The sequence below is a fragment of the Pezoporus wallicus genome, unplaced genomic scaffold (assembly GCF_028554395.1).
Source record: "Pezoporus wallicus isolate ANWC-B61680 ecotype Strahan unplaced genomic scaffold, APGP_CSIRO_Pwel_v1 contig_1583, whole genome shotgun sequence".
Lineage (NCBI taxonomy): Eukaryota > Metazoa > Chordata > Aves > Psittaciformes > Psittacidae > Pezoporus > Pezoporus wallicus.
In genome coordinates, this window is record NW_026637266.1 from 1,301,858 (window position 1) to 1,590,215 (window position 288,358).

Below are 288,358 nucleotides of genomic sequence, written 5' to 3' on the forward strand. Positions count from 1 at the left end.
CGAGACTCCCCGGGGGTTGTCCAGCTGCGCTGGTCGGGGGTGCTGCTCCTCCCCCCCCCACCCCCGGGGACAGCGTCCGGTTTCCCTCCTGTCCCTGCTCGCCCCCCGGCCCCGGAGATGGGCTGGCCGTCGGGGAGTGCGCCAAGCTCCCGCCCCGCAAGAACAAAACAACCAACCCCCAAACCCCCCAAAATACCGGACTCTAAAACACAAAACCTGCTCAAACGATTAAAAAAAGGGGGGGGGGGGGGGGGGAGGAAAAAAAAAGCAAAACACCTAAAATGCAATAATGTGCAAAATGAGCCAAACAAAATACAGGAAAATACAAAACCACGCTAAAATGAAAGAAAAAACCTGCATCTAAACCCCCAACATAACCCCCGCTTAAGTACTGAACGGGGGTGCAGCCGGGAGCCGGACGGCAGCGGGCACGGCGGTGGGAACTCTCCTGGCGGAGCGGGGAAGGCAGCGCGATCCTGCTAGGCGCGGGGTGGGGTGGGCACCACTACCCGGGGCCTTTACCCGGGGCCTTTCCTCCCGTTCCTCGGCCGTGCCCCCCTCCTCAGCCCCACGAACTGCGAGTTAAGAGACAGCTTTGCGTCGTCTCCAGTGAAATCTGGCATTGGAGTTGAGGTTTCCTGAGTTTATCCTCTTGTCATAAATCATTACTATCTCCACCTTCTCCCCCACCGCCCCGTCGCCGTCCGCTCCCCCTCCCTTTCTCCCTTCCTCTCTCCCCCAACCTCCCCCCCCCCCCCCCCCTTTCCCCGTCCTTTTCTGCCCTCAAAATCCTTCCACCAAAACCTGATTCTGGAAAAACTCCAGCCCACATGAAGGGGGGGGGGACATCGGGATGGCGGAGGGGCGGGGGGAGGCTGCTTTTCCAGAGGGACCCGGTAACGAAACAGAGGGACTGCCGCAATGCCGACCCCTCCGGCGGGGACTCCTGCCCCTCTCGGGCGTGGCCGCCCCGCCGGGAGAAGGGGAAGCTGACACGCTCGGGCTCTCGCCCAGGTTGGGGAAGTACGGGAGACCGAAGGGAGCAGCCCGGGGCACCTGGGACTGGCCCGGTTGTCCGGTGCCCGCCGAGAGTCGGGAAAGAGGAAAGGGGCGGGAGGGATGCGGCGGCATCTTATCGCACACACATCCCCGACTTGCGTTTACCAAACAACCGCTTCCCGATCGCCTCTCTCCAGCCAACTTCGGGGCAGAGAGGGTTCCCCTGCACCCCGGAGTGCCGCACGATTAAACCCCTTCCCAGGGTTTACATTTCCAGTTTCTTTCTTTCTCGATTATTTATTTTACGCACTTCTTCGACATGAGGAGTCCATCCCCCTTCTCCCCTTTCCCTGGGTCTTGCGGGTCTTGTTTCTCAGCCGGATAGTGACTGCTCGTCCGTGGAGGTTGGTGCCGAGGCAGGAGTGGGGTGGGAGGGGGCGTTCTCCCCGTTCGCCCGCCCTAGCCCAGCAGCTGCTGGAAACGGATCGAGCATCCACATGTTCCTGATGCTCCGTCTTCCGACGCTTAAAGGTTCAGGAACCTCGCGGGGCATGTGCACAGCACGAAGCGCACTTTTCCGATGCCAAAATCATGGGAAGTTGTTTCCTGCAGAATGTGAGCGCATCGTGTTCGCAGTATAAAAGAAGTTGCGGATCCCGAAGTTTCCCAAACGCAGCGCCTGCTTTTGTTTGAACGTTTTTTTTTCTTTTTTATTTTTTGTTTATCTTATTTAAATGCACTTGTGCTCTGCACCGGGATGATACCGTGCCGCCCGGCAGCTAAAGGGGCAGCGCGGTTGCTGAAGGAGCGGGACGGAGCGGAGGGGTGAATCTCAGTGACTGCTCTGGCTCCATGTACTGGTCTGATACCGGGCCGTTTCCTCGCTGCCGCTCGGGGTCTGTACACCTTTCTGCCGGGAACTTGCTGGGCTCCGTAGGGATGTGTTAATTCTGCCCTTCGTCCCAAGCGGGCACGGGAAGCGCTCGGGCAAATCCTCGCACGCTGCCCCTGCTCCCCACACCTGAGCAGCTCCATGCGACCACAGCAGGCCCCCTTTTTACCCCTTCCAAAGGGGAAGTCTCAACAAAGCAGCCCTAAAAAAGCAGGTCTGCCGCGGGATACAGCGAGTGCCTCCGCCTGCCTCGGCGGGCTCCTGGCTGGGAGGGAGGGATGGGAGCGGCAGTGGCCGGCTCGGCACACACACACACACAAGTACATGTAGACACACAGAAACACACGGAGGCTTCTCGGCGCAGCCCGACCACAGTTTGCTCGCGGGCTGTCCCACACCCGCTCCCCAAAGAGCCGCCGGCGCCCTCCACTCTCCGCCGCCCGGCCCCCCCGCCCCGGGCGCGCTGTCAGTCACGGCGGCGGCTCCTTTCATCCTCGCCGTCCCCGCTCCTCCCCGACGGCGGAGGGAGGGCGTGAGCGATGCTGAAGTTGCGCCGCCACCGCCCCGCGCCCTACCGCTGCCCCCCCGTAGGGCGCCGTGCCCGCCGGCACCGGCAGCGGTACCATCTCCTCGCCGGGCCCTGAGCACGGAGGCTGCCGGCGGCGCGGAGGCGCCGCGGCGGCAACTTTTTTCCCTGCCCGGGGGCGTGGAGGGAAGCAGGGGGATCCTCGGCCACCCCCTCCATCCCTCCCTCATTGTTGCCCTCCCTTCCTCCCGGGACCGCTTCCTCGCCCCCGCTCCCCGCGGTGCCGCCGAGCCCAGCCGTGCCCGCTGCCGCGGGCGAAGCTGTGGACAAAGGCCCGCTGGGTACGCGCCGAGGGCAGCGCCGTCCCCCGGGGCGCCCCCTCCCCCTGCCCGTCCCCCCCAGCCATTTTAACTCGAACCCGCCCGGGTGGCGGCAACTTCACTCAGAGGCGAAACTCGGGAGGGCTGCGCTCCCCTCCACGTACCCTCACCCCCAGGGTGAGCCCGGGTCCCGGGGGTGGGGATGAGTGGGGGGACTGGGCTCCTGGGAGGCGGGTCCTGGCGCTGTCCCTGGGGGCGGGCAGGATACAAACGGGAGCATTTCGACCTATTCCGGCCGTGCGGCGCGGTGGGGTCAGGCTCCCCGCGGGGCCGGGGCCGTGCGGTAGTAGGGGTACCTCGGCCCCGAGGGGGCGCGCAGGCGGGCGGGGGTCTCCAGCTGCCGAGAGCAACCCCGAGGACTTCACGGGATTTTTCCTTCTTCTCTCCTCCTTCTTCTCCTCTCTCCTCCTTCTCCTCCTCCCTCCTCCTCCTCCTCCCCCCGCTGCTCCTCCCGCTCCCCTTCCCGCGGCGGGCCGGCGGCCGCAGCAGACGCCGCGCTGCCGTGAGGATGCCGCAGCTGCCGGGGGCAGGGGGCGGTGGGGGGGACCCGGAGCTCTGCGCCACCGACGAGATGATCCCCTTCAAGGACGAGGGGGATCCCCAGAAGGAGAAGATCTTCGCTGAGATCAGCCACCCGGAGGAGGAGGGCGACCTGGCCGACATCAAGTCGTCCCTCGTCAATGAGTCCGAGATCGCCCCCGGCGCCAACGGGCACGAGGTGCGCGGCCGCGGAGTCTCCGCGGGGCAGCTCGGAGCGGCCAAAGGGGGCACGGGATACTGTTGGGGTCCGGGCGCTGCCGCCGGGAGGGAGGGAGGTTCGGTGGGGCGTCAGGGAAACCCCTGTTTTCCGAATTTCCCCTAAATGAAAAACCTCATCCCGACTGAACTCCCTTTACCAAGGGGAAGCGGAGCGGGCTCCGCACTCCTCCGCTGGGCTGGAGGTGGGGGCGGCCCCCTCCGCGCTTTGGCCCGGGACGAGAAAGTTCCCGCGAGTCCCCCGACGTGCCGTGGTATGAAACCTCAAGCAGCCATGAAATTTCCTCGGTAAAATACGCGGGGTCGGAGCAGTAGCCGTAAACTCTTTGAAGGATTTGCATAAAACTGTTTGGGAAGAAATACCCGACGCTAAAACAACTTTAGGGCGAGCGGGGAACCTGCGAGGATTTTAAATTTTTTGTGTGCGTGTTTATTTTTTTGCTATTTTTTCCTTCTTTTTTTTTCTTCCCTAGAGATTTGGTAATGAGGGCAACCTGATTTTCATTATTATTTTTTGTATCTTTTTACCAATAGTGTTTTGGCCACCAAAGCTACAAATGCTTTCCAGAAATAAGCCTCTTTCGTTAAATGTAGGGGCGCTTCTGCTAGAAACGCATTGCAAAGCTCCGTAGTTATTGTCGTTGCCATAAAACGATCGTTTACACAAACGTTTCTGGTATAGTTGTCTTCCAGGCGACTTAAGACGGAAAAGAAAGATGCTTATCTCTTGTTCTTTTTTTCTCCTTCTACAAGAAGCTGTAGCGCTGTGGCAGATAGATGGGCATCCATACAATGACTTTTCTCCTTTTTCTCACTCTTTTCTTATGGTGGATTCCCTTCGGTCAGGTTTCCAGGCAGAATCAAGCGCCAGATTCCTACCATGATAAAGGCAGAGAGCACCCCGAGGAAGGTGAGAAGTGCATGGTCCTGTCTTGCAATATTGTCCCTCCTAGTCCCCCTGTGAAGCCTCCACATGGTCCACAAACTGGAGCAGGGTTTCTTTTGGGAAACATAAATTTAGTACCCTTTGGGGGAGAGGGATGCCAGGGTGCTTTCAAAGCACATTTAAAAAGGAAATCAATGTGCAGGACGTTTATCTTGAGTGACCAAATGGTATTTCAGTTGTTTAGAAACTGATAAGTAGGCCAAATGGATCTTTGCTGAAGAAATAACTATTTTTAGGATATCAGCTTAAACACATCTATCTCTTCACTCATACAGTGCAGCTGAGTTTTGTGTGTTCAGAAACTCAGTGCTTTTTCTCCATAGCCAAAGTCTGTGACTTAAATTTCCTCTTTCAAATCTAAGCATGAGCAGACCTCTTGCTTTTTTTAACATACCAGCTGGTTAATTTTGATTGAGGAGGACAGAGGAAATGACAGAGTTCGCTGTATATCACTTAGGAAGCTGGACACACGCACAAAGAACATGTGCTGTGAAAGATGGGAGATTATGTTTAAAATGAAATGCTTATCATCATGAACTAAACCAGATCATAAATTCCATATAAAGACAGGCACAGTTCAGTCTTGGTGCTTTCTGGGACTCTGTGGCAACCATAATCTGAATTGGTTTGTAAACAGCCTAAAAACAGTAATGCCCATGTTCGAAGCATCTTTGCAGTGAGGAGGAGGAGGTCAGCTTGGTATAATTTCCTTTTCAGCCTTGCATCCTCTTAAAACCTCACTTTCAAGTAGTAACACTGTCACCAGTCATGTAGGTGGGAGACCTGTTCACTCCTCTTTTCGGGACCTGGACTCAAATTCTTTATTTTCCTACAAAACAGCTGCCCTCACTTGGTTTCTCTCTTGTCTGTAATGCCATGTGTGTTCAACAGCCCACCCCCACCTCCCAAAATTGTTAGGGTCTCCTTCCAAGCCAGCCTCTGCCCTCTAATTGTTGCCTGTGAGCATGGCCAGAATGAATTGTTTGCTGCACGCAGTGGCTCAGCAAGAGAAGGAAATGATTATATCTAGTTATCACTGCCCTGTTCCTCCCTTTTCTAACAGTGATGCTGGAAACCGATACTGGCAATACTTTTGAATCCACAAATCTTAGAGGGTTGTATAAAATGGGGGGAAACTGCTACTTGAGAAATGTAATGTCATTGCTGATGTTTCTGCCTGGATTTGAACAGGGACTTACAAAATAAATCGGTTACTCTGAGGCTGTTCCGTATTTTAAGCATAAACTCCTCACTGAGAGTACTTGCTTCTTTAAGAATTAACTCTTCTTAAAAAATGTTATTACAAATCTCTGCATTTCCCTCTCTGTCAAAGGCAATTTCCATGAGTAAAGAAACATTTGCATGCAAAATATTTTTATGAATGCACAATACCTGTTTAAGTGCTCTAACTTACAAGAAATGCATATGTGGGCAATAATGTAATCATTGTTTGCTCTTCCATAGGAAAGCATCCAGACAGTGGCTTATACAGCAAGGGACCATCATACTCTGGTTATTCTGGGTATATCATGATGCCAAATATGAATAACGACCCATACATGCCTAATGGATCTCTGTCGCCACCCATTCCCAGAACAGTGAGTTATCTCTTCCAAAGACCGGTTTTGGCGAGCTGGGTTTCCTCCTGTTCAGCTTTCAGTGTGTGTTCATGCCGGGTTTTTTTTGAGTAGCTTCAGTTATGGTGAAGGTTGCACTTCTGCTCCTCAGAGCCTCCGTCCCCTGGAGTTTGAGAGCTCTTAGATGTGTTGGTCATGATTGCAGTGGAAAAGCTGAGATTAACGTCTGTGGTGTCTGACATCCTTTGAACAGGGCTGGGGGCTTTGAGGGGGGAGCCCTGGTTTACAACTGTAGGATAGTGTATGGCGGAATGATGTAAATGCCATCTTTGTAGTGACTGGGACAAATGTGAATTTTCTGGCTTTAACTCTTCGTTTGTTGGGGAAAATTGAGGGCTGGAAGCAGAACTGCTAAAGTTGCTTGTCAATAAGATGAAAAGATTGGATTTTTTTTTTTTTTCCCTTCAGATGTGGCATTGCTCTTTGTTGATTGATATTTATTTCTGCCATCAGTTGCTCTGCATGAGGGCTTTATGTATCTGGCAGCATTGCTTTGAAACACTCTCTGTATCTTCAGCCACAAATTGTGAAACACTCATTTAGGAATTAATATAAACTGTGCTGAAGTAGTTACAGCTTTCCCTTACATTATGGCAGGCACTGATTCTTCCAGGCTGGTCCCTCTGCTTCCATTGGTGTAGATGCACCTTCAATGGGTTTTAATGTAGTTTTAATTTTGAGTAGTCAATTCTCAGTTATTTTTGTAATCCTCTTGGTATACATATAGAGCGATGGGGAGGCAATGTTAAAACAAGCTGTGGAAATTATATTAGTAGAACCAGAGAGGAGCAGGAAACAAATCTGCTGCAGGCATCCTGCTGAAAAATCCCGCTGCAGTTGTATGTGCTGTGATATGGGAAGTTGTATGCTGTTACTTCCCTGTGGTAAAGCTGTGTTCTATGTTACTTGCTCTTAAATTTTCACTTGTCGGTCTCTGTCAAACAACTGGCATTATTTTGCTCATCCAGCGTTCTTGATTTTTCTTCAGGTTGTGACTTTTTCAAAAGCAAAAAAGAGGGGGCCTAATCTGTATTGGTAATTGACAGTAGCAAAGTGTGTTAAATTAGTGGATGTTTGGATTTGGAACGACAGGGCAGTTTGGCACTGGGAAGCACACGGATCTGTCCTCTTTATATGTTACCATTTGTGTTTGAAAGGTTTGCAAAACCTCATGCAGTATGTTGCTGTTCGTACCTGGGGCGGGGGGGGACGGGGGACGGGGGGGACAGGGTGGGTTGAGTTTAAATTACAGTTCAGAGGCCTACAGCCATTTAGGGTGAAGCATGATGACCACGGTCTGTTGGTATTTGTCATTGTAAATGCTGCTGTACAGAAAACTTCAGTTTGGATGTACTGTGGGGAAAAGCATGCAGCTTCAAGAGAGGGCACTGAAGCTGAGGGCTCAAACCTTCCCCTTAGAAGCCTGGGAAACTTCAGACCTTCTTTTACCCCTCTTTCCCACGTTACCTTCCTAAGAAAGTCCCTAGTACTGGTGCAAGGCTTTGAACAACAAAATCCAGTTTAATTCTTCACTGAGGATTTTCTCTGCGTATGCATGCCGTGGGGCTGCTGCTCTGCACTGGTTTGGCATCAACACCCCACAATATTGGCTTCTTGCGGGAGGCTGTCAGCTCAGGTACTTGAGGAACTGTCCTACATGTGTACGTTGGAGGGGAGGAGGGGGAAAACACATCTGCTTTCTAATTGTGAAGCTGCCTGCCGAACATCTGAGGGGCTAATTTAGTTCAGTGTTGCTCTTGCATGTTCGAGCAGCACCACTATTTTGGTAGAATAGTGCTGTTGCAGGGCTGCAATGTTGACATAAGCCTGGAGTTCATTCAGTTTAACCACAAGGCTACACGCTTGAGTTATTAAATAATTTTTTTGTTTAATTGAACTATAATCTTCGTTAGTCTCCTAGCTGACAGCTGGGTCTTAATGCGTGCGAGATCAAAACGCTGCATCCAGAAGATGACACGCTCACTCGTGGCCAACCATCGCTCCAGTGCCGCATGGTTCTGCCTGTTCACCTTCGTGAGGTCCCCACCACTGCCCCGCAGGTTTGCTGTTGCTGTCCTCTCATGGAGGATATGTCCGGGGCAAGGAGCAGCCGAGATCAGCAAGCGCTGGAGGTGGATGTGTCCCCTGGGGTGGCAGCCCCCGGCCATTTGTGCATGGAGCAGCCCTGCTGTGTGTACCTGTGCCCTGCCATTTACATGACAAAGCCGCTTCTTGTTGATGCATCTGTTGCCTGGAGGTGTTAGGCAGGATTAAAAAGCCGCCCTGGGGCGCTGAATCCTTTTTTCACCTTGGAAAGACCCTGCTGCTTGCAAACTGCCCAGGGGATGCATCCTTGGGGGACCAAGGCAGGGACCATCTATGACGGAGGCAGCCTTGGATCGCTATGCCATGGCAGAGAGAGCAAAACTGTCTTGGAATGGGAAAAAATTTACTTTCATCAGCATATGTAGGAAGAAAGAGATCTTTTATTAGAAAAAAGGCAAACACTTTGCATTGTTGCTTTGTAAAATTAAAAATAGAAGTCTGTAGTCAGCCACAATATGTCTAATAAGCTGTAAAAGCAGGAAATTGAAATGTAATTTCAGTGCAGCTTTTGGAGGGGAAAGGGTGTATGAGGAAGATTTTAAATCTTCCAAAATCTGCTGTTACTAGAGTGGTCTCATCTTCCCTATTCTCCTCCTCCTTTTTTTTTTTTATTTTTATTTTTTTCTTTCTTTCTCTTTAAAAAAAAAAAATCATTTTACTGGCAACCAATTTGCATTTTACAAGTTGTATTTGTAGGAGCAAGAGAGTGTTAATTACAAGTTCAGGTACAAGCCTTGCACCACAGTTTGTATTCTTATCAGATAGCTGGGTAGGTAGGAAAGCAAAGCAGTTGGTTTGGGTGGCTGCAGAAGAAGTGGCACGTGATGGTACTGAAACCACAGCAACACCTGGTAGATGTGCATCCAGTGTGCTTGAGATATCTTTTGGTGGTTGCTCAGCACTGTGGGAGTACTGAAGATGGGACACAGAGGCAGCTGCTTGTTTTCTAACGTGTGTGGGTTTTCTGATTTTTTTGTTCACAAGACTACCTTTGGGGTAGCAAACCTTTCTTGTCTGTGTGGTGGGAACCTGGGTACAAAGGAGGTGACTGAAGAAGAATCATTTCTCTGTGTCTTAAATTCATCCAGAAAATAATTTTGTCTTTGTTCCTCCCTCTTCCACAACGAATTAAACTTCCTGCGGGTAGATAGATAGAGGATTTCTGCAGCCTCCCTTTTGTCTGTTGTTCTGTGGTGTTGGGGTCTGGGTTTCTTTGCGGCTAAACTGTCTCTTTGTAGCAGCTGGAAGTGTTAAGTGGGTTGGAGGATACAATCTATAAACACCTTACAGCCACTTGCAAACCACAGCATATCCATTTGAAAATGATGGAGAATTCTGCTCAGAGAGTTTGAACGCAAGGAACAATGTTTATAAGCAGCAGGACCCCCTAGTTTTGGATATTCCTTCTGTGCTTCTGCATGGGGAGGGGTATGGAGATAGCTCCTGTCTTGAAGAGTCCCAGGAGAAACTGTGCAGATAATATGGATAGGAGGAGGGGTGAGGGTAGAAATAGCAGGAATGAGTAGCTACAGAGCCTCAGTAAGAGGGTTTTGTTTCCCTTGCTGTATCTTGCGGTCCCTCTGAAAGCAGACTGGTTCACTTGCTTGTGGGGAATTTTTGGGACCCCAAGGGGAGCTGCAGAAGGACATGAACCTGATTATTCATAATATTGTCTTTTCCTGAGAGTTCGCTTTTGATGACTGTGCAGTTGTAGGTGATTGCTGGGAGCTGTGGTCAGCTGAAAGCTCCCTGGCCAAATATGAAGTGGGCTTAGTAGCACAGATGTTGGAGCTCAGCTCCTGCTGCCGAATCACACATCAGAAGGCTTTGCGCTAATTCCCAAGTTGGCATCGGAGCAGGATGCTCCAAGGAAGGGCTGTAGGCAGCTGTGGTCCTGTTGCATGTCTCTTTCTTCCCCCTGCAACCCCAGACCTGTGCCTGAGGAAATGGGTTATACAGGCAGCCGAGGGTCTCGACAAGCCGAAGCTGCTCAGCCAGCACTGAAGCTCTTCTACTTCACCCTGCACAGCACGTCTTCTCTGTGAAGTTAAACCATGCTGATTAGTTCCTAAATCTTTCAAATCAGGTGCAGAGGAGCACAAAGCTTCCTGACTCTATGGAAGCAGAACTTGTTAGAGTTTATTTGGGTTTGCATGGGGAGGAATTTCAGCCCTATTTGCTGGAGGGCTCAGTGAGTCGCACCAGGGGAGAAGAGGAATCTGCGTAGTGCTAACAGAAGGGACCTTCACTGCTGCAAATGCGTCTGTCAGCTGCTCTGGCTCAAGCGTCACAGCTGATCAGCCTAATGTACAAGCCAGGTCTCTGTGAAACACAAACCCAAGCCATGAATGGTCGCAGACCAAGTTTTGGTGGTGCCTTCTTTCTCCCCCTTAGTGAAATTAATTCTCCATTTGGAAAATGGGGCCTATAAGTTGGCCTTTGTCTGAAGCTTGATCTGGTTGCTTTTGATAAGATGGCACCATCCAGGCAGAGTCTTACCAATGTCCATGTGGTCTTTGGGGATGTACTGGTGAAGAAAACAGCCTTTCTGCTCTTGCTGTCTTCTCCTTGTCAGGGTGAAACAATTAGCAAATCAACCAAATTGTGAATGGGCCTGTGGGGAAGGTTATCCTGAAGCCACACACATGCAGCAATTGTGTGTGTGTGGCTCCAGTGGAGGCATAATCAACCCCCCCACCCATTACAAATTGTCAAAGTTGGAGCTTTTGCATATCAGGATGTGTTGGTGCTTTTGTATGTCAATATGTGTGTATGTTTATGTCCTAAATCTCCTTTTTTCTATATATCTAGGAGGTAATTCAATATAAACTGTAAATGGCAGAGCTGCTGCTTACATGTTAAGGTGGTTTTAAAAGCAAAATTTCATTCCTCTTGTTTTGGTGCTGTGCCACCTCTTCTCCAGCTTAATCACAGCCCAGAAAAAATGTTAATAAGAATAGCTTGTTACTGACTGCAAGTGCCAGCGAGGATATGGCTCAAGAAGAAAGCCTAAAGCTTCACAGGTTCAGGCATCAAAAGAGGAAAAGACTTTTTCCAGATACTGGCAGTGCTGCATTGCTGCAGGCATTGTAAAGCCTGGGTACCCCAGGCCTGGCTCCTCCCGAGTACTTAACTTCTGTTTATAGTTAGGGAAAACTCCTCCTGATATGGGAAGGAAATAACCCACACAAAAGCATTTACTGCTGCTGTAATATTTCTGAAGTCCTATTAGAGAGAGGCATGTGCTTTGTTTGCTAGTAGTAAAATACTGTGTCTGGCAGGAGAAGGCAGATGAGCAAGAGTCTGCTTTAATACAGACACAGAATATTTTACAGCCTGAAGTCTGCATCAAATGGACTGCTGTGATGTCCTGTGCTGCTCTCAACATGGATGGACGCATGTCCTCATCTTGGAGGAGTCAGGTTGTCCTCTTGCAGTGCTGCTCCAGTTGTATGTAAATCACTCCCATTTAACCCAAACCACCCCCACCCCGGCTATCAAGCATTTATATCTAAGCTGGTTTTGGCTGAAGACTGTTCTCATCTGGCTGTTGGGTTTGGTCCCTTCTTGCAGGACGCCAGGGAAAAGGCAGGGCAGCTGCTTGGTGTGCTGCTGCTGCCCAGGCAGTTGGGGATTAGTGTCTCTATCACTCCGGCCCTTCATAAGTATTAGATTCACTTAAGAAAATTGCATTCAGAATAACTTAATCTAGCAACCCAACGGCTTCTATTTTGAGACTTGGATCTTGTGGATATGTTTATTTAGTTTGGGTTTCCCACTTCAAAGGAATCTGTCCTCTCAGCAAGAAAGTGATTGAGCACTTAAATAAAAATATATTCATTGAATCTTTGGGATTCAGCTAAAAGTGCAGTAGGGAGTTAACATGTACGCCAACTGTGCTAATCAGCCAGGGATTGCCTGTTCTCCCAAAGGGGAAGAAAAGTGATCTGAACTGCCAGAGGAGAAGTGGCATGCCTACCCCTGGCTTCTGGCAGTGGTACTGCTTACTGATGCTCCGGGTTGAGATGAAGGACCTAATATCTTTGTGATCTTCAAAGATACCAAATCTCTCCCCTAGAAGAACATTTTTATAGAGCTGAAAGGTCGACTTGACGTTTGTTTGTTTGCTTTAGGTGGCTGGGGGTATAGGTAAGGTTGAGGCATAAAATCAATAAGATGAGCTTAGTCAGCAAAAATTGCAAGTGTAAAGCTTCGAGGCTTTGATTGAATATTTATAAAATGGGCAGTTTAACTTAAAAACTATGTACTGTCGTCACCAGCTGTAACACATAAACCAGAGAATCACTTTGGTTAGGACTTATTAGGCAAGCTGGAGAGCAGCTAATTCCCAAAAGCATCTGCCTAACCAAGCGCTTTCAGTGCTCTAGCCCTGCACTTCAAACAGCGCCGCACAAGTCAGCAGGCAGGTCTGCTTCACCCAGGCCAGTGCACAGGGAGACGTCCCTTGGGAGCCTGTGATTGCATGCACGTGTTTGCCACAAAGTACCTTCTGAATGTGCTGGCACTTCGAATGAGCAGGGCTGTATGCGTGTGCAGTCGGTGAAGGAAGCTCAAGTTAAGGCTGCTTCCACAAAGAACAGAAGAAATTTGTTTGTAGACCCCTGTTTTTTCCTTCTCTTGCCTTCTGAGCAGGGAAGGTTTAAAGTAGGTTGAAGCAGGCTGCTGCTGCGCATCCAGCATAGTGCCAGGCACTGCACATGCTTGATGGCCCTGCTCTAAGAAGCCTGCAACCGTGACTCACGGGAGCTACAACAAACCCTGTGGTGTCAGTATGGGGCGTGAGGTTTCACAGAGTTGAAAGGCGTGATACTGATACCAATGGTAGCTCAGCTTCCCCCTTACCTGGTTTGAGCAGAGTTCTGGATGGGGGTGCAGGTGTTATCCAAAGAAAGGTAGTCTGGAGATGGTCTGATTCGTCATGTACAAAACCAGGAAACATTTGTCAAAAAACAGGGAAAGGGAACATGAGGATTTTGTTGGCTCACAGGTGGAGGATGATGAGCTCTAAAAAGCTATCCCTGTAGGACCTGTATTTCTGGGTCAGGGTCCTAGTGACACTGGCTGCTCAGAGGCAGTCTCAGTAACTGGTCTCCTAGCTATGCTGTAAGGCTCTATTTCATCAATTTTCTGCCTCTTTCTGTATTTCAGAACTGCCTCAGAGATTTATCTTTGTGACCGTCTGTTTCTCTCCACAGTCTTGGCATATCTTTCTGCCTTGATCTTTCTTTATCCCTCCCAAATCTTGCATTGGCAAGCTTTGTGTAGCATGAAAAAAGTACAATATGGAGGTGACGATTAAAGGTGTCAACACTTGTCAAATGCAGTCGGCACTTGGGGAGAAGGCCTTTTCCCTGCCGATGTGCTAAAATGCTGATAAATTGTGTCCAGCGATGCAAATGTGTTTGTTTTGTTAAAATACCACAATCCAGTGTCTGTTTAGGGTCTCTAGTTTCTGAAGTTTGACTGGTGCTGTATCAGGTTTAGGAAGCTGCAGTTACAAGTGGTAATTGTGTTTTTGGTTGCGCTCTATCCCCTACACCCAGTCCCATACTGCTTTCATTGCAGTTTCGTGCAACTCCCGTGTACCCCCATGGTGAGCAAGGTTCCCACCACTGACCCGTGTTACATCCCACACAGCCGTGCCACAAAACCGGCACCACAGCACGTCTTCCCACCAAGCGGCTTCCCAGATTCATTTTTATGATGTGACTTCCTTCTCACATCCATGCCCTCTCCTCAATTTGGGGTTTGTGGTAGCTTGCTTCACTGTGTGGCACTCCTCATGACCTGGTTGGCAGCATTTCTGTTTCTTAAACTAAAGAAACGCTTCTTTCTTCTGTTGTCAACAGAAAAGTTGAGGTGAAGCAGGAGAATAGCCAGGCCTGACACAGTGCAGAGACCCCTCCAAATTGAGGGAAACTCTGATTTCTCCCGTCAACACCTGCACATGAATTAGCCCCTGCGAAGAATAAAGATGGTCCCACAGTTCACGTACAGGTCCTCCTATATGCAAACACACATGCGGGTTCAGCCTCTTGAGGAGGTATTTTGTGAGCACGGCAGGAGTGAGCAGGTGGGTGACGGTCAGGTGTGAGAGCCTGGGGTGGTGGGGCAGGCTGCAGCATGCAGCATCCCCTCCAGGCTCCTGGGGATCCACACAGAGAGGAAAAGTGAGCTCACGGAGCTGGCGCTGTGAGAGCTTTTGAGAATATTGAGGAAATAAGCCGTATATCGAACGTACTAAAATGCATTTTGAAAAACACAGGCAATTAAAATAATTTACCCTGAAGAATGCCCCTAAAGCTTTTTGTCTCGCTGCCTTCTGACACGAGCAGGCTGGGTTGTGTTTGCGTCTGCTCTTCACTGCCTGATTTCCTCCTGCACACAACTGAAGTTCAGCTTAAAAAATAAGTTTGAGCTGAGCATGTTGGATTTGGAAAATTTGTTACTCAAAACCTTCTCTCTCACACCTTATGTCTTAAATACCCCTGGTATAGGGAGGAAACGAAGCTGTGCCGGGTTTAAAGGAGAAAAAAGAAATAAAACTTTAAAAAGCTTAGCTCTTACGTATGAGGATTTTCCTGGTTTTGTTGAGACTTTTTTCCCTTTTTCAGTTATTTTGGGGATATTTCTAAGATAATAGTGCAGAGATCCTGGTTTAGATTTAAATCTTCAGAGGGAAAACTCGGAATAGGAGAACCGCCAAAAAAAATGCTGATTTATGAGGCTTTCCCCAGACAGTTTGACAGCACTATTGCAAACACGCTTGGTTGTTTTTTTTTTAACTGGCAACTACTAAGCTTCTTATTTGGGTGACCTGTAAAAGATGACTTCATACTTTGTAATAAGGAAATATTAAGAGACTCCAGGAGAGCTGCTCAAAATGCTGTTTTGCTTGAAACTTTTTAATTCAAGGGCCCTCCCAAAACAACTTGTGCAGAAAGCTTTCCCTCTTTCTTTGAAACTTTTAAGTTCTCTTTCTTTGCAGGGATATGTGTGTAAATGAGAATATTACAGGCTAATGGGGCAGAACAATAAATACCCAGTTGGGAAATGTGGTTTAGGCAAAGCTGGTTCAGAAACCCCTGTGTCCTGGGCACAGGCAGACGTTTAGGTAGAGGGACATTTCAGACAGGAGTTTTGTGGAGCTTGTCTTCCAGCTCTGTCTCCGGGACTGCAAGTAAATACATTCAGTTAATGCTCACTGCAGTCATGCACACTGTACAAAAAATGCCCTCCTCCATTAAATAAATCTTACTGGCCAACATATACTGGACAAAGCATTTTCTCAGGTTGAGTCAGCAGAAGAGTCTATGAGTGGGTCTTGCATTTCCCTTCTGGAGGCAACGTTCCACAGCCCAGAAGCCTGTAGCTCTGCAAGTCGGCCGTGGGCTGATGTTGGCCTTTCATGCCTGATCTGCATCCCCTCTCCCCTGCTGGGCTCAGTGTGCTCTCCAGGGAGGGGGATGGCTGGTTAAGAGGCTGGCTGAGATTTGAGCCTAGGGGGTTAAGCCTGGACTGGGAGTGATGCCTATAGTAATGCAAGTGCTGCTGGTAGGTTATAGCTGTTTCGGGGGTGGAGCAAAAGTTTGTGCCTGTGCAATTAAGCATGAAATAGGTAAATTCTGTGTATAATTGCCCAACGTAGAGTCTAGGGTGAGGACGTGACCCGTGGAAATTGCAGCGCGCCAGTGCCTGCCAGCAGATTCCCAGGAGGTATCCCTGGCGCCCATGCTGGCATGGAGGAGGGGGGTCATGTCTTCTGCCTCCCCCCCACCCTGCTGCCAAAAGCAGACACAGTCTGGGAGCAAGCTTCTGCAAACGAGGACCCAAAAAAGCAAAATTTGCTCAGAGACTTAGAGGAAGGTGTTCGCTTCAGGAACCTCCCTGAAAGACAGCTTGCTTATAAAGATCTGCTTCTTGGGTTGTTTTTGTTTTGTTGTGTTTTTTCATGAAAACAAACGAAGTCTGAGAAAGTAAAAACTGGGATGGGCATGGAGAGAGGGAATGAGAGGATTAAAACCAGTGCAGATAAGAAAGTTGGCTGTCGATGTTTCATACCCAGCCCTTCAGTTAACGACCAAACAATCCTACTGAAGTTTCCAAATAAAAGCGAGGAGGGGCTTAAGAAAAATAACTTTAAAACTTTTTGTCAAAAAGCAGACTTGTCTTTCCTCATTTTGCCTCCCTGCCATCGCAGCAGCACCCCTATCTCCTGCTGTTTTCTGTTTGCTCTTTCCCCGCAGAGGGAACAGGCTGCTTGTTCTGAGCATCATTATTTGCACCCCCTACTTTTGTCTCCGTCCATCCCTCAAAATTGAATGCAAACACAGATAACAGGCATGGTGTGCTCTGTCTCCCAAGAAGCTGCTGTTTCTTTGTTGCTCTTGCACAAGATGGGCTGGGGACAGCCGACCAGGGCTTATCAGTGGCCTCCCCATGTCACTAGAGTGGTAGGACTTTTGTTGTTTACCAGGGCTGGGAGGACCTTGCTCAGCTGCTTCTCAGGGACAGCATCGTGGTAGCAATAGCATCTGTCTTCCTCTCCACCCATGGTGGGCGTCCACTGTGGCCTTTGTCATGTCCGTGCCCTGTGCCTCAGTAGCCTCTGGTGGGCAGTTTGCAATGAGGTGCCGATTGGTTTGAAGCTGGAGGCTTTCAACTTCTTCCTGGGCCTCCTGAAATACCTGCCACATTAATGTGTGCCCAGGCTGTGCTCACTGGAGCACAGCTCTCAGCTTTCTATTTGTGCATCACCTCCCTGGAGTTTCCTGGGTCATCCGTGGTGTTTTCTCTTTTCTTCACAGCTCTGTAGCTGCAGCCTATACATGGTGGCCACATCTGGCAGCTGTACCTTCTCCAGCAGCACCGCCAAACCTAAAACTCAGTTTGCTGCAGACATGCAGGTCGTCACTTTGAAGGGATCAGGATTTAAGGAACTGGCAGGATTCATTGTCAGGTCCCCCAGCTCTCCCTGTCATGGTCACCAAAACATTGCTGTGTGAAGTTGTGCCTCTGCTTGGGCATGGAGAGCTGCCCATATAGTCTATATGGTGGGCTGCACAGGATAAAAGCCTGGCTGACAGCCTTCACGTGCCTCTTTTGGACTAAATGGTGTCTCTTAAATTTCAGTGAATAGCTGCAAAAAAGTCGCAAGCTTTCAAGCAAAAGTATCAAGTAGCAAGTGAATCCTCTGCAAATGAACGTAAGAGTCCCTGGAAGGGAAAATAAGCAGTAATTACAGTAAAACATACTTTTTCATCACAGTAATGGCTTGATACTGAAAGGCAGGGTTGCAGCATCATATAAAAGTAACTTCTCTGCTGGCGAGTGTTTTGGAGACCTTTGCAATGCTACGCATGTTGCTTGCTCAGTCTCTGGAGGCTGGCATTCATTTCCAGATACTTGAGACTCCTTGTGGGATAGGCAGAAGTCGAATTAGCTGCCCTGCCAACATGGCAGCCAATACCTCTGTTTACAGTGATTGCTCCAGCTCTCTGTATCTTGCTGCTTTCCTCAGTGCTGCTTTTTGAGCATCCCTCTGGTTATCAGAGTGGACAGCAGAGCCACAAAGAATTAGTCCTGATTTAAGAAAGAAGGCTGTGCAGAAGAAGCAGTAAATTTGCTGGGAATGGCAGAAGAGCAGGGGGGAGGAGGAGGGAGAAACACCAAATCTTGGATTAACACAGAAGTCTTAATGCTACTGAAAAAACTATAAGTTTTTACAAAAGCTCTTGGTGAAGAGCTTGCTGTGTTTGGCTCTAGTTTCAGCCTCAGTGTGGTTAGTGTGTGTTTAGGAACAGTCAAAGTAAAAATGAGACATTTTCCCAGCCTTGAAATGACAGGGGCATAAGCTCTGGGTCCATAGGGAAGGAAGGCAGATCCCTTTGCTGTTGTCTTTAAGTTGGATTTTTAATGACTACAGGGAAAAAGGAATGTTAAAACAGCAGAAGAAAAATGATACTGCTAAGAGGAAATTATTTTTATTGCTAATACATGGGTGCTCATAATGTTTAATTCTTTACAGCTTATGCTTTATTTGCACATTTTTCCTTTCTCACCACTCCGTGTGCTGTAGTGGCAGCTGCCATATTTCAAAATTACTGCTCTTAAAAGCTCCTATTCAGTGGTTTTAGCATGAATAAAAATACTTGTTGAAGTAGCAGTGGTGCTCAGACTGGTCAGCGTACGGGCACGGAGTGGTTCTGCTACTGCACTCTCACGGGCTCCCGCCTTTTTGCAACCTCCTTATCCCCTTCCTTTCCACTGATAAGTTTTAAAAGTTCCCTGGAAGTATTTTTTCAAGGCATTACTTTTAATCAAAGCTCAGGACTGTCTTTCTTGATAGAGATTTACTTTTTTTTTCACTAGCGAAGCCAGATGAGGAGAGAGGAGGAGCGTGGGAGCATTTGATGCCCCTGAAAACAATATTGTGGTAAGAGTAGTTTTAAGGCAGCCTAAGAGTTGTTTGTATAACTGAAGGAGAAGGGAGTCTTAGAGGAAGCTTTTTTGTATTTTACATTTTTAGAGCATTATTTATCTTTGTAGATAACTAATGGGGATTTAGTGTTCCTTTGTCGTATGTTTGGTTTAGGGTAAGTGAACGGCTGTCAGTTTGCTACAAGGAGCTGCAGAGGGGAGGCAATAGCCTGGGCATCTGCACTATTTTGCCTTGCATCAGGTGCTAAAAGTCACTAAACCTACCGTGAGTCACAATATTTTTTCCCAATTTGACTCGCTTGCTCAATCGTATTTTTACTTCAGCCTTTAGGCTTGAAAAAGCATGTGCATAATCAGTTCATTTTGTGTGGTCTAGGCTATAAAAATGCCCCCTCTGTTCTTTCCATATGAAAAACGTGTTTTTAATTTCTGGGAACTTATATAATTTTCTGTGCTTTCTTTTGTATCTCAGATTAAAAACAAATGCTCCCTTCCCCTAACTTTGCATGTTCCAATTACAGAGTTGTGAAAATAAGTCATCCTTCAGCTTTTGTTACTTTAAAACAGCTATCGGTGATGTCAGAGTCAATACTAAAAGCATTAAGAATGCTGGCAGAATGTAATGCAGCTGCAATCCAACATGATGTTGGAAATGGGGTTGAGAGCATAAAGGCTTTCCATATTCCCAGGGCGCACAACTGCTCGCGGCCTTGGCTTTGATCTCTTCAAAGGCTGCTGCCTCCTCCTAGATGGAGAGACTTGGCTGCCACTCGCTCGCATTGAAAAAAGGCAGAGGTCTCTATTCAGGCAGAAATCAATCACTGTGCAGAAACAATTATGTGTAATTCAACCATCATGAAAACAGGGCGAGATTATGGGTTTGTTACCTGAGTGACTGCGTGGAGATGGGGAGCAGCGGACGCAGGAGTCCTGCTGACATGCCACATCTTGATGACAATTATAGACACATGAATGATGTGGCGGGCGGGGGCGGCGAGATGACAAATGCTGGTCACGCTGTCCAGCAGAGCAGAAAATGAGGTTACAATTGGGAGATAATGTTTGCATATGTAACCATATTTCAGCAAGCTGGGCAACTTCAGGGAATAGCGGAGATGGGCGATCGTAAACAAAGTCGGTGTGTGCCATGGCTATCAGCTTTCTACCATACAGAAACATATATGTGCGGTGAGAAACCTGGGTGCTGCATCCTGCAGGGAAGCTTCTTTAAAACAGCCTAGTGGCATTTTTTTTAGGAGGTGGAGGGGAGAATGGCCTAGGAAAAGGAGATATCTCCTGAGTTTGCCGCTCAGAAGGCGGAGAAAGCAAACAAATATCCTTCTCTACCCCTCTATGTCTCAGGACAGGGTGATATTAACACGGCAGTGAGAGATGTCTGTTTACAAACTACACTGAGGAGTGCATCTCGTGTCTCCTGTCTTCCCCTCCCAGCGGGGATTTAGGCTAGCCTTGTGGTAGTGCATCTCTGAGCAAGAACATTTTTAGATTTGCATGGTAACATTTTGGCTGCAGCAGGCTGTCGGTAGCGTGACGTGATGCTCAAAATATCTTCTGATGTATAATGGCCTCCTTTAATTAGGAACCTTTTTTTTCTTCCCCTGAGTAGTAAGCAATAGCTGACTGTCTTTAAAAAGAGAACTGGCATGTGTAGTATCTGCCATGAGAATATTTATTTAAAGTATTATTGCCTATAAAGTCTTAAAATAGTTTTCCTCCCAAAAAGGCAAAATAAAACACAGATGACTGATTATAAAATGGTATCCCCGCTCAGTTTGGTACACAGGATGAGCTTTACCTTTTATACTGCTCAGGCTTAGACATCAGAGGCGCAAGAAGCTGCTTTGAGTTACAGATCTTCAAACAATAAGTCAAAACAAAAAATCAATCCCTCCAGTCCCTGGGTGCAGTTAGCTAAAGATAAAAGAGAAAAATAAAGTTATGCTAAAGCAGATAGAGTAAAGGAACAGATATGCCAAGGAAATGCAGAGGACAAGTGCAGAGTTGAAGTGGGCCTAGTGTGAGCCAACATCAATGAATTCTTGTCTTATCAAAAACTTTTAGGGTTGCCAATTCTTTTCAAACTGGATCCACTCTGCTCTGGGGCTGCCTGAAGCGCTGTCTTCAATAAAAGTTGCTTCTCCCCACCTTTCACATACCTCCCTCTCACTCCTAAGTGTAATCACACACAGGGATTAGGCTGCACCTCACTCAAGGTATGGAACTTCACTGCAAACTTCAACAGCAAATTAAGGACTCTGATAATCCCTTATTATTACAAATATGAAGTGAGGTTTCTTTTTAAGCATTTGGTGAAAGATGTGTAATCTCCAAAAGAGTAAAACCGTTTCCTTCTGGGGATATTTTCTCCCCTCCCTCTGCCTCCCAGTAAATTTGAATTGCAAAGGAATTTTTTAATAGATTTTTTTTAATTAGATTTTTTTCCACTCTTTTTTTGCAGCTGATTCATGAAATTTTTAATGCCAGTTAACTGTCTTGATTGAGTCAAGTACATGGCTTAAGCCTTAACTGTAAAGAAGAGAGCACCATGCCCCAAAATTGTGATATGAAAGCTAAAACCCCTCTGTGTGCCTCTCCATGACTGACATCTCAGGGTATAGTGAAACCAAAAAAAAAGGATTCTTTGGAAAGAGGTCTGTTGGCTTTGAGCTGTTTCTGTTGCATCTTTAAAGGTGTTTATAATACGGGCCAGCGTGCACATTCAAGTCCCATCGGGAGGAGCTCAAGGCATCTGTTGGCATCCCTGTCTCAGGATGGCTGATGCTGGTACCTGCCCATAGGCACATGAGGGGCAGACAGGAGCAGGTAATGCTTCAGGTAGTAGCTACTCAACAGCAGAAAACAAATTTATCCAACCACAAGTGATTTATAGACAAAGATTATATGTTGGGTGCAAAAATACCTGGAATGCACTAATATTCAAAGGATTTGGGAAAGCCTAGTTGATGCACAACTTCAGCCCAATAGCTGATGTTTCAAGGGCCTGTTTGCCATCTGCAGTGCATTATAATATTAATTTCATAGGTGGGACAACTGAGCAGAAGAGGAAGAATAAAGGATTCAAGATATGCAGATGCAAGTAAGGCAAAAGTATTGGTGTTAGGTCTTGCTTTTCACTGGGAATTTGAGGATATGATTTTAGACAGCTGCCTGGTAACCTGGGGCTGGCTTTCTCAGTTCAGGCTGCTAAATTGCTGCTTTCACTGCTTTGAAAAAAACCAGAAATGACACTTTTCTGTGTAAACAGCTGCATGAGCTGCTGCAGAGGTGTTTATAGGTTTATGAACTGAATGGGAAAAGGGTGAGTGAGTATAGATGTTACTATGAGATATGGTATGGAAGATGTGGGCCACCGCGTGAAAAAGTGGTGTCTCCAGTTCTCTCAGTCAGGCAGAAGTTCCAGTAGGTAACACAGTCCTTCCTCTACTCAGAAGAACTGCTCAGCCAGTTATCGCCTTAAAAAAACCCCACACAAAAACATAAAAATCTGCAGCTTGATAATTATTCCCATTCATCTCTGTGTAGATTGCATCTTAAAGATAATATTTTTTTAATTGCTTTAATAGTTCTCCTTATGGTTGTCTTCTTTGAAGTGAAGAGCAGCATGGCAGGATACCTCTCGTAAGGAGCGGCTGCACGAGGAGCTGAGCTGGAGCTGGAGGCTACCCAGATACAGCTGACTGATGCAGCGCCACTTTCATCCTTTAACAGTTTTAGTTTTCTCCAGTCCAGCTGCAGGTGGAGTCTTGTCAGCAGTAGTTGTCAGTCTCTTGAAAGAAACATCTTATGTTTTGCAGAGGCCAAACCAGGTCCCAGACGTGGTACTCAAAGCATTGGGTGAGGGATGTGCTGCTTACTGATCATAGAATCATAGAACGGTTTGGGTTGGAAGGGACCTTCAAGGGTCATCTAGTCCAGCTTCCCTGCAATGAGCAGGGACATATTAACTTGATCAGGTTGCCCAGAACCACATCTGGCTTGGCCTTGAATGTCCCCAGGGATGATGCATCCATGACCTCTCTGGGCAACCTGTGCCAGTGTGTTACTACCCATGTAAGGAATTTTTTCCTCATGTCCAGCCTGAATCTCACCTCTTTTAGTTTAAAACCATTATCCCTCATTCTGTCACAACAGGCCCTGCTAAAAAGTCACTCCCCATCTTATTGGCCTGTTTGAAGAATGGAAGGACTGCAATAAGGTCTCCCCAGAGTCTTCTCCAGACTAAACAACCCCAACTCTTTCAGCCTTTCCTCATAGGAGAGGTGTTCCATCCCTCTGACCATTTTTGTGACCCTCCTCTGGACCCTTTCCAACACGTCCAGATCTTTTCTGTACACAGTCTGTACAACTGGACACAGATGCCGATGGCTGGTGTGGTTTTGCAAAAGTCAGTGGGAAGAAGACCAGTAGTCCTTGGGACATCTAATTCAGAGCAAAGATTACTTCAAAATAATAAATCCTGCCCAGAGAAGAGGTGCATGCAAGACATGTGGTATGCTGAGATGTTTTCTGTACTTCCTGAAGCATGCTAAGATCAAGCTGCAAAATGTATTGATTTGAATCAGAGGTGAATGGGAGCTGCAGTGCTCTGCCCGGCCGCTCTGCCCCTCCTGCCCTCGGAAAGCAAGCCTTCACCTACTAGCTTTGGGAAGCATCAGCCATCTCTCTTTCCCATTTCAAATAAGTTGCTTAAAGTATTGGAGATAAATGTGTTGACTAGGCCTGGTTCCTCTCAGCATGGGGCTTTTCTTCCTTTGTCTTTTTTGATCTGGCCTAGCTGATCATCCTAGCAATAGAAGCTAATTGATTTAGCCTGTGTCAACTCACTGCAGCACAGACTCTGCTGTTTCAGCCCTCTCAGTACAGCATGCAGGGAATTGAACCAGTAGCCAAGCGCTGTGTCAGGCTGGGATGAAGCAAGGGCTAAATGCAGAGCAAGGGCATGGCATGTGTGGTGAGGGGCTGGTGCACCCATCCTGTGGCCTCGGGGGATCCCTTGGGAAACTGGAGCTTGCAGGATGGTGGGGTGGATGCGAATTCTCAAAGCTGGCCTACTTGGCCTCTAAAGTAAACACCAATTTGCGGTCTCTTAGTAGGGAGGGAGCAGTCCAATAACGCCAGGATAACTTTCTTGCCAGCAATGCTTGTTATTGAGAGCAGCATTTAACTTTGTCTAATTGGGACACTCGGGTTTCAACAGCTGGCTTACAAAAAGGGCAGACAACCTGAATGTGCCAAATGATTTGTCAGATGCCCGTGATACAGGATTTGACAACCTGAATGTACCAAATGATTTGTAAGATGTCCCTGATACGTAGCCCAGATACCCAGGCTGTGGGTATCCTGTGGGTGGCACAGTCTCTGAGAGCTGCTTATTGGTGTAAGCAGGTACTTGTGGTAGAGAGGTGGGCAAAGCCCGGCCTGTGATGGGCGTGGGAGCATCACCGGCACATGGGGAAAGGCTCAGAAATGTGAAGCCGGTTGCAGCTGCAGGAGCAAGGAGTGACCACCCTGACCTCCTGTTGGGCATGTTTCTGCCCTGAGGTCACTCCAGCAGCAAGGAGCCCCCTGTGGATGGGCCGCTCAAAGGTCTGCCCTGTTCAACTTCTGTCCCGGTGGAACTGAGCCTTAAATAACAGGCAGATGTTTGCAGAGCGTGTATTATGGAAATCAGACCAGTCATAACTTGACTGCTCTAGAATAATGCGCATCTCTTCAGAAGAGTGGCGGCTTAGTTTTTTTTGGCTGGAGGCAGAGACAAATTTGTGTGCGCAAGGCAGCAGCCTGTGTGGGGCGGCTGGGGGCCAAGTTGTGCCATTCCCACCCCCCGGGGCACTCGGGCCATCCTGGGGCAGCACCAGCCCCGGCGGCACATCCTCTGCTCCAATGGGAGGGTTTCGCTCCTTACAGCTCCTCTTGGCTTCCCCCCAGCCCCTGCACTGGGAGAGAGGCGGGCGTCGTTGCAATTAGGAGGCTGCCATCATGGCAATTAGGAGGTTGCTGTTGCAGCTGCTTATTTGCATGTCTGCTTGTGTCGGGCAACTTTCATGCCGCTCCGCTTTCTTCCCCCCGGCTGCCAGCGTGTAGCCGTCTCCCACGGGCTCCTTCCCACGCTCCTGCGGGCGCTACCCAGAGCATGGGGCTCCTGCCTCCAGTGCCCCAGATAGGTGGGTCTGGCTCAGCAGAGTGGCTCAGCAGCACACGGTGGGTTGGAAACCTGCGGCTGTGTGGCAGGGCTTTACTTCTCCTGGCCCTGGCAGGTAATCATGGGGAGCGCTTGCACAGGGTCACCTGCAAGAGTGATTCAATGTTAAAAGTAAATCTTAGCCTTGTTGTTGGAAACTTAGTTTTATTTTTTACATTTCCTGCTTTTCTAACCAGCCCAACGCCCTGGCTGTTTGTGTTGCTCTCTCTTCCAGCAGAGGTGTGAGGGCAGCTGGCGGAAGGCTGTCCTCCTGCTCTCCCACAGCAGCCTCATCAGCTGGACCTGAAGAAGTATTGAATTAGCTTTATTCTGCTGCTGATTTGAAGTCATTACTGGTGTAAGCCGATGCAGTTCCATTATTGTTGATGGGATTGGGGCTCTTCATGTCACAGGTGAATTGGACTCAATTAATTGAAGCCATGGTCTTGATTAGAAGCTCGGCTTTCAGTGGCTCCTCCTGGGCGCCAGAGGGGGGACGCCCCCCACTTTGCCTTGCCACACCATGGAGCTCTGCAAGTCAACAGGGTAAAGTGCCACTTTGTTCCATGCAGCATCTGCAGGGACCAAGTAGCATCCTCTCCTTATGCTACACATCCCCTTGCCTTTCCTCTGAGGGAGAGGAAGCCCCGCACAAAATGTGGGAAGTGCAAACCTGCCCTTTTGGGCTTGCCGGTGCAGAGCCCGGTGCCTGTGCCACGTTGGTTCCAGGTCTGCCCCCATAGTCTAAGCATCTGGCCAGTGGAAGTTTGTTTTGCTCTTTACTTGGGAGGTGGCTAGTCAGGGGTTTGGACAGGTGCTTCTCTTGACAAGCTAAGCGTGAGGTTTTGTGTTTTCAGTAGTTCAGTTTTTCAGTAGCACTTACTGTATTACTTCCTACAGCCATGCCTGGCTTTATCAGCTCCTGGATAAAGCAACATGTCCATAAGTGCTTTATAAAGAACCCAGTGATCATTGTTGCACTTACACAGGTAGAAAAACCCAGGTCCAGGGAAGGAAGCATCCACTCATGGGACAGGGGAGCGGTGCAGCTCCCAAGAAGGGCTGAGCTCCTGCCTCCCACTCGGCTACTCTGGAGCAGGGACCACTACTTAGCAGGCTTGCAAATGATCTCCTACAGCCTGCTTTCACCTTTCCATAAGAAAATGTGGCTGTCCCAAGGCACACTCATGCGGGGATCTGGCACAGCCAGTGGGGCTAGCATGCAGGACTGTTCTGAGGGCCTTGCCCCTGCTGCTGGAGGGGACGACAGCCGTTCAGAAAGTGTGCAAGTGTGCACCCTCCTGCTAAATATAGCATCAGCGCAGGCTCTATTTTTAAGTGCACTTTTCAGCAGCAGCCCTGCAGGATTTCGGCAGCAGACCCCGCAGCTGGGTTTCCTGGGTGTTTGTGTCCTTTCCTGGTGAGGAAGGATGTGCTAGACATGGAGAGCTCACGTGGCCCCATGCGCCAATGCTCTCGCCTGGCCGGCTGCTGCAAAACAGGCGGCATAGCAGCTGATTGCTGCTTCCTGCTAATTAAGAGCTCCTTCTGCCTGGCCGCTGGGCTTTGTGTCCTTTCTTTCCCCTCCAAAAGGTGGTTAGGAGCGAAGTCACTTGGAGACCTCTCATCCCTGCTCAGGTGTGGCTGTGATTGGCCAGCATGCTGTGGAGTTAAGAGGTATTAAGCTGTAAGCATGGGCAAAGGTTGATGTAACCTTCAACCTCACATAAATCCCTTTCAGACCACTTCCCCCATTCAAGTTAGGATTTGGTACCCTGTTGTGCACCTAGCTGTGGACTGGCACTCCCTCTAGGCAGCAATGAGGGGGCCAGAAGGTGAAGACTTGGGCAGCAGGGGAAGGCTCGGTGTGCTGTGGTTAAGGCTTGTTACATGGGACCAAACTGTTCTGAGCTGTTGCTGTCGATGCTCACTCAGTTGTAGCTCAGGTGGCAGCTTCCCTTGGGCCAAGCTGGAGTTTGCACCCACCAGCACCTGGGGGAGTACACCATCACTGGCTGCTCTGTGGCTGCATGGAAAGAGCTGCTCTTTCTGGTAGCCATCGGGAAGGACTCCGCAATTCCCTAACGAGTGACTGGCTGCAAGATAATAAGAGACCCGCACTTAGCGCCTCTGAGTTTGGGATCTGCAAATTATACTTGTAGCTGTGCATGCTGGCAGTGGGTCCTGCATGTGGCCTATGCCTGGGGGAAACAGGGGAGAGGAAGGTGCTGCCATTTTTGTTCCAGCCGTGTTTTATGATGATTATTTCATTGACTAGATAGTTTGCAGTGGGTGGCATTCACATCAGATGCTACCCCATACCCGAAAAACAGAAAACAAACAAAAGCTGAGATAAGAGGTACTTTAAGGAAGATCAAAAACTTGTCTGTGTGTTTCTTCTTCTTGGGGAAACCTACAGTCCTACTGACAGATAAAATGTGGCATTATGTATGTATACATAGGGCTCTCAGTGGGCGCTGCTGTTCTCTAGTGAATGATTGGTATTACTGAGAGGATATGACAGGTTTGTATGAATAACCCCATCAACACACAAAAAAGTATTCTCTGAAAAAGTTGTTTTTGTCCCAATGTAGATGGTCAAACACGGGCTCATGGTGCTGCTAGGACAGTGGGGGATGGTAAAATGGCTGCTTTTCAGGTGGTAATGGCACAAAACACTTCTTGTTACTTTATCTCCCTAACAAACTCCCAGCAGAGCATGTCATTACTCTCTAAACCTGTGTCATTGTCATTTCAGCGCAGCTTTACTGGAGCAGCCTTTGCTTGTGCTCATCATACCACGTACCTATCTGTGTATTTCCAGTCCTGTTACCTCAGATGGGCTGAAACCTGATGGCTGAATGAAAAGTGTAACATTGCTGAGCTGCCTTTTCTTGCTGAAGGATAAATGCATTTTCATCACTTGCATAACTTACATATGTAGGGCCTACTCTCTGCAACTATTGCTATGCAAGGAGTCAGCCTCTAAACTTAGCCCTGATCTGAGCCACCTTCCCTGGAAGATGCATAGGGCTTCTTTTCCCCGTCACTGCTGACAGGCAGTTTTTACATAATTCACCCTCTTCCAGTGCTCTTCAGCGTCTGTGTTTGAGTTTCACTTGTGTGTCGCACATGTAGTGGTCCTCCTGCTGCAGCATCACGAGCAGCGCCAGGCTGTGCCTGGCATAGGCAGCAGGGCCAGTGGCTGCCTGGCATGCGTGGCTTCAGGAGCTGCCACTGGTGTTTTGGAGGGCACGGAGCTGACACTCCTTCAATCTAAGCAAAATCCTGTGCCAGCTGGGTAATGGGGAGAGATTAATGACTGCCTTGGAAGCCGGTTTTCCAGCATACTGGCTGGAGGGCAAGCATCATGATAGTTGTAGCAGCTGGTTTGGAGAGGAGGGAAATGAGGGGAAGATAAAATTGCACACCCAGAATGCCAGGGTAGCCTGTGTCCGTGCTTTGATGTCTTCTCCCTCCACACCCTCCTGTGGGTTAAAAATGAAGCTAGACTGCATTTATAATGGGTGTGTGAATATCTGTATTTAGCTCCAGCAAGCAGGCTCCTGGACTGGATCCTTGTGTGTGGATAGACACAGCTCAGCCAAATGCAGGAATGGGTATTTTCTGTGCCGTCATTGTGGGAACAAACACACACACATGCACATGCACAAATCCTGCCTCATCAATTCAGGCATCGCAGCCTCACAAATTCCGATACACATGTACATGATGTGTTATGAAATGAAATAAAAGGAGATTAAACATCCTTTTATTCTTTCTTAATGGTCCTGAAGTGTGGTCAGAGTGTGCGTTCCCCCTGCTCGCTGTTGCCACTGCTTTGGGGTTAGGGCTGTGGGGAAACGGCCCTGTTTGGTTCTGCCACAAGGACACAGGCACCATGCAATAAGCAAATGTAGCTGCAGACTGGCCTTGAAATCTCTAAAATCAATTTGCACAACCAGAGAAGAGGAGGTGAGCATCCCCTCCATGATGCCCATCAGAGGGGGCAGGAGCTATCCTCACACCCTAGGGAAGGCCAGGGCAAAAGACAGGGTTCCCCCACAGTGACAGGCAGGGTGCACACGTGAAGGCAGGTAGCTCAGAGGAATTCAGTTTCCCTCCTGTTACTGTACAACACTTTTGCATCCACTTCTGCACAGTGCACTTTAATCAGCTGCCCTCCCCCCTTGGCCCCCGGGCCTCGAAATTCCACAAAACCCAATTAACAGAGATGAGAGAGCTCTAGCATGTATACATATGAAATTTCAGAAGGCTGAAAAAGAGACTCGTAATACCATAAAGCCTGCCCTAAAGTAAAATTTGCATCTGAAATCTACATAGTTAACCCCGTGAGGAAGACAGCATAGCTGAGCACAACTTTTTTCCCCCCAGAGGGGTAACTTATCCAGGTCTGCTCGGTTTGGCATCAGCCTGCTTGCAGTGGAGGAGTGCTGCAAAGTGAGCCCCATACCTCATGTACAACCTGCAGAAAGCACCAAGGAATAGTAGCTCCAACTGTGGAGACTGTACTACAGTTGCCCAAACACAGCAAAACAAACAATAACCCTAGTTTTGGGATCTGTGAACTTCTCTAGGTAGGTGACCAAAATCAGGCTGGGTGGATGTGGTGCTTGCATAGACTCATTAAAGGAAGTATTCAAGACTGATCTAATTATGACTTACAGATTCAGCACATTCAACCCAGGTGTTTCACGGTTTATTAACCTGGTACTACACTGGCTTGTTTAAATTGCCCATCACGAACTGTCCTGAGAAAGACACACACCACCCCCCCTTTAAAATAATTACAAACAAACACAAAACCCTCAGCAAATCCACTCCTTTTTGTATGTTCAGTGTTCACAGGGGAACAGGGAATAAAGCTTTATTCCCCTTCTATGCTTTTATCTATCTCTTTTGCTATCTTGTTTATGTAAGATACAAAATTTCTCCTCCTATTATCCTACTTACAGCTTAATCATGTACTAATTGGAGGCCTTAACTTCTGTTGCTCTGCTCTTTTTTGAGTCTCTTGTACATGTATCTTCTGTAAAAGCAGTACAATTCTCAATAAAGAGAAACGTAACAAGGGCTGAAAACTCTCACATGAATGCTTTTACGTGATTCCCCTAGTTGACAGCGATAGGTTCAGCTTCAAAGTGGTTGGTATCTGGGGAGGGTGGTGGTGGGTACTGGGCAGTGTTCTGGGAACACAGGTAAGTATTTCCCTGCAAAAACACGAGGCCTCCAAGCTGCTTTTTTTATTACCTCCGGATTCTGCAAAGGGCTGGTTATCTCACACTGCGAGCCAGCATGATCAAAGCACCAGGAAAGGTCAGGCATTCCTCCAGGAGTGACACTCGGCTGCCGGCAGCCCTCCTCCAGCCCACAGCCCAGGCTGCTGCACCACGCTGAAATCCTTTATCTTGCTAGCGAGTGAACCTACAGATTAGGCAGCCTGGCCTTAGCTTGGTGTTAGAGCACATAACACCTGGTCTGGGTTTTCTGAGGAGGAAAGGAGATTTTTTAAAAAATAAAAATGAAAAAAAAAGAAGAATCTGTGGGGGAGGCAGCATTTCCTTCCTCTGACTTGGTGCGCGAGGGCTCTGTGCTGAGAAAAGCTCTGCTCCATCTCTGTGCTACACCGAAAGGTCTGCTTTCCTCAGGTTCTCAGCTCCTAGTTTGGTGCAATGGTGAGTTCTAAAATACTGGGCATATGAGAAATTACTCACAGTATCTTCCAGTGAAATGATGTTGTTTTCCCACTGTTTGGTAGACTGGCATTTAGTTACTTAGTTTGAGCTGCTTATCCCCCATGAGCAGCTTGTGTGTGGAGAGGGAGGTTTGAGGAGGGTAAGCAGAACTAGATGATCTTAAGACCCTTTCCAACCTTAACTGTTCTATGATTCTATGTTTGAGAAGAGCAAATCCCGTCCCTACTTCCGCACATTCGATGACATATTTTTGCATCTGTGCTTGTTCGGTGGCATGAGAGATTGCACCCCTGAAGTTGAGGTTCACCCTGTGGCTCACAGGCCTGTCTCTCTGGATGTAGCTGGGGGCTCACTGTCCTAAGCCTGGCTGTTTGGCGTGGTGGTTTTGCCCCTTTTGTCTTCAGGCACAGGCACTGAAACTATATGAAAGGCAGGGGGGACTTCTGCTGGTGTTTCAAGGGGGATAGCATCTTGGCTGTGACCCAGCACCTGTGAGATGGTGGAAGCATGTTAACAGCCTGAAATTTCAGGTAATTTTTATTTTTACATGAGGTTAAGGTATCCTTATTCCAGGTATAGGATAGGAGTAAGAAAGACCTAGACAGGCTTTATCTCCATCAGCAGGTGATATTACACAGCAAGGGCACTTACTGCATGAAAGGCGAAAGTTAGTATTTATTTATTTTTTTAGAAAACAACATTTGATTTCTTGTTTAAAGGTCTGAAATGGACCTCTTGAACAAACTGAACATGTGCCTGTGTATAGCATCCAGAAGGCATGCAGAAGGAGCACATGTGTCTGCTGCCCAACCTCCAGATGATCCTCAGATCCCAGAGCATCGAGCTAAAAAGACTGCTCCTTCTACAGGGGAGAGGGAAGGGTCTGGTCCTGACCTCTGAAATACCATGCTTGGGATGGGGAAGGAGTGTGCCTGGAGCAGGGGAAAGAGAGAGAATGGAGGGACCAGGGAGATAAACAGATAAATCATTTTCATTAGTATGGGTTGCAGACCTTGACCATGTTCCTGGCTGGTGGGGGCAGCTGGAGGGGTTGCTGGGTGGGTGCATTGCTGGCTGAGGTTGCCAGGCCCGGTGTGAGCCCATGCTGGGCATTGGAGCAGTTCCAGTTTTCACTGCCCTGCGTCAGCATCTGTACAGCGAGCAGGTCTCATGTAGATCCCTCATGCGTCCACCCCAAAAAACAAAGGGGTTAGCATTGCATTTGGGCATTTCTGACACTCTCAACCATCCACCCTGTTGGAGGCAGGAGAAGGGCTGGATGCTTCCCCAGGCTCTCCTGGCATGAGCTCATTTTTTGCCTGATAAATTGTTTAGTGGTGTTTTGTGGAGTTCAACAGCAGCTGTTATTTCTCCCGAGAGTGGTCTTCATTGCAGTGAAAAGTACTGAGGAGGGATGCAGTTATGGTAAGAAATTGTCCACCTCTTCTTCCACCACACTTTGATGGGGGGGGTTAATTGCACAGGGGAGAGCTAATAGCATGAAAAATCAAACTCTTGGTAATGACGAGGCAACGCTAAACTTCAGAAGTGCCTCTAATGAAATTGAGCATAATTCTCATATAATGTTTGTTGAGTTTAGTAGGATTGAAATGTAATTGTGGGGCAACCTGTTGCTACTAGTGGGGCTCTGTGTGCAGCCTTGAGCCCATCTGGAAGGGTGATTTACTGGAGGCTCAGGCAATCTGGCAATTTAGGCTCTCTTTTTTTTATGATGTTTAGACTTCTGCCCATGTTATAAAGCACAGCCCAGGGTTTTTATGGGGATGTGGGTGCCTGCTGCACCAGCCTCTGGGCTGGGTATGTTTTTTTCCTTTTAAAAGTGATTTTTAAATTTTAAAGGGCAGCTCTTGAATTAAAAAATAAATAAATTAAAAAGTGAGTAGCAGCAGGCAGAAATGTCCTCCACGGGATTTAAAAGGCATCACGTGTGTTGTGCATACCAGCAACTTTGTTTTAAGCCCTGTGGCCAATTAAGGGAAAGAGCTTAGTAGTAACAGACCAAACTGAGTGGGGTGGGAAGGGGGAGCAGGTGAGCCCCATGTTTCTCCATGACTACCCCATCTCATGGGCTGCCCAAGCTAGGGCACCGCAGCCACCTGAAAGCCTTCAGGTCAGTGCCCAGGATGTCCATGTCAAGGGGTTGGAACTAGATGATCTTAAGGTCCTTTCCAACTCAAACCATTCTGTGAATCTACGGCTGTGTACCTGCATGGGTAAGGCCTGAAAACTGAAGGAAGTTCCTGGTTTTGAGGAGCCCGAGGGTGCTGCGCAGTCAAATGAGCCAAGTGCAGCCAGGGAGGTCCAGGCAGCTTCCCAGGGATGAGTACAGGGTGGTGGGGCAGGGGTGAGGATGAGCGGTGAATGGGCCTAGAGCAAAGCTGGAGGACAGCCAATGCCATTGACACTGAGAAACACACATTTTGGGTCCTAGGGACTCCTGGGCCAGTAGGGTGCATTTTGAGACAGGGATGAACAGCCCTTGGAGGCTCATCTAGCCTCAGAGCTGATGCAGGAGCATCCCTTGAGGGGTCCTTCATTGGCTTCTCTCTTTGTCTGGAGGCAGGGCTTGCCATGAGGCTGCCCTGTATGCTTTTTTGGGAGGAGGTGAGGAAATGTTTTGTAAGCTGCCCTGGGAGACAGCAGGCACAAAGGTGAGGTGCTCCATCTTTTCTGGGAACACCTTTTCCCTTCCTTTTTCTGCTTTTCTTGTGAATAGTCTGGCAGCTTGCATGATTATTACATTATTATTACAGTAGTCCCCTGACCTAACTCATCTCCCATCAGCAGCCCATGGCTGGAAGGCATCAGTCCCTTTTTTCTATCTTCTTTGGCAAATGAGACTAAAACAATACAGAAAATACAAAATACTAAAGAAGCATTTGGATTATGTGTTAGCAGCTCAGCATCCAGCAGCATTTTGCCATGGCTTAATTGGTCCTGTTTACACCAAGAGGCCAAATGAAGCAGTTGGCATCAATGGTTTGGGCCCAAAAAAGTGTTTGCAGCCTTGCTCCTTTGAGCCATTGCTTTGCTCAAGCCATTCTTTGCTCTTCCTTAACTGTGTGCTCTGAGTTTTATTTTTTTAGCTACACGTAAATGTAATTTTAGAGCATGTTTTTGTGTCTTACTGACATGCCGAACACCCATGAGGCTGATGTATAAAGTGAAGTTAGTAGCATACAACACTTCTGTTTGTACTGAATTCATCTTACACAGTGTGGTAGAAATAATTCCTGTTGTGACCTTCTACTGATGGTTCAAATAACCTGTCTAAGAGATGTTCTGTTTCTGGAGGGCCTTATTGCTTTAATTCCTGTTAAAATTGGGTTTGCCTTCTGTGGAACAGTGCTGAAGAAATTAAGTACTTGCAAATGCGTTTTACCTCCAGATAAACGTTGCCGTTTGCATTTTCAATCCCAGTGAAGCTTTGGCAGACTGCTACTTTTGACCTAATCATTTGTATGTTTTTAGGGGCATTTTTTTTTTTTTTTTTTAGTTTAAAAATGAATATTTTATTTTAAGCCTTTGGACCATCTTGCCCACATCCAATGATGGATGTCTAATGAGATGACTTTTTGCCTCTGCTAAATGATTATATTGTTTGCACTGATGTATGCTAAGACTTGATGCATTAAATCTTCAGTCATTAGCAGATGCCATTAGCAGAAAAGTCCAAATCACTTAGAGCAGGGACATAAGACTTTCATTAAAGCCTGAATTTGCATGTTATTGGATAAATCTGTTAATATGGTTTAGCTGGACTCATGGAAGTCTCTTGAAAACATTTTCCAGTGTGTATGCAGGGTCAGCGGAGCCTGGGAGCCTCAAATTTGGAGAAGGTGGCCCCTCTGGTTCTTCCTTCATACCCCGTCATATGCTGAGTGATCCCTGCGTCAACCCCACCTGAATCTGCCTGCCTCCACCACCCTTAACACTTCACACACAGCTCCAGCTGTCAGTGTTGGGCTTCAAGCTGGGCGCAGGTCTGCTGCACTTCTGCCATGAAATTCCCCTGAAGTGGTTGAAATCCCAGCAGTGGGGGCTCCGTGCCATTTTTCAGAAGGCAGACAAAGCAGGAGCACTTCCAAAAACGGCAGTCACACTGAGTCGTGTGACCAGCGCAGCTTGATCTGTGTTTTGCTAGAATTAAGCAGTTGCTGCCTGGTCAACCTCTAAGTTACAAATGGGGCATGGTGAACAGGTTTTAGGCACATAAAGGTATGTCAGGTGTTTGCAAAGGCATCTGAGCCTTTGTCCTTCTATGGAACACAGCTAAGATGTCTTCTCAATGCATATCATGCTCTCACATTTTCTTAACCAAGAATATTTCTATTCAGTACAACTTAAAACTTGATGCTCAAAGAGAAGGTGACCCATCTCTCAGTCTTTGGTCTGATGGTCTTTGTTATGGCATGTGATGCTGAATAGGCTGTAACATAGACATTGTGTAAATATATTTAAGAGATGTCCTATTTCAAGCACTTTTGATCCACTATGTGTACAATGCCGAAAGGCATCTTCCTGTCACCAGGGTGCAGGACGGGTGTTTTCCTCAGCTCCCCCTAGAAGCCCGGGTTGGTATCCTGTGGGATGTGAGGAGGCCGATGAGGAAAAGTCATCCCATCCTGTGACGCATGTTGTCTGCCCAGAACAGGAACGCTGGGATTCAGAGGCTGCTGTCAGACTGCCCGCTTTCACACAAAGTTTGTATGCTTATGCAGCATTTTACTTGCCTGAGCAGTTTTCATGCTTGATTTCAGTGGGTGCTCCTGCCCATGGCATGGGGGTTGGAACTAGGTGATCTTATGGTCCTTTCCAACCCTAACCATTCTATGATTCAATGATTCTATTGAGTGCATCCCTTTGCCTGGGAGAGGCATGGTTAGCTCATGGGTCTGAGTACTCCAGAGCAGATGCCAAAGTTGCTGTGAGCAGGGATCCTGATAACCTTAAGGCAAGCAAAACAAGCTTGTGTCTTTGTCTTAACTCAGCAGACAGCTGTGGTGACAAAAAACAGAGCAGCTTTGTCCCCAGGGAAGAGCTGAAGACGGCATAAGAAGTGACACTGGAATGGGCTCCAGCAGCTTTCCCCCCATCCAAAACCCCTGGGGCTCCCTGGCGCTAACGTCCCTGTTGATCCTGCCCTGGCAAGTGGCCAGGCTGTGGGCATCAGTTCCTCTGATGTCCTATGGGCTTTCTCTACTGGTAGGGCAACAGTCCTTATCGTCAAAGCAATTAATAAGCCAGACCTGTGACTCAGAGGCTCGAGTTTGGGCTTGTTAAAACACTGTGGTGCCTGTGTTCCCCTTGACCAATAAAGTACAAAAAGGACTGTGGGCTGGTCAGGAAGCAATGGTGGAAAACGCCTTTTTGGATGACAGGACCAGCTTCTGTCTCATGCAAGGATGCACGAGGCAAAAGCAGGGATGCTGCACAAGGTAGAGGATGGGGAGCTGTGGCCTGTGGGGCCTGTCTCCACCCAGAGTATTTCCAGTGCCAGTGGTCCCATTTACCAGGTTTTGGGAGTGCTTAGTGACCGCTGGGGTCAAGTGTATGATTTGATGTGGCAGGTTGACACTTGACGGGTGCGGGCTTCTTGGTGCCTGTATTTACGTCAGGGAAAAGATGGAGTAACTGTTCAGGGTAAGCAAAGTTAAAAAGACCACCATGGGGGAACAAGAGCTTAAAATGAGCATCATCTGGCAAATTGCAGAGTGTTTGCTGGCAATTAATTGCCATAAGGAAGGACCTGCTGCCGAGGTTGGAGAGTGAAATTAAACATTTTAACAGGGAAAGCTTTCCCTGTGAGCATGTGGCTTTGCTGGGGATTTAACGCCATATCAGCCAATCTAAAACCAATGGGCTGTGCAAAACTAAGTATAATCTGTGTATATGTGAACTTGCAATACATAAATAGAAATGGGCTTGTCCTCCCCCGATCAGAGCCTTGCAAGACCTGCCTGGCTCCCCTCGTGGTTCACCAGCTCTCCAGCTCTCCCAACAGCCTTCCTGAGCAGGCAAGAACAAACAAATTAAGAAGACACGGGAGAGAAGAAAATTGAGATAGCAGGGGATTTCTAATCAAGCTATTTTAATACTGGGTGTGCTTTAATCACTTACTTAATGGCAGTGCTTAATGAACACTTGAAATAAAGTGTGTTTCTGTCAGGTTCAACACCCATGTTTTTAAAGTTGTCTTGAGGGAACTCAAATGCTTATTACAACTTTTCAGCAAATCCCCATCACAGTTGTGCTATATTAATTTCCAAGACTGAAGGGATGGGGGGGGAGAAAGTTGGTAAAGGAATGTAGATAAGCCGTTAGCATGGTGCTTTTTCACTAACGTTGCAATTAACCTGAATCCGCTTACTGATTGTAATCTGTCTAAGACAGATGCTTATTCCAGGCTTTATCAAATCTTTTCTTTACAATGCTCTCCTGGCTGTTGTACTGAAGTTTTTATTGCACATGACCCTTCTGGCTTCAGGCAGAAGGGTTTGCTCTGACTGTCCTTGCCTATCCTCGTACGCTGCCTGTGTTGTCCAGCCGTGACACCCTCTTTGCTGCTGATGTACGTGGCCGTGGACCATGTCACAGCACCATCAGCATGAAGCTGCCTTTTCCATACATCGAAGCCACAGCCACCTGCTGCTGGGCTTCCCAAAAAGGAAGGCAGTCTGGGTACCTGGAAAAGGGGCATAAACTTTTTCTGCTCCCATGTAACCCTGGAAAGCGCTAGCAAGGACCCTGGGTACCTCCTTCATGGGCTGGTGCACTGGCAGCTTCTTCTCTCTGTCCCCTGGGGGTCTCCTGGGATGCTGCAGCTCTGTATTGCCTGATGCAATGTGTCCTGGGGAAGGGGGAAAGGATTCAATGACAGACTTTCTTGCTGTCCCATTCCCTGGCTCCCAGCACTAAATACAACTCAATTATGGGGCAAAGCGCTGAAGTACATTATGCAAGATTAAAAGGGACCAGAAGGATTCTTTTCTGACTTTGGGAAGCCATCCATTTATCCCCTGAAATGTGCGATTTTGATTCTAGCTTTGCTCTGAACAAGTATTAGCAGTTTTAAAGTCATAAAGCTTCACATCAGGGTGAACACAGTGTTTCACTTTGCTTCCTTACTCCCTGGGGTGTCACCCTGCTGACTGTAAGCACAAAAGGTCAGTGAGATAAGTGGCCTCCCACTTCCGAGTTGTGAAGAACGGTGAAAAGGCTGTGCCTTTTTTATTTGGCTTTCATAAATCACAATATTCCTAAGTCCCTGTTTCCTGTGAGCAGGGTGTTCCTATGGGCGTGCTTCCCCATTCCTGCTACTTTTAGCTTCAGGTGAGGCTAAGAGGTTACAAATCCACCACCCTCATGCCTTCTGTTTCATTTTCCCAACTGTACTGTCTTGAGGATTGGAGAAAGTCTTAAAAATTAAGCATAAAGTGATCTCTGACATCAGGAGCCTGGAAGGAGCTTGGCTTTGGACATGAAACTATTTGCCCTAAACAAATGGTTTGGGGATGAGGGGTAAACTGAGCTCGCTCTATATCAAGCTTGCTGCATCTCTGCAAAGTTGCCCATGGAAAGAGATTGTATGATAGCTCTCAGGGAGGTGGCAAATTATAATTGCAATTATTGCTGGTGTTGATGAGCTTGTTTCATCTATTGGTAACTAGTTCTGGCCACAACACCTTACTGGTACCTTCTCTTCTACTCTCTGTGCTAAAGCTTATGATGAACCTGGACAAGAGCCTGATTTTGACATTGTTCCAAAACTACATTCCTCTTGGTCTTACATTTTTATTGCAACAGCTGGTCAGCAAAGGGGTAAAGGGGTAAATGCAGAGTTAGTTTAGCAATTAAAATGCTATCACTATTTTGAGAAGACAACTAAAACTGCTGTCTTCTGGGTTTGCTAAAAACTGTCTGCCTAAGGATGGCTTCGGGGCTCTAGAAACTAGAAGTTAAATAGGCTAAAATAAGGATGGATTTTTCTTGTTCCTTCAGGGCAAGGTATCCTCAAATCCTTCAACAACTCATTGGTCCTTTTGTTTTGCGGTACTGCTATAGCATTAGTGGGATGGTTTGGGGTTTTTTTGGAGGTGCTCTGTGTTTTTGTGTTTTCCCCCTGAATTTAACATTTGCTGTCAAAAAACTCGAAGCCATGTTATTTCAAAATGACCCCCTCTTTCAGGAACAAAAGGGAATGCATGCATTTCTCCATTCTTAAGTTTTGGTTGTTGCTTTTTTGTTTTTTGATTGGCTTATTTTAATCTGAATTGAGAAGACCATCTGCTAGTGCCTGTACCCAATGTTGACAGGAGAGGAAAAGTAGACAGGCTGGAGCCTTTTTTGGCTTCCTAGAAGCAGCTTTGTGTTTAAAGAAAAGAGGAAAAACAAGACAAATACCCACCCAACACCTCTTTGGGTGTTGACCCAGGGATGCTTGAGTCTTGTGTTCAAGCACAGGTTCACTTGCAGTTCTCTGCGAGCCCCCTTTGTAGATGCGTGTCCTTTGAAGGGCTGTTAATTTAATATATTTCTCTGTGCAGCAGCTGGAACAAATGGTCCCCCAGCTCCAGTGGGAGCTCCCAGCCGCCTGCCTCACCCGGCTCTGACCTACAGGCATTTTTGCCATGGCTGTCTCAGGCTTTTTATAGTTTTTGCACGCTTGTTGCATATAGGATACCTTACAGGTGCAGGCCTTCTCTGACGCGTTAGCTGGTGTTTGGAGGAGGGTTTGAGTTCTGTGTTTTGCTGGTAGTAGTTTTGTTTTTCTTCAGAAACATTTAAAAATGAGGGAAAATTTCCTGAATTCAGGCCAAATCCAATATGCCGGGGTTTGCCATCGAATCACCAGAGATTAATTTGAACTGTCTCAAAGCGTACTCCTCAGGTGAGAGCCGAGGCGCATGTTTAAAACGGTGAGTAGCTCTGTAAATCCAGGTACAGCGTTGCCACGCAGAGTACTTCAGGGGTTACCCAACCGCACGGCAGCAGCTATGCCAATGCCATGGCTGGGGGATTTCTTCTCCCTATCCTTGCCCTGCACCAAATGCCTGAGTACAGTTCAAGCTTTACCATTTGCAGACCATGACTGTGGTTTGCAATGGAAACATTTGCTCTTGTACCAACTTGGGTGTTTTTTTCTGCCCTGTTGTAACACAGCAATACTTTTAAAGCAGTGTCCAGTGCATGGTGAAGTGCCTGCTGGAAGTGCCGATTGCTCTGTCAGGGTCCTCTTCCCTGCAAGCTCTTACCCTTGGCTCACCATCGTTTCATTAGGGATATAGCATCCTACCATTAACTGGCCAAATAATTGCTGTTTCTATCATATGTGTATTTGCCCAGCTCTGCCTGGTTGCCCTATTGGTGTCCCTGCTGGGGACTGTTCCCTGCCTGTGCTGCCTCACCTCCATCTGAGCACATGCTAGGGACAAACAAAAGATACCGACCGTGAAGGCCAAACTGATGAGCAAACATCCAAACAGAAGTGCCCAAGGAGGGCTAAAGGGAGGTCCCATGAGCAAGTTAGTTCCTAGAGGATTTGTCCCTGCACATGGCAGGAGGGTTGGAAATAGATGATCTTAAGGTCCTTTCCAACTCAAACCATTCTGTGATTCTATGCTGCCATAGGCTGTGCAGTGGGACTGGATCCCTCATGGGCCAGCAGCCTCTGAGAAGGAGGCCACCAAGGTTTGGTCATTTGTGAGCAATTGTCCCTTTGAGCTGGCTCAGGTGATGCCTTTGTCATTAACATTTAATGTCATAACAGACTATGAGTTGTGCATGACAAGGTGCCTTATAGTGTAACAGAAAGTCTTCAGGTTTGTAACCTGCAGGTCTTCATTTTTAGTTATTTATTTTTTCCAAATTGCAAATCTTGAGCTAGGCTGTATGTTTCTAGAAGTTACTTAGGTACCAAAATACTATGTTTCAGTGGATGGGAATAATTTCTATACCGAAATATTGAAGAATCTTATGTAGGACAATGGCTAATTACGTAATTGTCTTGTTGAAGGCATGTAGACCGATTGGGTTTCTCAGAAGATTTTAAGGTTGTGTGGAGGAGAAAAGGTGCTTGGCAATCCATGCCTATCTTAAATGTAAATGTCACCAGTGTGCCGGGGAGAGTGGTAGTGGTTGATGGCTCGGTTAGCAGGTGCTGAGCGAAGCATGGGGGACCAAGTTCCTCCTGCGTGGAGATCACGCTGACCCAGACTGGTGATCCCTGGGTTCAGGTCTCTGTCAGTTGCTCAAGTGTTTCTGCAGGTGTATGCCCCATTTTCAGAGGATTAGGGAAATACGTAGTAGGGATGGCATGTTTGTGGGGGGAGGAGGAAGTCTATGGGCAAAGACACTGGGCTGCAGTAGGAGTCTAATCAGCACTTTCTTGTACCTCAGTGAGAGGTAGGATTTGGCTGTGTCGAGCAGCACTGAAAAGCCTTTGGGGCAGTAATGCCTGTTGTGAGTAGTAGGTGCTAGAAGGAGCTTCAGCATTGTTCCTAGTCCAGATATCCCAAGGGTGAAGGGTACAGGCACCCATGGGACCAGATGGTATGTGTGGAGTCAGTCTGCTCCTCTCCTGACCCTGGCCTCCGGGTGGGAGGGCAACGAGATGGGTATCCAGGTCTGCATACAGGCTCTTGGTCTCCTGCCCTGAACCCTCTCTGGGAGGAGGGCCCAGACAACCTGCCTGGGTTGATGTGTAGGGCAGGTGACATAACAGAACTGATTTAGTCTGTAGGGCATTTGCAAAACATGTCATCAGGCCTTTCTCATCCTGGTTTCATTCTGCACATGTTGCCTTGTGTTTTCTCCCCATCAATCCCTGTGGTCATCTTGGTGGGACCACAGGGAAAGGAAAGGCTCAGCCTGTGCCCCTGTTTGGAGGCAGACCTGGGTGGCCAGCAGAATTTAGCTGCCGGAGCTCCATAGGTCCTCCCAAAGCAGTGTGGGACAGGAAGTGGGGGAGAGATTATTATAATGATTGTTGTTATTGATGTTGTTATTATTAATATTATTTATTGTTACTATTTTCCCCCCATTTCTGGCTCTGCAGACCCCCAAATGCTCTTAATGGAGATGCACCCTGTTTATATGTTAATTTTAAGCCTGCTGACAAGCGGTTTGCTTTTCTCCTGACTTCTCACGGTTCCTTCGCCCGTTGAAAGCCGCTGCCGTGGGCTTAGGGGATAAGGTGCCGAGAATTAGAAAAGAAAATAAAATCTCCAGAATGCTGGCGAGCGAGGGGGCATGGGGATTGGCTCGCTCAAAGTACAAACGGATGATGTCTGAAAGCGAGTAACCCTGATACCAGGGGCGTGCATGACAATTGCATCCAGCATAATACAGAATGTTAATTACTAAATTCCGAGAAATTAATGCTGATTAGCAGCTGCCTGTGTGTGACCTAAATACATCTATTGCTTGATCTTGATTCCTAATATATAGTTTATTGTTGATAAAGCAATTGCTGAATGGTGGGCTGGCCCTCAAGCCTTGTAGTGAAAGACTAAGGCCTGATTTGTAAATCATATGAAATTTGTTGGCATGTGTTTTTTGTTGAATTTATAGAGACAAGGAAGATGAACAGGCATCTGAGCTATCCCCTTTACGACTCAACTAACAGATATTATTGAGAATTCATATTGCTTTTATTATTTGGTCACAAAAATGGACCTAATGCTTGTTGGCTTTAAAACACCTACGAGCGCCGCTTTCTCTCTCCATCTTGCAAAATATAAGACAAGGCCGAAGCTTAAATTAAAATCCTCAGGTTCTTATCTCTTTCCCACAGGAAAGCAAATCTGTGTTGAAAACCGTAAAATTAAGAGGAGAGCAAGGATAGCATAATTTAGCAAAAATTCATGGCACCAGATTCTGAGCTATATGACTGGAGGGATAGGTCAGACATTAAGAAGATACTGCCTGCTAATGCAAGTTCCTTAAGGTGGTGCTCTGGAAACTAAGGCAAGCAGAAAATGCTGCACTGGTTCCCATTTGCTCCCTTTCCTCTACTCCTACCGGCCTTAACAATAAATTGAATTGTCCATTTAGTAACCCTTCTGATTCCAGAAGTCCAGAAAAATCCCAGGTTTGTACTTGGGAGTATTGTCCTTACATCTGTTTATGCTGGGATTTCGGTAGTGAACTCGAAGAAAACGAATTTCATTGGGCTCTTGATTTGTTTTCTTAATTCCTTATATTTGACAGGCTGTCCTTGCTGAGTTTTATCAGCATTTCTGTCTGAAGGACAACTTTTTTTTGCCCCCCCCCCCCCTTTAGATTTTAATTAACACCTTTTTGTGCCATAATTAATTTTGCTAGGGGCAGATTAGACTGCTGGGGTACAAATGAGGAGTTCCTGTTACACGTTGGCACCATTGCCATGGCTTGTTCCACCATGGGAAGAACAGCTTGTGTTTCAAGTAGTGTTAATACAGCAGCATTTTGTGGGGACAAACAAGTCCTCTTGTCTTGCAGCTTTGATCAAAGAGTGTGATTTTGGGTGGTATCCCTCTGTCATGCAGGAAATGCTGATGGGAAGTGTGCGTATTGGCCTGAATGGACATCTCTTTACAGCACCCATTTTGGGACCCTCTTGGGCATTTGTAGTGCTTTGATTGCCCCTTGGCATGATGTGGCGAGAGGCCTCCCAGCTGTCCCTGGGTGTTCAGAGCGTCTCCTCCCTAACTGACCGCCCTAAGGCCTCTGCCAGCTGCTTATGTGTGAAGTCAGGCTTTTAAGGGTGTTTTTCCAGTTACGTGATAAACAGACCAAGAGATTTCAAACAGAGTTTGTAAAATTGTAAGGGAAAAAAAACATCATACTCTTTGGCAATGGTGGGGGCTTGTTCCCACTGTGCCGTGCTGTGGCCGTGCAAAAAGCAGTGGAGAGGAGGAGTGAAGATGATGAAGCTCATGTTGCTCTTAAGGATGAAGATATGGCAAACCTGCACTTTAAACCTTTGGGTATTTTTAAGGCTGATCCCACAACCAAAGGGTTTCTTCAGCACTGCTGCTGGCTTTGCCAACCTTCTTTCACAGCCCTTGGTGTGCGGTGTGGTGCTCCTCCCGCCCTATGGCTCTCTGTCCAATGCTTCCCCCACCCCATTTCCCTTTCTTCCAAATGCCTTTCCTCCTGTTCCCGGCCCCTGCCCATCTCCACACACTTCCTCAGTGCCCTCATCCCTCCTCAGGTGCCAGTGGTTCCAGGATGCTGATTCTAGCAGCAAACCTGGTTGCCATCCGCCAGCCCCAGTGTCATCTCTGTCCATCTGTTTCCTCTGCTTTCAGTAATGCAGATATGTAAAATTGCATTTTGGGAGTGTTTGCTGGTTGTTTGGATGGTTTTTTTAATGCAGAAAGCCCAACCTCGCTGACACAGTTTAATTTCCTTCTTCTCTTGCAGTCAAACAAGGTGCCAGTGGTACAGCCTTCTCATGCGGTTCACCCTCTCACCCCTCTTATCACCTACAGCGATGAGCACTTTTCCCCAGGGTCGCACCCATCTCACATCCCCTCTGACGTCAACTCCAAACAAGGTGAGCCTGTCCTATGCCAGTGTGGTGGGGGTGCAGAGTGGTCTGTGCCCCCGTGCTGCTGATTGATAGAGCTTTTATTGTAGCAGTTTAGAGGGAGGGTTCCAGGTGTGTGTGCCTGCTTTCAGAGATGGTGATTCTGACATGATGCTGATATTTAACTTGGCTGTTTAAATCTTGCTGTCTTGAATGTGATAATTCGGGCTTGCTTTACTCATCAAAATCTTTTAAAATCTCAACAAGCAGCAGCCAGTCCTTACCATCCTCTGTGGTGCCCAAGGCTTGCAGCGTGTAGACGCAGAAACGTCAGTCGTAGAATCATAGATTGTTTTGGGTTGGAAAGGACCTTAAGATCATCTAGTTCAACCCCCCCTGCTGTGGGCAGGGACACCTCCCACTAGACCATGTCACCCAAGGCTCTGTCCAGCCTGGCCTTGAACACCTCCAGGGGTGGAGCATTTACAGCTTCTTTGGGCAACCCATTCCGGTGCCTCACCACCAAACAAAGATCCATAGATCCTCAACTTGGCATGTCAGACCAGCCCCTCTCCAGGTTGGTCTTCAGGCCCCTGGGGAAGCAGCCTTCAAGGTGCCAAGCCCAGCCTGTGCTGAGAGCTCTTGCCCTGGTGAGCCCTGGTGAGCCCAGGGGAGGGTGTGCTTGTTAGCACTGGGAAGCAGGAGCTTGGAAGGGAACATGATGGTTGTTGGGGAGGTGCAAGGGGAGGACTGACTGACCCTGGTTGGCATGGGTCTTAGCTGGGGTTTGGGTTAGAGCCTGAGGAGGAAAAGCTTACGCAGGAGAGCTGGTAGCCAAGAGGGAAGGAGAAGGAGCAGAGGGTTTACAGAGGCATTTACTGTAGTTGGGACATCTGTGCATGGATGTGAAGTCTGTTGGTGGCAAGACTGGTCCTGGAGGGTGTCTCTCCCTGCCTCTTCCAGCACTTGCATGTCCCACCACATGGCGTGACACCTAGTTGACAAGATCATGAAGCTCTGCTTTACCTGGGCACACATCCACATGCGCAGTTGTCCCATTTTTCTGGAGTGGTTTCCAGCCACCATCACTGAGGGAAAGAGGCTTTTTTTAGTTCTGACTTTCCCTGAATGCCCTGGTTCTTATTTTGGCCTTGCTATGCAGATAATAACATGGGCTACATTCAGAAGATACCATGGCCTTGTGGCTGTCCGTGTGTTTTGCTTTTTGTTGGTTAGTTTGTTGGGGGTTTTTAGGGAGGGAGAATGAAAAAAAAACCTACTCTGCCTGGAAAGCCTGGCCTGTAAATACATGTGTAATATAATTTTCAGAGTTGGAAGAAGCAAATGGAGATGTCCTGTCCTCATTTGTCTTCCTCCTTTGTTTAAGTAAGTGCCGAGGAGAAGGATGGCTATTCATGCTCACTCCTTGAAATCCCAGGGGTGCTGCACATTAGAGAAAGGGATTTCCACCTCTTGCCCAAGCTGGCTGCAGTGTCTGGGGCACACCCCACTGCTGCAGTTCATGAGCTCAAGGGGTTTTCACCTACTGCATGATGGGTTCGCCCCCCTGCACCAATATTCTTTGCCTTTACCCTGGCCTACGTTTGTCCTTCCTGTCCTGCAGGCCCAAACTGAACACTTGGTTTGTTTTTTCTGATGGTTTTCATCTCTTCTGCCCTTTCTCACCCTCTCCCTTGCCCAGCCCCAGTGCATGCCACCACTCACATCCCCACTCCTGAAGGTCTCCAAGCCTGGCAAGGGGCTCTGCCTGGGGCCAGTCAGGGGTATCTCTGGTGCCAAGCTTGTGTCCCTCTGGTGTTCCTGAAGGGGCTTTTGATTCCTTTGCTCAGTGTCTAGTGAAGATAGGGATGGATAATGTGGGATGGAGACTTCTGGTTGTGGCTGTGGCTGTCTCCTTGATGTGTGTGGTCCTTCCAGACTCCCCGCTTCTTCGCCGCTGGCGTGTGGGAGCAGCCCCAGTGAAGTGGCCCCAGTTGCTGCAAAGAGAGGATTTTTTTATTTCCCTTGGGTCCTCTGCCAAATACCTCCAGCCATTGTTTCTGTCCTCACCTCCCACTGTGGGTCTGGAATGAGGCACTGCCCTGGCGCCCTAGCCCTGATGCCAGGGTGCCTTCCTCTCACCAAAATCCCCCTGCCTGCAGCACTGCTCCTTGCACCTCAGGCACTTTGGAATGGACACACAGCCACTGCCTTGCTGAAGGTGGTCACTTCTTTCTTTCCCCTTCTTCTTTCTCCCCCTTCTTCTTTCTCCCCCTTCTCCCCCTTCCCTTTATGTTTTCCTTAACCCTCTCATGCACAAGAACTTGCTCTGGAGAGCATTGGCTTTTCAATAGCTGCATGTGTTCCTGCTGGGCATTAGGTAGGGGGTAGCCCCTCATAAGGGACCAGAAGTTTTATTCTAGCAACAATCACTGTGTGTTAGTGCAGAGAGAGCAACATTGTCTCCTTGGGTCAGAAATGTGGGTTTGGGGGAAGGAACAGCCCAGCTCCCTGTGCAGAACATGGTCTGGCAGGGGCCAGGTCATGTTAGCACTCCCAGGAGCATCAACCGTCACTAGAGATGAGATGCTGTGCTTGGTTTTCACCTTTGCTCTTGTTGTGTTTTGGTTTTCTTTAAACTGCTCTGAAAGAGCATTCCCTCTCACATAAAAACCCAGGGATACGTAAAGTGTTCCCTCTCCTGTCAGCCACCAGCTGGTTTTTAACACCTTTGAGAAGACAGCTGGACAGAAATCCGATCCTCAGCCAGGTTGTGGTCCCAGGTCTGGGAATTAAGCGATTTTGAGACAGTAACACTGCCAGTATTTTTTCCCGTCCTTTCCTGGTCACAGTCCTGAAGGGTGTTCTTCAAATCTTGTAATTAAATTCAGAAGATTTAAATACAGACTGGGGGTGGGGAATAAATCGGTAGCATCAATCTATAAACCAAGTCTCAAGGTAGCACACACTCAGTCTTGGACCTTTGGAGTGTCACCACATAAATATTTAATGCCCTTTTAAAGCAGCTGATTGAACATGTGAAGTAGACTTAACAATTCCTTCTGCTTCAGCCCCCTCTTCCCCAAACACATTTAAATAAACTGATGTCTTTCTGGCCTCTGCAACTGTAATTCCACGTCTCCTGGGGGCACAAGGTTTAGGTGAAGAATGGAGACCACAGACCCTTTTGGGACAAGGATTAGCTTTAATCTTGAGGTGATTCTTGCAGTTGTAGGACTCTGTGTTCTGGGGAATGTGAGCCGATGGATCATTCCTGATGGGACTCTTATTTTTCCGTGAAATACTACCAACGCAAAACAGATTGACCTTGGAGCCCACAGGAGTCAACTTGATGAAGAGCTTAGTTGGAGCTGGAGTGACAATTGGAAGCCAAATGAATCATATCAAGTGTGACCATTATGGGCCTGAAAATGATTCTTAATTAACCACTGATCCTCCGTGGTAGCAAGTTTCCAAAATCTGTGAATCCATAAGGGAACCCGTGAAAATGTACAAGTAGCAATTTACCTAATCTGATAGCTCTGCTGTGCTGCCTCTTTGACAACGCTTTATTTTCTTCTTGTTTCATGCTGTGTTAGAAGAGGTCTTCAGGATCCAGCTGGGTTTGGTGAAACCATTGGCAGGACAGTATTGCCTAACGCACTTTTCAGGAGATCTAAACTTGCACCAGTACTGGCCTGTACATTTATTTCCTCCTTCCACTTTGTTTTTTCCAGTATTTCACTTTAAACTGCAATATTGTGTGCAAGTTATTTATTGTTTTAAAGGTGACACGGGTAGCCTTTTGCTTTTAACACTAACCAGGAAGGTGGTTAGTTCTTATCCAGAGCCCTAATTCCATCACAGCTTTGGCTGTGTTAGCTGTGAACTGAAGCTCACATGTAGTATTCTGAGGGGAAAGTCATTCATTCTTCTGTGCTCTTTAACAGGCATGTCCAGGCATCCTCCAGCTCCTGATCTCCCTACCTTCTATCCCTTGTCACCAGGGGGGGTTGGACAGATAACACCACCTCTTGGCTGGTAAGATCTTTTAGCTTCTTTTCAGACAAAGGCTCATGTTCACACCATTTCCTGTTGTTGAATCAGTTGCAGCCTTTACAAAATCAGAATGTTGCTGCAGTAAGAAATTACTATGTTATTTTAGTTGAAAAGATCAAAAAATGATGATCTTTGAAATGAATTGAATCTGGGTTTTGAACACGTACAGAAATTGAAGTGTGTAGATTTCACTTTGAAGTCGATATATTTCTTATGGCTCAGATTTGTGGCTCTTGGCATTTGGAAAGATAGCAGAAAACACTTCTCAAGGAATTAAATGTGATTTTTTTAATAAACAAAATTGCAATTACTGAGGGGAGGGGAGGTGAGAAAGAACTTTGAAGTGTGTGTGAGGGGGGAAATCCACCCAAATGGATAACAAACTTCTGTAGTTGCTGCTTTTTACACTTTCTACATGGAGGGAAGCCTCTGTCATTGGGAGATTTTGCTGCTCTTGCTAATACTAGCACTCTCGGGTTCTCTCTCTGCCACTCAGGGTGTCATTTTCCTTTAGGAGGAAACACATGGTATTTTCAGAGTAATTGATTTGCCAGGATGCTTCACGTCTGCTTGGGGTAGAGAGGTACTTGCCTTCAATGCTGCCGAAGCAGGGAATAAGGAAACTCTGCAACAATTTCAGTGCTTTTGAATCTGTATCGTGACTTGTCTGTGCCCAAGCGATGCGGGGGGGGGGGGTGTGTGTGTTATTTTTTGATGTGTTTATGGGAGGGGAACATGATCCAGGTGACGACAAGCACAGAAAGTAGAGAGCAGAAGATGATGAAATGCTGTATTGCTGGCAAACCTTTCAGGAAGTGCCTCATGCCTTTTTGCAGCAAATTATTATCAGAAACCAAACTAAAATACGGAAGTATCTGACCCTGTTTTTTAAAATAATATCCCCCCCCACCCTGTCCTCCCCATTCATTGCTGCTCAACTCAGTCTCCACCTCCACCACCAGGCAGTTCCTGGCAGGCATTTTCCAGATGTGGTCAGTCATTTCTTCTGAATGGCTTCTTGATACAGAGGCTGGGGGGATGGAAGAGGGAAAAGAAAAAGGAGACACAAGATCTGATGTTATAAGACACGTTCAGCGGGACATAGCCACCGTCCCTTATGCTGTACAGCTTCCAGCTGCCTTCTGTGCAGTGGCACTGCTGAGACTTCCACTATTTTCTTTTACCTTTTTTTTTCCCCTTCCCTTTAAGCACTGCTCATTTCCAGTAATGTAATCCAAATGTGAAACCTGTATTCTGAACCAATATCCCTTTTTTTCCCCTTTGAAAACTGATCTGCCAGTCAATTTGTAACTGATTGAGTAGGATTGATGTGTGCAGTGATCTTTCTGGGCTATTTCAGGTATTTGGGCTGAACTGGTATTTGTTTGCATTATCATAGCATGCTACTTCAGGGTGTTAATTGTAGTTGTGACCTGAACCACTGCTAACTGAAAGTAACCAAAATCCAGTGATGATGATAAAAATTAGAGAGTCCAAATGACAGGCTGGTGACAAAATATTCCATATATATGGGAGAATAAAGAAGGTAAGAATTTCACATAAGCATGGATTGCAGAGTTTGCTCTTGAAGTAGTTAAGATGGACTTGTGCTGCTGTAGGCTTCTAGGTGATTGTGGTTGGGTTTTGTGTTTTGGTTTTGCTAATCAAATAAACTTCCACTTTCTTAGAAAAGCTGCCCACTTGTACTTCACTATAGCAGATGCAAATGGGAGAGTCCCAAGTTTTCAAAGGCTTAGAAAACCTTTTGAACAGTTTTATTAGCTTAGTAATTCACAGTCTGGTGTTCTTGCACTGATCTACAGTAGAACTATTTGGAATAAGATACCTCTTTCCTAAGAGCTAGTTAACCGAATCTAATTCCAGTGCTTTTAAAACTAGGTGAGAGAGGGATAGAGACAGAGGAGTGTGCATGCGGGGGTGTGTGTGCACTTGTGCTTTGGGAGAGGAAGACTGGTTGTTTTGCTTTCCTCCCCAGTGGCAGCCTGGATTGGCAATCTTTCAAAAGCAAGGGAGAAAGTCCAAAGCATTCAAGTACTCGTTATCTTTGAATACAGCAGAACTCTTGAAAGTTTTACCTATTACTATTTATTTGTGACTGGTAGTGAGTTCCCATCAAGTGCTTGTAACGCTAGAGTAACTATTGAATACCGTATCATATGATTGATGGGTTCCTTTCTTCTGTGACCTCAGGCAAGGTCAGCCTGTATATCCCATCTCGAGTGGATTCAGGCAGCCCTATCCATCCTCACTCTCAGTCGACCCTTCCATGTCCAGGTAGGTGTAGGAGGTGAATGACTGACTGGGGAGTAACTGCTGGCATTAGAGGGCAAGTTGCTCTTCTGCTTGCATCTTGGTCTGCCTTTGCTTGCTTTTCAGTCAGCTAAAACTTTATGCACATTTTTTTATTTAACTTATTTTGTGTATATACAGTTTGCCTGGATCCCACACTGGTCTCATTCAGCATTTTCTTGGCAGTCTCTGAAGTACTGCAATTAGGAGCACCAGTGAATTGTCAACAATTAATTGAGCTGTTTCATCTGAAATGAGTCGTTAGTTCATTTCTAGATATAACATACAGCGTGCATCCTTGAGTTTTGCTCATACAAGTATGCAACCAGGTGGATTGTCACTCTAGTCTGCGTTCTGTAGTTCTAATTTCAAAGTTGTTGGTAATTAGTCTTGAATCATTTAGGTATCGCTCCGTGTTGAAACTTGCTCGCAAGTGGGTGTTTCATAGCCCAAAGCCACTAATGGCAGGGGATGCCAGCACAGTGTGTTTGTACTGGTGTGTGAATCAGGCACTGTGTCTTTGTGTCTAAGTGCAAGCAAGCAATGCTAACTGAGACTTGGCCACAACACACTCCAGACCTCCTCTCCTCTGCTTTTTGCTTTTACTCTAAAGACAGCTTCTACATCCTGTGCTTGGTGTACACAAGGTTGCAATGTACCATTCTTGGGTTGTTGTTTTTTTTGTGTGTGACTTGTAGAAGACACATCCTCTTGCACGGGGATTTAAGACAAGCCACTTGATAAGCGATGGGTTCTCTTGCTTCTGTTTGTGTGGGCTCCTTTGGTTTATCTCTGTTCCTTCACTTCTTTACAGGGGAATGATAAGCATGTGCCTATCAGGGTGATCGGGAAGAAAACCAATTCTTTCTCCATGATAAAATGACTTGCTTTGGTTACTGGGCTTTGTGTTTGCTTTATTTTGATGACATGAAGGAAAAGGGCAAAGGGACTAAGAAATGGGGAAAGGAGAGGCTGGATGCCATTCCTTAACCTGCACTCATTCAGCAAATCTTTGTAGTGCAAGCTTGCTTCTGATGTTAATGGTACTTTCCACCAAAATGAAGCATGCAGGTTTTCTGCTGCACTTGACCTTGCAATGCTCAGCACCTTCAAAATCTGTCTCAGGTAACCTTGAGGATGACCTGGATTAGTTGGGTGAGATGACTGAGTTAGTGGTACTTTGGTTTTCTTTTCCATTTTCCTTCTTGTACAAAGCTTTATTTAGGACAAAATTGTCTCCCTTCCATCCCCCCAGATGCAGGGGGGGATGCAGTATTTTTAAGATTTATTGTTATTTTAAGCATTTCAGGCAAGGATAGTGAGTTAGGTGAAGTGATGTTAAAACCTTTTGGCTTAACTACCTTGAAAAGTAGGAGATTCGTTAGAGAGCCACCAGGGACTTCTTGAAAAGGCTCCTCTTCCATTTTATTTGTTTCTGCATGGCAGTTCCCTCCTTTGCCTTGGCTGGTGGTGGATATTTTGAAAATGTTTATATCTTGGTGTGGAAATACAGCTTTTGGTTAAGAAGTGCGTATTTTTATTGCTAGTCAGCGCAACAGTACATCCATTAAACCTCATGTTTGCATTGCTAAAACTGTTTGCCTGAAAGGTAATAAAATAACTTCTTTACAATCGGACTGATCTGTTTGTTTGCTTGTTTTTCTTCAATAAACGGGCTACAATGCACAAATCTTAGCCAAATATTTTTCATGCTCTCTTGAAGAATTATCTCCCATTGCAAGCTCCGTAACATTTGCATTCTTGGGGCACCCTGCTGCTGTCATACGTGTTTGATGCCAGTCTTCAGCAGGGTTACAGACCTCCCTTTGTTTTCTCTTTTAGGTTTTCACATCACATGATTCCTGGTCCTCCAGGCCCTCACACAACTGGAATCCCTCACCCAGCTATTGTAACACCTCAAGTAAAACAAGAACATCTGCACAACGACAGTGAGCTAATGCATGTGTGAGTCTGCCTTTCTGCACTAGCCCTTAACCTATAATGTTTAAGAACTAACTCTATCTGAAGAAGAGTCAAAGGTATATAATAAGGGAAAAAAAAGTGCCTTTCATGACCTCTTTGAATTTTAAATCTTCTGTAACTAAAGCAGAAGATATGGGCTACTGTTTGGGAAGAGTAATGAGACATGAAGCCATTTTCCATTTCAGTTCAGCACTTTTTTAGCTATTGGCAACAATCACCTTGATTCAGATCTAATCGCAGGCCTGTCTACCTGTGAATGTTGCTTGAGTATGAACTCACAAATTTCTGCTGGAAAAAGCCTCCACTAGTAAAAAGCAGCCTACTTGCTTAGTGTGCTTGGAGGCAAAAAGATGGAAAAAGAAGTGGACGAGGCACTATCCTCCTGCCTGTAGCAGTGGTCTTTTAGGGTACTGTGGGTAGTCTTTCAAAAAGAGAATTGAGACAAGCGATGAATTTGGAATGGATTCACAGCTCAAATGTTATTTGCCAGAGAATGACAACCCGACATACTTCCTGAGTGTTAAATTAAGTCAGTTCTCTGAAAAGATACGAAAGTAGATGGTACATGACCACTGAAATCCTCATTCTTACTACTTAAATGCTCCTGTAACCACAGGTTGGTAATTTTCCACTAGGGTTTTCTAGGCTGAAGGTAAATGGATGCTTTTTTTCCCCTCCTTTCCCTTTCCCCCACCACGTTTTAGGAAGCCTCAGCACGAACAGAGAAAAGAACAAGAGCCAAAAAGACCTCATATTAAGAAACCTCTGAATGCTTTCATGTTGTACATGAAAGAAATGAGAGCGAACGTTGTAGCAGAGTGTACTCTGAAAGAAAGCGCAGCTATCAACCAGATTCTTGGCAGAAGGGTATGTACAGGAGGGGGTGTGTGTACTCACGTGTGCTGCTAATTTGTGTGTGTTTCCCTTTAGTTGGGTGCGATAGCTCACTTTCTGCTTGAGGTGCTAACTAATGTGCAACTATCAAATTAGCTATAGAAGATAAAACATGCAACTAAAATAAAAGCAGCATTAGCAACATCATCAAATTGGTGTCTGTTCCACTCATGTTATGGTGTCAGCACCTCAGACATGAAATATCCTTATTCACGCATGGAAGGAGTATTCAGATCACCTTCTGGGTCCTCCCTGGGGCTGGTGTCCATCAGGGCATGAGGGGATCATTCAAAGTCCAACACTGGATGCCAGTGGACATGGAACTCAAAAATGAATATAAGGTGGTTCAATTGTAAAGTCATGTAGGTTGGGAAGGACTTGTGGAGGTCGTTTAGTCCATCAGCTGCTCAAAGCAAGTCCAGTTACACCAGGTCACTCAGGGACTTGTCTAATCAAGTTTTGTATGTCTCTAAAGTCATCAGATGAGTACTGATGATCCCAGTACATGTCCCAGAGACTCGCTGAGAACCGTTTGCTTCTGTGGCATTGTAGGCATGTTTTGTTCTTTCTGTGCTCCAAGAAAGGTATGCAGGTCAACCCACAATTGCAGACTTCGTGTGCACTGTCAGTGTTCTTCTTCCGAGGGAAAGCAGCAGGACTGTCCCAGAAATGCAAAAAGGGATAACTTTTGTACCAGTCTGAGTTTGAGTAGGGATCGTTTATCTCCATTTTGGTAACAAATCAAGCCCCAGTGCTCCTGCTTTTTCTGCAGCTTGGACTCCTTTCAAGGTGCTGTTCTCTGTGAAAGTACCTAAAATTCCACTTTTACTATAGTACAAACAATGCACAAGTTATCCACTGTAATTGCTTGGGGATTAATTATGTTTTGTGTTCAGTCATCCTGGTCACTATTTACTATACCCTGTGTCACTCCAGAGAAGGAACCTCTGTTCTCAAGAGCTGATGCTTTGCATGATGCTGAGCTCTATGACAGCATTTAATATTGCTGCCTTCCAGTTTTGGAATGCACATGTGGAGTTTGAGAGTTGCAAATAGGCTGAACCACTGTGCTTCCAGTAACACATCGAACTTGCCAAGTCAAGACAGACTTGTCTTTAGTTCACGTCTTCTGATGTGTAACAAACCAACATATTAAATCATACAAATGTGATCTGATTTGAAATCCTAATTCTGTAAATTATTCTTGCGTGAGTGTCTTAATGATTTCACGTCTGTCTGGTTTTTGGGTTGGGTTTGGTTTGGGGTTTTTTATAACATCTTCTTCTCCCCTGTCCTCCCATGCGTGTTGTCAAAGTCAAACAAGACGACATGTTGAATGCTGCCACAGTGGAACCTCATTCTAAATAGGTCTTTCCTCTTTCTGATTCAGGTCTATGATAGGTATTTCAACAAGAACAAAATGATTCAATACTAACGTAGCTTCTGTCTTTTCAAATGTGCAGGTTGTGAGGAGGTTTTGGGCTTTGGTTTTGGTGTTTTTTGAGTTACATAATAGCAGGAAATTTATCCCTACTTGGCTACAGAGGTGAACTTGTGTAATTTGGAAAACTCCAGTTCTGTGGTTTCTGTATCTTACAAACTTTTTGCAGTTGCCATTTTCTTTCCCTCTATTACAACAAGAAGAAATCGAAAAGCAAGTACCTTGAAGCTCCATACTTAGAGGTGTATTTTGAAACAGGAGCCTGCTGATGCCTAGAAAGCCCTCTGCATTGGCATTGAAAACCCATGTGTAGCTGCTGCTTAAAAACAAGACAGCAAACGCTTCTATGGTGGGGAGCTTGCTGCCCTTTAAAAGCAGCACAAAACCTTTCTGTTTTGTCAGGAGCAAAGGGGGGTGTGTATGTTGGTGGTTTTTTGGTTGGGTGGTTTTTTGGGGTTTTGTGGGTTTTTTTTTGTTAAGTAGTTCTGGAAAAGCATGGTTCTGTGAGCATATTATTTGGTGAGCCCTGTTTCCATAAATTAATTTTGTCTTGCTGAAGGCACTTGGCAGTTGCGGAGCTGACAAATGCCTGAAACTTGGTTAATAAACAGGGGTGCTTGCAATTCCCAATGAATTTCATTTTTGCAGCAGGGAAGGACTGAATCAAAGTCACAGAAACACTTGCTCAAGTCGTCTGTTGCCTGGGTATGAGTTATTTCCTAGTCTACTGCTATGTTTATTTTATTTGCAGTGGCATGCTCTCTCCCGTGAAGAACAAGCGAAATATTATGAACTAGCTCGTAAAGAAAGGCAGCTACACATGCAGCTTTATCCAGGCTGGTCTGCAAGAGACAACTATGTAAGTTGAAAAAATTAACCTCCTTTACATAACTTTTTTCTTTCTTCTTTTTCTCTTTAACTTGCAGAAAGTTCTGGATGTAGGGATGGTGAACAAACATGTAACATAAGGCTTACATGTGTTTGCATTTCAAGCATTCAGGAAACTTGGGATTTTACTGTTGTTGTTGAGATGCTTCTTATGAAGGTCATGTTTTTTTGAAAGGGAAAAATAAACATGGAAAGTTGTGGGGTTTTTTTTCTAGGACAATGGTCAGCACCGTCTGAAAGCTTAGGTTCTACTGTACGTCTATGAATTTTCTGTAATTTTCTATTTGATCACTTGCTATCCAGAAATCTTTCTTAGACCTGAGCAAAAAAGGCATCTCTGTTTTACAAGAGAACCAAAAGTCCAGGGGTGTTAATGCAGGCTGAACTTCAGCTGAAAGTAGTTCAGAATGGTCCATCTCTGAAATAAAGCCCGTAAAATCTGTATAAATAAATTTGTGCTGAATCCTGCTTTTATACTGTTTGGTGAAGCTAGAAAGTTTTCTTACAATTACTGTTATTTTGTAATTAAATCTCAAACAAGTGTTAATAGCATGCTGCACAGCTTGCAATGCACAATTACACAGTTGTGCTTACAATGAGTTGTCAGTATAGTCATATGTTAAGTTATGAAACTCAGAAGCCACAATCCTGAGAGACTGATCCTAGCCTGAGATCTGGGCTCCTTTCTGTCCCCCCATCAGCTGTGGCATTATTTATTGTGGTCGGAAGTGCACATGCTATATCTGGGTCAGTTTTCCATCTGTATTAGGTGGTCAGTAGTTTTTCAGTACTTCTGTCATGTCTTGTGGATGTTAAAAATTGAGGTACCTAAATACAGTGACAATAGAAATCATAGAAACTGGCACAGAAGACATTGACACAGAAACTACGCAGATGCCTTGGCCTTGCCGACATCCATGCCCAGTTTTGTAAGCACAGACACTACTGCAAGCCCTAGCAGCTTGTTTCTGCCTGTTTTATACAGTCATCTTTTCTAGTAGATGAGCTGTCATGACCTTACACAGGTAGGGTTTATTTCCAGTAACCAGACCACGTCAACAGAGCTGTCTTGAAATACAGCTGGGAACAAATAGGGCCTTAATGATATACTCCTTGAAAAGGATGGGATTTCAACTGTCTTGAATGTACTTGCTGGAAAATCAAACCACTTTGGAGCCTGGTCTGCTCACGCTTACTGGACATCAGCCTTCAAGAATGTCCTGTGATGTTTGGTCATGTTGACTCTGAGAACCTGAGGCGTGTTGCCACAGCTTACTGCCATACAGCCTAAGCGGTGGACTGCAGTTTCTTAAATGCCTTGATAGACATTAGGAGTGTGTAAGGTGGCACGTACGGATGCTCTCTTTGATGTGCTTCCAGCCTACATCCTGTGTGGAAGTATAGCTCTGACATATTTCTGTCCTACGTGTTACAATGGAGAATTTCACTACCTTCCTCTCGCAGTCCTCCTCTGCCTCTGTAGGAGTGCGCATCATTCTTGCAGTGGTGGTGAGGTGGTAATCATAATAGATCATGGTTTATCACTGAAACATTTCCAAGTACGTCATCTGTTGGGTTTTTTCCTTTTTTTTTTTTTTGCTTCAGTTTTTCTAACTTGAGCAGTCAAAAAATGAAATTGCATTCATTCAGCACTGATATTACTGCAGTATTTTGAGAGCTGAAAGTGGCATAGGGGTGACTCTTCTCTTTTATGTGGCTGAATTTCACAAAACACTCCAATTAAAAAATATATGCTACTTCGTTTTCTTTCTTCTGTTTTGGTTGTGCCTGGTTATTCAGGACTTCAGAAATCGCAAGAAAATGTGAAGCACTGCTATTCAACTGTGGACAGTATCTGTGTGATTTTTATTATGTTTCGATTACTGACGCCCAAAGAAGTCCTGCAAAGTTGCGTGACAGTCATGAGAATCACAGTGTTTTCATGATGTAGTGATGTCTCTGTGTGTTGGAGTTGTCAGAAACTTCCTCATTTGGAAACGCTGACAACTAGTTTTCAGCCCAGCCTTTTCCTTCTGTTCCTCTGCTTCTGGTATCTCATAGATAGACCTCAGATAAGCTTTCGGTATGTTTTGGCAGCCTGCTGTAGGGAATAAAACATGGTTTTCTTTCCATGATTTTCCATGTTAACATCTGCATTAATGCACTTTTCTCTGTAAAGAAGTGTTGGTGCCTAAGTGATAAAGCATACAACTGTGAGTTTCCCAAAGCCCTTGAAATCTGCTTTCGAACTTCTAGTCTTGGTCCTGTCTTTGGGAGCTCGCTCACAAGGCATTGCTCAGCCTTGTTGCCAGCCTCAGGATAAATAAGGACAGGAGCTTGAGAATCAGGTAGGCACAGACTGTCAGAGCAGACTAGAGACTGCTTAAATTCATCTGCCATAGCTTCACTGGAGCCCAGGCTTGGACAGCCCTTGCTGTTCTTCTGTGAGCACTGCAGTGGTTTGAGGTGGTTTCTCACATCACCTGCTGTCCATCCTGTTGTCTTGTAGAGCTAGCTAATGGAACAGTGTGTCCCTCCACCGTAGCCCTTCTCATGCGTGGCTGCTGTGTGCCATGGTCTACACTGGGATGTGTGTTGGCAGCTGCCAGCTGTGCTGAGTGCAGTAACCTCTGGCTGGGGGGCAGCAGAAGGATGGACAGTGGGCTGCAGTCCCACTTACAGCAACTGCACCCAGGTTTGCCCAAACTCACTGGTTAGATCCTCTCCTGGCAGCTTGAAGGCTTCTTTGAAAAAAATTAATGGATAAGACTTTTTTTCTATTTTTTTTTTTTTTTAATAAAACAAAACCAAGCAAACCCAAAGCTTTGAATGACAACACAGGTCAATAAAGAGAAGTCACATGGAGGAATATCAAAGTGGTAATTAGGGCAATGCAAGATGACTGAGGTTTAAAACTGTGGGTCTAAACTGACCTTTTGTTTCCTGAAAGACACTGTGAACTGGGAGCTCTGGCCTTTTCCATAGATGGGGGTGCAGGAGAAGGCTTGAGTGTGTGGGTTGGCGTGATGAGCCTGTGCTAGCACACTGGTGCCAGTGTGGTGTCCGAGAAAGACAGCTGCCAGACGTCCATTTCTGTCCTGCACCTCAGTCACATTAAGGGTGCTCTGCTGTACAGCAGTCTGCTCTTTGCCTGTTGCACACCCGTGTTTTCCTGGCACAGCCCCACACGACTTGGCTGTTGTTAAGATACGGACATTATCAGTGCAGTTTTAGTTGGCTGGTTTGCACTCCGGGGACAATCATGGTTGTCCTAGGTACTTTCAACACCCTGTCTGCTGTTGCCATGTATGACAGTGTACATATCTGAATGTGTGAAGAGTGCTTGTAAGAGCCATAAATTATGGTATCGACATGTGTCATCAGATTATTAAGCGTGAGAAGCTTTTTAGATGCTTGCGGCTGCCAGCGTTAGTTGAAAAAACTGCTGGAAATTGCAATTCCATGTGGATATAAAAACATGTATGGCGCATGTATTTCTCCATAGATGCTCAGAGCAAAGCTTGTTACCGTTGAAACACTTGGAAGTGGGTTAGAAAAGGTTTTAGCTACCTCAAAAACAACTATTCTTTCTTCCTCACCCCTTTCTGAATGTGGAGATAGCTTTTTTTTCAATTTTATAAGGTGAGGAAGCGAGAAAAGAAAGTTACATGCATGTAACAGTATGGTAAAATTTCCTATTTTTCAGGGAAAGAAAAAGAAGAGGAAGAGAGAAAAGTTACAGGAATCAGCATCAGGTAGGCCATGGCCAGCTCTTACTTACCATTCACCTCAGGTATATTTCAGAAACCAGGCTTGCGCTATCTAATATTTACATGCTTTTCTCTTAACACTTGCTTCTGATGGATGTTTTAAGATACTTCACTTTGAATGCAAGCTCTTGAAAATGCACACAATACATGTCTCCTTTCCCTTACGCCTTTCTGTGCAGCATCCTGATGGCATCAACATCTTTGGCTGAACTTGCGCATCACTGTCCTGCTTTACCTTTGCTTTTCTCCTCAGTCAGTGTTGTATCATCCTTAGACGTAACTATGTCTCAAATACTGTGTGGGATTATTGGACACTGGAAACTCTACACTGACCTTTTTGTAGCCACTGTATTTTTCTAACATTGTATTTTACAGTTCTGTGTACTCTGCTGCCTAATAGGCTGGCTAAAAGCATCAGTGAGGTCTCTTCTTTGCCTGTAAAACGTATACAAAGAAACACCCTGTTTTCCCCAAGAAAAATGGCTGGTATAAGAACCATAAAAGCAAGCAAACAACAAAACCAAAATCACAAAAGAAAATCCACGTAATGCTGTAGCAAACAAACTTATTTGGAATGTGCAAAAACTCTGTAACAGAAATTTGTTAAAGGAAAACAATCTTCTACAGGTACAGGCCCCAGAATGACAGCTGCCTACATCTGAAGCATGGTAAGAACATCTCTAAAGCTTTCCTGATGATAAAACTGAATTGTGAAATAAGCTTTCTTATAAATTTTATGCAATAATATGAATTTAGCAAAAATTGCAGAAGTATCATATCCCAAAGCTGTTGTTACTTTGACTACTGATGGTTTTTATACCGGCTATCTATTAGGTGTTCACCATTTCACTTCTTAACCTTCATATTGTCAAATTGACCATACCTCACTGACGTGCTGCAAGTCTGCCTGGGAAGCACAGGGATGGGTTTATCAAACAGTGCAAACCCTCCCAGCCAGCAGACTGTCACAGTTCGCAAGAGCAGGCTAGACACTGGCTTTAAGTACATTTTGTGTGCTGACACCTACAAGATGCTGGCTGGCTGGGTACACCTATGTACTAACAAAACATCTGCTAAGAAAGTGGGACTGTATTTCAGTTACAGCAAGAATTTAGCCCTCAGCTGTACAGTGGTATTTCATGTGTGCAGGTTGGTTTGTTCTTGTTGTATTTCCAGAGTGTTTTCTCTCATCACATTATATCGTCTGCACCAAAAGTGGAATGATTAGTGATTACACACATCCAGTGACACCGTCTAGTCTGCTTGTGAGTGCACACAGTGCAGTGTGAACCTCATTTTATAGTGTTTGCGCTGGAAGGCTGGTCCTTCTCTTCTTCTCGGTGTGATAATGTTCCCTAGTAGGAATGACATTCATTTGACAGAATAGTTGCTTCCACACTGTCTAATTAACCCAGACTGCTCTTGGAACACCCCTAAGAATTCCAGGAATCATGAAAAAAAGGAACACTTTTACTAAAGTCACCAACAGCATTGGTCTCTTTTATCCCCTCTGCCTTGTCTGGCTACATGATGCGTTTGGCACTTGGGGTGGTCAGCAAAGCAGCCTCCTGTGGCCCCTCTGCTCTGCTGGGACTTTCAGCTAGAAGACAAGTTAAGTTTGTTCTGTGCAGTGTGTCAGTGTCAGTCTTTGGTTCAAGCATCTTCTGCAGTTACACCATTTTGCTGGTTAGTCTAAACTTGGTTGGGTTTAAGACCTTGCTTTTTCTTTAAAGCTGAAATGAAAATGTGAAATGCATGCTCTGTTTTTTTTCTTCCTGCTAAGCAAAAGGTTTTCAGGCAAGCCGGAGTCATGCTGATTGTAGATGGGGATTGCAGCATTTGGGTTCTGTAGCCTACACAACAAATGTAGCTGTAAAGTATTGTTACAGTGACTGCCATAGGTATTTAAGAAGTACCTTGAGTTTTATAACTGATGTTTCAGTTTAGTTACCCAGGCCCATGACTGTTGTATTTTCCCTTTTGATGTCAACATAGTACCAGTAAGCAAAACACACATAATTTCATCTGAATTGATGCCGAGTGTTTGATTGGGATCAGAATACAACTATGGTTCACATGGCAGTTGAAAACCAGGGGATATTTGGTTTCTTGGATGCCTTACATTCTAAGGATGAACTCCTTTTGATGGAGCTTCTGTTTGCATTTTCCGTAGTAGAGGATGCGTGTTCTGAGCACATGGGTTTTCTCTTTCCCTTTTACCTTCACACCCCTCCCTCCCTCGCTTCCTTCCTTTCTCTCCCTTAAGCTCTGAAACAGTATGGAAACTGTTGGTAATACCTGTCTCTGTCCTTGTGCGATTTGTAACACAGAGTATGAGAACAGTGGGTATCTTCTTCCACTGAAGGGGAAGTGTGCTGTTGACTCCATATATGCACGTGTAGGCAGCCTCACTAAATGTCATGTGCCAAGTGAGTATTCTCCACTGGAGACATACAGATGTTGCTCTAGCTAGAAGTAAATGCACAGAATGATTTAGGGAACCTGAATCAGCCAGCCAGACTTCAAAGTAAACTTCTGAAGGTTAAGACTCTTGCCCTTTCCAAGCCTAATCCAAAGAATGTTTTGCCCACAAGCATAATATCTTACCAGGCCCACAGCAGAGCTGTTGTAGTCTTTACTGGATGAAGATGATAAGTTTGGGAATGCCTTTCAGTGAGTGCTGCAAAGAGCTCTTGAAGACAGGAAAACACTAGCTTTCTTACTTGTACAGATGGTGCAAGGAAGAGGGGGAAGGAGGGTGGGAGGTCTGGGAAGGAGACAAGCGTTCTGTTATCTGAGAATAATCAGAAATGAGTAGGTGGCAAGACCAAAGAAAGAATCTCGAGATCAGCACAAAGGAGATCAGCCAGGGCTGTAATTACGGTGATGTAAGTGAGAAGGATGAAATAGTGGGAGGGTTGTGTGGTGGGATGTTCAGAGGAAAGTAACGGAAGAGACATGCAAACAGAAATGATTTAAGATACTGTGAAAGTTTTGGGTGTGGGGCTTTTTTGTTGTTTTTTATGTCCATGAACACTTCAGCACATAACTGATTCTTAAGGTGAACCTCTCACCTGCTTTTTGGCTTGGCCATCATTTGACCAGTGATGAAGTGAAGGTGGTAGCGTTAAGTTGCCCCTCTTCCCAGGGTTGTACACAGCAGCTTCACTTCTTATGGCTTCACTGCCATAAGATTTATCTGAGTTCCACAATCTCCTCCAGCTGGCCGAATGGCCAGTTTGTAAAACATTTTAATATTAGGGTGCTTTAGGAATACCATGACCTGGTGCTCCATTCTTTGCTATATTATCCTGGGATACCCCAAGGCATGTCACCATTCTTGGAGAGTTGGGTAACTGTCCCCAGGCAGGATCTTGTTTTCAGTTGACATGGCCTAACACAATGTTTGATGTAACTTATTTGTTGCAAAAATAAGTTGTATTTATTCTCTCCTTTGAAATCAACCAAGAGTTGCGTAAGACCTGATAATGCTAAAAATTACTTTGGGAGAAGCCTGGAGGGAAGGGTAGGTGAGAAAATCTAAGATTAAGGACAATGTAGAAATTATCTGTTGTACACCTTTCAGAAGGGTGGTGTTTTCTTATTATTTTAAGCACAGCCTTCTAGAAGTCTTGCAAATGGGAGCAATTCTGTGTCAGAAGTGAAGATATTTTATTTCCTATCCAGTTTGACTTTTGGAAGGGAAAAATGGCTGATTTTTTTTTAGCATCCCATGAGTATTTTTAAATCAGCAGGAAATAGAAGGGTTTTCATTAGCATGAAAACTTGTAATTGTTCTGCAACATGGAAATAGTTAACTTCCTATGACTTGCTACATACAGTAACTGTAAAAGACACATCATCTGACATAGGATAGGATGCAGTTGGGAAGTCCTCACAAGCTACATAATTTAACATTGTGTTTTGGCGTATCTTCAAGGGCTAAAAAGGGTGATAGAGAAGCTTAATGGACATTTAATGGACAATTGAAAACCTGTGAGATGTGTATTTGTGGCTTGCAAAATTCCATGACAACTGGCATTTAGATTAGCAAAGCTTTCAAAATGAGAAAACTTTTACTAACACTGATTTACACCAGAAGTACTTAAAAGGATCAGATTAAGACTGTTTAACTTTAAACAATGAATTGTCTGTAGAATATTTCAAACATCCTACACGGAAACTAGAGTCAAATTTCGGTGAAGAAGTGATTTTTGGATGGTGTTGTTACAAGCAATTTATGACTAGAATATCTTATTACTTAGAAATAAAATGGAGTGAAGCTGTGAAAGCAGACTGCCAAGTGGACCAATCTACAGCCAGAATACTGTGGAAAAGAACCATCTGATGACTGTGGTCATGGTTGACTATGGGTTTCTGGCCAGCATCCTAGAAAGGAGATGCAAAGAGGATGTGGTACCTTGCTGTCTGAGGCACATGCTTTCTAACGTGGCTTGTCCAGTGCTCTTGATGTTGCTGGAGTAGTTGAAAACAAAACAAACACTCCAGCTTTTTACATACCGCTTGACTGCTCAGAAGCTTTAAGCAGAGCCCCTGAAGGATGTGTGCAGAATTTGGTGTGTAAGAAAGAGAATTTGTGGTGCTGGTGGTGCAGAGACATGTCCTGATTTGCTTTAAAACTTGTGTTTCCTGTGTGACCCATGTTTCTGTATTCCCTGTTTTGCCTATGCACGGTGGTCTTCAGCGTAGTCAAGGCGGACAGAAGGAACAGCAGAGAATTTGCTGGATTGAAACATTCAGATTTAATACTTCAGTTGACTTCAGCCTTTTTCAGATAGGCATTGAAATTTCCAAAGAAAAGTTATATAGCCCTCAGACAGGTCCTCTTCTGCAACTTAATTCCGATTGATCTTGCCACGATGAAAGATAGAAGACCTCTTTTTCAGGCTGACACCAGGAAAAACGTCAGAAGAGCAAACGTGAAGCACTGTTTGGGTGGCAGGTACAGAGGGGCACTGACACCTGCTGGGAGAGATGCGGCAGAGCAGACCGAGTTCTCCCTTTTTCCCTTACCAACCTGGCGGAGGACCCTGGTGAAGTGCAGGAAGGAAGGAAGGAAGGGTATAAAAGCTATTTTGGGTGCAATCAGAGACTATAGGAGGGATAAGGGTAAGTCAAGGAAGGGGCAAAGCATAGGTTTTCTAAATGAAAAAACAGCAGAACACTTTCAACTAGACAATCAGCACAAATACAGGATTAGAGAAACAAGAATGTTTAAGTATTTACAAAGCAGGGGTGTAGCATAGTCAGCTATGAAGCAGGCCTTTAGCATTTCATGTTTTAAACTGGCACTGACAAAGGGCAAAAGTAGATAATTCAGCAGGTGAATGTCTAGGACCTGTTTCTTTTGTCAAAGATGCCACAAAGTCAGAGATGCCTCATGGAGTTCAAATGCAGATACATCTACAAGTGATAAAAAAAACAACATACAGTGTCACTTCTGAGGGTTTAGCAGTAGGCAGCTTGGGCTAGAATGGAGGAACAGTGGGACAACTATTGTTCCAACTCTTCCTGTGGGATAGGGTGGGGACAGGGAGTTGACGGCTGGTGCACCATTCTTCTATGGATGAGAACGGTGTATTTTAGTGGATTTAGTAAACTCACCACTAGATTAAGACTTCTAAGGTCATGAGAAAAAATTCTGTTGAAAAAAACTGTTTCATAAAGAAAGAGTAAGGTTTTGAAATGTGGCTTCATTCCCACTTGGAAGAAAACCTCGGCCTTTTAGCATTCATCTCAGGTCTGTATTGCATTTTCATTCTTCAGTGTATTTAACATGAAAAGCTTCAATATGAGAAAATGCTACTGCATTCCTGAACAGCTAGAGAACAAGTTGTTATGACACCCACTGGCAAAGTCTTTCCCATTTATTTCTGGAGACTAAGCTTGGTGAAATCCGTCCTCTAATTCAACAGAATTGTATTTAAATGCAATTCTGTCAAAGCTGAGCAAACTCTAGCACTGAGTTGTTTCTGTTTGATTCTTTTAGAGATTATGATTGGATTGATGAGGTCTTCTGATATACATGAATGCAAACCAGCCATCCTGAAGACAAAACCAACAAAACCGAACCAAAAAGCCTAAATTTGGTGATGCAAAAGTCACCGCTAATAGAGTGAACCTTCTCATACCAGTCCAGTTCTTTAATCGTCTACTTTAAGAGCTTCCACGCAAGTCTTGTTTCAAATCTTTAATCCTTTACCCACTTGTTAAGACTATACCATATAAACAGATTTGAACATGTGCAGCGTGGAAAGTTGTACAAGTAAGGAGGCTCATAGCAGAGCCAGCTGAAGCACCATTGCCTAGGGAATTACATGTGAGGCTGACGGCCAGTTAGGATTTTAGTCTGACCTTTCAGGACATGAGTTTTCTGCTGTTAGTTCCAGCACTAGGAGCAAATGTAGGAAGCATTTGTGCAGAGAATATGCCATTGGCACTGGGGCATTGTGTGTGAGCAGGGTTACATGCAACTATGGTACCAGTGACCTTCTCTCTGAATTAGTGTTCTTGCCACAGGTATCAGTAGAGCGGGAGCAGGGGGTAAGAAAACTAAGACAGCTTAACTGGGCAGAGAGAGACAATTTCTGAAGTTGCTTCCTCCTTGCAAAAGTAAGATAAGTTTCCTCATTAATACTAGTTGCATCAGAATTAACCTTGTTCATTTTGAGAACTCCTTATCCATCATCTTGGGGATACCTGACATTGCATGAGGTAAAACATTATTGCCAAAATACTGTGTAATAATCAGTTCTATGGTGTGTGCATTTCCCTTGACACTAGGTGAGACCATGTTTTGATGAGTAGTTGAGTTTCTTCCCAAACGTGTGTCTCTTGAGATACCCAACAGGAGGCTTATGTATTTCAGACCAGTAGAGATGACTTAATTGCATCAAAGTGAAGTTGATGTGTTTGAATTCTGTAGCTGATCCCGTGTACTGCCATCTTACATGGGTAGTGTTGCTCTGTGATGTCTGTGTGTAGAAGAGCTGATGAAGGTCAAGAAGATATTTAGGCTACAGCTGAATTACCTTTGTTGCATGAAAGCAACTATTTAAATTATTCCATGTATTAGAAGATTTAAATGTTGAGATTGCCTTTCAAAGTACAGCATGAATTCTAACTAACCTGTGTCAGAAAAGATGATCTACAAAGGAAACTTCACCTATGTTATTTCTTTCTTTTGAAAGAATTTCCACTTCCTACTTTACCCCTGCCTCATGTCTTTTCTGTTGCAGCAGGTGAAAACTGAATTAGCAATTTCAGTGCCCCTAAAACTGATGCATCTTTGTAAGCAGCTCTCAGTCTATTAAAGAAATATTTTTTAAAATAGCCTTCTGAATATTTATTATATGTTGTGAGGATACAAAAAGAGGACAAGCCTGTTTCTTCCACGCTTGCAGATCACTTTTAGTATATTATTCCTCTTTAAGAAGCTGCTAGACATGGCTGCCTAGAGGTAATTCGTTTTTTATTATAAACATGGAACCTCTCTCCCCTCCCACCCCAACAGGAAAAACACGTCCTGGGTCTCCCAGCGGGATCATTTTAAAGATTGTAGCACAGTGATAGAGCTGCTAGTTTCATGCTGCCTACACTGGGGGCCTTTGATAAGAGCCACACCTGCTTTGGCACCACTGACTTCAGGTGCACAAAGCAGGAGCCCCGAAATATCTGGGATCTGGGCGTTTCCCATGCCGACACTAACATGCACTGGAAGAGGTCTGTGCCTTATGGAAGAGAGGGCATTCCTGCTCTTCACTTAAGGCATCAAGCTTAGGCCAAACTAAGAGGTCATAATTTAGGACTCCAGACTCCACGCATCAATGGAGAGGTATTTTCAGGGGTAGTTACTAAAACACTAGTGGATAGTGTTACTTGAGTCTCCATTCACAGTTACTAGCAATGGGCTGAGGCTAACAGTAGCAAGGGAGGGGAGGGAAACCAAGAAAACCAAGAAAAACTTACTACTGCCATGGGTTCAATATGACAGTATCTGTTACAGTGTTAGGGTACAATTTCATCTAATTTCTTTGGCAACAAAGGCAGCTTAAAAGGTTTCTTCTGCTGCCTGCTGGTATCCAGCTCGGGCTTTTTCCTGTTTCCCGTACATCTCTCATCCATGTGCTCTAAAAGCTTGCTGGACCCTGCAGCAAATCGGATTACTAAAATGACTGGGGTTTTGTTGGGAGGTAGTTTTTTGTTTAGAAGCAACAAAGGTTGTGGAGTGTTTGTTTTTGTTTGCCCAGGACATTTCAAGGATCTGGTTTAGGCTAACCCCACAAACCATGGCACAGCTGGGCAGGAAGAGGAGCAGACTGCAGTGCCAGCATCTATCTGCTTGCACCTGAAACTCTCTCCAGCTCTGCTGCTAAAGAAAATACAAAGGGGCTTCACAAACTGTGTGAACTTTCCTGATAAATAATGACCTGGTTTTGCTACCCAAGTTTCTGGAATATTGGATAAACCCTGGCAGTAAGTTGAACATGTTCGTTATGGACTTCAAAAGAAAATGAGTTTCAGCTACTGGGTCCCTGAATTTGCCGCTTGTTTGAAGTATCTGGATTAAAAAACAGGTTTGGAGACTGACTTTAAAAAAAAATAAATACATAAACCTGCCATTACTATATGTAGCCTTTTTTTTACTTTCTCTTGCTTCCTGTGAAGGATTATCTATCTCTTTTACTCTGTACTTACTACTGTACCAACCCAGATGCTCTTGACTTTCTTCCATAACTTCTTCCAAATAGCATGACCTGGATGAAGCTGCATAATCCTCTCCCTTGTTCTAGAAAAAGGGAGATGAGTTAAAGACTAGAGGAGGAGTACAAGGCCCTTGTGGACCCACCCTTCAATCCATCTCCTTCCCAAATGTGGGGAGGACTTCTTATCCCCCTTTGATGCTCTTGCCCTCAGCCGTTGAGCCCAGACTTCTTAGGAGGGTTGTTTTTTACTGTAGTGATTCCCAAAATACAGTTTTATCACTTCAGTACTAAAGCTTTTCTTTTTTACACTGAATTATTGAATTTTATTTGTTTCTCGAGGTATGCTTCCCCCCCCCCCCCTTTCCTCCTGCAGTCAGATGTACACTGCAAATGGCACAGACAGTGCCTCCTATTGTGGCTCAGGCTCAAGACTTCACATATGTAAAATGTGACTTGCAGCACTTTCTTTGAAGCCTAACCACAGCCAGGGAGCTGTAATTGCAGTCTTTGATTGTGCCGACTTCACTTGTGGATTGGGCTTTGCTAGGGCATGCCTTGCTTGGCCAGACTTCAGCTACAGCCCCCCAGTGAAGCCTTAGATGTGGGAAGTCTTCAGTCTCCTTAGCACATGCCTGTGGTTTCTTGAAAAGAATCCCGATTTGACCTGGTTTATATCTGTAAGGCAACACCATCATCATTCGTATTTTTTAGGTATTATTTGGTTTATCAGCAGTAGAAGCAATTTCCAGTGTGCAGCCTTAATGTGCAGCTGGGGAAAGGCTGGGTTCTAGATGCTGTTTTCAGTATAGCTACTGTGTAATTTGCTGTACTGCAGTACTCACTTAGAAATAAAAGTATTTGGGGCTTCACTGTGCCTGTCCCCTCACAGAATTCCAGTAGTATCTGCAGGCTCTATTGGAGAAGGCATAATCAAGCACCAAGAGGGGCTACGGAAAGGAGGCAAGCGCTGCAAAAGCTGCCTTTGGATTGAGAAACAAGTGATGGCTGCTGCTTGAAAAGCTGAGGGCCAGAGCAAGGCCACGGTCGTTGTTTTAACCTCCTGACTTCAAAGACAGCTTGCTGGTAAGGGAAGGGGGGAGGAGGCAGGGAACCATCTCAACAGAAGAGCATTTCATTTCCTTCAGTGAAGTAGACATTCCTGGCTGCTAATGGGGAGTAGGTCTGAATCACATCGCTTGTATCAGACTGCTGTGAACTACTGGCCTGGCGCCTCAAGGCCATTCCTCAACAGGAAGCTGAATGTTTTCATGTAAGACTGAGAGGAAAACCTTCCCAGGAAGAGCAACCTGGACCAAACCTTTGAAAATCTGGGATGAAAAGGCACAGAATAAATATAAAGCTGCAGGGTGCTCTCCCCAGTGTTCCTCTGCTGTTTGCTTGGCCTCTCTTTCGTGCTCCTTGGAAAGGTAGAGCCCGTCACAGCTCTTTGATCCACACGTGTTACGGAGCACTGTGCTACTTTATGGAAAGTAAAAAAAAAAAAAAGACAGGAAGCTCAGAAGGCTTTTTTTAGTTGGGACTTGGGCCGGTTTTATGAGGAAATAGGAACTGAATTAGTCAATACAGACCACCTCTGTTGAAACCACTGGTTTGCCAGTGGACTTTCAGCTGTGATGTTTAAGAGGCCACAGTGGCTTTAAATGTTTTTCTGTGGCTACCAGCAGCAGGTGAAAATTATTCATTATGTATCAGGGATGGTGGCATTTGGGGGAGGGAAGAGTGTCCTTCAAATTAAAGCTATATATATGAATTTGTACTTGTTCCTTCCACTCAATCTGCAGCCAAACCTCTTCAATGTCCTTAGATTTCCACTAAAACAATAGTCATGTGGGTGGCCTCTGATGAGGAGTCAACTTATTTAGTAAGATTTTGGGGCCTCAGCTTGTGCTCACTAAAATCAAAGGGTCCAGAATCAGTTTGGAGACTTTCTGTCCTCGAGTAGATTAGCCTGTGTAACTTCTTATTCAGGAGCTGTACTCAACCAGTAAACTGGTTACACTCTTGCACAGGAGCTGCTGCAGATGGGAGGTGGGTGCCCAGTTATAAATGGTGCTGGTTTAAATACTGCTGCTGTAGTATTTGCTGATTAATTCTGCTTGGGGCTCTTACAAGCTCACGCAGTCTATTAGTCTAACAGAAGTTTGACTCGTGGTTTAAACCATTTCTTCATAAACTTGTTCTGTCTTGCCTTGTGTGATTCGGGGTGCTGGCAGCGTGTCTTTGTGCGACAAAGCATTTTGTGTTTCTTCTGGTGAAAATTCACTCACCTTCCCCACTAGACTACATTCTTGTGCTAGTTTGGGTCATTCGCAAAAGCTCTGCTCATTGAACCTTCTACTTGTTTGGCAGCTGAGTACTACACGGAGGCCTAGAGGTTAACGTAGATTTCTTGAGATACCAATAATCCTGAGACCATTACTGGAGAGCATGTGTCTGTCCGTGGAAAGCCACCTGACTCATCAGACAGCCTTGGGTGGAGTCCCTGTTATAACCCAGTTGTCTGGGTCAGAAGGGCAGGGGTGATGGTTGAGTTAGCAATTGTGCAAGTCAGCTGATGTAATCCACAGACCTAGTGATGAAGAACTGTTCCTCTCTGGATGAGCAATACCTATTAGGCTTGCCCTGTTGACCTTTTCATATGCTGTAACAACATAAAACCTTCCAAGATGCTAGTGAACTTTACTGCTAGGTAAGAGACCCATGGCTGTTACGCAACTGGGAGATGTTCCCTACCCCACTGAGGAGCAGAAAGACTCCTCCCCAGTTGTGGGGACACATGTTAGGGTCAGTGCTCACATAAGCCTCACCCACCACATTCCTCTAACCAGCTGCTTACAGAAGACAGCATTTCCTCAGGGAGCAGAGCTTGAAGCTCTGAAGTAGTTCAATTGACCTCAACCGCTGTGGTATCAAGGCCTGCAAGGCCTGAGGATGTCTAGTTTTGTAACAGATATCTGGGTCACGTGTTGTAGACAAATTAACTCCACTACAAAAGGGAATTTATTCTGCAGTATGCTGGATGTCTAAACAGCTTAAACCCCAGCTTTCTAGTTGGTGTGGATATCTATTTACAATTACACAAATATTCTTTCAGACTTCAAGCAAGAGCATGTAGCAATACTCTCCCATTGCAGACGCACATTCCACTAATACAGTTGTGTCACAGAGTTACAGCCGGTTTGAAGGATTTAAACAGAAAAACTTCATATATTCTTTATCTCTCTCTTCCTCCCCCTCCCCGCTTCCCTGTAGGTGGGAAAAGAAATGCTTTCTCAACTTGCAAAGCAAAGGCGGCGACACCAGGACCCCTTCTGGAGATGGAAGCTTGTTAAACCCTAGGTGTGTCCTTCATCCACACAGACCACCCCCAAGGAGTCTGTCTAGGATGTCATTCACCCTGATGTCACTGCTAGAGACACTGAATCATAAAGACAATCACTGCCAAAATCCTTCACTATCACGAGGTCCAGCCCTGATATAAATAGAGCAAAATGAGCTCCTGGGTCAGCAGAGCAGCTTTTGTCTTTGCTCCACCTCTGCCTTGCACTCTTAAGCCCCATCTCATCTGTGTCCAAATCAAGTCAGCAAACAAAGTAGCATGGCTGTCTGCCTGCTTCAGCCAAAACAGTAATGTAGACCACAGCTGCCCCATACAGCACATCGAGGAATGGAATTTTGCCTGGACCAGGATGACACACTCAACCTTCTTTTTATTTAATGGTGCGACAGGATCAATTTTGGTTTTAGCTTTTTTTAAGAAACTTGAATGCTTTTATATTTTAACTTTTAGTTTGTAATTTCTTTGGTGTATATTTTACTAGGTATGAGCTTTTAAACAAGTGTCAGAAATCTGAAATACTTTTTAAATAAAAGGAGGTTTTCTTTTTTTTGTTTTCTTTTTTGTTTGGGTTTTTTTTTTCTGCCAGAGGAAAAACTGTATAAAAAAAAAAAAAAGGTGGCTTTTTGTTAAACTATTTGTAACAAATAGCGGCCTCTTCTCAGTCTATATAATGCAGTGTCCTATAGAACTAAATAAATGTAACAACACTCCGCTGGTCAGTAGACATGTTAGTCTTGCATCATCTACTTTGTAAACATAAGCAATACATCCAGCAAATCTGACTGCAGTGAGTTCTCCTTCTCACCCATTCCCCTTCTCCTTGTAAAAAGCCCAGCACTTGAATTATTACTTCAATCGTTCTGTATTTGTATGTTTTTGTTAGCCTGTTAGTGGGATTTTATGCCAGTTGTTGAAATGAGCATTGATGTACCCATTTTTTAAAATAGTAAGGCACAGCCTTTGCCAAAAATACTGTCAACCTTTTTTTTTTTTTTTTGTCATTCCAGTTTGAGTTAATGTGCTGAGCATTTGTTTTTTAATAAAAGCTTTGTAATAAAACTGAAGTCAATTGCCTGGCTTAACATAAATGAGAGTGGCTTGCACCGGCATCCCACAAAGGTAGAGGTGAGGACAGGAAGGCACAGTCACTTCTAAAGCTGAAGACTTTTGGATCAGTGTTCCCCTGTAGGAAATGCAATGTGTGTTTGGCTGTTTGCTCACCTGAAGTAAGGTCGTCCTGGAAAATGACTTTTTCTTCCTAAAAAGAGCAGAAGTCTCTTATTTTCATACCAGGAGTAAGAAATGGGCAGACTCAGTGCTCCCTTATGCTTCTCAGGTAGATTTGGTCCAAGTGGGAAGTACCAGGGCTGATGATCTCTTCCTCTATCCAGTTTCCTACTAAAGCCTTAGTGAACGCAGCAGCGGTTCTAAGATGATGATTTGGAATATGGATTCCCTCCTTTCTGGCTGCAGTCCATTCCCACACAAGGGGTAGGAGCCTACAGTTGGCTGCATAAATTATCTTGCAGTCGGGGAACTGGAACTGGCTGCAGAGGGCCTCATTTCACAGTGTCAGATCCAGAGTTGGCATGGTCTGCCCCACTGCCAGTGGTGCCTGTGAGACATTCCTGCAATAGTAAGCAGCTCCTCTGCACGCTTCAAAACTGAAAATGCAGGCTTTTGAGTCTTTCAAGCCCCAAATGCTACCAGCAACCTTTCTGACACCTTTCCTGTTTTGTTCAGGGACTGGAATTCCACAGCTCTGAAACCAGACACAGATGCCTGACCCCTACTAAAAAGAGTTAAAAAAAAAAAACAGTGCAGCCATAGATAAATTCCTCCAATGGTTTGTGAGCAGCACTGCAAAATAAACATTATGAACTGCACATTGAATCAGCATACTTTGTATTCTAGCTCCTGAATCTTGTTAGGTGTGAGAGTGGAGTCAAGCTTGAGCTACAAGAAACGACATAGGTGAGTTACAGCACAGGGAAGCTTTGTGATTAGATTGTTTACACCTGATCCTTAAACTCTGTTGCATAAGAAACATCATAATTAAAAATGTTATAAAACAGCTTCCTCTCAAAACAGCATGCACTGCATACAACCCCAGCTGTAAGAATGTAACCAGCATATTAGTTCTTGCAATATTTATTTCTAGCAACTAGTGATTCTGTTAAAAAAAAGCAAAACAAGTGACCAGACAAGGGAATGCACTCAGATGGCAGGAGAAGAGGCCTCTCAGAGAACAGCAATTGTATACTGGAGTTTTGCAAGACTTGGCTACATTTCCATTCCAGTCATTTACCCCAGCCTTTGCTGGAAACCTGTTTGGTTTTCAGTTTGGGGTTTGGTTTTGTTTTTGAAAGGAAAAAAAGCAAGTACTTTAGTGCAGTAATTGTTCTAAATCAAGTATTACTGCAGTGAGTTCTCTAAATTAAATGTTCCAAAGATACCAGTTCTTTTTAAAACTTAAACACGACTACTTTATTTAGATTTTTTTAATGGCAATTTAAAAAGCCGCTTACCCATTTTGCAAAAAAAAAATTGCTCCCAATAGAGGTGTCGGCATTCTGTAGCACGTTGTCCCAAACACACTATGTAGTGAACAGCTGCCTGTCTTAAGGACGAAAGGTCTTTCAGCTCTAATAGTCAAGGAGAAAAAGAATTCAAGAGCCAAAAATAACATCTCTGCTGTTAACATACAGTGAGCAAGCACCATGTGTTGGGCTCATTCATAGATCAAAGACCTTTCACATACAGCAACTGTGGGAAAGGGTAATATGCAAGGCTTAGGATGCTCCCATGAGAGCACCTGAAAGAGTGACCATGCTATCCTGGAATACCCTCTGTGACTCGGGCTGGTGTCCGCTCCTGCCCCCCACTGCTAACTGGCATTTGTTCCTGCAGGACCAAAAGAGCAAATTGACCTGGGCCCTCAATTGTAGCACACCAGCTTGTCAGTGGAAACGGATGAGCTGGTAAAAATGGCCTAGTGATGATGGTGTTATCCTGGCAGGAAGACTAGGTTTAAATCCTTGTGATATGGAATAAATTATTCCAGGTCAGACTCAAAATGACACCTCAATTCCTGATGTGCAATTTAGGTAGAAGTCAGCATCAAACCACATCTCTTGTGTGCCTGTATTTCCCACAGAAAATGTCTTTAAGGATTTAAATGCTCCTACTTAATAGTTAATTATCCAGACGCTTCTGTACAAGCATTTATAAACCCACTCTCTCTCTCCATGCTTCATTCCTTGCATGCACCAGAACCAGTTCACAGTACAGGTAGTCCCATTCATAAACACAGGATCTCCTAGCCTTGTAGCTAGAAAACCTTCCCCCTCCCCTCAGTGAGAAAACAGCAAAGGGCAAAGACACAGAACAGGGCAGTTGAGCCCGGATTATTTACAGCTAATCAGGCCAACATCACAGGATGGTCTGGCTCCTCAGGCTTCTGGACCAACTGGACCAGAGCCATTTCCCCTCTGTTACATAAAAGAACAATGCTTCAGGCTAACTTTGGCTTCTTTACACCGCAGGTGATGACAGATTCACTAGTTGTGCTTATAGGGACTCACCAGCTCTAGAGAATTATCTTCTGTTGTAGCTTCCACTTTGTCTTACCCAGTAGAAAAGGCAGTAGATTAGTTGCACAAGTGATATCTCAGTGGTTAGGTCAATTTGCAGCAAATGTGGGACCTTAAGGACCCAATCCTTGCTCCAGGCTGTAGGACAGCAGAATCTGGAGCGTCAGTTTTCTGCACTCCTTTGAAACTGCTACAGTGCACAAGGCTTTGAAGCAATCATTCCATTTCCTGATGGCCTCCTGCTCCAACTGATCTTCATGGTGGCTAATTAGGCTAAAGCAAGCCAGCAGAAAATGAAGGACACTGCAGAGACTAAGAAATGCCCACTAACCTCTCCAGTAACACAACTGCAGTTTGTTCCCTTGCATTCACAAGGGGGCTAAAAGCCAGGAAGCCTCTTCTCCAGCATAAGGACCTAATACAAAGCAGGAAAGAAGGGGGGAAAGAAGTGTCTCCACAAATAGCCAGAAGCCTGTCAGCTATGAACACATTTCTTAAGTCAGGTCAGTAACAAAACTACTGGGCTAAGAAGTTAGCCAAAAGGAGAGCAGCTCTAATAGGGAAATGGTCTGCTGTAAACACAGAAGTTCTGAGATAAAGCCAAAACGATGCTTCCAAGATGAAACTAGACAGTGTGCTCCAGCACATTCATTTTTCCACATAACAGGCTAGGGAGAGAGCCTCTGGATTAATGTATTAAATTTATCCTGTGAATCTCCTCACACATACACAGATCAGCTTTAGAAAGCAAGCAAGCAAACAAGCATCTGCTGCCCCAGGAAAAGGGACATGTCTGCCAGAAATATGCGAAGTGAACCTCTAAACCACCAGCTTTCAGCCAGGTCAAAGCAAGGCCTGAAAGTCTGGTCCCCATCCTTTCAGATACTCATACCCTTAGGCCATGTGCTTTTAATGATGTGTTCTCTCTGGGTGGCACACTCCTCCTGCAACGACTTCACTGAGCCACAGAAGCAACATGTGCTTGGCTGGGGTAATAGTCACTTTCTTACCTGGTCTGGGATACACATGAACCAGCAGAGCTAGGAGTAAAATTTCCATCTGCCTCAAACCACAAGAGCAATTCACCCAAGAACTGGTCTGTCCTGTTCACTGCTGAGAAAGGTAGCTACAACAAAATAAAATCTCCAGCAGAATAGAATAAGATACTCCACAATTTAATGGTGGTCAAGATGCTTGGAGAGCAACTGTCTGAATTTGGATGAATTTCCTACAGCTAAGTGGCTGAAAAATCCTGCAGGATATCAATTAGGCCGAGGTAGGACCATCTCTGTGTCTTCTTTTAAGACACAGAGAATAAGCCACAGAAAAATGGACTCTGATCTTGACAAAGAAAATGCTATATAAGAGTTAGTTCTCAGCACCTGCCTGTGACAATGCAGTGCTGGGTAACAGAAGAGACAACACACACTAGAAACGGCAGCGGCTATATCCCTTGACTGAGATGAAGTTTCAAAGCCTAAGATGGACAAGATTCTTAATATCTAGTTGCTGTTTATGCTACCTTGAAATATGTTTCCATCTTACTCTTATGTGCAATGTTTTGTCATGACTAACATCACCGGCAGCAACTTCTTCCTCTCCACTCAATCCTAAATTAGATAGGCACTAATAGTATTTCCAAACATGCCACTGTTTCCCATTGAAACCTGCTAGCTCAAACTCTTCATACAATGTCCTGAAACAACTCACAAGCAGAACACCTTAATCTAAAGTCCCTCAACAAATTTAAGAATGAGTGGTTTTAATCACTGTTTGAAAATTGAGACTTTACAAGGAAGATTTTGACTATGGCCTAAAGCCTGCAAAGTTCTTCAGAGTATACATTAATTGGGGTTGAAGGATTCTTGCTAACTCCTATCTTGAAATCAGTTCTATTCAAAGGTATCTAACACATGCTGGATTTCCAGCTGCCATGTACAACACCAAACTTTGTTACTTCTCTCTCTAGTCCTCAGCAGATGCAGCAGCTTCTCCAAAAAAACTTCCTTCCCTGCAGAAGGCAGAAAAAGTGTCTCTCCCTACCAGTAGCCAAAAATATACATGGAATATTAGTTAAAAGAAAGCAAGCTTTGTGGGCAAGCAAGCATTAGCAAACTGCTATACTTAAATCTGAATAACCTGCTGTAAGGGCACTGCTTTTGTTTAGACTGATTTATCCATTTAGATTGCTTTTTAGATTTTAATTCCCAATTTCAATATAAATAAGTTGTAATTTGAGCTAGGTGCCTGTGGGCTTGCACTACGCATAACAGGAATTAAAATGACATTCTAAGTCAAACTGATACTAGCCATAGTTAAGCCCAGTCTTATCTGACACTCAAACTGTTCATTCCCTAAAAACATAATAAAAGCCATTTTTCAAGAATCACAGCCCTTATTGGAAACTTCCCTCCTTGTAATGTTAGCTGCTATCGTAGAAAAGCTCTGCCTTTTGCCAAAAAACAGCCTTTGGGTGAAGATTGTGCCTACTGTATGATCATTTGACATATTCATCACTATTTGCTATTATTCTTCCCTTCCATCAACTTGCTACTTTAAACGTCACATGTCAATAGGCTAAGCAACATTTTCAGCTCTAAGCCTATGCAAATAATCTTTAGAGGATAACTCTGCCCTTGAGGTAAACTTATATGCTCATCTTTTATTCTAAGACAACCAAATGTCCTTACAAATTTAGATCCAAGTAACAATACTGGCTTCAGTTCATAGATTTGCCAGTTTAGCATCAAGTTAGGCAACAATAGCTTTCAGTCCTAGCCAAAAATAAAATGCCAAGTCTTTAAGAAAGGCTTCTTCCTTAGTTCCAATTGATGCTTTTGTTTAAAGAAATAAAAAAGATTGTATCAGGAAAACCACTTATGTGAAATTAACAGCATCTTTCCCTCCCCCTCCCATATTCTCTCTCCTTTTTAAAATAAAAATTTACCACTTTAAAAACCTCATCTAATACTGAAGAAATTAATTTCACCAAGTATCTTCTGTCTCCTACTCTATAAAGCAAGCTATTAAAATGCTTATCATAGATCTCACTCTTCACAGACACTGCCGGTCTCCTAAAAGCACCCTGAATGGGTTTAGAATCCACAGCCTCATTCAAATCAGCTCTTTCAATGAAGTATTTCCCTGTAGCCCACTTCACCCACACTCATTCCTTAGACGACTCAAACAAGTTTTTCAGGCACATAACACATTATTTGGGTGCCCAACTTCCACTGCTAGTTCTTTGACACTAATGTCATGATAGCACCCAGAAATCAATCTACAAACAGTTGTGATAACCCTTTGGCTCAAACGAAAGTGAAGCAGGAGTGTGAAGAATCAGGAGGCAGTACTTTTTTCCTGACAGAAGCATAGTCTGATTGCTACTGTCTGAAATTACTAATCAGCAGCATGAGCAAAGTTTTGTCTTGCAACTGATTCTGTTCAAGTAGATAAACAGCAAACATAAGAGGGAAAGGCTGAAAACTGGTGCTTGCTTTCGCATGCTCTCAGGAACTGAATGGGGGGTGGGAGAAGTTGTCATTAAAATCCACACCAGTTCTCTTCTAACATTTCCCACTCTTTGGCAAATGAAGTTCAAGATTTAATAAAACTAGGACCTCCAAAATCACACTCTTCCATTAATACTACTTGAGAGGCATTTTAGTGCCGAAAAGAAATCACTGGAAGATGAGATACCTCACCTGATTAGACATCCTGCAAAACATCACCAGGCTTCCAACTGAAACAAAGGCTTTTAGAAATCTCAGCCTAAATTGCAAAGACAAATTGCTACATCAGCTGTAAGGAACCCACTAGCCCTCTTGTAGTCTTCAGAGAAATAAGGACTTCAAGCAGTTGTCAGAAACATTTTACCTTTTACAACCTCTTTATAGAGGAAAACCTACAGCTAAAAAGGCCTGTGAAATATAAACGCTGTGTATCTTATACCTACTTACGCTTGCCAGCTTTGCTGGATTCAAACCAGCGTGTCTCAAGTTAACGCGAAGTAGTTAAGATTCAGAATTGAAGTGAGGGCTTCCAGTGGCTGCAGTACTCCAATCCAGCTCAGGGCATCACTGCATGCTGAGGAGTCAGTGATTAGAGTGGTTCCTTCATCAGATCATAGACCATTATTTTAAGTATGCAGGCCCTGCTACCACCAGAGCAGGGAAATCTCAGTCTGTAATCAAAACCCACATATTGTAAATGTGTGGTTTTATCAATTCCTGTTGCACAAATGTTTAATAGATCTATTTGAGTATGCAAGGATAATTAAGAAAAAAAAAAAAAGATGAATTTTATTTGGTGCTAAATTCACCACATGTAAATTCCAGCTGTTTACTGCAGACCTACCACCAAGCATACGCTTCTTCCCACGGCTCATCAGAAAGCTTCTCACTGGTGAAAGTGGTTAATCCACAAGATTTTTGTTCCTGAAGCCAAGACTCCAAATGGGGGCTTTAGGTTACTAATGACAAAAATTTTGCATTCTTTAACTAGTGAGTACTGTAAGGGTTTGTCCATTTACAGAAAACCACCCTAGAAGTGGTTGCTGGCAGAGAAACAGGACCAGAATAGAATAAGTTGTTACCAGGCAGGACTGAGATGCACCAAGCAAAGCAGCAGTGAACAGGCTAGGAAAAAATCCTGTTATCTGGCAGCATGAAACAGCCAAAGTAAGCGACAAGTTCCTTAGTGCCCGCCAAGAAAAAGCCTTGTGCTAAAATATCCTCCTATGCCCTGGCCAACTTACAGCATCTGACCCAAGGCTGGAAACAAAACTTGGCCTTATGCCTCATTTTGATGCCTCATGCCACCACATGACAAAAGAAACAGCTCCTTTAATAACTAGGTTTAGTGCTTTGTATTATTCCTACCCCAGAAGCAACCAAAACATCCAGCCAGCATTAGAGCTTTATGGTGCTGGTTTCTCTGCAAAGAATGCACTGCTGCAAGTTATTTGCAATTTACAGAAAACCAAATAGAAAACCTCTAAGGGAATAGAAGAGTGAACAAGTGTAAATCTGCTCCATGGGCACACAAACCTAAATCTGATTAATATATTATCAGTAACAACCCCAGACCTCATTACATACTGTTCTGTGATCATACACATTTAACTTAGGACTCTGCGTAGCACTGCATTTATAAATGCAAAAGTATACTGGATAGCAAATGGTACATAAAAAGGGATTCCAGTTTTCATGTGAACTTTCGAGAAGATCATAAAATTCAAGACAGGTCATTCTACAAATCATCTTTAAAATTACCAGGTTGCGCCTCTACTTAACCCCTCTCTAACAGAATTCAGCAGAAGCACTTCCCTTTGGCTGTGAACAATAGGAAAAGCTGCTGAAGGAAGATATAACATGAAAAGATCTAGCTCTGAAAATAATCACAGCATCTGCTTTTGCTCCTGGTCTCAGCTCTTCCAGAAAGCACAGGGAAATAGGCATCATTCAGGACAGTTTTATAATTGCTTATGAAGTTGCATAAGTGTAGTGAATAAAAAACCTGAGATATGGGTCACTGCTGTGGTACTAGTTAGAAAAATAAGAATATAGCACTGTAGCTACAGGCACAAGAAGACTCTTGCCTCTCTTGAAAAAATTAACTTCAAAACTGTCAGCAGTAAATTTTCAGGGAAAGTTGGGAACTACAAACTACAAAAGCAGCCACTTGGTACTGTAAAATGGCTTTCTCTAGATATAAGAATAACAAACATGCACCAATCTTTGGCAATTATGTGTTAATAACTTAAAAGTTCATAGTCTGAACATTTGCAATAACCATCATATATATATATTAAAATGGACACAGGCTTGAAGAGCAATACTCTGAGATATGGAAAACATTTTGTATCCCGTGATGCTACACACTGGATGCTTTCAAAAAGAATTCACTAGAGAACAGCAAGCATCTGTACTTTCACAGAAGTTCTATCTCTTGGCAAGGAAAAGAATTTTTCATGAAGTAAAATAAGTCAGTATCAGCAGAAACAGCACGTTTCATGTCCTCATGGTTGATATTCTTCCTCTTTTGGGGAGGCAATCTGGAAACACATCTTTTTCAGATGCCTTTCTCTTTCTAATAAGTACAGATTTTACCAATCACATTTTGCTACACTTAGAAAGTTTCTTGTTTTTTTCTTGTTTTCTTCTCCAGCCTGATAAACCTTCTTTAATTTATAGTAAGAGGATCTACAAAAGAGATTGACAAGCCTCAAAGGTTTCAGAAATACCTGAAAGTGTGATAAAAGCCTTAACCACAGAACAAACATTAGGAGAAGAACCACCAAATATGGCATTAACAAAACAAAACCAAAAGTCTGAATCTCATTTTGAAGTCACTATGATGCTTTTCAGAAGCCTGATTCACTGCTGGAGCACTGGGCTTGTAGCACTGGATCTCATGACTCTGAAGAGCCCATGCTAGATGTTGTACTAACTCCTGCCTTGTCAATAGCCTGCCGTTTATATAACAATTGGGTTTAGAGGGACGTTTACATTGTCACTTCAAAACCCTTTGGTCAGAAGTCTTGGGGGGAAAATACAACTTGTGTAGGACAGAAGAAACAAGTTGTTTTATGCAGTCGCTCACTCAACCCTTCCTTCCTGCTGTGTAAAACAAAGCATAGGTTCACAAAACTCCCATCTGGACAGAGCTGGACCATTCACTCCAAGGTAGCTACTCATTTCCAGGGGCTAGATTTCATCAACAGACAACTGAAATACATTAAAATTCTTTGGCAATCCTGTTTTCCCAACTAAATTCCTACCAAGGAGATATTCTGTAAGTCTCCATGAAGAAGGAAGGAGGAAGCAATAAACTGCATTTTCCATTCCAGATTCAAATCCATATTGCAAGTTGGTATCTATCTTCTAAGAAAATTAATCTACAATAATATACTGGAAAAAAATCAATGATTTGCAAACACAGATGCAGGTTCAGAACTTTAGGACATCTGCACTCAATAAACAGGCAACTGTTACTACTGACCCACATACAAGTATTCTTGTGCTCAGTGCCATTAATAGGAAATACTTCATTTGTTAGAGCAAAGCTGACTTTCAACTTCTACACAGTTCCTCTTCAGATCAAACCTTACTGCCACCTCTTACACTTTATACTCCATACACCACTCATGCAGAGCATCCTCCTCCAGTCCAGTTAAGATTCTGCTTTCATCTCCCTCTAGTAGGGTTTGCCGTGCTCCCATCTTCTCCCCAGCCACATCAGCAGCAAGGAAGACCATAGATGGAGCATGTTTGGCAGATGAAATGACCCAGATGCTGAATCTGGAGCCATCTTCCCAGCTGCAGTAGCTGGGCTCACATCCGACTCCTCAGCTGCTGGCTGTCAAGCTCCCCTCAAGCTGTGCCAAGCATACAGCTCAAAGCTTTGACTGAAGTGGGGCAAATGCTCTAAATCTGTGAGGCCTGCTGACAAAAAGGAAAACAAAGGCTGAAGGTTTTAAAAGTAGATAGTGACGGAAATCAAACACCCTTCCTCCTTTCTCTTCTATTCCTCTTTTATTTTTTGCCTCCATAATCCTTTTCCTTGTTAATAACAATTCAGGAGGAGCTGACTGGTGAGAGTAGGTCTAACGTACCATGTCACAGTCTGAGGTACTAACTAGCAGAAGATTCCCCTTCACTCATCAACACTACATGCAGTGGAAGGTGCCTCATGTACCTCCACATCAAGTCACAGGCATAGCAAGGGCTGGGAAATAATGTTTACTGAGGGAAAGATGGAGACAGACAATTCTGTTATTTCATTACTTATTCTTTAAGTCTCCCAGAAATCTTTAAACTGTCAGAGCTGCAGAAGTTCTTACACAAATCAGGAGCAACTATTTAACACCCTACTTCTGACCAATTTCATCATGATCTTGAACCCAAGAAAGGACTTCTACATCCTCCATGCTTCCTCACTGAGGAGCAAAAGAAAAGGCTTACCTTGATTCAATGACCTGTCATTCAACTACCATTGTGTGTTCTCATCTAGATTTAAGGAAGAGTATTTGAAGTTTTGGCCCTTTGCCTCACCTGTGCTCATCCTCACACAGCACTCCACATGGTAATAAAATAAACCATCCCCACCCACCAGTAAAGTACCTCCACATGGCCTATTTGCTACTGAGGAAAGTAAGCCTCTTCTGAACCAGCAAGCCAAACTTACAAATGCCTCTTTCAGGTTTAGGTATTACACACATAAATACTGTACCCGTTAGAGAACCTGAAAGGAAAACAATGGTTTAGAGAAAGTTTCTTTTTCTAAAACATCACATTCAGGAGTAAAAAATATTTTGCACATTTAATATTACATAGCCTATGCCTGGATATAAACCTAAATGTTTCCAAATTAAAAATAAGTATGATCTTACAAGTAAATGGAGCAGCATCAATTTAATTCTGCCTAAATGTTTTTGTAAAAAACAAATAGGTTTTTTTTAAGTCCCAGGAGCAAAAAAATGTTCACATTTTTAATTACTACATAAAACAGGAGTTCTGAAGGTAACTTCACCCTACAGCACTTAAAAGACACTAATCTGAATTACAGGCACCGAGAACCTTCAAGTGAAACAGACCTCCAATGCAGGAAGTGGACTATATTTTAGGGAACCAACTCATTTTAACAATATCTTAGTAAAGGAAAGAGAATGTCTACAGGACCATTTAGTTCCTTTAATCTTCTTCTTTCAAGACAAGCAACTCAATCAGAAAACCTGTAATTAGAAACCAGGATCCAATAAACCAATAGTTTTTACTCTCTACTTAGATATTTTTGTGTTATTGTGTGCAAGGAAATTGACATCTGTCAGCCTCAGTTTTCTTATATACAATCTGAATGACATGCTGGGGAGGGAGGAAGAAGCAACTTAAGAGTTAAATATTCATAAATTCTTTACTTAAAAAGTTATCTAAGCACTCAGTTTGCAGATAAAAAAAAACCACACAACATAAAAGAAGGCTACTACTCAGCTGAACTGGAACCCCAACCCTCATATTTGCTCTGCAGTACTTGGAGAAAGGGCAGGATTTGCAGCACACCTGCCATGAGCAAATCCAGGCTCTGCTAAACCCCAAGGAAATAAAGTTGCAAACCAGAAAGTGCCTCACAGAGCCAGACACACCTATTTGTTTACACGGCACAGACTCCAGTTTCAATCCCCCTTAAGTACTGTATTATAGTAGTAGTGTAGTGAGTAAAAATGACACTTAAAAGGAAGACCCAGTAAATAAAGCCAATTTATAGGACTCTAGAAAGCATACAGAAGCTTTCACCAGATTCTTAGCTTAGTCAGTAAAAAAGAAACCTATTATTAGGCCCTTCAAAATAGAAACCTCTTCAGTATGTTTCTATAGTACTGAGCAAAAAGGGGGCCCTCAATCGGTAACTGAATATTGCCGAAAATTCCAACACAAATGATGAATTCTGCTTTTAAATGCCTTATGGGGAACCTTCTGACCAGGTGACAGCCTGGAGGATCCTTAAAAAGCCATTGGAGGATTTTTTTATTTTTCTTTAAACAATACGACCTTCAAAAAAATTATTGTTCAAGGCACGGTAATTTATACCTGCAGATTAGCACTTCACTTAAGAAGAACCCTAAGAGAACACCACTGCCTTTCCCTGGCTACATTTGCCAGAGTGAAAAGAGACTGCCACCCGGTGGACTGCAACCGAGTACATCAACTGCAAGCCATGACAATCAATACAGAACTCTTGAAAATTTTATTTTTAAGAAAGTGCGGTTATTTTCAGGATTTTCCCATCAACATAATAATGTTTCAAATACATAAATTTGCTTTGCATTCTGTCCTGCACCTGGAAAAATCAGCATTTGCATGAAGGCACTGTACATATAAGGCTTTTCAGAATTACAAGAAAAAATAATCTACCAAATTAAGCTTTTACCATAGAAATAGTTAGCTAGTGCAATCACTCAGTTCAGAGGTGGGTTATATGTTCTAAATGCAGCTTGTGCCACCCTTGGGAAGGTTTTAACACAATTCACCTGTAATATAGCAATGCCGAATAGCATACACAGATTGTTTAACACCTCTCAAGGTTTGAAGTTCATTTGTATTTGTAAAATCCTTCTCCAGTCTTCTTACCCAGCTTCTTTTCTTGTACCAGTTTATTCAGGAGTGGGCTGGGTGCAAAAAGAGGGTTGTTGGGCTCTAACGAATGCCATCCTGGTGGAAAAGAAATGGATGAATTAGTAACAGTTCTGTTTATATGCAAAGATAATAGAGATATGCATCTCTCTAGAAAAGTATTACGAGGTCAGAAAACGGAAGGCCTGGAACTTATTCTAGACAATCTGAGATCTTTCAACACAGCTTCATAAAGCACAGACCAGTACTGATGATTATGAGCAAATCTGAACAGGTTATAATCTCCATGACTGAGGATTTTTAATACTTAAAAAAAAAATTAAGGAGAATTTTTAAAATATAGTTCAGTACAGGAAATAAAACAAAGACTATGATGAAAAGAAATTCAAGTGCAAAGAAATTCCAAGTTGAATTTCTAACCATTGAAAGACATGGTCCACCAGAATAATATAACACTACTCCACAGTGCTGGATAAAAGCAGAGGTTTCACTGAAGATGCCATTTTTAAAGTCTCATTCTGCCTTGGAGAAAACTTAAACTGCACATTCAAAATAATACAACCATCAAGTTATCCCCAATTATGTTGGGATTTTTCTGTTATTGTGCTAACATTCATCCACTTAACTGAAGTGAAAGGGAGATGGCATACTTGCATCTTTTAAGGCATTTACTCGGTTTCATATTAATTGAGAATGAAAATGTGGCTGGCAGAAAAAGGAGGAGTCTAAATATTTATTCTTTTTCATCAGAATTTCTTACCTCCAGCATGTGTCTCTCTTCCCACTGGTTCTTTTTAGTTACATAAAGTTCCACTATAAATTATTATTTCCCACCTGAACTTGACAAAGCTAGCAAAAACACCTCTGTTCTGTCCCCACGTACATAGGGGGCAGGCATACAGTACAAATGCTGCACTCATAACAACATTCTGAGCTGAATTCTCATTCCTTTCTCCTCAAGAGTTAATGGGCTATGGCATAAACATTCAGTTTAAACTACTTCAGATTTTCATTAGAACATTAATATACAACTTAGCTAAAAAGGAGAAAAACAGAAGAAAACAAGCATGCAGTACCATCTATAATGTATTTGCTGGTATCCAACCCAACATAGTCCAGCAGTTCAAATGGACCCATGGGATAGCCAGCCCCAAGCTTCATAGCAACATCAATATCTTCCTTTGATGCATCTCCTAGAGAAAAGATTGACAGTTTGATGAAGAGAGAAGACTCTGCATCTACTTGGCACCACTTATAAATAATTAAGAGGGTGTTATTTCACCCTGGTGCAGCCCTTCACAGAAATCTCTGCACGTTTCAGAAACACAAGAACTGGAGTCAGCATACACTTGCTGCAGTATAAAGCTGAATCTCTCACAAAAAAGTAAAAGCCTGCAGGCCCACTTTCTATTTTTCGAGCTTCCTCTTGCCTTTCAATACAGATTACTACGCTGTTGATGGAGTCACAGTTACTGCATTCAACTTATCAGAAAGACCAAAGGAAGAACTGGTCCACTGTGAAGATTCAGAAGTTTCTTTTAGAGGCAGCTGAACAGTGTAAGTAAGAAAATATCTAAATTTCAGCTTCATGGGATCAGCAGCAGCTTTTGAATGATGCACAGGACAGCACTTCCCTTTCTCTAAAACAGCCAGAAGGCAAGCAATACCCAGCTGACAGACCAAGCATGGGGAGGAGAGTAGCAGCAGCTGAGTAACATGCTTAGTTACAGCAGCTTTCTCACGAGGATATTCATCAGCATCTGAGATGGCAGATAAGAGTGACATATGAAGACAGGCTGAGAAAGTTGGGGCTGTTCATCCTGGAAAAGAGAAGGCTGCGTGGAGACCTCATAGCAGCCTTCCAGTATCTGAAGAGGGCCTGTAAGGATGCTGGAGAGGGACTCTTCACTAGGGGCTGCAGTGATAGGACAAGGGGTAACGGGTTAAAACTTAAACAGGGGAAGTTTAGATTGGATATAAGGAGGATGTTCTTTCCTGTTAGGGTGGTGAGGCACTGGAATGGGCTGCCCAGGGAGGTTGTGAATGCTCCACCCCTGGCGGTGTTCAAGGGCAGGCTGGACAGAGCCTTGGGTGACATGGTTTAGTGTGAGGTATCCCTGCCCACGGCAGGGGGGTTGGAACTAGATGATCTTAAGGTCCTTTCAAACCCTAACTATTCTATGATTCTGTGACCTGAAAAAACTGTGCAAGTGCAGTTAAATTTGTGAAATCCAAACCTATATATATATATATATATATATAAATCAAAATACATATAAATCGAAATTATCAGAAATTTTTTACTTATACTTCAGTCTATGCCTACAAAAACACAAATCTTGCATTGCCACATTATCACAGTTAATATTCACCTCATCCGTTTGCTGGAAATGCATATTTTATACTGTCAGGAAAGCAGATGCACCTCTACTGCTTATGTTTAATACCCATTTTGATAAAAGCACTGTACTTCTTTGCAGATTCTACAAGAAGGATAAAGTTAAACAAACCCCATAGGTACTTGTTAAGTAATTTCCATGCTTGATGCGTACAGGCATTCAGGGTGTCCAAAAGCTTGGCAGACATAGCCTATGAAATTTATAAACCTAAGATCAGAGAATCTCAGAAACTAATTTTCAAAATTTCTTGAAAGGCAACAGCTTCAGTGGCAGTTCTGTATGAAGCAGTAATTTTTATGTATCTCCTTTTACTCTTTAGAGCTGACATTTTTCCTTTTTTATAAACCACATTTTATTTCTGAAGAACTGGGAAAATGAGCCTTACTTAATTCTAACCATTTAAATTCCCCAAATTCTGACACACGTACACTGTCAACTCATCTGAAGGTGATGCAGAAGTACATACTTCTTATATCAACAGATTTATCCCATTTTGTTTGTCAAACTTGGGACTTGGCCACTTGACAGTATACAGCTTTGTTACAATACAATAAAAAATAGTAAAAGGGCAAACCAGGGTAGTACCCCTAGGTCATACTAATATCCTACTATAAAAGAGACTTCCATAGGAACTTGACTGTCTGCTTAGTTTTCCACTCATAAAAGGGCAGTGCATTACACCATACATTAATATTTATAGTATGTCACCTGTTTAAATCACTGTTAATATATTAATGGTATTTTGCCTATGCAAAAGTGCACATTTAACACAAGGAGAGTCTGTAGAAATAAAGACTCAAGGGCTGACCCAATAAAATGGTATTTCAGTGCTTGGTGTTGCCAGGAAAGAGATCCGATATCATACTAATGTGGATGACAATCTGGCTCATGTGTCTACTCTGAGAATTAACAGAAAGGATATGATAAAAATTTAACCTGATTCAATGGAAAATAAGAATTAGAAGACAGCCATCAGGCTCATGAAAACATTATCCAGCTTTTTAAATGGATTTCATTTGAGTTAAAAATTCATAAATGAACTTTAACAAGTCTGGAAATATCATACCGATGAACAAAATACAAACAGAATAAAGATTAAATCAAAATATTGTTTTGCTTCTGCAGAAAAGTCAATTTTAACATACAGCCCCAGTGACTTTTTTCTTCTACGTTTAATTAAAAGTCCTACTGTCTCCTGAAATATGCACAATGATACATGTCACTTAACAAAAGCACCTCTTCTACACACACTGGAACACCTATACACTTTACTTAAAATTGTGACTTTTTCTAAGAGAATAATGGCCCCTCAAATCCATGCCTTTCAAGTCACTAAATTTGCTCTTTTCTCCTTTTGACATGTAATTAGGTATATCTGTTGATGGATAAACAAGTAGTGTTGATTTATATTTTTTTCCTGGAGATCAAACCATCACTTCCATGTGCTATAAGAGATTTATAATACTTAATATTTAAAGCATATTTTGGGGAATCCTCATAATGGACTGCTTTCATCTGTAAAAAAAAGCAGACTTCAAAACTGAAATGTTTCAAATGCCATTCTTAGTAGCACAGAACTATGAGCAGAGCGCTTTAAATAAAAGTAATTATACTCTGTAATTTTCTCTTTATCCACTAAATTACTGGCTTGTTTCTTTTTCAAAACAACTATCAATGCTTTGAAAAATTTAGTGGTTATTTGAGGATTTTTGATTATTTCTACCTACCCTCAGTATCAAAGAGACCAGGAGTGAGATAGGAGTTCCTAAAGAACCTACATCTAAATGAAGACACAGAAGAGAAACAGGAGGTTTTAAGTGGCAGTAGATTAACCCAAATATTTGCATACCAGTACCAGTGTGACACTACTTACCTCACCTATAAATAGGTGTTTTATTTCACTCAGGAGAACTTTGCTAATTGTCCAATGGGATTTTCAATCATTTTCATTAATATCTTTAAGGACTGAGAGAGGGAGGTTCCAGTTAGTTGGCAGAGGATATTTTTGCAGTGGTACTACACTCACCTTGTCATCTCCAAACCAGAAACATTTTTCACCACCAGAAATTTCCCACACAAGTAACTAGCACCTTCTGACTCTGCACACATTGATATCTCAAAGTGCAGAGAAGGTCTCTCTAGTGACACATACTGGCTCATATTTGATGTTCACTGTTCACTTCCAGCCTTTAAGTTCTGAAAGTTTTGAGGGAATCCCAAGGCTTTTCTGAAGGGATATAACATTTCACAGTGTTGTACATCAACATTCCCTGAAGTCAGTATCCCAGCAAGTACCTCTTTCAAAAAGTCGAACAGCTTCTATCATATATGGCACCAACAGACGGTTCACAATAAACCCTGGAGTATCCTATGGAAAGAAAAATAAAGGATTCTAAATAAATATTCTTTACAAGTACTACACTCAAAAGCTACATAACAAGTCAAACAAGTAGATGAAGAGACTTATTGAATCATCAATCTTATTTTTCATCTGATTTATCTGCTCAGTATTAAAAGACAAAAGATGAACTTCACAAACAAGGAATGGCACATAAACATTCATCGTGACTGAGAACAATAAGACTATTACAAGCCCAACTCAATCTTAATTTATGTGGCCATTTGGCAAATGACTTTTGTTTAGCAAAATTCTGCTGATACAATTTCCTGAAAGACACAAGAAGAGCTGTTCTTTTTAACACTTGTGTGCTCACTACCAGAAATGCTTCTGGCTAAAAAGTCTACTTCTCCCTCACTGCTCACTGGCAAACAATGCTTTTGAAAGCTAAGATCACTTCAATAGCAAACACCAGTGGTATGAATGAAAAGGTAAAGATACATGCTGTCAGAAGATAACAAACTGATACACAACTTCTTTTACACAAACTTGAATCAAAATCCAAAATACAAAGAAGAAAGTGTTTTGCAGATTCATAACAATAATTCACCATATATTCTGCACATCACATACTGCAAAGCTGTGACAGAAACAGGAAAAAAAGTCAACTAAGGCCACAGAACAATTTAGCAGTAGAGCCTGAATTAGAATCCGGCATCCAGATGCTGAATCGGGTAACTACCAGATTGCAGGCCCTTCTTTTTATGACCAAATGTCTCCTGGCGGCTGTGAAATGCAAGGCAATAGCTTGCACAAAGCTACTCAGACCACAACTTAATGGATTTGGAAGAAGAAAGCTGCAAAGCAGTGAAGATTAATATTGGTATAGTTACTGCAGTCTTAAGAAAAACTTGCAGTGAGCAACACACACCATGGAAGATTCATCCAGCTACCTTACAGTACAAGAGGTAGCAGTTTTGTTTCTAGCATGGCTAAAGATGAACTCCTGCTTAAGCTCCCCAGCCCAGGCTTCTGCAGGACTGGAAAAGAAAAAACAAAAACTGTAGCCCTGATACTTGTGAGTTTTGCTACTCTAGACAGGATGTCAAGAGTCACTCTGCTTTGAGAAATATGTAGTAAATGTGGCTGTTTGGCCAAAATTCTTTTAACAGTGAATAGAAACTGGACAAAAAGCAGCCTAGAAAATCTTACCAAGTGCTCTTATATTTAACTAAGACCTACCACTTCAGCGTTTTTTAAGAACAGACCTTCTGAACACTATACAGTTAAAATGTACTCACCTTACAACTGACAGGACTCTTTCCTACTGCTTTACTGAAATCCACAAGTGACTCAAAAGTTTTTTGGCTGGTCATTGGAGTCTTAATGACCTGGTCGGAGGGAAGGTAAGGAGAGCATAAGCACATTTATGAGCAGAATCTCTCCCATTTCCCAGTACAGCAATGATTAAACTGTAAACCAGAATACTATTCCAGAAATTCACAAAACTTTTGTTTTGCAAAAAAAAACAACAATTTCGGTGGATATATATGTATAATAGACACAGAATTCTATTTTAAAGACAGATACATTTTGCACATTTTGAAATTATGCGTTTATTTAAGACACTTTCCTACTACGGATGGTAAAAGGAACAATCCTTACATAAACAACTATGATAAAATAACTTTAAAAGCTACATAGTCTGTTGTCTTGGGAAATACAATGGCACCACTCTAGAGAACCACATTAACAGACATAGCTCCTGATATAAAGGGTTGTAACATCTACCCTCTGCCCAATGTAAACATGATGCAGATATTTAATTCTAAAGAAAATTTTAAATCTATTTTCAAATTTGTGACAGCCTCTTAGCTTCAAGTAGTATGTTCCCATGTTGATCTTCTTCACAACTGAGTCTGTCATCACATGTAGTATTTTCTAAACTTCACTGGAGTTGGGATGCCTTAAGTAATTTATTACAGACCTACCCTGCACTCCCCTCACCCTCCCCCACAAAAAAAAAAAAAGACTTGCACACGCTGAAATGGTTGTGGTATATTTCTGTTGAAACTGAACTCCATGTGCAGCAACTGAAAACTGCTCTACATGAGCAGTTAAGGCTGACCTCCTTGTTCATACTATTAAGTCAAACACAGATTCCGTCCCTCTTACTGAAGCAAGACCAAGACAAAAACAGGCTGTTAAAACTGAGGAAAAGGCTTGTTTCTCATCAGAAAGAAAAAAAAGAGTGTTCTTTGATATTAGATTAAAATATCTGAGATTCTTACATAAGACTGCAACAGTCTCAAGAATGAGTTTTTAATATGCACTTTAGATTTTTGAATCCTTAGCACTAGCTTTTTGGATTATGAGAAAAATAAATCCTCTCAAAGCTGTGTGCTTCTAAGCACGAGACCAATAATCTGTGAAAAGAGCAGATAAGATTCAAACGCACTGCACATTTGTCACCCATGAAGGACGGATTCCATGACAGATGACTGGCAATTTCAGTAATGTCTTTTGTCGTTTTGGCAACTCTCTTGATTTCCCCCCAGTTATTTCAAATCAAAACATCTGTTTTACACAGCAAATGTTGTTCTGCAGTGTCTGTCAGTGTCAACCGTGGTCTACAGCAGTAGATCGGAAACAAAAGCGGAGCTTTAAAAAATGTATTTACCTACTAATACTGGAACCTTTCAAGATCAAGTCAATAGAAGCAGAGCTTCTGTGTTTTAAAGCTCTTAAATACTACTCATCAACTGGAGTCACACTGAGGTAGAATGTTCACAGGTCAGGTGAAAAAAAATACAAATTAGACTGACCACAGCAGTCTCTGTTTTGGTATTTTACAAGCAAGGATAGATATCGTCTGTATTTTTCAAATATCACAGAGGCTTAGTTTATATTTCTAAAGACTATGATTTGGTTTAGGCTTGAGACAGGGCACAGAACATTTCCTCCACAGAAATAAATTACTGCCAAAAAGTAGATTTTAGCACAGAAATCAATAAAGCCTATGTTAGCCTATGGAATTTCTGGTAAAGACTTCTGTTATCTCTGACACACCTATAATACTCTTCTCTTTCCTTCTTACACCATTTCCCCAGAGCATTTAGTCACAATATACAGGACGCAATATTAAATTTAAAAAAAAAAATCCACGTGGGTACAGAGTCGGTGAAAGACAATTTGCAAGTGTCTGAGCCTTCATTGGACTACAGTACTCTGAATCAAATTGGTTCATTTCGGCCAAAAGGTTCAAACATTTCAAAAGGGGAAAGAAGAGAATTAAACATTCAAAGACGCAGAGCAAGCAGCTGTGTAATATGTATTTTGATGGGAAACAAGCAAAAAGTATAATAAAGTGAATCTCAGGAGTTCAAAAAGCAGGCACAACATATTTGAAGCTCTTGTCATCAAAGCAGTACTAGAACTAACCACTCACGGGACAGAGGAAAAAGTTTTACAGCATTTAATGGTATGAAATAAGTGAAACTTTGGGGCAGAGGAGCCAAAATGAAAAGTTTATTTTCACTTACTCAGGAGCTTAAGTTCTAGCTGATCAAGGTCAGGGGTCACAGGGGAAGGTAAGAAAAAGGAGATGAGAGACCTGCCATTTTTTTTGCAATGTGAACTTTACTCTGGAGACTTAGCTAAACTCTTCTATCAGATTATTTCTCATTCTGCTCTGCAATATTATTAGAAATTGCATGATGTAGCCAAAGAGAGTATGTTTAGAAAAGACATCTGGAGAATTACATAAAAGCATCTTTTTACACTTCCTAAAGGCTGGGAAATACTGTAATACTTTCGGACTAATCATCTGGAACATTGAAACAAACATGGACGATTGTTTCATAAGCCACAAGGCAGTAAGATTTCATCTTATTTTGTATCAATGTCTACACTGGCAGCAATCAAATTCCTGTGTCAGTCAGATGATTTTGTTTAAGCTTTCAGTAGTTCTTACTAATCAGCTTGCCTGCATGCTTGAAATGATCGCTACAAACAGCACCTGTCTTGGCAGGTCAGTGGAGAACTTTGAAGCCTCAAGACCAAAAGAGTTTCCTCTGTCTCTTTAACCTGCCCCTCAACAGAGAATGCACCACCCCCTTATCAATAACAGCAGCTTGTTCCATTATCAGAAGAGCTGCAAACTGAGATCTGTTCTTTCATCCAACTGAATTCTCAGTGGTGACAATTGCACTGCTGTGCTACAGTGCTTGTGATGATTACAAGATGTCTACCTCCACAAGCTTCATCATAGGCACAGGATTGAAGAAATGGAGACCACCAAATCGGTCCTGCCTCGTGGTTGAGTTAGCCAACTGTGTGATTTGCAAGGATGAAGTGTTGCTTGCAAATATTGTATGCCTGGAAAAAAAGAAACATATGGATTGTGTAAATGACGACTATTTTCCTGTCAGCAGGAGACTGGTGCACTAAACGTAAGTAGACATCCATTGGCCAACCATGCACAGGATTCTCAGAAATATCCCTGCAAATTATCATCATTCTTTTTCTGATATATAAATAACAGCAATGATGAAATAACCACTGGAAGGGGTGCATGAGTTTCTGACTTCTGAGTAAGCATGTTGAATATTGGTATTAGGTGATGGGAAAAAAAAAAAACTGAGTAGAAAACTTTTAGCTCCCCAAATCTATTCCACTTAATTCCTAAGCAAAACTGGAAACCTAAGGGTATTTTTTTATTGTGAATCATTTACACATCTATGGAAGCCCAATGATTTGCCATGTCAAAAATGCACTTTCGAGCTTTAAGAAAAATTTTGATTCTTTTTTTTCTATAATAATCACTGGCAGATGTGAAAAGCAAACCTACCACCAGAGCAAAGAGCTGATGGAAAACAAAAACAGAGAAAAGGTAAAACCTGCTATGCACAGGTCACTGCAAAGGATACACTAAATCACAAGAATCTGAAGACATATGAAGTCCTTTTACAGATTAAAAAAAAAAAAAAAAAAAAAAATCAAGATTTCTATTTTTATTATATTTTCTCAGTTTTTGAGCATGTATTACAGAGAAGGAAATAAAAAAAAAATCCTGAAAATTCCTATTTACACTTCTTACAAATATTCTTTTGTTACTGTTCCACCGTATATTAAGCCTTACATTGTTCTGAGTTGGGGGTACTAAAAAGAGTATTATACACCTCATAGTTTCGGCCTCTGAAGATCAATGCATCCAAAAGACACTTATCTTCACTAAAAACCTGCCACTGTACACGAAGAATTCAAATATTCATGTAAAAATTCAGCACGTTGATTTGTTTATAGCTGGATTCACTTAAAATAATTGTCTCAGCATCACTTCTGAGGGTGAATACTGTAGCCTCACATAACAAAAAGCCTTGGGGGAAAAAAAAGCATTAGATTTGTATTGTGTGCAAGGACATTTTATTTACACTTTCTGCTTTGACCATCCAATTGATTCAAATTGACTTTAAAACAGAATTTACATGCCTCTGTGACTTAGAACCACACAATCCATGCTTGAGGTCACAGCAGAGCTGGAATGCATTTGAAAGCAATGGCACTAGTGAAGCCCCAGTGATGCTTTCCCAGGCACCAGTATGCTTTCTCTTGGTGACATCTAATGGGTCAGGGGACAGCATTAAAAACAGAATCACACACAAGAGAAACGCACCATTTCAATAAAACCTACCCTTACAACCCAGCTGTTACACAGTTGTAGCGGGAACACTGAACATTTCTTTTGCAACACTTATAGAACACTGATTTTTAACACAATGGACAGCTGAAAATCATTGTCAGTACCTAGCTGAGTTTCTATGTCTACAAATAAATCCTAGACTGAGAGATGTTGATGGGTATTCCCACCACTCAGAAAGCAGGTAGAGAAGAGCTCTTGAAGTGGATACCCCAAAATTCTTTTGTCATGTTCATTACGATCCTGTTTGGAAAAGGGCTGTAGTGTTTAAATGCCTAAAGGCCACAAAGAATGTGGGGATATTCTACAAAAAACCTAGTCTGACCTTTTCAAAATGGAAAGGTGAGACTGACTCAATTCAAAAAGAAAACAAAACCAAAGAGTGGGCAACCATGCTGTATCGCCTGCTCTGAAGATGCTGACCATGTAACTCAGGAACAATTACCATGCGGGAGGATGAGTGTAACATTGAGAGGAATATAACATACACAAGCAATACGGCAAAGCTCCAGAAACATAAACCAGCACGCTCTCAGACTGATGGCATCCAAGAAACAGCACACACCACTCCACATGGACAGTTACCCCTTTCTTTATCCTCCATGTTAAGGTGCCTGTACGCTTATCACCATTTCCAATTTTCCTCTTAAAAGGGAAGGCTTCTTGTCTAATGTCATTTTTGCCAACCCTGCAAAATCATGCCTTTTGCCACAGGAAGAAGCATGAATCTGAACATCTCCCAGTACCTTTTAACACTCTTATAACGTAAAATTTGATGTTGCAAGGCAGCTATGCTTGCTGAGCTGAGCTATGCTCAGTCTTACAAAAAAAAAAATAGCTCCAGATGTTCGAAATAAACATATTACTAAAGGAGGCTCCAAGTCCCTGTGCCCAGTTCCGTGCTGACTGGTTTTAGACAGTTTGCCATTTAGTGCACTCTGATTTGCTCATCAGCTTTCTCTGCTGCATATGAACAAAGACTGTGGTCTGTTTTCTCAAAATAAGCACAATCTATCATGACAAGGTACAATGATAATTGATGAAGGCAGCTACTTAGGTCTGTCTGCCAGATCAAGGGTAATGGCAAATTACCCTGTGCTCAGTGCCCAACTGTTTGTGATCCTTTATTGTTTTCAGAAGTACCAGGTCATTTAGATAACTAACAATATGAGACAGCCTAAAAATCCCCCCAGGCTGATGTCAACTTAATGGTAATATATTTAAGGTGCAACCTGCCTAGTTCTTTAGTCTAAAATGCCTCTAGCCTATACCCCCTCCCCCCCCCCCCCATTCAGCTGTACCGGTTAAAACCTCCACCTGTGAGCAGTCAAGGTCTTGTGATCCTGAGTCATCTGTTACAAGGATCAGCTTTTGCATACTCAGCTTAACAGCATTTTGGGTTTGGAGACAATACAACAGTAACTTCCAGCAGTTATCACCTATAGTTCAAAGAAAGTTCCAGAGGCTGTAAGTAACTGAACAAGTGCATGCTAAGAAGTTATTTACACTTTTACCTCAAACACAAGAGCAATGAGCTATTTACAAACTCTTGTAATACGGAGTAAACTTAAGCCACTGCTGAGCTGACTGTATGGGTAAGAGGCTGAGATTTCTTGAAACCTGCTCCTGCAGACATACTGAAAGCAAGTACCTTATCATCCCAACTTCCTATTTAAATATGGGATTTAACTATACCCCATATGTACCAGGACAAGCTTATTCTACTGTTGTGTATTTGTGTTTGGATTTAGATTTGAACTTGTGAGTTAGACGGACAAGCTTTATGACTAAACATACCTGCAACCACATCAAAGGAAGCAATGCAACAAGTAAATGAACTGAAAGCAGCTGAAAGCATTTGTAACATATGCACCTGGCATAACTGTTCCATATCACATGACAATCTGAAGTTAGTCTATGGGAGAAAAACTGCTATAAAAAAAAAGCAGCTAAGAAAATGGAGAACTAACAGTGTAAGATTAAAAATAGGAGATACAAAGGTCTAAGTTTCAAAATGTAACAGGAAAAATACACATACTCTGGAGCAAACTTATCCAGTTGCTTGAAGAGTTCATTTTTAATTTCCTGGTTCTCGACAATAGCTTCTATCACCAAATCCGTGCTGTGGACCACTGCTACTGCATCTGTGCTTGTTGTGAGGTTCTTTAAGGTCTTCTCAATGAACTCAGCACCAGCCTGAAACATTTCCAGGAAGTTGGAATGTTTGGTTACAATTATTTCACTTATTTTCACGTGAAAACCCCCTTATATGCTCTGAAGGTTTTTTTGAGCCCTGAAAACTTGAGGCAGTCTGCCACATTTCCAAATCGGTGAGAAAGTTCTGTACAGATTCGATGCTTTCACTGACAAAATTTTCCTAGCCAATCAAATTTCCTAGCAATCAAATTGCTTTGAAGCAAATAAGAGACGTTTGAATTCACTCTTTCAGGAAGACTATTTGCTGCAGTCCAGCCTTCAACATAAGAGTTTGAATTAACAACTGGTTGGTCAATCAGCAGTTTCTAAGACAACCTGGACTTACCCTCCGTAAAGAGGAGTTCTTCCAGTTTCAAACTTTTGCATTGCTTTCATTCAGTGATTATCTGGTTTCACGCCTATGAACAGATTATGCACTAGTTCATGAACACTCCAGGAAAAGACCTACATTCACTACAATTTCAGTGCAAATGTGGGGAAAAATAATCTGTTTTCTGACCAGTAAATCTGCCGATCACTGACATGTTTGAGGACAGAAATAAAAAAAAAATGCAATTTATGCAATTAAGTATATACCATTACAAGGAGTTTCAAGACTTTGAGCGAAGAGTAAATGGAGACACAGTGCAATTAAAAAACATACCTGCACTCTAGAATATAATGTCATATATAAAATGCAAGAATTATGTGGACAATTTTATTTTGGATTAAAAGACTCTGCATAATTATGTATGTATGCTCTGGCTATCCTAATATTACTATAATTTTTCTTCTGTAGTTCCTCATGCAAACCAGCCCTTTTAAAGTTCCTTTGTCTGCTGCATCATTCATCCTGGTAATCATCAATGCCAGTATATAATATATACGTTAATATGTATCAAAGGAAGAACTGGATATGTTGTGGAATTTAGAGAAGCAAGCACGGCAACAAATAACCTTTACGATATAAATACAGATGCACCAACTGCTCCACAGTAACTTACAGTATGTAAATCTTACTCTGTAATGTGCATGCAATGTATCTAATTCATGTTACTCAGGAGCAGTTAAACTTGCACTATCATTTACTTTGTAGTAATCCTGTATCCAAGTCTTGGGGCACAGAAGAAAGTCTCCTTACTAACATATTAAAACACTTTTGTTACTATTCACTGTTGGACAAATTGGTACATCCCCCAGGTAAGTACTCAAAGGTATCTTGCCATTAAATTAGGATTACTAATTTGGCACCATTTCCCATTTAGCATCTATTACAAAGGTCACCAAGTTGTTATAAATCTTTATCTCAAGGCTGAAGTCTACAAAAGAGAAAAAGGTAAGACATCTTTCCATCTCCTTGAATCAGAAACAGAAAGCCTAAGTTCTTCAGCACACTGAAAATAGCTTTCTTTTTAAGCCAGTATGTTAACATGCTCTATAATGCATAACTGCAAAAAATCTCAGAACTTCAGTATGGTAGCTTTTATTCTTCTAAGTTTTCCCAGAGGAATAAAGAAGACAATGTCAACCTCAGGCTTATCTGCAAACTTCTTCTTTGTCACTCTCTTCAAACTCTCTTCAATTCCTTTTGTAGACTTCTTAAGGATTTCCTCTGACTGGTCTACTAACACCACAGTGTGACCACTGGCTGCTGCAACCTGAAAGATAAAAGTACCACCAGTATCATAAAACCACCAACCATACCGATTTGTGTTTGGGCAGGCAACATGTTAGACAATGATTTAGGCAAAACAGAGCTAAAGAACACTGAATTAAGACTTGATGCAATTTCAAAAAAAAAAAAAAAATAAATAAAAAAATCACAAAACCCCACACACAGTTGGAGCAGAAGGGAAGAGATAAAGGTCTCAGCTTAGGAAAAAAGCAATCCGAAAGGAAAAAGAAATCCATTTTTCCCCTGCACTGTCTACAGAACAGTACCTGTACCTGGAGGCAGATGAATTCTGCTGCTATGGATAGAAGACAAACAGCTGTCTTGAAAAGAGCAAGTAGCTTAGCTGTGATCCTCGGATCTTGGAAGGAAAAAGGGCTGTGAAGAGCAAAACCTGAATGCTGGCAGGGTGAGCGAGAGGCGTAAGGGATGGCTAACCCTTTGTTCCTGGGTCAGAGTGTAACAACTCTGATGATTAGCCATGAGCATGTCTCAATAACAGGAAAGCAACAGTGGAGCTGGGAGTAGCAGTGAAACGTTTGCCACTCCAGGACTGCAGAGACCTAAGTGGCCTGCAAACACTCCTTACTATGTACTTGGCACAAACACTGGCTCAGCTAAGGCACTACTGCATTGCATTTTGGGTTGGTATTCAATTAATTTCAAACATACAATGTCACTTTCTCACATTGCAACAGCCTATTAAAAATCAGCTGTTCATTATCTGTTACTACACCGTTCATTAATTTCTGTTTCTCGTTAGTTAGCCACAGCCTATCTTTGTCTTCAGAATCCTTGAACTAACAAGTTGCAATACAGCAATTGCAGAAAACAGATTAAAACATGGTTTCACTGGCTGTTTCTGAAGTCACATAACCTAGGTGCTTCCCTCCTGTGACGTTTTACTTTACCATCTAACCCTGCACCTGGAGACTAAAGATTCTCCTGTGCCCACAAGACCTATTCCAACAAGCCTAGCTGAATGAAAAATACAGAGGTATCTCCTGAAGAAAAGCATGGTGCTTTTCTCATCTAAGTTGCCTCAGTAATCCATCAAATAAAGAAATGCCAGACTGCTTCTGGACAGCAGCAGTATAGCTTTAACAACATGTCAGCTTGCAGCTGGACATGTCTTTATCCATCTTTTTTTTTTGTTATTTTATTTTCATTATAGGCATTTCATCAAAACAACCAAATCATAAAAAACCCCAACATTTAAACCAAGCTTGGACTTGCACTCCTAACACTTCATCTGCTGCTGATTATTTGCAACGGTAAAGCAAGACCCTCCACTCTTCAGAAAAAAAAAAATCAATACCAAGTACATTTATAACAGATCCTTCACTGATTATCCACCTACACCACCACCACTGACCAGCTGACAAAAAATCCTAGAAAAATTAACATCTCCCTTTTCCCTTCTTATTCTTACCATATTTACATGGATAAGAAGAAAAATGACAAAGGGTCATATCATCTCCTTGTAATTCACACATCCTCCCTCACTCTACTATGAAATGATCTGAAAAATACTAAGTAACAAAAGAGTGCTGGGGAGTCAATTAATGCTTTTCTCAGACAGAAGTGCTTCTGTATCAGAAATTATAAACCCCTGGCTTTCATCCATATATTTTAGCAGAGGTTAGCTTTTCCTGACATTATGAGAAAGAAAGTAGAGGGACAACTCCTTACATATTCTAAAAAGGACAAAAAGCTGTATTAACAGCAAATGGAGGAGACCCCACTCAGTGTTTTAAACATCTCTGCTTTGAGATAATTTCAGATTGATAAATTGGAGGCAGATGGTCAGCAAAATCACACCTGGTCCTTAACAGTGGTAGAAGATTGCGAGCTCTGTTAGAGGCAAATACCAGACATGCGTCCCTGGACAAGCCACTCTCTGAAAATGTTCAGATTATGCAGATGAGTTTACTTTTCCTGCAGAATTATAACCGTTGCATAGCATGCATCTGCCTCAAATCGTTCATCTTTCTCCACAAAATCTTTCTCCAAAGTTGTTCTTTGATTGTTCGCTCAGTGGAAACCTCATGTTCCAGTATCAAGATACAGAGCAGAAGATTCACCAGACAAGTTAATAAACAACTAGCTAATTCCTTAGCAAAAAAAAAAAGAAAAAGCCCCTGCATTCCTACTGCCAGGAATGTGAGCAATCTTCAGTCCTGAGAAGGAAAACCATTAATTCATTAAAATGGAGAACAACTATCTATGAACTCCAACCTCACTATCTGATTCCACTTGTGGACGCCTTCATCCTCCAGTCATTCTTTGTGAAGTTTGTGAGCTACCCTGGTATCTTGGGCAACAACGTCTTTCTGTGAAGGAGACAAGTATCTAAATCTTAAATCACCGATAGGACTGTTCAGTCTTCTGCCCCAAACTATCAAGTTAAAGATGAGCTTTAAAGCCAAAGGCCTGAGATTAAACACTGGGAAAGTAAGTCCTATGTAAATATTAACCATTTTATAACTCTGCAGATGACTGACAGATAAATGTCCATTTTAGATGCTGTATTCTACTTTAATAACTTGTAAAACATCACTTGATCTGTTCCCTTGGCAAGTCAGAAGCTTCCTGGACCAGTATTTTCCAAACAGCCCGGTTTATAAGTAGTCCACATATTGTATTAAGAACCACCTTAAACAATTTATAGCATTGACCTTGGTTCTTCTTGCCCACCTGTCTGACCTGAAGACATGCGGATTAACAAGAGAACAGAAAGCCTGAAGGTTGAGCAACCGGGCAGCAGGGGTTCAGCAGTACTTTCTACTCCCCCGCAGCAGCAGTAAACCCCAAACTCACACAGGTCTGCCAACAGGGCAGCCTGGACACGTCCCTCCACACCGCCAGCAGCCCTCATGCTCGTGGTGTGATGAGTACACACTGCCCACGCTGGTTCCCCAGTATGCCTTGCAAAACAGAGGCTGACGGGGTGAGACCCACCACACACTTCACCTGTTTCATGGGCCAGGGTCACAGACAGGTCTTGCTGCTCACACGTACAGCTCTCCAGTGCAAGAGCAGCCACCACTTCTCACACAAACACAGCATAGAATCACAGAATGGTTTGGGCTGGAAGGAACCTTAAGATCCCCGAGTTCCAATCCCCTGCCACGGGCACGGACACCTTCCACTAGACCAGGTTGCCCAAAGCCCTGTCCAGCCTGGCCTTGAACACTGCCAGGGGCGGAAGCATGAAATGACCTGTAATAAATTCGGGAAAGCGCAATTTTTCTCTCGTTCATTCTAAACACCGCTCCCTCCTCACAACTCGGAGCGGCGGCTCGACCCGTGCAGGTCGCCGGCAAGGCCGGGCCGGCAGCTGGCCCCGGCACGTGACGCCCCGCCGCTCCGTCTCACGGGCACCCCGCTCCCGTCCGGTGCCGGCTACAGCCATACACCCCGGCCTGCTCGGCTCCCTCACTAGAAACCAGGAAACGAAGGGGACGCGGGAGCGCTGGGCGGCTGGAGCCGGGGTTCTCACTGCCCGGGAAAGGGTCCCCGCTGACCGCACAGCGCGTCCTTCGGGTGAGCACAGCGCCAGCGGCGTCCCCGCCTCACCCGGCCATCCCTCAGCGAAGCGCGAGGGTCCTTCCCGCTGCACGCGCCGAGTAACGGCCGCCCTGCAGCCGTCATGGCGCCGCCGCCTTCCCTCACCCCTGTCCCGCCGCCGGGCCGGGCCGGGCCGGGCCGCACTCACCTGGGCGATGCCGGCGCCCATGAGGCCGCCGCCGATGACCGTCACATGCTTGACGATCAGCTTCTTGGCGGCCGCTGTGGCGGCGGCGGAGGAAGCAGCGCGCACGAAGTGGCGGGTGGCGAAGGCCATGGCGACCGCGCGCAGCGGGGATCACTGGGCGAGAGGCGGCAGCGAGGCCGGGGCGGGCGGAGCGAGCGGAGCGCTCCGCCCCGGGGAGCGGTGGCGGTAGTGGCGACCGCCGCCCCGGGCCCGTATTGAGTTCTTCGCCCCCGCAACTTGTGGTTGCTGAAGAGGAACCGAGTAGCAGCGCGGAGGTGAGCACCGCAGCTGAAGTCCCTGCGAGTCCCGGGATGGCGCTTGGGCAGCGGCAGATCTGGGGCAGTCTGCTCCAGTGTCTGTCCTTGCAGCAGAGGTCACTGCACAGCCTGCAAACGGTCACGTTCTGTCGCACTGCTCGTTTTCTCAGCATTAGAAAGCATTATGGAGCACCCATAAAATGAATGTTGCCAGACTAGGAGGAGACTTTATTTTCAGGCTAGCACAAACTATACAGTAAAATTAAAAATTATAATCCTTCCTTTATAAACACCAATGGCTGAAGCACACCAGGTGCAGACGGCCACCGTAGTTTTCCATCTAATTACCAGAAGGACCAGCAATTCCAGTCAGCAACAGGGGTACTTCATAATCCAGCAATTGCAGCATATTCTACTTGAGTCACCATCGGGCTAAACATTAAGCAACTCGCTTTCTTCATACAAAAGAAGTGAAGTCTATCGTATCTCTACACTTTATACCAAGAGTGCGATGCAAAAAATCCCCCCTTTCCTCGCTCACTCTCATCTGACAGCACATTAGTCAGGAGCAGCAAGTGGCCTCTGGAACCACCTTTACCCACGGACTCAGAGTTATCTTTCCCTGTGTATAAATGACAGTTAAGTGGGTAATTAATGTAATCACCCAAAAGAAATATATAGTACTGTGCCAAGTTACCTGCAACCTACTCCAGGGTGTAAGACACAGGATTTCCACACACAGCTGTGGCTCCAAGCGCTCAGTTCTTGCTACATACCAGCACTTCAGTCACCCCCAGCTCAGCCCTCCCTCCCTCTCTGCACACAAGCATCTTCTGCCTCTCCCTGGGCTCCCTTGAGGCCAGAGGCAATCTGCTCCCCACCCCAAGCTCTCCCTGAGCATCCCCTTCCTCCTCTGACCTGCTATACACTGGGAGTCCAACAAAATCACACTTAAACTCTTTCCAACATCGTTCGTCAGACTCTGCATCTCCTCCTGGTGACAGCTCATTTGCCCTTCTATCTTCCTCAGCTCTACTCTTCCCTCTCCTTTTATTCTGAGTAGCAGTGGTTTTGAAATACACTCTTTCTAGCATTTGGACATAACATGCCTGGCATTGTATCATCCCAGTTCCACTTTATTCTCCCACCTTCTCCACTCCTCATCCAAAACATTTCATAACATCCTCTTACTCAAAAGCTTTCTTTTTAAGATGTAAAACACCAAACATCACAAGCTCAAACGACAAGCAGAATTCATTAAAACAACTTACTTGGAAATTACTTTATTAAAAATAAAATTACACTGAAGTTAAGTCTGAAGTCACTTTTAGAAATAAAGACATTTTCAGCATTCAGAAATAGCCATTCACTTATATAAACATACATTTTTTTTTTCAACAAGGCATTCGAGATGCTTCCTCTGCCAAAAAAAAGGGAGGGGAAGGATACATTTACAAACACAACCCAAATCTGCTACCACTTTTACTTACAGCTTACCAAAGATGGTAACACACTTCTAAAACAACAAATATTTCACTGGTTTTATGCTGTTGTTTAGCTACTCTCATGGCATCCTGTGAAAGTTTCAGTGCATCTGGAAGGCATGAAAGGCTGGTCTTTATTGTCACTCCCAACAGCATCCTGCATTCTGGCAGACATCGACATGGTTGCTCCTTCACATCAGTAGTTTCATCTCGTTGCACTATGCAGCATTTTGATGATAGGTATCACCAAAATCCACATTCTCAAAGTGCTACTTGTAGAAGGATAATTTTGAAAGGATAGTTTTCAAAGGTGACATTTTAAACTAAATCCAGCAGGCAAAACAAGCACAATCATGTACAATTCCACACCTAGGGGATTATGGGCATTGTGCCTTCTTTGGAATCTGTAAAAAAAACTAAAGTGCTTTTCAAATGTGTCCTCATTGATTAAAAGGACATGTATTTTACATGAGCGATCAGTTGCACACATCATCATGTGGCTGAAAGACGCATTTCAACAGAAAGATAAATATTATTAGCACACACTTTTAGCTTCGCAATTAAGCATACACCATTTCAAGGACTTCCAGACAAAAATCCCAACTGTACAAAATCTATTTATCCATTGAAAAATAGAAAGTTAAAGAAATAAGTGCTTATTACTCCAATACTGTCAGTGCTTAGTGCAAGTTTACTAGCATTGGCACAAACCTCAACTTTTACCATGCTACGTATGACATTTTTGAAAACCCCAAAGAAAAAGTTTTAACATGAGCAAGGGCTAACCTCTGAAGTCATAAGTTAGCCTATATATGAACTGGAAGTTGTCACACAAATAGTGGGGTACCCGACCAACCAAACACATCATCCAGAAATTAAGACACTATGTTATTCAAAACACATAACAGGAAACATTAATTTAAATTCAAAATAACTACGGTACAGTTTTTGCTAGGCACTACCTGGCTTTTAAAACTTCCAAGTTAAAAAGTGACAAAACCAGAGGTTAACTTAAAGCTGAAGAGTCAATTCTTCCTTTACAATTTAGACTTAATTTCTGCTATGCAATTCTCAATTCCATTTTACATTTCAGTCTTGTAAACTTGACATTAGAAGGACTGCAGATATTTTCTAGATCTTCAATGAGGGGTGGAAAAAATATGTATCTCCTTAAAAGAATACTTACATACTTACTTCATGTCATATGAAGTACTGCTAGATAAAAAGGTGTATATAAAGTGATCTAAAGATGATGAAGAACAATTATTTAAAGGTGATTTGTCACATGTCCCTCAAAAGATTGCTTTCAATGTTTGAAAAAATCTTTCAAATAAAAGACTGAGTGCCCCCTTGTGAAACACCTAGCAGTAGGCTTCCTTGGTAATTGGTTTGAGAGTGGTGAACAGAACTAGAATTTTGCATGTGAAAAGAGTAAGGTACAGTAATACCGTATGAACTACAGATCTTTGTACTCCATACGAAAGATAAAGTCTTTATACTCGAATGTCAAGTTTGTCAGATTCCTCCTGTTCTATGCCTAAAAGTGCAAGATCCACATGTGCAGTGCCATATTAATGCCATATTTGAAGTAAAACTCCAGTTCCCAAATCCAAACAGGTTGTGACAGTACTGTCCACACTGCCTGTAAGTGAAAAAAACAAGTGCAAGCCCCAGTGTCAGGATTATGCATGTATAGTTTTCCCTAATGAATGGGCTGTTGGTCTCATCCACACTGCAACCACTGCTGATGTGGGGAAAACCACAAATGCGAAGTGGCAGCACAGATGTCTGGAATACCTGCTTGGCACCAGAGAGTACAGACTTCTGCTGTTTCTTGTTAGAGAAATCTGCTCTCATTTATATTCTGAGAGAGAACATCTGCATCCAGATGCTCCACACTGCTTTCATGTTAAGAACATGGTATATTCAAGGATTCATTAGTCCTCCAAGCCTGAGTTTTCAGAGTTGATACCTGCTTGTTTATAGCAAGCACTGATAGCCAAGAATGTCTGGATCCAGGAATCCACACTGATTAGATCCAGTCTAAACCTGTGAGTTACTTGTAAGAAGTAACCTCCAAAGTTAAAAGAAGTGTCATTTAGTAATTTCCAAAAACAATTTGCTATTAGTTAAGCTCAGTTACAATGTTTCTTTACACAGAAAATGCTAATACCCTCTCACTCATTAATCCTTTTGGTATCAGATGATGTCCTTCACTCATTTGGTAAAATAAATGTTTACATACTGTTTTTACCAAAATAAAAATTGCTATTTTCTAAAACATCAATACATGTTTTGGACCATTCTCCCATAATTAACGTTTGACAAACTGACAGTAAGAGCTTATAGACAGAGGGGTTAAGCCCAGCTAGTTTTAATATCAAATTGCAAACTATGCCGTTGTTTGTTTGTGGAATGCAACAGCAGCCAAAAAAAATTCTTCTCTTTCCAGAAGTGCAAATGGATCATTCTCACTGACTATGAAAGCCTATGCAGTTGGTGTTTTTCTGGGAAGAAAGTAAGAAAATAAGCTGGAAACAAAATAAAGCTGGATTTTAAAAGTGCAGTATTTCTTTGTGTAATCTTTTTTGATGTATCATTTCTTCAAAGCTATTATGTTGAATGGGCATGGAGCTAAAGTTAGACCAAACCTTCCATCCATAGATGGCTTTGCAGCATTTTCAGGGTACAAAAATGTAAAGCTTTGCATTAGACTTGCAAAAATTAAGAACAGCTCCATTTTTGCCAACTGCTCTCCCATGCACACACGTTTACCTAAAGAACAGTTAGAAGAGACATATTACTAGTCTTATACTGTTGATCCATTTGTTAACATGCATGCAATTCCTATGCTAGCATAGTCCAAACACAAAAAAGCTCAAACAACTATCAAGCTATGAACTCTGAAGCTTTGGTCTCCCATATTTGAATATAAGCCTTCCTCAGCTGTACTGCTTCATATTAGCAGCAAAAGTATTATCAAGGGAGAAGTCATCATTTCTCATTTCTGCCTAGCAACTGGAGACTTGAGGAACCCAACCCATCCTGCAAGCCTCTAACTAATAGTAGAACAAGTTCTGGAACTGGTCCTATGCACAGCTTTTACATCTCACGCCTCGAAGGCCCTACACTTGAAACACCACCACCTCCCCAAACAGCTACTGACTGGATGTGGATATCTTACCCATTCCAAAAGGAATGAAAGCCTCTTTCTTAATTAGTTGGCCATTTTCATCCAGAAATCTTGATGGTTGAAATTCATCTGGTTTCTCCCAAATGTTAGGATCTCTGTGTACTGACCACAAGTTGGGCACGATCACACTGCCCTTAGGAATAGTATATCCCTGCAGCACTTTAAACAAAAGCACAGAGACAGAGGATCTGACAAGATGCTAGAAGTAAACATGAGAGAGTTATACTGCCAAAAAGATGACTTGAAGGTGTCACAAAACCAATACTGCTCCCTAACTGTGGGCTGCAAATGTAGCAGGAGCTTAAAGCAAAGTTGATCTATGCTAGGCCGCTTGAGTCAAAATCATGCAGGCCAGAGCAGCTGGAAAGACATTTTGTTAACAGGAGCACCTCTGTGTGGGGAAAAGGCATGGGAAAATGCAGCGGTGACCATTAGAAATTAGCTGCTGCATCAAAGTACTGCGAAGCAGTTTCCTCCTGTTCCTGTGCTGTCACAGAACCCCACCACAGCAAAGGTAAAGAAGAAGAATGGGATTTGAACTCTTACTGCAAAAGAGTTCTGAAGTGACTCATCTCATTTCAGCTTGTTGCTCCTCACTGTCGTGCAAGCCAAAACATTTTAAAAGCAGATCAATGCAGTAGTAGGTTTGAAAGCCAAGTGTTGCTACCTCTCACTCACTTAAGCTTGTGAGTCATTTAATGAAAACATATTGCCAACAAGATGACTTGGAAAAGGATATTTATTATTGTTTCCTGTAGATGTGGAGCTCAATGGTATAATCCTTTCAAGCTTTAGCAAATCAACTGCTCCAAATTGATGTTTTCAGACCTTGATGCGTCAGATGGCCAAAACCAACTCTGCTGTTTCAGATACAGAAGTGGAGTCTCAGCCACCAATGACCACTAAGTACAACAGTCAACACAAGCCAACCCCCAGAAAATAAATTGCTCTAAATTAGAATGCTTCTGGATGTTAGATCAGACATGCTGCTTAAATAGAGGAGTATCTAAAGCCCAGCTACTCTCTGTAAATGGCATTTTACATACATGGGTTACATGTCTAACACATAAAGGAGGTCTTTGTAAATTCTCACTAGAGGTCCCATCAGACCAAAGACCATCAAAGAAACAGAGCATTAGTAAGTCTCTAGAAACGCTTACCAGCGGTTTCTGAGGCCATTCGAGGAATAGAAAGGGGAACAACAGCAGTCATCCTCTGCACTTCCATAATGGTTGCCTCTGTGAAGGGCATTTGAGCCTTGTGGGTAAGAGAGGGAACTTTGTCATGTCCTAGAACTGCTTCAATTTCTGCATGAACCTTCTCTATTCAAAGGGAGCGAGAAAATAAAAAAAAAAGTATAAAAAATACACATAACATGTGAGAAGACATCATCTCAATTTCATTTGCCTATGACTACAAGACATGTGATCCCTGGCTGAAATAACTACACCAACATAAGCCTTAAGAACAGAGTCAGCTAAAAACAAAACAACCAAGCGCAATCTTGACAACTGTCAAGAGTAAAGCCACTGAGATGACAGACATTGCTAGCACCTCTGTATTGGAAAAGTACAGGAGAAGTTCTGTTCTAGTTCCAAATGTATTAATAATCTTAGTTCAACTACACAGTAGTTTGAATGGTGAAAACATCAAGCTTCTGGCCTGCATTGAAAAAAATGAACAAAACCAGACTGCATGCAGTGCAGTCCCTGGGGAGATCCAGCTCTTAGAACCCTGAAAGGCGGTGAAGAGACGGGAAAGCTTTCCTTGCAGCTGATTTAGATACTTCATTCTAAAGCAGGAACTCTGATGCTGTTACTGCAAGCATTGAAGCTTACACTAACATTTGACTTGTTCTTGCTGTTTCCTACTTTCTATTCACAGAACCTAAACTCTAAACTCACAGAACAGCCATTTCCCAGTTCCCCCAAAATGCAGCAGCTGATGCCCTTTTCCCCACACAGCCCTTCTGCAGAGGAAAAAAAGAAGTTAACGAGCTTATCTCCCCTCTCGTTCATGTGAGGCAGAAAGTGTCAGACGATGTGTTTGCCGCTTTCGTCTCCCCCAAGGCTCAGCATACAAGTAATTTTCATCACAGAAGTTTCCAAGATGCAACATTTGCTTCACCCATGTATAGATGATGTGCCTTTTCTTCCAGGTGACTTGGAATCTGGCTACACAGCAAGACAATTTTGAAAGAGGAGACCTCAAAATTAACCTTTTGTCAAAAGTTTTCATTTTTCACCCTTGATATTGTGAGTATTTTGTGGTTGTCCTGTTTGCCTTTTCCAAGATCCAGGCTGCTGATACTCTTCAGTTTTTTGCTATTTTCTCTCCTTAGCACCTATTCAAGATTAAATAAAAGCTCAACGCAAAGAAAGAAGTGTCTGTTTCAGAGAAACATTCAGAAATACTGTCAAGTCCAGGCTGCATGTGGTTTTGAGCAACCTGATCTAGTTGAAGATGTCCCTGCTCATTGCAGGGGGGTTGGACTAGATGACCTTTGAAGGTCCCTTCCAACCCAAACTATTCTGACTCTATATTGCACAAACTGTGTTCAGTGAGCAGTTGCTGCCACCTGCTGGGTTTGCTAAGAACACAGGTCTTCATACGAGGAACACAGAATAAAAAAGTACCTTGCCAGTTGGGTGAGTCTCGAGGACCTTCTCTGTGGGATTTCGCTACTTTTTAAAAGGCCACATTATGGCCCTGTTTTCAAGTATGCATGTCCACAGTAAATTAAATGAGTAAAGCTTTCAATGTTAAAAATATAAAATAAAAATAAAGGACACTGTCTCACGCCAAATATCACACCAGCATTTTATCCTGAACAACATTTCTTTGGAGTTTCTGAAGATAGGTGGAACTATACAGAAAGCAGTCAAACCGCTGCTCACATTACCAACTGCAGAAATGTAGACGTCAAGAGTTCTCCACTAACAGTGTGTTAACTGAACTGCTCCACTGCCTTTCATGTATTTAAAAATCACACTGATCTTCAGAAGTCACAGACCAAAACAAAGTCAGAGAACAGACTAAACCCAATACTCCCTGCTGCCTCCCTATATGCACCCATGTGCACACATACCCCTTTTCTCTCTTTTCTCTTTTTCCATGTGAAAAGCAAAACTGGCTTCCACAGACAAATACATCCTTTCCATTTTTTCGCCTGATAGCCCTTCATTTGCCCTTCCATGTCTGCAGCATTTGCTATGCTAAGAGCTATGCAATTCAGGTTATTTCCTTTACAGGATAAAAGAAACATACTACCGGGGGGAATAAAAATAGAGGCCCATACATGACTCCCAGGCAATCAGGATACATACAGAATGGGATACTAGATGTAAGAGAATCACACTACATAGCTAAGTGATATACTCTGGACTACTGAGCCTGTTTTTATGTTGCTCAACAATAGCCACAGCATAAGGAAAACTGAAATCAGAGAGAAGCAATAAAACTTGGAGATCAGCACAAGAGCAAGAACTGACGAACACATCTATGTACAGTACCAGGCAGTAGAGAAAGGGGTTAAACCCTCCCAGCCCCAAACTCTTCTCATTTGCGTCATTCAGAATATATCTAATTCATGTATCTGCATATCAAATCAAGCAGTGATAACACACAACCATTAAAAAAAAAAAGAATAAGAAGCCTATGCAATAAAACTTTATTGTACATTTGTCCCCAGTGGACTCTCTCTCCCACGTACTGAACCAATGCCCTAATTTGCAACCTTTGCTCAACAATTTGGCTGACTTTGTGCAATAAACTATGATCTTGACCTATTTAAAGAGACTGTTCCCAGACAAATAGGTAAACAAGTACCTATTTGCTTATTTGCAAAGCAGCCGCAGCACATGAAAACCTCAAAAAGTGAAATACTTGATAGAAGTATTCCAGGTTTATAGTGTGTTCTTGGATAACTTGAGGATTAACCTTCTCCACTCCAGGTTAGCAAGAAGCCTGGGCAAAGCGGTGGTCTCTTGGGAAAATGTTTCACTACTGTAAACTGAGGTAGAATTGCCTAAGTAGAATCTGCTCAAGGTTTCTAGTCAGCATACCCCCAACAATCTTTCTTGTGGAAATAAGCTGCTATGTAGCACTTCAGGAAAAGCTGGTAATAAATGAATAAACCAAATTGCTTTATTTTTCTTAAATTCAACCATCTAAATTTGCTAAACAGTACTATAATAAAAACACAACACTGGCTTTGCAAACTTATGTACTGTAACGAGACTCAATATAGAAAAATATTTAACCAAAATGAATTTTAAGTCTTTGGCAATGAAAATTTATCCTAAGAAGTCCTGAACACAATGCTAGCAACTACTGTTTTAATGTTGCAACATCTCCAACACTACTGGTATTTTTTTTATATCCACAAAAATCTAAAATTAATTTTCTAGAACTCTGTTACAAACGGTAACCAGATCACAGCACCATCAAACATCTGTTTTGCAAGGAACCTCTGGAGGTCATCTGAGCTAAACTATTACTCAAAACACAGTCATCTTCCAAATTAGATTCAACTCTGAGGGTAGATCAGACTACTCGGGGTCATACCCCACTGAGTTTTGAACACTTCCAAAGCTGGGGATTCTGTTAAGCATCAGGGCAACCTGTTGTACTCCTGGCTTTCTTCACAGGGCAGAGTTGTTTTTTTTTTTCCTAGTATCTGATCAGAATTTGTTTATTCTAGACTGTCTCTGCTGCTTCTCTTCACTTCACACCTCAGAGGAGACTGCCACCATCTTCATAGCATCTTCCGATCAGGCAGCTGTAGGCAGCATAAGGTCTCCCCTCAGTCATCTTTCCCTAACACTGAACAAGCCCAGATCCCTCTGCTTCTCCTCTGGGGCCAAGTGCTCCATGTGTCTTCCCCTGCTGTCATGAGCATCCTACCCAAATGCCAAGACTGTTCAAGACTGACGGGGAGAGACCTTGCAATGACATTGACCAGCTGTTGCCATGGACTTGTGGTAGTCCAATTTACTTAAGCTGTCTCTAATTAGATCTTCCTTTACAGTGGGTAGTGTTTCACTTCTCCAGACTCTGTCACTAAACTCAAGAGCTTCCCTGATCACAGAGGCATAAAAGCAGGCTTCAACCGCTATGTATCTCTCATATACCAGTATTATAGGCCTGGAATGCCACAACTGACAAAACTTTTGAACTATGCTCAGGCTCCCTGGAATTGCTTGGGAAAAATTGTCCCAAACCAGAAGAAATGAATAGACTAAAGTGCCATTTGAGTAGTTAATATATAGCACTAAGCTAGAGATTATCATAGCAGAGCAGGTTAGAAGATGTCTGACTACATACCAACCTTTCATTTTACACATACACTATTTGCACTCCAAATGACTTCTCTACTGCTGCTGTTTGCTTCTGGTTTTGAACATCGAACTAGAGCGTTACAGTCTGGAATAAAACACCTAGAACACAAATAGTCTTACCTTGTACTTCTGGGTAGAGAGACATGTAGAGCAGGCACCACAGTAATGTGTTGGAAGTAGTGTCTGTGCCTGCGATGAAGAGATCACCAATGATAAAAAACAGGTAGTCTTCATTAAAACTGCTCTCTTTGTTGTTTTTTTCTTCTTCTGCATGGATGAAGTACATATCAATGAAGTCCCTGGGATTTGCTGCATCCAGTGTATCCCTGTGCTGTGCAATTATTTTCTTTAGAAAAGCAGTAATATCTAATTCTGTTTTCCTAAGTTCCCAGAAAGGCCCAAAGGGAAGGTAGTACAGCCAAGGGCAGATATTGACCAGGATCATATAGCGGTTCACACTTAGCTCTAGGGCACGGGCCATGTTCTTTAGCATTGTCTTGAACTCAGTATCTTCGTAGTTAAAACGCCTGCCAAAGGCCATGGAACAGATAACATTGGATACTGCATTACGAATTATTGGAAAGGGATTAAATGAATCTTTTCCATGCTTCAGCATTTCCTCCTTTATAAACTTCAGCTCCTCAATGATTTTTGGCTCTAAGCTGAGTCTTCCTACTCCAAAATGACGCAGTGTTGAAAGAGAGAATTTCCTCTGTTGCTTCCAGACAGGGCCATAAGGTGCAAAAATAACACCTGGAAGACAAAGGGAGAGTCTGAAACCAAAATGTTCTATTTTCAAGAAATAGTTAGACAAGCGTGCAAACCGAGTACCAGAACAGAGGGAAACAATACACAGCAAATCTATCCCAAGCTAGGAGCTAAAGGAAGACCACAAGGTTCTTTATAACAGCTTCGGGAAATTCTGCCTCTCTTTTTCCCAACAAATGAAATTAATGTAACAGTTACATCAATATTTTTACTAGTCTTTGCAAGACACTAATAGACAGAGAAAAGCCACTGTAGATGATTTATTACAAATTTATCACAACTTATTACATCATTATGACAAGTGATGGCAATTATGTAGGAACTGACATTCTGGGACATATGCTTGCTACAGCCTTTTCCTCTCAATGTCCTGAAACACAAATTCCTTCAGCAAGGCAGAAGAGATGATACTAAAACAGAAACTGGTTTTTATTTAATTTCCCCTTCACGCTATGCAAAATTCTCAATACTTTTTCCCTGTGTACCTATTTCTATTACAAGCAAGGTTTTTCTTTAGCTTACAATGTGTTCAAATGTTCAAGAGCAGGTTCGATGGGGCTTTGAGCAACCTATCTAGTGGAAGGTGTCCCTGCCCATGGCAGGGAGGTTGGAACTGAATGATCCTTAAGGCCCCTTCCAATCCAAACCATTCTGTGATTTTGTGATAAACAAAATACAGGATATGCATGCTGTAGACAAACTGGGAAGGTGAAGACAGGTTTACAGCCACTTGGCAAAAACCTGCTTGATTTGCATCTTGACATTTTTGATGCCTCTAGGCACCTGTTTTGCATGATTGTGTTATTATGAAACACCATTAAAATTAAATCCCTTAGCTTCAAGTATAAACATTCTCTTTTGTTGATTAACAGACAACACCAAAGATACCACAGCATAACAAAATACACAACTTGTTATTTCTAACAAGTTGTGGTTTAAGCCCAGCCGGTAACTCAGAACCACGCAAGCCGCTCTCTCACTGCCCCCCTCCTTCTCCTTCCTCCCCTTGCTCCTGGGGGGATGGGCAGGAGAATCGAAAGAATGTAATTCCCATGGTTGAGATAAGAACAGTCCAGTAACTAAGGTATAACACAAACCACTGCTGCTGCCACCAATGATAATAATGATAAGGGAAATAACAAGGGAAGAGAATACAACCGCTCACCACCAGCCGACCAATACCCCGCCCGACCGAGCAGTGATATTGCATTTCCGGGTAACTGCCCCCAGCTTACACACTGGGCATGACGTGCTGTGGTATGGAATACCCCTTTGGTTAGTTTGGGTCAGGTGTCCTGTTCTGCTTCCTCCCGGCTTTCCCTCCTCCCTGGCAAAGCGTGAGACTCACAAAGTCCTTGGTCAGAATAAACATTACTGAGCAACAACTAAAACCGTCGGTGCTATCAGAGCTGTTCCCAGGCTTCATGATTAGCCTGAGAAAGTTTAGTCATCAGCTACAGGGTAGCTCTGCCCTTACTCTTCTGGTAAAGCGATGCCATGCATATTTTTTTCTGGAAATAAGAAGTTACTTTATAAAAGCAACATCAATTCTGCTGTCAACTGCAAACCTTACTGTTGAATTCAAAAGAAAGAAAGAGAAATGGCCACAAGAAATCAGCAACAGAAAGATGAACCATGTTTCGATACTTAACATCATCTACATTTCTATTACAACTTAATGTTCATAGCCCCTAATGCAAAAAGCAGACTAAACAAATAAGATATCTATGGCTAGCAACATAAATCTATAGATATGTAAATGAGGTAACTATACTCACAAGGGTCTGCAATCCCAAAGGTATAAATAGTTCAGCGTAACATAAATCTGGTAAACTTTCCAGCCAGATTTCCTGATTACATTAACTACTTACAGTAGTAACAACAGACCAAAGAATACAAACACATGACCTAGGTTTGAAAGTCCTAAACAAAATAAGCAGAACATCAGGAGTGAGAACAAGCTGAGAATCAGCTGAACTTCATGTTCCCTGCTGAAGACAATCTTTCAGAAACCTACTGAAATGTCTACTCCCTGGCACTTTAAAAACAGAACTAAAATATTTTCAGATTCCCTTTCTCAAGTGATGTTTCCTGATAGCACTGGTGTCCTCAAGTAAGGTAGGTGAAAAACAGGGTTATTGAGGGCTGAATTTGGCCAAGAACCAATTTGGGTTTTCATGGTTTGTGGCTGGGGTGGGGAAATTGAGGATTTATTGAAACAACATTATCACCATTTCTATCCCACAACAAGTATCTACAGAACAGACTATACATCCACAATCTCTTCCCCTTTTTGTTATTAGGAAAACTAGTTTTAGGATCAAAACAGAGGATCCTGTTGTCTTGAATGTAAAGAAGACACTTGCAGCCATCCAGGAAGCCTGAAAACAACAAACCTCCCAGCAGTCTCTCCAACAGTCCTGCATGGGGCACAGCTGAATGGCATGATGTCTTCTGAAGCCCAGAACCCCCAGACTGCAGAATACTAATAACTGATTTGCAAACTAGGAATGAATAAACAGGAGACACATTAAGGAGGAAGAAGAGCATAAAGTTAGAATAACAAGCGATAAGAAAGAAAACTGCTAACTGGATCACTGCCAGGCAGTAGTACTGAAATAGTAGTTCACTGTTTTTGAAGAAAATCTCTGAAAAGTGAACATGCCCAACACAGGCATCTGTATTCTTTAAAAAAGAAAACACAACATCAACAAACAACAAACAAAAAACCCAAAACAACAACAACAAAAACCCAACCTGAAAAGAATACAATAATAAATTCTGAAGCACCATGAACTCAGAAAAAACAGGATTTCATGCTTATTACACAGGGCTAATTCTATGAACTGGTAATGAAAACCTGTCAGTACAACCAACAGAGCAATACACACAGAGAAAAATAGAAAATTTGTTTTATTTCCCCTCTTTCCCTCCCCCCAGATTTCTTTCTGCTAGCTTTAGTGTTGCTGCAATACTGGAAACATTCACAAACACAGAATTCATTACATTTAATAGCATTTAACTTCTGTATTGTCCAATGTCCACATCTGGATGTACACAGGGCAGGACTATAAAGGCAGACAACCACTCAAGCACCATCCACTCTACAACTGAGTCTTTGCCACCTCTCACAGATATAGAATAGAAAAATGCTTTACTAAAACAGAAATTCAAAAACATACTCCTCTCCCTCCCCCCCCCACCCCATAGTATTTCTCTTTCTGCAGGCATTATGTGCAGAATCCTTCAATTAATAATTGACTTCTACCTTTTCCTTAAAGGTTTCACCACGCTTTCCATCCAGCTAAGGCAGCTACTCAGTTGTTGAAATGCAGTATTTGCCACTCCTGATATTCCTACTTGCTCTCCCCTGGGCACAATATTTTATCTGCATCTTGCACACAACACAGCCACACACAGCTGAGATAAGCCCTTCTTTCTTCTGTAACATACCTAGCATGTCAGCTCAGGGTAAAGACAAAACTACAACAGAAAATGTAGCTTAGAAGAAAACAGCCCCCTAAATTTACACCAGGTAGTTTGTTTACAGCATGAAGATGCGGGAATCCAAAATGGACACTTACTGAATCCCAGCATTGTAGTAGCCAAGTCATGAGGGGCAGATCTAAAGTTATACAATCATTCCAGTTCTCTGTTTTTTTTCCTAGTGCAAACACAACTGTCACTGCCCTGATCTATAGCAAAATCTCACCCATGAACTCATGAAACTAAGCACAGGAGATTCACAGACCAAACATAAGAGGCCTCCAGTTTGAGTGCTGTAACCCATCCACCTCCTCCACAATGAACCACACACAAGGAGAAAGACTCGCTAATACATAGCTCTTATGGACAATATCTGAAAACTGTGGTATTGTACCTATACCACAGAAAAAGGAAAAAAACACAAAGCTTTCAGAAAATGTATTGCTCCCCTCTTACCCCACTGGTTCCGCAGCAACTGCCTTCCCAGTAGTACAAATGCAGCACTGCAGAGGTTCAGTCCTCTCCTACACACTACCACTAAATTCAAGCCAGGCTACTGACAGCAGCTGTGACTTCCAGTGGCTTTTAGAGAACCTCCTTGCACGGAGGCCAGGCAGGCCCACACTGCCCATATTCACTGACCTATGCCTTTGTGTAGTCAGAATACGCAAAGGGAATTTGTGGTTAATTCCACAATAGTCTCACACCTGCAGCAATTGATCTGGTTGCACCAGCTAACATAAGCAATACATAAGAGCTCAGTAGGTTTTATAGACAACTGGGCAATGTAACAGTCCTCATTCCTATGGTGACCTCCCAGATAAAAGTAAACGTAAGGCAATATAATGTCCCTGCCACCACACAGCGCAATGCAGACAGGTACAGTCCCAGCACTTGGCTGCAGAACGCTCCAGGCAACAGGCTCCTGACACTTTCAGCCCCCCTGGAGCATCCACCAACTGCAGAAGTTGCTAAACGCCCTGTCTCCTCTTGTGTCACCGTGCTCAGAAAAGCCTGAGACCTATCTGCAGAAAACATGAAACACATAAAATTCACAGCGTTCCAGGAGAAATACACCACAAGCCTTAACATGCAGTTTTACAGCACAGCTAAAAGTGATCTAACATCTAACTGCTCATAGAATCAGAGAGTGGTTTGGGTTGGAGGGGACCTTAAACTCATTCCGTTCCAACCCCGTTGCCATGGGCAGGAACACCATCCGCTAGACCAGGTTGCTCCAAGCCCCATCCAGCCTGGCTCTGAACACTGCCAGGGATGGGGCAGCCACAGATTCTCTGGGCACCCTGTGCCAGTGCCTCACCACCTTCACAGTAAAGAATTTCTTCCTTGCATCTAACCTAAATGCACCCCTTTTAAGTCTGAACCCCAAGTTTAAGTTTCCTCCCAGTCCTCGCTGAATGTACTGCACCTAAAAATATTCTCACACTTTATTACAACATGCCAGTAAGATGTCCCCGACCGAACCAGTACCATTAATAATTTATTTCTTATCCTTTAAACCAATTGCAGCAATGGTACCTGATTGCTGTTTAATAAACACAATCTAGGTCCCTTCCTTGCCTTTTATCCTTACTGGGATAACCCTGGTACAGAAAAAAATAGAAGAAAAAAGTTTCAGGCATTAACCAACAGATTTGCCAGGCCTTGAGAAGAGAAGGTAAACAAGTTTCACAATACAGTGCAGCACATTAACAATCCTCCTGGTTTGTATCGCCTAAACGGAGAGTGGAAGGCAGTTTTCCACAAACACTGAGGCCCTGCAATGACCTTAGAGGCCAAACACGCAGAAGTGCTAACCGTGAATTTGACAACATGTGTTTGAACTCCTCATGCCCTTTTTTTGCGAAACTAGTGAACTCTCCGTCGACCTATTAAAAGAAAAACCAACAAAACAAATATGCTCAGTAGGTTTTGGCAAGCAGAATAACACATCTGTAAACATCTCAGCAGCCTGCATGCAGGCAGTGCAGACTGCACAGCTACAGGACTCCGAGAAGCCCAATCTTAACCACCGTTACCCTGGCAAGCACTGGGGAACCACACAGTTTCATACCGCTGCCAAAGTATTCGAAACGTCTCCTCCTGACAGAGCGACAATCAGAAAGCCCCGAGGTGACGAACTAGCTCTCCCCCGAGTGCCCGCACAAACGCCAACCCCTCCACAACAACCACAGGTAAAGGGGTCAGGCGTTTCAGTGTCGCGCTGCCGCCTGCGGCGCACACCACATCGCACTCATGCTGCACGTTCATCTAAAGGCAGGGAGGGCGCGTTTCTCCCTGCAGGCTGTCACCAGCACGGCAAGGCATACGCACCATTAGCGAAAAGTAAGCGAACGGTAGAGAAGTCACAAAACCGAACAGGTCCCGCTTCGGGCTCTTGACAAGTACGGCCCTTTCAGTCCGTTAACCTTCCCCGGCCAGACCCCCAGCAGCCCGCCGGCCCCGCTTACCCTTCTTGCGGGTGATCATGAGGACGATGGGGACGGAGGGCCGGTCGCTGAACACCTCCGCCTTCTGCACCAGCGCCTCCCGCACTGCCCCGAAGGTGTTCAGGACGATGAAGGGCCGGCTGCCTACGAACAGTCGAAAGACGCCGCCGTACAGCTTGGTGAGGCCGGTGAGGAAGACGTGGGGGGAGAAGGCGGGGCAGCCCCTGCCACCGCCCCTCACCTCCACTGCCCATCTCCGCAGCAGCGGCGGAGGCAGCAGCGCGAAGGCGAAGTTGCCCACCAGCGGCCAAGGCTCCGGGCCCGGCGGCAGTCCCGGCGGCGCCCGGGGCCGCCGCAGCAGCCAGTAGCAGCTCAGCCAGCACAGGGCCGCCAGCAGCAGCTCGGTGGCGGTGGGGGCCCGCAGGAGCCACGTCCAAGCCGCCATGCCCGCCGCCGCCATCCCCTCAGGCGGCGAGGCACCCCGCCGCGGGCCCGCCGCCCCCTCCCGCTGCTTAGCGGCCTAAGATGGCGGGGGCGGGCTGCGAGGCCTGTCAGCGCCCTGAACCCGTCCCCGCCGGGGTTGTGGGCGGGTAACGGTCCGCCCTGGGGGGGCCGGGCTCCGCTCCCGCCGCGCCCGTTAGATAGCGGCGGCTCCTCAAGGTGAGCAGGGGAAAGGCGGCGGGAGGTGTCGGGGAACTTCCACACGCCGCCACCAGCCCCAGGCAGGAAGCAGCAGCTGGTTTAAGTATAAGGGGCTGTGTCAGGCACGGTGAAATGGCAAATTAGTGCTTGGGGGGGGGGGCTGTATTTTTGTTTATTTTGGGGGGTTGGATTTTATTTTTGACTGACTCTTGAACTTGGACTAAGCCCGAGGGCAAAAATTTCATTGAACATCACATGTCCAGCCGGCAAGATAAAAAGTGACTGCTCCTCACAGCCTCACAGGGCTTCACTTCAAAAGCCACCTTAGCCAAACACCTATTTTTATTAGGGTGTAGAAGGAAAGGAAATACAGATAAACGCTTCTTCCCCTTCCCAAATACAAAAGCCTGCACTGCACAAAAAGCTTGCTTTCATAATCAAGGGCTAACCTGGAACAATATCCCAGCTCTAGGTTGAGTAACTGCTTCATAAATGCAGAACAGCACAGAGGGGCCTGAGGTGAGCCTAAGTTTTAGAGGAAAGAGGGGTTTAGTTCTTAATCTCTCCATGCCCGGGGCATCGTGCCCTTTTCATACGCCCCTCACTAAAAGAGAAAAGCATTGTGGGCAAATGACAAGTACACCACCTTTAAAGTGACCCCGAAAAATAAAAAGGGAAAGAACAAGTGGTGTTTACCCGTTAAAGAAAGGTGGTGTTTCTTTCTTTGTTTTTAAATATTTGACCATTCAATAAAGATAGTGACAAGTGGTTCTTTAAACAGTGGCTGGTCTGTATTTAAAAGGTTTTATTGCAATTATACAAAAGTTAGAGCAATTTTAGAAATACATAAAGCTTCAAATGGTTAAGGTCAGTTTTCCTCCAAGCAGTTAAGGCAACTGGGTGCAACATGGCTTTAGTCTAACATGAACAGAAAATGGACATTTTACTAGCCATGGATTAAACAAAGTAGGAAAAACTAGATCACAGATTTAAATTGGCAGAACAGAATGCAGCTTTTTCTGTAGTTAATTACAGTGGACACCAATAAAATGTATCTGTAAGAAAAATACAGAAATAACAGGTGAAAATTTATCTGAACCACAGACATTTTAAATTTGAGTCTCAAAGTTTAAGTGCTACAGTCTGAAAAGAAGAAGCTAAGCTATTCAGCACAACTGAAATACATTACTGGGTTGCCTATTTTCTTTATGTAACGGCAATCTAGCCGCCTTCCTTCTCAGTCTAGCTGAGAAGTAGGACTAGATAAGGAAATTGTGTCTTTGCCTCCATATGCAGCTGAAAGATTGGTTTCAGTAGCATATGGCCAGTCTTGGGTTGCCCAGAGATTATATTTCACATTAGGTTTGACAAAAAAAATGAAACTACTTTCATAGTTTTAAATGAATTTACTGATCAACTGTAAAGGTTGCTCTTAAGTATCATTAAATGGATGTTTCTACTCAAAAATAGTTGTTGAAACATTAAAGTCAGCTTTTCCAATTAAAACTAGAAATAGACTATTTTTAAAGCATAAAATTAATGGCAAAATATAACCAAGTACTTATTAATATTCTGCATGCCCCAAATAACTACATGTACGAGTTTTAACACCATAATGTTTTCCTTGGAAATTATTACTACTCAGTCTTCATATCAGTATAACACATACCACCCCCATTTAATTCTGCACTCAAGGAAAATCTATTCCTCAAATTGTTTTACTGTAAACTGAGTAATCAAAGCACTTGGTGGCCACTCTTAACAGGTAAAAAAAAAAAAGAACAAACCCAAAACAGTTCTCCATGTAACAAGCAAAAGAAAAATCCCACCAATGACTGTCATTAAAATGAGTGTTTTAAAAAATACAATAGTTCAAACTAACTAATTTTCCTTTAAAGTTAACCATTAACTCATTTTTCTTAGTTACACAGCTAAGGCCCAAGCAGAAACACTGGAAGTTTAATGCATACAGTAAATTCTCAAAAGCAACATAATACTCCTTTCTCAAAATTTATCTCTGTCTTTGAATCCTCTCAACCCTTCTGAGTATTGACTAGTTACTCTGTACAGTTGTTGAGTTAGCATCCATTCTCAAGTATGGGCTGTGATTTTTTAAAGCTTTATTTAAGCTTGCAGGCAACTTTTGGATTTTTATTTCCCCAGGCACTTTTGTCACAAAAATCTATCCTTGTCAAAAAAACACTGGAATTATTGTAAAGTTCTGAGTTAGAGCAGTGCAGTGACAAACACGTTTCTGTTATTTACATCAGATGCTAATGCTGAAAATCTGCTTTCAGCCAAGTGTGTCTCACGTGCTCGCAAACGTTTGTTCAGGGCATTTAAACATACAGTATCTATCTCAATATTTCTGTAAGGACAGCACTTCTTTGGTAAATAAATAATAAAAAAGACAACCATTTGTTTCTAAAGCATCTAGTAATGAAAAAATAGTAAAACTTGTATTTCAATGTGGCTTAGAACTGTTATGGATGACCTTGTTCTATCTTTGGCTCTTCTAAGTGTCCTACTGTTAAAGCAAGCATCGAGACAAGTAGCAAGACACAATATAAGCTAGCACTACTAGATGATCCATCTTCACTCAACAAAAAACCCAGCCATCCCTGCTTTTATCTGGACAGTGTGATGGTTTCTGCTTTAAATTAAGTTACTTTAGACCTGGAATATTCTTTGCACAGTCACAGAATTTCCATAAAATAGATCCTGGAGAAACCCATTTATTTCTTGAAGTACTAGGTACAAGTGATTCAACAGAACTTATTCCAGTATATAAAAGGTAACAGTTTAGTGACCAGAACCTCAAGGTGTAACTACTTCAAAGCAGGGAGTGCTGCAGTGTTCCAGGGTACACCCTTGTACGTACACCTCTCTTGCTCACCAGCGCATACCTGGACATGGCACCTGCTCTGCATGTTCATATGTCACCATCAATTGAAAGCATCATACTTAGAGCTGACTATAGTAGCACTTCAAAATGCATTACAGGCAGATACTTTTACAACTGCAAGCTGAGATACAAGGGGCTTAGAAGGTAGAACAATTAAAGGCTTTGTATTCCCAATGGAGGGAAAGCGTAGATACTGCTGCCCAAAGATGCCTTTTGAAAAGATTTGGAAAGGCATTGTTCTTCACTATATACAATTTAAATCGTAACCAAATGGAGGGTTGAGGGGAGGCCACAACAGTATCTTCTGCACCAGAACGCATAAGGTAGGTTTTCATCTTAAGAGGAGGTTACTTGTAAACAAAGTTAGAAAATTACTTTGCTGTTTCACAGTGTAAATAATCCTAGTTTAACTTGCTTTCATGTGTTTTTATGTCCTACTGTGAGCAGCCTTAGTAATTATGTCAAGTTTCACTTCTGTTCCCTAGATATGGTTATCTGGTCATGTTATGTCACAAGTTTGGGGATTTTTTTAGGAAGTTTCAGCAAATCATGGATCTACATTGCAGAATCAGTGTTCTCCTAATACAGTATTCTCCATTTCACATCCTGTGTCTCTCCAAGTCTCCAGACAATGATGAAGTCAGAGAATTGTTTTGGCTTTCTTAAACAAAACAAAAAACAAACAAATACCACAAAACCCATACACCAAACAAAACTATTAGCTTATGCCTTGATCCTATCTAATACAATTCTTGGATTTTCTGAGTTTCAGAAGATTAGCTATCCTAAGCGTGAACGAAAATTTTATCTTGCACATGTAGTCTAAATCCATACACTCCTAACACTCTCCTGTACTAGAAATCTGAAATGTTTTGCAGTTTTTATATAAAGCAGAAATAGAAAAGGGTCTTAATTATATAAAAAGCATTTGGAACAGGCTTAAGATGTACAGAAATTTTCTTTTATTGTCACAACAGCTTTCTTTAATGTTCATGGGCAAAAGATCAACTCTTGATAATTTTTAAGATAACTTTAGCACCATAAATGGAAACAGGATTTTAATTTTAAGATGTGTGTGGTCATGTCATCAGTCCAACAAAGTACTGCATTTGTTAGTACACAGGCTGACCGTGGGAAGTTTCTTGTATGTGCTGAGTAAACCACATAGGACAATTTCTTTAACATGTTCGTACCAAATTCACGGTCAACAGTGCAAGTGTTCATGACAGATAGCACCTTTGGAGAGAAAAGCTCCAAGATGCTCAAATTACTGCCTTTTTTTTTTTTTTAAATATAAGTAGTGCAATAGAGCTTAACACAGTTAACAGATTGGTATACAGCAAACCACAACACTCAGAAGTCATCCACTTAACCAAAATACCTGACGTACTAGAAAGTGTCATCCTGAAAGTTTTGCAACAGAAAAGCCAACTCTTACTAATTATGAACAGTTTACATAAAAACAATGCCGTTTGAAACATTAGTAGGAATTGGAACTACAGCACAAAAGATCTCTAAGTAGTATCATTTGATATTGCAGTATTATGTCGTAAAGCATTTGCAGAAGTGCACCCTAAAGCTATAAAAAAAGGCCGTACGTTAACTCCTTACCATGCAAGGATTACAACATTTCTGTATTACCATCTAGGATACCTCGGCAGCCAACAGCTTTTCTTGCCTGCTTTTTTTTTTTTCTTTTTCCAGGTTGGATACATAGCTCCAATTAATGTACAGAGCTATGGATTCAACGTAGGAGAAATCATGCAAGAAAACTGATCAGCCAATGAGGATGAAACCATGTTGCAGTTAAAAGTGATGTCCTGTACTGTTTTTACAGAAGTCTTTAGAGCTCTCCTCAAAGTTATGTGAGAAGGAGAACTACAAAACATTATTTCCTCTTTCACTTCCAGATTCCCTACTGTGATCCTGACCTCACAAAACCACTAGAATTTATCTTTTTCATATCTCACGCATGCTCTCCTACATCAGGAAAATAAACACAAATTAATGTACTAAACATTTAAAAAGCAAGAATTGATTCCTGAGATAAAAAGTATCCCCTAGGACATTAGATTTTTATACTTGAAAATAATCTCAAGTTTCAAATTGTGCAAACGTGTCTGACAAGAATACCTTTTGGCTTTAGTGTTAATTTTGGGGGCTACTCTTCTGTATTGAGCCACTTAGAAAAGGCAGTCAACAGAGGCAGGTGAAGCAAGACAGGAGCCCAAAGCAGCCTAGGCTAAACAGCATTTTGAGTGGCAACAAACTGAAAAAAGTGGAATGCAAACTCAAGTTTTTATGGACATAACAAAGCACAGAGAACTTGTTAACTTAGAAAAGGGAAGAGAGATTAGAAATTAGCAATATTGTTTAAGGTCCACATGCAAACACTTAACTGGTAAACGTAATCAGGGAGATAGATTGCCTCTTGATGCTTTCAGCGCTCCTGCTGCTATTTAAACTATAACAGTAATAGTAATACTAATTTAAAAAAGCATACAGAACCACTAATTTTAAATGCAACTCACATGCTTGAAGTAACACCAGACTATATATTCTGTTGAACTAGAATGCAGCTCTCCAATGACTGGTTTTACACCGGTCTGCCTTTTCAGCCCCTTTCAGAGTTTTCCAGTTTGTATGTGATCTTCACTACGCTTTTTAGCTATTGCCACGTTTGGCACTGTGCCCAAAGGCTGAAAGGAACTCAAAAGGACAAGCAAATATTGTTCTACTATGCAAGTACAACCTAGTGCATCTTCCCAGAGAAGCCTCTGTGTACTGCATCCAGTACTGCGTACGCCAGAGATCACCCTCCCTATGCACACGTACTTGCATGGTGCCTGGGTCCCCAACTACTCAAAATCTTTTACTTCAGGCTGGTTTCTGACCACTTGTCTTTTAACAATATTAATTAAAAATAAATTAAAAAAAAGGGGAAGGGGGAGGACAGAATCACCTTCAGATGCAATTCAACAGTTATTTTGTGAAAAATAATTTCAATTGGCACAAAGGAGATTGTTTCATGCCTTTGCAGTTTCACAGATACTAACCTCCTAAAGTCCTTATTATGCAGACAAAAAATACAGTAATTATTATTATATAGACATAGCTTGATAGAAGAGTATTCCTGCTAGAAGAAACCCATGCATAGAGATTGTAAAAAACACCATAGGCACGGTATACAATGGATCGACATTTTTTTTCCATTGACATTTACTAGAACTAAAACCAGTTACGACTAAACTATCCATCAAGAAAATAACAAACTCACTCCTCATCTAGGGAAATGACTGGGCCAACACAGAATCATTTGAAAAAAGAGTGAACACTAAATAGAATAGTGTGATACAGCATCTTTTTTTGTATGGTATGGATAAAACAGCCGGTATGCAGCCAACATAATCTGAACTCAGTCACAAACTACTTCTAGCAAGAGTGGGTTCACCCTCTCCTCCTGCCTGGCTTGCATCTTTAACTTAAAGATTAGCCCACAGCAAAGAGTCACAGAAAACTAACTTCTCATAGTATGTGCTAAATTCCAAGTCCTTAGGAACTGAAATATTTCATCTGAAAACAAGTCAAATCTTCCTGAGTTTTTAAAAACTAGTATTAACCAGGAAAGAATCCTCAACATTAGTACTTCAGATAAATATTAGAGACAGCACTGTATCATTACTTCAGCTCAGAACATCATTCAGGCATTCTAAGGGTTTTGTTAGGAAAGATTATCTACCAAAAGATAAGACTAGTCCAGAATAAGAACTTTTTCTTACAATATTTAAGTTACCTGTAGCTAGCCTGAAATTCTTCAGTGCTGCTTTCTAGGTTAGGAAGATTTAATCAAACGGTTAAATCCATGGAAACTTGAGCCAGCTAGAAAAAGCTTTGGTATGTTTTAAGCACTGCAGCACTTTGTTCTTGTTTTAGAAAGAAGTAGTGACAGCTTGGAACAAGAGCTTACAAAAGTTTGCTGATCATGTTTAAATATTTTAAGGTCTTTAAGCATCTCCACTGGATCTTTATATTTTAAGTTATGGATGAGAACCAGCATAGTCCACAGGACAGACATAGAATAGAATCATAGAATAGTTAGGGTTGGAAAGGACCTTAAGATCATGTAGTTATAACCCCCCTGCCATGGGCAGGGACACCTCACACTAAACCATGCCACCCAAGGCTCTGCCCAACCTGGCCTTGAACACCACCAGGGATGGATCATTCACAACATCCCTGCGCAACCCATTCCAGTGCCTCACCACTCACAGTAAAGAACATCCTCCTTATATCCAATCTAAACTTCCCCTGTTTAAGTTTTAACCCAGTACCCCTTGTCCTATCACTACAGTCCCTAGTGAAGAGTCCCTCTCTATCACCCTTGTAGGCTCCCTGTACATCTGTACAGTACAGTACTTCTGTACTGTGGAATGCTTAATACTGCCCATTTCCTTATAGGTTTTTTCAGCACTATTACACATAAGCAATTTTAATTGCTTAGTACTTAGAATTTAGGTATAGTTTTAGATCTGTTTTGAGTAAAGAGCAATACATGATCATCATCTACTTCAATGTTTTCATCTTCCTTTTTCTTGTAAATAGCAGAACAAAAGCCTTCGTCTTCATTCTCAGTTTCTTGGCACAACTGGGTTGGTTTTTTCTGGACACTGGGAAGGATCATAAAGTAGCATATGAAGGCTGACTTTACAAAGTTACTTCAGTGACAAGCTAGGATATTTTTCTCAAGTGCTCTTAAGCAGTAACTTATTTTAGTGGTATCCAACAAAATTTTTTCTTTTTAAGACCCCTTTCTTCAGAAACTGAATTTAAGACACGGTTTTTACAATGCCTGGTATGGAAACACCTAAGTTCATAAGTGTTCCATCTTACAGTATCATTCTAGTTTTGTGTGCCTATAAAAGACTTCTAAGGTAAGTCCAAAACACGTGTGTTGTAAAAATATCAAGGTGACCATGGAGATTTACAGTTAAGTCTATCAATAATGGAAATTATAAAAATGGTTCCAGTACATCAGATGGATTTGACTTGTTTTCAGAATTACCCCATGGATCTTTAAGATAGCTTTTTGTAAGTTAAAGAGCTGTAGGAAAGTTCACTTAAAGTACATGGGAAGACTTCACCTTGCCCTGAAGTTAACAGATCTGGTCTCTCAAACTGTAAACCATACTTTGTATCTACAGAAATAAATGAATTTGGGTTAGTATCAAACAACTTAGGATAAATTGTCTAGCCAGATACTAATAATGGGAGAAAGCTAGAGTTTGAACAGATTCTGACTTAAGATACAGATAAGTGGCTTTGCAGTAATCTAATTAAGATAATTCTCTCCTGTATCTCTAAAAATACTTACCCGTTCTGTCTCTGCTACTGAGCTTTATTTCTCTAGTACACAAATGTGGTGTATCTTAACACGTAGAGTCCTGGCATTTTTTTTTTCATTCCTTCTCTTACCCCCTCCCCTTTTGCCTCCCTTTGGAGTGAGGCAAATCCAGTACTAGAGTTCACAGCAAAATTTAGCACAGCTCTTTTTGCTACCACTCCACCTGTAGCTACCTTTCCAAGTAAACAGCAGTGAAGAATGATTAACATTTAGTACCATTTACATCCACATGGGAGTGCTAAGCACATACCATAAAAATTACAATTTACAATCGTTTCAAATATATGTTAATCTTTTAGGCATTGGAATTACACATCTAGATCATGACCACGGAGCACCACGTTTCTTTAAATGATCAAGTTAAGCTTTAAATCCAGCTTTAAGTTTAGGTTAGGCATTTAAGAAAGCTTGTTTCATAAATGCAAAGCACCCAACAGCATCTAAGTCCTACTGATATGCCAGATGTACAAATGTAGTGCCTTTGTTTTCAAGTATTTGGGAAGTTCAACATGTAAATGCTCTTCAGTAGATGGAGCATTTTATTTAGAGTCACAGTACCAGCTGCCTCTGGTGTGACATCTGTAAGAAAGATTATTATTGTAACTCTAGGAAAAGTAAATACAGGGACATGCTGCACAACATCGAGCATAAACAGCCCAAATTAGCCTAGTCAAGTGATCACTACATTAAATGAAGTCTACTTCCCTCCTTTTCTTTCTACCCACTGCAATCCTTTTTCCTTATGAGAAACCATGTTTTCAGCTTCATAGTATGTATATATGATCATCAAGTTATTAAAATATTTTTTTATGTACCATCTGTAATTTGGATTGGATAAACTACTATAGCAGTAAGCACCAGCATATACTGTTACTTACCCCATTTCATCACCTTGCATGTAGGCCTAAAGAGTCTTCAAATATATCTGCACCATCTAAGTCTGCAGAAGCAGCTTAAAGCTATTGAGAATAGAGAATTGGGGTGTCCTGCTAATTAAACACACACCCCCTTTTTGAGGACTTTGATACAACAGAGAAAATTTAAGCAGTTGAAAGACTGCTGAGCCAGAAAACATTCAGTTTTATATTACAATAGAAGCTTCTATCAAATTCAGCAGTAGAACAAAAGTTCACACTGCCCAACAACAGCATTATTTTTACTTTGTTCTATTTCATCACTTTCATATTTTTTCCTTTCAAAATAAGAATAAAGAAAACAAACATCCTGCATGAATTCTACTATTCTATAGAATATTAGAGAAATCCCATTAAGACATGGTGGGGGTTATGCAGACAATTAGCTATCTAGACTATCAAAATATTTATTATTCAGCCACCAAATGAAAATCACTTTTTAAGTTCCTTACTGGAATGCCTTTCATCACGTCATTTTCAAGGCATGGTTACTACTAATGAAATTCAGTCATGATTTCCAGAAGGTAGTATTACTACAAATGGCTTAAAATGATGATATTTAAGATACCACAAAGCTTGGAATTCAGCTTCAGAAAACAGTATTATGCTCTATGAAGTAGTAGTGACATGAGTATGCTGGCAGATCTACAGACTGACATTGAACAGATTCATCTGTATGATACGTAAAATGGATTTTTATATAAATGTTCTGCTACTGGCTTTTTAGCTGCTCAAGGTGTGCCAGGAGCAAGCAAATGAGGACATGGGTATGCTCCCCCCCCCCAACTTCCAGGGGCATGTTGTATGATTCTAAGAAGCCGATTTAAAGTAACAAAACCAAACATCAGCAGAATTTCTCTTAGCTAAGTGTTAACAAGGACTTATTGTAAGGAACATTGTTTATTGTATTACTTTGATAATGCACAAAAATATTTGAAATGTACATTAATATTCTCATGTACAACTCACAGCAATTGATCCCCTTAACTGAAAAAAGGTATCTGAATACTCTGTATTGCATTTTATAACTTTAACTAGACTTTTTAAAAACAAGTTTTCACATTCACACTTGTCACTCAGTTCTAGACATTCTTAAAATAAACAGCATTTCCTTTAAATCGGTACCACATCAACACTTAACACAATTTTATATTTGCTGTCAGGTTTTACTGAAAATTTAAAATTGAGATAACTGCACAAATTAATATAGAACATAAAGGGTTAAATGTGGCATTCTAATTTTCTACACTGTTTTGCCAACAATACAAACCATCAAAATCCAACAAGAACCAGGCAGCTGTTAATTTGTGGTTTTGTTACATGTTTACGCCATGGTAGCTTCCCACATTCTCACCCAACTTGTTTAAACAGCCATTTTAACTGGACCAAAACCCTAGGGGGAAAAAAGGGGAGTCTGCATATGAGTTCTACCACAGTGTCATTTAATATGAAATGGTTTTAGGTAATACTTGTAGAAATGCTACTGTTGTAGGTATTCACCTTGGCACTTCTTTGGGTTTTTTTTTTTCTTCAAGGTAAGTTAGAGAAGCATGTGCCAACAGGTAAAAAAAGAACTATGCCTCCCAAGCAAACCTGCTACATACTTTCAGCAAGAGATAGCTACTAAAATTTAAAAGTTTATTTTAACTATAGCCCCATTTTGGACCTGGCCTTGCATTCCTCAAGGTGAGATCTATAGGACTTTTGCCTGAATGAAGAACTGTATGATCACTCTTTCCAGTAAGCAGTTTTGTTTAATAGGTATTTAACTACACAGCAGTGTGTGCTTTTGTGTGTATATGCATATACATACACTGATAGGCACTGTATAGCTATATAGACAAGGCCAGCTGCAATTTAAGATTTAACTTTGAAACTGTGTCCTTTTTTAAAAATAAAACTTTTGGCTCCTTGAGCTCTGATGTTAGCAGCTATTCCTAATTTGCAAAGTCATCAGGTAGCACAACAGTTTAGATATAAAATTACTCATAAAAATGTAAAAATCTGTATATAGTAGAATATATGGGAGATAATGGTGTTAAGTAGATTGCAGGGTCACAAGATAGTCATACCCAGAGTGCAAAAAAAGTCAAGACTCGCTTCCAGCTGTACCAGTCACACAAAGGCCTTACCTTCATTAGCAAGAATAATGCAACAAACCACTTCCCATAACTGTGTTATCTTTTTATATACCTCAATATGCTGATACCACACTTTTACATTTTGGCATGGTTTTTGCCCTTACGCACTCCAGACTCTGAAGATGAGATTTTTGGGTGCTTCTGTGGATGAGTGATAGTAATAAAAGTGTTAAGGTGGGCTTTGGCACCTCTATCTCATTAGTAAAGCAAATTCCTGCTCCATTTTTTCTTTAATAATAAAAAAAAAGTCCCAAGAGTGGTGCATTCTATTAGCACTGAAGAGCAGAATAGGTCGGTACAGCGTGATGATAGGAGAACATATGAAATGGCAATATGTGTATCTACAATTGTCTTTCCAACCAATTGCACAGAAACTTGGTCCACTTCTTCAGTTACAGTGTAGTCCTCTTAAGAACTTTGGTTACAGCATTAATGTTTTTGTAAGAAAGCAAACAAAAAAAACAGAGCAGATGCTTTCCTTTTCTTCAGGTAGATTTTTCATTGTCCTCTCCGGTCTTCTGAACCCGTGAATACTTTTTGCATGAAGATTTGAAGCAGCTGGGAGGCCAGGATATTGGCCAAGAAAAGCTGCAAGGAACAGAGCCTTGCACATTCTTCTCAAAGAAATAGAATATTGGATACCACCAAGCTCGAGAGAGAAAATTCGTCTGTGAAGACACCTTTAAAGTCTGTATTGGCACAAGAAGGTAAAGAAGAAAAGGAAACAATCAGTTTAAAGCATTACACTCAATTACATTGAGTCACAACAACCACAAAAAATTCAATATATTTGCATGCATTTCTGTAAAGACAAAGTGCATTCAGCCTAGAAAAAACAAATTACTGAGGTAACGTATACATCATAGTCCAAATGTATACTACAAACTAAGCATCTTTAACAGAAAAAGATGCTTCATTGCTATACAATATTCAGGGAGACCAAGCACTCACATCTTTGAATGCAAGTCCTTTCAGACATGTCACGTTTCCATTGATGACTAACAGCTGAAAACTAGATTGAAATGACTTGAGATCTATGCTCCTGCTTGAAGGTGTTCTTAAAATAACTGCAGCAGATACCTTCTGAACAATGTACTTTTAGTGACAGTTACAGAAAGAACTGCCACTAGATTTTTAGGATGGTCTAGGTAACTTAGGTTGGTTATAAATTACTAAACTACTGTGTATTCATAAGCTTAAACAAACAAGGGCTATTCTATACATCAACTACAGCAATAAAACCTTAAAGTTCAAGAAGTGTTTATAAGGAATTTCAAAAATTAGCTTTGTAAAAATAATTTTTGCAATAACTTATTAACAGCCACAGATCAAAAAGAACATCTTAATTCATTAAATATTTACTTAAACCACAGTAAAGTGAAACTTCCTGCCCAATTTGTTTAAACTTCAATATGGAACTCCTATTTTTATTTCAAAATTAAGAACCTGTGAGCATTATTAACAAATGCAGGCTATACATTGACTCCAAAGATATTTGCTACTCACCTTTTCATTAGCCATTGAGTGGTACCACCAGAAAAGCCGTGTGGTGATATAGTAAGCAATGATGACATCTACGGTGTAGTGTTCATGAGCAACAAGGATACAAATTATGCCAGCAGCACTCATTAGCCAGCAGATTAAGTGATACCACCAGAAATGACGTGGTGAATCTGTGAAATAGGAAAGTGATGGAAAAAAAAAGAACCACACAAAAAAAGATGTATCTTGTTATAGCAATCCACAAAGGGAAGGGGAAAACATAAAAGATGAAATAGGTGAGATTTAGGTTGGATACAAGTAAGAAATCCTTCACTGTGAGAGTGGTGAGACACTGAACAGGTCGCCCAGAGAAGCTGTAGATGCCCGTCTCTGGCAATGTTCAAGGCCAAGCTGGACAAGGCTCTGAGCAACCTGGTCTGTGTGAGGCACCCCTGCCCATGGTAAAGAGGCTGGAACTAGATGATCTTAAGATCCTTTCCAACCTAAATCAGTCTATGATGCTATGATTATTTAATTTGGGCTACTAAATTTTAAAGCATAACTCATTTATACCACACTAGTACAAGAACTTTGTTTTGACACAGAAAACAAGACTAAAGAATTACACAAACTTACTGAGGTTTTCTCACTTTGTAAAGTGAATCCAAGAAGAGCTTACAGAGATAGACAACACCATCACCCATTTTCTGGTCAGATTAAGTTTTCCAGTTAATTCACTTCTAGGGTATGGGGTGCAGAGCAAGAGACAGAATTGAGGCAAAACATACACTTTATTTTACTTGGGTGTATTGGGACTGCTCTTTTTACAGTCTATGCTCAAGTAAACTTACACTCTAGTAAAATACCTAGAATTGATATAAACTTGAGCAGAATCATAGATTAAACAGGAAAAGATACTTGACTTTTAATTCCTAGGTTTTACCTGCTTTGCATGAAACCTCTGTTCTGTGCAACAGAATACACTGTACAGTGAAGTACAGTATGTGAATTTATACCCTTTCATTAAAGATTAACAAATGGGAGTGAAGCTCTTCTTCAAAATGCATTTAAGCCACTTCAGGGGAAAAGTTTTCCTGCCCTTCTGTCCCCACTGAAAAGGCCTTGGGTGTCACAATGACCATTCATAACTTCTGACAGGCTAACGGGCTTCATTTCACTCTCAGTGGGAGGTTTTGGCACCCCTTGCCTTGTGCGGCAATGGTCAGCCTTTACTTTCACACAATACCAGCAGAAAAGTTATGATCTCAACAAGCTTACACAGTAGAAGTTTGAGAGGCCTGTGCAAAACAGTTACGGTGGGACAACTTAAATTTTGGTGCAAGTGTCAAGACAGTAAAGTCTCTTAGCTCCCCCCAAAACACTGCAGACAAATCTGTATCTACTGATTTAAAAAAAAATAAAATATAAGGAGCCAGATCATCTAAAGCAGCTGATGAAAACAGCCCAAAGCAAGACAGACAAACTAAAGCTAAAAACATAAATAACTACTCTTGGGGAAAAAAAAGTGGAATATGGGGCAGTAAGTGAAGCAGCAGGGGATGAAAGAAAGAGCAGAGAAAAAATAAAACCACTAAGCCAGAAATAACCACCTCAGAATGCATCTTGCACTGCAGACGTGTCATCAAAAAAGCAGAAAAAGTACCATAAGCAACCTCTAATTCAGAGCAATTACAGGGCTTAAGTCCTTGCTCAGATAGTATTTTGCTAATTATATGGGAGTCAGAGAAAGGAAAGCTATTCATTTCTCATTTATAGAGCACAAGTCCTCTGAAATATATGCCAAACAATTAGGCAGCAAAGGGCTTATTACAAATATCTGTATATTATAATTCCTCAAACCTCTTAGGATAGAAGTACAGGAGTTATACAAGCCACAGACATATTGGGTTACCTGCATCTTTCTGGTACTAAAGGTATTAAAAGGGTATGTGACCAGCATTAAGCTGCAGTAACATACACAAAACAAGGCAAACAACAGATGTATTAGGCTGTTTTAATAATACTGATGAGTTACACGTGCCATTCCCTCAGGAATGTTCACTTTACAAGAAAGACCCAGGCCTAAGAATCAGCAGACTATGAACAGCATCTTATATCCCTGTTTGAAGAAGAGTATCTTGCATCCAAAGATTTCAAGTTTGTCACATGAAACGGGCATTTCTATATCGTGGGCTTTGTGTAAGGCAGAACACAGCATTGCAACACATTCCTCCCTCAACGTTTTCGTAAGAGGAAGGCACTCAACTAATGCTCGCTAGTCTTAATTTTGTTTCAGTCAGCACATTCCCATGAGCCAATCTAGCATTTGCATAGTTTGGGACACAACAGTAGGAGAGAAGATTCCAATTCCAAATACGTGAACTGAAAAGGGAACTCCCCACTATGCATTCATGAGTGGCCAAGTTCCCAGGGTACCAGCATTGCTTACAATATATCAGATTCAGAAATCGGTGCTCTACTCTCTAAAGCTTCAATCGATGCTGTGTGTGCAGCACAGATTGAATCCCCCCCCCCCCATGCACCACTGCAATGTAAAGCAAAGGGTGAAACCATAGCCCTAATTATATTTTTTTGTGTGCTTGCCAAATTTTTATCAACTTCAAGAGGCAAAAAGTAGGAGACCCTAGCAGAAGACATCCAAAGAGGATGAATCAACTTTTCACTGTTTGCAGTAACTAACATATAGCAGACTTCACAAAAAAAATCTTTGACTCTGCATGTAGTTTAGGTGTGTAATGGTGCTATGCTCACACCACAAAATAAATCCTTTAAAATCTAAGGTATGTCAGCCAATCTGTACAGAGCTAATTTACCTAATTATCTACAGTATGTTTTACCCCAGATTTGAGTAACCTGTTAATGAGTAATGAAAAGCTAGCTTCCTTCAATCAACTAGTACACACTATACATGTCTAGTCACATTAAGCCTTCAATTAAAGGCTACACCACTTCCACTACACCCATGTTCCATTTCCACTCAGAGTCACGATTTATATTTCAAACCCATACATGTACAGTCTGCGTACGTCTGACCACTAACTGAGAGCTGTAGTTTTATATTTTGGTACAAAAATATAAAACACATACTGAAACCTTTAAGGTGTGTTTTCCCAGTACAATGGATTTGAACAAGAAAAGAACCATTGAAATACCATCACTTACACTCTTTGATGAACAGGTAGACCAGAGTTAATACCACAGTATGACCACTAAACAGGAAGTCTCCGCACAGGATGTGAGATCCAGTTATGGATAGACCACCACCAGAAATCAGTCGTAGGATCCTCTGAACCTTTGCCTGCGCATCTCCGTTCAACTACAACACCCAAAAAGAGTACCAAAAAACAAAAAAGTTTAAAGGTACACCATAAGCAACTTGAGTAAACTTCTTGCCCAAACACATGTGGAGTCAGGCAGACAGGGAGAAAAGGACACATGTTCGATTTCTTTGACTTTCTTTCCCATATTCTTAAACAAATGGGCATGCGCATCAAAGCTGTCAGGTGCAAACGACCAGCTTGGTAACACTAGCATTCTGCCTATGCTTTCCAAGGCTACTTTAAAATATGCACTGTATGAGAATGAGATGCACAGTATATTGGAAAGGTAAACATTAAGAATTCATAAGGTCAGGAATCTCATGATAGCAATTGATGGAATGGGTAAAACCCATTCAAAACTAGTTTCAATACCATACAACCTTGTGTACTGCTTGTCAGTCTGTTCATAGCTGAGCAATTTTTCTACAGAGCAAAAAAAACCCTCAAACTAAATTTTAGATTTGGTTACAAGCTCAGTCAAGACTTGCTCAAATTTAGAGGATTTTTTTTTTTTTGAAACATGCATGAGGATCAGCTTTTGACTTCTCATACACACTAGGCAAACACTCAGTTTCACCTAGCTATTTAAGATTAACTCGGGGGGGAACCCAAACACAAGCAAGTTAAAAGGATAACTCAGTTTTACATAATCAGAGAGATATTCACATGGGACAAAAACATAAATCCAGAAGAGCTATCATGTCTTTCCAGAGTTCAAGTAATTAATCCTGGTTTAATCCTAGCAATACGTACTTCTGGCAGAGACAGTTAAGTTCTCCTTTGCTTACCTCTCCCCACTTCTCAATCTACAACACACAAAGTCATTCCTCAAGATATTAAAACAAAACAGTTGAGTCTTTACAATAGTGGTATACAAATAAAGATTTTCTTAAATAGATCCCAGTTCGTAAGTAGTTCATCCACTATGATCCTAAATTGTCCCAATGTGAAAGAAGACTGAACAAACAGGTACCCCACCATCTATGTAATAGGAATTGCTGCAATACTAAGAGTGGCTCAAGCCTCAGGAACAAGTTTACTAGCTTGGTAGCAGCACTATTTTGACACAGGTGTTCTCCTTTAAAGCATCTTAACTGCAGCAACAACTTGAGGCTCTTTGCATATCTCACTATTTTTGGTTTAGTACAATCTATGTTTCTGAAGACATCAACTGAAAGTAATCTGTGTTACTTCACAACACCTGGAACATTAGCTTCTATTTGCTCTTATGGCCTCAGCCATAAGGGCTCAGGCAGACTAAAGCAAGAATTGGGGAGCAAAGACTCTTACCTTTGGCGCACACTGAAAATGCATTCCAGGCACAGGTAAGGTGGTAACATACATAGTAATACAGCGGTACAGATACAAAGTTCCCATTATAAAAAAGAACCTGCGTCCCACTATTGATCTGAAAGCAGAAGAAGGGTGGAGGGGAAAAATGAGTATAAAATTCACATGCAGGATACACATACAACCATTATGGTGCTCTAGCTTTATTAGAAGTCTAAAACCCTAGAATTAAAGGGCAGCTCCATCCCCAGCTCTTTACCACACACTTCTTTAAATCAAAGGTTTCTTCAGTGCTGGCTCATAATAGTACAGAGCTACCACAAAGCTCGCACCAATGTTAACATGACCTCAGTCTAACTTGGGTATGCAGTCAGGTGCAGTTTACCTTTGACTCTGTGTGCTTCTCTTTTTAGTCCCATATTGTAAGCATATACTTGACTTAAATATGTCATGAGACCTCACTTCAAGTATTGTGTGCAGTTCTGGTGTCAACAAAAACAAAAGACATGGAACTGTTGGAACAAGTCCAGAGGAGGGCCACGAGGATGATCAGGGGACTGGAGCACCTCCTGTATGAAGACAGGCTGAGAAAGTTGGGGCTGTTTAGCCTGGAGAAGAGAAGGCTGCGTGGAGACCTCATAGCAGCCTTCCAGTAACTGAATGGGGGCTATAGAGATGCTGGACAGTCCCCTCTTCATTAGGGACTGTAGTGACAGGACAAGGGGTAACGGGTTAAAACTTAAACAGGGGAAGTTTAGATTGGATATAAGGAGGAAATTCTTTACTGTAAGGGTGGGGAGGCACTGGAATGCATTGCCCAAGGAAGTTGTGAATGCTCCATCCCTGGCAGTGTTCAAGGCCAGGTTGGACAGAGCCTTGGGTGAGATGGTTTAGTGTGAGGTGTCCCTGCCCATGGCAGGGGGGTTGGAATTAGATGATCTTAAGGTCCTTTCCAACCCCAACTATCTATTATTCTATGATTCTGTGTATAGTTTTAGTCAACACTGGAAAAAGCTTCCAATCTAGCTGTAGAGGACAGAAGGTTCTTCATCAAATTCAGAAGCCATTTCTTACATCAGCATGATTTCCTGTTTAAACGTTGTCACGTCAGTAAATACATGCTGAAAAGCCCAATCCCAGAATAAATTTGACTTGTACAACATGGGTGTCAAATTCAGATTTTAGAAACATTATGCAATACTCAGGAGAAGTCTGTGTTTCTGTATCCAGCCTAGACAATGGAACAGTTTCTAAAGCAGTCATCCCTTTGGCATTTTTCTGCCAACCCCATTCTACAGTATTGCTACAAATTCTACCATGAAATTTATTGTACTCAAAGCTAAAATTGGAAACAAGTGTTCTGAAAACATACACCAGAGGAAAAAAAAATATAGCTGCTTACTTGTATCTAAGAAACAACCACTGGAATATCCATAATCCAAGTAGTATCATTCCATTTATTTCTGATACAGAAAAAGCCCACTGCACACGATCAATGTAATCAAAAAATTTGTCAGGCAAGGGAGGGCTTAACTCCTTTGGAGGTACTCTCTCATGGACCACAGTGATCATAACAGTTGTTAGAATCAAGTTGAAGAGAGCATAGACAAAGGCAATGCCTGTTTTCCACCATTCCAGAGGAAATTTGTTCCTAGACTCAGCAGGCATAGCAATCTGGATGTAATCAGGATATTTCTTTGTTGTTTTTCGCAAGCCATTAGACAAGCCCTTTGGTTTGCTAGTGCCATTTTTGCTCTCTTCAGTGACTGAGAGAGTAGGTCGTGAGTAGCCGTTAGAAGCGTCATTGTTTTGACTCTCCATATGCTCTTCAAGTTTTGCTGTCTCAATAGTATTCATTCCCACGCTATATTCCCAAATAGGGTTTATCAGTGACCAACTTCTGAGCTCTGAAGTCTTATTTCTTCAAGTCCAATGCTCTTGTTCCTGGATGAATTTCTATTTCTGTTAAACTCTAACAGGTGTCTATTGTGCTTTCACTACTCAGATCCTGTCAAGCAAGTCATGAAGGTCAGTCTTTTCCTCTAGAGCTGTATCATCTGCAAAAAAATAAAATCCAAATAAATTCTGAGTACCTTCAGAACTAGTAATGTGACACAACGAAATGCTGTTCTAAGTTCCAGCCAAATTTACTTACATATAGAGTCAAAAGGCAAACTAGAGACATCAGGTTACAGAAAAACTTAATCTTTGATCAGTTTAGGAACTAGTACCAATTTCAAATTTTTTTAATTATATTTTAAGGACAAGATCCACAGACTTTAATGATGCTGACAGCACTTGTTTTATCAGTTGTCAGAATTAGGACTAATCCATGTCTGCAGCAATACTGAAGTTTACTGCTATGGAGCACTGCATACAAAGTATCTCCTTTTTGACCCTATTGACAGATATTAACATGGTTTGTCCATATAGATCAGACAATCATGTTAGTTCTGATGATAGAAAACAAAATGGCACTGCAGGATTTGATTTTGTAAGGCATAAAGTAATTTGGATTCACCTAGAAGAAAAATCTATTCCATGGGTAGATAGGTCTATTATATTTTCTTGGATCCAAACGAGTCTTTCAACGCTAAAAAACCCACAACCCACCCACAAGACAAAAACCTGGCTACACCACCAAAAACAACAACCCCAAACACAAAAGAAACTTGCACACACACACAAAAATAATCTAGATAGCTACTGCAGTACCCACTAAATAATGCCTGAAATTTCAGAGAACTGAGAAATACACTTCTGGATTAGATTCTTTGTTATAGTAATCTCTATGTAGAACAGACCAAAAATGGATTGTGTTTGTCCTTTAGTTACTTTAAAATACATCTACATGGATATTTTTTTAAACAGGAACAAATAGCAAGATTCATTATCACACGGGATTTATTTCAGGCGATTCATTAAAATCACATTGGATAAAAAAATAATCAGATACGCACACTTTTTATAACAGCATTTTCTACAAAGAATTGAATGCAGTTCACCTCCACAGAACCGACATTGCTCCCTGCTAGAAACAAAGGCTATTCCCCACCTCCACTGTCTTTAAAGTTCTGTGAAACCACTTACTTATGATATACCTATTTTTATTACTCTGTTAGCTCCTATGACAAAAGCAGTATTACTGTATAAAAGTGTTCATTATCTACCAGCAATTTTAGTTTTTGTTTTATTGTTTCTCTAGGAGAAGTTCAATACTACCATCACCTCAAGTCTCAGCATGCCAATGCAGGCTGCCGCAGTTTGTCACACTGTATGTGCCATGAAATCACCATGATGGAAACTAGAGTTTCTCCGTAAAAGTATATCGCAAAACCTGGCAAAACAAAACACCCTGCTTAGGAAAAACCTGTCCAGTAACTGATCTCTTGATAGCAAGGCCAATCTAAAACCAACACAGCCTGGAAAGTCAGGTGTTTGTGTTTTGGTCCTCTTCCCTCATCCCCCCCAACTAGAGAAGACATTTAACATGGTCAGCATGTAAATCCCACTGATTTCAGCTCTTACTGCTGAAAGGGAGAAAGAGTAAAGGTTCAGATCCCAAACATGACTATTTCAGTATTATTTGTGTAAATCTCCCAAGAAGAATTTCTAAGTTAACTCTCAGCAGTGTTTCTGAAATCCACTATCACTGGTTGACCTTTCCTAAATCCCTGATCAACAAGTTTAGGTAAAATACAGACACATGCCATGAACAACTCTCCACCACGCAAAGAAAAACACTACCCAAGAAAACAAGTGGTGATTTCAGACACTTTCTCTCCCTTTTACTAATCATACTGTAAACTCTGCTACCCTAGAAGGGGATGTTTAATCCATGAGGCAGGCATGACCTCTCAGATGCTTCCTACAAAGAATATTCTTTTAGAGTAGCTGTAAAAGCAACAGCTTACTTGATAGTGTAGTAGTAGAACAACACTGCAACTTTCACAAGTCGTATTTTAAACACACACATTCTATTCCCTATCTACTAAAGATAAACGTGACAGAATGCTTACGTGACAGAGAAAAAAAAAATCTTAACCTCTGCAATTGCTTAAGTTTTGCAACACCAATCTACATAGAATTCAAAGTCAAGACCCTTTTTCTCAACATTACACACAGCAGTCACTGATGGAGGGATCAGCAAAACTTGATCTTTTGTATCTTGCATTGTGAAACATTTTTAGAAATATTCATTTTCTGAAAAACAGCAGCAAAGTTAATAGTAGCCTTTGTTAATTCCTTCTCTTCCCCCAAAATACCTCAAACCTAGTAACATAACTAAAAGGAAAATTTTCAGATACTTAATGACATAAGTAAGCCTTAAAGATCAAAGAGCATCTGAACTACAGATGAACAATAACCTCACAACCTAAAAGTACAGTGGCAGTCAAATTTTTACATTAACGTATTAAAGCAATTATACCTACAGCTTGCAGGAAAAAGTTCTGTTCCTTCTTGGTCCTTTTAAATGGATCATAAGGCATATTGATCTACTGTTTCTGATGGCTCATCAAGATTATTCCAAGCAGAGTGCATACTGCGGTCAAAACTTTGTTTACATTGATAGTTCAAGGTGCTATATATTATCTGATCAGCAATCTGCAAGAACATAAAGACTTTCCTTTACAGCACCTTTCCAACCTGTTCCTCCCGCATTCTAAAGGAAAGCAGAAACTATTGATGAAAGACAGAAACACTCTGCATGAAGCTTTCAGTCCCTTGCTGCCAATCTGACTGGCTGGACAAGTGACAGATAAAGAACACAAACAGTCTAATTCTCTGCTACAGGCTGTAGCATGTTAATTTCAGTTAAACATCCTATTGCTTCTTTTGTCAAACCTGGAATGCCCCCATATCCAAACCACTAGATGTCCATAAACTGCCTAGTAGTAGGCCTTAGACTTCTTCGGTAACCAGGCAGCAATGCTCAGACCTGGTCATCTTGCCAACATCTAGGGTCTGGAAATCAAACCCAACTGCTCTAAACTATGGAACATCCACTGGGCGAGTCTCAAAGACTCACACAAAATTAGCAATGTAACCCAAAAGGATAAATACAATTCCTGTAACAGATACACTCAGGTTTTAGGAAAAAGTTTTCTTTTTGGAAAAAACTTCAATACCATCTAAAAATAAATACCCTCTTCAAGGAGCAGAGCTTCTTAACCATCAGTATTACAACAGAACTTGTAATTGCCACAAGAAACAAAGTATTTAAAAGAAAATCTTAGCAGTGAAAAAGATGAAAGAGCAGCAGAGATCCTAACTGTTTATCCTGAGTTTCTACTTGCTCCCATGCAAGTAGCTCCTTTATTTCTTCACATCTCCATTTGGCTGTCATTCTAAAGAAAATAGTTGACTGGGGGTACAGCTTTGAGACAAGTGTTAAGAAAGCACATCTATGTTTGGCTCTTTATGCTAGAACTGAAGAATAACAAACAGCTTTATTTAGCTTGTTAGTCATCCAATTTTCACATAAAGGTCATTTTCACATAAAGTTAGCTCACAACAGGTGCTTCTCATGCCATAATTGGAATTTCTGTAACATTTCTCAAACTATTTTAACTTTCATAATTTATTATGGACTGAATAGTCACACTTTAGATAGGCTTTCCAGATAAGCAGTTCTTAACCTGCTGTGCCATATATGAACAATACTATTGGAAAAAGAACATCCGTAACAGTAGGACTGATTGACTGACATTAAGGAAAGCTACATATTCATACACAAGGTGGAAAAGGTTTCTAAGCAGTAATATTTTTAAACCTCATTTACTTTTGTTAAGGTTGGCTCAAATATTTGAGGCAGCTGTAACATATTCCTGTATATGGTAGTTGCAGAAAAAGGGTCTGTAAATAAAGCACTAAAGAAAAATATGACACAGATAACATGAGGAACAGTTATAGTACCATATTGCTGTTCTCTATATCACAATTAGCAGGAAACAACTGCTGGCTAGTTTGTGTTTTCTTCAGTCACATTTTTAGGACTATGTATGGGACCAGAACTAGAAAAGAAGCTGGGTAGCCTCTACTACCTTGACAGCAATGAATAAAAACTAAGTTTTTGGGGGTTCTTTAATTATTTTTTTTTTTTCCCTAAGCATTTGAGGTCCCTGTTTTAATAGCATCCCTTCTTCCACGCTCTATGTATGTCCCACAGCATACAGGCCACTAGGAGGAAAAATGAAATACTCCCAAAACACAACTGCTAAGCAAGATCTGGGCAAAGTACATTCAGGTATGCAGAAACAGGACTGAGTTTAACAGGTCTACTTATTGTTTCTGTTTCCCTATAATTATTTTCAGAGTTGCGTTCACCATTCAGCTATACAATGTTTATGCTTACAATATACAAATAGATGTACAAACTGAACTGCAGTTTATCTAAAAGTTATAAGTTTATCAACATAACAACATGGGCTGTCAACACATTTATAGCTCATGTGACGCTAAAGAACTGCAAGTAAGATAAAGCTGTATTACAGAATTGACAGTATTCTAGATACGGCTAAGTGCTGCACAAAGAGGAATAATCATTTCCCTATGAATCCTGGCTATGTTCCTGTTAAATACAACTCAGGACAGTGTTGGCTGCCTTCACTGCCAATCCACACTGCTAAATCCCTATTCAACAAAGCTGAAAGAAATACTGACATTTTTCCAATAGGCTAAAGACTCCCTCACAACTTCTTCACTCCAGAAAGATGACATTAAGTCTTCATCTTACTGAATCCAAAATGAGTCTGTTTCAGTATTTCACATCTGGGCAAAACAGCCTGCTAACTGGAACTGATACTTAAGCACTGAATCAGCTGCTTTTGAATGACAGCTAAAAAAAGGTGCTTTATCACTACGTATTTTCTAACATTGCAAAGAAATGTTGGTCTTATGACCTTTTTTCCATTCATTAAGACTGACTGTTACAAACACTCCATAAAGAGTGGAAGTCAGTGTACTACCTCAGTCCCATCAGGCAAAATAATTCTGGAAGAGTGCCAGAAGAAACCTTTGGATCATCAGGCTTTTATATAGTTTGCTTTCCACTGCCAACTGCTTTCATTCTGCTATAGCACTGCTGATGCTGTTGAACCATGATCCAAAGCAAGATGGTTCTCAAGGAGCCAGCAACATCGGAAGAATTCTTAAGAGCCTAGCAACACATCTGATGCCCCACGTATCCTTCCTAGCTCACACAAATGTTGCAGATCATTGGCTGCAGGATGAGGGGGCCAGCACAGAAGGCAGGAATGTTTTAGACTGTTTTGTGAAATCTCCACCTAGTTACTGAGGGTAAAGGTTGCACTTCATAATGGAAAGTCAGACCCAAAGATTAGTCATCACTTTCAGTACAGGGTGGTGAGGAATCACAGTGACTAATGTGTACTTTAAAGTGACTCTGCTGCAGCTTATCAGCCATCAGAAGAGGAAATCACACAGAGTAAATTTATCAGTGATACACCCTAAAAATATTTGGGTGATTAAGAATATAATGTCTATCAGTTTTTTCCCTGCACTAGTTCTAAAAAGCTGCAGTGCCAACTCAAAAATAAGGGGTCACATTTATGACATTACTGAATATTTCCCACAGCAGTAAGAACCCCCTTCCTAAAAGTTTAATGTGAGCTTAAAGCTGCAGAGTATTTTATAACATTAGCAGGTAGTAAGGAAAACATGCACAAGCTGCACAACCCAGATAAAAGCCATTTTAGCACTGAAGTATACACAGAAGTCCATACCTCATAACTCACATTTAAAGTCTAAAACAGACAGTAGTCCTTGCAAGGCATGTGACATTTCAGAGACAACCATTAACTATAATCATCTAGTGAGAGCAGAAAGACACCAAGTGAATTCTTATGACAGGGCACATTTAAAACTGACTAGTATCATACTGTAAGTTAGTATCACATATCCCACAGTCTGATTAGCACATTACAAATTATGGATCTCCACAGAGGAGCTACTTGCCATGTTCAGAGGCTCAAACAATGAAAACATCCCTTTTCAGAAACACTAGTACTTCTCCCCACCCCTTATCTGAGAGTATGCTGATCAATGTTTTACCCCCTATGCCAACACCAAAAATCTAGTGCACAACACACTGTCAAACAAATCCAGAAAGAATCACTGAATACTTTCTCCTCTCTTTCCCCCTAAAAACTCTCAGATAACTGTCAGCTTGCTCAACTCTGATGTAGCTGCCTGGAAAGCTTCATGAATACTAGTCAAGAGGGATGATACAGGAACAACACATCCTCTGTCATTGACAGTAAACACACAGATTGGCTGGAACTGATCCAGAAACATGATCTGCTCCTTATTTTGAACCTCCACTGTACCCTTCTGTCACAGCCACCAGTTCATAACCCCACCTACCACCAAGCAGCAATACTGTAAGACTCTACTATCACAACCAACACCCCCACTAACAGAGATGGAAATACACAGCTCTCTCAAGCCCTGCGTTCACAGGCTCCCAAATCTATATCCAGTTCACACACTGAAGGTTTGTTACCCTCCCACATTTCTCCCTATACCCCCAACTTTTCATGCCACACTTTCAGAAGCGAAACAGATTAACACCAGGAAGTTAAGACTGAGGCAATTTCAGCAACTACCAGAATCAACACGAAGATGTTTATATAGGGGATTAGGATGGCAGTACAGAATCCTTTCATAATACATTAGAGTTTCTAGTTTGCAATAACCAAAATGATAACAAGTTTCCTGTATGTAACCAGGTTTTTCACTGAAATCTTACCCATCAAATTGAAGCACTACATAGTTAAAACAGTTAAAAAGTCATCACAACCTAAGCTTCCAGTGCAATCCCAAGGTCTTCCTCAAACTTGTTTAAGTGTTCCATTAGCTCAAGATTTTTCTATTAATAGAAGAAAATACTTTCCACATTATGCTGACAAGAAAAAACATTTCCTTTTTTATTATTTAATTCGTCAGAGAAAATGGCATTGTTTAGATTTAAATTGTAAGCATTTAAGTACTACACACTTCAACACTTCCTTCTTCATTTTTGTTTCTGCCACAAACTGACAAACAGAATACATTTCCTTAGTATTATCTCTTCTCTGGCCTGGCACACTATCTCCAAACAACACTGGGTATCATTGTTAAAGAAAATTTCAAGAGGACAGTAACCATGGGACAGCAGTAGAAAATTATAAATATCATCCAGATTCTTTCTGTAAAAATCTGTCCCAGACATTTTGCAGTTTCTATTTGAGTCTCACCCTACAGGTCAAAAGAGGCTGAGAACACTATTGATGCGTTTTTACTGCTCCTCACAAAGCTACTGTTTACCTCTGTACCTAAGCATCCTCAAAATGATTCAAACAGCAGCCTTTGGTAAGGATTTCCAATCCTTTAGCATTTAACAACCCTGCACTGAACACCACCACAATAACAAAATCTTTTTTTCCCAGCCTCTCATGAGGCTTTTATCATTCATAACAACCCTTTCATTTATTTTCCTCCTCACCTAATAGTTTGAGAAGTGTATTGCTTTTTAAAAGCTTTCAAAAAGGATTTAAAGAACTAAGTCAGAAAACATTTGAAAAACAAAGTCAGTGATGCTCATCCCAAATTCATATCCACTAAAAAAGAAAGAATAAAACTATTCCTGCAATCCAACAGCCAAGTACCACCTTCAGCATTGCTCATAGAAAAGCCATCATTAGCATCTCTTACTGGAGCATTAGACAACTGCATTGGAACATCTACACCTAGTCCATGCACACACAACTAAAAAGGTGTAAATGAAATTAATAACCTAATCACTGAAGTTACATTGATCTTATCCTAGCAATTGGTAAAATCTGGTGTGAAAGTACTGAGGTTACTCTTAATCTATATAGAATGCTCTTATAATACACTGTATCACATACCTCAGGTAGCAACTTCCACTCTGTAAACTCTGTAAGCTACCTGTTATGCCCAAGGGAGGCTTCTAGACATCACTAAAGTTGTTATCTTTGAACGTGTAGGAAAGCAAATGATCACTCAAACTCATCGAACATGAATGCGAAGCGGAAACATAAACCAACACAAGCAGGCCAATCAAACTGCCTGCTAAATAGTATTCTTATCAATTGCACAGTGTGCTGCAGCTGAATAGTGCTTATTTTCCATTTCTTTGTTTAAAGACCTGAACAGCAACATTACTATCACTTTAAATTTTGAGTGATAATACTATTTCCATAGCAAAAACCAAACAAAAAAAACCCAAACAAAAAACAAGAAACAAAAAACCAAGATGGAACCCAAGTCCAGTTCTGCCATTTGTCTTGCTGCCCATGAGAAAAGTCTATGAGAAATCAGGGAGGGGAAAAAAGAACGTGTGATCAAACATTTCAGAAAGGACATTGGGAAAAAGCTATTTCCAAGTATATTTCATAGTTCTTAGTCACATTTTCATGAGAAGTCCTAGAGCTCTAATACTGCTTTCTAAAGAAAACATTTTATAAAAATGATTCAGAAAGCATTTGAAAGCATTCTTATCCCATGTCCAGCCAGACATCTATATATACACACTGATTTGGAAAGGAAAGGGAGGATATAGAGGTGTTACACAGAGTAACTGAAATGTGGAAAGACTAACTGTGAGGTGACAAATAGATTCCATAAACTGTTCCCCCAAAACACACTGCAGCAGCCAGAACTGCAGCTAACAAAACTGTTTAAGAGAATTAAGTCAGTTCCACTCATTTCTAGACTCACCAAGCTCAGCAATGTTGTGAACATGTGCTAAGTAACCATGGCATACAGTAAATAAGTGGTGAATCAACTCATTCCATGTGATCAGTTACCAAGGTCGTAAGGAAAGAACCAAGTGTTCAACTGGAAATAGCATAATCAGTTATAAAAGAACTCAGAACTCAGCAAAATCAGGGCACAGTAAAAACCACTATTCCAGTGTACCAACTGGTGTCTTCTCGTGAAGGAGATCTGATTACATTTTCCTGTTTCTGCTGTAATAGAATTATTGTCCAGAGCAGAACTTGGAAGCTATACAATATAGTGGCTTAGACTTCAAGAGCTTTCATTAACACCACACTACAGTAATCCAGCCCACTTGTTAAGGTACCTACAGTGCTAAACACAGGCCAGCACAAGGGCTTGCAGAATCTAATCTCTGCTAAGATCAGCTGTTCCAGGAACTGCTGTGGCACGGCCATTTCACAGCTAGAGCACATGCCTCTGCTCTTAAGTACCCTCCTCAGGAAAAGTATCATCTTGCCAGGAGCAGGACAGTCCATCCAAGCATCAGTGGCTCCAATACCACCCTAAGATCTCATCTATTCTAGAGAAAAAGCAAAGAGCATGAAGGGAAGTCTCATAGGGACTTAATCTAGAAGGCCAACCATGCCAGTTTCACTTGATAGTCACTACTTTAACCATGCCTTGCATGACAGACATTGTAGAATAAGAAGCACCTCCAGAGCATCAATTTCACAACTGCAGAAACACACAAAAGGCCACTAGACCAATGTAAACCCATTAGGAAGAAAACAGAATATGTGCGTACGTTAGATCACAACCCTAATACCTGAGTCATGCTAAGACGCTAATGACAGCTGGGAAAGCCCAAGAAGATGGCCCAAAACATTTGTCACTAATCCCAGCTCATGAAATTTCTTCAAGCTGATTAGTCAAGACAAGATACAAAGACTGGGCTGGTTTAGGACTTGCCATACAAGTTGCCACCCAGAGGAGCATCTTGTGTTTAGCTGGAAGCAGAAGTCACAAGCTGGGACACTAGCAAATTCCACCCTGTGTTAAGCTCCTCCCTCCCCTCACTGCAGCAGTAGAGTTAGTTCATGCAAACAGACCAGCTCATGCAATTTTACCTCTTATTACAGATTAATATAAATTGAGTTAGAATTTCATAGTTTAAGTGTTTCAGAAAGCAGGATTGTTGCCCTACAGCATATATATTATCCCTTCCTAAGACTTCCCATCATTCAAAATCTCACTCAAAACACAAGAAACAGGTTTTCTACATAGTAGTAGTGTTGGCATTTCAGCAGAGACTGGGAAACACTTAAGTAAGCCCAAAAATCATGTCCAGCCTCTGAGCAAATCCGATTTCCTTTCGTTTAAGATAATGCACATGATGAACTGCCTTAAACATTGAATACTCAAATATATGGGTCATAAGCCAGCGCCACATCTTTTGAGTAAAGACATCTTCCAAAGCCAAAAATTTTCTTCCTACATAGAATCATAGAATCGTTAGGGTTGGAAAGGACCTTAAGATCATCTAGTTCCAACCCCCCTGCCATGGGCAGGGACACCTTATGCTAAATCGTATCACCCAAGGCCTCGTCCAACCTGGTCTTGAACACTGCCAGGGATGGACCATTCACAACCTCCCTGGGCAACCCATTCCAGTGCCTCATCACCCTAACATTACTAGGACAGCTATACTAAAGCATATACTTAAGAAAGTTATATCATTTCCAACTTTGAAATAGTTTAATTCCACCAGAGTAACTCTACCCCAGTCTTAAAAGGACTATTCAGAAAAAGCTCTCAGCTTCCCAAAGCTTCCACCAGTCTGATAGCAAGATTTATGGAACTTATTTGAATGAACTGAATAAACTCTACTTCTACAGGGCACCAGCACAAGACCTGTGAGGGCACAAGGTGTGATCTCTTCCTCTGCAAGGAAACAGTCAGGGCAGTCATCTGATGTGCCCAGGATTAGAATTTGTGGCAAAATTTCTTAAGCATGTTCAGACACCAGAACACTGAATATTCCCCCACACAGAGACACTTTTCAGAAAGAGACAAAGCTCCCACTAACTCTCAACATTTGAACTGAAGTCCAGACTTCACAGCAGGCAAAGTACAAAAAAACACCCAACCACAAACCAAAACAAAAAAATAAAAATCAAAGCACAACACCAAAGGAAAAAAAAAAACCAAAAAAAAATAAAACACCAAAACCCACAACAAAACAAGCAAAAACAAACCAACCTAGGTAACAGTTACTATTCAGTTTAACTACATGAACCACTTTCACCATATATACAGGAGGCAGCAAAGCACCAAACAAAAGGGCGCTCACACACCTACATACTTTCTCTAAAGTAGTAACTGTTAGGTAAGAGGCTGCATGTTGTCTGATGTACCAGTGTGAAGATCTATGAAATGCCACTTAACTATGTGGTAACATGCCTCAAGGGCATTCACTCTATACGTGCTGCCTGGCTAAGAGGTAAACACAGACAAAAAGGTCTTAGACAAGGCTAGATTTAAGATTCTATCAGGCTGTACATTAAACATTAGGCTGAAACCGATTAACCAGTCGCAATGGTTCCTAAGATGTCCTCAGGAATAAGTTCCTGTTGAGCTAAGGTATAGGTCAGTTCTTGAGTACTTCTGGCCTACATGCTTTCAACACCCCAAAAAGACTTGCTTCAGATGAAGCATTTCAATCTGTTCCCTCAGAATAAGTCTCACTTTTGCTCTTAATGAGTTTATGTCAAAGATGGCAAGATTTAGCAGAGAAACAAGCAGCAGCCACTTCATAATGCCCAGAAAATTCTAAACTAAGAAAGTGAAGACATTTTCTAGATGTACACATACTTCCAATTCACATATCTGGAATTATGAAGTGACACAGCACTGAGAAGGGGAGGGAGAAAGGAAGAGAAGGCTGTCTTTGCTCTTTAACTCGATCTATGAAGTGTCCTAGACCTAGAGGACTCATGAAAAGAGGGGTAGGAGAGGTATAGAATCACTTTTCTTAAATAGTCACAATAACAAGTCAATAAAGTAATCCCAAGTAACAACACATTTCCTATGCACTAAGAATGTTTTTTCACTCCATTGAATCACACCATTACAAGTATGCAGCAACAAAAATACAGTGTCCTGCAGTTAACAGCCTTCTGAAGGAAAAGACTTGTAACTAGTTTCTGATTGAAAAAACACCAAAATATTGCTAAAAACATATGTGTAAGTAGATTTTTCATGTTCTATTATCAGCTATGGGTGACTATATCATAAGCTATGTCATACCAGTCTAATACCTGCTGAGTAAAACAAAGCATTACAATTTGAGTAAGCATTTTCATAATAGTATTACAGAAGATTAATCAATATAGCAGCTCTTTGATCAAATTATGTGAGACCTAAGTACAATAATCCTCTTGTAGTTGTCCTTACAAGTGCAACACAGACTTTGATAAACAACCACCTCTTCTGCATATTACATGCATTGCAGTCAAATCTGACTAAACTGTGCTGCCTTAAACACACATTCTAGAAAGGCTCACAGTGCTAAGAAATTTTGTGTTGTGATTTTTGTGTTTGATTTTACTACAACAGGATGCAAAAGGAGAATAGGAAGAAAGCACACATGCATGCACACTCTTAAGGTAGGTAAGGTAAAAGAACATAGTTCTAGTGATTGCACTTAATGCACCACAGTAAGACAGATTCCTTCTGCTTCCTGCAACTCTTCTCTGCACTCCAGGCCTTTAAGTAGGAATTGCGTTCCATCATAGCTTCAGTCATTCAGCACTGAGCTCCTCAAATGTAAGAGCTAAATAGTTCAGTCCAAACCCTATATTTAAGAGGCTATTTTAAGCTTTCTCTAAGTCCAAATAAAACAAAAAAAAATCCACACAAAAACACAAACAGAAAATGTTTATAAGAACATTCATCCAGTCATCCTGCAGACTAAAACTAAGCCAGGCAGCTACTTATCTTGTTCAGATTGTTCAGTGACTAGAAAGCAGCATACACAGGGAAGTGTAAACTGCCTGCAATCTGCAGAAATATGCTCTCCAAAAAAAAAAAAAGTCACACTACATATAAATGAAAAATACTTTTCATTGATATGAAAAGTAATGAAATGAATATACTTGTGGAGCAAGAAGTGTAGTTATTCAGATTTTTGTTAGAGTTGAAAATTTCTTTAGCTCAACTACTTTGATATTTAACAGGCACTGTGTCTTGGTCCATGGTCAGTCAGCCCAGATGTATTTCATCCATCTTTCTAGCTTTTAAAAGTCAGTACAAGCTACTGACTTCTACCACAGGCATACACATTATTACACCCTATTTTACATATAGCAGTTGTTCTAGACAGAAGAAATGACTCCTTACTGTAATACTCATGCCTGCTTGTGTATATGGAAATAGCTTAGCCAATTTTAAGAACTGCACAGAGGAAGCTAATAACCATGGTTACCACAAAAAAAGAAAAATCACCTAAGCTATCCTCAGTGAATGGGTGGAGTGAGCTTATCATTTAGCTATACAGCACATGTAGATTCAGTTTCATGGTGGTAAATACTGCTAAAACGAAGCGTATTAAACAGTGTCTGCAAATGCAGGACACAGTCACTGCATCAGACAGAAGTTTAAATCTGTAACATTCAAATCCTCAGAAAACTGTCTTCATATTAACTTCTGAATTTGCTATGGCACCTTAGAAGGAGCTAAGCATTTAATACTTCTTGCTTCAGGGCCAAACAGGATACCACAGCCCTTCCTCACAAGACTAACTTCATGGAAGTTAACATATTTCTAGGAAAACAAAACCACTGAAAAGAGTTGTTTTTCTATTTTAATGCATGATAATTTTTAATAGTCAATAGAGGATTTAAACTGCATGTCAATCCTCCTTTTCACAGAATGGAAAGAAATACAACTTCACTTTGGAGGACCACCTTTAGTTTTCAGACATGTTTTCCAGATCAAGTACTGTTCGTTTTTCTCAAAAAATTTCAAAACAGACCCCTATAGCTGTGTGCAAAATACACATATGCAGTGAAAGAAAACAATTACCCAAAACCAGCAGACTAAGCATCTGAATTTCAATAACTGCAGATGAACAAGTGTCTTAAGTTGTCCTTGTTACTTACTAAGTAGAGACAAGTTTTGTGCTCATGGGCATCTACAAGACCAAGGCAGAATGCCAGAAGAAAGGAATGAACTCTTATGAAGTGACACAATCAAAATGGTATATAAAATCAGAATGAAACCAGATGAAGACAAGATCATGCTTCTGAGAACTGCACTGTGAGGAATTCTTATGTCACATCCTCATAGGTTAGTACAGTATTATGAAAATAGGGAAAACCACTAGCTTTATCAGGAACTTTGTCAGGCTCCTAATACACAGGAACTTAAAGTAAAATAAGTTTTTAAGCTACAATATACTGGTAACTATTTCAGGAGTGCACAGAAGTCAAGTCACCAGTCACCAAAGAAACTACTAAGTAGAAACTAATCCAAAGTAGATACATAAAGCAATTCGTTTCTCCCAGCATTAAGCAAACAAACAAGAAATTAAAAATTGCCTTCAAAATTTCAGGATAAATGCTTTTGGTTTTATATTTAAATTGTAATACATACATTTGATCAAGAATAACTGGCAGAGGATGAAGCAACAGAATTCTATACTAAATGTGTTTTTAGCACTATTATGACAGTAACACAGCATTGCAGTTTGCTTCAATATAGTCTGCGTTCAGTTTCAGACCAAGACCTGGGCAGTAGTATTTGGCACCCTTATAAAGCTTCTACGAATAGAAAGTGCCACTGCCCATTTACAAGGTTGATATGGGGAAGTAAAAAAAAAATAAAAGGGAGATGAGCTGTATTTACTGTAGAAATGTATTAGAGCGCTCAAGCTCTAGGATTATATCGTGCCTTCCATATGAAAGACAGAATTAACAACTATGAGGCATGACTTTCTCTACTGCTGTTTCCCTTTAAAAACTGTGTCACCTAAATAAGGAGACTGTCTCCGTATTTCAGTCTGCTCCACTAACCAACTGTCTAGCACTAGAGCAAACATAAGCAGGAACTTGGGTGAGTGCATAAGTAAATATTTTGTCACTGTTACATACATTTCACATAAAAAACTAATTGTGAGATGTCATTCATCACTCAACAGTTTAAAAATCTTAGGAGGTGACACAGAATAACAGCTCTAAAAAATAGAATTAAGAAATGCATTTAATAAGGAAAAAAAAACAGTGAGAGCAGGTGACTTCTTAATAAAGGAGTCTGACAAATGCAAGTGTTCTATTAGAGATATACTGGGGAGGTAACACATGCCAAAATACTTGCAATAACACCTCAAGAATGGAAAACCTTTATCTCTTCCTTAAGGCTTAACCTAGGTCTTAAAGGATCCAGGTGGATCCTTAAAGGATCTAGACAGGTGCTGCCAGAGGTTTGTTCTTTGAGGATGAACAGATTCCTGCACTCCGATAGTTACAAATTCCCACTTATTTTACAGTTAACCAAGATTTTAAAAAGAAAAACCAACCAACCAAATTAAAGTTCCAGTATTAGAAGCATGAACACCAGAGATCTACAATTAAACAAGAACAAAAGCCTCCCACAACTTGCACTTTTAGAAATGCAAACTCCAGTAACTTCTGCTAGTTCACAGTGACACTCTGCCATAAGAACTTGCATGAAGATAAAAACTGAATACTAATATGATTAAACCCCTATTAGTACTTAAACTGTGAATATTTGACTTCACGGTAGTAGCAAGACTGACCACGGCCTAAGATATCAGAGAAGCATAACTTTATATGGGACATACCGATTTATGAGAAAAAAAAACAGGTAAACCTGCCTCTGAAACATCGTATTTCACCAAGAACATTACTAACTGCCTGGAGAGCTTCTGAAAAATCAGTGATTAAAAAAACCACTGCAAGCAGTTTGTAAACTCTCAGATGGGGGATTAGAATGAATGGTTTAAATATATTTAGCTGCTTTGTTTTGTTCAGTCTATTCAATTTCTTTCAGGATGTCCATCTCTTTCACCACTGAAGTAACATTACTATAATTGCAGATAGATAACCAATCATTATTTGTACTCCAAACTATTAAGTTTCAGCCATGACATGCCTACATCTTATCTAAGAAATTGAATTCAACTCTACACACTCCATTTAAGATTCCAGATTACTGCTATACCAAAAATAGCCCTGAATTAACTTTTTAAAGTTAGCCATTCTTAAGCAAAAGGTGTCCATAAATGCTCTCCACCAGTTAATCTTAAATCACCCAGATTAACCTTATGCAACTTTTCAAAACATTCAGCACTGCACCCAAAAGACTCAGCATCTTTCCTGAAGAAAAAGGAGGAGTACAACCCTAGTCTGCTTTTCATCAGTAACCACAGATGCACAAAACCACTGCAAATCTTAGTGTGAAGTTTACAGAACTGCACAGGATTCTAGTACGATTCAGTCTAAGGGAATCTGAATATACAAAGAAACAGAAGACTACAGAAGAGAGCAGCAATAAATTAGCTCTAAAAACCAGGTATAGTAAGATACTGCTTTGTGCAGCAGCAAAGCCCATCTTTTGAAAGCTTCGCACTTCCACTGATAGCAGCAAGTTAGTTTTGGTTTATGAAGCTTATAAAAACAAAAAAAAATAACCCACAAGTATGATGTCCTTGAAACTTAAATACAGCAGTTGCAAGTTAACCGACATAAACTGAAGAAGTGAAAGCAAGATACCTGCTGTTTTGGTCAGGTACCTTCAAGTGAACAAGATGCTCTCCTTTTCTAGGGTTACACATCTGAGAAAAAAGTATTTTATCTGGAAAATTAAGGCTGAATTGAGTATGTGCTTTGTTACTATAAAACTGTCTTGTCAGAGTGAATGCAGTAAAGTTTTCCTGAGTAATTAAGTTCAAGAATTATTTTCTTCAAGGATTTAGACCTGAAAATTGTTTTGTTAAGGACCATTCTATTTGCAAGGATTAACTCAACAGCTTCAGATTCTCTGACAAACTATTTTAGTTTCTCCACTCATTCAACAGACTAGACTTCATTATTTTCTAATGCGATTACAAAGAACAAGACCCCCCATACTTGACACTGCACATTTTGAAAAGGACTTAACACACTCTAAGGCAGAAGTTGTACTCAGCAGCCACACGAATGACCTCAAGGCACAGCAGGCTCCTTCTATTACAGATACTACATATACGTTAGCTAAAGGGCAAGTAACAGGTTTTCCTGAAGCATAGTTCTAGTACACAGTTTCATTTTAGTAATTATTGTAAGAAGTACTTTATTCTTTGCACATACACATATCTCCATGCAAGAGCTATTCTGAGGTAGACAGTGACAAGCAAGTCTCCTCATACAGAAGACACTTGCAGCTATTAAAGCTCTATAGCTCTACAGCCACACTAGCACAGTCAGATTCAGTATAGCTAAGAAATAGCTTTCAAACTGGTGCAGAACAAACAAGACAGAGCTATCTCTGTTCCATGAAACTTTCCCCATCAGCAGCTCTTGAAGTCTCCAGCATCTGCTGGGACAGTGGTGCCTGAATGCCTGACATTCTTAGTGTCCGCAGCATCTTTGGGGACAGTGGTGTCCATGGTACAAACAATTCTCCCAACAGACAGAGATCTCTGAAGACAGTGGACCTAGTGTTACATTAATCTTCCCAGCATCTGTTCAGACTACCGCAATACCATACCCATACTAAATAAAATGTCACAACATCTGTATTGTCCACTCCCCACAAATAGTATCAAAGAACATTGCAGGCCAACAGCCCATCAAAATTAGAAAAAAAAAAATCAAACAGAAGATGATGTATGCTATTTTGTTACAAATATCTGCATCTTCAAAGCCCACTTTTATACTAAGAAACTTATGTGTGATGAGACATTTCCTCAAAAACCTTCTTTCACATTCCCTGATCCTTAAGAAAAACTACCTTTTTTAAATCCATCACTTGTTTTGATATTATTTTTTAATTTTATTAATCCTTAAAAATCAATACAGCATTTTTCAGACTTCATACTTGTATTTGGTACACTAGTACACTGTAAATAAAGAATCTTCTGATTTCAGAATAAAAAAAAACTTAAGTCTCTTATTCAGCTCTCCCAGAGACAGGGAGGTATGGGGGAGGGGGGGGGGTGTGTTTTTACCTTTTTATTGAAAAGGAAACATGAAGTTTTTCACAATACTGTTTCCATGATATAATACTTTTGATGACTACATGGAACATGAATTTTTGAGTTCAAAAGAAAACTTAATGAAAACAAGGCTGTTAAGCCCTACCATTTATTTGTGTGTCTTACAGTATTAGAATAGATTAGAAGATGCTTTTATGATCCAGGAAAACAGATGCTCATCAATATGTCAACCATGGCTCAAGACTTAAAATTTAGGGGCACATACAAGTCATTCTAGATTCAGATAACCAACTTAACAGTAGAGTAATAAATAAATAAATAAATAAAATTCCACCTTTGCTCTCTTCAAGTTCTCATTTCTCCATTATGTAAGTTCACTTCAAGGCCAGTTCTGAAATCAATCTTATTTTGGGCCTTTATCACCATAATATTGTCATCATCTTATGATTTCACCTGAACTTTCCCCACCACCACCATTTTGATTTGTCCAAATACCCCTTGCAACTGCACTTACTACATAGGGTACTCTTGAATATTTTCCTGAAGGACAAAAGGGTATGCTTCTCTAAGATCAGTTTTACTGAAAAGCATTGTAAATTCTACCCTAAAGGAAAAAGAAAAATAAGAATGGCAGCAAGCACATTGACCTTTCTAGTAAATTGAGCCCTAGGTCATTTAAGTTAGGTTAAAATAAGGAAGTTATTGCTTTCACAGGAAAGACATATATAAGGTTATACAGTCTCCAAAAACCTGCCCTGTCAAATAAAGGTACATATAAGCAACTACATTAAATATAATTTTAAAGCAGTTTGGTTTTAGACAAACCATTTAAAAAATGCAACATGAAGCTTGCCAAAACTCTTGTAAGGCCCACTGACTCAGAAAATACCATGCACCTGCTCCAGTTTAGCTAATACCACTATAGAACCATTCACCTATATAATTGAGTATAAACTAACAGCCATTAAGTGGTTAGAGGATAGACAGGTATTTGATTTTCTAAGGCCTTAAGAAAAAAAAAAAATCAAATAAAAAGATTAGAAATATATTAAACTAAACAACAAATAGTCTACACTATATTGTAGGAGTTTTATTATCTTGCCAGAAAATTAATCATTAACTACTTTTCGCAAGGATTTTGAGCTAAAAGTATACCAGAAACCATGCAATGTTAATAGAAAAACACTGTCACTAAGTCAAGAAGTTTAGTTCAGCTGCACTTCAGGAAGTTTAAGAGTTGCTTCAACAGAGCAGACATACAGCAACAAAATAAACCCCAAACAAACCGTATAGCAACGCACCTTTACAACACCATTACGACCCTTACAGTAACCCTTTAACTTCCTAAGCTAAAAATACGGCATTCTGAAGTCCCCTCCTGTTCAGCTAAGCACGCTGTACTGCTCTAAGTGCTACCTATGCACACACTCACACTGCCCACCTCACGAACATACAATACCACAAGTAAGCTAAGTATGTTCCATACATTACGTATTTGCAAGGGAAATCAAAACAGCAGGTGTCCTCCTTAGTTAAAAGGGGTTCTTCAAGAGTAGAATTAAGACTATTTTACAGGTAAAACACACACTTCAGAAACGGAAGAGAACGCAAACGTAGGACTGCTCTTCCCAGTTCTCACGTAGAGGTCTTCCGTGAAGCAAGTTCTCTAGGTGCGCACCTGTGGTACGCCGTGCCGTTTAATCCACCTGTGCCGTTCCCAACTTATCTTCTCAGCTGTACACACAAAAGCTTGCACTGCTGGCAGTTCCTCCTCTAAAGGCAGCTGGAAATCATTTCTGGAGCCTCGGGGCTCTTAGGTTTGGGCTTTGCAGTTTCTTACGGCCAGACACTCCCACCGCTGAGGTAGCAGCACGCAGAAGCAGCTAGAAAGTTTGCCACAATCTCTACCTTCCCCTGCCCTGTGCTGGCTCCTCTCTGACTCTTCTCCTTCCCGGCGAAGGGGACTGGCGTTAAGGGCGTCAGCGGCGGCGACACTCCCCGCAGAGGTCTCCCTCAACAGCGGTGATCCGGGGCGGGGGGCGCGGGGGCCCCCGCTCGCTCTGCGCCGCCGTGTTTACCGCCTCATGCTGGCCGCGCGAGCCGCACTCCGCCCTGACATCATTCATTCTCCTGCACGCGCACCCGCCCACTCCATTTCCAAGCCGTGACTCACCCCGCCGCTGCTGCCAGTCACGGGCAGGGCTACAGAAACCGGCGGCACCGGGGCCGGGGCCCGCACCGGGACCCAGGCCCCGCCCGCCCGACGGGAGAGGTGCCGGCTGCCGACGAGGCGCGGGCCCGCCCGCTCCCCGCTCTGCGCGCGCGCTCTCTGCCCGCCGCCAGCCTCCTCCCGGCGCTGCCGAGCCGCCTTAACCGCGCCGGGAACGGCACCGCCTCCGGGGAACGAGAGGTCTTGGCAGATGCGGAGATGCTGGTGCCCCTTCGGGGCCTCCCCTCCCTGCCCGGATCCCCTCTGCCGTGCCTACAGCCGCCGCCGCCGCCTCCTCCTCAGCCACAGATGTCTGTCCCTTGGGGGGCGGCTGGTCCCCTCTGCCGCGGGAAAGGGTTAAGCCAGCTCGCCAAACGGGATACCGACACGAATACTGCGCCCATGAAGCGCTGGTGAAAAGGTAACAGCTGCCCTCCTGGGGCCAGCTCAGCGTCAGAAGCGTGGCTCCTGCAGCGGAAGAGGTGTCCGGGGCCGCAGCCAGCCCTGAGCAAGGAAAGGCTTCCCTGTTTGGCAGGGGGATTTAAGTTCCCGAACCTTGTCCTCAAATGCAGGATTAGCCACCGAAACCTCTGCTGTTTGCATCGGGCTTTGAGGGTATAAGGGTAGGGTTTTCCTCCCTAATTAGAAGTTCCCCATCATCACGTAGCGAGCAGATAGTGTTGGGAGTTCCAGCGTAACAAGCACGTGATCGGCGGGGGAAGGGGGGGGGGGCTAATGAGGTGTCGGCTCCCGCACACAGAGCGAAGGGTTGCAGCTGGCCCTGCCGGCCCGCACCTGTCCCCCGCACGGCGTCACGGCCCTGCCAGCACGGGCAGCGCCTGACCGCTGTTTGTCACGTCCCTGGAAAACCCCCTTCGCCCCGCTATTGGCTATTCTGCTGCGGTTGCTCACACTTTGTTTCTGCCCACAAAAGCGTGGGGGGAGGGAAGAGTAAATCTGCTCTATTCCAGCACAGGGTGGAAACATTTTCTGCACTCTCAGAGGTCTGTGGGACGGGGAAGCTCTGCCCGATCCAATACTGGACGGGCAGAAAGCTGGTATACACACCAGGTTTTCCCTCCTGCAGGTTTAACACCAACAGCGTTTTATAACCAGATATACAACTCAGCCAGAGCACTGCTGCTCCTGCAGCTCACACACCTGTAGTGCTGAATCAAAGGAGTCTGTTGGAACCTCACAGCACTCCTCGTCACCTGCTCCCCAATTCCTATAACCCGGTAATCCTTTAAAAGTAATGAAAAAAAAAAAAAAACCAAAACCAAAAAACCCAGAGGGCCGATGGGCAGGGTGTTTGCTTTTAACTGATACACAGACCCATGCACATACTCAACTGCATACACTTAGTTACGTGCAAGTTGTGTGGGATTTACTTGAGGATGCTATACAAAGAAGATAATGGCTGACACAGTGACAGTTCAAGGGTAGAAATAGTGAATGGAAAAAAAAACAAACGTATCTACATGCAAACACACATACAGGAAATGCTAAATAGAGACACCCTCTTTTTAATGAAGAAAAAAAATTGAAGGTTAAAATGAAAGAAGGGAAAATTTACTGGCATTCTCCTAAATTATTTAGATTCAACAGTCACCTTAAACACTGTTTAAGTATTATTCTTTGAAGCCACTACATTTGAGGGAGCAAAGAGTAAGTCCTTTAGCTCACTCTGTTCAAGGCTAGACTTGACATCCAACCCCACAAGCCCATCCTTACAGGTGACTTGCTTAAGTGTAGAACTTGGGCACAGAGCTACAGTTGACCTCAGAGGTGCATCTGTGAAAAGCAGCTTGCAGAGATGGTCTGTAACCAGTTTGGTAACTAATGTTTGCAAGTCTTGCATAGCAACAGACTTTTGAGAGCAAGTGGCATATTTGTGAAGTCACGTAATTAGCAGCACCTATCTCAAGCATTAAACTAGATTAACTTCACAAGGTCCTTTTCAGACAGGAATTACGAGAGAAAGAACTTAAGACTTGCAGAATGATTACTTATGAGAAAAAAGAAAACTCTCACACACATACAAAATTCCATGGTAAGACTAGCACACGAATCACATTCTCACCTCCCAGGGAGGCAGACAGAAGTGAGGGAGGAGAAAAGTTTTGAGAGGAAAAAAAAGTACTGTTCCTTTCAGCTGGAATAAAGCTAGCATCTTTTTCATTACTGTTTATTTTTTCCCCTTTTCATGAGATCAGCTGGGATATTACTGGAAACAGTAATTCTATAAATGCACACAGCCAGCCTGTGCATTAAAATTCTGACTATTTCCAAAGAGGCACCCCAAGCAGTTTTCAAAGGCAGCTATCAGCAGAATCCTGCTTAGTTCTACCACAGGACAGAACTGAACCTGCAAGATGAGGTTTGGCAGGGGTAGGAGAGAAAGCAAGAACCATAGGGGAGTTTCTAGTTCAGGCTGACTTTACAGTTTATAGACAGAGTTAAGCAGTAGTACAAAAAAAAAAAAAAAAAAAAAAAATCTGCTTGTGCTTTTATGGCTTGTCAAGCCATAGCAGACATCTATGCAGAAATCTGATAGGGAAGAACCATGTATCTGTGCTCAGCTTAAGTAGTTTCAGAACTAATGTTCTAATGAGCTCACACATCTTTGTAGCCCCTATTACAGCTGTGTTAAGGACAGATGAAAACATACACTGGTATTTTATACTTATGTGTCCCATACTTCCCCATAAGTACAACCCTGCATAATTCTTCATTGCTTTTTCTTCAAGTAGGGTATTAATCAGGGCAATCCTGCAAACTACCTCTATACAGGCCTAACACTACATTCTGTATACTGGTTCTCACAGCAGCCCTATTATATCTAAGAAGGTGCTAGTTGATACTCCTACCTTGAAACTAATGGGAGTAACTCCAGAATGATTTATTATTTCCATCCAATTATGAAAGAATAAATTCTTTCAAAGGGGAAACAGGAGATCAGTCAAATGTACACAGAATATCAATTCACAAGAGATTCTTCATCAGCATACACTTACTAAATGCTTAACATCACCCAACAAAAGTAAGTTCCACCATTTTGAAATTAGATGCATTTCAGTGATTATATAATTTTTTTTGTCTCCAGCTAATCATTTTAACACCATCAATGTCACTATTTTTTGGCAACTGATCAAGTAGATCAAAAGACAGTACAAAAAAAAAAAACCCCAAACCTAAGACAAGTTTTCCCATTACTACTTCATCAGAATCACAGTTCAAAAGCACTGCCCTACCTATTGCATCATAGAATACCAGGTTGGAAGGGACCTCAAGGATCGTATGGTCCAAAGTATGATAAAGCATCATGTGGACTAGCACCCTACCAGCACCCTGTCTGGTGTTCATCTCAAAAAGTGCCCAGTGATGGAGAATCAACCACCATGTATTGTAGAAGTTAGTGCCTTAAAAAACCCATCTGTAAATCATCACTGCTAGTACAACCACAAGCTCAGCTACTTAGCAAGCCTACCTTAACAAGTCAGTTGAAGCTGAAACCAAATAAATATGCAAAGAACACTACTTATTATAAAGCACTAAGCTGCCAAAGCAAGCCCTGCTATGCTGACCGTACAAACTTAGGAAACTGATGAACGCTACCACTCTGGAAGAAGACCCGTGAGGAAATAGACCCCAGTGAAGCTCACGAAAGTCAACCGAACCCGCCCTCGATCCTCCTGAGGGACATCTCCGAGTGAAGCACGCAGCCGCCCCCAGGCTCCCCGGGGATTACCTGCGGCCTCCCGCTCCAGCCCGGCGCTCCGCTCCCGTCCTGCCCCGTCCCGACCCGCCCCTGCCGCCCGACTGCCGAGGTGCTGGGGCCGCCCGCCCTTCCCAAGCTTTCAAAGGAGGCGGGAAGCGGCGGCAGGCCAATGGCCTGTCCGGGACACACAGACAGACCGCCCCGCACGTGCCCGGCCCTGCTCGGCTGCTGGCCCCGCCGGGTGGCTCGGCTGCCTCCTGACCGGCGGCGTGCGGCGGGCTGGCGAGCCCTCGCGGTGGCGGGCTGCTGTTGGATGCCGCTCGCTGCCTGGTCAATGAGGCTGCGCTTCCCAGTGTCCAGCCTGGGGCTGCTTGAAGCACCTCTGAAGGGCAGAGGCTTCCTCCAGATACTCTCTGCTAATTCCCGAGATTTACAGATGCTGTGATTGTTGTTTCCCATTTGCCTAATCTTGGTACCTCATACAGTTTACATTCCTCAAAACACTGTATTAGCTGTTTTCATAATCAAAAGCTGAGCAGAGATACTGTTTTCCAAACTGTTTTTTCCAAAGTCTTACATGTTCTTGAGAACATACTTGGATAATTTCAGTTAAAAAAATGCTGAAACTCTGTAGAATTTATACTCCCTGCTTAAGCTCATGGGAAAAACTGATTTAGACTACAGTGTGGGTTGTTTGTTTGTTTTTTTTTAACAAAGCAGTAACTGAAAACAAACCTTGCATTTTCTGCTCAATATTTCACTTAAATAAGCAGGAAAAACCGTATCACAAATTTATCCTACTTTTTTCCTTTGGATACTATTACGGGGTGGGGTTCGGAGGGGATGACTGTTTGTTTGGTTTTGGTAATGCTTTTAGTATTCAAACTGTATGAAATCAGCCATGCTTCAGAAGCTATGAAAGAAGAGAACTGGTTCAGATTCTTTAAACCAGCTTCCCTTAAGACTGAAGCCAAAAACTGATTTTCTATCTAAAAATATATGTATCCAAAATCACTGCCTCCAGCTTCAGAGTTTTCTATACACAACAGCAGCATTTGAAGAAATGCTTTTCTTGAAGGAAACAAGGCTTCAGAATAAATTCTAAGAGCACAGCTTCTTACTTGACAAAGGGTGTAGGGGGAAATCGGAAATCAGGGAACAATAAAAATAAATTCTGATTGTCTCTATCTGCAAGTCCAAAACTCAAGGTGATTCTAGGAAACTGCACTGAGCAGAAGTACAGGAAATATTCTCAACCTCTTTAGGAAAAGAGGTAACATTTCTGAAAACACCTAGTAGATAAGAAGAATGATGCTAGGCAGCTGAAAAGGCTTATTAAGGCTTTTCTGTAACATTGGAAGAATTTCTGCATATGACATTAAATGCATGAAAATTAAAAGAAGACTGCTTAGCTGTAACAACCATCACAAAGTCAACTCACAGCTGAATTAGCCCATTATAGTTCTTTGCTATTCAGCCTTATCTACTTTATCGTCTCTCCATGCTTCTAAATGGTTTTCCTCTCTTAACTTATCATCATCCCTGTGTAGCTTCCTTTTCATTTCTCAGCCTTAGGATTTTTTTGCAGCAGGCCCATCTGAAGCAGAATAGTTGTGCTAAACCTCTTGACTTCTAGCAAGTATCCTCTCCCACAAAAGTTTACAGGACTTTTACCCAGAAATGCAGAACAAAAAACTCCTAAATTTTAACACAGACTGACAGTAGCTGAATAGGAGTTGCTAGATGATCTCTTTTTGTCTGTGTGTGTGATTTTTTCTATGAAGGAGAATTTTATCTTATTCAGCTGGGAAAGGAGATAAAAAATAGAGGGAAAAGACTGGAATGTGAATGAACAATCCAAACCTGGTAAGATTTACCCACTCCCCATTCAACTTTATAAGCAATATAATTTTTATCTCATTATTGTATATTTAGGATTCTATTAGTATGAAGACTTTTTTTTTTTTCTTTTAGCAGAAACTATTTTTAAACCTAAGCAGCTGACAAAATCGCATGAGGGACAGGTGGCCTACTTTTTTTTTTCCTTTAAAAAAAGTGGCTGCTGTTAGCATCCGAATGTAAATTCAGTATGGAACATTTGGAGAGATCTGTCATACTGGGATAACCTCCCGTCTAACCTGTCGCCCTGGCTGTGGTAGCTGGCAGCGCAAGAAGCTTCAGAAGAGGCACAATGGCAGCATCAATAAAAGCCGGGAAAAGGACAGAAATGAGAAAAGATCCTTCTATTCTAGCTGTTTATCTACTTACCTTTCTAAAGTACTTACTTTTTGTTTTCTTTCTGGCTAGCATAAGAGGAGATGCTTTTTCTCCTTTTAAATAAAAGGACCAGCAACTAGCCTTAATTAATTAATGCACTGAACACCAACAGAAGGCTGCTTTTGGTGCCTTTTTTTTTTTAGGGGTGTGTGTGTTGGTTGTGATGCTCCTCAAATACAGAAGATACTAGTACAATCCCATGCTTATTTCTCCAAGAGCTTAAAAAGGGTTGAGGAAAAATACCAGAAGGCATACAAAATAGTCTCAAATGAAATCTCAATATTACTTTGTGCAAGACTAAAAAATAACAGCTAAAAACATTCTGACAGACATCATTCAAGTACATGAATGAGTCATGAACCTTAGAGATACGAAGCAAAAGACAGAGCTGACTCATCAGTTCCGAATTTTAAATATGACATGCTTCTTTTGATATTCTGTATATTAACAGGGCTTCAACACATCTTCTGCTTCAGAGGAATCAAAAGGTAAATGAGTCTGATGAAAAGTTCTATGTGAACCTTTGTTCCACTGTATTTGAAATGTATCCAGAAATAATTTTGGGCTTATTCTTACATGGAAGCAAAATGCCCTGGTTCTACTCATGGAAAGTCATGACCAAGAGATTTGGTGCAAGGGGCCCAGTTGGGAAAATGTTGGTTAATGGATGAATTTTTAGACTGAAAAGTACTTCCCAATGAGTCTTTGTGCCAGTTTGCACAGATGTGACTAGATGGCTTCTGATGTCATGAAGCCAAAGTAAAAGGTTCTGGGTAGTGTTCTGTCCTGCCAAATGTACATTTACTGTTGTAAAAATGTGTTCTGAAGTGTCTTTTCCTTTGATTCATATTTTTTAATTGATTTGGAGGAGGATGCAGAAAGGATGAGTCTTAATACAGGGAGAAGGGTTCTTCCTAAAATCCAATGAGAAAAAAGATGAAGAGTCTTCTCAAGTCTCTAGTGTGAGAAGAGGGGCAAATCTCAGCAGATCTCAGGTGAGGAGGCTTGACAGTTTTCCATGAAATGTCTCAATGGAAAATGCCATAGCATCATCTTGCCTTTAGGCATCACACGTTTATATGTAGGCAGACCTTAGAGATGTCTTCATTGTTAACAGTGGAGATTCTTATTCTGCTCTTATAAATAAATCAGAATGAGTTGTAAATATAGATGTCACCAAGGCTGCACACACTAGGAAAGGCAACAGAAAGTAATAAGGCATTGGAAGAGTATTCTGCAACCTGAAACTGATGGGAATCTAGTATGAATATAATTGATGCTGATTAATGATGCCTTGAGCTGAGGTGTGCCAGTTCAGGGATAACTGCTATGAGAAAGTGTTGGCATCCACAGCCCTGACAATAGTATCTCTATGGAGTTACTGACCAAATGTAATTAATGAAAAGAAGCAGCTTTTTAACATATTTCTCTCAAACAAAAGCAGCCTTTGTTATCACCTAATAGAAATAACTCCAGACAAACATTTTTCTAGTCTGTCTGGAAAACCTGCAGTACCTGTGGGTGTTTCTAAAAAAAAAACCACCAACAACCCCATAACCACCTATTATGCACTCTCACTCACATCTCAGATTTCCTCTCTGCTTCATGCTTGTATTTTCTAAACGTTATTTTATAATTTTGTTAATTTCTTCACAGAAATGTTGAGGAAAAGGCTAATGAGAATAACAGGAAAATATTGCAAAAACACAGAATTAAGCCACAGGAGGCAATCTGCCTACATCTTCTCTACTTAGCTAAATTTTCCTTGAGAGGATCAGAGTTACATCTTGTTTCCTGTCCTAAACTCTTAAGTACTCCTGCATGCTGCCTGTTAAAAAGTTGTCACATTCAGTGCCAGGGTTAGCTGCAAATCAAATCAGACAATCAGGCAGGAATGGACCTCTGGAGGCCACCGATTTCAACCTCCTCCTCAAACCCTTGTCAACACCAAATTCAGGCGAGGCTGCCCACAGCTTTGTCCAGTTGGGTCTCAGCCTCTCAGACCTCACAGTTTCCCTGGGGAACCCACTCCAATGCTTAAATATCATCATACTGAAATACATTTTCTTTTTATCTAGATGGAACTCGCTTTCTCGATTTCAGATTGCTGTTTCTCATTCTCTTTCCTTGCCCCTCTGTAGAGAGCCTGACATCAGACTCTTGGTTGGTAATTTTCTCTTACACATTGGAAGGCTGCTGCTGGGTACTCAGTAAAGTTTTTCTTCTGACAAATTCATTCTCTTCTCTGATTATCTACTAAATCTATAGATAAGTATTTAGTGAGGAACTGGATTAAACATTTTGAAATAAGCCCAGACTTCAAACATACTAGTAACAGGGATAGTAGCCGTGCACATGCTTGCACAGACGTGAGACAGATCAGACTTCTGGTATATGAAGTATGAGAAGCAATTTCAGAATCAGAAAGTGCTGGAAAAATCCTTTTAGCATCATCCTGTTACAACATTGTTCCAAGAATGCTACAGAGGGAAAGAAGGCCACATAAGCCCACAGTGCTATGCTAAGCTTTGTTAGCCTGCCAAAAAAAAAAAAAAAAGAAATCCCCAAATGTGTAGAAGATAGGGAACACTGTAAATCTAGTCTTTGTCTTAGGATTTTTAAATAGAAGACTAGAATTCTATTTCCAGCTCTGCATTGTGATGTTGGGCAAATTGCTTCTAATTATTTATTATATAAGAATTTTCACTGTTTTTTGACAGCCCAGTTACAAGGGACCTGGGACCAGCCTCCTTTATCAAAGATTTTGATGGGCTGGGACTGTATTTTGAAACACTCAAATAAGTTTATACATATATATTTTGGGGAAAGAAAAAAAAACACCTTAATTTTCTCTTATCTCTCCATTTTTAAAAATATTTTTGAGATCCTCACCTAAAAGTGAAAACCTAGAAAACTGACTGTACTTCTGCACTTGTATTACTGAGTATGGGGTGAAAAATTAAGTTTGTCCATATTATATATTCGTGGGCTTCCCAGGGGTTTGCACGATTATATTCAAAATAGGTTGGGGTTTTGTTTGTTTGTTTAGGTTTTATATGGGTATATTGCTTGTATTATTTAAGTACTGCTAATCTGAGCTCAGCTAAGACACCTAAATGGATTTTATTAATTGCAACCACTTCAGCTTTTAGAAAACCCCTTCTTAGTCTACAGAAGTTAACTGTGTAAGAGAAACTGCAGGTACCTCTCTGTGTTTGACCAATATTTCCCATATGGTTTCTAGGAAAGAAAAACAAATTCTTGACATCCCTCATATCAAATACAAACAACATCAATAACAGTAATGGGACTAAAATACTGCTTCTGTAACTATCTGAATATTTCACAGGTTTTCATCTGAAAACTTGTATTGTACAGCAGCTGTATTTCCTAAAATTGTATTTACAGCAGTACTAAAAAAACAGAGATTCACCTTGCTAATGACCTCTTTTTTTGGCAAGATAATAAGTACAACAAAAAGAGAAGATCTGTTCTTACCATAAACAGGAAAATAGGCTTTATAACAGCAGCATTTGCTATCACCTCTAAAATTAACTCTGGCTCATGCTTTCCATGATAAATGCCTTTTTTTTCAGAGTTAATACAGAGCAGCTCAGCCTATAAACACATTAAAAAATGTATTTCAAACAAGTCAGTCTGGAAACTAAGTTTTAAAATAGTACAAGTGGAAACAAAAACATAAATTTATACTGAGTATCCATTTTCTTTTATAAATTATCTGGTCTACAGTACTTCCATCTTTTCCTGTGACTGAAACATAAGGTAAATTAGGGCACAGACAGTTGACTGTAAACCACAGCTGAGTTTAGGTTAGAAGACACCTAAGGAGGTCATGCAGTAGGGCTAAACGTAGAGCTCTGTCAAGTTACTTAGGACTGTCCAGTTGAGTTTTGAGTATTTCAAAGTATGCAGAATCCATAGCGGTTTGTCAGGAAATACTAGTGCTTAACCTCTTAACTGGGACATTTTCTCCTTCTATTTAGCATTTACCTCTTATACTTTTAACAATCCCTACTTGTAATCACCAGATAATTACAGTATGAAGGAAAAACTATTTTGCATCACCTTCCATAGTATTTTACACAAACACATTTTACTAAACATTGCAGCAAGCCAAGAATGCATGTTTGCTGAGTAAGAAGTAACCACTCAGACCATGTAAACTAATGTCACATCTCTAGTAACCATCTGATTAAAACATTAAACACTTTTGATTTTTTAAATAAAAATACTGTCAGGTAGTTAAAGCTAAAAAAAGAGCTCTGATAAACAATGTTGACATTTAATAACTGATATGCTTTCTTATTACGATTGAAAATATTTGTTTGGATTCTGTTTTCCACCAAACACGAGGATAAAATGTTAATGAATAAACAAATAAAAAAAAAATATTAAAAGCACAGCTAAGTGTGTGCACTTTGTGAATATTTTGCATGAAACATCAAGTGCAGATAACACAGTACAGGTAGGGAAAGGCAATTTAACTTCTTAAATGTTCAGTTTTAACAGTGATTATGATCTCATATATATGACCACTAAGGATGTTTGCTGGTTTTGCCAATTTAAGTTCTTTCAGTTGCTGAAGACATTCTCATCTTTAAAAACAGGATGCAAGGTAAGGGTAAAAATGCTTTTATTCTGAAGAACTAGCATTTTATACCATCAACTAAGTTTGACATTACAGTTTCCTTGAATGGCAAAGTCAATTAAAGGGGTTCTTGACACCCTTAAACCCAAACCCCTCCTCCCCTGGAACTCAATACTACGTAAGTGCTAAAATTTACCGTTTCCTTTGCTATGAGAAAAAAAGCTATTTGTGTCTGTACTTTAAATCAGCTCAGTGAAATTATCAATTTAAAAAACCTTTTTAAACTGGATTAAATTCTTAGGAAAAACGCTATGGCTAGAGAGTGCTGAGTCATTCCAATATCATATAGAAATATGTACCCCATAGGGCAGCTGGGTAAGAGTAGTTTCAATCCAGAATATAAAATGCACTAGGGGAATCCCTTAGGAGCAGAGGCAGTAGAGGAATGTGGTTTAAAACACTGATAACAGCCAAGGTCAAATGAAAGTGTAGGTGCATATTGTTACTTGAATTTTAACAATTATAACCAGACCTGGGGAAATCTACATATACATCTATATACTCCACATAGTCACACATTTGATACTATACAAACTGTTTACCCCAACAGTAAATCTTGTGTTGGTTCATCACTGAAACTCAAGAACTAGTAAAACCTGTCAGATTCAGGAGTTTGGCAAAATTTACGTTTTGACTATAAACTAAGAGTTATTTCTGAACATTTATTTTCTCCAAACTTAAAGAAGTTGAAAAAATACCTATTTTAAGCTATTTTTAGAACCAGGCAAATCTTGACTATGATGATACATTGTATTGGTGGGTGGTAAACTCTGCACGTACATATTCTAGAAAAAAGTTTGAGGTTTCGCAGTAAAAACCATGAATGCTGGGTGTGTGGTAAATGTAATCTATCTTAAAAGGTTGCTGTTTACAGCAACTAACCACTTACGGTGGTTTTTGTTCACTTTTTGAGATTAACCAACTAGATTCCAGTTAGAAATCAATGTCAAATAAATTTTCAGGTTACATACTAGGGCATCACTGTATTCTAGATTCTCCTAAATTCTCCTTATGTGAATTGCCTCAGTTAGAAACCTTCTGTCTCAAATGCAGAACTTTCAAATCAGATCCAAATCATTCTAGATGGAGCCAGCTATCACCTTTCACATCAATATTAATTTTTAAGGCTAATTATAACAGTATAAAACTGATCTATTTACTTTTTAGAACTTGGATGTTCACAAAGGCATTTCTGTGCATTTTCCTGGCTATTTTTAACTGTAGAGTCAAATAAGTATAGGCCATCTAAATAACCACATTTCCTGATGTCCAGTTTTCTTTTGTGTGTAAGTACACAGAAGCATAAATATGAAAAAAATAAGTATCAAACACCTTGCTACCCCCTTATGGAAACACAGGTTCTAACTATTAGCATGTGTACAAAGATAGTAAATAGACTAAATAGAAATAAACCCTGAGAACTTAACAGCCATTATTGTTCCCTAAGCTGAGCACTGAAAGCAACTTTTTTTTCTTTTTTTGGTATCTGACTTTATAATTAGAAAAAAATAAAAGAACAAAAATCACTTTTACCTGCTCAATTAATGGATAGCTTGTATGATTTAAAGAAAATAATCTGTATTGAATTGGTGCATGTCTTTGCAATTTGTTCTGTGAAAAGAACAGCACGGCATTTTGCAATAGCTGGCATATACAGTAGTGGATATGTTTTATATCTGTATCGATCCTTTGTGGTGTCTCATAAAAGAAGCCTGTAAATTATTCATGTCTAAACCACATTAGATTCTGGAAAAAAACCTTTGCAGAAATCCATTTTAAGGGCACCGGAATTGTGAAGTCAGCTGGCTTAGCTATAGTGATTTCTAACAATCATTTGTTGCTAATAATAACTCCATCCTCATGTAAAACACACCCTCAGACACTGAATATAAACGCAGCGGTGCAAAGTTTAGGTAACAGGTCTCAGAAGGCAACTTAATGGGGTATCTCTTTGCCCCAGAAGTGCTAGCAGGTTTATGTTGTTTCAGGGCAGGAAACAAAACCATGTGGATATTAAATATCAGTCATAGGGGCTTGAGGCCAACACTCTTCATCAAGTTGAATAGTGTCCTACTGCATGTACATTCCTGAGTAGAGGCTGCACTATAAAGCTACTCAATAAAATGATCCAGGTTTGCAGTTTCCAAGAGGAAAGGAATCAGGCCTTCAACAGGCACTCTGAAACAGTACTGGCCAAAATCACTAGTCTTCTCAGATTCCTCAGATTAACAGCACAGAAACAAAATTAAGTTTGTAAAGTGATCATCTGAGTAATTACATGAACATGTAACCACATTGTTTATAGAAAACATATGCATACAAGAACCAGTAATATTCATTGGAAGATATGATAATTATCACTTCCTCTACAGTGTGAGTGGGATACTTGAGTACTGGGAGGGGGGAAGGTACTGACAGCTCAAGACTAGGAATAAGCATCTGTTACCACGTCACATTTTTTGACTGAAAGATTACTACACAGATACTTATAGAAAACTAGTATAGTTTTTCAGTTCTTCTTTACATGAGCACTTCCAAGCCTGTTGCGCCGGACATTAGGCAGCCAAAAAGTACAGCTGTTCTATCTTCTTAGGCTGAGATCACCCTGAGCAGCATATAAAATAGTGTAGTCTAACTGTTGTAGCAGAAGAACCCTGTGCCAACAAGTTGTCCAAATATTTACTTACCTTTACAGGCAGATTTTAGAGCTGACACTGAATTCCTTGCTGCCATGGCTACGCTACTTCCCGTACCTGAGCTAGTTCATTTCAATCTACTTTGAGTTTTTCTTCAAGACTCTGCAGACGTAACTCTACAGCTCTACAATGTCTATGACTCCAGTTTCAATATACAATTTTTTCTGTTCACTTTCTATAGCATATAAGACACTGGAGGATTAGGTTAAGTATATCCATGAGAAAAAAAAAAAGTTACATATAAAGCACTATTATTGCATGATGACTTTAAAGGGATTACATAGTAGAGCATGTAAAACCAGCTGAATTTGAAGGTGTTTCTCAAGATGCCTTAACACTGTTAACTTCTCAGGAAACACTCAAGGCAGTCCAGCATTTCAGTTTGTGCTATGGAGTCTTTTGGACTTCAAAGTCTGGAAGTTAAACCTGCACTGTTTTTTGGTTTTGTGTTTTATGTTGGTTTTTTTTTGGTTTTTTTTTTTGTTTTTTTTTACTTTCTTGTTATGTATTGCTCCAGATCTAGCATAGCCTTACCTAGTACTTACTGTTGTTACAAATCATGTTACTATAATTAAAGCTGTACTGTTCAGGTGGTAAATGGATTAGAAGCTGGAAAATGGAGTTCAGTTTGGACTGTCTGATTTCAGTTTTACTACTCTGTACCAAATCCAGATATATTTACTCACCCTCCATTTTAGTGAAGCATGTCCGGAAAGACCTGTGAAGAGGGAGGAGATCAATAAAATCTATGTTAATAATTACAATACAAAGCCCACTACTTTTCAGTTGCCCCATAAACTCCCATGTAACTTGTCTTTAGGTAGATCACATTTATAAATATAAAAATAGATCAATGTTACTCAAATAGTTATGGGTGTACCATTTGGCTTAAGTGTCCTACTGCAGCCTTCTCTTGGATAGTCTGATTCCACATATTTACATATTAAACATTCATTATTTATTATTAAGTAATTATATAGGGGTGTTTGAACTAGATGATCTTAATGTCCTTTCCAACCCTAACTATTCTATGATTCTGTGATATTTACACACATTCACACAGCTAACTCTTCAAGGATTCAAGCTGTGCTCCAATAACCAAACATTGACATAAGTGAACAGTAACAAACGGTATCTCATGTCATATTCAGTCTTATTGTCTTCCTCACAGCATGTATCACCAACTCAATTTTTTGTATTGGAAGGGGAACCATGATCTGGATTGTCATCAGTGGTAGTTTCTTAAACACCAACAAGAAGCATTCTCTTGACTGTTCCTAAAGTGGTGCAGCCTGCACATACACACTACTTAATGTCTTGGCTGCAATGATGATTAAGTCAAGAAGCTTTTAGACATTATCAGTTTTTGGGGGAGTATTACATCTCAAAAAACCTACCTTCTTCAGGTGTCTAATACGGAACACTGAAAGCCATATGGACAGTATTGTTCCTAAAGCTTTTCTTTCCCCTTCATGGAAGGTCTTAGTTTCATCTTCATTGCTACCATTACAAAAGTTTGAATATTATTCAATAATTTTAGGCAAATTAATTGATGTGCAGCATTAGTAGCATGCCATAATTCCATTAAGCCCCTGCTGAATCTAATACATACATGCTATAGGGAAAGCAACCCTACTGGAAAATTCTACTTTGTTCACTGGAAACTGAGAGCTGAGGTGAGAGCTCTTTTGGGGTGTGCTAAATCCTATGGCACATTCACAAATAGCCACGCTTATGCTCTTGAGTAATCTCAGTAAATTACTTGAGTAATTGCTGTTGGCTTAGTGGTTTTAACTGGTTTAGCATTACTCCCTTCTTGTCTAAAATTATAGAAGACATAATAGTGTGCTCTTTGCTAGCTGCAATTTTCCATTGCAGAAACACTAGATTTCAGGTTAGTTTGTCTATAAATACCTCCTTTTTAAAAATGGTTATAGGAAGTTCACAAAACTTAAACTTTACAACTTCAGTTATTACACTGTGTACAGGGATGCCTGAAGCATACATCTATTGATGCTGCTACGCACCTATGCACACAGCAGTAGGATTTTAATAATTTTTAGATGCACAGTACAAATTTTAGATGTATAGGCAATAAACAAGGCAACACAGCTCCTATTAATATTAGAAATAAGTTATTATATAATACCTAGTGCAGATAGAATCATAGAATAGTTAGGGTTGGAAAGGACCTTAAGATCATCTAGTTCCAACCCCCCTGCCATGGGCAGGGACACCTCACACTATATAGAATTATTTGCACTAAGAATCCTGTCCAATGCAAAACTTGAAATTTACTGTTAATGCATTTCTGTAGACATAAGGGTTCAAGCAGGCATCACAAATACAGTGTGGTTTCTCCTGCAATTAAAAATATTTTCATTTAATGGCAAAATATTTTTGTTCTTGTTCCAAGAACACACCACTGGAATCCAGTGTTTAAACCAAATATTTTCTTTTAGCTTTCCTCAAATCCTTAGCAGCCAAACTACACATGACTTCAATGGATTCTAGTCAAGCTTTCCCATATAAGCCAAATAGCTTTCTTGTGAATGCAGCAAAAAAAAAGAAGCTGCATTACACAGTAAATATCAAGTCCACTCTTGCTGGTAAAGTTTACCATTTGTTCCTGAGAAATAAACATCCTGATCCTTCAGCCAGCACCTGGCCAAGGTAATTCAGATTCATTAAGGTGTCTCCATAAACTTCAGCAGACCAAACTATACTAGAAGAGATCTGAGATTTAACTCATACTAAAGATGCTGACAATGCTGTGAAGTGAAATCACAATGTAGGATGTCTATCTGAAGCAAGCGTACAATTTCACTTAGGTTGGGAACTTCACAGAGAACTGCAAATGAGATACACTTTGGAAAACATAAACCAGATTAAAACACAAAGCAGTCAGTGCAACCTGACAAATTCCTAAAAATAAAAAAATAAAAAAATTATTTGGTCTTCAGATATAATTCCATCAGCTGCAATAATAGAAACTGATTTTGGAAGGCATGAGGCACTATAATCCACGTGACAGAGAATTTAAATAGGGAAAGGAAATCTTTCTAATCCTCCATATTGCTTTATTACATGATTTGGTTGAATTATATCATCTGTATAAACTGCTGCCTCCAATGTGCTCCCAAAAGAGCACAAACACAACTACTAGCCTTTTTGTGTTTTGTTTTTTTAACAGGATGCAAGGTGAAAATTACTTTTAATAAGGTTTCTTGCTAGAATCAAAGGAGAAACATCCAGTGGGGGGAAAATAATTAAGGAGAAATTAGGTGTATCAGATCAAAGGCTTCCTCCCCCCCCCCCCAAAAAAATGGATTAAAAAAGCAGATCTTGATTTTATCATGCAAGTACAAGACACATTGTTAGCATGAATTTGCTTTCAGTTAATGTTTGTATAACACAAATAACTTGAAAATACAACTCCCCTTAATATTATGTTTTTCTATATAGCAAACAAATGGATTTTAAAACTTGGTCAGGGAGTGGTAGGTGGCTAAATAAATACATAGAAACCCCAGTGTTTTGTCATATAACAAACTATAACAGCACTTCAAAGTTTTGGACAGGTTTCCTTATATTATTGGTTTAGGGTGTAGCTGTGTGGAAAATTGTAAATGTTGTCTTTTGGTATTTACTTTACGATCCTTTGTAATCTTCAGCTATATTTATAGTTTAAAGTGGGAAGAAATCAAAATTAAAGAGGCCTATCTGAGCATCCTTTGTAATCAAATGCTTTCCCCATTTCTCTTTAAAATAAAAGCACAGCCTGCATGTTTGGCTGCCTGAGGAGACCACCCGAAGCGTTTACAAGTCATGACCTTACAGTGAAGTATCTGTGGAAAAGCAGAAGTTGTAGAACACACAGAGAGGAGTCACAGATAAACTAGCCAGTTTCTGTGGGGAGAAGGGGGCTGCTGTGTTTTGAATCGAAGGGTTTAACTGGAAATAAAAGGAAAAGAGTGAGGTTTTCTTGCCTGGGTGCAGCACAGGAGTGACAAGTTATTTAAGAGGCGATAGGATGCCACTCGTCCTAATGCACCGAAACCCCACGGCCCTCTCCCACCCGGCGACTTCAGGCTTTCGTAAAGGCCATGGCTCCCCCTCCGCCCCGGCTGCCTCTCTCTCCGCCCGGCCTGCCGCGGCCGAGGGGCTCCGCGGGGCCGGATGCCGCCCCCCGGGGGCTGCCCCAACGGCCAGCCCCAACGGCCTAGGCCTAACCCTAACCCTCCCCGTCCCCCGCGCGCCGCCCAACGGCTGCCGGGGCCTTCGCGCGTCGGAGCCTTCGGCTGCTGCTCGCCAACGGGTGGCTCTGCGCCGTTAGACTAGGGGACTCGGCCGGTGGCCTCTGTCCTAGGGCGGGGGCGAGGCCTGGCCGGTAGGCCCCAGAGCCGCAGGTTGAGGGCTGTCCCCTCAGAAATCCTGCGGATAGCTGTGCCGGTACTGACCCAACTGAGTGCTGGGGAGATGAGAGAAAATTCCCTCTTGCTCCAGTGAGGGCATGCCTATTGCAAGGGAATGAATCCAGCTGTCAGCAGGGATGGGAGGTTGTGGCGGCTGTGGCAGTTGGATATAGCCAGAGATAAGTATCCTGCCAAACAAGGGCACCAAAATGAAGAACCCAAGACTGGGGGTGAAAAACAGGCTAGGAATTACTTTATTTAGACTTTTGAAAATTGTTTCCATTGTAAATAAGGTGGTCCAAGAGCTGCTTTTAGGTTTTCACTTTCCCCTGGTGTATACAAGATGCTCAAGGCAAGGTTTATAAAGGGATTTGCTTTTTTATTGGACTAACTGCTCTGTGTGGCAAAACCAGCTAAGTTTTAAGGCAAACAAAACCTTCAGGTTTGTGCAGCTGTAGGAAGGTGTCAAGGGTACATAAGTTACAGAAACTCCTTTCCATGCTGCCAGACACTCTTGGGCTAAGACTTCAAAGCTATTGCTACATAGGGAATATTCCACAGGAACAAAGTGTTTTGTTTTTGGTTTTGGTTTTTTTTTTTTGGGGGGGGAGGGGGGGGGGCAGGGGTAGGTAATATACAGGAGCCTTACCAAAAGAGATTCTGGCTCTGGACTAATAATACTGCGAAAACAGGCCCTCATTTGTTATAACCGAAACAAAGGTAGAACTAACTGCTCAGAGAGGACACAAATCTCTCTCCCGTAGCAGCTTTGGAAACGGCCCAGAACTGTAGTTGTAAGAGCAGCTGGGTATGCTGTAAAAGAAACAGTATAGTCATGTTTTCCAAAATTTCAAGAGTTTGCCTTATTGCCAGCTAACCTAGGTCCAGATGATCAGATCACAGCTGCAGTTCATTTAAATTTTGTTCCTTTGTATTTGGACTGAAATGTTCTTACTGGCTTTTGTTTCCTTCATTGCTGAAGCCTTCCCAACTAAGTTTTTCTAAATAGAACACAGGATCAGGAAAGATTTCACAGACTATGGAGTCTAGTTCCTTCCTGCAGCAGTTAAACAGGTCATATAATCCCATTTGTAAATTTATCAAGCTTTCATCTTAAAACACATTTGGTTTTTTTTGCCTCCATGGTCGTATTGGGAAGCTGTTGCAGTACTTTTTGTCCCTGACATTTGGAAACTTTTCTAATCTCCATGGTAAGTCTTCAGGGTAATTTTCTTCAGGTGATCTTACACTGATACAGACTTCCAATTCAAGTATCTTCCCTTTGAGTGTTTCTCTTATCCTCCTTTTTTCCCCACTGTATTTGGAGAGCAATAATAAACCTTTTCTCAGATTTTCTTCAAACAAGAAAATAAGTTAATAAGCTAAGTAAGGTAAATCCTTTCAGTTATACACTTGCCTGCCTATAGGAAAACTGTGAGGAAGGTTTCATCTTGCCGGTAGTACATAGTTCTGCTGCAACAGATTAATATACTAGTTGTTTTACCTAAAGGCCTTTTATAAAGTATTATCTGGTGATAGAAAATTCCTGTTATTAATTCCAAAGTGCGTGACCTTGCACTTTGTACATTTTAACCTCATCCCTTTACAGTAACTGAAGTTCAGTGACCTTTATGATATTCCAAGCCTTTTCTAGTTTGACACCGCCTCCAGACTTTGTCATCAGAAAATGTCATAAGCACACACTTATGCTGTACCAAAATTAGCTATGACACTATCCACTATTTTTAGCCTCCAAACTAATCCTAAAGAATTCTGCTGCTAACTTTCCTCCAAACATACACTTTCCCTTTCAGTGTAACAGGTTGAGTCTTTGTATTTTTGCCCTGGTAGTGAAGATAGTACAGTATCTTCACTATCCAATACCAAGGAATTTGTGTTTTTCTCTGTAATTTTGATTTGATTCCAGTTCATTTTCTATCTCTGAATTCTTATTTTTTCATGGTGAAGCCTTTTTCTCATTGTGGGCTACTTTTTGATGGGCTAGTGTGCAAATGTTTTAATAAGGTATGTCAAAACTAGGCTTACTTGGCTTATTTTAACTAGAAAAATCAGTTGCTTTTCTCTGAAAAAGGCAACTAGGTAGATCTCATACAATCTGCCTCACATAAAATGATTTTTTACTCTTCAACTGTTTCAAGTTTCCATTTACCTTGATGTGTTAATTGTTCTATCCAATGCTATGTGTTCTAAAACCTTGCATAATATTAAAGTCAGTTTAATAAGGTTGTAGTTCACTTGGTTACCTCCTCCTCTCTCCCCATTCTCCATTTACTAATCTTTAGTAATACAATACAATATTTGCCTCATTCACATAATTAATTAACTCTCTGCTTTTCAGTTCATCATTTCAGGCAAAGTGACAGATTTTTAGGAAGTCTGTCATTCCAAAAATAAGCTTGGTAAGGAGTACTGTCCTATTAGAAGCGCAACTGAAGTGCCTAAAGCCACAACTTTGCCTAATGGTCAGCAAATCCACAGGGGTTGTATCTAAACTAGTGAATAAAAGAGAAGTCTTGTGGTATCTCATTTAAGTTAATTGCTGAAATGCCTGTTTTTCCTTGTCTTTGTTACTAGAAGTTATTGTGATTCACCACTATTACTAATCAGTTTATTTGGAATCATTGTTCTCTATCATATGCTATGTTCTTCAAAAGTAATACTTTTTCTGGTTGCTCATATTATCCTGACCTTCTCAGATATATTTCCTAATTAACCTGTAATGCTTTTTCCCGTGCCTACAACAGAACAGGAGAGATGCATGAACTGCACAGTATTCTGACTGACCAGCATTCTGGAGAATGGTATCAGAGTGCACAAGGGAAAACAAAGATCAGGGTATTCCCATCAGGAATAGTACAAATCCTACCGCGTAACAGATACTTAAAATTTAATTTTTCCATCTTGGCGGAGTACTGAAGAGCTGAAATCTCTTAAGGCATCTGAAACTGTCATCCTTACATCCTTTATTTTAATGTGAAGAATAAAACTTGACAGTTAGATCCTTACAACATCTATCTCAAACTTACTTTAAAAATACCATTTCAGGATGAAACAGTAATTGCACTGTTTGCCCTATGCTGTAGAAAGGAATTATGAAGGAGAACTGTAAAAATTTCAAGAAGGAATCTGAACTCCTGCTCCTTGCGTAGGGAACTGGATTTTTCTTTCCAGTATCCACTGTAAATGAAGCCATTTAGCATCTCCAGTAACAATACTAGAGAAATCTGATTTTTGTTTAGTACAGTAAGTTCTTCAAGTTAGAATTTCTGAAAGCATGGGTTTAAAGATTGACTATTTACCTACAAATATGGAAGGTCTTAATATTTCCCACTATGTTCTGACTCTCCTATTTGTCCTACTTTTTCAGTACTCATAGTACAAAGCCTTGGCCACAGATACTTCAGAGCTGTTTCTCCTGAAGCCAGAGCATATGAAAAGAAAGCTCTCCTGGTCTGATGCTTTCACTTTTTAACAGTGGTGTTCAAGGAGATGCAGTAGCTTATTCTACATGGCTGTTGGTTGTTATTTTTTTTGTTACTGTCCTCCTGAAATGTAAATAGGTGGTCAATGTGTACCATATCTGCTATTTCAGGGACATGCTTATTAGGATGGAGGAAGGCCTCTACTTTTCTAGGCATCAGATAGATTGATCAAAAGGGCCAGAAGCCTGTGGGTTTCTTAATTGCCAAAGGGTGCATTTTGCTTCAAAGTTTTTTTAAACCACAATGAATCAAGGGCTTCAAAAATGAGCTCTGAAGTGAGAGATTACAGATTCTGAAGAGAAGGCCTGTCTTGTCTAGATAAACCACAAGGGTTGCTATAAATGTTAGGTCTATAACAGAGCCTTTCAAGCCAGTGGCCTGAAAATGTGGTCTCTAGATGGAAAGGGTGAGGCTGAAGTGGGGAGCAAAGGAAAATATCCAAACCTGCCAAAGTCTAGATTCTGACAAGCATTGAGTGTGGAGGAGTGTGCTTGAGTTATTTTGTGTGGGGACTGTTGATCCCATGTTTTCCTTCAGTGAGAATATGTATCATTCTGCCATCTTAGAACAAGGTGGTTGCTCTTTTTGTTCAAGTTGGGAATCTTAGGCAGTGTTAAGTTGTGGAAAACCACCTGCTGGATCTCAGTTACTTTTCTTTTTTGCCTAAATAACATGAAAAGCTTGCATTGTTTAAAGACCAGGGTAAAGTTTGTGAGGCGTTTGTTTGTGTTCTACGTGTTGAACAAGTTGTTCTTCTGTATTCAAGATTTGGCAGCCAACATTGTGCCTTAAGCCCTTCATGACACAGTATTTGTAGAGAAGAAATGGCTGGTTTTATGGTTTGGTTTAATACAAAGCATCTATGCTTACCCTATGCTTAACAATTTCTGTGTCTGTCTATGAAAAGTCTGTAAGTTGCTTATCTTGGCTTTCTCTTTCTTCTCTTACTCTGTTTTTGACAGGTTTGCCCATCCTGCCTTAGTTAGATCTCTCAGAATTTCCCCCAAAACCCACAAAATTCTCTGAGAAGAATGTGTTCTCTGAGCTAAAAAAGATACATTAAACTGTACTTGTACAATTTCAAATTGCACAGGAAGATTATGAAGGACATACTCATGTCAGATCAGAATAAAATGTTATAGGCTGCTGTGTAAATATACACAGAGTGGTTCCTGATGTGGTTTCCCATAATGGTTGCTCTAGGCTTTCATCTGGTGCAATTTTCACTGAGTGCTGTAATGACGGGTTCCACAAAGTCCCCCTCATTCATTTTTAGCTCTACCAAACCAAAACAGAAAAAAAAAAAATCAGAAGGGAACAGCCAGTAGCTAAAATCTGACTCGGGAACAAGAACTTCTGCTAGTAAATTCTGTCTCTACACACTGAGGAGTGGCCACTAAAACTCTCCTGAAAAACTGTATGTACAGGCAAATACTTAGAATGCAAGTACATGGAGATGGTTCCAGGCACATGAGGCAAGGTGAATGTGACTGGCAGCAAGAAATGAAGTAATTTTATGGCACAGGTCAGTTTAACCAAGTCAAAGGGAGTAAGCACAAAGGTGCTGGAGCACATGGAGCTACCCCCACAGCAGGTAGTCAGCTGTTCATATGCAGCTTTGAAACCATGTTCTGGATGAAGTCAAGTAACAACTTTACTAAGCTGAGGGACTAAAATCAATGTGAGTCAAAACAAAGTCTAATGAGTTTTCTGTGAAGAAATTATCCCTAAATGAAATAATTCTAATAAAGCAGTAAAAATGTTCTAGAGCATAAAGAAAAATTTATTAAGGAAAATTCAAATTATTCAGTTAAAAGAAACTTCATTTCCCGCTCTCAGCTGTATTTTTGGTTAATTTGAAGAGTTTTAAATTATAAATAGTAACCAAACAAGAAATAAGTGCATTTCCTGTCATGATCCTTGCCCTAATCAGTGTAGGTTACCTTTCTCTGACAAAAATCTACACAACCTTCCCCTACACCCAAAAAAAAAGAAAAAGTTTGAAATATGGATGAACTACTCCTTTGGCTATGTTCCACCTTAAGCTAGTAACAAGACCATGCTCTTCACTCTGCTCCGCTTCACAGCTCCTACAGAGAGGGATTTGAAACTGCCTTATGTCAACGTAGCCAGTGTAATTATTTAGGTAAATTATTGAAGTGAAAGTTCCATGTAGAAACATTTTGGCTTAGAACCTAACCAACTAATCCTTGTGCTTCTTCCCCTCTGTGCTGTAGATTAAATTTAGGTAGCACTCTGTTGATTGACTACCGATTGATATGTATAGATCGTGTTTACCTGTGGTAAGCTAAACCTAGCTGTAACCATTATTTCTAATCAAAACAACCATGGTGTTTATTACTCTAAATCATCAGTGAATGTGTAAACAGTGGAAGTGTTGTAGTGGTGTTTATGGAGCACTGATGTTTGTCTCTAAAATTTACTCAGGAAGAACAATTTTCTTGAAGGGATGACTCTGTGTATGTCTGCATTTCAAATAATTTCATCTTGATCATCTGCTTTGATTTCCAGACCAACAGAGGATTGAAATGCGAGGCTTTGTATTAAAGAAAACTTTGATATGAATACAGTGATGATTCTGCCATAACTACATGTTGCTTTACAAAATTAAAGCTTTCTTTGTTTTCTATCTTATTTAACTTCTTCTAGTTCTGCTTCTTTGTCCTTCCTATTCAAATGTTCTCTTTTTTTTCACATGACTGTGAGTTTTATTTTCATTCTCTCAACATCTTGCAAGATGATTCTGCAGCACAAGTTTCTAGAGAACAAAAGCACGTTGTTGAAACATTCCTTTTCCTGCATGGCTGCAATTTATATCATTACAATCCAACTCTGAGTAATGATGTTAATTTTAAAAAATATTTAGCTTAATAATAAATCTCCTAAGATTTCTCCAATTACTGTCAGGCATTCTTTTGAACGTTACCTGGGTCTTTTGTGTGAATTAAAATGTAAATGAATACATATTAAACCATGGATTTTAAAAGCCATATACAGACATAACCTTTATAGAGATTCAGAAACGGCAAACAAACTTCAGCACATCTGTCATGACCAAGTGGAACACAATGTAATACGTGAGCTTATGCAGCCACAAACCAGGTCAGTCTGCCCCCTGGACACATAGCAAGTTGTGCTGTTTTCTCCCAGGCCGCTGGGCCTCGTATGTGTTAGGCTTCTGGAGTCTGAAGAGACTCCAGGTGCTTCACTTGTGTCTGTATTGTAAGGTGCAAACTTCAATGTACCCTTCTGAAACTGAACATACAGTTCAACAAACTGACTTCTGTGCCCACTGTTGACTCTCGAGGCTCATTGTTAAGCACACTTTCAAGAAGAATTCAATTTGTATGGGCTGTTTTTAGTTCTTTGGGCACACATAGACGTGAAGGCAAAGACTTAGTAAACAGAAAAAGAACTAAAATATGATCTGTCTTTACTTATAAGATAGCAGATTTATTGACTAGAGAATAGTTTCTAAATGCAATGCATTTTTTTTCTTTCCAATTATTAAAAGTCTGTCTTTCAATGTGACAGGACTTCTTCCTGCATTTGCTTTACCTACTTAGGGTAAAAATGCACATGTAGGTTAGTTCTTATTATTTTTTGTTATCAGCCCCTCTTCCATAAGACTGCTTTATCTTTGTCATCATCTTATGCAACCAGGTGATTTGTAGCTTAAATGCTCCATCCTTTTCATCTGCTACAGACCAGAAAGAGTGTGTTGCAATACAAGCATATCCTTGTCCAGAAGATAATAGCCAAAATGTTATGATCTTATAACAACTTCGCTTGGAATTCTGCTTCAAAATGCAGGCAAAGTAGTGACATATGGCTTACAGTCAATGTTTTGAGTCCGAGGTAAACACAGTTCATAATCAGATTACTCAAATCCTTGTAATAGGTACATGAGTACAACTATGTTTCACATAGACACAGTATATTCATAACAATGTTTAGCAGTCATCCAGTTTATCTGATTGGATTCTACATTAAATGAACCATATGACATTGGGAAGGAAACCTGATACGATTAGAACTGTTTATGGCAGATACAATTACAAAGATTCATGATAAAGACACGTTTATAGTGTTCATGAAGTAATGATTCATTCCTACTGAGAGATTTTACAGGCTGCTGTTTCAGAAAAAGTCTCCCCCCTTTTTAAAATATAATAATATAAAAATATTATTTTTACATATACATACAGCTTTTCTCCTAGTTTCCTTGCCTCATTTTCTCTCTCTGTTCTTCACAGGATGATGAAAGGAGCTCTTTTTTATTCATTCTCCACCTCAGTATGTCCTGTTCTGAATGCCTCCATGGCATCATTCTTGGGGCTGTTTTTTATTCAGGATTTCTTTTCCCCAGTTCAAAATTGAAGCTTTGCTGAACAGACAGCTACCAGCTTGGAAGCATTACCTGCTGTTGCTGAATGGAATGTCAGATTCTGGATGCAGTCCCATCTAGTCTGCTCACTAAAAAGTTTGCCTAAGAGATTCCACAGTCTTTTTCAGAAAGCAACAGTAATTCCAGCCCTTTTTCCAGGGGTGCCCCTTATGATCTTTATGGTTAGGGACCTGTAGCGACTCAAAAGATCTCTTCAATGAGTTTGCAAAGTTGAAAAGGTTTGAAAGGTCTATGTTTTGGAGACCTTTATAAAACCCTCCCCCCGTATTTTTACATTGTTTATTATCATAAGAGAGACTTTTGAGGAGACAGAGAGGAGTCAAAGTGACTGCGTAAATGGGTCTGACCAAAACTGACTGTACCCATGGGAAAGAACAGTTAAACTGCCAGCAGTTGTTGTTCTTGTTGCTTTTCTCATATTTCAATTTTGCTGCTGTGTTTATCAGCATAGTGAAGAGTATTGTTCTCAGACATCAAAAGGAATAAAAGGAAATAAATTACTACTCTAGCATTTACAGACTGATCCTGTTAGCTACTGGGCTGAAAGCCTCTTAAAAAGGGCTAAAACCTTCAGCTCCTTTTGATTTGATTAAGCACACTAATCATCTGTTCTAACTTAAGTCCCTGAGAGATCTGGATACAAACACTTCACAGGCTGTTCTCTGTATTGCTCTGACCAAAGCCACAGCAGAGTCAGGCTGAGAAGAGCATCTGTCTGAGGCACAGAGGTGAGAAATCAATACTTGGGAATCAAGTCAGCTGTTAGTTACTGGACCAATCAACCAACTTATGCCGCTACAACCTTCAATAACAAGAGGGGATGCAGGAAGTGACCAACTCTGGGTGTGAGGTACCACCAAGACAGCTTTGCTTATAACTCTGGTTGGTATTGCATCCCACTGGGGATTGAAAGAGTTATTCTAAGAAAACATGAATTCTAAGTTCCTCAGAGATATCTTGAAGAAAGTCTTTCAGTTAAAGCTGCTTCAGACCTTCACATCTGGCAAATAATTACAGATTTTTAACCTTTAGGAAAATGTCTGTCATTTGAATAAATATTTCAGATTAGAGGAGAGTTTTCCCTGGTCTTGAGTTGCTAGATTTAAGCACCTTATGAACTGAAGTATAAATGTGTTTTGAGTCTCTGCTAGCTTTGGCCCTTGGGTGTTCTCCACCAAAACCCATTTTATAATTCTATACTAGTAAATGCCACCATGGTAGAATAACTTTATTTAAAGCAATTAAGCTCCTCAAATTAAATAGCTCCAGTAAAAAGAATGATTATTCATATAATACAGAATGGGAAATTATATATAATAATACAGAAAGATCAGCCAAAAATCTTTACAGTCAAGTACTGATTTTGCAGACCTATTTAAAGTACCCATTTTTCAAGGATGGTTACCATCTACATGGTTTTAGGGCTTTAGTAGTTTTGGGTAGTCCTCCAAAACTTACGTCAAAAGGTCTGATATTAAACAAAAAATAATGGAGGTATAATGTATACCTCCATTCCCCTTCCACTATGCATGTCATGATCTTTGTCCTGTTTTTGAACAAGCAGACCATGCTCTTCTGGAAACCTTTAATGTACTTTTTCAGAGGTGATTCTTACGAAGCTACGTTCATAAGAGTTTAGTGATTCTGTGAAAACTCACCAATTTATCTTTTAGTATCCATGTATACAACACTTCTAATGCTTTCATACAGAATATGTTTTTCCATCTTAGAAAAATGAGCAACATTCTATTTCTGAATTATCTTGGAACTTGCTAGTTCCATTTAGAAAAAAAACAGAGGTCGAAATTATGTGCATTTGCTGAAACTGCTGAAAAAACGTAAAATAACTTTTCCAAATTTTTTTTTAGAACAAGTAATTCCTGGGCTTAACATTAGCTAGTTAGATTTTCAAAATTTGCCACGGTTGCATTGGCAAACAGGTAAGTCAGGCTACTACAGTTATTTCTAACAGGCGGGCAGGCTTATGATACAGTCCTCTATTTAGCAGTCCAAAAACCTTTTCCAAGATGAGGTAGATATTTTTCTCCTAAATGTGTTGTACTCAGGAGGTGGGACTGCATGTTGAGAACAATAAATTATTGAAAAGCACTCTAATGGCTCACTTTCCATTTCCAACAAAACAAATGACTGAAGAAGAAAATGTATTTCAAGTTATTTCTGAAAAAGAGCTTTCCTCATTAAAGAAAAATTGTTTGTATTCTAATGACAAGAACTATTATGAAGCTAAATGATGTATGTAGTGGGTAGCAAACTAAGTGGTAAAATACTTGTAGCTGGTGAGAAAGGAATTCAATAGCACAGTGACATTAGAAATTACTTTGCAAATCTTTATATACAGTATATTTACTTCAGTTGAAAACCATATGCTCTTGGAAGGAACTTCCTTTTTCCTTTTCAACAGTTGTGATTTGACAAAAACAGCCCTAGGGACATTATGTCCTGGGATTGTTGACAAGTGTGAAAGTCACCTGTGTGTCCTCATCCCTAAGAAAACAATCTGTTAGTTCACATTCACTTTTTTTCTCAGCTTGTCTCTCCTACTAGGATCATAGCTAAGAAGAGCTGGTTCTTCTCTAGCTTTATGGTAAGAACTGTTGCATATCTCTTCTTCATCTCTTGCTCACCCGAGAGAAGCTGTAACTGCTCATCCTTGTTCTAGTTTTCTTCTGTGAGCATCTTCCTATCTTCCTGCCTGATAACCTTCTTCTGTTCCATTCATGATCCCAGAGACCCACCAGGTTTGCCACAAGGTTTTTTTTCCACATAATGTCACTCCTGAGATGTGGAAAAAGAAAGGAAAAAAGGTAGTTTTCTTCAAATGTTCAACAAAGACTTTAACAGGAATAGAGAAAACACCTATAAAACTATCCTTTCATTTTGCTTCACTAGAGATCCCTCTGTCTAAAGATTCTCATTCTTGCTCCTTATGTTTGAATAAACAATACACTGTACTTCCTTGTATCTGCCAAAAACCAGGTGAAATTATATAATACCTAAATTTAAAATAGACAAATTTATATCGAAAATAGACATCTGTCATATAGATAAATAGTTTTGAAGTTTTAAACACTGGAATTAGGACCAGATTTTTTAAGGGTGTTAGTAACCTAAAGACAAAGAGAAGCACACAGCAAAGTATTCGGGTTTCTAGGTGTATGTCTAGTTCCCAAAATAAGTAGCACTCCTGAAAATGTCAGCAGTCACCCAGGACTACCTACAGCCACTGCGTGCCTATAGACTACAAGGATAGTCGATTATCTTCAGATATCTAGTACTTAGCTCTCCTGTAAAGTTAACTGTTTTTGTTGTTAATGACAAAGTAAGACAAACTCCAAATCAGAGAATCGCCTAACTGAAAGCCTGCGTTATTTCTTATTCACTGACTGACCTCTAGTGGTAACCACAGCTTTTGCAGCAGTTGAAATGGCAGCACTCAGAACATTCTGAGGTGTGCATTGCAAAATGTGAAGCATGAGGATCAGCTTTTTCAAAATTGCGCACTATGCGCTTTTGCTCTACCCTTGCTACTATTAAAATCATATGTTACTTAACTTTGCAAAATAAGCATCCCGTGAACTCAGCGGGAATTTTAAGCCGAAGTTCTAGTATCACCACTGCCCCCTGCTGTCTACCTTTGCTAGCCAGTACCTTTCTCAATCTACCTCTCTTGTACTTTGTCAAAGACAGTCCATCAGCCAACACAGCATGGCTGGGTATCCTGCTGCCTATAGGACATCTGCTCAGCTTCTCTTAACATCAGTGTATTACCTGGAACTAGCCACCAACCATCAACTTTCACTGCTGGCCAAAATAGATCACTTCATTCTGAACACTGACGGCACATGGAGTGAGTTTATATGTCTAAAGAGCAAACTCAGCAGATGTAATAATTGCAATATAATTGGGAAGAGAGCTTTAATCCTCAGTATTGTGGGACATGAAAAGAAATCTGAGTTGAACATTCAGAAGTCAGAAAACAAATGGTATTCTCATCACCTAAGGTTTCTATTAGCATTTCTGCTGATCTGTGGCTTCTTTGAGCACCTAGGCCAGATTGTTCTGCTGGACATAGGTATCAGTCCAAATATTAAATAATTTAAAAAAGCTTTGGCGAAAGACAGAGAATGAGTTCCCTGAAATACCTCCTCTATTCCCATCTTTCTCAAATATGGGAGTTATACAGGTCTTCCTGTATTTGCATATTTTGTGTGCAGATGAGCATATCTTGTCTGGAACCCAAGGTGCATTACAAGTGAAGTATCACAGAATCCCAAGGGTTGGAAGGGACCTCAAAAGATCATCTAGTCCAACCCCCTTGCAAGAGCAGGGTAACCTAGAGTACATCACACAGGAACTTGTCCAGGCGGGCCTTGAATATCTCCAACGTAGGAGACTCCACAACCCCCCTGGGCAACCTGTTCCAGTGATCTGTCACTCTCACAGTAAAGACATTTTTCCTGATGTTCACATGGAACCTCCTATTCTCCAGTTTACACCCATTGCCCCTTGTCCTATCACTGGACATCACTGAAAAAAAACTAGCTCCATCATCCTGAGACTCACCCTTTACATATTTGTAAACATTGATGAGGTCACCCCTCAGTCTCTTCTCCAAGCTAAAGAGTCCCAGCTCCCTCAGCCTCTCCTCATAAGAGAGATGTTCCATTCCCTTAATCATCTTTGTAGTTCTGCGCTGGACTCTTTCAAGCAATTCCCTGTCCTTCTTGAACTGTGGGGCCCAAAACTGGACACAATATTCCAGATGCGGCCTCACCAAGGCAGAGTAGAGGGGAAGGAGAACCTCTCTTGACCTACTAACCACACCCTTTCTAATGCACCCTAGGATGCCATTGGCCTTCTTGGCCACAAGGGCACATTGCTGGCTCATGGTCATCCTATCCACCAGGACCCCCAGGTCCCTTTCCCCTTCACTACTGTCCAGCAGGTCAGCCCCCAACCTGTACTGGTACATGGGGTTGTTCTTCCCCAGATGCAAGACTCTACACTTGCCCTTGCTGAATTTCATCAAGTTCCTCTCCGCCCAACTCTCCAACCTGTCCAGGTCTCGCTGAATGGCAACACAGCCCTCTGGTGTGTCAGCCACTCCTCCCAGTTTAGTATCATCAGCAAACTTGCTGAGGGTACACTCAGTTCCCTCATCCAGGTCACTGATGAAAATATTAAACAGCACTGGTCCCGGCACCGACCCCTGAGGGACTCCACTAGTCACAGACCTCCAGCTAGATTCTGCCTCATTGACCACAGCTCTCTGCCTTCTTCCTTCCAACCAGTTCTTGATCCACCTCACTACCTGATCATCAAGCCCACATTTCCTTAGCTTATCTATGAGGATGCTGTGGGAGACGGTATCAAATGCCTTACTGAAATCAAGATAAACCACATCTACCGCTCTACCATCATCCATCCACCTAGTTACTTGCTCATAGGCAGCTATAAGGTTGGTCAAACATGACTCCCCCTTGGTAAAGCCATGTTGGCTGCTCTTAATGACCCCCTCATCCTTGATATGCCTAGAGATGGTGTCAAGAATAAGTTGTTCCATCACCTTTCCAGGGATGGAGGTAAGGCTGACCGGTCTATAATTACCCGGGTCCTCCTTCTTGCCCTTCTTATAGACCGGCGTGACATTTGCCATCCTCCAATCCTCAGGCACCTCACCTGTTTCCCACGACTTACCAGAGATGATGGAGAGTGGCTCAGCAATGACCTCTGCCAGCTCCCTCAGCACCCGTGGGTGTATTCCATCTGGACCCATCGATTTATAGATGTCCAGATTGCTTAACTGATCCCTAACCCAATCCTCATCTACCAAAGCAAACTCCTCCTTTATCCTGACTCCTTCCGGGGCTATAGGAATCTGGGTCCCCTGGGGAGAGTCTGCAGGAGTAAAGACAGAGGCAAAGAAGGCATTCAACACCTCTGCCTTCTTTGTCTCCAGGGCACCCACCTCATTCAGCAGTGGGCCTATAATGCTTCTTGTGTTAGTTTTATTCGCTATGTATTTGAAGAAGCCCTTTCTATTGTCCTTGACCCGACTTGCCAGATTAAGTTCCAAGGAGGCTGCACGAGCAGCAATCTCTATCAGCATAGTTAGGATAAGTAACAGTAGAATTTAAAAGGATTGTGATTGCAAATAACATTTAGAGTGACCCAAGGTGCGTAAAGCAATGTTGCACAACGTGCAGTTAACCAAGTGTGCTTTAGGCATAACTGAATAGTGAACAGGGAAAGCTCTCAGCTCCCTGTTGCAGGGCAGTATACTAGGTCTCCTTCCATGCTTGGGAGAACATTGTGTGAGAGGTTCTGCTCAGTAAAATCCAGGCCCTGCTTCTGCCACTGGTTGCCATGGTCAGAATGCAGCCAGGCACTGCCGGTTCAGTTACTTGCCGGGCTGCATGCTTTACAACTTTGTCATTCGAGTCAAGCCTAAATAAGTAACTGCAATGGTTGTATAAATTCTATCTGACCTTCAAATTGCCTGGCAGCGTTTCTAATTATTTTTCTTGATTTCAGGGAGGTCATCTACCTTGCGTAAGGACGATAAGCTTTTAATCTGAATTTCAAGATATGCTTTAAAACCAACACCTTAGTATCCTTGGAAGAATGTACTTCTGATATAGCAGGAGTAAACATTCAACCACAAAGAAGACCTTTTTATTTCCTGTGTAAACTGTCAGAGAACAAACAATCTACAGACAGACTGTAAACAGGCTCATATTTTTACAGTAAATGCAACTTGTTGTTAGTGCAGCACCATTTCCACCTTAAGATTAGCACTTAAGTGCTAAAGCAATTACTTTCTGGAACTGATATAAATGGACTAATATTTAAACAGCAAATGTAACTCCTATTAGTATAGCACCATCTCCACCTTAAGATTAGCACCTGATTGCTAAAGCAGTTCCTGTCTACAAGGTAGAATCCAAGAACTTCTTGTTCCAAATTCACGGTAAGAGATTTCCTAGAACGCAGCACAGAATTAGCTTTGTTGGGCTCCTTGTGAGGTGGGAGATTTAATTAAAGCAATCCTTGCCTTCCAGGTCACTCCTGACTACACTGCTGTTTCTCAGCGTTTCATCACCTTCAAGGTAAGGCTTTGCAGCGAAGCCCTGTCTCTCCACAAAGACAGGGGAGAGGGTGCTCTGCTCAGGCGATGTTCTTTAGCTTGTCCCTGTCACATAAAAATGAGGCAGCCGCTTTGTCCCGCTCCCCAACTGTTCCTGAGGGGTGTCACGGCCTTCTTCCCAGGAGCTGAGAGGCCCTGGGTGACGGGTGCCCGCAGCACCCCGGGTCAGCACCCACCACCCGGCAGGGGCAGCCGCGGGCGCCACAGGCCACCAGCCCCGGAAGTGTCTGCGGGCCGCAGCTACCGCCCACCCTGCCGCGCGTCACGGCTCGGCGCACGCGCGTGGATACTCCTATGCTCCCCTCCCCGTGCCGGTACGCAGCTCCGCCCTGCACCACCTTTGGCCGAGCCGCGGGCGGGGACGCGCACACGGCACGGCGCCTCGGCTGCTGCGGCTGCACCCGTACTTAGCATCGGTGGGGAAGGAGCGTTCTCCTCTCCTCCTCCCCTCCTTCCGTCGCTGTCCCCCCGCGGCCATGGAGCTGCCCGAGAGCCAGTGCAAGAAAGTCAAGCTGAGCAACAGGATGCCGAACTGGGTGAGCGGGTGTGCGGGGAGCGGTGTACCCGTGGGCAGGTGGGCGAGCGGGGCGTTCGGGGCGGAGAAGGGAGGGAAGGAAGACGCGGTCGAGCGCCGTGGTGATGTGGCAATGGGCGGCAGCCGGGATGGGGGCTTCCTGCCCCGCTGGCTGCCGCCCACCCGCCTGCGGCGGGGAGGGAAGGGATGCGGGCCGGAGGGAGCGCGCGGGCGGCGTGAGCCGAGCCGGTTAACGGAACGGCCGTGCGGGCTCCCTGGGAGGAGTGTCGCCATGGAGCACGGCGGCGGCGGCCCGTGCCGGTGTCCTCGGGAACGAGGGGGTAGCTTGTGGGGAAGGGCAGGAAGCCCCTCCGGAGGGAACCGGCGGGCTGGGGGTTTCGTCCGTGCCTCTTCTGTCGTGAGCCCTCAGTTTCTAGCGCGCTGGAGGGAGGAAAACTTAAGAATGCGATGTACAATGTGGCCATTCATAAACCTGGGTTGGCCAAAGACTGAGGTTCTTTGTATGGTGGGTGTTACGTGGAAAACTGTCGAGACAGGGTTTAAAAGAATCTAACTAAAGCCTCATTCTTAGCCATAAAGATGGGCGAAGATCAATTTACAGTGAAGACCAAAACACAGCTAGTCAGAAGATACACTGCAGGCCTTTGAGAACATTTGATACTTTTGATGATGCAAGACAAGTGAAAAGTAGTATGATTTTTTTGAGACTATAAAACAGAGCTGAAACAGATGAGGGATAAGATGCAGAAAACATGTGATACAGAAGTAACAGTGTAAACCAGTCTTTGAAGTGTTACTGTGAGTAGTACAAGCCGCAGTACTGTTATTGAAATGACAAATATGTTAAAGAAGAGTCTCATGGTTGTCTGAAAATGGGAAAGTTGATACTGTACTAAAAAAGTTCAGTAAATGTTGTGCCTGTCCAAGCCTCTTCCATTGTGTACAAGTTCAAACTTGTTTGCATAGGAGAGTAATTGATAAGTTACATTCTTTTGATTTCTGTGAGGAAAAGGCAAAATCAGATGTTACAAAGATAGTGAAATAGATCATGTCTGGGTGGCAGTAACAAAGCGTATTCAAAAGTTATTCAGCATCATTTAATTTGTCAGGAACAAAGACAAGATGGATTTGACCAAACTAAGGAAATGTTATGGCAAAACCCAAGGAGTATTAACTGACATTGACTGACATTAACTGAAATTAACAGAAAGTTAAGTGGCATCAACTGTTCAGTGAGTTCAGTTGAGGTTAGCAATCCCCTCTGTGTTACGTGGCAAGCAGAGGAAGATGTCTACTTCTCCTTTTTTCTTCATCAGACCTTGGCTGAATTGCTCTTTATAACCCAGTAAGCTTCACCAGGGAAAAAAAGTGCTGCTGATTCACATGCTCCACACACAAAATGTTCTGGCACTTCTGACTCTGTGTCTGTTCAGCTGAGAGCAAAGTCAAAGCAAACCATTATACCCTGTTGGAATTGGCAGCCCCTAGGGGAGTAGGCAGAGCCTTGTCTTCCAGACTTTCTCTGGGCATCCAACACTATCCAAAATACACCTCTGTCTGTGGAAATCCCGTTGCCAAGCCCACCTCTGAGCACAGACACCTCCAAGTTACAGAGCAGCGCACAACTTAGCCTCAAATACCACAATTACACTAGCTTGATAGGGATATTTGTGAAATGCTTTCTTTATTGTAGCTCTAATTCCTAACATGATGGAGGTGTTGCATCATTTTGCAGGTAACTCCTCAAGAGAGCTTGCTCCAGTTCTTGTTTTAGAGAGTGTATTCAGCAGAGGCATCTCTGGCTTTGTTTTTATTCATGCCTTTTGATGCCAGCTAATGACTCCACTCTGTCACTGGTGAATAAGCTATCTCTGGTTTTGGTCATGCTGTTACTGTGGCAGGTGGCAAGTGAAGATATGTTCCTTATAGTATGGTTATCAACGAGTACTGTACAATATTCTGGTTTCTTTCTGCTGCCGTGATTTTTGAAACTATCCCAACTTTATAACAAATCCTTTGTGACAGCGGTAGGAGAGCATGCATTTGTCAAGTTGGGTGATGCTTCACACAAAGGTGTTTAGATTCCCTGTTGAATCAGTATCACTGTGGCAAATTGTTCTGAAGGGCAGTTGTGAGGATAAAGGTAAGAGTTTTTGTTCTAAGTGTGAGGAAATTTAATGCTGTAGACTATGGTAGAATATGGATTAGAGAATTGTTAGCTTTTTAATCTCTACAGAACATCTTATTGTTCAGATACCATTTCTGGGCTTGCCCTCCTTTTCCAAGCACGGTTGTCCAAATCAAAGCATGAATTTCAAATCAGAATTTGAGAAAGTAGCTATTGGAAGGTATTCCTTGCAGGTATTTTGGTGAACAGGTCCTGAAGGCTTATCTACGTACGGAGTAGACTTTTGGGTGAAATGCCATTGTTTTAGCATCTGAATTTTTGTATTGGAATTATGTCAGTTCTCCTTGCTTGTGTTTGTAGACAAAGGAAATGGGTAATGTTCAGTCTGCTGGAGTTGCTGTTTCGCTACTGAGGAGAGCAGTTTGGTTGGAAAAAGAAACCTATCACTTGGTTGAGTTGTCGTTGCTGAAGAATAAATGTCATAAAAATGTGTTATTGAGATAGCCTATCTTATAAGAGGCACATAGTGAGCAAGTTAGCAAATGGCTTAGAAATGCATCTGAGGTGTTTGGGAAATGGGAAAGGCATTAAAGATAAGACCGCATTTCAGAGGTGATGCTGGATCTGTTGCTACTGTTAGCTTATGGGTGTTGTTCGCTTGGGGAATCGGTGCTGTCATCTTACAGCAGAAGACTATAGATTTACTCACAGTTTCTTGGGTATATATGGTTTGTATAGAAACAGTGCCTGCGCTTTACACAGTCCTTTCCTGATGCTTCCAATGTCAAAGCTGCCTCAAGGAAGTGCTGTGGCATGGGGAGTCTCTGCTTGCCACTGAAAGCATTACTTCCTACCCCAGGGGTCTTGCTTTGTGAAAAGTTAAAATTTGATGTCAAGTGACTGTAGAAGCACAATGTTTCATTGTTGCTCTGAAGTAGTGAAGAATAAGTTCAGTTTATGCCAGTGTAATGATCTGGCTGTTAATTATGAAACGAGCAATAATCTTTTCTGCTGCCTTTTGATCTTGGTGTTGCAACTTGGGTTTGCTCTCCTTTATCTGGATGTCTGATTGGAGTTCTTACCTCAAAGGTGTTTGTTACTGATAGTCAGATTTGGCTTTGGCAAAAAAAAATAAATAGTTGCAACTGGGCAAAACATCAAGAATAAGATAAGAAAATAAATGCAGGTCAGGTCTCCCTTAACAAATATTTATACAGATAAATTGACAGAGTTATATTTCCTTTTGGTCCACATCTTCTTTCTTTCTTCTGTTTCCATAGTTCTTAGATGTCTGTACTCATTTTCCTGGTCAACTACCTGCGAAGTGAAAAGCTACCTTTATGACAAAAAAAAAGTAAGCTGTGAAGTCATCCTTTCTTGCTGTGTTATTACACCTTTTCAGTGCACATCTAAAGTGAAAGGCTTATTACTCCAATTTTTTTATCTTCAGTACAAAGATATTATTGTTATATTGCAGCACTTCAGATTTCATGTGAGACACAAACTGGCATAATGGGGGAGAAGAAAGGAAAGATATGTCAGAATTCCCAGCTGACGTTACTGTTATAGAGAAACACAGTGGACCAGAGCATTTTTTAACATGCAGGAGGGAAAACATTAAAATGCAGTGTTTGTATAAGTAGCGCAGAAGCACTTAATATGTAACATGGGGTGCAAGAAATATTTTTGTAGCCAAGTTAGAGAGGAAATTTCCAGTGGTTGTAAAAAAAGGCAGATAAAAAGACCTTTGAGATTAATGCCCTTTTTTTTCATTAGCCCCTTTTCAGAAATTTAGTGTGTTGTTTCAGTAGACTATTATAGTGAATGAAATTAGGCTAAGAAGTTTAAAATAGCTCTTTTAAACAGTACTTCATCATATTGAGTTTTCCTGTTACTCATTTTCTCTGTTTCATTTCTTTTAACATTGATAATATGGATCTCCAAGGCTAGCAATGCTTTGACACAGTGTAAAAAGAAATGACTGTTCTTCATTTCTGCTATTATTTTGGATGGCCATTTAATTTCATCAGTTGATAGTCATAAAATTTTGCATACAGGAATTTGAAGACTGGCTAAATAATTTAAGAGAGCAACCAATGTAAGCCACTGATTCTGCTCCTGAGTATTTTTCTGTACCACATCAATATTTGTAGTAAATGTATATGTCCGGGATAGTAATTAAAAACATACGATTTTGAGGATGCAGCTTTTGGCTTTTGTTGCTCAGTGGTGCTAGTGAATCATCTAGTAGGAAAGTGAACAGGATTAGGAAACATTACTAGGTTGTCAGTTTTTTTTTCAGCAAGAGAGAATGACTTGCTAAATTATTAACTCTTCAAAGCACTTCTATAAAAACCTGTTCTCTGTTGGAAGGTAAGGAAGATTTTGCTACTTTGTCCAGGAGTAGTACTGAGCTGTCTTGTGTGCATACATACATAAACAGAAGGTGGGGCTGCTGGGGATAGGTGTGGTTTTGAAAGGATGCACACAGTTTGAGCACTTTAACCTTTAGTCTTGGATGCCTGCTTCTGAAGGATTATTGTCCCACCCCTGAGCTTGCTGCCTGCTCTGTTGCACTTGTGTGCCTTGTATTCCTGCAGTCTGTTGGCCTTCCTGTTGCTGTGTCATCAATGCTCATTTGTTGCTTGATACTTTTTTGTTTCTTCTTTTTTAAAGTTGTCTTTTTTTCATCATTTTAAGAATCCCTCTTGCCTGCTTTCATGTGTTTTGTAAGCTTAGTGCAATACCCTGATCAGTTGCGTTGCTGCTTTGCTAGTTCTGGAGAACAAAGAAAACTGATGCAGCTTACTGAATACAGTCTGGAAGAAGTCTCCTTGGATGAGGCCTTTGACCTCCAAAGTGTTTGAGTGTGATAGCATACTGATCACTAGGAGTCAACAGCAAAGTATGTGTATTTTTACATTTTAGTGTGAAAGAGACAGTGGCTGTGCTTTGAGACTGCCTTGTGTTTTTCTAGTGCCTAGTAAAATACAGTACAACTGGAATTATTGAGAAAGAATGTTGCTATTAATGTATTAGTTTGAATTGCTATGTACAGTATATGAACAGTATATCTTTCTTTTAATTGAAGGCCAAGTACTTAAATTCTTTTTGTTGTTTTTTAATTCCACAGTCTGTCCATTTGCTTGCTGATATCTCCAATTTTATGTAGTGCATATTTCTTTCTACTAGAGGAAGAAAGAATTTTTCTTTTTTTTTTTTTTTACTTTTTGACTTCTGGTTTTAGTTATCTGTATTGTAGTAATTTCATGTACAAAACAGATTTGGTTTTGGAGATAAATTATTTGAAGGTAGCATGATCAGCAAATACAACTTCATTTTTGTATGGTTATAAAATCTTTGCAGATGGTGGTTTCTTATGGGTTGGTATTCAGTCTTCATCTAATTTTAGATGCTGGACTGTCACCACTGAATTACGGAGTCGTGTCTAAAAACTTGAACATCTGTTTTTACCTTGTTTCTGTGTTAACTATGAGCCCAGCTGTGTATAGAGGTGGGGATGTACAATCACGCAAATTCATAACTTCCACTTAGGTTTTAGATAAACTTTAAAGTGTTTTTCTGCAGAAGAATGCTGTAGCAGCAGCTCTTGAAGCCACAAGTAGATACAATTTTTCTGTTAACACTACTCTGTGGTATTTCCCTCAAAAACTATGAACAGCTCTCTGCTAGTACTCTGTAATCCTCTGAATATCCTCCCTTCTTTTGTTTTTATTAGATGTTATATGTGCTTTTCTTTCCAGCTAGTGCTGATAAAATGATGAAAGAGAAGACAGTGTGAATATCTTAGAATATGTTTGTAAGCAAGAGAAGTCAAAGCAGCATTACATACACCATTAATTCCACCCCACCTCTCTTTTTTATTTTTTTTTATTTTATTTTTTAGCATTCTCTTTCTGTTTGATTGTTCATGCTTTGGTTGTCTAAGGTCCTGATCTTTTATGAACAAAGTTCATGTTACCTGATGCTGTTAAAGCTTAAGGGAATGCTGAGGCTGATCTTTCTGTGGTGGGTTCCCTTACCTTAAACTGTGAAATGTGTTTGACAGCAGTGTAATTTTTCTTAAGATACTCATACAGAAGCTTATTATGAGGAATAAATTGTTTTAAGAATATCTTTAACCAGCTTTGTTGTAATTAAGATTATATTACAAAAATCCCATCTTTAAAAGTAAATTCTTTAGTAAATCACTTAGAAATAGTACTTTATTTAAGCACTCAGAATATGTAACTGGCTTAGTTCTGGAGACTGAAGATACAGGTAAAGGCAGAGTGGTTTGGAGGTGTGCCTGCTGAACTGAAAGTTGAACCAGACATGCGTAGTTTGCAATGAAAAGGCCTCTTAAGAGTTAAAAATGAGCCAATGTTTCGCTGTTTTATGACGGAAACCTTTAGCTCAGAGAGGAAGAGTCCATTTGATCTTACCTTTAAATGACTTGAACAGAAGTAGCGCCTAGCAGCTCATCTCTTTTTGTACAGTTGATTTTTCTTAAGTTGTATTTGAAAGTAATAATTGCCTAACCTGGCAATCTCAAGTTTCACTGAAGGAGCACAAGGGATGTGGTTTGCTATGGGTGGCTTTTCTAATTTCCTTTGTGTCCTTTGATCTATGCTGCAGCTGATGGATTTGGTATTGTTTTTACTTCCATTGATCTGTCTTCAAATCTTTCTCTGTGCCTGTGAAGAAATTTCAGTATGGTTTGCCAGCTCACCCTGTCAGACATTAAAGACCTAATCAGCTGCTTCTTTTACAGGGAATGCAGAGGGCAACCAATGTTACCTACCAAGCTCATCATGTCAGCAGAAATAAGAGAGGCCAAGTGGTGGGAACAAGAAGTGGTTTTCGTGGATGCACAGTCTGGTTAACAGGTACAGTCACGGATTTCTGAGGATCTTTTTGTTTTAGTTATTCTTCTGAAAAGTTACTTAGCTCCTTCTTTTTCCTGCAAAGTTGAGTGTTTGTAGAATCTGAGATGCTGATGCAATTTTATTACTATTTTTTAGGTAGACTAGGAAGAAATTGCTCTGGGACAGATAGTAATTTGAGAATGCATCTTGTTAAATGCTCTAGGAGCATTTTTTTTTTTTTTGGCACTGTCTATTGCTTAATTATGGTTGAGTTTTGAAGTGCATGGGGATTTTGTGTGGTTTAACCAATTCTGGCTCTTCTTACTGTCCATTTACCCTATTAAGAAATGAAACCTAACTTGTCTCCCCCATTCCCCAAGACTGTGTTCCTGAACCTTTTCTGTAAGGGTCTTTTCTCTTTAGAATGATCTTGTCTTTTTCAGTTGAAATAACGATTCAACATAAAACCTATGCCTTGAACAGCAATGGTGTGTTCAGGCAATGCATACTGGGAGTTATTTTTGAAGTCAGCACTGTATTTTTTTTCACTGAATTGTTTTGGTTGTAAAAAAGAGGGGTAAACAAATTCTAGAAGACACCTTTGTTTCATAACTGAGGGGATTTTTTTGTTCTGTCTTTCAAAGTTCCTTGAAGCTTCAACGTATGTCCTTTGGAGGCTTTTTTTTTTCCAGTTCAAATGGAAACGAAAAAAATAAATATCGCAATGTGTTGTTTTATTATTTTGTAAACCATTTAGAGCACTGTTGTATTGCGATACAAAAGATCTTCGCAAAATATTAGAGAAACTTACTGCACAAAGTAAAATTTGTTTCCACTAGCGTTAATGAACATGTGGGAAAGGTAAAGTAGTAGTTGATAACAAATTGCAGAGAGCCACTCCAAACAGAATTGATACAGGAGCTTGCTGTCATGTATTTCTTTGGTAAAAGAATGGAGCACTTTGTCTCGCTATATCTGTCACATAGCTCCAGCATGTCTCAATGCTTCAATTATCTGGTAGGCTGCCTCTCTGTTTCTCCTGGTAATTCATTAATATCCTTTTGAAAAAGGTCATGATAAAAATGTTTTCTCAGTTTATCTACACAGCAGCATTTTCCAGTCATCATTCTTTTAAAACATGACAGGCATTAAGATTACATTTGTTTAAATCCCAGCTAGCAACTAAGTACCACATAGTTAATTGTTCACTCTCCCCACCTTGATGGGATGAGGAGCAGAGTCAGGAGAACAAAGGTAAAATCCATGAGTTAAAAACAGTTTAATAATTGAAATAAAGTAAAATGCAATAACAATGATTGTAATGAAAAGGGGAGAAAGAAGGGAATAAAACCAAAGGAAAGAAAAACGGTGCACAATACAATCGCTCACCACCAGCTGACTGATGCCCAGCCTGTCCCTGAGCAGTAACCGCCCTCTCTCAGGTCAACTCTGCCCAGTTTGGGCATGAAGTGCTGTGGTATGGGAATACCCCTTTGGCCGTTTGGGTCAGGTGTCCTGTTTCTGCTCTCTTCCAGCTTCTCACGCCCCTCCTCACTGGCAGAGCATGAGAGACTGAGGAGTACTTGACTTAGGGTGAGCACTACTTAGCAATAACTAAAACATGAGTGTGCTATCAGCATTGTTCTCAGACTAAAGCCAAAGCACAGCACTGCACCAGCTACTAAGAAGTAAATTAACTCTATCCTGGCTGAAACCAGGATAATGCCCAATTTCCTTTTTTGTCAGGAGGAAGAAAGTTGGTGGTAGAATACAGAAAAGTAGGAAGGCTGTAAGGTGTTAAGAAGAGTGTGTCAGGGAAGCTGGATTGTTGATGTTTGAGCACTGATGTTAGGGAATGAAATGGACTGTAGGTATTGAAGTAAGCAGTACTACCCATTCTAGAACTGTGCAATGAGTCTTCGAAATGAGTCTTCAAAACCCTGCTAGGTTTTAGAATAAAAGCTGAAACAGTGGTATACTCCCTTCAAGATTCTCTCATGTCACCAGCGTTCCTGGAGTGGGAGTGTACTGAAAGTTATTTCAGAGGTTTTCATTTTTAATTTTTAATTTTATTTTTCATTTTTAAACTCAGGTTTATTTGAGAGTTAAATTGTAGTAAATGTCTTGTGGTGTTGAGTCAGGGGGTCCTAGTAAAAATGAAAAATAACGTAAAAAAACAAAGAATGTATAAAAAATAGGAAGCCATTACTTTAACGTGTAACATAATATACAATTTTAGAGTGTAAGTTATTCTAAAGACTTGTCAGCACAAAAGCTAGTTTTAAAATTCATTATTATATAACGTTACATTTTGCATTTCATTAGACACTGGAGACCAAGTGATACGTGCTAGAGCATTTGGGTGAATAGCATGCTAGATGTGGGGACAAAAACTGCAAATCAAAGACTGCATCAATGAGAATTAAATTATGAAGTTGCTGAAATCCTAATTTGGATTGCCATGAATACTTTCTAGGAAGGGGGTGTGTGTAATTGCTGCCAAAAGAAGACTGTTCTGTTTCCAGCCTTGTTTTCCTTTCTCGCCTTGCACAAGCTGTAGTGCTTGCCCAACCCAGCCTTGAGCTGATTCAACCTAAAACTAAATCGGTGAACTTAACACAGCCTCCTCCCATGCACAAAAAATGGAAAAAAAGTGGGGAGTAGGGGAGGGAAGAAGATGAGCAAACTTGAGTTGGCTAAGGGGCACCAGAGGTGTTGAAGTAATAGAGTTGCAAAGGTCTTAGAAGTAATACCAAACTGATGGAGTTTTATTTTATTTTTTCTTGTCTGCTTTGTCTAGAATGAATCTTAACCGCTGCTAATACAGATCAAAACATTTTTCTTCACTCACTAGTGTGCAAGTTTATTTAGACTGCCATTACCCTTATTTTTTTACAATTTTACTTACTCAAAGGATTTGTTTATCTTATGAAGATTTGTGTTTGTGTTCCATTTAGCAGCTGATTGCTCAGTATAAGCAGAAGCATGTGCTCCAAATAAATTCCTGAAATCTAGTCTGGAAAATTATTTAAACACATTTGCAACTTAAAGCAAACAGTGAACTTTCAAGTACTAGAAAGACTTCTGAATTGTTTAAAGGTTTGTTGCCTAAGATACTGAACTGGGCTAAAGTTTAGTATGAAAATTGTCTTTGCTTGTTGCTAACACGTTCCAGTTAGTAGAACATGAATGCTCTGTGTGAGTTTTGAGTAGGCAAGTTTTATTGTGTCTGTGGTGTCTAATTCAGTGCTGTTATTCTGCAAGGAGTAAGAACAGTGTAGTCTCGTCCCATTTCTTATGTTGACTGGAATTCACTTCAGAGTGAGATCTTCTTGTTCTGATATAAACGTAACATCTTAACTGAGTTTGGTTTCCAAGTTTAGCTTATTCAGCTAGTATCAACTGCCCAGCAGCAGCACTGGAGAATGTGCACAACCTCTGTAAGTGGCAGCAACTCTCGAGGCCACAGTGTTCTCTGCTTCTTATGTCACACTTAGCTTTGTGCCTTACTGTCCCTATATCTATTGTCTGTGTAAAAGGCACTTGGTGGGTATTACAGGTAAGCAACTCTGAAAGGCATTGCTGCTGATGCCTGTCACTTTGGGTTTTTCACACTAGCAGTGGTAAATGTAATATAGTTTGCTCTAACTTGTTTCTGTTCTTATGTAGTTATATTATTGAATATTCTAGGTCTGTCTGGTGCTGGGAAGACTACAGTGAGCATGGCAGTAGAAGAGTATTTAGTATGCCATGGCATTCCGTGCTACACATTGGATGGTGATAATATTCGCCAAGGCCTTAATAAGAATCTGGGTTTCACACCAGAAGATAGAGAAGAAAATGTCCGTCGTATTGCAGAGGTTGCTAAACTTTTTGCAGATGCTGGTTTGGTGTGCATCACTTCCTTCATCTCTCCTTATACTCAGGTAAATATGAAAACCCTCTAGATAAAGTATAGGGAAAATACAAAATGTAACTCAGTGACAGGAATCCTTCACTGAACTTAGCCAGGACCAAATACTTGCTTGACTTTTTGTCTTTTTTTTAATGACATTTGTGCTTTCTAGAGATGATTATTCAAATTTAATTATTCATTATTCAAATTTAATTATTATTCATTATTTAAATAGGAGACATTAATCTTTAAATATAAAAAAAAGTTTGCATTAGTCTTGTAACTGGAACTGTCCTTCAGTCTGTTAGACAGAATTTACTAATCTAATACAAGGAACAAATGCATATGATAGTCCAAGAAAGAGTCTCAAAATTACAATGTCTTGTTTGATCCATGTAGATTCCAGTACTTTATAAAGAACAGGTATACACTTAACCTGAAGACTCGCTTAAATTTTTTAAAAGCATTTTTTCCTCTAGTGAATGAATGGTGTGAGCTGTATTTTACCAAATGGCTTAAGGGAAAAAATGTGTAATTGCCCATAATTATTTTATTTCATGCTGTGTGTCCAACATAACGTTCGGTATACTGAAAATTAACCTAAATCCATGTTTACATTGTTTTGTGAACTTATTTTTTTTTGCTTATCTATGAGAACTTGGATGGGGGAGACAAAGTGAACACCAAGTATCTTGAAGATACTTACAAGTATCTTGTAAGCTGCCTGGGGCTGTAGCTTACATGTTTCACAGCATGAGAAAATGTTACTTCTTGGGTTATAGTGGTACAAACAGTTTTTGCGATGATAAATTGGGGAACTCAGAATCTTGCAGTAAAATACAGGTCTTTAGATGTAAGACTAATAATAATAATGTTTAATGAGAGATTATGTAGAGTGGATTTTTGCAAGTGTTCTGTTCTCTAACTGAAATTCACCAAATGCATGGCTTGATAAGCACTGAAACAAAATAACATTTGAAGTATAGCAGTCTTGTCAGATGAATGAATGTAGAGAAATCTGGTGCTCTGGAGAGAAGATGGTTGTATCTGGAGTAGCAGGTAATAACTCCTCTGAGTTAAGCAGATGTAAAAGTTAGGGATGTACTTAAAGATAGGGGCAGGTACAGAAAATTCTGCAGTGTATGCCTGGGTTGGGTGTTGGGTGTTTTTTATTTACTTTTCTTTTAATAAATCAGGTTAATGTAAAATACCTCGAATTTTCATGTCAGCTTTTGCCATGTGATGAACTATAGTCAGACTGGTGTAGCTTGCAGGACATCAGTTGACCAAATCATGTTTCTTTTTTTCAGACTTTGAAACTTGCTTACATTTTACTGACAGCTTCTTTAAAAAGAACTTTGAAAGCAGAAAGACAGTCACAGTATGTGGGTGCAATCTTTTATTTATTTTTTTTCCTGTTTTCTGTCAGGATCGTAATAATGCCAGACGAATTCATGAAGGGGCAAGTTTGCCTTTTTTTGAAGTATTTGTGGATGCTCCATTGCATGTCTGTGAGCAGAGAGATGTTAAAGGACTCTACAAGAAAGCCAGGGCTGGAGAAATTAAAGGTGAGCCTAGGTGTAGTCACATCCTTTCATACCTGAAGCGTTGGTGTAATGTGACTCCGCATAGGTGGATGTGCTCGAGTCTGTGCCACCCTTAAAAGCAGTGTGGACTGGGGACAGGACTGAGCAGCAAATTGTACCAGCTATTGCAAGCTCTTACAATTGAGGATTAGTCTGTCCTTTGTGTGTCCATTGACTAGTTAAAAAAGAGCCTGACTCTTTATAAAGAATTGCATTAACAAGAGTTACTTCTTCCAGAAGGCAAAGCGTGATCTCTGTCTTTCTGTGAATGCTATTAAGAGCACTTCTGAAGAGATTTTTTGAAATTAGGGTTCTGTGCTAGTGCCCATGAAAATGACTTCATATCCCCAGCCTCAGATCAAGATGTAACTAAAGCCTGTAATAAAAGAAAAGCCTAAATACGTAGTCACTCATTGCAAATATTGTTTCAAATGCTTCTTTACTCTGTGCTATATTATAGTTTGCAGAGGCTGATGATAGCAATTTTTAAAGTAACTGTTTTCCTCAGCTGAGTTTACTGATGCTGTAATGTTGAACTCAGCATTTATCAAAAGGGTTATAAAAAAATCAGGAAATCTAAGACATTGCACATGATTGATTGATACTTCTAATGCTACCAAATATGTCCTGTGAAGACCAGCAATAAATAAGGCTGACCTGAGGTTTGCTCAGAATCATAGCAAGGTGGCTTGAGATGGCATGATACAAATCATAGAATCAAATAGGTTGGAAAAGACCTTCAAGATGATCAAATCCAACTGTTACCTCAGGAATACCATGTCTGTACAGAATCTGAATTTGTGCTGTAGAACTTCCTTAATACTTCGTGAATTTTACAAGCTCCATAATGGAATTGTGTTACTTTAAAAGTGGTAGTGAGGTATACAGTGGCTGAGTCAGTTACAAGTGGGTCTAGCACTGGCTGTATCTTATAACCCATCTGATAATATGAAGGATGAAAATTAAATGAACTTGTCTGTTCACAGAAGTGAGCAACTGTCACCACCTTTTTCTCTGGCTGTGGTAATGAGACACTTTGTCCCCTGTTCCTACTGCTCCTAAAATCAGATAAAGTATACAGGTTTTGGTACAGATATTGGGTTTTATTTATCACATGAGGTACTGGAGCAATCCTTTTTCTTAGGTGGGGAATTAGGCTACTAATTTTCAGAGTATTAAAGACTGAAGTGAAAAATTCAGTTTTAATGTTTGTAGTTGTGCAGGATGCAAATGTTCAGTGGCTGCAGCTCAACTGGTATTTCTGCTGCAGATCTGACTTGTAAACCTTACATGCTTTGCCTTTAGCTTTGATTTTTTTTTTTTTTTTTCCTCCTTGTTTATGTATGGTCAGTCAGAATCTCCTCTTCAAATCAGACTGTTGGCTAAGTAGGCCAGAACAAGTTCACTGTAGTTTGTAGTGCCTGTGGCAGTAGTTGTTACAACTATAGCAAACACACACATCTACTTCATATTAACAGCTGTCTTAAAATGGATATATTGGCTGAACTAAGGTAATAGATGTTGGAATTTCCTACTCTTCCGAGTACTGCCTGGTGTCATGAGTGTAAATTCACCTATATACTGGTTGTTGGACATCATGCTTTGTGTTCAAACCCACAGCATCACAGCTAACAATGAAGGACAGCTGATGGATGGCTAACTCTGGGTTGGTGTGCACAGTTCTACTGCCATTGCTTCTTTCTTTCTTCACAGGAAAAATCAAGTAACTCACCAACAAAAATGAGCTATGTATGTGCTGCAGAATGCTAAAGTTTGATGCAGTCATGTAGCAGGATTAGCAGATGGTATGATTAAGAAAAATGTTGATTTCCCTAAGAAATGCTCTATTAAGAAAGCTAAAACCCTGTGCTCTTGCCTATTGTGTTGGTTTATATCTAGAAAACTGTCTAAGAACATTGTTAAAATGGAGTAATCCTTTGGGAATAGTTGCTTAAGATTTTTGTCTTACATTCTGTAGGTTTTACTGGGATTGACTCGGAGTACGAAAAACCAGAAGCCCCAGAGCTTGTGCTGAAAACTGATTCCTGTGATGTAAATGACTGTGTACAGCAAGTTGTGGAACTTCTTCAAGAAAGGGTGAGCAGAAATGCTGATATATCGTAGTAACTTTTTTCAAAGCATTTGTGCCTGTAGTCTGAATGTATGTTCTAGGAAAAGCAAAGACAGGCTTATTCATCTTTAAATTCTAGCTTTTAAGCTTGTCCTAATGTGTGCTTCATTTTTAAACCTAAACATTGCAACAACTTTGGTCTCCAAGTTGAAAAAAAAATTGGACAAATGGAAAATCAAGATATATTAATTATCATAACTGATAACTGGAAGGGAGAGAAGGCTGTGTCAGTTGTTACAGAAGCAGTGATGAATGCTGACTTAGCAAATGATAGCAACCAATTTTAAAGATTCTGAAATTTTTTACTTTGTCTCTATATTGTACAACTTAATATATACTGCAGATAGCAAGAGCCAGGGTTGCACTCACACAGTACTTTGAGCTGGCTTAGGGGTGCTGTGGTTGTGTCTAGTTTCCCTGGTTTCCACTGTTTTTCCTGCGCTGGTAAAAGTGGTCCTGCAATTGAGTAAGGGATTGTTCAGGAAGCCGTTCTTTACATGCCTGAGTTGAGGTAATGGTTCATAGCTTCTGAAAAGGTAAGCCTCTCCTTGTTCATGCCTGCAGTCTACACCATCCCTTTTCAAGCCTCTGGGCCTCCTCCCATTGTCTGCTGAGTGATTCAGTTCATTAACCAACCTAAAAAAAAACAACCAATCAAAGCAAAACAAACCCAACATAAAAACCCCAAAACAAAGAAAAAAACCTCAACAGCCACACCTCCACCCCCCCAAAAAAAAACCAAAAAACAAAAATCAAACCCACGCACAAAACAAAACAAAAGCAACAACAAAGGCAAAAAAACAACCAAGCAAAACCCCCCAAACCACCCACAAAAAACCAGACCAACCCCCCCCCCCCCAAAAAAAACCAAAACACCAAAAAACCAAACCCCCAAACCTTACTAAAAGTGAAGGCAGCCATAAGATGGCCTCTTGAAACCGGATAGCCAGAATTTGCTAATCTTCATGTAGAAGAAATGTCTCCATACATTCTTATCTATAGTCAGTGGGTAATGAGCAGATGACATTTCAAACAATTATTTTAATTTTGATACTCCAGCAGACATTATTCATGTGTTTTGTGGTGGGTTTGTTTATTTTTGTGATGTGGATGTTCTGGAAATTTAGGGTGTAGCTTGAGTAAAGCTCCCTTCCAACCCAAAAGGTTCTGTGTGTCTATGATTTTTACCCTAATGTTCATGTGAATGTTTTTTGGGAAAAAAAAAAAAAGTGCTGTATCAGAGTCCTGTGTATGGGAGGTTACAGTTCCTGATTGTGGGAGGCCATGTGCCTCCTGCTCAGAAGAACAATTCACTAAGTTTCATAATTGTCGAAACCAATGTTGTGTGTGCCGAGATGGTGATTCCCAAAGTCTTGCGTTAGCATGATTGGTTGACAGTTCTGAATGCTGGCTTCTAGCCCAGTCAGCTTAGCTCTGTCCTTTGCTTAAGGCACATCTTAGCACAGATTTTTCTTTCTTTGTAGACAACAGTCTCATGAATGCCAAGATATCTTAGTGGTTGCTTACTTCAGTGAAAGACAATGAAACCAAGGCATGGCTGAACAGGCATGTCTTGTTCTCATGCCATCTTAATTCAGTGATACCTTGAGAGTATAACTTCTGTAGGTTTCCTTTAGTTGGAACAAGCTGTGTCTGTGGTGTTCTTGAATAATCCATTGTGATTTGTAAAGAAAAAAGACCATAGGCAAGCAGTATTAAAAATAATTTGTGATGTTTGTTTTGTTTCAGTAGCTGTATAAAAGTTTGGGAAACAATCCACTCAAAGTGTTGGTAATCCTTGAGTTTCATGGATTCTAGTTCAGACAACAGTGATACTAGTTCAGACAAAAGTGGCAGAAGAGGGAAGACAATTGGAACTGTATAAGTGCTATATTGTGGCAGAGATAGATATACATACAGAAGTTTATTAACCAAGAATTTGAAACACAGTTGTTTTGTAGGTAGTAGAATTATTTGTTTTTTAGAATTTTTCATCTTATTTGAAACAAACTCTGAAGCAAATTTAGCAGGACTTTTCCAAAACTGTGTTCAGTCATTTATGGCAGAAAAAGGAGTTACAAGCAGATATTGAACCTGGAAAGTTCTTGTGTGGTATAACTTGGTTTTCAGGGTCATCTGGCTTGGTTTCTTTGCACGTAAATGCAATAGACACTTGAAAGTTCTTCTTAGGGACCTAGAGTTCAAGGTACTGATGTATGTCTCCTACAGCTACCAACTGTCACGCCCAGCTGCTTTCAGGACTATACATGCTTCTTTTCTTTTTTTTTTTTTTTTTTTTATTCCCCCCCCCCCCCCCCCCCCCCCCCCCCCCAAAAGACTTTTGTGGCTTTTGAGCTTGATAAATTTGACTTCAAATCTGCTGACATTTTCTAGTGGAGGCAGACAAGCCTAGTGCAGGTGTTTGGCTATAAAGATTTAATTGGTTTTGTTCTTGTTTTTCCTGTCAACAAATATAGCTGATCTAGCCCACTGCACAAAGTTTGTATTTCCTACCTATGGAGTAAATTCATTATTTAGCCTGGAAACTATTTTCTGAAGAAGTCATAGTTCAGAAATGCCACCTTTCCTGTTAAGGAAGTGCAAAATTGTACAAGGAAAGAGTTGAATTTCCAGTAGGTAACTTGAAACTTTTAACTTTTTGTAAAAGTCCCGCACTTACAGATCTCAGTTTATGGTAGCTCTGCAAATACCATCCCCTAAATTGGAATTTGATCACACCCTTCTTCTACTGTTTAGATCAATCCAGTGGGTGTGTATAAACATTGTGTCCCTTCTTCTGTCTCCCACCCATCCCCCAGGAGTTACAGACAATTTCCTATCTAAGCTTGGCATTACACTGGTGTTTGGGAAGGTGCTCCTCGTGGTTACACAGTACTGGTTTCCTAGCTCTGTTCACACAGTGCCCTGCAATTGTATTTAAATTCTGTGCTTTGGAATGGTCAGAATTAGGAACACAGTAGAAGCTAAGGCTGGTGCTTGGAAGTCAGTCTCAGTTGTTTTTTTCCCTTAAGATGCAAACTTTGACTCTGGTAGGTCTTGGAAAATACATAGAAATAGGTGAGACAAACTGGTTTTCATAAGACGCGAGTGAGTTGGGTGGGAAGCCACCAGGGTGATCAGGGACTGGCGCATATTGCTGTAAAAGAAAGGTGGAGGGGAACTGGACTTGTTAAGCCTGGAGAAGGCTAAAGGATATATTTTTGCTGGTTTTAGCACTGCAGTGGGAGAGTATAAAAAAAGACAAATGAAGGCTTTTGTCAGAGGTGCACAAGGGTAGGATGAGGGGCAACAGGCATGAGATGAAACATAGGAAATTCAAGCTAGGCATAGGGGAATAATACCTTTTTACTGTAAAGGTGATCAAATATTAGAACAAGTTTCCCTGAGAGTTTGTGGATGTGCCATCCATTCAGGTATTTAAAACTTGATTGGCCATGTCCTGAGCAGCCTGCTTTACTGGATCCAGTTTTGAGCAGGAGGCAGGACTAGATGACCTTTGCAGGCTTCTCCATAATTCTCACATAGTTACTTTGTGTGAGAAGCTGAGGGGGGAAAAAAACCCACTCTGTGTAAATTATGGGCAAGATTATACTATTAGTTTTATACTATTGCACTGAAGATTTAAACACTTAACAAGAAGGATGTAAGCCAGAGAGTGAGCAGTATAAGCTTCTAAGCATAATTCAAAAAAAAGCCACACCTTAGTACTTAACTTTTGTACTTCCCACATTAATGAAACACTGATTTCTTCTTATGCTTAGGAAAGTATGTAGAACTTCTGTATTTTAAGTTATGGAATTCCTATTTATGAAATATGTCTGCCTTGGTTGTGATTGCTTTCTTCTGAAAATACACTACTGAATGTTATAGATTTCAGTAGCTCAACTTGGTAAACAAAAAAACCCAAAAAGGCATGTATAATTTTGGAGTTGTTATTAAAAGAACAAGCTCCAGTTACACTGAGTTGTGTAATCATTAAATACTGTGATGGTGTTGTTTTTGTTATCTATTCTTTCTTCTCTTGTTTTTAACTTCTGGGGCAGGGCACAGACAAGGTTTTGGTTTAGAGTCACTGTTAATCGCAGAGCCTGGGCAACAGTCATCCAGGTAGTTCTGTTGACTGATAGGTTTGTATGAGTATTTCGTAGATGTTTTCATTCAAAATGATTTAGGTTGATACAGATGTACTGTGTAAGCTAAACATGACTTATTTTGACCAAAATAAATGTGTAAAGATGTCTTTACACATTCGGGAGAAACAGCAGTGAATGCTTGTGGTCAGAAATGCCTCTTGTTGGCACAAGAGGAGTAGTTTTTCTATGGCTTAAGTGAATTTAAGAAATGATAGAACATAACATAATGGGCAGAGGGTTTCAGTCCAGAAAATTGTACCCCTCTCTTTTAAGAGACAGCTGTTACTGCATTTTTCAGTTTGCCCTGTACATAAGGTACTCACAAATTTGCCTGCAAGCCGTAGGTACCAAAGCAGTAATTATTATAGTCACAGAAATACATCTGTTTTTTCAATATATAAATAATTCAGTGGCCTAACACCTTAATTAATATGAATTTGTAAGACTAGTAATTCAGTAGTATAAATTGGATTTCACTTGTGGATTCCCATCTGCTGGAAACTGGCCTGGAGGCCCTTTCTTTACAGTATGTTGAGGATGTTTGACAGCACTAGCAAAGAACCTACCATAGCAGTCTAAGGAGGCAAATTCCCATAAAGCATATCTAGGTTATTTGTTTATTATTTTGCTGGTTTTGATATGAACGTGTTGAGAAATAATAAATGTTGAGGAATGTTGTATAACTTGTCTTTTGATAGAATGGACTTCTGAGAAGTTACTACCTTAAAGTGGTCACTAGATGGCTTGCTAGCCTAGAATTTTCTTAAAATTCATACAGTTTAAAGACCTATGGATTCCTCTTTTTTAAAAATCTAAGATGTTGTTTTAAATGACTTTTTTTATGTCTGCAAAGGATTCTAGGTTTAGTAGTCCTACAAATTCTCTGCATGTCTGACTCAGTGTTGCTAGAACTATCTTCAGGCTATTTACATCCTTATAATGAGGTAGGTTGTTGGCAGAAACTGCATTATGAAACCTTTTTCTCTATTGTTTTGTCCATTAGTGTAACACTAAAACCGGAATGATATTTGAGTAGACCTTTTTAATAGGCACATATATTTTCAGCTTTTGATGGTTTGTAAAATTAGGATGTTCTAGCATGGTAATGAGCTATTCTCCAGAGGGGAATCTTCAGTGAAGCAGTATAATGTGTACTCAGTCATCATACTTGTAAGGTCTGCTGTTCTTTACAGCAGGCAATGCCTTCGTTTGAGGAGTCTGAGAGTCTGCTGCAGCTCTCCTGGGCTGTAGTGCTGCTGCTCTGGCAGAGAAAAAAGAAGGCAGGTTTTGCCTAGCTTACTACCTAATAAAATCAGCTTCCCAAATGACATCTGATATGTAATGGACTGAGCTTATAAAACACAATTGCGAAGTGCTAGTTTAATTTGTTTTCCTTTTGTTTGCCTTTGGAGGTATGAATTATGTAACAGCCAGTGAGACTCACCATGTCTTTTTACGCCTGCAGTCATTTTATCAAACCCATGCACAAAACAAAAGCAACAATTTTTCCAAATTAAGAAAAATCTATATTCTGTGGGCTTCTGGTTATAGGACTAGATTTCAGTTAATTGCATGTATATATACAGATGGGTTCTCATTTAAATGTTCTGTTAGTATGTAGATTAGGACACTGGTTTTGTATCATTAGCTGTAGGTAATACATTTAATTTGTACTTCTGTATCAATCACTTTTGAGAGGTTTTTTTGTACTCCATGTTACCACTTCTAATGTATATCGTATAGTAAATGGCTCAAATTTACAAATGCCCCATGTCTAAAACATCTTTTTACTTCTTTTAGCAAGTATAAAAGTGTAGTCTTCCTTTCTGCTGTAGATATTGTAGGCATTAGTAAGTCATAAAAACTGCATTTAGTTCAATAGGTAAAATATTTTCTAGGAAAATGTTACATGGGGTACTAAAGATGTAGAAAAAGATCACGTGTTAGAATGTTTCACTTGAATTATTAAAGCTAGCAGCTTGGCTAGCAATATATCATAATCTTGGAACAGTGCTGACTTTTAAATGAGTAAAACAATGAATAAACTCTTGCTACAGAGTAGTGCAACATTAGAATTTTGCTTCTTGACCATGTGTTCAGAATCCAAGAAGCATTCTGAACAAACTGAGTTCTGTTTGTTCCTTTTATACAGGATATTGTACCAGTGGATGCCTCTTATGAGGTAAAAGAGCTTTATGTGCCAGAAAACAAGCTACAGTTGGCCAAAACTGATGCTGAGTCTCTGTTAACCTTGGAAATAAATAAGGTATTGTGTGTTCAGTTATCTCACTGATTAAGTTGAAATACAATCTGTTGCCCAGTGGAAGGAGATAAAATCAAAATACCTGTACTGCTTACAGAATGTATCTTGATATACTTCCCCCCCCCCTTCTTGAGAGAAATCACAGCATCTGTGTTTTCTTTAATCAATTACTAGAGATAACAATTGAATCTTTGTATTTTAATACATTATGTCTGCTATAATGTTATTTAGTTTATCCTAAGCCTGGAGATTAAATTTACAGTTCTTTCCTCCCACAGACCTACCCCTCTCCCCCAGTCCGTGCTGTAAACCGTGCCTGGCATGTCTTGTAAGATTAGTTATTTCTAGAATAGCAGCAATGATTTTTTTTGTTTTATTTTTACTTTATTTATTTATTTTATTTTATTTTGAATTGTAATGACCTAGAAATACAAAGGAAATCAGTTACTGCTTCTTGATTATTCTTGTTGGTAACCTTCAGCTGAAAGATAGTGACCTTTATATATACACCAGGCTCAAACAGCTGTAAATTTAAGTCTACAGAGAAATGATCATATCCACTTTATTGTTTTGTGGTTGATATTGTGTTAGTTTTTTTTGTGGTTTTTTTCTCCCTCTTTCTTCCCCCATTAGAACATGTTCATGCTACTTTTCTGGCTTCCAGCAGAGAAAATGTGGAAAAGCATGGATCAACTTACCAACTCTGTTCTTATTTTGGTCAAATGCACTATCTTCCAACTGAAATAAATTGGACAAAGGTGCTTCTGGCTGTTTCTGTTCTACCTCATCATCTTTTTGAAAGAGTTATGCCTAAACACACATCCAATGCATGAGTTTTTTCACTGGCTTTTTGACAGTATTACTAGAATTTAAAGCTAAGCATTTGGTCTAGGAGCTGACTGAGCTCAGAGTTCAGCCTCTGCAGTGAGTAACTTGACTTTGAAGGACTGAGACAACATACTAAGTACTCCAGTAAATAGCCTTAAAGTTTGCCTAGCCTTCTACTACTAATAAATTTTAATACTTGCTTCAACTGCATCTTACTAGATTCACATATGTGTTTATAAAACTATTGCTTTGATGGGGAGTAAATATTTAAGATCATGATTAAATTTCCTTAGTGTCCCATTCTAAATTGCTCCCCCTGCAACCTAGAAAATCTAGCAAATCCTTTCCCCATGCACCCCCAGCTAGTGGTTTGTTAAATATCAAGCAAGTGTATAACATAAACTTGGCAAGAGAACGTGTGTTGTACTTGTATCAGCATAAATTAAAGAGTGTAATAAAATTTGTCATGCTCTTTGAAAGAGACTTGCAGAAGCAAAGCCTGTCCTTGTCAAAGACTTGACCAGGTCTTAGTAATGCACATGCAGCAATAATAGAGGCCACACGATAAGTCATAGTGTGACTGCTTAAATGCTAAGGAAGGAAATTCCCTGTGAGCTGATACCTCTTAAACTAAACTAAGTACTAGTCCCAAGAGAATTTTACTTCTGGATTGTCTCACTAGTTTCTGTAATAAAAATTGTTTTTCCAATCTGTTTTAAGATGAGACCTGTTAATATTCAACCCAATAATTCTGATTTTTTTTTTTTGTGGTAATTGTATATGTTGGTTTGTTTTTTTCTTTAAACCTTTTAGTTATCATGCTTTGTTAAAAAATTAAATGCAGGTGGGACTTCCTAATTCTGTTAAGTTGAACTTTATCAAACATTTACGAATAAAGTTTGTGTTTTTGTTGGCTTGTTTTTTAACACATGGACCTTTGATCTAGTGTAAGGACTGTAAAATAGCCAGAGATATGAACAGTGAGGAACAAGTTGCTCTTTTTTCTTAATTGTGGACACTTTGAATTCTTTGTGATTAAAAACTGTAATACTGAGAAATTTATACCATCTGTGTTTTATGGGTAAATTATGATCTATTATGATTAACCATAAGACCTGATATAAATCAGCGAGCAACAGCTTTTGTTTGCTGTAAGTCTATTTCTCCATTTCTTTACAAGGTGGATATGCAGTGGGTGCAAGTGCTGGCAGAAGGCTGGGCAACACCCCTAAATGGCTTTATGAGAGAGAGAGAATACCTACAGTGCCTTCACTTTGACTGTCTCCTCGATGGTAGGGTAAAAGTTACCATTTGTAAAACTGAGCGAGATAATCCTACTTTTGAAATGTTGTTGATGCTTTGCTGCTTAATGGTGATGTGGTAACATGTTGTCATGCTTGTGCACAACATGGGGTAAAGGAATAAGAGCAACCGTCCATTTAAAACTTGATTTTTTTTTCTATACCTGTCATTGTGTTAGAGTTTGAATGTCTTGCCTTTTTGCCTTTACAAATTATTTTTCAAATATTTTAATTTTTGCAAAACATTAAAATCCATGTTTATAATTTGTTTTGAAGAAATTGATTTTAGAATTTAGAATTGAGTTTAATTGCTGTTTAGATTTGTGTACCAAAATATTTGTTCCACAGCAGTAATGAAGGGAAGGACAGCAAACTGACTTGAGGGCTGGGGCTATTGCAAGTATGAAATCAGAATCTGAGAAGGGGACTTGAGCATGGACAATTGTCACATTGTCCTGGGTTTAGCAGTAGCAGTCAATTTTTCTCGTTCTTGGTAGCTGGTGCAGCGCTGTGTTTTGACTTTCAGCCTGGGAACAGTGCTGATAACACCGATGTTTTCAGTTGTTGCTAAGTAATGTTTACCCTGACCAAGGACTTAGTGAGTCTCATGCTCTGCCAGGGAGGAGGGGAAGCCAGGAGGAAGCATAGACAGGACACCTGACCCAAGCTAGACAAAGAGGTATTCCATACCACAGCACGTCATGCCTGGGGGGGTAACTGGGAGTTACCCGGAAGGACATGGGCTTCTGCGTCGGGCTCGTTTTTTGGCGGATGGTATCGTATTCTCTTCCCTTGTTATTTTCTCTTATGATTGTTGTCGTTGGTGGTAGCAGTGGTTATTTGTGTTGTACATTGGTTGCTGGGCTGTTCTTGTCTCAACCCGTGGGAGTTGCATCCTCTTGATTCTCCTCCCCATACCTCTGGGAGCAGGGAAGGGGGGGGGTGGGGGGGGAAGGAAAGAAAGAGGCAGGAAAAGGAGGGAGGAGTGAGTGAACGGTCTGGCTGGCTGGGTTTAAACCACAACAGTTCTTTTTTGGCGCCCAACGTGGGGCACGGAGGATTGAGATAACAGCAGATCTGTCCAAATTAATAGTCACTCATCACAATGCTGATTTATTGGCTCTCAAGGTTGCTCCTCTTGATCTCACAGTTTCAGTATATCATACCTTACTTTGAGCCAGTATTTGCTGTATTAGTGTTTTTCAAGTGTGGGGCTTGGGCTAAGGTTTTTGTCTCATTGTACTTTATGGTAATGACTTGTAATACAATAGAATCATTGATCATGAAACTGATCTGGCTTATGTTCCCAGTGTGGTCACCACCTTTATACTTTGGGAGGAATATAATAAAAGTGCTTAGCAATTACACATCTTTTTTCTCCTTCTCAGGTGGTCAACCTGTGAAGGAGACATTCTTTTACCCTCCCAGTCCATGTCGTCATGTCGTCCCATGTCCCCGTTTCCCCCCCCCCCCCCTCATTTACAGCATCGTTTGAGAGTTTTGAAGTTTTTGAATGGCCTTTTAATGCTGTTGAGACTCGTTTGCTGATTGTGATGGGGATCACCATGTTGGCACGTATACAGAGTATATTTTCCCACGACCATTTCGTCTGATTTCAAAAGTTAATTGAGCCAGGTTTGGGTCTTGTCTAGGGTTAAACGAAGATATAGGAGGACCAGGAGATTTTCTCCGAGGCTGGACAGTCATGAGTGGCAGGGTGTGTGGGATAGTATGGGCAAGTATCTAGGTCAGTGGGCCCCTCCAGTACTTTGGAATTTCACCACCGAACAACTGCAAAATCCAGAAGAATTAGTAAAACACTTGTATGAGGTGTGTGGTCGTTCTGGCCATACCAGAGGTGGACAAATCATGGCACCGTGCTGGGGCTTGGCTTATGCTTACAGGGCCTTGTTCAACACTATCCAGCACCTTCAAAAGGAAAAAAATGTCCCTGGATCTGAGGGCAAAGCAACAGTCAGCGCAACTACTCCAGCTACCCTCTGTGGCAGAGCATGAGACTCACTAAGTCCTTAGTCAGGCTAAACATTACTTAGCAACAACTGAAAACATCGGTGTTATCAGCACTGTTCCCAGGCTGAAAGTCAAAACACAGGGCTGCACCAGCTACCAAGAAGGAGAAAAATTGACTGCTACTGCTAAACCCAAGACACACATGTAATTGAATTACTATGACTTAGTAATTATCCTGTGATAATTTAAATGAATATATTTTATTTTGCATTACCAACTGGCTAAGAGCAAGCATTAGTTAAGAGCAAGCTTTAGTTAAGGTAGTCAAGTGATAGCATCCTTGGGTTTTGGAGCTTGATGGTGATCCTTTGTAATTTTTCATTTATTCCTTTTTGAAGGCTGTTTTACTCAAGCATTTTAAGGTTTTTTTCCACTCTCTGTATCAAAGAGGGGTAGGAAAAATTCCTGTTTCCCCACTTTGTTTTGCATTACTTTCTGCTGGAGACCAACCAGCAGAAAAAAAACTCATTTGTCTTTCAGTTGTGTGATCCAGGTATCTGTTGTCCTTGTATTTTCTAGTTCCCTTTTCTGTACATCTTTTGGATACTATCGTAGGCAATGTAATGCCATCCTGTTATCTAAAGTTACTGTTTTGGACTGCTAGGTTTGTTTTCATTTCTTTTGCCTTCTCTGTGTCTACCCAGGTAAAATGTATTGTGCACATGGCATGCTTTGCATTCAGCTGCTAAAATAGCTTATAGCTCCTTATTCTGCTCTGTAGTCTTCTGTAAATCAGAATTTTTATAAGGCTTTTAAGACCTTATATAGGTGACTTTTTCAGATATGGCAATATTACAAGTTTTTAAACTGCTCTTGCAGTTGTTTTTAGTACTTCATGAATGCAGCAAAAAATTTGAGTAATGAAAAATAATAACTTACTGATGGAAAAAAATTTCAGTCCTAAGCTTCAATAGAACAGTCATATTTCTCTACACGCTACTATATTTCCTCCTCTTAGATATCTACTGCAACATTTATCAATGAGATCCTTTTTGGAAAAATGTGATTGCCTTAAAGCTGCTTTGCTACTTGAAGCAGTGACAATTGTTAAGTCAAAACAACATCATGAAAGTTTCCTCCCTGCTAGATTCTCACAGCAGCAGTCATTTTTCCAAGGTTTTGATTTTTGAAGAGGGTGAAATTGTTTAATACCTACAATGTATCTCTTCCTTTGGGCTCTAAATGGAATGTTCATACTGACTGACTTCTTCATTATGGAGGTCAGTGCAGGTGTGTTGACACTCTGACTTTAAAGCTTAAGTTATCTGAAATAGTCTTAAGCTGACACTGTGCTCATCTGTGATTTACCAAACTCACTCCAGTACTTTGCCTCAGTTTCTCATTTGTGCGGTGTCTGAAGACAAATGTCAAAGATACTATATATTGGCTATTGGTCACTGACAAAATTTGAATTATCAACAGGTCTGAGATCTCTTCACAGTTTTAAATATTTATTTACTTGTTTGCAAAGCAAAAGGATTTTTTAAGTTATCAAGATGTAGTGGCAAATCACCTTCCCTGTGAGTGTTGCCAAGCTTAATCTTAGGAAGTAGTTTAAAAGTAATTCTGAGCAAGTACAAAACTGAGCTTAGGAGGAAATGTGCAGCATGCTTTTCATTTTGCACAATGAAGGAAGGGGACCTACTTTTCTCTTAAACTTTTCATCCAACTTCATAATTTTTAACTTCCTACCAAGTTCCTCAAAGTAAAATTGAGAGAAAGTTACAAAAAATGTATTGTTCAGATAACAGGGAAATCAGCCTTACTTGCTTGGAGTACTGGCCTCATTAAGCCAATGGCAAACCTCCCATTAACGTTGGGGGCTCATTGCCTTTCTCCTGGAGACCACCCAAAGGTTTTGCAATCTTTCAGCAAGTATATGCTCATTAGAATTCAAGCCTTTGTATGAGACTCGCAGTATTTACTCCACTGGGTTTCTCAAATCTCACTCTCTTGTAGACAAGAAAAACAAGACTTCCAGCATCTAACATTAAAAAATGAGGACCACACATAACCTTAAAATTCAGAAACATTGGTTTAGCTTTAGAAGTAGCTGGTAAGCTTTCAGCTGAAAAAACTGTGTGAAATGTCTGTCTCACCAAACAGGTTTTTTTTCTGAAATACTTGTGCTTGAATCCAAACATAGTTTTAAGTAAACACCAAAAGTCACCTTTTGAAATAGTTGAATTACGTATGCTAACTAGTAGATTTGGCTGCTTCTACTGCATTGAACTTTTCTTATGGACCAAAAGTATTGCTACTGAGAATGGTATTTCGTTTTTACTCATTATCCAGTCCTGTAACAATCTTGCCTAATACTTTAGATGATCTGTTTAAAGATGTCAGTTGTGTATTTCTGCTTACTATATAGCTTGAACAAGATAATTTGAGATCCCCAAAAATAAATATCCTCAGTCAAAATAGTGTGTAGCTGTAAGTATTTCCTATTTTCAGTACTTTATACTTCCTATATTCAGTACCTTATCAGATCTCAGTGTTTGTACATTTTTATAGCTCACATATCCTATGCAAGACTTCTTTCTGAAATTTGCTTGTAACCCCTGTTAAAATAAGTGCTTGAACTGTCTGTTGTGTGATACAGCTTACACTGTAACTTGCTAGGAAGGTAAATTTTCGTAGTATTGTTGATCACTGTTACTAAGGATGAAGGCTTTTTTGTTTTTTTCTTCTTCTTCGCTCTGTAGGGGGGGTTATTAATCTGTCAGTGCCTATAGTGCTAACAGCTACTCAAGAAGACAAAGGAAGACTGGACGGGTGTACAGCAATTGCACTAGTGTATGAAGGTCGCCGTGTGGCCATTCTCCGTAATCCTGAGTTTTATGAGCACAGGAAAGAGGAACGCTGTGCTAGGCAATGGGGAACGACATGCAAGGAGCATCCCTATATCAAGGTGTGTGTTTAAAAGTTGAGGATCTAATTGTATTAGCTGTAATGTTTGTGGGATTGCAAAGTGAGTGAAGGTGATGTCTGTGACCAGTGTATTTCAACAGCAAAACTACTTTGAGAACCTATTAAAACATTTGAGCAGAAACAGAGGTGACTTTTTTACTCTATGTAGCTGATGTATAATCTGCACTCAGTGTGAAAATCTAATGTCAGTATGCACACATGAAATGAATTCAGAATGTACTGTAGAATCGGCTAGAGAAGAGGGAACTTTGCCCTCTAGTTTGACTAGAAAAAATCCCTCTGTGTAGCTGGATGGACTATCAAAGCTCCTTAATCAGCAAATATATGCATTGAGAAAGCAAGAAAACTTCTGTTCTGAAGAATTCTAGTGAATGTACAATATATGTTGCCTTGTGAAGTGCTACTGTGAAATAAAGCCAAAAGCTATCCTACTTCTGATTTTATTTATCAAGTGGGTGAGTAGTTAATCAGAACTGTTTTATTTGTTACTTTTATTGCTGACCAGAATCTTGTCTGTGAGGCCATACTGAAACTGCATTTGCTTTGGTCAACTACTGTAAAGTGTTCAACTTCATTGTACTTAATATATTAGGCTTTCCAGCCATTTTCTCTTTCTGTCATGTAATAATGTTGGTAAAGAATGCTGCCTACTTGTATTTCTGTATATTAGAAAATTCTTTCTTTTGAAAGAAAGGCATATACCTACTGAAGATTTGTGCATCACTCCTGCCCCGTAATATATCTGGGCTATGTTCCAGTGATTTCTTATTTATTTATTAATATATATTGACACTTGACTTGAGACTGTCAAATAAAATTAACCCACAACTCTTCCCTTGGTAAATATATGTCCCCATTGGAATGCTGTAGATGCTCAGGAGAAGCTGAGAACCTATCATAACAAGGATTTTCCTTTCTTTTCTTAGATGGTTATGGAGCAAGGGAACTGGCTTGTAGGTGGAGATCTGCAGGTCCTTGATCGTATTTATTGGAATGATGGACTTGATCAATACCGTCTCACTCCAACTGAACTAAGGCAGAAATTCAAGGAAATGAATGCCGGTGAGTAAATTTTTCTTGTTCTGTTTCTTCCTGCAGAGATCTATCCAAATGTCTACTGCCTCAGGGGCTAGCATTGTTTCAAGGATGAAGATTTTGAATGCTCTCTTAGGAGGCATTCTTTGCCTTTTACTGGTATTGATTTTTATGTTCTCAGAGATTTCATTGCCTAAATACACAAGAGAAGCTGGTAATGCCTGAGATCCTGAATTTTATCTTTTCATGTGCGCTAGACATGTTACTAATGCAAGAAAAGATAATTTCAAAATGTGGTAGAATGGGATTTAAAAATTGCCAGATTTGGCTAAAACTGTAGAGGTATGGTTGAGTGCTGAGCTTTCATGCTCTTCTATTTTTAAGTCTGTTCCACGTTACTCCTGGGGAGCAAAGCTTATGACAGTAATGCGAGTAGACCGGTGCAAAGTGGAATGTGTCACAGTTAAAAACTTTAAGTTAACCACTAATTTATATTGCAGAAGAAACAACAGCTTTTCTCGCTAAAGAGTTGTGTTAGATAAATAAGAGGCTGAGTAATATTACAAAGCAGAGCACAATCACACATATCTTCATTGTGACAGCAATTGGCTGGCGGCTGATAAGCACTTCTTAAGTGTAAGGAAAGAGATTAACATCAAGAATGCAGGCTGAGATTGGTCCTGAGCTCCTGTCTTCTTTCAGTGTGGTCAGTATTTCTAGGATCTGCCAGTTTGTGATACTTAGCTATCCCCTAAATAAATACATTTGATACCTGAAAAAAAACAACCAACCAACCAGAAAACCCTGTTCTCTGAATGCTGTTAGTTTCTTTTTGGAAAAGCTCTCAGTTATGGTGATTTTGCTGTCTTGCAGGGAACCTTAGTTCATCTTTATTTGCAGAAGGGCGAAATCCCAGTTGTGTCAGGGTTTTTCATGAAGGGGTTTGTAGTACTTTGGAATAGTAGTTAGCCTTGCTTTGTTCTTACTGTGTGTAAACTCTACGAAGCTGTTTAGGTGAAGGAAGCTTACTAAGGTGCATTAAATCCCCATTTATGTATTTTGTTGCCGACATGTCAATTTGTTCTCCCGATCATACCTTGAGCCTTTAAGACAGGTAGCATAGTTTGATTTCCTCTTAGAATTTAACATAGAGTATATGCTCATGCAAGTGAAAAATCCAAAAAGAAGATTATAGCCATTGGAGAAACTAGAGGAATTCTGATGAAATCTCAAAATGAAGGAAGCTGATGTATAGGGGTGTTTTTGTATGGTAGCTTTTTTAGTTTTGCTTATTGAGCATAATGATTCTGTAATAATTCATAATCCTTTAATGGCCTGTGACTACTGCTATTTCAGAGGAAAGATAGTACCATTTGAAGATATTTCAATGATTGCACAACTCCTGCTAAAATAACTTGCTTTTCTTATATCTTTGTCTGTTTGTTTTTCTCTGTAGATGCTGTCTTTGCATTCCAGTTACGCAACCCGGTGCACAACGGGCATGCTCTTTTAATGCAGGATACTCATAAGCAACTTTTGGAACGTGGCTACCGGCGCCCAGTTTTACTTTTGCATCCACTTGGAGGCTGGACAAAGGAGGATGATGTTCCCCTCATGTGGCGTATGAAGCAACATGCTGCAGTACTGGAGGAGGGAATCTTGAATCCAGAAACAACAGTGGTGGCTATATTCCCTTCCCCCATGATGTATGCTGGACCAACTGAGGTAAATACATCAAGAGTTTAAAACAAAAGCAAACCCCTTTGATAGTGCACTAAAGTAGTTAATGTTATGCCTGATGATTGTGCATTGTGGGTTTTTTAATGGAGTGAGGAGGTTAATTTTCCTTGGGAAACCAGACTGTCAAAGCTACCTCTGTCATCAACAAAATATTTTTCTGTGAAGAAACATGTATATTGTAGGATGTTGCTGGAAGTGGTAGGAGACAATACAGGGTTTATGTGTTCCTTTCTTTACAATTATAAGGGTATGATAATGATTTAATTCTTCCTCCTTTTTTACAGTCCTTTTCAGAAGGAATTGTGAGATCTGTTGACATACAAAGTAGTTGTTCTGAATGTTAAATACTTAAGTTTTATGACTGTTAAAAAGTTTGTATGTTGGGGGGCTATACACAAACTAGAAAAAAAGAGTGAGCTTTGTTTATTTTTTGGCAAACTTAATTCAGAGAGAATTGTTTCAAGGCTTTTATATGAAATAATTTTTTGGCAACACTTTATTTTGAAGCCAGGTCTGGGGTTGGAATCCCTAGAGGTTTGTGGGAAGCAGTAGAGAGAATAAATGCTCTCATGTGAGGGCAATTCCTTTAGGGGATATTTGGTCTCCATGTCATTACTTTCTTTTTTTTTTCTTTTTCCTTTTTTCTTTTTTTTCCCTCCCACCACCCCTCTCTATGAGTCACAGGAAGTTCAAATTCTGACCAGGCTCAAGAGGTTAACTTTGTGGTAGCTTTTTGGTACAAGATCTCACCACTGGAATGAAATTTTAGGCAGGTGTCTGGCCAAACAGAGCTTGCACTGCCTTTCAGTCCAGAGCAAAAACTGTAGTCCAAAGCTAGCTGAGGCATGTTGAGTGAATTACTGTGGGGAATCTTGTATGTTCCACATAGACTTTTTGTGGAAAGTAAAAGAAGTCTTCTACTTCAGTCTTCTGTTCATGAGCGTATGAGGAGGAACAAAATCCACAGTCTTTATTCTAAAGAGAGTAAAAGTTTCCTCCTAAGCTATACATCATTTCCAGTAACTTCAGAGTACAGCCTGACAATAATGTTTGTAGCCAAGTAATAAAAGATATTCTTCCTTTAAAAATTTTCCATGGGTCATTTAAAAGACATTCTTGCCGAGTTTGTTTCTGTAGCACAAGTCTCTAAAGAACAGCAAGCAGTTGTTAGTGTGGTTATCTACAGGATGAGTGAGGCCTTCCAGTCTGTGAAGATTTTAATGGACATGTTTCATAAGCATCAGTTTAGCATTTTTGTATTTTTAACATTCCTTGTAGTTACTTGGAAGAAAAGAAAGTTCTCTAAGAGAAAATTCTGTATCAAAATGCAGTAAATTCACCTGCTTAGGAAAGTAAATATGTTCTGAAGTAATATGCATATGTAGAAATGGGACAAGAGCTGCTACTTTTAGGTCTCAGACATGTGGTTTACATTGTTATAAATTGTCTTAGTCAAATAGCTTAACTTACTCAAAAATGAAGTTCTTACTTGCTGTTACCCAAAACTTAAATTTCTTAACTATGCTAGAATTGTTTCAGGAAATATGCTGCTAGCTGCTGTGATATGCTGGAATTTACTGTGTATGGTCCACTCTGTGCTTAAAAATATTAAAATTATTAGCATAATATAGACGCTTCCTTACCACCCTATTTGCTTGAATAGCAGTGTAGTGGGTAATGTCTGTCTGTGGTCAAGATGAAAACTGATACCAGTAGTACCTTTATAACTCCTGACTGCTTCCAAATTTCATTATTTGATTTACAGGACTCTGTCCGTATTGACTACAAAACTTCCTCCTTGATGGTTCCTAAAATGGTTTATAGAACTAATGTAGAGCTAATAGTTACTACTTTGTAAAATCACTTTTGAGCCTGTTGCCTAAAGCTTGTTAACATAGAACAGCAGGCACAGTGACCAAAATCTTTTATGTAAAGATTTGCAGTAGGCAGATGCAAATTTTTTTTGTGGGGGTTTTTGTTGGGTTTTTTGTTTGTTTGGTTTTTTTTTTATTTGTAATGGAAAGAAAATTTATTCATCACATTGTCTATTTACTACAAGGTAGTGGCAGCAACTTTTATCCTGTGATTTGTGGGGTTTTTCCCTTCTGCCTCCCCTTCTTAATTTTTTTTTTCCCCTCGACAGATGTTTGTTACCTTTCAATTTGGGAAGCTATGTAACACCATGCAGTTACTGGGTAGGCCTTTTAGTTTTGTGTGAAAGGAAGGCTGGAACATAGAAGAAACTACTGTTCCATACTTGTTGATTCTTTAAACTCTTATCTGAGTATCCTTTGGCAGATACTAAGCTATATAGATGGTATGACAATTCTTTTAGGGAATGCTTCCCAGTATGAGATGAGAACAAACTGACATTTCCTGAAGTGGCATGCCTTTGTTTCCTAAAGTAATGTAATAGTTATTTTACTTTTCCTGTACTGTGCAGGTATTTTTTTTCTATACAAAATATTACATATATCAAAATGAATTTAAAAAAGTTCACCAACAGTCCTGTAACATAGTAAGTCTAGAAGCTGTCATAAGTGTGACCTACCTAATGGTCTAGGGTCTAGTAAATACTACAAAAAGACCTTGAGAGAAAAAAATCATCTAGCCATATTTCAGAAAAGATGCATTTCTAAATAATCGAAAGTATTCTTTGTAGGGTGTGGATGATTGAATAGTCTTCAGAATTTCCTTTGAAGCATATTTTTTTTTTTTTTTCATTTTTTACCTTCAGTAGTAACAAAGATACGGGGGGGAGTAAAAATCAAGCTGTTAGTTATGAAACCACTCATTTTGAAATGTGCAGTGGGTAATGTGGAAAAGCTGTTTGTCAGTATTTACAGTACTTCAAATACTAGGTGGGAGGGAGTTGGTGCATCCAAGCAAAAGTTCAGCAAAAGTTTCTGATTTTGACGTTGGTTCTTCCTCATTTCGTACAGAGGTGTTAGAAACAAGTTATTTCAAAACAGTCAGGGAAAACAGACTAAATATTTACTAAAGGTGGAGTTGCCTTATCAGTTTTCATCTTAGAAGTTTGTGGTATGAGTAGGCAGTCTTAGTGGTCTGAAAGCCTGTTCTAAGCATTTATGTGCGGTATGTACCTAGTTCTTATGTCCTCTGGATGTTAATACTGACACAGATTAAGTGTCGAAGCCCTTCCTTGGACAACATCCTTGCCACATGCACCAGGTAAAAATGCAGACCATAGGGAATTTTTCATTTTTAATGTGTAGAGAGGTTGGCTAGATCACTCATGAGCACTGTGTTTAAGTAGCCTATCTTGTCTTTCTTCCGTTGAGATGTTTGGCAGCTGCCTAACTGTGATTAGGGAAAAAGTTGTAATTATACAATGTGTGTACATTTTAAGGGTTGTATTTTGACCATTTTCTTGTTAACTGTTTTTCCCTGCGTCTGTTCTAGGTTCAGTGGCACTGTAGATCACGGATGGTTGCAGGAGCTAATTTCTACATTGTAGGACGAGATCCAGCAGGGATGCCACACCCTGACACTGGAAAAGATCTGTACGAACCAACCCATGGTGCAAAAGTGTTGACAATGGCTCCAGGCCTTCGAGCACTGGAAATTGTACCCTTCAGAGTTGCAGCCTATAATAAGAAAAAGAAGTGCATGGATTATTATGACTCTGATCAGTAAGTTGTATTTTTGTGTTAAGACTTTTTGAGCAATAGCTGCCTTTTACTCCCCCACCCACATAAAAAAAATAGTTTTAAATTAAATTCTTATTGTTCAAAGATGGCAGTGTTTAGATGTGGCCTTAGATCACAAATGCAACTTGACTTCAGCATGATTTGGGTGCAGTTTCACAGCACAACTAAACTGATCCAACTTAAGCTGCCACTGGAGTTTCTCTAATTCTGGAACATACTGGTACAGAGTGCTAAATCCATAGAAAAATACCACTCTTAATTTTAATGGTAAGATTAGCTTTCCTCTGGTTTATCTTTCTAAATATACTTCTCAGGTGTCAGGTATGCATCAGATATGACTGAAGAGAAGCAGTAAGAGAGTGTAGCAGGAAGGTGATTGTGGACGAGAGAGGATGACAAATTATTATTTGCTCTGTTGTAAACTGGGCCAGGGTTTTCAGCCTTTTTTTTTGTTTGTTTGTTTGGTAGGCTTTCATCCAGTTACATGACAAGTAATTCCACCTTCTGCATGTTCCAGTATTACATTTCACTCATGTGGCACTCGTTCCAAAACTCACTGTATGGGCTGCTGTGGTGCCAAATGAATGGGACTGGGAAGGTGATTTGTCACTTTAGTTTACACCTCTTTATTCACATTATTGAACCATACTTTTTTATTGCATAAAAGTGCAGTTGAAGTTAATACTGAAAGGTAATCTGTCAAGCAAGATGGATTTTTTTTGTTTGTTTTTTTTTTTAAAAGGAAAACCCAATTTTTTTATATTCTATTTCCTACTGCTTCTAACTGAATAAGTATGTCTGTACACCATACTTCATCTTTGAAAGCATGAAATCAGCATGGGATGGATTGATCTGTAAAACTGAATGCATCATTTGTTCTTCAGCTGCTTATGCTGCAGTTACGCTGAGTATAAATGTCTCCAAGAATGTTATTGTGGCCTGCGACAATCAACCAAAAGGTTTTATTCAGTAGCTTGTCTTTCTTACCATGAATTATGTTTATTCGTAGAAAGTGTGCTTAACTTTGATTGTAAGTTATTTAACTGCTTTATATTTCAGCAGTAAATTCCAAGCACCTGAACTAGTCTGCTTTTATTTTGGAAAGCAGCAAAGTATTATTATCTCTTAGATAATTAGATATAACTTTATGGTATGTTTTTCTGTTATTTGGAAATCATAAGCAGCATGATAAAGGCAAATCTGTTGAAACCTGACAAGAATTAAAATAGTTTCACTGTATATTACTGTACAGCATCCATATGTGTTTAGAAATTTGATGGCTGGCTAAACTGCAGATGTTTTAAAATTGAAGCTAATCAGGGAGGCTTATTTAGCAGCTGTAGTTTACTGATGTTCTTCCTTCCTCCTCCCTCCCTTATAGGCAGCATTCCAGTGTAAAGTTTTCCTTAGAGCTGTAAAGCTTATCTGTGGATGGCATTGCAGCAGGGTTTTTTTGTTTTTTTTTTTTTCTCAAGTGAGACTATGGACACTGTCATCAGATTAGAGGCCTATGGCCACATGCATGCAGTATTTTCATTAGGAGGAGTAAAATCAGATGCTCCTAGTGTATGTGATATGAAAATCTTTCTGAATATATTGCCTCTTAGCTAGCTGTTGAACACTTCACTGCCTTTATGCCTTTCACTATTTGAAGGGTATTTTGAAGTCCTCAGGGGTGTGCGCAATAACTAGATTGTGATGTAAATACATCTAGTTTTTTGCAAACCTGTATACATTATAACATTGAAGGTTCACAAGGGTGTTGTTGTAGATACTGTGGGTATTTGTTCTGTTTGTTGTCCACATAATTCAGCAATTTTAGATGATAAATACACCAAGATATCACTTCTTAATTTAGAATAGAAGGGGGAGTGTGAGAGGCCAGAGTTTCCGTTTCATGTAACAGAAAATCTTTGTAGAAGAATAGGGATTCTGCGATTATTGATACTGTACTCTTAGTGGGATAGATATGATTTAGATCAAAGGGAGTAAAATTGTACCTCTGTCGTTAGCCAATGCAAATGATGATAAAACCCAGCAACCAAACGCTCTGTGGTAGTAAGATTTGCCTTTTGTCACACAGTGCATTATGCTCCCCTGTTATCTTTTCATCATGTCTGTAGGGACCCTTTGGTATGAGGCTTTTTTTTTTCCTGTTCTTGTACTACTAGTGTGCAGTTCTGCCCTTCTGCTTTCAGAATGTAAGGGATTATTTGTCCTGTCCTTCCCTCGATACTGTTTGTAAACCGCAGGGTGGACTGGAGTGTGGCAGCAATCCTCTAGGTGGCAATGCAGACACATGTAGACTCCCTGAAGAGAGAGCCATTACAGCTCCTTCTTGTCAGACGGAGCACTGTGGTAGGCTCCAGAGAGTTAGAGCTTGGGTGGGTGCAGCTGGCTGCATTTCAAGATAGTCTGTGTAATGCTGGAAATGTGGCAAACTCCTGGACCATGTGGTGTTTGACTGTAAGGAGCATGGCAAGGAATAGAGGGTTGTCTGGAAATATTAGAGGATCAGTACTGATGGAAGACCGTTGGGTAGGAAATCGTGATGTTCATGGAAATCTTTCCAGAGCTTACCACTTATATGGTGAAAAACAGTGCAGGTAAATGTGGGGAAGAGCACTGTATGCATAGACACATTGCTGTGACTTGCTTTAGAAATGGGCAACTTGATTTTTATTGCATCTTTCTGAGTTTTTTGAGGCTTGAAGACTTGGCAGCCAACTAGGCAATTCAAGAATTTACATCACTATTGGATGCACAGAAAGTTATGGCAAGAGGCTTTCTCTTGGACTAAGGTATAGATCAGCTGTTTTTCTGGGCTGCTGGAAGTAGTTGTTCTTTCCCTGAGTACTCATCTCCTACACTTTCAGGCCTCCTAGACGCCTGTGTTTGGGAAGGTGCTTGTGAGAAACTGTAATGAACACCGTCTGCCATCTTGGATGTCTTTTAATTTGGCAGATTGGGATCCACACCAGACTTGGCAGTAAAGGCATGCAGAGGTTATTGCAGTTGGGTTCTTTGCTGGTATTAGTGAATTGTCTTTGTGCTTCTGAAGGCAATCCCAAGCCATGGGGGCAGAGGGGGATGAATCTTTGGTTAGCGGTGAGAGGCTACTAAAAGCTTGATGCAACTGCCAGAAGGATGTCTGACAAGTTGAGGCTGCAGCATTAGCAGTGGCAGAGATTTGCTTTGCTTGTGATATCTCTAGACACTCATGCTCTGCTTTTATGGGAAAGAAGTTTGTTTCTCACTTCCATTAGTATCTTCCAGAATGTTTGGTGCCCTCAGAGCTTCAGTAGAGCCTGTCTCTGCTTGGGAGCAGACTGAAGAACATGACTGTTGAGTGTCAGGAGCTTGTGCTGTTGTTTGGCAGTGTTGAGCTGCTGTGGTACTGTGTTGGAGCTGAAGTCTGTCTGCCAGCAATTGTAGCTGCAAAGTGGTGCACAAAGTTTAACGTGTATAAATTGACTAAAGTTACCCTTTAAAATAATAAGACTTGTAAACAATCAATGACTTGGAACTATATTTGTATTTTTCCTCAAGAAGCCAGCACAATTTTTAGTTTGTTTCTTGGACATTTTAGAATAAGTTTAGCTCCTCTTGAAATTACAGTCTTAAAACATAGTTTTGAAAAAGATGTGTCTAAAACTAAGATTTAGGAAAGGGATTTGAGGAATGCATTTGAAGTGATGCATAACAGCACAGGTAGAGCTGATTTTGTTTTATTTTCCCTTTGTCAAAATGGGGATATTAAAAAAAAAAAAAAATCCTTTGTATTGTTTCTGAAGTCAGATAACAAACCTAATCTGTGTTTCTGTGGGAAGCCCTGAGCATTTCCGTTTGAATACACTTCTGAAGAAACAGTACAGATAAGTCTTTTGCTTATTGTTTTTATCCATTTAGAATTCACAGATTTTTTTGATTAATAATTGAATATGTCCAAGCGTGTTCTGGAAAAGTTTATGGGGAGAATTCTAGTTATAATGGAGAAATGAAAAATGAGTGTCTGGCTTGTGAACCACTATTAAACTGAAGTGTAAAGGACAAACAACCAAAGAACCAACCAAGCAATAAAAACAGCTCCCTCGCTCCCCCAGAAAACCCCAAACCTAACCCTACCCAATGCTGAAATCCCTTCAGAAAAACTTGGTGTGTTTCTTCAGCCAAAAAGGCCTCTCAGTTACCGCAGACAAGTGTAATTTGGGATTGGTGGCTTAATAATAGTAGCTGTTTGGGTGAGCAGATTCCCAATTCTTTACAGAAGATCAGTCCTATAAAATGCAGCCACAGACTGCTGCTGAGAAAAAACTCAATTAAGAAAGGAAATTAGTCTGGCAATTAAACAAGCCACAGCAGTGTCTGGAAAAATGGATTACTTTCCTTTTTTTTTCCCCTGGAAGAAAACTGATGAGATCATTTTGGCTAAAAGAAACTCATAGGTAGGGTTACTGGAGCAGCCTCTTCATTCTTTCTGTATAATGTGAATGAAGCATGGGTATCTGTGAAAAGGAGAGATGTAAACTTTATATAGTTTATTCCCAGGACCTTTAATATGGTTGTCATGACTGCTTTAATACTATCAAATCATACTTACAGAACAGCTGTTCCAGCTAAGTACATGCTGTTCCCAGATTTGTTTGGTGTGCTACCTGATTTTTAAAATGATAATAGAAGGCCGAGATAAGCACATGTACTAACTTAGCTACGTGAAATACAGTTTGTCAGTTAACATTAGGGCATAATTTAGGATACATTGAAACACTACAGCAACTCAGAAGACTTAAACACTCATGCAATCAGAATTTCATTTATAGCAAGTAAAGGATTTTCTTTGCATATGTTAATTATTAATTAATCGTGTTGTTCTACTTTCACAGAGAGTTTGTTTATGGCCAGTTAGGTTTTGTACCTAGCTGATACTAGCCAGTTCATTCAGTATCATGAGGAGTTCCCAAAGCATAACATAGACTGACATAACGAAAGACTTGACACTGTAAAGGTCAGCATTCTGTTCCTGTAGGAGCTATGGTGCATGTAGTGACTTCATGCTGCAAAGGCAAATTTAAAATCGGTGAAAATCCTTCTGAAAAGGGTTGTAAGGTTAAACTTCACCTCATGACAGATCCTGCTCAGGAAGCATGAAGCTGGAGAAGAGAATTGTTAAAGGACCTGTTAAAGGGTGGTGAGGCACTGAAACAGCTTGCCCAAAGTGGTGAATGCTCCATCCCTGGCAGCGTCCAAGGCCAGGTGGGACAGAGCACTGGGCAACGTGATCTAGGATGAGGTGTCCCTGCCCATGGCAGGGGGTTGGAACTTGGTGGTCTTAAGGTCCTTTCCGACCCTAACTATTCTATGATTCTGTGACTGAACCCCAGATAAGGAGGCTATGTATTTTCCTACCAATTAATCGGATGTGAAGTCTACCAGCTGAGTAGAACATGGCAGACATTTTGAAGCCAGACTTACTCACTTATTAGGGTGAATAAGTCATGTTATTGTTTTATTTCCATACACTTGTTTCCAAGCCCCTTATTTTTATAAGTAGGCAAACCCATGAATGAGTGGTCTGTGCTTTTATCATGAGTCTTGTATTTAAAAGTAATTTCTTAAGATCTTGAGGGCACCAGAAGTTGCCCTCCACAGAGAATGGGAATTTCAAGAGGTCATTTGCACAGTACAAGATACCCTAACAGAAGGTTGGCGTTCCCAAGGGAAAAAACAATTATGTAATATATTTTATACTTGGATTAAACCTGTAGGGAATAGTTGTTGAAATGGAAAAAAATATCCTCAGTCACTTTAAGGTACTGTACTGACATCTCAGAGATGCAGCAGAGGTTTCCTTGTGGGACTGTGGGCATCTTCATGCAGTTGTTTCCCTCTTGCAAACTGATGATAACAGTTCTTGTGACAAAACAAAGACGTTGAGTCTTTGAACTCAGCCTCACACACTGCTCTTGGAGTGCTTGAGTTCATAAAGCCTAAAGAGCTGTCATTGCAGAGGTCACTTGTGGTATTATGGTAAAAAATAACTGCTGATAGCACACAAAAAAGGAAAATCCATTTAACAGATTAAAACATTATTTTTTGTAAGAGAAAGAAAAGAAAGAACTGGTGTCCGAATTCTTAATCTTCTGTGCATGATTTGTAGTATTCTTCGAGTCCGATGCTCAGTTATTGTGAACATTTTGAAGATTAACAGCAAAAATTTTATTATTATTCTGAATAAATCACTGCTTTCCAAGTACAGAATACTATCATGTGCATCTGTGGGTGTCTGTATATACATGCAGCTCTGTGTGTGTGAAAGGAAGGCGCAATGTGAAGTGTAAGAAAAGATTCCTTTTCTCTTTTTGCTAGATGTATGAGAGCACAGCAAAGTTAACGTATTTTCTGTCTGCCTAGCTATGTCCTCCACAAGCAAGGAGATTTCACAGCATGTATCATGTGTATGTAAGGCTTTTTCCACACTTTGAGTGTGGGTAGGGGTCTAGGATGCTATGCCATGGAACAAATACCAGTCTTGATTTAATAGGTTTCAAGACTGGTTTTCAGTTGTCATTGTTGATTTACTTTTGCCTTTTTTTTCTTCTTATTTTTGGAGAATGCTTTTAATTGCATTGGCACCAAATATTACGTCAATACCAGTCAACCTCAATTTAGTAAATCATAATAAAAGGTCAAATCAGTATTACAAACATTTAACTAACATGGATTGTGGCTTAAACAATGCCAGTTCCAGCAGACACTGAATGGAGATTTTAAAGGCACTTAAATCTTATGCTTAGGAAAGTCTTAGCTTAAGTTTCATTGAGAGTCATTCCAAATCTCACTTAAGAATGGAACTTGGATGGCTTTGACATTTATATTTCATAGCAGCTTTAATGGTCAACTATTTCCCCTTCTTATGTTCTGTTCAAATCCATTTTGTGTAGAGTAGCTGCTGATATCTTCAAAATTAACTGAACAAAGTTACTTGACACTTCTTTCTAGCTTCATTTTTCCACAAAAACAAATTACTCATACTGGTATGTTTTATTTCAAAATACTCAAGGTTCACATAGGTGAACATCGCAGTGCCAGTACTGATAAGGTATTTCTGCTTAGTAGAAATCTCAGTTTCTGATATTTAGGAGGTTTGATTTTTACCATTAGTAAAGACAATGAGTATTCAGTGGTTATTCAGATACTCTGGTTTAGGTATGAAACTGAAGATCAAACTGGAAACAATAAAATTGCAAATGCAGTAATTGTAAAAAAGGCAAAATTAGTTGTTTCAATGTGCAGTATGTATTGTCACAGTACTATTTGTGATGTACCATAAATTTAGTGATTACTAATTAAAGTAATTATTTTTTTAAAGAAAAAAAAATGCTCAAAAGAGAAGTTTGGGATTATGAGAGGGCATCGTTAGTACTTTTGTATAATTTAATAGAATTTTTGAAACAGTTTCAGAAATGTTATGTGATACTGAAGGTAGTGTTTCTTTAATGATCCTTTCTCATGTTTTTCTTTCCTTTTCTTACAGTTTTTATAAATATTCTAGCTGCTTTTTGTGGTTTTCTCTTTGTTGATATCTCCAGTGCCTAGAGCTGCTTTTTATGCATCTAGGGATAAGGAGCTAGAGGAATTGGGGGTTTTATTGACTTATATGGCATGTATAAATTTATTGTCTCGGTACCTTAGTACCCCCCCTAGAATTAACCAGACTTATCACTTTCCCACGTATGTTTTATAGAAATAGTTCTTTGCAAAGCATGCAAGTTACCTTCAAGCACTGTTAGTGGCCAGGTGAACAGTAGGCATCTCTCTGCCAAAGAACAAGATTTGCAGCTATTACAAATAAGTGACATAACTTTTTCTGCCATGGGATTACATCAACTTTAAATTTTCATTTTGATGTAATTTATATTTAGCAGAATTGAAGCACAGTAGGGTGTTTTTGCCCTGTGACACTTCAGGAACTCCCAGTCCTGAATTGAGAGCAATAAGAAAAGAGCATTTATGGCAGTGATGCTGTGTAAATGTATACAATCCAATTCAAGTCATGGGGCTAGTGATTTTTTGAAGGGAACTGTGAAATGCTTTCTGCAATGTGCTAACTTCCATACCCTACTGAGCATAGCTCTGCATTTACAGCCAAGTTCTAACCTCTGATGCACACACTTGGCTCTTATTTCTGTAAAAGGCATGTACATCTGAGATAAATATTTGGGTTTTATTTGAGGCAGACAAGTAAAGAATGTGTAATGCATGCATATTGCAAATTGGGAAAATGTCATAAGCAAAATTGCATATTTAATTTAAGAATAAATCATTTCTCCTTTGGAGCATTTGGTAGAACTCTGGCATTCTTGCTTTTACTGTTTCAGTCTTCTGGGGACCAAGAGTTTAACTTGTGGAGCTTTTGCTGCTTATGACCACATACCCAATAAGTTAATATTTATTTAGATTGTCATGTTAATAAAAACATGTTTAGGGGAAGGCATGTGTGTATGAGTATGTGTGTGTATATATATATATATATATATATATATATATATATATGCATGCTCAGTGGCTTGCAGTGGCTCAGCTGTGAAGCTTACCTCTAGAGTCTGAGGCTTTTACTTTCTCTGTTCTGCAAACAGTCCTTTGCTAAGATGTCGTGCAATGTTTTTTCCACATTTTCTGCTGGCACTGGAATGATCTTCCTCAACCAGAACTGGAACCTTCAACCAGCACATAGGGCTGGTCTGCTGCTATGGCAGGGCAAGATGCAAAATAGGATGGCTGCTGATGCTTTGCAGAGAGCTGAGACGGGGTGGATGAGATGGTTCTCTCTAAACAGCAATTCCGTGTTTTTTCATAAGAGAGTGAGTCAGGCTAGATGGAAGCACAGTCTCGGTTCAGTCCCCTGGAGATCAGTTGGACCATGCTGCTAAACCTCAGGAGTTACCTAATCTGAATATTGTAGAGGGTGTATATTCTAGAGATTCACTGGCATTGCTGGCCAAAAGTCTGGTAATGACAGTTGCTACAAAGCATTTATACTCTCAAGAAAAAAATTGATAAAGTGTCAAGCAAGCAGAAGAATATGAGCAACTTTGCCTGCTTTTAAAATATGTTCTTTTGTTTTTTTTCTTCCCCCTTTCTCCTCTCCCTTTCCCCCCGCCACTTCCTCCTCCTACTCTCTCAGCCACGAAGACTTTGATTTTATATCGGGGACCCGCATGCGTAAGTTGGCTCGAGAAGGACAAAACCCACCGGAAGGCTTCATGGCTCCTAAGGCTTGGACTGTGCTGACAGAATACTACAAATCCTTGGAGAAGGCTTAGGCCACTTATTAACCACAGATCAACCTTTGACGCCTGATTTGTTTACGAGAAGGGGACCACACAGTCACCGTTCATGTTGCTTTGTTGTGGTGTCTGTCAGGAAGTTCTTCTCTGCAAACAGACTCTTTCTGCTTAACTTAGCATCATTATTTGCCTATCCTTATGGGTTCTATTATGTCCTGGCACCTAACTAGCTGCTGTTTTTAATGTCTTCTCTTTTATTACAGTTAATATTCTTGCAGTAGGATTTTTAACTCTTGTCATTTTTTATATTTTATTGTCTCTGTCCTATGACATCTGCAACTGTTAAATAGATGCAGCTTTTTCATACGTTATTTAAATTGTTGGATAGTGTCTGGTTTTAGTAGTTTGTTAGGAGAAAATGCAATGGTTAGATGCTTAACTGTGGCTAGATTATCTATAAATTGAAAAAGTAAGTAAGTTTTAAGACATCCATAAAAGTGTCCTCATCTTTATCTCATCATCATCTCCAGAAGCACTTAACATTAATTTCTTACTATATGTAATCAAAAAGCAGAGTTTTTTATATAACATACTTAATTTTTTTTGCTTTCTTCATTTAGTTTTGGGATTCATTTAGCTGTCTGGTGATTCTTTTGTGCTGTGGACCTGTGAAGATGGCCAAGGAGTGAATAAAAGAAAATATCTAGTTTTCACTTTGAATTGATAACTAATCCAGATTCTTTTTTTTAATGTATGTGCTTGTTGCCATATAGATCAGTAGGGAATGTTCTATTTCATTTTATATAACTGGACAGTTTTTGGTTACAGATGTACTTGTTCAGCTTACTAGAACTTAAAAAAAAAAAAGTCAGACCAATATGGAATTCATGTTTAATTATTTCAAGAAAAATAAAAAATTCCTTACATCTTGGCATATTCTGTGATACAAATGTTTATTCCTGAAGTTATTTTTTTGGCTGTGTTTCAAGGTGTCCAAAGAGTAGCTTCCTTTCCTTGCTTCAGCTTTGCTTGCTTGAAAGACAAAGCATATGTTCTTTTCCTAGGATTCTTTGAAAATCCTGAAGTTGGTTAATTTAGTATGTGAAATGTTAACTGCTAAAGGAAAACATAAAAAGTGAAAAGTAAAATGCTTCAAGTGTGAAGTAACATTGACCTATTGGGATTGATAACTTTGGCATCAATATTGGAATCAAGGTTTGCAGGTAGTCAGTGTCAGTGTAAAATTCATAACCCATCTTAGCCTTTTAGCTGGAAGCTATCTCATATCCTTGTCACGGAAACTTACTTTTCTATTCTGAACAGGAGGAACCAGCTCAGAACTGTTTTTAAAATGCTGATGCTGGCATGCTGCTGAGCTTGGATGAAGCATATGTTCATCTAGAGTTTTTTGGACATGGGGAAGGTTGTGATGTAAGGATGTAATGACTGGAATGAATGCTACTTGCAATCTTTCTTTACTTGTTTAAAGTAACCAATATTTAAGACATACTTTGAGAATTACTTCCTTGTCTTTTATTCCTCTGTCTCTTTGAAGAGATGTAAGAAGTATATTTTAATGGGATTCTAACCTCTGACTGACAGGAAGTAAGGCAGAATTGGGAAAAGTGACAAGGCACATTTATTAGTGAGCCACAACAATAACTTGAGACTGTGTTTTAGTAAGGTGAAGTTTATTTCTTCAGAATTGCTGAACAAATTTTCTTCAAACTTGGTTTTCTTTTTAGATTGTATCAATATGTAGGATGTGTGAAATCCAGAATAAAGAGCCAGTTCATCTGTGTGCAGCTGTTCATGCAAAACTTCAAGTTTTAACTATGAAGTTAGCAGTTGCTAAAATGGGATTTGCTGTCGGAAGTTGGAGTTTGGACTCTTTGCTGTCAGGTTTGATTCTTCTGCTTGCTATGATGAAGCATAATAAAAAGTGTTTTGGCAGTATAGCAAACACAGGTCTACAGAAGTGAATGTTTTCAAAGTGCTACATGTGCTACATGAAATCGTGAAGATAAGGGGTGGTGGTGAGCATGAATGTGACTCATCCTGTAGAATTAATTTAGAAGCAGGAATGCCTTCAAGCAAATTAATACAGTGATAACAAACAAATCTAGTTTTCATGCTTAGCTGGTTTGATGCTGAGGCCCTGTTACAGTGCTTCTGGAAAGTATTCCTTGCAAGTCTCTGTATTAAAGAAGCTTTCGGGTTTATTCTAAGTTTAAGCCAATGGCCGTGGCATTCCCAGCATAATGCTGATTAAAACCAGGAGCATCTGGTCAATTTGTGGACAGGACTTGCTCTACATGACAATATTTTCCTGTATCATATGAGTTTTCATTGTAGAGTTTGATTTTTATATCTTGTCTGCAGCTGCATTATTGAAGGAAATCATACCTACAGGAAAGGGCTACCCCAGAAATTATTCTTTTCTAGTGTCTCTCTTTCTTTAGCTTTTCTTTGCCTTATCTCAGTGGATAGTAAGTTATCTCAGTTGGCCAGTCTTAAGGTTCTGCTTTTTAACAGTAGGTTCAATTTCAGTAATGGTGTTACGGCATTTTTGAGGCTCTTCTGAGACAACAGTTGGGTATCTTCCAGGAGGCAGCAACAGGGCTAATGAGGTAATGGTGGCTGCACCCAGCACATGTCTTCACACACCTGCCATGTCACCAAAAAACAGTGACCACAGGAACATGCCATACAAAAGTAATAATACTCTTGAAACATGTTATGGATATAAAGACAAGCAGGTCCTAACTTTCGAGCTGGGAAAACAAAAGGCTCTATTGTCTTATTTCTTCAGTTCATAAACCAGTTATTTTTTTTTAGTGGAGAAATACTGATATGTACATTAATCACAAGTCTAAGAGCTATATAGGTATGTTCTTTTCTTATGAAGAACAGCCAAATAAGCTTCCAAGTGCATCCTTTTTTTTTAAAGATTGTTTTGCTTTAATAGTCAAGAGTTTTGCTCTGTTTATTAAGATGAAAAAAGTCAAAATGTGTTCCTCCTGCCTCCCACCTTTTGCCTCCACCTTATAAATGGTTCTTTACCTGCTACTCTTGCACAGGATAATTTATGGCTATTATCTTATGGGTTTTGTACAGTCTCAGGGTGATTATTCAATTCTAGCTGATCATTCTGATATATTGGGTGTTTGATGTATGAGAGTAATAACACCTTTATGTCTGTATGGGTGTTGCAAGGACAATCTGGGTCCAACTTTGCAAAATAGAATGAAGTGGGTGGAGATTACCAAACCCTAATCCTTGCAGTTCTATAATGGTACAAAATTACTCCCTTTCTGAGGTGAAATATTTAATTCCAGATGACTGATTTTGAGCAAATTCAGAAAGCAGGTTTTCATGGCTGAAAATTCTGGTTTCCTATGTGAACTCCCGTATGCCTGTTTTTGACTACCATGAATTTTCAGAGTAACTTTTCAAGTAAGGATTTACAGGTTGTGATAGAAAAATAGTAGATGAATGCTGAGGATGCTGAATTCTAATTTCAGTAGGGGTTCTGAGTACTAACAACTTGGTAATAGAGGTGTGAAATGGAAAATGTGGACTAGGTCATGGGTTTTTTAGTTTGGAGCTAACAAAGCTTCTGCATCTGGAATAATTCAGTAGAAGTCAAGAGGTTAGGAAATGAGTGGATATCTTGGTGTGGTGGTGATGGTGGTGGAGGAAATAGAACAGGGTTACCATGAGCTGTGTACCAGTACTGTAACTGGCTTGAGTTTGGACCTCCCTTGCATTTCATATTTCCTTAACAGAGTAGTCCAGATCCTTTTCTTTTCCTGATGGATTAAAGGTGCTAATCAATGTATTACTCCCTTTCCCTAGAAACAGTGATAACTTCAAAAATGTGTGTTGTGTATGTATCTCTTTCAGTATTTACACACACGTCATCCCATGTATCTCTGGTCATGAACCTTTTGTGCTAGACACTATAGGAACACAGAAAAAAGCTCTCATCTCTGCTTCCCTGTGAGTCAGAAAGTAAGTTTAGTGCATCCATGGCAGTGTCTACAAAGAAAGGGAAAGAGGAGGCTATTCCTTTTAACTTAATATAGTCGAATCCACAGGAAAAAAATAAGATGGAAACTGAATCTGCATTGAACTTTGCATGTATGTCTGTTTATCCATCTATAGAAACAGGATTTACTCTGGTACTTGAACACTAGTAAGAAATGTATACAAATGGTATTCTACTTTTCTAACCTGACACAGAATCTTTCACCATCACCTGTAAAATAATTGGGACTTCAGCCTCTAGCAAGTTGGCCAAATTAAATGCTGGAATGAAAGCAGCTGGTAGCTCAGAATTAGTATTTTGTTGTTCTTTATGAATTTGGCCTGGAAACTTGCTTACCAAAACTCCCAATTTATATTCTGTTAAAGAGGAGAGTGACATTAGTTCCATTTGTCATGTTTAGAATTTTTTTACAAGATGGAGCTGAGAAGCAAGATTGCCAAGTGTAAATCTAAAGCCTTCAATGGCCTATTTGTTGGATGCAAGAGTTCTGTGCCAGCAGCCAAACTGGTGTTAGATAATCAGGTGATTTAAAAGAAGACTGTGCTTTCTGCTGAGTTGTGTTGTTTTACCTTGAAGAAAGCCTGAGGGCTCTTTTTAAGTTTGCTTTCTCATTCACAAAAAACTTTTTGGTTATGAATATAGCTGGGTTTTTACTAGGCTTCTGAAGTGTCCATTGAAGGGTTTTCTTTGTGTCTCTTGCAAGTTCTGTGCCTGCTCCTGTGCTGGTAGGATTTTTTTTTTTTTTTAACCTGGATCCCTTTTCATTATTTAGTCTTTATTAAAATCACCTTTTTCTTCTTTATGGGAGTATATATATATGCATGAGCCAGAATCATGCCTTCAACGTTTCCAGAGCTGTGTACCCTAGAAACCTCATCTTGATATCATTTTGAAGTTGAGGCGGGAAGACAACTACACTGAAAGCTAGAAAACACTGCTTTAAAGCCACATCTGGAGTTCTTAGACAGTAAATGGCTCCAACATAAAATCTCTGTATTCTCCATTTTATATGCCATAAAACTCACGGATCTTGGATTCAGTATAAGGGCTCTCACCTGACCTTCATGTTAAAATTCATCTACAAAATGCTTTGAAGTGCCATTGTAGTCAGAACACTACCTGTCTGTATAAAAGGAGGAGAAAAAAATTCAAGTTTCAGTATAAACTTCAGTGGGGTGGAAATAGTGCCCAAATCTTGCATTATATCATTGGCAAGCAAAGGTGTTTCGTTTGTGAAGTCCCACACTCCTCATACTAAATTGCATCTTATTAGAAGAATACAAGCTTTTTGACCATATCCATTATTTTCATCTCATAACAGCAGTTATAATTACAAGTAAAAGACCTGCAGTCTAAGCTGTATTTTTCAGTATTTGCTGAGTACCTGCAGATCTCCAGGCTTTCCACCTAAATGACCTGTATCTGAATGTTTTTTTTGTCTAAATCACTTATTTCTGTAATGACTGACAGTAAAGTCTTGCAGTAATTGTGATGAGACAGATGAGAGACACCAGTATCCATGTGTTAAGACTCCCTGAACATCGTTGGTGCATTTTATTTTTTACAAAACATCACATTTTGCTCAGGAGCACAAACCAACTCCTCCAACAGGGAAACGTTTCTCTGATTTCAGGAGTGTGCGTCAGAGAAAAACATTTAGGTTTTTGTATAATTAATTTTATTCCATCATCAGCTTTCTCTCAAAGGCTTAAGTGGAAGCAGAAGAGGCTGCTTGACCCTTAAACATTTGGTTCAAATGGATTGCCTGCCATAGAGTGGAAAACTATAGCCATATAGTCCAAAGAAGGTTGTTTGCAGGGTAAATCACGTGTCATTGAGTTCTGCCCTGGTTATAGTTCATCTACCACCTGTGAAAAACAATATTTTGATTCAGTTGTTTCCAGACAGTGAAGACAATCGTGAGACAAGATCATGTTTAAACATAACTTTCCACTGGAAAAAGTTTAGCACTATTATAGTTTATATTTAAACTAGGATACAGTCTGAAAGATCCAGTGTTACAATTATATGAGCAAAAATTTCCTATCGTACTATGTGACAACAGAGCAATAAACATGCCATCAGAGTCAACATCAGAAGCACAGTGAAAATGCTAAGTATTGTTGACACTACTTCATTAGAGAGTTATAAATAACGCCTTTATTCATTATTTATTCAAGGAAAAGTACTGCTTCTGTCTGAAAACTGAAAATCTGTTTGCCTTACTTGGTAGTTAGAGACATTCAGCATGGCAGTGATTCTTCGTATTTTTTACTCTGAGTATTTTTAAATACATGCATACATCTGAGCTCCACGATGAAATGGCTTTGCAAAGAGCATTGAAGTTTTTCTTTGTAAACATTCTTGGCCATTTTACTTATAGTAGCTTGGTAATTTTTCCCTCTCTACAAATAAAAAAGGTCTCATAGAAGTCAATCTTATGTAGAGATTGAGTACAGAATTTTCATCAAATATTAAAACAACTGTAGTTGGCTTCCTTTTCATTCAAGCTTTTTGTTCACCGATGTCCTTCATTCATGTTGATTTCTTGCAAATGCTTTGCATGCTGGAGAAAAGTGTATTTAAAGATGGTGAGTTGATGGTAGAGAAATCCAGGATAGCTTTATTCAAGCACTAACGATAAAAGACCACATCTTATAATAGGTAGTTCTTTCTGTTGCAATCTAACCCCCACCAGCAGCTAAGCCCCAGAGAGCTGCTCAGTCACTCCACTCTGTGCTGGTGGGATGGGGGAGAGAATTGGAAGGATAAAAGTGAAAACTTGTGGGTTAAGATAAAGACAGTTTAATAGGAAAAGCAAAACAAGGAATTCATTCTACACTGGCCACAAGGCATTCAGCCACCTCCAGGAAAGCAGGGCTCCATCATGTGTGAGAGTTACTTGGGAAATCAAATGCCGTAACTCTGTGTCTCCTGTCCTTCCTTCTTCTTCCACCAGTTTTGTATGCTGAGCATGATGTGATAAAGTATGGAATGTCTCTTGCATCAGTTAGGGTCAATGGGCCCGGCTGTGTCACCTCTGAGGTTCTTGTGCATCCCCAGCTGTTGCTGTGAGTAGAAAAAGGCCTTGACTCTGTAAGCACTGCTCATCAGTAAGGAAAACATCCCTGAATTATCAACACTGTTTCCAGCACAAATCCAAAATATAGCCCATATTAAATTAGCTCTATCCCAGCCAAAACCAGCACACTTTCAAAAGAATATTGTGCCCTTTCTATATATCATAGTAGGGATATAAATTTAAATTCAAAACAGCATGTTCTGTCTAAAAGATGTGCAGGAAAAAATTAACCTTCAGTCGGTTTCAGGGAGGATGGGGGACACTTCCTTTTAATCACATTTTTAATGTACTTGAAAAATGAGAAGTAAATATTCTGATCTTTCTGTTTCCATACTTAAAGATGTGTCTGGATGGGGGGGACACCAACAAGTTTTCTCTCTAATTCAAATAGTAGCATTGTCTTCAGTTTGAGGATTTGGTGAATATTGGCAGTGAACTGAAAATTGTGGTCTATCTGGATCAATCCTATGCTAGATAGTCTCAAACAAGAGAATTCATATTTTCATTTAGGCATACTTAACTGCTTTTTTTCCTTTTTTTTTTCCCCCTGTAAGTTAAGGAATTAGGTGCCTTTCCACATTGATTTGTGATGTTAACTCTGGAAGACATCACAATTCATCAATGTGAACTTGAACAAGTTCTGGCTGCCTGTGGATAAATTAAATCTGAGTGTATGGAGAGCCTGCAGAGTGTGTGCTAACTCTCTTTAAGGGTGTGATTGGGTTTTGGAATACACAGAACCTTTCATTTTGACAGAAAAAGGGGTAAGTCATTCTTTTCTTAAATGGTTGCATTGGCATGGGCATTTCCAAAGGAACAGACATATTAACTAGCCAAATAAAGACAAAAATGCGGCTTACAAAATGATCGGTACAAATTAAAGAAGGCCTGCTCACTAAAACCCAGAGATCTGTGCCTGCGTATATCCCCAGGGAGAATACCACTAATATGAAGAATTCTGGCATCAAAGAGGACTTCACGCAGTACGAATTTATTATGCATTTCATGGTTCCTATGGAATTTTCAATGCCTGCTAAATCTCCACGTGCAATTTTAATAAAATATGTGCTCACAGTACAGTACATTTCGCTCTTGTATCTTTTTCTTCCTTTTCTCATAAAACACTGTTATTGTTTCAGGCTGAAATTTTCTAGACTTGGATGTGCCGAGGGAAGCATCGCAGTTTGCAGGGGGAACTCGTGGAGTTTACAGTTTCATCAGTCAGCCATGAAAACTGTGTTCTATGACAATGGAGTTACTGATTTCAGACAGGGACAGCATAACAGGGGCCTACAATCTTCTTTTGGTTTGCAGGTTACTACAGGTGTGTAGGGGTCTTTGGTTACTTTTTTGGTTTAGTAAACCTGTAATCTTGTTACTGTTTGGTTATCTTCTGGTGTTTCTTCAATGATGGTCTGTGAGCCTTGCTGAGATGTGCAGTTCACAAGTTTAAAACCATTGCTCTAGAATAACAGTAAGTTTGTATTTTTTTGTCTACATAAAATTACAACGTATGGAAGCATTCAAAGAAACAAGAATAAAAAATAAAAGATTATAAATTCTGCAGACAGTATTTGAAGGGTTAGCATATTCCCATTTAGACCATTTTACATCCACCACATACAAGAAAGTTGCTTTGCTTTCTGGGTTTGTACATTACTGCAAATGCAGGTAAGAACCCAGTGAAAGCTAAAACAACAGCACCAAACCAACCAAGGCTTCGAAGGCAAGCATCTGAATGAAAGACAACTCTTGCCTTCCAGTTAAAGAAGTGGAGCAAAAGAGGAACAGAGACCTTGAACTTTGGGACTAATAGCTTGTACATTAGATACAGAGTTGGAGCTGAAACAAATAGCACTACTTTATCTGGTAGAATGTTCATCTAGAATATTCTCCATACAACAAATGCTGAACCCTGTTGGTATAAGAAGAAAATCATGTAGGGTATTAATGTCTTTCCACTTGCTTTTCCTCAAGCAAGCGTTGTCTGCTGTGTGATTGCTGTCCTAACCCTTCGGCTGTTCTGCATTTATTTGTCTTGGGTCTGATGGTCTTGACCTCGACTCTAGCTGTCTTTGCGGGGCTCTTTGGACTTGGCTGCTTTCTCAATGTGGCAGATGCTAGATGTCTTTCACAGGACAGATTTTTTGGGTTTCCTCAGCATGCTTTTCAGAAAGCTTTGCTATTTTTACTATCTCTGGAATGTGCGTGTATGGTCTGTGGTTTTGGGGGGGGGGGGGGGGGGGGGGGGTGGTGGTATTTTTGTGGACCTGAAAGCAAATTACTGTAGCATGAACCAAAGTGTCCTAGTTCGCCTCTTAACTCTTTTAGTCAGAAATGTGTAATGCAGTGCCGTATGGGCTACCGTGAAGAAGGTTAACTCCATCCCAACCAAACCCATAAACCTTTGCTTCTTAACTAAAGCTGTGAAAGCTGGAGCAGCTGCAGCTTCAGAAATCCTGAGATTTTGCCATGTTGGGCAGAAGCTGCTTTTCTCATGTATGCAGAGAGATAGTAAAGGTAACTGCAATTGCTTGTGACTGCTGTACTTGCGTATGCTTCTATTTCTACCCATGTATACTTCTATCTATGGAATGCTAAGCAGCAATGTAAGTGTGAAGCCTGCTGAAAGAATTTGTGCCAGATCTGGAAGCAGAGCACTGTAATTACTTGTATGAGGTGTTTTTATTCTTGCCATGATATGGCACTTCGTTAGTACAACAACCAGAAAGATTTCACCTCAAAAATTAGGAAAATCAGTATGAGCATAAGTGACATGGAAGCAACTGAAATTAAGACAGTGAGGACATCTGAACTACATCTGAACATTTTTCTCTTAATGTCTTATAATAGTGCATACTTCATCTTTTGACTTCACCTTTACATTGGTCTGTATTTTGTTTTCTGTAATGCTTCCGTGATGAGCAATATGGGTCAAAGAGATTAACACCTAGTTTGCTACTAATCTGACATAAAGGCTGTGGTTCTTCAGTATTTCAAGGTAGAATGATAAATAATTATAGTAGAGAGGAAAGACTCCTTGTTTGCAGTATGACACAATGAAGCTGCATCTGGTAGCGCTTCATTTGCAAGATGTTCACAGAACTGTGGTAACATCATCCATGATATTGGAGTACAAATTGGGAAATAATCAAACAGGCGTATTTATTACAGGCTTCACTGGAAACAAAGAGCAAAAAAGAAAAGCCTGCTCTTCTCCAAGTGCCAGTCCTGCAACAAGTGGAGGTGATGGGGGAACACTGAAACTCGAAATTGGCACACAGAAAATACTAAAGGAATTCAGTGTTTTCACTAATATTCATCTTAAGCAGGGTTCTTTACTAGAGAACTGATTGAATAAAATCTTGTGTAAAATAAGCTTGTTCAAAGAACTATTTCTTGTTTTTTAAAGTGACTTTTATCCAAGAGCTGCTAAATTTGTTATAATTAATAATACTTCTACATTGTAGGAGGGCAGAAAAGTGCACTTAGAAAGTGGTAAGTTTCTTAATGTTTTAGATTTTTTTATCTCTGGTACCAGCCTGGAAATCTAAAGCTGAATATGCGAATTGATGGTTATTACACATTAATATATCTGTGAGCCCTGTCTGTGGGCTTGTTGACCTTCTGCTAATTAGAAGATATCATTCCCAATGGGATAACAACAGATCTGCCCTTTCTGCTCATGCTCTGGGGTTAATTTAATGGGTGCAGAGCAAAACATTATGTAGACTTCAGTCAGAACAGGCTGCTGTGGGAACAGCTAGCTTAGCATGTTCTTGCCTTGGTAGACTTTCAAGCCACTTGGACCTTCTTTCTGCAGCAGTCAGTGCTGGCAGATGCCCTCATGTTCAGAGGTGAATCCTGTCCCTGGAAAAGTCATTTTGTAAGTGCAAAAAAAGGGCACTGCGGTTTCACTGCAGGAGTCAGTACTTGATCTTTTCCTGACACGGCTGAACTGGCCTTGCTATCTTGTATATTAGAATGACTTAACTGGAGGATTGGAATATTGTCAAAAACTTCAGCAGTTGCTGAGGGATTTTGTTTTCCCCTTCTGTCCTACTTGGTAAAATTGAACATTCTCTGTAAATATGTGTAGAAGAATAGAAGTCTTCCCTTTGCAGAGTTCTGCTGGACAAACAGGGCTGTATTGGTCTTCCTCAGAACTAAATACCAGCCAGACCTGCTGTTCATATGTGACATGCTTATTTGCATTTGCTCTGATCTTTTGCCCAAATGAAAAAGCAGAAACCAACTAGGATTTAATTATGTTCTTATTTAAGCTTTCTTTTATGCAGAGAGTTGTGCAGTATGTATTTATCTGAGTGGAACTTCTCAAACGTGGTGCTTTCTGCTCTCCATTTTCTCCTTTTAAGAAACAGATATCTCGCCACTGATGGTTTGTTGGTTTTGTTTCATTTTCTTCTGATGGAAGTGTAATTACATTTAGTGTAATGACATCAGGCTACTTCTGTCATAAATTATGAATTAAATTGTTAATTTCTCACTATAAGCCTTAAGGAGAAAAGCTTGCATTTTTATTTCTGGGATATGTAGTTTTATAGGGTTCTGTTTCATCTTAAGGAATACATATTCATCAGAGTGTGAGTGGCATAAAATTAGTGTAGATTAATCTTTCTGCTGTTTGATACGGCTTTTCATTGCTTCTCAGAAGAACTTGCCCAATCTAACTTCAATCACTTTAGGGGTTTGGGTTTTTTTTGTTTCTTTGGTTTTGTACTAAATGATACTTATCACCCATAAACCAAACTGTGTTACTTGGGCTTAAGCAGTTCAGGTAACATTAAAACCAGATATAAATCTTCAGCCTTCCTTAGAAGCAGTTTCCCTCAAACAAGCCCTCCAAACTAAATTTGCATTACTTTCTCATTTGCTGGAAATGTCTACTAGAAATGCTAGCCTGTTTCCATAGGACAAGTTGCCTGATAGGTGAACCTTGGTACACTAAGGTGTACTTAGTATGACAAGATAGTGTTTATTAGATGAGATTTATCCTAATTTATGATCAAGAGGTGAGTTTGGTATGGATCCTTTCTGCCTTGCAGAATTAGTTCTAGAGCTAAGTGATATTTAGTACGAATCACATAATGAGAAATATGAGAGCTTTTTAAAAGATAGCTTTTTAAAGAATAAACTACAACAGTCTCTAATATAATGATATTGATAATGAAGTGACAATTGGGAGGCATATTGTTTTTCTTCAGTGTGGTTCATATTCAAGAGATGCTGAGTTATATGTCATTTTTTTGTATATACGTGCATATATATAGAGAGAGATAGAGATATGTGAAAAGAGAGAAAGTATCTTAACCGCAACAAATGTTTCTATTGAGTTTCATCTGTTTTCTTCAGTGACAAAGCCATGTAATTGTCCCTGTTGAGATTGCAGGCTAATACAGATACGGAAGAATGAGCTGGATACCATATTGCTTAATCAGTTAGGTGGCTGGTTAGTTTGGTTATTTTCTGCACAGGACAGATGCATAGCCTCTGGCAGAAATAATACATGGTATTTCAGATCCTGTTGTTCTTTCTTTGCTGGCAGTTGGGAAAAAGATTTATGTTATGCAACCAAGCTTTGCATACTGAAAACCAGTGAAGAGGAGCAAACAGTGTCTTTTTCAGTGCTGGAATGTTTCTTGGAGGTTAAGGGGTATACAGGATATTATTTTAAACACTTTCAGCACTTCAGTTCTTTGTTGCTTAGACAAACCTCCTAGATCTCCTCTTTGTTCCCTTATTAGAGAACATAGTCACGTACAAGATACAAGGGAAGCTTTTTAGAATTCAAGGTGGAGTCCTCCCTGCTCAGAGAAGCACACTCAATGTTGTTTTGCAATACTTTTTTTTTTTAACTTAGTGATGCATGTACAATGGCAAAGAAAGAATAGTTATTATCACTGAGAACAGTATCCTGTTATGCCAAAGGTAAAGTCTTTCACTGCTCTTAGATTTTACTACTGTTCCAGATTTCATAAAGGCCATTTTAGATTCAAGCAAAGCTTTGATTATTTTGTTTTCCTTATGTAATAAATAGAATAGAAAAATCATTGTCTGAATTAGCTTGATATTCATGGAGAGTATAGTAAGGAAAAAGTCAACTATTAACTTTCATTTAATCACATAGTAAAATTCGGTTTGGTGTTATTTTATGAGATTAATTCTACTCTATAATGCTGAGGAGAAGTTCAGTGAAAATTAATTTTCCAGGCAGGTATAACTTTGTAAAGCCTTCTACACTTGATTATATGCTAACACTAACATCCTTGATTTTATTTATTAATTTAGATGATTAGAAAACATCATTTGAATATATTATTTTTTGCAGCTATTTCATCCCTATTTTTATTTTTGTCTACATCAAACTTGGGAACTAGAGAAAACTAGAGAAAAACTTATTTGTTTAGCAGTGATGGAAAGAGAACACTTTTCGGACCAAAGCGTAGCATGACTAATGGTTGTTAGAAGGGAGTCTATGCTCTTCTAGCTTTAAGAGCAATTGGAGAATCCGTCCCTTTACTAAGGAAGGCTAATAAAAGCTTGCTTAATTATTGGAAGATGCATACTGATGGTAATAGGCGTTGCTCTGCAGACTTCATGGGAGCAGTGCAAATGTATGCATTTGAATTCAGCTCAAAAACATGATGTGGGTCCTTGAAGGTTCAAGTGGAGAACAGGCCTTTTAGCCTGGTCTTTGCATAAGAGTTGATTTTTACCCTGGGTATATGGAATATCCTACATAAAAGGCCTTCATCAGTTTTTACCATATGGTTAAAATGCATATACGTATTTTTCCTGTTACCTTCAGGCACCGCGAAGCAGCTGGTACTAATGAATAAAAATAGCCAGCAAAATTGTGGCATGTGGTTGCTAGAAGGAACAATTTATAGCCAGGAGCCTTGTATATTACTAGAAAGAAGAAAAAAGGAACAACCCCAAAACACATGACCTCTGAAAGCATGTATGAACTCTAGGCTTCATCTGCATTTTGGGCACCTGTACTGCTCAAGGCAACAGAATACGGAACTGATTAGAAGATATTAATTCTCTTCCTATTGCTAAAAAATATAAGAAAGGGAATAGGAGACCGTGTAGTGTTTTGGATTTGTTTTTTAAACACCATTCTTGTAGTTTGTCTTTTAGTTGATCAGGGTATCAGGATATTTGAAGCTTTGTGGCGATCTTTAGAAGAGAGTAAGTGAAATAAAACTTACAAGGTGAGCCTTAGAACATGATGTTACTGTAATGCAAAACTATGAGTTTTAGTAATTTATTTCATAGCACTGGTTTAGATAGTTACCTTCTAAAAATAAAGCTGGCCTTCTACACAGAGCAATGACAAAATGCAAGATTCTTGCATTTCATAATTGATAGTTAACGAGCTCAGTACATGAGCGGCAAACTTTCTTTTAACCTTCAGTGAGGCTTTTTCCCATGTGAGCCTGTGAATGGGTCATTTATTTTTTATAAGGGCTAGATTCAAATAGTAGGAAGATCAATATAGCACTCAAATTCTGTTGGGTGCAAACAGGAAAAGGGATTATGGCCTTGTAGTGAGAAAAAGCTGAAACTCGGTGAGATGCTAATGGCTACTACAGTTCTTTATAAACAGGCAACAAAAGCAGCAGTAGGAAGGGGTGTGAGATTCTGTTGTTCTATAAAACTGGGAAGATTGGCATCAGATTCTATATTAGGTTAGCATAGAAGCGAAGAATAAAAAAAAACAGAATATGTTCAAATAAATTTAGAGCTGGAAAACATTTTACAGAAAGACATTTGAAATGCACCATCATTCATTTGGTTCATTTCAAAAGGAACTGAGATGTGCCCAAATTAGGTTAAAGTTGGGGAGGAACAGAGATCATCGATCTAGATAGAGAAAGACACAGCAGCAGTGTCTCAAAACTGGTCAAAGAAATTAAAATGAGAATTAAGGATGTATTTTTTTAGTGAACATGTTTACCTTTTGAAACAAATTTCCTAGAGATAGTTTCTCTTTCTCTTGTTTCACAAAAAGGCCACATGCCTTTGAAAGTTGTAGACAAAACTTGCATGACATAGGAGTATCCAGGTGAAGCACCATAGGTAAGAGGAGGAGCCATACAAAGATATACAGTTGATAAACTGTTGAGGAAGGTCCCTCCACAGAGTATATTCATCTGTATTATAATTTGTCCTGAATGAGAAGTTCCCAGAAGAGTATGTTACTCTGACCGCAGTGACAAAGGAATGTGACTTGCAAAAGCATTCTGCTGTGACCAAATACTTCTTCCTTATAAGGCTGAGGGGAACACAAGCAGGCTAATGATGTCAAAAGGGGAACAACGTATTTCCTGATTTCGCTACTTGGTGGATCTGTGAACTCCAGAAAAGTCAATACGATGAATGCCTCGTGGTTTTGTGGCTTCATTGCAGAAAAACTTTTGGAATATGGAAATCATAAACAGGAGGCAGGCAGTTCTAGTGAGAACTTGTTTCACAGTTGAAACTGCTAAACTGTGTTTTAGCTCTTTTAATTTCTTTCAAAATACAATGCTGCTTGCTATTATGTTTAATTTTTTTTTTTACCTACCATTTTCAGTAATGGCTTATTTAAAGTCTGAAAATCTGTATATTATTAACCAGTATTATCAATTTCTGTTTGGTAAGTATGAAATATGCATGTATGGATGCTTCTAAAACACCACTTTGACTTTGTGTGTGAAAGCTGATCCCCTGCATTTTTTGCTAACTTCCGGTGACTAGTGTCAGCAACCATTTGCTGTTAATGTCAGATGAGCATCAGTACCTAGGAGAGGCATACCGTGTTTTCAGCAGGAAATATGTGGAGATGCAAGATACTTTTAGTTTAGGTGTTTACCCAATCCAAATGGAAGATGGAAGTGCAAAGAAAAAACCCCAAACTTTAGAACAATTAGTCTTGTAAGAAGATATTAATACAAGCCTTGAACAAAAAAAATAGCTCATTGTAGCTTGTAAAGATGGAAATAAACATCTGTGGTAGTGAGGGACTTCAAAACCTCTTAGGACAGAAGTGTTTGTACACAGAATTGTTGCCTTCAATCCCAATTGAAGGCAAATTCAATTCCTAAACTCCCACATGAGGCATTTCTAATTTTGCCCAGCTGAAATATAGCATGCAAGCTGCCAACCCTGATTGCTGTGCCTTCTATTGCTTATGAAGGCTTAGAACTGTTAATTTTTGGAGAATTCTTGCTCATAAACTTCAAATTATTCTTCATTGTGGTTGAAAAAAAGAAATCCTTGAGTGGTTTATATCAAGTAATGTGACCCTCCTTCTTAATATATTCTTCTTACTAATGATGTTAAGTGGAACTGCTGCATGGCAACTTGTAGTATACAAAATCTGTGCAAGAGGAAAGTGCCGATTCACACAGAGGTCAGTGGTGCAAACTCACAAACTGATAGTGGAAATCAGCGATATTAACGTAGAAGGGAGCAAACTGCCCCCTGGAAATTGCTTGTCCCTCCAGCTTCTACTGCTTCATGGTAAGTTACCTTTCTTCCAAAAAGAGTAACCTAAAGTAAGTGTGTACGTCTGTGCTTCTTATGTAGTAGTAGGCTTGCTGTAGCCACACAGTGCAGCCCCTACCAAGGTAACTGTTATCTGATGATAGAAAAATGTATAGAAAGTAAATAACTTTATGTAAAAATCCTGAGCCTTATATACTTTATTATGCCAGTATTCTATGACATGCAAAATTAAATAACCAAATTATGTAGTCTTCTCTGATACAGAGATTTTATACGATTGAAATATTTTAAAAATACATTGCAAAGGCTCCTTAAATCTTCTAATGACTAATAGAGACTTTATTTACTTTTTCTCTGTATGATGAGGACAGAATAATTCTTTCCCCCCAAGCCTTTTCTTTCAAAAGAGTTTCTTTATGAATTCCTCCTGTGTCTTGGTATTATGTAAGCTAAGGGTCCCTCGTCTGTAATAAATATTGGTTAGCTGACTTGTTTAAACAACAGTTTAAATATTTTGATTTCAACCCAAAGTTATTTGTAAATTAAGCAAATGAAATTGTTTTTATTTATTACCCATATTAAGTCAATTCTTTTTTCCATAAAGATTAGATTATTAAGACCTAATAGATTATTAAGACCTAAACATTGGACTGAGAAATGAAGATACCTGATTCATTAGTCATCATGGAAGGTTATGGTAGAATAGCCCCAATAACACATGCAAGAATGCTATAACTGTAGTTTTTGTATTCTAAGGACATTTGTAAGACTCTCTGAATCTTTAATGATTATTTCACAATTTAAGACCAAATCCAAGGTCGCTGTCCAGGAAGAGAACCAGTAGAGTTCTAAGGCTGGTAAAGTAAAGCACTAGGATCTTTCACCAGAATGTCTCCTTAAAATTATGGATATTAACTTCAGGCTTAAGTAATCACTATGCAAAAAAAGACCTGGAATTCCTAGGAAATAAGGAAGACATGAGACAAATGTGGTTGTACATTGACAAACTGGAGCAAGCCCGGGGGAAGGCTACCAGGATCATGCAAGGACTGAAGCGCATGAAGTACAAGAGCGGGGTGAGACAGCTGGCTTTGTTCAGCCTTTGAGAAGGCTAAAGGGGGACCTTGTGTCTGTCTAGAGCTATCTAATGGGAGCGTGTAGAGAAGACAAAGACAGGCTTTTTTTGGAGGTACATAGCAAGAAATACAAGGCAACAGATATGAGTGGCAGCAAATGGAATTGTTATTGCGAAAAACCATATTCACAGCAAGGTTAGCCAAATACTATAAGCTGCCCAGAGAGGAAGTGACATTTCCATCCTTGGGGTTATTCAAAACTCAACTGGACCAGGTCATGAGTAACCTGCTTTGAACAGGGATTTGAATCAGATGAATTCCATAGGTCCATTCTAATCTAATGAACCCTGGCGGCAAAAAGGAAATCATAGAATCATAGAATAGTTAGGGTTGGAAAAGACCTTAAGATCATCACCCAAGACTCTGTCCAGCCTGGCCTTGAATACTGCCAGGAATGGAGCATTTATCATTTCTCTGGGCAACCTGTTCCAGTGCCTCACTACCGTCAGAACAAAAGGTTTTATTTAGAAAATAAATAAATTTACTGTTCTGATGAAAATTCATAGAATCAACTAGGTTAGAAAAGACCTTTACGATCATCAAGTCTAACAATTCCCCAGGACTGCCAAGACCACCACTAAACCATGTCACTAAGGGCCTTATGACATACTTTCAGGGATGGTGATTCCACCACTTCGCTGGATGGGCAGCCTGTTCTAATACCTAACTATCTTCTCTGTGAAGATTTTTTTTCTAATATTCAATCTAAGCCTCCCCTGGAGCAGTTTGAGTTTGTTTCCTCTTGTCCTGTTGGTCTTCTTGTCTGCCTAGGCACAAGCTGGCTCATGTTCAGCAGCTGTCAATCAGCACCCCCAGGTCCTTTTCCGCTGAGCAGCTTTCCAGCCGCTCTTCCCCAAGCCTGAAGCATTGCATTAGGTTGTTGTGGCCCAAATGCAGGATCGGCACTTTGCCTTGTTAAACCTCATACCACTGGCCACAGCCCATCAATTCAGCCTGTCCAGATCCCTCTGCAGAGCCTTCCTATCCTCCAGCGGATCAACATTCCCACCCAACTTGGTGCTGTCTGCAAATTTACTGAGGGTGCACTTGATCCCCTCATCCAGATCATCATTGAAGATATTAAACAACACTGGTCCTAACACTGATCTCTGAGTGACGCTACTAGTGACCAGTTGCCAACTGGATATGATGCCTTTTACCATCCCCCTTTGGGCTTGGCCATCCAGCCAGTTTCCAACCCAGCAAAGAATCCACATATCTAGACCATGAGCAGCCAGTTTCTCCAGAAGAATGCTGTGGGTCACAGTGCCAAATGTTTTACTTAAGTCCAAATAGACAACGTCCACATCCTTTCCCTCATAAGACAGGTGGGTGACCTTATTGTAGAAGATCAGGCTGGTCAAGCAGGACCTATGCTGACTGGGCCTGATCGCTCCACTTTTCCCAGATGTGCTTTATGATCTCACTTAGGATCGTCTGTTCCATAACCTTCCTTGGCACTCAGGTCAGGTTGACAGGCCTGGTTTTTTGTTCATTGTGATGTTAAACCTGACTGGACATTTTGAGGGACATGCTTTGAATAAAACTGCTTGCTTTTGTTTGTTCTAACAAAGCTAAATGTGGGATATCCCCCCACTCCCCTTCTTATATGACAACAAGATTCATGTTTGTTCTGTATCACCTTCCGCAACTACAGAAGAACAGTTCCATGGGAGTTACCATCTCTTAGTTAATTTGTATCTTTAGGTGGCAAAAAAAGGGGAAGGGAGTAGTTAAAAAAAGTTGAACTTCTAGAAAAACTGTCTATAAAATAAGGAAATACTGTCTTTGCAATTGTTTTCTCACCGTAGTCTTTCTTTCACTGTAAGGAAGAAAGTTATCCTTGCAAACTGTAGGCAAAGGCTTTTAAGGCCAAAGATCACTCAGTATTGCTGCATGCCTTAGACCTCCTGTGGTTTCCATAGAACAGTCTGAAATGCTTTTAAGCTCAAGGCTAGGTTTTACTACAATTAAAAAAAAAAGTAATTAACTTTATGAGTAAAGGAAAAGTGATCGATAGGGAGAGACATGACAGGTTTAAAGATTCCCTTTCTTCCATTCCCCCTCAGTTCTCCTGCCTACTCTGTTTTTGCAGGCTTGTCCTTACCACTGTCAATTCGGTCTCCTGTATGAAGCTTCCAGCTGCAACTCTTTGGCCTGCTACATCTTGTCATTGCTCTGGCCTTCTTCAGTTGATCTTGCCTTCTGTTATTCAAGTGCAGCCTTTTACACCCCTCTCCAAACCGTTTGCCTAATTTCCTAGAGGAACAATTACATGTAAAATAAAAAAAATATTTAAAAATATCAGCTTGTCTGTTGCAGAGGGAATAAATCCAGTCCCTCTCAGTATGAGCTTTTTCTGTAAAGAAGGGCTTGCAAGAAGGCACTGCACAATTCCCATGACAAGGGAAAATGAACATTAAAACACCATCTTGATTTGGGGCAGAAGAAGGAGCCTAAATCTGGGGAGGATTTGCTTTGGTTGTTGAACAGCTGAGTTTCTGCCCCTGTAAGTCAAAAATAATGAATATTTTGCTACTTCTTTCCCACTATAAACTCTGTATTCAGGAAGAAAAGGAACAGATGTAAATCCTTTCACATATATTCTCATTTTACAGGAAAGGGAACATCAGTTGTATTTTGTACCAGAGCCCAACTGTGTTTAAGAACTGTATGCACAATGTTTTATTATTTCATTTTTCTCTTGACCTTTTTTATGATTCTATTGTTTCCAGATGTGTCCATTCCAAATACCTACCAACTTTCCTTGAAGTGGTCAGAAACCACTAATGAGCTGTTACATAGCAGCTGTGTCAGACTACTACCTGTTTTCAACCAAATTCTCAGCTGTTCTTGTTGCATTTCATAAAAGAATCTGATCCAAAGCAGCACTGGATATTTTTTATTTCCAGTGAACTCAAGGGTGGCTAAAGCTCTTGGCCTCATACAGAATCAGCTTTATGAAGATAAGCAAGATGAACCATTGCTAATATGCCTTCAAGATGTCAATTATGGACACATTTGTTGCACAAAACAGCCTAAGGCTTAGGTCTTGTCCCAGTTCATGTTATAGAACAATAGGCAAAATCAGAAAGATTGCATCCTAGGATGACTGCACTGGGTTAGGATATGTTTTTCTTTTCCTCTTATTTCTGTTGCTTTGAATGGTCTCCTCGTTGGGCTGACTTCGACTAACTGCTGCCACGCATATGCTCTTTTCATTGCCACTTTCTTCTTCGTGTCCCACAGACAGCTGAACAACTTGCATGCCAGGAGCTTGATGTGAGCTGGAAAGAGCATGAAAGTGTCCTTCCTGGCTTTATTTCAATATCTTTGCCAGATCCTGATGTTGGGTGGAACCCGGAAAGTATTCACATTGAAAAACAATTAAGAAAATACCATGAACAGTAATCTGTTTTTTAATGTGAATGTATCTGACTCATTCAAACAATATTTATTCCAAAGACTCAGAAGATTGATTTTTTTTTTTTTAAATTAGACATGAAAACATACTACTTTACTAAAGAGTAAAATCTTTATAATTCCTTAAATTTGGAAGGACAAAGCTGGCTTCAGAATAATGGAATTCATCCTGTGTTGCAAATATTGTTCATTCTTGTTGCTTATAATAAGGATTATATAACATATTATTCTATATATATTGTTATTATATAAAAAATTATATAACAATAACTATTCTTTAACAGGCTATGGTCCAATAAGTGCCTCATTCGCCTATTGACATAGGTGAATTGGTAAGTTCCAACAGAAATCAAACAACTTTGAATACTTCAACCAAGACTGACCAGCAATGGATGAATAATACATCTGGATACATTAGAGGCTGTGGAAGCAGATCCTCTATATCTTAAAAGAGGTATAGAAGTCTTCATTGTAGGGCTTGACTTTTTTCAGGTATTGTTCACCTGTTTTTGTCTCTTTGACACAGTTCTGTAACTATTCCCTCCAGCTCTACCTCCTCAGCCATTTTTTTTCCTTAGCTTCAAATGTGCCTTACAAAAAAGCACCTCCCCTCACCTTAAAGGCAAAAGGCAATGTTGAGCAGCAGTGGTACTTTTTGATTCCCTTATTCTATTTTGAGTATAATTTTCTTTTAGCTGGAGAACTGAAGATTGAATTTTGCTTAAGAAGGCTTCTCTTGAAACAGGAGCAGCACGGTTGATAACATTTCAGTCATGGGGTAAGAACGTAATAGAAATGTCAATAGATAATCAGTTGTAACACTTATTGCAGTAGTGCTATGTACAGTTGTATGTACCTTTTCAAAATTCTCTGTTTTGTTATGAAAAGCCTATACTTGCATCACAGTGCAGAGATTGGGAATTCTGAGACTAAAGGCAGACTTGATGTCAGAAAATTTCCTCTTTTGGCAGCACTCAGATTAACCAGATTTCAAGTTCTGAAGGTCTTTGAATGAACTAGAAACATTCTGTCTTCAGGTTTGGGAATGTATGACTCCATGTTTCTCCTGTTTTTCCAGAAAAGAGTGAAATATTTCTAGAAAAGGTAAATCTACTTTTTCATTTTTTTCAGACAAGCATGCTGTAGAAGCATGAAGTCCGAGTATGATCTCATCCCTTCCTCCATCTTCGCACATATCTGGTGATTATTTTACCTTAATGACCTGATTCTTTACTTCATTGTTTGACTAAATATAGCAAAGTGAGGCCTAAACTTTGCTCTGTGGCAGATACCCAGTTAAGCTTATGCTGATATATTTACTGAGCCTAGCCCTTAAAAAAAAGGGGGGGGGGAACAGGAAAAGGGGGTGGCAGGGAGTGGGGTCATACTTGAGATCATCTGAAAACCTAGAGAAATGTTCAGTGAATTTGCAAAATAATTTTACTCTTGGTTTGACTGTTGCTTACCTATTTTGAGTATTCTGATATACCATGTCCATCCCTCCTCTGCTTGAATTTTGGCTGAGTGAGCCACAGTGTAAATTATAGAATGAATCAAAACCACCTGTTCAGCATTTGGCGTCTTTAAAGGAAGACAAAACTAAATTAATATTACATACGAAGACTGAGAATTCAGCACTTCAGCTATCAGTTATTCTGGCATTAAGTAAGGAACCAATGAGAACAGGCTGTGAATGCCTTTGCAAACAATTTTAACCACCATTTTACTGAGAGGAAATTGCAGAGACTGAAATCATGCTGCTTGGAGAGAAGGATTTAAATGTAGAAGTTATGCTGATACACTTTTCATTGTAGCTTGAAGGCAAGAAAGCCAAGGGAAAAGGGGAAGTGAAAAAAAGTAATTTCTTGAGCAGTGATATACAGATTGATGTCAATAAGATTTTCAGATCAGTGTTGATAAATAATTCCAAATGAAGTTACTAAGCTCATCTGGCAAGATCTCTCACTTTTTCCACAGTAAGTCTCAGGAAGACAGGAATGAAACAATTTACTTCTGCATTTTGCTAGGAAACTTACACTAAACTCCTTCAAGTTAATGGAAAAGTTATTTTTCTACTACCAGCAACATACTATCATTATCAGTTGCACTGAGTACCCTTTTACTTTGCTAGTGATATGGAGGATTATAACATGAGTAGAAGGATAGAATTTGATAAGTCAGGTATGATTCTTAAAGGTATTTTTACAAGAGATTTAGTGCAACTTGCACAATTTATACTGATAAATTAGTAGCCCATTTGTTGGGCAATGAACATCAAACGGTTTGCATTAAGTGCCTGAATGGTTTTTTGTGTAACATCTGTGAAGGTCTTGTGTATTTACCAGAACTAGTTCTTCTACAGTAGTTTATTTGTTTGATGTGGGTTATTTGTTGATAACAAGTATCATTTGTTATTTGTGGCATAGGAAATAAGAAGTCTGGAACTGGCTTACTGTACCTTTTAATGCCTAAAACCTTACAGATCAGATGTATTAGTTTATAAAACAAATTAACAGCTCCCACCCATCCCTTCAACCTCCCCCCCACCATCCCCAACCAAACAAAAGCCCCAGAACAGAGGCTCTCGAAACCTTTTGATTGCAGTTGCAACTGCTTCAAGGAGGGAAAAAGTACATCAGTGTCCTAGCACTCATGTTTCATTCTTGTCCAGTGTTCTGGGTACGCTGTTCTTACTCAAAACATAGTAAATTGAACCTCCAAAAGAAGGGGTCTCCTATGATAAAGAGCTAGGCTGCACCTTGAAAGAAATGGATTTGGCTTTGCTGCCTCTTTCCCTTGTGACCTGGAGCAAGGTGCTGTGGCCAGATGTTCAGAGGTGCCTAGCTGAGTGGGATGCAGCTGTCCCACAGGATGGAGAGCTCATGCTGCTCTGTCCTAGCACAGCTACTGCTTCTGTCTTGTCGGTAAATCCACCCCTTCTTAGGCATCTATATCTTCCTGGTTGCATTGTTCCTGCCCTTGCATTATTTGTCTGTTGATCCTCTGTCTAGAAGGAATCTTTTCCTCTCTATTTAAATGTCACATTTTTTGTGTAAGCATGATCCCACTTCCCTGTAGCTGCTAGTGAATGTTTAATCATCGCTTCATGTGATTGAATGAAAAAACACATCTGGTGAAGTTGATACAAAAAATAAATAAGTATACTATTGCTGCCTCTTCAGTGGTCAATTTTTAACTCTTCTAGACTCTATTTCATTAAATATACAAAATTACCAAGTGTGAGCTAGTGATGAATAGTACCTCAGTACCCACAGCACTATTGTGGCTTTCATGCAGTAGCTGTGTAATCACTGTACCTAAATACAAATAGTTTTCAAACCTACGCAGGGGTCTTCACTGACTCATGTTGGGATGTGAGGCTAGGGACTATGTTTGCTCTTGTTTAAGTAGAGGCAAATTATGAACAACATTATGCAAATTCAGAGAGATCTTCCACAGTGTCACTGTGTAACAGTACAATGCAGATGACCAGAGCAAAACTAAAACCCTGCCGTACAAACATATTTAAGAGTAGTAAACAGTATTCTTTTTCAGTATTCCTGAACAGTTGAAACGAATGAGCAGGAAATAGAGGAAATGATGTGATTTACTGATGATACATAGCAAACAGCTGAAGGACAGAATAGATCTCAGATATTTTCTGATCCGTTAGCCTAATAATCACTAATTTATAGTGTTAATAAAGGACATCAAAAGCTGTTCGGAAAGTTTACTATCTACAGCCACAGAAAGCCATAGATAGCGCTGTTAGTGTTTGAGACAAGGCAGATAATTCCCCTTAGTTTTTAACTTGATATGGATCCTAACACCAGGAGTAAACCCAATCCTAAACTGCTTTCTCAGGCAAAGCTTCCACTGAAGTTTCTTTGTCTGAGTGAAGACCAGAGGACATGACAGTTTTTGTGATTAAACTCAGCGTTAAAAAACTCTCTTCCACTAATTTTTGATGTTGATTTGAAAGTTGGTTCTAACAGATTTTCCTTTTAATAATTTCCCTGCAACAGCATGGCAGTTTCTCCTGGATAATTAATAGAATTCATGAAAGATTACAGCAGTGGATGGAACTCACTGAAGTGTTCTGAATATTGGCAATTCAGAAAATAAATGTGTTTTCTCATTCAATCCAGATCCAAGCTGTAACACTAAACAGCACTCTTTTTATTGGAATGGACTTTGCATAAAGACACTCAACGAGCCAAGAGTACACCAAAATTGTACGTTTAAAAAAATTCAGTGTCAGTGGTTTGTGTTTTAAAAATACTGTAAAAATAACCTGTGGCCGAAACCCCCCTGTGCTCAGCTGTAGCACAAGAACAATTTGCCAAACAGTCAGCTGAAGCAGGAGGTTCCAATTTTGCAGAGCTTTAGGGGCTCCTGGTAGAGAGGAAAGCTGTGTCATGTACATGCTGATAAGTACAAGATAAGCAAGGTTTCCAGTCACTGCAATCTTGTTCGTTTAATTACCCTCCAGTGCCTATTTGTGACAGTCACTTGGGAAGTCAGTACTGAGGATACAAGTTTAGGTCAGGTTCTGCTAGTTATCAAGTAATTGCACATTTTGGCAGAAAAAAATAGGGCCTTGCTTAACAAGGGTGAAAACTGCCACAACAGTAAAACTTGAAAGAAACATCTCTAAATCAGTTTCCAAGCCTATGATCAGCAAAATTCCAAACCCAAAATACCTCTTTTCAAAGTGAGTAAAAACTACTTAAGTATTAAAAAATACAGTCGTTTGCGTAATAGACAACTGACAGCAAAGATTTTCTCTGTCTGTTTTAATATAGATAAATATTCCGAAGGGATCTATTGGGTTGAAAAATGCAGTTTTCTATAAACGTAACCTAATTTCTGCTTGATACCATGCAGGATCGACATAGATTCTGTAACATTTTGATGTTGGGTTTTTTTTTGTTCCAATAGTAAATTCATGTGAGGAAATGCTACGTACCCAGTAAAGCAGTTATAATTCCTTTCTCTTGGATATGAATTAGTTGATCTTACTATGCAGTGGAAAAAACAACCTAATCACTTTGTGATTAGGTTGCTAATACTATAGAGGTTTGCCCTTGAGGATGACACTCTATTCACGTTAATAATACGTAACCCTTTTCTTTTTGCCTTTCAAAAGTACTTCTGATATATATTTCAGTTCAAATTTTCAAGTTTTCACTGTCAAATATTTAAAAAGATCTCTTAATCATGCCCTACTTTCAGTACTTAACACTCTGAGTTTTTCCATGTAAATTAGGCCCAAATTATTTGTAATACTTGTATTTTAATTTATTTCCCATTTCATTGTATTTTTCTAGTAGAGTAACTATAGAGCGCATAGTATAAGAGTGCATTGTTAGCAGCTATGACTTTATATATAAATTAACATCAGAGGACCACCTCTTTGGCATGATTTAACTTTAAGCCATGCTTTCTTAATTTGCTGTCAGAGAAAGAAGTTTTTTCGGGACTGGGCTCAAGCTGGTTTTTTGGTCGTTTTGTTTTGCCTTTTGTTTTCACACAACTCCTAATACAGTAGGGCCATGTTCTCAGCAGGTCTTCCAGGCACTTTTGCAATATGGGTACATAACATTAAATCTCTTTGACAATACATTCTTCCTCCATTTGACTATTGGTATTCCCAATTATTTTTTTCTCTACCTATACTGTGTTAGCTTCTACCCTCCTCCCCTCTTCCATAGTTATGTCATCATTTACATCCGTGTCATGGTTTAACCCCAGCCAGCAACTAAGTACCATGCAGCCACTTGCTCACTCCCCCTGCCCTTGTGGGATGGGGAGGAGAGTCAAAAACAAAGGTAAAACCCTGGCCTGTGCTCCCTCCCAGCTTCTTTTGCCCCTTTTCACTGGTAAAGCATGGGAAAACAAAAAAAAATCTTGATTTAAAGTAAGCACTACTTATCAACAACTAAAACATTGGTGTATTCTCAACATAATTCTCAGACTAAAGCCAAAACACAGCATGGCACCAGCTACTTGGAAGAAAATTAATTCTATCCCAGCTGAAACCAGGACACCCTGCTAGTTCTTTTGTAAATGATTTCTCTGTTGTTAATGAAGTTCAGAATCTGTCCCAGATCAATATAATATTTAATTTTTTATTTTGTTGCTATCAAGTTCAAAACCAAATAGATAACTGAATACAAAATTGAGGTATAAACAGTCTTATCCACTGTGTTATGTGGTTGTGTTTATTATTTTTCTTATGCTTCTATGGAAACTTCTAATTACAGTGCTAGAGACTTGCTTAGAATGTCATTTAGGTTGGTGGTTATGTGCCTGAGAGTAACCTTACTCTCTTGATATGAAAGAAGCGACATCAAGTCCATGATCATGAAGTCTGTAGCATGCAAGTTACACTGGACAAAATTTTTCTTGACATGGTCACAGAGCAGATCACTTATATTAGGCAACAGGGTGAGTCTTTATCATTTGTTGCAAACCATGATTTAGCATACTATTAAGATACTGCCTGTGCAGTCTCTGAAGTTGAAAAATATTAGTAGCTGAAAGCATACTCTGGAACAGCATCCCAGAGTTTCTTGCTATGTTCTTGTAGTATTCCCTTACTGTGTATCTTTCTTCAGTTTTGGAGAAAGGGTCTGGGGCTCAATGGGCTGTACTTTTACGTTCTACCAGTGTCATAAATTTCCCATATCTGCATATCTGTACAAAAGAAGGAAGAGGAGGGGTTTAAGAAACAGTATAAGCAAATTTCACAAGAGCATACTTTTCTTAGCTTGCACCAAAGTTCATGTGAAACAAAGGGATACAAGGAAGAAAGAAAATAAAAATGAGGCTATAGAAGCTCCCATAATGAAAGAAAATTAAAACTCATATTTAAATGAACTGAGAGAATGGGAATTACTTTGTATTTTTCCCAGAGTTCTGAAAAAGCTTATATGAAAACTTTAGATGTGATATCGAATATTTTTAGTATGTCTGTCTAGTCAGGTTGTCCCTCAAGAATATCTCAGATTCTGTACATATTTAAGGCAATGCAGAAATGAAACTTGTGATTATTATGAGTTTCATTGTAATATTATTCATTGCTTTGGAACAAATTGCAAAGAAAAGGATAATTTGAAGGTAAGTGGGGTGTGGAATTAAGGACAAAATGGGTTTGCTAAATGTAGGTTATAGTGAACTAACTGTAAAAAAACCCTACTTATAGTGTTGTTTTTAAAGTACAATAACTGCCCATGCTCCACACTGAGATCCCAGTAACCATCTTCCTGAAGTCAAATACTGACATTAACTAGACAACAGGCTGACTTAGATCAGCCCCAGTTCCTGCTGTTTGTCGTTAACAAAAATAGTTGTCAGGCCAGTTTACTCTTTTGCTGCTGTTGGTTTCATTGGCTTTCCAGTGTTATGCTAATAAAACCTTTTGTCAGCAGATGCAAATGAGACCTCGTTTAGCAACAGCAGAATTTTTTAACAAAATCTTTTTTTCCCCTTTTTCATGTAGTTACATTTTAAGTGCTGGATGGAAACCACATGAAGAAGGCAGATATGAATGTCCTTAATGGAAATTCACAATGCTTTTTTGCTGACTTTCCCTTACCCTCCACTTCCCCTCCTACTTCTATGTCCATCCAGTATGTCCTATTAATGTAAGACTCTAACCTTCCACAGAACCATTGTATCTTCTTTCCGTTTAAGTATGTTTGTAATCTGTGCTACCTAGTAAGGGCACTGGATGTATTCTTTGGAAGACCACCAGAATTATATGAATGTTTTTCTGTTCACAGACTACAAAATAAAAATGTAACAGGCTCAAAAGAGAACATCAAAGAAGCTGAAACATGGCAAGGATTGCCACTAATCCTGTTTGAATGCACTGACACAATGGCATATCCTAACACAAGTCAGGCCATAGGCTGGAAAAACCTATGCCAAATTGCACATATGATCTACAACTTGCTAACCTGTCCTATTTAATGTTGGAAACTCGGTCCACTATGTTTACTAAAAATTAATCTAGAAAACAGGAAAGCTTTTGTTAAACCCCAGACAATTTATAATTCCTTAATTAGGATATTTAGTTGGTGCATCTTTAATCAGAAAGGAGACCTCTATTTTTAATTCCTTCTCTCTTTTGGTGTCAAGAATCATTCCTTTTAGGGGAAAAAATGTATTCAAAAGCAAATCATGCAGTAGAAGCCTCTTGTGTTCCTTAAGATTCTTATATTTTAAGTACCTATAGGAAATGCTTTTCATTATCTATAGACTAAAAGAAGCAAATGTAATTCTGCATGCTAGTGTTTAGCATTTGATGATAAGCAGCCAAAAAATCAATGTGACCCATATGTCCAAACAGTATGCTGCTGGATATATTTTCTCTACTGCACTGCAAATGAGATCATGTATTGTATAGCTAGCATATGCACTTATTCTCTTCTATTTGCCTTTGTAGAAAATTATAAAAGAATATTTTGCAGAGTAATGTAATTGTTTTTTCTTTATTAGTCTTTTGCATGGAGGGAGGAGGCAATGTGAGTGGTCCCTTTCAGCTATTGTCAGCAAAATGAATGAGAAGTGATCATCGTGAATTTCTAACTTGTTTCATATTCTAGACCACCTGTGAAAACAGAAGCAGACAGTGGATAGCAGAATGGACCTTCTGAGTGTGGGAGTGTCTATGGTGTCACACCATACATGAGTTTTCCTTAGTCATTATCTCTGTCATGAGTGTTCTGAGGAAGATCTCACTTCCTAAAAGCACTTGCTGACACCTGCTTGCAGGAAAGGTTTGAAATGTCAAACTACAGGAGAATGTGAGGGAATTTCTAGGTGGGTTGCCTGATAGAAACATCTTTTATTTCAGCATTGTAGCTGCTCAATTGCAATCCAGCTGTGGTCAACAGCTGTAGCTCAGGTAGAGAGGCAACCCAAGTCTGATGTTGTGATCCATGACTCATCATGGCTTAGTAGTAAAGATAAACCCTAGTCATCTAAAATAATCTTTTATTTGAGAGAGAAAAATACTATTTTTGAGTGTTCTAATTGGAAATGTTCAAATTTCATACGATTAACTTCAACAAATAAAGCAATCGCTGACCTGAAGATACAGGGGAAAGCTGCCTGTTTTTCTATATCCTCTGAGCTGTTAACCTTATGTTTTCTTTCATTCATTATCTAAATATCATAGCAAAAATATGCTTGAGATACTTAGGTAATCTATTTTCTGTTTCACAAATGTGTGAAAGTGCGAAATGTGAGGAGTGTTTGAGTGACTGTCCCTGGAGGTATTTAAAAGATGTGTAGATATGGTGCTTAGGGACAGTTTAGTGGTAGATTTGGCAGTGTGGGTTAACGGTTGGACTCAGTGCATTTGAAAATGGAACTTTCTAATTGGGTGCCTTAACATGGATTTGAGTAAACGGTTTTTTTCATTCCTAGTCAGAGTTTGATGGACATTTTTGTACTTTGTCTTCTGGCACTTCATATTATTTCACAAATATATGTAGGTGTATGTCTATATATGTGTGTATATTAGCTGTCCTCAGTGTAATCCCTTAGAGTTTTGCAGAAGTTAAACATGAGAATCCCTCATCAGGGGCAGGGATGAGGAGTACTGAAAGTCAGGAAGTCAGTCACATAGTCAGCAGCTTTCAAACTCACACAGAAAATCTTAGAGTGAGATGCAGTGAAATCTCAGGGGACAGTTGCTAGAAATATTGTATGATGTACTAAAATTGGCCAAAAGTCTTGATGCACCTCTTAGCTCTGTTCCGCTTTGGACTAGGAGAGAAAAATGCTTTACTTATGCTTCTACACACAGTTTTGAAAAACATAGAGAAAACGCAGATGCCAAAGTGGATGACATGCTCCCTTGTGCTTTGTTGGATGCAGAGATGAGATTCTGTCTTGTCTCTAACTTGCATTCCCTTCTTTATACATCTGAAAGGCATGACAGCTTCTTTAGTCACAGTATAGCTCTTGAGAAGTTGGTTTTCATTAATTGCCTTTCCTCCTGACTGTTGGTCCTATTTAGTAGGTATGGCCTACATGTCATGTTCCCAAATGCATTAGTTTGTATTTCACAGAATTGAAATTAATATAACCTGACAGGATGTAGGTAACTAGGAAATTCAGATCAGATTGCCTTAAAAACCTGTCTTCTTTATTGCTGCTGTATTTTACTATATCTACTGTCATTATCATTAAGGACTTCTGGAGGTTATAAGCAATGCTTATTTGAGAGAGACTGTAGAAGCTGCAAGAAATAATGCCATTTGATAGTTTTTCTAATACTGACTCTTAACACTTTTTTTTTTTTTTAAAGCCACCTAGGGTGCATTTCATAGAATCACAGAATCGTTGGGGTTGGAAAGGACCTTAAGATCATCTAGTTCCAACCCCCCTGCCATGGGCAGGGACACCTCACGCTAAACCATATCACCCAAGGCCTCGTCCAACCTGGTCTTGAACACTGACAGGGATGGAGCATTCACAACCTCCCTGGGCAACCCATTTCAGTGCCTCACCACCCTAACAGGAAAGAATTTCCTTCTTATATCCAATCTAAACTTCCCCTGTTTAAGTTTTAACCCGTTACCCCTTGTCCTATCACTACAGTCTCTAATGAAGAGTCCCTCCCCGGCATCCCTATAGGCCCCCTTCAGATACTGGAAGGCTCCTATGAGGTCTCCACGCAGCCTTCTCTTCTCCAGGCTGAACAGCCCCAACTTCCTCAGCCTGTCTTCATACAGGAGGTGCTCCAGTCCCCTGATTATCCTCGTGGCCCTTCTCTGGACTTGTTCCAACAGTTCCATGTCCTTTTTATGTTGAGGACACCAGAACTGCACACAATACTCCAAGTGAGGTCTCACAAGAGCAGAGTAGAGGGGCAGGATCACCTCCTTTGACCTGCTGGTCACGCTCCTTTTGATGCAGCCCAGGATACGGTTGGCTTTCTGGGCTGCAAGTGCACACTGAAGCCGGCTCATGTTCATTTTCTCATCAACCAACACCCCCAAGTCCTTCTCCGCAGGGCTGCTTTGAATCTCTTCTCTGCCCAACCTGTAGCTGTGCCTGGGATTGCTCCGACCCAGGTGTAGGACCTTGCACTTGTCATGGTTAAACTTCATGAGGTTGGCATCAGCCCACCTCACAAGCGTGCCAAGGTCCCTCTGGATGGCATTCCTTCCCTCCAGCGTATCAACCGAACCACACAGCTTGGTGTCACTGGCAAACTTGCTGAGGGCGCACTCAATCCCACTGTCCATGTCAGCGATGAAGACATTGAACAAGACCGGTCCCAACACCGATCCCTGAAGGACACCACTCATTACTGGTCTCCAGCTGGACATTGAGCCATTGACCACAACTCTTTGTGTGCAGCCATCCAGCCAGTTCTTTATCCACCAAGTGGTCCATCCAGCAAATTGATGTCTCTCCAATTTAGAGACAAGGATGTCGTGTGGGACAGTATCGAATGCTTTACACAAGTCCAGGTAGATGACATCAACCTCTCTACCCCTGTCCATCAGTTCCGTAGCCCCATCATAGAAGGCCACTAAATTGGTCAGGCAGGATTTCCCCTTAGTGAAGCCCTGCTGGCTGTCACCAACCACCTTGTTGTTTTCCATGTGCCTTAGCATGCCTTCCAGGAGAATCTGCTCCAAGATTTTGCCAGGCACAGAGGTGAGACTGACTAGTCTGTAATTCCCCAGGTCATCCATTTTCCCCTTCTTGAAAATGGGGGTTATATTTTCCTTTTTCCATTCGTTGGGAACTTCACCTGACTGCCACGATTTTTCAAATATGATGACCAGTGGCTTTGCAACTTCATTTGCTAGCTCCTTCAGACCCGCAGATGGATCTCATCAGGACCCATGGACTTGTGTACATTCACGTTCTTAAGATGGTCTCGAACCAGATCCTCTCCTACAGTGGGCGCAAGGTCTTCATTCTCACAGTCCCTGCGTCTGCCTTCCAAGACTTGGGTGGTTTGGTCAGAGCTTTTGCCATTGAAGACCAAGGCAAAGAAGTCATTCAGAACCTCAGCCTTCTCCAAATCCAAGGTAGCCAGTTCTCCCGAGAGGTTCCTGAGGGGGCCTACATTCTCCCTAGTCTGTTTTTTATTTGCTATGTACCTGCAGAATCCTTTCCTGTTATCTTTAATACCTCTAGCTAAGTTTAATTCTAACTGAGCCTTAGCTTTCCTAACCTGGTCCCTAGCTTCTAGGACAACATCCCTGTACTCTTCCCATGCCACCTGTCCTTGCTTCCACTTATTATAAGCCTCTTTTTTCCTTTGAATTTTCCTCAGGAGCTCCTTATCCATCCAAGGAGGTCTCCTGGCCCTCCTGATGCACTTCCTTCTGGTTGGGATGCAACACTCCTGAGCTTGCAGCAGGTGATCCTTGAATATCAACCAATAGTCTTGGGCCCCTCTGCCCTCTAGGGCTGTATCCCATGGAACCTTCCGAAGCAGGTTCCTGAAGAGGCCAAAGTCTGCTCTCTTGAAGTCCAGGGCAGTGAGCTTGCTGCACGCTCCTCTCACTGTCCTGAGGATCTCAAGTTCGACCATCTCATGATCACTGCATCCAAGGCTGCCCTGGAGAGTCACATTTCCAATGAGCCCTTCCCTGTTGGTGAGCACGAGGTTAAGCACAGCACCTCTCCTTGTTGGCTCCTCTGTTCCTTGCAGAAGGAAGTTGTCTTCCACACAATCGAGGAACCTCCTGGATTGCTTGTGCCGGGCCGTACCGTCCTTCCAACAGATGTCAGGGTGGTTGAAGTCACCCATGAGAACAAGGGCCTGCGAGTGTGAGGCTTTTCCTGTCTATAGAGTGCTTCATCTGCCAGTTCTCCTTGATCAGGTGGTCTGTAACAGATCCCCACAGTAGTGTCTCCCATAGCTATAGTCCCTTTAACTCTGACCCACAAACTCTCTATTGACTGCTCACCTGTCCCCAGACAGAGTTCCATACCCTCCAGCCTATCCCTAACATAAAGGGCAACTCCCCCTCCCCGCCTGCCAGGCCTGTCTTTTCTAAAGAGCCTGTAACCTTCCATTCCAACACTCCAGTCATAGGAGCCATCCCATCATACCCCCGTAGACGTGCACACATCTCTAATTCCTCTTGTTTGTTCCCCATGCTATGGGCATTTGTATTAGAGGCATCTGAGCCGAGCTCCAACTGAAGCCGGCTCATTGGCTGGAGCAGCTGGGATATCTCTACATTGCTCTGAGCATATATTATAGGTTCTGCCAACTGACTGGGTGTGTTGGGATGGAATGATGCCCCCCTCCCTCAACACATCTAGTTTAAAGCCTCCTTGACCAGCCTGGCAAGCCTCCTACCAAAACTGCTGAGACCAGCTCCACCAGCCCCCAGTAGACCTGGCCTACAAGCTTGGGTCCCATGTTCAAGACACCCAAACCCCTGACTATGACACCACCCTTTTAACCAGTTATTAACCTGGCCAATCCTCCTAGCTTTTTTTGGGTCCTCCCCTGTACCCTGGAGAATTGATGAAAAGACCACCTGAGCTCCAGAGCCCCTAACCACCTCCCCCAGGGCTCTGTAGTCCTTCTTTATGTTCCCCAGGCTACTACTATCTATATCCCTAGCACCCACATGTATCACCAGAAGTGAGTAATAGTCCGTGGGACTTACTAGAGCAGGCAGCCTCTCTGCCACATCCCTGATCCGTGCCCCTGGTAGGCAACACACCTCCCCTGAGACGGGGTCTGGACAGCAGACGAGTGCTTCTGTCCCTTTCAGTGTAGAGTCCCCTACTACTACGACCCGCTGCTTTTTCCTGGCAGCACCAGTAGAGATCTTCTTTAGCAGTGCATCAGCCGGCTGTTTCTGGCTCGAGTGCGCTTCCTCATTAGCCCCCTGCAGTTCTGTGAAGCGGTGAAGCCTGCGGACAGGGGATTTAGGGGGAAGCCCCTTGCTTTTGGTTGTCCTTTTCCTTCGGTTTTTTTTTTTGTTTTTGTTTTTTTTTTTTTTGTCACTAATTCCCAGCTTCCCAGGTTAAGGGCCTCCTTCTTTCCTTCATGAGCTAGAGGTGAAGCTCGAGGCCCCTGCACAGTTTGGGCCGGGAGCAAGCATTCCTCCTTCCTCTCAGCTTCCCTGACATCTCGCAGCCTATTAACAGAATCCCGCAGCTCAGCCCCTGCTGCAGCAGGACCTCCACCAGGGAGCACCGAGTGCAGCCCTGCCCATCGTGCACCCTCCCCTCACAAGCCCAGTGCAGGCACTCTCTACACCCCGAGCTCTGCACTGCAGCCTCCCCTCTCACCGGCTCTGTCTGGGTGCCTCCGCTGCCACCGCCGGGGCAGCCAGAGCAGAGCTCCGGGCCCTGCTCACACGCCGAGCGCTCACCACCCCGCACAAACCGCTCCGTCCGCCGCGCTCCCTGGGGCAGGCTTTTACCCAGCCAGGGCTGGAGCCGCTGCTTCAGGCTCCGCCCCCTGTGAGTCAGCTGCTCGCTCTCGTCAGCTGAGCTGCCGGCTCCTGGGCAGCTCCTGTCGAGGACTTGAGGCTCCCTCGGTGGCTCTCGCCGCTCTGAGTTGAGGCTCCTGGACGCTGATCTCCCCCCCCGCTGCGGTGTTGAAGGCATCCTCTCTCGAGATACTCACCTGAGCAATTGCTCATGATTTAACCGAATGCCAAATGAATTGAGCTCAGTGATCCTGTAAAAGTCTCTTGTTACCTCTCCGTGCAGTTACTTTTTCTGTAACTTTCCCTTGAGGAAAAGGGAATATATTCTTTGATAACAGCATTGCTTCCAAAACCAGTATCAACTGGCACTTGTTACCTTTGTAGGATATTAGTTCAATAGCTGTCAACTGTACGCAAATGTCCAAAGACAGTCTGCAAAGAGAGAGAGGTAAAAAGCCTTTTTTCAGCAGGCTTAGATTCACTATCAAGGAAGCTGAGATCCATTGCAAAATATGTATGGTTATGGAAATTAGAAAAGACAGGACTACTTTTTAGCTCTGTAATAAGTTAATTCCACATAAGCTTTTCCTTAATTATGCCCCGGAGGGCTGTCAGGTTATCTGGCCTACTGATACTTTGTTGTCTTCTGTATGCTAGCTAGTGAATGAAGGCTTTCAGAGGGTTTTGGCACTTGCCAAGTTTTCAAGGTTAAGTTAAAAAAAAAATAAATAAAAAAAAATTACCATCTATGGAAGAACTCATCAGAAATCTCGTATCTTTTAATCCTTGATTGTTGCTTCACGTTATCCTTGCGTGTGGTGATAAATGCAATAGTCTAAATTCCTGAGAGTTTCATTACATCCATATTTTAAACACTTTACTATTTTGTTTGTTCTTCACCTATGGCAAAAAATATCTCTATAGTTTAAACTTAGAACTTTGCTTCCAAAACCCCAGTCATGGTATGTTGGTTCAATAGTTTCACATGCAATGCTCTTTTGGTATAATGTTATCAACTATAGTTATCTTCTGTTAGTATACACTTCATTTTCTAATCTCAGTTGAAGTTGTTTGGTTTTCCTTTCTTGCTTCTCATTTCCTGTTTTGATATTTTATGGCTTTGTGAGTTAAGTAGTGCAAAATGCTGGGAAATATTAGTAGGTATTCTCAGGATTATTGCTCTTAGGTATTAGTTGATTTTCTGCATATTAAATTACTTGGTTTATTGTTTCCTAAATAAATATTTCCCAATTTCTTGTTAGTTTAAAATGCTAAAATATGAACCCAAGATTTAACTGAGGACTCAAAAAGGGTTTAATCCAAATGGATAGTAAGTTTTAAACTGCTCAGAAATGTGTGAAAAGCATGTTTCATATTCCCTAAAAAAAATCACCCTTGGCAATTTTGCACAATATGCCACAAAAGATAAGATCAGCTGCTAGTAGATTTCATTTGTTTTCTCTTTTTCTCTTATCAGGTCTTTCTCCTTTCCTTATCATCTAGTTGTATTGTTTTCTCTGTCTTTGTATAGAATAAGGGTGTTTTTCTTTATGCTAACCACAATAAAATTGGAAGGAGATCTATTCTTATTAAATTTACCTTGGGCAAAACAATTTATTACAACCACAAAAGCAGTGCTGGTGCACCAGTTATAAGGAATGATGTTTTAGAGACATCTCTTGTTTTTTTTTCACTAGCCACAGAGTTCAGAAGGAGGCTAATGTAATCCTTTCATTTATTTGAGAGGAGCAAGAGAAAATGAGGGTAGGCTATTATTATTCTTATAATTATCATTATCATCATTATTATTAATAATATTAATCACATGAGAAGTTGAGAAACGCTCAACTATGCTAAGCCTATAAATGGTTGAATTTAGCTTTCGCAAAGTGAAGTGCACCCAGAAATCGTCTTATTTTTCAGATGCTGTTAATGGATAGATCCCTGAAATAATGCAAACATCCCCAAATATATATGCTTTCATTGTACACTTAATTTTGCTGAAGAATTAATGCAAGGTAATGATTTTGAAAGGAACTTAATGTGAGGGAAGGATACTTGTGTTATGATGTACATGCCAAAATGTAGATCCTTACACAATGATGTTCAGTCTCCTAGCTCTTCTTTTTTTATGGTCCAGTGAAGACCTCGTTTTTTTCTTTTTTTTTGTTTTTTTAAGTCTAAACCAGTCTCAATTGCTTTCAGTGCACTTTTACTCTACACGCAACATTTCAAGGTCAAAACAATCACTACCACAAACTTCAGTGAGAGTGAAATGTGTTTGTGTGTCTGCAGTTATGACATTCTTTCCCACAATCTGCTTCCACTTTGTTTAACAATAGCCTCCATGTCTGATCCAATAAGCTAACACATAAAAATACGTCAACTCCTGAGCCATGAGTACTTTAAATGATACAGAAATGTCTACCTCGCTTTGTAAAAAGGCTTTGTTTTAGAGCCTTTCAGAGCCTTTTGCATTTACTTACTGTAAAAATATTCTCCTCAACTACAGTGACTTTTATTGTGTTGGTTGGAAATGGAAAGAGAGTAAGAAACCCCAGACTGGTAACACTTAAAATTAGCAAGCAGTGAACAATTAGAACAAGATCACAGGATAAATGAGAAAGTCTGTAGCTCAAACTGTTACGGCTTTAATCAAAACAGATTTGTCTAATTCTTGGTCAGTGTAAACTGGTGCTGCTGCTTTGAAGTCAACAGATCTATACAATTTAACTTAATACAGGAATAGGAAATTATTGCTTTCAATATATGAAATGTCATTTTTAAAATGTTAAACAAACATCAACCCACCAGACACACACACAATATCCCAAAAGAGCTCTGTCCCGTCCCTCTTTAAATTGCTGTTTTACTTCTGAAGTGTTCATTAGGCCCATGCCATGTATTGGCTGCTCTCTAGACAAGCTTGTGAGTGGTCTCTGACCCAAACACGTGTTCATGGCTCCCAGTCTTGCTACCCACATCACTCCACAATCTGCCACATCAAGAGCAGGGAACAGGATAAACTAACAAATTTCCAGGCGCACCTTGGGGTTGGTGGGATGACAATTTTTGTGCTTTTAGGTGACGACCAGCTTTGAGCCAATGTGTTTCAGTGTGGGTGAGTTTTCTAAGTAGCTGAAATCTTTTTCTTCCCCTGGCTTTATTCTCAAAAGCCCAGGTTAAAGTGTGGTGGTCAGTAGGTGAAAGATGACAAGGTTAGCTTAATGAGTTAACTATACTCCCTCCTGGGATCTTGTTCTGGTTTAGGGATAAGAGTAACTTGATGGCTATTCAGCTGTGCTTTCCCCATGCCAGATCATCTTCCCTGTGACCTATGTCTTACTCATAACATTTTGCTTTGTGTTTATATGTGCAACATTCCTTGCTGAAGCTGTGTAGTATCACGCCCCACATGTCAGCAAGAACATTGTTCTCAGTGTGGGAAAATAGTGGAAAATAAACAGATTGTTTGGACTTTCTTGAATTTAATGTCTGTAGCAGAGAAGCCTGAGATAAGTGATATGTTACTACTAGGCTAGAGGGTCACCCTGTTTCCATGGAACTGTTGTTTGCAGTGTAATATGAGCCATTGTCCAGCTTTTGGAACAGACAGGGAATTCAAAGGTAAGGCTGTCATTATCCTTCTGTCCCCTAGGTTCAGCGTGTTACAGAAACAAATGCACTTATGGGGGAGATATCTGCCCATGGACAGGAGAAATAGTATGTCAGTGTAATTAGCATTCATAAAATCTGACAAGACTGTGTAGACCTATAGAACTAAAGTGAGTGCAGATTCTGTTCTCTGCATTGTACTTTATGCTGTACTTCATGGGTAGACATAACTACAGGTACAAAGCTTATTTTATACTGACAAAACTGAGTGTCTAAGAAATAATGGTGTAGCGATGATGTGTGAATCTCTACATATTCAGAGGCTTGTTCTAGTTTGGATGACAGTAAAATGTGCAGATCCTGATGTTAGCCTGTTGGATCTCTTAAAAAGGGCTGGGGACCCCGGTACAGAAGTCTCCTAAAATTTTCTGGCCACTGCAAGAATTCCTTTTGAACTGAATGGAGCAGTGCCCAAGGCAGCTGAAAACAAATGGTAGCAATCAGCAGCAAAGACAGGGAGAAACGCAAAAGCTCCACAAGTAATGTAGCCAATTTCATTTCAGTTTCTCTGGCCTGTTTTTTCTTATTGGCTCTGAAATCTCTTGGCATGTAGATCAAGATATCCAAGCAGTTTGAGCTTCATCTCTTTGAAAATGCTGTATGCCTCCAGTTAAGGAAGTTCAGCAGAAACCTGCACCTTCAAACTGAGATTAGAATGTCAAATTCTAGTCTTCTTCCATCCACACTAGTTCCACCAGAACAAGCCTCCCTCCAGATGTCATAGTTTCTTCAATATTTGAAGGCACTGATGGACGGTAATCTGCTGTCCAGTGTGGAAGTCAGGGGTGGAGAGTTGCCTTGTCTGCATAGCAAAGAGAGGTGGCATAAATGGGTTGACAAGGAAGAATGGTGATGTTACAAGATCAGAGATAAGGTGCTGAACTACAAATTTCTAGGTTTTCTGACATTTAAAAGATGTGTATTTTAAAGGACAATGTATCCCAAGTATTAATTCTGTTTCTCCTGAGCATTTTAATTAAGAAATGCTTTAATCTTTATTGAAATGCCTCCTTTGGCTCTAAACCAGCAAAAATGACCAAATAGTTCACCCTTCCAGATGTAGTGAGACCTCCATCACATTTGAAGTTTACCTGAGACTGACAGAGTTTTGGAAGTGGTCATGTCCCATAAGGCACCATGTGTCTTTCTCAGGAGCATACACATTCATAATATGAGCACAGAAAGTATTGGAGGCCTCACAGAAGTTTATCAGCTTTGCTGGCATGACCTGGGGAGCCTGCAGCTTCTGTGAGTATCTTTCATGCCTAACTAATGAGGCTTTTATCTTTTTGGCAAAACCTGGGCTTAAAAGAAGCCTAAAATAGATTGCATATGGTCAGAACCCGGAACCCCTAAAGCAACCACCCATTGCCATAACCCTTTTTGATTCTATGATAGTGAAGGAAATCTGTGTTGTTGAGATACAGTTGTTTCTCTATGATGAAAATTAGGACCAGGAGTTCATTAAAAATCCTGATTTGTCAATATTTATTCCTGTATGGTTCTTGCTGGCAAAATTATTTGGCCTAAAAATTTTGCTGTTAATCCCTGGCTGAATTAGATTTATTTTAAAGTGTCAAGTAAATTGATCAACCCTTTCTTGTTTTTATTACAGAACTCTAAAAATTGCCAGATGCTGCTGGCAAGAGGTGGTTTATGAGGGTTCTTGTCAATAGCCCGACGTAGGGTAGAAATACAAGGGCAAGGAATTTATTTTTGGAATGCAGAATGTGGTATTTTTGTGTCACACACTTATTTTAAGAGAGGCAAAAGACTATAAGGGCATTTGAAGTTTTCACCTTTTTCTCCTGGTAGTTTTGGGTTTCTGTGTTTAAAGGAAAAATTGCTTAGGGTTTTGGCTTTTTATTTTTTAGAAAATGACTGATGGTTGCCCGAAACTTGTCATTGGTCCTCTTCAGCACTACAGAGCATGTGACACTGGAAGGAAGAAACAGGTCTATAGGGCAGCAGTATCACTTCTAAGTGTCTACAGTTTAAGAAAATATTCTCCCTATCACAGCTTCCTAGCTGGCAGAGGCACTGAAGTTGTTGTCAGTGGGGGTTGATCCTCACTGAGAATGAAGAGTTTCATCTGTAATAACCCTCTGATCACACCCACTGTTCAGAAAACACCAAACATGTGGTAATTGCCCTGACAGTTTGTAAGAAAACCATAGCACATAGGCTAATTGCTCAGACTTCATGCAGTAAATTTGGTTTTGGTCACTTGAAACATCTGCGATTCTTGGATTTAGACAAAAAATCTGTGACAGGTTTACAAGCTGACCTGCTGGTTATATGCTGTAATTTATTTCCATAATGAACAGTTAACAGATGACTTGCCTGAAGTTAGGTCCCTAAATATACAAGCAAAGGTATTTTTTAAAAAATGCTGGATATCCAAATTGTTCCCATGATTCAACTGATGCAAGAGCCGACCCGCAGCTGTGCAGACCCAACACACTACTGGTTTTGTAAGCAGACATGTCCTTGAAGATAAAATGTGGACAGGTGAAACACAAAAATGAAAAACTTGCATAAGGCACGTCAAAAGCTGTAATTTCTGTCTGTTATGTCAGGGAAGCTCTTGAACACTGTGTCAATCATTTCACATATATCCCCATTATTATTTTTATTGGAGATAGCCCTTTGTGTCCATTGATTTGCACAGGAAGATTTAATCTATGAGGTTCTTCAGCCTTTGAATAGGAGAGAGGTGGGGGGAGGAAAACACAGAGAAAGAGTATGTTTTTCCAACTACACCCTCCCCAACATCACACTTTCAGATTTTTCAGTGTCTCATAATTAAAAAATGGTTTGTCTTATTATTTTCTGTTAAATATCCTCCTCTAGGTATGGTCTAGACAGGAGATATTTTAAGTTGAAAGACTCTTTTCCTTCCCTTTGTAACAGGAATTCAATATTGGGATTATGATTCAAAGGAAACTCTTACCTTTTGACTATGGAATTATTGGCATGGTCTACTTATAGTGTATTGGAAAGGGGTTTTACTAGTTGTTACATTCAGGAATTTTTTTGGTCCCTCCTCTTTAGGGGAGGAAGTCAGGTTGCTCAGGAAATCTGATGAATGCAGTGGAGAAACTGGTGGGAAAAGTCCTGATCCAGTTGTTCTGGCACACGCATGAGCAGTAAAGGATGCAAATGAGACATTCCAAGAAGTGATACATTTGGCAGGGGTCATGTTGCTAGTCTCAGTGAAGGGAAGCAGACATCAGAAAGCCAGAACTACTTGATTTAGTCATGTGGAATCTTAAATAAGAATCTTCTTATGCCATTAACTTTAATGAATTTAAAAAAAAATAACATGATGTTTTGTGTATGTATATATCTATATATACACATTTAGCAATGTAAATCCAGCATTTACATGTCTGCTACTGAATCAGTTTGTATATTTAACTGGGTGATATTAAATGTAGAAGAATTCATCCATTAGGTTAAAAAGGGGAAAACTGTTCCTCACTTCATTCTCTATGGTGTAAACTGACACAGTTTAATGAAGGCGAGGGATTTATCAAAGGTATTAAATTTGGCTCTGCATGCAGAATAACAGAGGTGGACCTTTAATATGAATGTCAAAGCTGTGCTTGAGAGCATCATTAACATGCACCTGCATGAACAAGATTTTTTTATTTCCGAGTGACTGGTTTTACATCCACTGCCGATTGTAGTGGTTATCGTGTGTTTATCATATTCCAGAAGAAGTTCAGTTAGTTCGCAAATAACTAAAGTAGTAATAGTAGTTGTAGTATTTCAAGTATCCTTTCAAAGGATTATACTCATGCATTTTCAATATTAAAGAGTTTGAAATCATAAACTGTTCAAGTGTGTTCGTATGTGTTCAAGCCCAGTACTGTACAATTCTGCTTTTATTTTATCTTGCCTTCACTAAAATGTCACTAACATAAAGAATAATTTGATAGAAATGTATTAGTTAAGATATAAATCATGTCTGTGAAGCATGATATAAATTCTTGCATTTGTCTTTACCAAGACAGTGGGTGGTAGAAGTTTGCATATATACCTTAGGAAAATAGTTGTCAGCAGTTTTTGAATGAAAATGTACTGGGTGCAAATAATTGCCCTTATGGGTAGAATCAAACTTTGGATTTGGAACATTTATTTTCTAAGTATTGACTACTAAACTATTCATTAAAATTACTGTAACTGTTCTCCAAAGATCAATACGGGTAAAAAAGTTCTAGAGAAGTAATATAGAGCATACTGAACAGGCAATTAAAGCTACATTTTTGTTATCTAAAATCACTGGGCAAAGTTCTGTTAGTTTGACGGGATCATTTGGGACTTATACAAACCGGATGAACAGGTAGACATTTACAGAAAACAGGAGATAAAATTGGAGTATGTACAGTTATATACACTCTTTTAATGTTATTTTTAGGAGAGGAATATGTCCAGTTGTAACTTTTGAAGACAAGCTAAAAGGCTGGTACTATAGACTACTTTTGTCCACTAAACATGTATCTGACCAGAAGGGAAAGTTAAGACAAGCCACAGGCAGCTATCTTAACTAAATTGTAACATGCTTTTGATCAAAATCCCATAAAGCTTTATTGTATTCATGGGTAATTGTGTTTTGGCTTGCATGAACCCAAAGCCTTCATTTACCTTAGGTTAGGGAAAGCAGATTTCTGTCCCATGTTATTCTTGGCCATTGCCACCCACAGTGCGCTGCTGCATAAATAAAGAGGAATCCCCTAAAGTTTTGGTGAGTCCATTTAATAAATCATGTACAAAGGAAAAAACCCCCGACAATTCCCTTAAGCTAAAGAGAAGTGATAGAGTGGAGTATGTGGGTTCATCTGGTCAGAGTCATGTAAAAATGTGTTTACTCTTCATTTTACATCCCCTCTATGTGTTGATATGACATCATTCCCTGCAAAGCTAGGAATACCATGAGTCTATATGAGATGCAGTGAATATCCCATGAGAGAGAGTACAAGACAATTTAAAATTGGAACCTGGAGTGATTTATGAAGATCATTGTCTTCCTGATTCAGATACTTTCCATATGTTGTTGTAGAAACCCCTTTTTGTATCGTATGTGTAAAACATGTAACAAATTAGTTTCTATGCAACTTTCCTCCTTTCAAATGTTTTGGTTTTAAAATGTTGTTGTGTTTTTTTTTTTTAATCTCTGTTATGTATTATCCCACTGTATTTTTCCTGAAAGAACACTTTAAAGAGAAAGATTTTGAGGTGACTTTGCTGAAGTTTGTTGAGGTTGACAATAAACGTGGAAGTGCTTTTGATGGTAAAACATCCTATTGCACAGGATTTATGACTTGACTTGTGTATCATGCTTAGCTGATACAGAGTATGCCCTGTATCATGCTTAAAACCTTGAAGGTGTTGACCTAGCATGGGAGGAATAGAAGAATTTTTCTCTTAGCAGCTGCAGTGCATTATAATTCTATCTCATTTTATTCTAGACATTATTTGAAGATGGAACTAGTTACATTAAAATTACTGGAATATGATTACTAAAAATACAATACTGTTTATGGCATTAAAAAACTCCATTTAATTTACTATAATATATAAAATGCTTTTATTGCAGGGAGGCTTTATTTCACTGGTGCTTAGTAAGTGAACGGACATTTATTAATCAAATAAATCAACACCACCCATGGCTGAGGAGAGATGGATGAACAAGGCATGAGGGAAAAGTTATCTGGTCCATGCTGTGCTTTTCTGCTTGCAATTTTCTGGAATATGTTCATTATTCAGCGTTATTCACCAAACTGTCTGCCGAGTAATTTTGCTTGTACCTTGTTTGGAAGTAATTTGTAGTGAGTATTCAAAATCTACTTCAAATGGAGATTATTTGTCATTGATACGGGGGACAGTTTTTGTTCTCTGTGTATGATCCTTACCCAAAAAAGTCCATGGATCACAAATGGAGCTCCTAAGTATTACTTGTGGTACAAATGAGGCATTTGTGCCTAATTACATTAGGCACAATTTCTGTACTTCTTATTTTTTTATTTTTTAGAAATCCTTGGGTTTGCGGCTTTGTCTGCTATTAAATTTTTTCCTAGAGTATCCATGGAAAGTGAATTGTAAAGAAGACACAAATCCACCTGAAACTAATAAAAGACTCGAATGTCATTAAGAAATAGTGAGATTTGTTTTTCTGTAACTGTAACTTAACGTCGATGATTTTAGACTTTTTCTCCCACCTTCCTGTCTTGTAAAGCTTTTAGATGTGAAATTGTAAAAGATAGCATAAACCAAGGCCATCAGTGTCAAAAACTCGGTTTGCAAGTATTTGAGGCATTGTCAGAAACGTAAAATACCATCAGGGCTGAAGGCCGCTAATGGTAATTCAGTTCCTTGATTAAAAGAATCAAAAATAACCATGCAGCTTGAGCAACAACTGCATTTCTTTGGTTTGTTTCTTCCCTTGTTTTGCAGCTGTGACGCTGGTGAGTCTGCATAAGGCTAGGCTGAACATGCTGGTGAATAGCATAGCACAGTAGCAGGCCCTTGGACATCATGTATTGTGTCCTGTGCACTCTTAATGTACCAGTGCCCCATTGGTCTCCAGACTTCCATGCTGTGTGAGCTTGCTGCTGGGAGGGGCGAGCAAATGTGCCTGTAAAGTTTTAACATCTGCTGTAGCCACAAGTGGTTTGCTGGATGAGCTCTCCAGCAGGTAGGACAGCTAGTTCCTCAGGTCTGCTGCTATTATTTGCCAGAGCCACAGCTGCTCACCCCCTGAAGATTGCTAATATATCTTTTTGGGGCTCAAGAAAAGTTAGTCAGCCGAAGAGGTATTTTCCTCATAAGCCTAAAGAGGGAGACAAGCAACCCTTTACAAGGCAACTGTGCAAAGGGTTCTACATGCAAAGGGTGTAAGGCAGATTTGCTGGGTAGGTGTGTGTTACTCATTTTCATTTTTATGTTTTCACAGAATGAAGTTTATCCATGGTCAAGGCACTGAAAAAGGTTGTATGTGATTCTTCCACTCTGAGAAGAGGATCTGAGGTGAAACAAGAAGTGAGGGGATAAAATGCTGACTATGAGTGGTAATTCTTTTTACATTATGGTTCTCTCTTATTGCCCTTGCCTACAGGGAAGCAGTAATGAGTCAGTGTTAGTGCTCAGGCACTAGGTTGCTGACTATAGATTAAAGAATTATGAGCTTGTCAACATATTCAAAATAAGCTCACAGTTGTCTCTTCCAGGTTTTTCTTGGTCCTTAAAACAATTTATCATCAGCTGCTTTCTGCTGCTTGTTGAACCATTGGAAATCCATCCCAGTCTAACACTTTTTCTCTCTAACGTTACTCAGTTTCAGTTCTTTGCTCTCACTGAGTGGTATGGCTAATTAGAGAAATAGGAATTTGCACATCAGAGCCCTGGGAGAGCATCTTTCAAGCACTGTTCCTCATAGTCAATGACTGCTCCTCTTCTGTCACTAGTTTGGGCTTACCTTCTCCCTGATGCTTCTCTGCTTCAACTAGATCTGTGTAACTCTTTTTCATTGAGGCACGTGGACATGACTCTGTAATGGGTCATCATCATCAGATTCATTTCTGCTGAGAACCTGAATGAAAGTGGGAACCAAATGTCTTCTCACCATGGAATAATTATACAGTTGTCTGGACTGAAAAGATGAGTAATATATTTTTCTTGAAGGTGCTCTGTTCACTCATGAAGCCAGTAGCCCAGCCTGAGGGCATGATAGCCAGAGATTAATGTTGATGTTTTTCTTTCCAGAAACTCAGTTTTTGTATATAAGTGTTATGCAGCAGAAGTTTGTCTCCAAGGACCGCAATGTATGAAAAATGCATAGTTTAGTGTTTTCCTGGCTCATGTGTCATCAATTGTTTACTAGATTCTGGTCTCACAATCTTTGTTAGCTGTAGTAGTATAGCAAAAGAAGCAAATAGTATTTTCAGACCTAGAGCAGGCTTTATGGCTTTGTAACACTGAAACTTAGGGGAGAAAATTGCCCTTTAAATTCTCCAAGTAGCTAATGAAATCAGCACAAGGATATTACTAGCTTATGGAAAAGCAGAAACGTGTAGCGCTTTTTGCACAAAATCCAGTGGTATTACTGAGTTACAGTCTGATCTTTTGATGGTTTTTACCTTTCTCAGGAAAGGTGTTTCAGTTCTCCTGTGTCAAGCACAAAGGAATTTCAGTTAAGAGCATGCTGCTAACTTTTCAGTTTAATCTAGCAAAATCATGACTTCATTTTTCCCCATTTTACAGAGCACAAAGATTTTGGCAGTGATTTTATACTGACTGCCTACTCTAGTGACTAAAACAGAGTTAGACAACTCTCAGAGCCATAATGTATGACCTGGAGCATTAATAATGCAGACCTGATAGGCCTTGGCTCTCTGTGCAGTTAATGGAGACAGGCTCAGGACACTATACACCATGAATGCATATTTCAGGAGCATCTTTTTTAACTTTTCTGTTCTCTGAACTAGCAGCCACTTCTTCCTAGTGCTTCCTAATCCCTTCCATCTTGTTTTTTTCCAGTATAGTAACTCATGGGAAGGATGTAGTGCTAATAGAGAGGCCCTGGGAGAATTAAATTGGACATTTCAAAGAAAAAGGGTGAAGTAAGATCTATTTTTCTGGGTATAAAAAAAAAAGTAACTTGCACGCAGATGAAATGACAAAAACACTGACAGAATGGGATTTCAAGTGGTATTGGATCATTACAGTGTTGTCAAAGGTCCCTCCTGTTGCTGTTCTCTTACAAAGCCTCTGTAATCATGCTTCACCTCTGTGGCCTTGGAGACTAAGGCAAATGAGAAGATTGTAAATGCAGTGAAGATACCAAAGAAGAAGTGACTCCTTCATCAGTCACATGTACAAGATTTGATTTGTCTGGTCACTTCTGGTCTGTGTACTTTTAGATGGGAGACACACAACTGTATTTTTGTATCTAACTTTGAAGTACTTGCCCCCTGTGTGCTGGTATCACGACACTGGACACTCTACATGAAGGGACATATCTGGATCACAATTTCCTGGCTGCACTGTGGGCCAAATATATGTCAATAATTGTGCCAATCTGTTGAAAATATGTTATTTTCCTTTTAGAGGAAAAGGAATTAATAACTTTTGCTTTCCCTTTTCTGTATTATAGAAAAAGCACTTAATACCTTTACCTGGTCTGCCTTCCTTGGTAAATATTGGGCTTGATTCTCCCCTGCTTTCCATTCTGTTATGCATATTATCCCTGTCCTGAGAATCTGTAATACATTAACATGTCAGAAACATTTTAAAATCTATTTGTCAAAAACAAGTCATGGATGAATCATATCTAGTAATTGTACCCAAAGTTCCTGCTCAGAAGGAACTTCACCTAGAGCCATAATGTTGAATTAAAGGAGTAAATATAATTACAGAATATACAGCCCTCAAAACTAAGTTCACGCAAATTGATGACATGATATATGTATGATCACTGAAAGGATACAGAGTGAAAAAAAAACAACCAAATCAGACATCTGTGACCATTGTTTGTTACCAGTGTACATCGCCAGTCAAGAATGGCTTCAACATAGGAAAGGTTCTAAGAATAAGTGTTAATAAATTCCAACTTAAATATAAAGCCTGTACAAAGGAAAAAATAGTATGCTATGGTGTACAGTTGAAATTTCAAGCCTACCACAAATCCCAGAAGACAACATTCCCAAAACAAATGCTTTCCAGCAAATACCAAACAAAAATAACTTTTCAACAGAAGATATCTCTGAAGTGTAGAAAATACCAGCCCTCTTAGAACAGTCATGCAGCAGAAAGTTAGTAAACAGTCATCAGAAACTCCAGCTTCTTCTGTGGACTCAGCCAATAACCATCATGCCTGGGTGGTGGCAAGAAGATTATTTTCATTTTCTCTATGTGACAAATTCCTCTGTTATCCAGATTAAATGAAATAAAGCACTTCACTGCATCTGGTGTCATAAAGTTATTCTATTACCCCCTTCTAGTCCAGATGAGGCAATCAGAAATGAGCACTTTTCCCTTACAGCTGCTGCTGCTGCTTCTTTTGATCAAAATTGCTCTGTGTTCTTAGTGACTGTAAATCTGAAGGAGGAAGTGTTTTTAGGAGGTGGAATAGACATGCATTACCCTCTTTGTTAAGCATTCAAGGCTTTCTGTGCTCTGGGGATTGCAAAAAAAAAACCCCAACAAACCCCTCCACATATTTCAATATTTCAGATGTTGTTCTTTAATAAAGGGATTTTCCACAGCAAGATCTCCAAGCATATCATGGATAGTAGTCAGCCCAAATGAATTCATAATTAAAGAGTTCAAACAAAGCAAAACCCAGGATTTTTTGAGACTCTTAATAGATCTCACATTACTAGGCTGTTACCAGCCCAATCCAGAAGGGAATGAATAATACTTAAACCATTAAGCCAGCAGGGTTTTTGAGGAAATGGAAAGCATCTATCCTATCTAAGAAATCAATTCCACAGAAATTGTTCTATTGTCAAACAGTCTGGGAAAACAACTCCATTACTTTGTGGGAGGTTTTTTTAAGCTACAAGGGTTTAATCAGGAAAACTTTATTTTAAACTATGTAGTGTTATGTATGTTATTTCAACATTCAGATAGGGTATATGCAGGGCAAATGCTGGCACAGAGGCTGAATTCTTAGACTAGTCCATGCGTACTTCTAAATAACTGGTAGCCATGATTCTTTCTTCTCACAACCTGCTGCAATAGCAGCTCAAGCTATTTTTCTGGATCTCTGTCATCCTGGAACAGCAAGGATTCTGGGTACATGCTATGGCTGAATGAAGGTAGAATCACAATTTGGCAGCAAATCCAGGTGGCAACTTGGAAAGAGGAAGATGAGGAGACTTAGCGCTCCATATAGCCTCATGGGTTCATAGGGGGTAGCTTGGGCTTCAGAAAGTGCCAACTCAGAAGGAAATTTTAGAATACTTTGCCATCTTTCTGGTTTATCACAGGAGATACACTTCACCAAATATCCCTTATCATGAACAATGACTTTGTCTGAAGTATTTCAGATCAAGCAGGAGATTAACCCAAGGCAGAAAAGGGCAACACTTGAGGCTTTGTACTGACAGGAAC

General features: G+C 40.8%; 5 protein-coding genes and 1 long non-coding RNA gene across 17 annotated transcripts; 2 read left to right on the forward strand and 4 right to left on the reverse strand.

The window, feature by feature from the left end:
* The first annotated feature begins 2,384 nt into the window (after positions 1-2,384).
* LEF1 (lymphoid enhancer binding factor 1) lies at positions 2,385-72,158 on the forward strand. 5 transcript variants are annotated; one of them, XM_057404568.1, is made up of 12 exons: positions 2,385-2,510; positions 3,287-3,515; positions 4,400-4,463; positions 5,964-6,097; positions 44,072-44,204; positions 48,128-48,218; positions 50,448-50,531; positions 52,389-52,511; positions 53,234-53,396; positions 55,616-55,723; positions 59,459-59,507; positions 71,522-72,158. In XM_057404568.1, exons 1-12 carry the CDS (start codon positions 2,431-2,433, stop codon positions 71,599-71,601), a joined length of 1,338 nt encoding a protein of 445 aa, XP_057260551.1. In that variant the 5' UTR covers positions 2,385-2,430; the 3' UTR covers positions 71,602-72,158. The 5 variants fall into 5 exon arrangements, with proteins under 5 accessions (XP_057260551.1, XP_057260548.1, XP_057260550.1 ...); XM_057404565.1 differs by lacking the exon at positions 2,385-2,510 and adding an exon at positions 60,150-60,190 and having other exon boundaries at positions 2,933-3,515; XM_057404567.1 differs by lacking the exons at positions 2,385-2,510; positions 50,448-50,531 and adding an exon at positions 60,150-60,190 and having other exon boundaries at positions 2,933-3,515.
* Positions 68,243-76,398, reverse strand: LOC130596695 (uncharacterized). Its single transcript, XR_008971585.1, has 2 exons — positions 74,138-76,398; positions 68,243-68,331 (listed from the first exon to the last, which is right to left on the reverse strand). It is a non-coding gene; the product is annotated as an uncharacterized LOC130596695 (long non-coding RNA).
* Positions 76,399-84,923: 8,525 nt separating this feature from the next.
* Positions 84,924-103,535, reverse strand: HADH (hydroxyacyl-CoA dehydrogenase). The gene is made up of 8 exons (XM_057404569.1): positions 103,354-103,535; positions 99,493-99,621; positions 97,806-97,963; positions 94,320-94,446; positions 91,371-91,460; positions 90,027-90,099; positions 86,409-86,525; positions 84,924-85,410 (listed from the first exon to the last, which is right to left on the reverse strand). The coding sequence occupies exons 1-8, from the start codon at positions 103,480-103,482 to the stop codon at positions 85,292-85,294; spliced, it is 942 nt and encodes a 313-aa protein (XP_057260552.1). The 5' UTR covers positions 103,483-103,535; the 3' UTR covers positions 84,924-85,291.
* A 1,379-nt stretch (positions 103,536-104,914) lies between these two features.
* Positions 104,915-120,897, reverse strand: LOC130596697 (cytochrome P450 2U1). The gene is made up of 5 exons (XM_057404570.1): positions 120,391-120,897; positions 113,786-114,418; positions 109,487-109,648; positions 108,318-108,485; positions 104,915-107,908 (listed from the first exon to the last, which is right to left on the reverse strand). Exons 1-5 carry the CDS (start codon positions 120,827-120,829, stop codon positions 107,730-107,732), a joined length of 1,581 nt encoding a protein of 526 aa, XP_057260553.1. The 5' UTR covers positions 120,830-120,897; the 3' UTR covers positions 104,915-107,729.
* Positions 120,898-131,097: 10,200 nt separating this feature from the next.
* Positions 131,098-174,735, reverse strand: SGMS2 (sphingomyelin synthase 2). 3 transcript variants are annotated; one of them, XM_057404579.1, is made up of 6 exons: positions 174,704-174,735; positions 139,888-140,542; positions 138,486-138,603; positions 137,038-137,191; positions 133,879-134,045; positions 131,098-133,061 (listed from the first exon to the last, which is right to left on the reverse strand). In XM_057404579.1, exons 2-6 carry the CDS (start codon positions 140,340-140,342, stop codon positions 132,858-132,860), a joined length of 1,098 nt encoding a protein of 365 aa, XP_057260562.1. In that variant the 5' UTR covers positions 140,343-140,542; positions 174,704-174,735; the 3' UTR covers positions 131,098-132,857. The 3 variants fall into 3 exon arrangements, with proteins under 3 accessions (XP_057260562.1, XP_057260561.1, XP_057260563.1); XM_057404578.1 differs by lacking the exon at positions 174,704-174,735 and adding an exon at positions 164,406-164,526; XM_057404580.1 differs by lacking the exon at positions 174,704-174,735 and adding an exon at positions 160,034-160,078.
* Positions 174,736-185,684: 10,949 nt separating this feature from the next.
* Positions 185,685-239,425, forward strand: PAPSS1 (3'-phosphoadenosine 5'-phosphosulfate synthase 1). 6 transcript variants are annotated; one of them, XM_057404576.1, is made up of 12 exons: positions 185,685-185,769; positions 200,970-201,084; positions 204,754-204,989; positions 206,388-206,526; positions 208,523-208,641; positions 214,982-215,095; positions 217,101-217,212; positions 221,958-222,163; positions 223,110-223,245; positions 224,675-224,943; positions 228,382-228,611; positions 237,814-239,425. In XM_057404576.1, exons 1-12 carry the CDS (start codon positions 185,764-185,766, stop codon positions 237,950-237,952), a joined length of 1,821 nt encoding a protein of 606 aa, XP_057260559.1. In that variant the 5' UTR covers positions 185,685-185,763; the 3' UTR covers positions 237,953-239,425. The 6 variants fall into 6 exon arrangements, with proteins under 6 accessions (XP_057260559.1, XP_057260556.1, XP_057260555.1 ...); XM_057404573.1 differs by lacking the exon at positions 185,685-185,769 and adding an exon at positions 193,971-194,068; XM_057404572.1 differs by lacking the exon at positions 185,685-185,769 and adding an exon at positions 194,324-194,572.
* The last annotated feature ends 48,933 nt before the right edge of the window (positions 239,426-288,358 follow it).

Excerpts from the sequence above, each read along its gene's own strand:
- LOC130596697 (XM_057404570.1), bottom strand. The coding sequence starts at position 120,829 with ATGGCGGCGGCGGGCATGGCGGCTTGGACGTGGCTCCTGCGGGCCCCC. Across the intron at positions 109,649-113,785 it reads TCTCTACCCAGAAGTACAAG|AGAAGGTTCATGCAGAAATT; the intron begins GTAAGACTATTT and ends CCCTTTGAATAG. Across the intron at positions 107,909-108,317 it reads TTTCATTCCTTTTGGAATGG|GTAAACGTGTGTGCATGGGA; the intron begins GTAAGATATCCA and ends ACTGTTCTTTAG.
- SGMS2 (XM_057404579.1), bottom strand. The coding sequence starts at position 140,342 with ATGAATACTATTGAGACAGCAAAACTTGAAGAGCATATGGAGAGTCAA. Across the intron at positions 138,604-139,887 it reads TGGTTGTTTCTTAGATACAA|ATCAATAGTGGGACGCAGGT; the intron begins GTAAGCAGCTAT and ends TTCTGCTTTCAG. Across the intron at positions 137,192-138,485 it reads ATTTTCAGTGTGCGCCAAAG|TTGAACGGAGATGCGCAGGC; the intron begins GTAAGAGTCTTT and ends TGGGTGTTGTAG.
- PAPSS1 (XM_057404572.1), top strand. The coding sequence starts at position 194,339 with ATGGAGCACGGCGGCGGCGGCCCGTGCCGGTGTCCTCGGGAACGAGGG. Across the intron at positions 204,990-206,387 it reads TCATCTCTCCTTATACTCAG|GATCGTAATAATGCCAGACG; the intron begins GTAAATATGAAA and ends GTTTTCTGTCAG. Across the intron at positions 222,164-223,109 it reads AGGAGCATCCCTATATCAAG|ATGGTTATGGAGCAAGGGAA; the intron begins GTGTGTGTTTAA and ends TTCTTTTCTTAG.
- LEF1 (XM_057404564.1), top strand. The coding sequence starts at position 2,940 with ATGAGTGGGGGGACTGGGCTCCTGGGAGGCGGGTCCTGGCGCTGTCCC. Across the intron at positions 48,219-50,447 it reads ATAACACCACCTCTTGGCTG|GCAAGGTCAGCCTGTATATC; the intron begins GTAAGATCTTTT and ends CTGTGACCTCAG. Across the intron at positions 53,397-55,615 it reads ACCAGATTCTTGGCAGAAGG|TGGCATGCTCTCTCCCGTGA; the intron begins GTATGTACAGGA and ends TTTTATTTGCAG.
- HADH (XM_057404569.1), bottom strand. The coding sequence starts at position 103,482 with ATGGCCTTCGCCACCCGCCACTTCGTGCGCGCTGCTTCCTCCGCCGCC. Across the intron at positions 97,964-99,492 it reads AGTTTGCAGATAAGCCTGAG|GCTGGTGCTGAGTTCATTGA; the intron begins GTTGACATTGTC and ends GAAATGTTTCAG. Across the intron at positions 85,411-86,408 it reads CAGCAAATACATTATAGATG|GATGGCATTCGTTAGAGCCC; the intron begins GTACTGCATGCT and ends CTTTTCCACCAG.